A 288,358-nucleotide genomic window follows, 5' to 3' on the forward strand; every position below is an offset into this window, starting at 1 on the left:
CCCCAGGTGATTTGTATGCATATATGGTTAAGAAGCGCTGACCTCAAATTTTTCTTAACAAGTTTCCTTGACTCTCCTACACCTGCCTTTCCCCCCACTCACAAAGAGCGAGTCCTGGTGAGGCTCTGTATCATACCGAAATTATTTATTTATATTTATCTCCAGATTTAAACAGTCTTTTGTGAGCAGGTATCATCTTCCAAATCCTAGCTAGATGCTGTACCTAGCATGTGCTAGTAGCACACTTAATGTTGTTGGGATTGAAGTTCTTCAAATTAATTGCTGCGTAGGTCATGAAACCAGGTACTAAAATGCTAATGAATAATAGCAGGTTGATTAACTACCTTTTTAAAAATTTTTGCATTTTAACCAGATTCCCGAAGGAAATGGATTTAACCTAAATTACTAATAATGCTGATGCTGGGAGTTTTGAGAAGTTAGCCAACTGAGTGAAAGTAATTTTGGGGGCAAGTGACTTTATGTGCTCAAATTTCCCTCCATCTCACCCATCATCAGGGTGATCCAAATGAAAGAACTCTGAGTGCTTCTCGACCGGCCGAGTGGCTTTTAAAGTGTCTTCTTCCCTGCAGGATTATAAACTCCAAATCTCTAATTATAGCCAGACACTGTGGATCACAGGAAAGATCTGGGCATTCTTGAAATTTGTGGAACAAGGAAGAGTAGGTGGGGGCTGAACAGGAATATTCAAATACATTTCGTTGTAACTTATCTCATCACTCGTCTTTCTCACCAGGCTGAGTCACCAGAGTAAGGGATGTCTATCCTGTGCACACAGAATGCCCCTGCCAGGCACCTTGCATACAGACATATGTGCTTAATGAGTTTGGGGGATAAAATGGTTTTAAAGCATTGCTCATGGCATGTTTAAATAAAATGGCATGTTTGCAGCATATAAACACTGCCACCACTTTGGATTTTACCGGCAAGGGGGTGCCCATCTTAATTCCTAACTGCTGAATCCTGAGAGACCAATATTAACCATCCACTTTCACAGTGAGCCACCGCAGTATTTTTTGGGTCACAGATGCCTTTCTTACTATCCCAGCTACATCAGGGAAGAGAAATTAGGCAACTATGACATTACTTTATAAACTGATTTATCAAGAGTTCTGCCTTTCCCTGCGTAATAACTAAGTGCCTCAGAAATGCTTTCTCGAACACTTATTTGTAGAGTGACAGAACATTAGCTGCAGATTTAATGTCACCATGGTTGTCATTTGCATGTGCATGGAAGTTAACATAATGTAGAAATGTGAAATTGAACTGGCTGAGTATGAACAGTGGTCCTGCTAAGATCCATTTCTCTATGCTCATTATTTCACCTCTTGGTTTATTGTGTGCACTCTCTCCCATTACTCACAAAATTGTCAAAGAAGTCCCTGAGGATGCACAAGCACAGGGCTTCTGGAAAATACTGTTTCAATACTTTACATAATGGGACCAATCAAGCCAATATGTTCTCCATTGTAAAAAAGCCAATGTTCTCTTGCTTTGTTAATTGACCCTCAGCTTTAGAAGGAAAAGGGCAAGTCTGGATGGGAAACAGAATGTGAAAGCAAATCATCAGGGAGTGACATAGGTTTTTCTCAGTTTCAATGACGCTTAGAAGAATCGAGAATGCACAAAACTTTTAATGACACTGAATCTACAGTGGGAACTATCTAGGGAAAAAGAAATGACACAAAAAAACTTATTATTCTATTCAGAGAGTGTAGGGGGAGGGAGGCAAAGGTCTTTTCTAATGCAAAGTTAGGGGAAAAAAACAACTATGGGTTAAATCGCAGGAGACTTAGTTCTTCAGGTTTTGTTTGTTCATGAGCTTACAAGTGTGGTGCAATTTAATATGCCTGTCATTATTTTTCCTCCGTTCGAAGGACGAGCCAGGGAGTGGTAAACCAGACAGCGGGGCTGGCCAGCTTTACCCACCGCAGTGTAATCTTGCCAACAGGGAGCAGGAATGCTCCAGACATCAATTTGGGGTCTCTGGGTGGCCTCTGTGAGCCACTGTCCCCTTCACTCCTCATCACCTGCATCTAAAGATGTGATTATCACCAACTATACATTCATTCATTCAAAACAGTGTAATAAAAATAACTGTGCATTTATCCTTCCTATGATGAGTCATTTAGACACAACACTAGAGGGATGAAGGGCATTTTAATGATACGTGCCAGAGGATGAAATCTTAATTCAGGGATGAAAATAAGGATTTATTATTTGGCAGATCTCTGTTGTGCCATCACACTACACAGCTGTGGCATGAAAGTTAAGTGCCACAAGGTCCTGCCAGGTGATACAGCAGAGCTCCTTTCCTACCTCTGAATATACACTTCATAATTATGCCTCACGTAATCTCTTCCTCTCTTCAAAGTTCCTTTCAGCATTGGTCATCAGGGAAATCAATTTCTAGAATTAGGCCTTTACTTATTAACCACAGGGTGGATTCTCATATGTGTGAGATGGTTAATACACTGCTCTGTTTGGATCCTAGTAGATTCCTCCTAATTCTATAATAATCAGATTTAAAAATATTTCCCTCTGAATCTATCTTGTTTGATAAAATAATGATGAAAAGTCAGGAACAAATCCTAGGGAATGAGAGTATAGAGGAAAAGCCCTCATTTACCATATAAAGAAAAGATTTCTCAAGTTTAAACCAAAGCAAACAGAAAGCACATGACATGTACAGTCCTAATAAAATTTTATTGAGAATCAGTAAGTGAAATCCTTTACAGAACATAGAAATACCTATGACCCCAGCCCTTCCCAATAAATGGCAATATAACACTGGGGTGGGTTCCCTGAATATCCCACTCTGTTCTGTATCTACAGGAGAAACAGTTCTACAGCTCAGTACTAGAGAAATGGGGTGCTCTGACCTATTGAAGGGAAGCAAAGGTGGAATTAGAATTTGGTATGAGTAATAAAGGACTGCAGATAAGTTCTAGTAGCCAAAGGAGTAGATGAATAAATGTTCACTCTTCACATTTTGTATTTCAAATCAGCCAGTAGCAGCGGGATCATCTTGGGTCCACTTTTACCTAAAACTCTTCCTGCCATGAAGGCTTTTGATGCCAAAGAATTGGAACTGACATCAAAGATGAAAAGGAAATCAATGACTCTAAGGATTAAAGACCAACAACTCGAAGGAGACCAAAACCCAATGGGATGATGGAAATGGCTGTGAGAATGTTAACATTTTTACATGATGAAAAGTTAACTACTGTAATTTCTCATCACCACAGGAACAGAAATGCATGGCAAGATAAATGAACACTGCTCAAGGAGCTTTTAGGATTTTACTACCTCATTTTTGTATGGGGAGGGAAGAGATACTATGAAGTTTTTTGGGAGGCAACTTTTGGAAAGGTTTTTTTTTTTTCACCAAAAGAAAAGAAAATATCTGAGGGAAAAATGATGTAACAGAAATAGAACTGCAATGATGCCTCTTCCTTCTAAAACTAATAAAGCTGGTATAAAAGTTTCAGTTTCCTCCATGGCTTTAGGATATTGGTCTTAGTTTTACGGCTTTTGCTGGAGTTTAAAATCCTATCCGATTTTCTTACCTCTTAAGCATAAATAAAAGAAATAATGGCATGAATAGAAAATCCACCAGCTTAATTAAAGTCCTAAAAAGCTTAAGAAAAAAAAAAAAAAAAGAAACCTGAATTATGTTTGTATTGATGACTTTGTTAATGGATGACAGTAAATTGCAACCTAAATATTAATGACTCTTATTCAGAATGTTCTTCTCCCCACCTAGAAGTCTTCCTGGGGTTAAATTAATCAAGATGCTGGAGATGCACTGTGATCAAGTTTCCTCTGGCTAAGAGAAAGTGTGTTTTGCTCTCTTTCCCTTGGTAATTACAGTAGCTAAAAGTACAGGCACAGTATTGTAAGACATTTAACTAAACCAAATGGGTTTTCTTCTTTCAAGTTGGATATCCAGCCAAAGGCAAATTAGCTTTACTAGGAATGCCAACAGTGCTCATCTGAAACACCCAGGAGAAAGGCAAAGTTTACCAGCAGCTTCAGACATCTGAGAGGCACAAGGTTTTCCCAACTAGTGCGAGTCACTGAGGAATAAGCTAATCCTAGGAACTGAGCAGTGGGCTGGTTTTTAGATCCTTCCATCAGAAGCCTTTAAAGGGTCAATTTCCAATAATATAAGCTATTTTGGGACTAAATGTAAAATAATAGGGGACTACTATCCTGAGGAACCAACATATACCCATTGGGATTTGGTTCCAATTTAAAATAAAAACAGCATGAAAGCCATGAAATAGGCACATTTAAAATTCTTAGACCCTGATTTTCAAAGCTGCAAAATGTTCTAAAATCAGTCAGAACATGCAAGAAATGATGAAACAAGCCTGGGAAAGGCAGCAAAGGAAGGAGGAGGAAGGGAAGCTGATGGGTGAAAACATTTGTAGAGAATGTGAAGCACCAGGGACCCTTCATCTACCAGGTTAAATACAGGATCCTGAGGGCTCAGAAACTGATGAGTGTTAAACCTAGGATATGCAAAGAGATGGGATGTGTTTGTTCTAATCCTTTGCACTGGATAATACCTCCCAAATAAACAGCATTTCAATGGAAACCTTAGTGTTTTCATTCAAGTTATTGGCTATATAGCACCCTTTCCCCCTTTTAGAGAGATGCAGAGTACTGTACTATTCAGTGAAAAGACAAACATCCAGATAGATTGAAAGGAAGGAAAATATCTTATGGCTTGTACCAAACTGCGAGCAGTAACGCATAGTCTTTGCCAAGTAAGTAAAACACAAATCTAAGTTTACAAGGTCAATTGGACAAGGTGAACTCAAATCCTAAGTCACCACATACTCACATATAGAAAATCGTTTCCTGATCTTATACTAAATCCAAGGAACAAACAAATGTAAATAAATAGTTCAAAGATACAATAACTTATTTTAGGATAAACAATACACTTTTTTGTTAGCTTATCTTAAACTAATCTTCAAACCAGAATTTTCAAAACCACCAATGCATTTTAGAAATTTTTGATAAAAATGTTGACTAATAGAACCTGGATGCTTTACTACCAAAAAGAAGTAAATCTGAAAGTATCGTTATCTAGTTAAACAAGCACTATGGTCCTTAAACCAGTTTGCATCTCTTGCAACTTTTGTCTCAGAAGCATATAGTTAATATTTTTGTCCCCCTTCATAATCAACCACCTAAAGAAAAACAAAGTTATAAAACTGTCCGCCCTGTTGGAGGAAAAATACTAAGGAGGTGGATAGCAATGTCCAGCAATAACCATATATTTTTCTTTATCTACATTTTTAGTTTCTTTTAAACAGTTTTGGAACAGCAAAGGATGGTTATATTCATAAGCTTAAGTAAGAGTAAGGTTTCCTCCAAGTTCTGAAATATATACATCTATGCCCTCAAAACACTGCACATATCACTCACCCTTCCTTTAGGAAGAAACTGAAGTTAAAGTTAAAGGATTTCCTTGGATACTTTTAAGTAAAAGTGAATGATAAACAGAAGCAACCGAACTGAAGACAAATTCCAAAATTAAAAAAAAAAATCAACTAAATCAAGTACACGGTTTGACCCTATGTCTCCTTGAAAAGCAATAAAAGCACTTCGTCCAGGTTTGATATACAGAAAGGCTCATGCAGTGAGTTGCAGGGGGCAGGCTTTCCTCTTACAATTCAAACGCAGGGAACCTGGCTTTTGTGGGCACTAGAAGGTCAGCCAGGAAATATATTGTTCCAGCCATTCCTGAAGGAAGAAAAAGAGGCAAAAGTTATCACACCACATGACTCCGTTTTATAGAGTGGCTTCATTCGCTAGCACCAACGACATTATGATACTAATGGCAACGACTTAAAGGAACCAAGCATCTGTTTAATATATGATGCAGGTCAATACGCGAGGAGATCACTAGTGAGGTGCTCAGTCTCTTCATCCAGGTGGAAGACAGGAGGGAGAGTTGAACCAGAGAAGTCCAAGGCACAGCCCTGTCATTTATCACGTCAGCTCCTTCACATGGCACCACGGGCCACTTACCTGTCTGAGCTTCCGTGTCCTCATTTGTGACATGAGGATAATAATGTCTGTATGTTTTTGCTGAGATGATTTATGGTGGCATCTGCAAAATGCCAGGCCTGTGCTTGGCTCCATAAAGGGTAGTCACCATTATGACTACTTGTATTAGGTCTGAGATGGTCCCTGTACTACTTGATTTTTAATACTGAGTTCTCATATTAGGAGGTAAAGAGGTAGTTTAAGAAATGACTATAAAATTAACTTGTTGATAAAGCTCAAATTCAAATACATTAATTACCAAGCAGAGAAGTAGATGCTGACATTATAAGGCAACTAAGTAAGGAGTGAAAAATACCTTCAAAGAGGGAGAAGGGGGTGTCCGGTGTTCTGCATCCGTGTTCTCCGTAATCTAAGCACCACTCAGCAAACTGAAAGTGAGACCATGTTAATTATGGTAGTGATTTCTTCCAGAGACCCCAAAAGTTGATAGTTGATAGTAAGAATTACTCTGAAAAGTCCAAAGCTATCTTCAGGCAGAAAAAAGGGGTTAGTACAGAGAAACAGACGGTCTGAAAGAGTATGAAGGATGGGAGGGAGGAATGTCATGAGCCATCTGAGCCGCTGTCTCCAAGGTTATCAGAGAAAAATTTCTTTCTTTTTTTTCCCCCCATAAATGTTGAATAGAACTGTGTCCTTATACAAGAAAGCTAATTCAACTGAAGGGGTTTAGAAGGCTTTTCTTAAATAACTGGATTTGTTCTACAGACTCGTGGTTATAAAGGTAAATGAATTAAATCAGATTGACTTGAGCCCTCTCTACAATCTCCTGGGGGAATGTGTTTTCTTGCCGGTGGTTCTGGTGCCTACCTTACAGGCCCTATACAGGTACTTCACGTCCTGTGTGAGGTTGTACAGTGTCAGGAAGGCATAGGCGTTCCCAGCGGTGCCGTGGCACAGCCCGTACCCCTTCTTCAACAACCCATACTGCCAGATCATGTCAGCACACTGGTACGCATCATTGAGGTAGTGTTCCTCTCTGAACACCTGCAGAGCCAAGGGAAAGTTTTATTACAAGGGATATAAAAAGAAACGTCTATTGACATTCCTTCCTGATGGGAAAGGTGGGGAGACAGGGCAAGAGGGGCGAGATAGAGGTGGCTTGGTAAGAAAGGGTAAGGGATTTAGAGCCAGAGAGATGTGTCGTGTGGGTGGGGACAAATTATAAAAGCTTACTAGCTTTGCTTTTTTTTTTTTGCTTTTAAATAACTGCATATGACCTTGTCTGTGCCATCCGCGTTTTGTGTGCGCTCTGTGTTTATGTACATAGGTGTTAGTGGTGAAGTAGCATTGATTTTACTTGTGACTTGCTATTATCATCAGTTAATTTCCAAAGAACTGCATGCTATCTTCTTTGGTTAACAATAATGCCCTTCACTGTTAGGAAGTTTCTTTATATATGGGGAAGAAACTGTATATAAAATTGATTATAAAAACTGATTTGATTACAAAATACTATGTCAGAAAAATACAGACACATCTCTCCAATCTTTCGTGGCCTCCTATATATTGATCAAAGACTCAAGAAATATTCTCAGTAGACAGCTTTAATATCTCATTGCAAACTAAATGTTCTGAAAAGTAGAATAAGGTGGCTTAGAAAGTTCTCCCATTATATCCAACTTTCTGAAAGTAAAATTTGATGTACTAAATGCTTACGTAGAGTATGAGATACCAATGCCTATTCATAGTCCACAGATTTGTAATTTGTCGATTGGGCACCAACAGACATAGATGTCTTGGTTTACTTCTATTTTGTTTTTCTTTTTCTTTCAAATAAAATCCTGTTCTTTGATTATGGCTCACATGCCATCACATGCTTTTTAAGAAATGATATTTGCATTTCTTTTATTTGGTAAAGTAAGAGAAAATATAAAAGTTGTAAATTTTGTCATTTGAAGTGTATAATTCAGTGGCATTAACTACATTTACAATGTTGTATAATCATCACTATTATTTCCAAAACGTTTCCATCATCCCAAACAAACTCGGTGCCCATGAAGTGAGCCTGCACCTCGTCCCCCATCCCTCCCACCGGGCACCAGTCCCTGCTAGCTTCTGTTCTATTCTCTTCCTGTATGCATTTGCCTGTTCAGATATTACATATTAACCATCACATCATATAAAAGGAATCATAGAGTATTTGTCCTTGAGCATCTGGCTTATTTCACTTGGCATAATGTTTCCAAGGTCCCTGCTGTTGTAGTATGGATCAGAAGTTTATTCTTTTGTATGGCTGAGTAACATTCCAGTGAGCGTGTAGGGGCGGGATATCACATTTTGTATTTTGGCAATTGTGAATGATGCTGCTGTGGAACATATGTGCACAAATATCTACTTGAATCTTTGTGTTTAAATTTTGGGGAATATAAACCTAGGAGTTGAACTGCTGGATCATATACTAATTCTACGTTTAATTTTTTGAGGAACTACCAAACTCTCTTCTATGGCAGCTGCACCGTTTTACAATCCCACCAGCAATGCACAAGAAAGGTTCTGTTTTCAACCGAACTTCTGGGATACTTCTCTTGGCTCTACTACTGCTGCTACCATCTTGACTCTTCTACCTGTCAGTGAAGCAGCCTCCCGATCTAGGAAAATAGTATCTGCTTTGGTACAGAGGGATACTGTAAGAATGATTAGAATCCATTTAGCAAAATGATCTTAGGTCCAACAAGTAATGTATCTACTGCTCCTTTAAAGATTATACATAAAAATAATTTTAAGTTATAGAATTTTATGTCACATTTTCCAAATTATTTCAAAAATGAGAAAACTCTCAGTACCTTATAGGCCTGGATGAGCATGTAGATTACTCCAGGTGAACCATGACACCAATGGACTAGCAGATCTCGATTATCATCCACACAAGGAGGGTAATTGCCAGAAGGAAATTTCAGCTGGCAGACATAGTCTACACTGGGCTTGACCAAACCATGTAACTTCATGTGGCTCACCTGAAGGCTGGGCTAAAAATGAGGAAAGGAATCATTAGTTCTGCTGAAGCAAACAGATCTTCCTAAGTCTCAGGGATGAGATTTAAACCAGAAAGAAAACATGACCACAAGGAACTAGATTTGGATTCCATTCCATATATTTTAACCTATTGGAACAAACTAAAATTAGGCTATCAGTTAACTCTTGAGATCTTACATACATACTATTTTTCAATATTTATCGTTGTATACATACATATAATTTTCCTAAGTCAATGCAGGAACACAAGAGACCTTTCCTAAGGTTTTAATACCTTAAGCAAACTCTGAAAGCCACAAAGAGATGCATTAGACAACACAAGCATAACTTTCACCATTACATTTAGAGAAATGGTAGCTGTTTCCAATAGAGGAGGACGCTAACAAGTTGGAAGACCTGGAATTTAGATCCAGGTTCTAGATTAAAGCCTTTCTGCAGAGGATTTGGGACTGATATTTATGCAGGATTATTCTGATACAACGATGTACGGATTGATGGGACACACTGCCATAGGGCATATGAGCCTCATTTTTGATCTAAGTTTTTAGTTTCTCCTTTGGTCCTGTCCTTAATTCATTGCATTGTTCGCTTTTTCAAAGAAAAAAATGAAAGTGTCTTTGCCAAGCAGTGGGTGGGCATGTGGGGTGAGGGAACAGGCAGGGGCATGAAGCACACGTACTGACCGTGCACGAAGTTCTTCAGGGCATGTACAGATTTCACTTTACCCACGGAATATCGTACAAGCTCAGTTTAAACTGCTAGAGGAGAATTTTCCTTAAATTTGCAGAATTTATCTCAAATGAACTACAAATAATAGTTTGTTTTATGTTGATACATAAGCACCTACTGGAATGGACTTTTTGGGTTAAGAATTAAATCATTTCAAATAGACAATAATCTGCCAATGGAAAATTTGGAACACAGGTTTCCAGGTTTCTCACTATAGCCACCAAAAGGAGGCAGATGGACAGTAAAATGACTCCTGATGATCTGCTTCAATGAAAGGTCATGAGGCTGTCCAGTCACTGACATGTAGGACTCTACCTCACCTTTAAACTTCAGAACACAACTCTCTTTTCCTGAAAACTTAAGAATATATATTTACTTCTGGAAATACAGAGCCAGTGGAGGCTTATGCCAGAAAAACAGTCTAAGTCTGAATTGTCAAAACCCCCCATTCTAAAACTCTTAATTGAGAAGTGCAGAACAAATACAAAAGTTGGTCTCTTACTGCCACTAACACTCCAAGTGTGACTTTGCATTCAAAGGCAATAATAACCTTGAGTTTTTCAGCTTCGTTGTCATTGTTTAGCTATAGGGAGAGGGAAAGTCTGACATTGATTTTGCATTATTGCAGCCGGCTACTCAACCAGCTAATAGTATGTATATCCAAGCACTCATGTTGAACATATTAATGAAACACTTTTCTTTATGCTGCATTGTACTTTGGGAAGGTGAGGGGGGCACCTTTGCTGCCATTAAAAATCAATTTTCTTTTGCTATGGATTTTTATTCCCGAGTGCCAATTTCTCCTTAAAAAGAGCTAAATAAGCCCCCAGAAAGGATGCTTTCATGAGAAGTCCTCTTCTGACCTCCCCTGCCAGGTTATGCTTGCTGCAGTAAATTTTATTTGGCCTTAGTCTTTTCGACTTTGGCTAACGTCCCTCTATAGTATTAGATCCAAAGAGCTGTTGGGCACAGCGCATTCAGCTATTTTTCAGGTAAGTTACACAAAATCCGCCAAAAAGGCTCTGTGGCTTTGCTCTCTAAGTGAACCTCAGGCAACATATGGTCATTTGTTTTCTATTGATTTTGTTCTTACTTCTGGAATTTGTTTCAATGGGTTGTGTCTAATCATATGCAATAATATTAATCCAAGGCATCTGCTGAGACAGCAGAGCAGAGCACGAGGCACTGCATGCTGAAGGACAGGAGAACACTTCAGTCTGCAGGAGTGGCACTAGGTGGGCAAGGACGGTCACCTACAAATTGAATGTCATCTCACAGCGCGGTGCCTTTTCTGTGCATGCACTTTCACATGCACCTTGGCAAACACTGCCCTTGTTTGTCTAGGCCAGGAAACTGCAAGGAGAGTGATGCAGCAGTCGGCGGGGTGCAACACCCGAGGGCAGTGCTGGTGTCCTCACCCCGGACAGTCCAATCGGCAGGCGCATTAGCAAGTTACACCATCTTCCCCTCTTACCTGCAGCAGGTAGTAATAAATTCCTGCCAGGCCATGAGCAGCCCCCACATAATATTCTTGGTACCATTCATACATCAGTGGAGTCTTTGCTGTGAAGTTTCTCTTTTTAGCTAGGTTTTCTCCAGAGGTTAAGATTGTTTCACAAACCTACAGGGAGAAAACCAATAGCAATAATGAGAGAACCAGAATAAAAATCTTCCCAGTGGAACTTTCTGCTAAGAGGTATGGAGAACATAGTGAATGGGACGTGATCTTTTGGCCACGGACGGGCACAGATTAATTCTCCTCGCAGAAAGTAGGGGTGACTGTGTTCTGCCTAAAGGACAGAGATACAGAAATCCTGAACTCTCTTTACTAGAGCTGACAAGAATTCACTTGTCGGAGGAAAGCATGAATTCCTTCAGGCATGAAAGGAGACACCTGCACGTGGGAGGTGAGATCCGGCCCTCATCTTTGGAAGGGCCATACTCTCACATGGAGCAGGCTGTTCTTCTCACTCCCAGTCACTCTCTGTGTTTCCAACAGCACTCAGAAGGACAGTGTCAGCTCCCTGATCCCGCCTGATCTTTAGAGGCCAACACACCTATTTTCCACCTGGGCTATGCTAACCGGAGAAACAAAACCAGTAGTTGAGGCATCCTAACAAGGGGATCCTAACTGAGATCCTAACAAGATTCCAAAAAGCACAAAAATGTGGTACCTGCTGAATATGGCTTTGAGGAATCTTTTCCACTCCAAAGTTCTTATTCACAAAGAGAAGAGCGTAAATGTAGCCCATTCGTCCATAGAGAATTTCATTTGGAGCATGGGGATCAATCTTATTTAGATGAATTAGCCTGGGAATAAAAATACATGCCTAAGATAACTTGAAAGGGATCAGATAATGGCATATACTTAAACTGGGACATTCAAAAATACATACACATAAATATATGCATAGAAATATTATATATTAATTTACTATTACAGTTATTTTAAACATTTTAAATATAATTAATATATAAACTAAACATTTTCATAGGTTTATATTATAAATTGTTAGATATTATTACCCATTAAGTGCGCTGAGCCAGACCACAAAGGGTAGTCCAGGTTCAAAAATTATCCCTCGACTAAATTTTTCTTCAGTTCACAATAGAAATGAGAAACAAATTCAAAGGATGAAATCTACTTGCACTGAATGAAAAGCCTGCTACACCCCAGTTACTTACCTCCTTCCTTAGTTCATTTCTTAACATGTCATCAGGCCTCCGTGAAGTGTCTGTACCACGGCCTGATGTACCACAGCCGATAAGACGTGAGAGAGCACAGAGGCATCAGTCAGCCTCCCTGTCTTCCCAGTCTCCCAGCCGTCCCACCCTTCTTTTCAGAAACAACCACGGTTACCAAATTCTTGGATAGTCCTAGAATTATTTTATGCACATAGAAGCATAAATATGCATATCTATATCTCCCCAAATGTTCTGTGGCTTGCTATTTATCAATACATCTTGACAAACATTCTACATCAGCACATCCAGAGTAGTCTCATTCTTTATCGCAGCTGTATAGTATCCCACTGAAGGGATATATTATAAGATATTGATTCCCTACTGATAGACTCAGCGTGGCTTGCCACAAAAAGTTGTTTCTGGTTTTGGCTCCATGTAAGACGGAGTAAGCACACTCCAGCCTGCCTCTCCTGGTAAACGCAGCTCCAAGACCTGGAGAGAATGCGCAGAGCGGCTCTTTGAGGACTCCAAACAGTAAACAGCAGCAGGCAGAGTGGGGAGGACCAGAATTTGAAGTACTACCAAACCAGTGGTGAGTTTACCGTATTTTCATCTACGGTATTCCCCTGGCCTGAATTCAGAATAGTCCCAAACCTGGAAGTGAGCCCCAAGGGCTGAAAGAGAGTCCCGGAAGAAACCCTTGAGTTCTGTCTCAAGAAACAATGGGAAAGGGCATGCCTGACATCAGAGACAGTGAGTAAAGCCTCTCAGTTTTCTTTATTTTCTCTCTTTTTCCCTCCGTTTACTAACACCCCGGGCCGCAAGCAGTCTCACAGGGTTGGCAGAAACGAAGGCAACAGGAGCCCATGGAAGCCAGGTCTCTGAGGGAGGGACCCTTCCTCACAGACTGGAGGAGCTGTGGCCCCAGGAGGGTGGGGTAAGCCTCTACTGTTTCACTCCTTTCTCACGTTGCCAGCATTTAGCCCCAGATTCAGCTGCAGTCGTGGGAATACTTGGCAGAGTGGATTTCTTTCCAGAGGACCAAAAAGGGAAGCCCCAGGGAACCAGGAACTAGGTGGGGTTCGCAAGGAAAGCAGCTCAGGAAGGCAACCATATTTGTAGTCTGAACTCAGAGAATGAACCTTTCTGCCTTTCGTAGGGGGGTGGTGGGGAGGGTGTGGAAAGCAAATAGGATAAGTAGGGAAAATGTCTTTGCTCTTTTGGATTTTTATCACATGAAATTTTGAAAGTACATCTCAATTACCCCTAAATTACCCTATATAGTCAATGTGTTTTCAGTTATTAAAACAATATAATTTTTGGTGAAACTTGACAAAATATCAGTCTACTGGAAAAGTAAGAGGGAAGAGCCAGGGAATTTCAGGAAAAGAGCAGTAATGAGAGGACATCGGCCCTACCAAATAATAATGGCTTTGTCCTCAGGTAGCAGATGACACTGACCGCACTGCCTGAGGACAAAGCCATTATTTGTTTGTAAAATTCTCTTGTTGTCTGTGTAGAAATTTACTTTCAAAGTAGTTAAGTATAAACAGTGCCTGTGCAAGTATCTCATCTAACTTTATATATCGGGAATTATAAGCATATTTAATATATGCTTTAATTTTTAGCATATTTAATATATGCTTTAATTAATAAGCACTATTTAATATAAACACTATAATAAACATTTGAAGTATCCAGAATCACACCCCTGGGGTGCCTGGCTATACTTGAACGACTCTTATCAGGAATCACCATTCAGAGGCAGTCGGCACTTGAAATAAGTTTACCAAAATCTACACCAGAGGATTTGCCGATAAGTGAGGTAAAGAATGTTAAAGACGGTTTTTTGGTTGGTGGGATGAATGGTGAAGACAGGTGGAAGGTGTGGAAGATGGTACTGGCTCTACTACTGTTTGATCAAGAAGACCTAATAAGATTGTCTGGGGACAAACGTGGTTTTCTCTAAGTCACAAGAACAGGGCAGGAGACTACCTGTGTGTATGTGCATGTGTCTTACTTCCTAATCAGTGTTTGTACACTTGGTTTCTTTATTTGGTAGGACTTGGTTCACTGCTCGTGCTCTCATTTTAACGTACTTAGTGTTAAGGTTACAGCTGAGGGGGGATACAGCTCCTACTGCTAATCTCTGGAGACCACCAATATCTACAAACAACAAAAACAAACAAACAAAAACCTAACGAGTGCTGCCACGTCTATAACCAATGGGTATAATGAAGAGTGTCCTGGCTCCATAGGGAAGGTACTTGTGGCAGAACAGACAATTCCTTTAGCCCAGCCCTCCCCACTCCACTTCCATAAGGCTGTGGTCGGGGGAGAGGAACACTCACAATTTAAAATTAAAAAGCCACGTCTTAATAACCAGAATGAGATGCTTTTAGTGACTGGGAGGGGCTAACAATTATGAAATAGACTGAGTAAAAGTTATAAAAGTGTCCTTAAGAGAACTCACTCCTGGTCAGGAAAGAGGGGTGTGAAAAAGCACGGCGGGTTGCAGTTACCGACAGTTCTATTATACCTTGTCGGTTATATTATACCTCAACAAATGGAGGCATCTCATCAGATTGGTTAAACATGCAAATGCTGGCTCATGTATGTTTTTTCTTCTATATGTATAGGCATTAAACTCGCAGTGGAACAGTGGTTATCTTAGGAATAGGGACATGGTGGGCAAAGGTCACTTTCAATTTTCTTGTTGTTTCTTAAGATTTTCCCCAATGTCAGCAGGCCTGTCTGGTTGGTAGAATTATGGGCCATTTTTTTTTCTACTTCAGTATCATACACAGACACACCCCTAATATTTTTAAAGAACTTAAGAACATTTATTAAAAAAATTCTATTTTGTTCTCATGCCAGAACTGGTAACTCAGTAATGTTGAGATCTTAACAAAATAAAATATTTTTAGTGGATAAAAACTCAACTGTTGTAGTAAACAGAAGGAATACTTCAGAGGTTTGATTTAAAAATTTATTACCAAGTTTTAATGTAAGCATATTAAATTGTATTGAATTTAGATATGAAAAAGCATTTTTGGTCTGCTATTATAAAGGAAATTGAATTATTCAAAAAAGGAAAATTACTGTGAATTTTTTAAACAAATACTGCTCTATGGAAGTTACTCAGAACAATTATTGCATTAACTCCAATGATGTTCTCACCTAAATGTGTTTGAACCACGTTTCCTTTACAGGCCAATGTTATGGATTATATTACCACTAGGTGGCGATACATAATCAGCATTCCAATTATTTTGCAGCCAAACGCATTTGCATTTTGGAAGTTTAAAGTAGATAGCAAAATCCTTTCAAATGTTTGAAGATGAAGTATTGCTCAGAGTATCTCCTTAAAATAATACTTCAGACTTTAGGGTAAGAAAGGAAGTATTCCTTTTTTTTTTTCTGGATTTGAATTTAAATCCTTAAAACTCATTAGCTGGTTCTGATGATTACTAAAGGTAGCATTTTTAACTGCATGTTTTACAAGCTACATTCTCAAGATAAAGTGAAGAAATGATAGCATTTATAGTCATAAAGGTTATTTTGTGTGTTTTCAAAAACTCAAAACCAGAAGCACATCATTGCAGCTCCATTTGTTTTGCTATGTTGATATTAATAGCAACCGATCTTCAGAAGAGACATGGTACTGAAATGTCACTGAAGGAAGAATAAGGACATCTAAAACCAGGATAGTTCTGTTCCACTCCTATTTCCCGAGGGTGTTACTGGGGAGAGTTTTTACCTTATATCATCTAAAGGATTGTAACTTTTTAAAAAGGAGTCCTTTTCTTACTCATCACACTACAAAAGAGAGAGTGGATACTTTCTGACCAGAAAGCCCAAATTCATTATTCTAAGTCTTCGCCCCAAAGCACTTTGTATATCACATCAGTCACTGAACAGTCAGTAGGAACAGTCAGTAGGCAGTGCTCTCTCTGCACGGTGGCACCAACTGTGTGTGGAAGGAAGGGTGAAAACGAACACAGTACAAATCAAACAGAAGGGAAAAAATTGTGCTATTTATCCTTTTCCTTGCCACCTGCCTCCACTAACAGCGGGACATTTGAACATGGACACAGACACAAAGACACACACTCCTTTTTAGGGAGTTATAGACCCGTCTGAGAAAAGTGTTAAGTGTTCTCTCCATGCTGACTACAATTTGGGGTTTTCTACAGACCTGTGGAAGCCCTAAGATTCTCAGGGCCCCAAAGTTAAGAATCCCTATCTTAGGGAAACATTGACTCCTTTGTCTCTATAACTCAAAATGATGATTCTGAAAGACCATCATATTAAGAAAAACCAGGAAAGGTAAGCTGAAATGGGATGTGAGGTGCCACACACAGAACTCTGCCATTTCCAAAGGGCTATGTGATGTGAAGAAGAAGGGTCAGTAAAAAATGAAACAAACCAGTAGGTTTAATATCTAATGACATCAAATTATTTCAATTGAATTGAGAAGACTTACAGATTTTTCCCTTAAAAGGGAAGAAATGTGAAAGCAATTTATAAATAATTCCTTTTTTTTTCCCCTGTTGTACCATGAACTCTAGAAATGAAAAATCAAAACTGTGGCCATGAGTAGCTTATTTTCCTACCGTATATCCACATTCTATATGTTTCATCTTAACAAATCTATTGGCTATAATTATTATCGAAATGTTGATAACGTTTTTAAAAAGATGTAAATAACAAAAACACCTTTATTATCAAGGTGTCAAAAAAAAGAAATTTTAGTTTGCCGTTAAGAGTATTTTATAATAAACCAGTATTAATATATGGTACTATTCCCCCAAAGAGTGTTTCTTAGAACAGTAGGCCCTGAAATGTCCTGAGAAAAGGGGCTGTCTACTTGACAAGTTTGGCAAATTCCACTCCCTACGGTCACGGTCACGAGTTTCCCCCGCGCATAAAAGCTACTGAAGGCTCTGAGCAGCCAGTAAAGGTGCATATTTAACTTTGTTTAATTAGCATGTACCCAGTCTGAATACATAAATCTTGTTCTCATGTTTCACATAACAAACAATTACTATCTGGTTGTACATGTCTTGAGAAAGGCTGGCATTACGTATAAAATACTGGGACCACTACAGCTTATTTTTATGATACTTAAGAATGATTCACTGAATGAGACTCCCTTCGGAGTCTATAAAGCAGATGTGTGGCTAAAAAAACCCAGAAACGTAGTTTCTGTGTTGCAAATCTAGATGGTATATGCATTTGCCAAAACTCAACAAATATCAATCAAACTTGGGCAGGTCACTGTGTGTAAACTTTATGTCAAAAGAAGAAAACTAAACAGGTATTGAACCCAAGTAAATGATATATATGCTTTAGTATTTAGAAGGAAGGATACCGATGTCTGCAATTTACTCTGAAATACATCCCCCGCCCCCCCACAAAAGGATTAATAGTGGATAGAGGAATAGATTGATGGATTAGATCTGTGATAAAGCAAGTACGGTAAAATGTGAATGTGAATGCTAGAAGTTATGTGGGTAGATATACAGGTATTCACTGTTCTTTCAACATTTCTGCATGTTTGAAATTTTTCATAATAAAATTTTGAGGGGGGAAAAACCTGTAGTTATTAGAATTTTAGGTCAAAGCCTGTTAATGAAATACATACCACTGCACAGTGTAAAGTTAACCAAAGATCCTCCACCAACGAAATCAGTGATGATAATGCCATTCCAACAGTAATTTATAAGAAAGAGTAGTGGGAATCAAAAACCATGGTCAAACTGGGGGCAATCACTGATTAAAATGTTGCTGGACCCAATTAAAAAATGCACTAAAGACCTTAACAGACACTTCACCAAAGAAGAAATACAGATGGCAAATAAGTATATAAAAAGATGCTCCATATTGTATGTCAGGGAAATGCAAATTAAAACAAGGACGGGGCGCCTGGGTAGCTCCGTCGGTTAAGCGTCTGACTTCGGCTCAGGTCATGATCTCACAGTTCGTGAGTTTGAGCCCCACATTAGGCTCACTGCTGTCAGCACAGAGCCTGCTTCGGATCCTCTGTCCCTCTCCCTGTGCCCCTCCCCAGCTTGTGCTCTCTCACTCTCTCAAAAAGTAAATAAACATTAAGAATAAATACTAAAACAAGCAAGAAGCAAGGAGATACCACGACACATCTATTAGAGTGGCCAAAATCTGGAACACTGGCAGGATGTGCAGCAATAGGAACTTTCACTCATTGCTGATGGGAATGCAAAATGGTACAGCCACTTTGGAAGATAGTTTGGAAATTCTTACAAAATTAAACCTACCCTTATAATATGACCCAGCAATTGCGCTCCTTGATATTTACCCAAAGGAGCTATAAGGTTACGTCCACACAAAAAATTGCACATAGACATTTACATTAGCTTTATTCATAATTTCCAAAACTTGAAAGCAACCAAGATGTCCTTCAGTAGGGTAATGGATAAACTCTGGTACATCCAGACAATGGACTGTAATTTAGCACTAAAAAGAAATGAGCTGTCATGCCATGAAAAGACATGAGAGAACCTTAAATACATATTACTAAGTGAAAGAAGCCAATTGGAAAAGGCAACATACTGTATGATTCCAACTATGACATTCTGGAAAAGACAAAACCAAGAAGACAGTAAAATGATGAGTAGTTTCTGGGGTTAGGGAGGAGAGAAGAGGGATTGATAAGCAGGGCACAGAGGATTCTTAGGGCGGTGAAACTACTCTCTATGATAGTATGATGATGGATACACGTCATTACACGTTTGTCCCAACCCACCAACTGCACCACACCAAAAGGTAACTAATGTAACTAATGTAAATTATGGGCTTGGGTGATCATGGTGTGTCAGCATAGGTTCATCCACTGTAACAAGTGCGCCCCTCTGGTGGGGAATGTTGATAATGGGGAGATTATGCAGGTGTGGGGATAGCACGTATATGGGAAATCTCTGTACCTTCCTCTCAAGTTTTCTGTGAATGGAAAATTGCTCTAAAAAGTAAAGTCTAGGGACGCTTGGGTGGCTCAGTCAGTTGATCATGTGACTTGATTTCGGTTCAGGTCAAGATCCCAGGATCATGGGATTGAGCTCTGCGTTGGGCTCCGTGCTGAGCGTGGAGCCTGCTTAGGATTCTCTTTCTCCCCCTTCCTCTGTCCCTCTCTCCCACTACGCTCTCTCCAGTAATAAATGAAATGAAAAAAAAAAAAAAAAAAGTAAAGTCTATTAAACAACAAAACAAAACCAAAAACCTTCGCTGGAATTGCAACTTCCTGTGTGTTAATATGTTCAGCAGAGCCTAACAGCACTGCTTGCAGTATTGCATGGAGCCAGACTTCTTGATAGAATTTGTGCTCAATAAGCTCTAGTCAAACAATAATTGTAGTTTATTATACCACAGTTTAGTAATTCTTCATAATTCACAAGCTTCTAGTGAGCTGCCCTGCTCTACATTAAAAATAAGAATCTGGATTTGCATGGTATTTGCTCCTACAAAAAACAATTTTGAATCCGTCTGTCATCCGTTAGGAGGCCTCCCCCAGCCCACGAAAGGAAGTGAAGTGACGCACATTTTTTGGATTATTGATCTTGGACAGCACCTTATGTTAGTAATCACATGATCAAACTTTTGATCTCATTTTTGTTATTAAACTAATGTTTGATCTGGTGTGTGTCAGTGTCATTACATCTTACAATAAAATAGGAACTATAATGGTTGTTCCTTAACTAAATCGGGATTATGTGTGATCAAATGACAGTAGTAAGATTTACTGCTGGAAGAAAAGTACCTTCACTAAAATGTTCTTGTGCTAACACATACAGAATCCATTATGACATCCAGATCATAATCCTCAAAAAGAAATATGATTACCGGGTGATGCAGTCTTCCGCCTGCTTCTCCTTGTTCATCTTGTGATACACCACAGCGCCCACCGCCAGGGGGCCCGCGTCCCCACACAGGAAGGTGATGGAACGCTTGGTCAAACTGTTCAGACCTTGCTTTACGTAGCCATGTGCCATCTGTAGGTAAGCAGGGTCCCCGAACACGTCATAGAGATGTAAGTAAAGCACAGAGATACCTGAAAGGCAAAAAGAGAATAATGTAACGATGAAGAATGGGCCACTGTTTTATTTTGGTTTGCTGCCAACTCAGCAGTATTGATTGTCGATAAGCCATAACACATATATAAGTAAACTCTCCGGAAGTTTAGATGACCTTAGTTCTAGACTCAGCAGCTCTAAGAACCAGACGAAGGCACTTGCTCTGTTTCTTCATCATTGCAACTGTACATAATAGGAACTCTGAGACCATCTCTGAACTCTAACCTAAGTTTATTATTAACCCTTGTTGCACTCTACTGTGTGTAAATGTATTCTTCTTGATGGTTAAATGGCAGGTTATCAAAACTATATTTCTAATAGTCACTTCTTTATTTAACATATAATCATTTACTTAATCAATAAGTAAACAAGTAATACTTGTCCTTGCGAGCTACAGAAATTCAAAGACTAGGGAGTGAAAAATTCAATTTCTCTTTCTATGGGAAGGTAATTTTGTGAATGAGAAGGTAGGGACAGTAACCAAATTCCCTACTCCAGTATCGTTCCAGGCAGGGATTATAAAACAACTACTAAGTTATTTGAGATCTGAGAAAATAAATTCAATTCCTCCTTAACTTCTTTTCTCTGTCAAGGACTCTGCTACTTGAGAAATTATACTGTAAAAACTGCCAATGACTTTTGCTTTGGGCCTTCCTCGATTTGCTTCTTATCCTTCAAGAGAAGCCTGCTATGTGTATGTGTGTATATATATATATATATATATATATATATATATATATATATATATATATATATATATATATATAATTGAGGTGTTGTCTGAATGCCTGTCACAGTAGATAGAGCCTTCCCTCTGAAGCTGATTGGTCTCAGGGCAGACTCAAAGATGTGGAGTAGGGAACCTACCTGCCTGCAGCATTTCCAGAAACTCATTTCTCCCCTTAAAGTATATTTTCCATCTCATTTACCATTTTTAGAAGATACAGAGCCTCTGTTTAAATCTAAATTAATAGAGCCAATCTCTTCATGGATTTCAGTGCAGTAAAAATGCAGTCTGCAAAATTACTTTTCACTGTACTGAGGACAATTTTAAATTTAGATAGTTTTCTCATTTTGCATGGGTAATCTCCAAAGCTTTGTGCTACAGACAATTCAATTTCACATGTATATTAAGGCCAAATTTTCATTTCCTGCCTAAGTTAATAACCTTGTCTGCTCTTTCAAAGTGGCTTGGTGTTAGGAATTCCACAAGCTGATGATCGGACGTACCAGTGCTGAAGGTCTGCAGACGTAAGTGTACAAAACCATGTATGTAAGAAAAAAAAAGCTCCTTTTCACAAATGATCAATGTCAAGAGCTTCTTCTGCAATTAGGTCCTTAAATGGCTTCATCTCCATCCACACAAGGCATCTGCCAGTGATCCATTTAAATTGTTACCCTTTCATTTTGGCCTCCTATTCCCATTGCTGCCTGAACTCCCCTAATTGAGTTCTGTGAGCACTGCAGCCAGATAATGACATGACTGAAGTTTGAGAAAATACAAAGTGATTAAATACGAGCCCAATGATTGTTTTCCTTTTCAAACCTTTGTCTCTCATTATCAACAATTCCTCTTGGCCTAAATATTTAACAAACAAAACCCACTGAAGTTTGCAGTGGTAAGGTTTGATGCATTTCTCACGAAAAACAGGTAGTCATTTCTCCATTCCACCATATTTCATTTAGATGGAAAACTTTTTTTCTTTTTGATTAGCAGAGAATTCTCTTCCTGGGTTCTGTTCCTCTTCTTCTCATTCTGGGCCTCAGCATCCCTGTATTTTGGTTCAGCAATCTGCGCCTCAGTTTACGGTGTCTACCTCCTGTCACAAGACACCCATGGATGAAAGGGTTTCAAGTGAGGAGTGTTGCTGCCAATTCACAGAAGTTTCTTGTATAAACTTACTAGAAATGAGTCTAGGTCCAGAAAGTAAGACAAAGTGTGTAAGTTGAAGACATTTAATGACTCATCAATTCTGTGTACCCCAGATGACCCGATAGAAAAAATGGGGGAACTGTGTGTGGTTAAATGTCTTAAACCCGATCGTTATGTTCTCCCAACCTTTAGCAATATTCATGCATATAACATCACCTTTGCATAAATACTGAATGCTGAGAGATAACTAGCAAGGTGGGAAATAAAGACACAACCTTGAAGGCTTGGCAGGGAAAACTCACCCCAGTCCCCTTACATATACCTGCAACCCTGGCCCCGGTCTATGCTTTAAAAAACTTTTCAAATGTTAATTTTTATAAAAATAAGTTTGTTATTCATGGAAAAAGTCAAATGGTACTGCAAGGCTACTATGCTTCTCATCCACTGAGATATTAATATGCCTCTAGGGCAGGGCCAGGTTTGGGAGGGAGGACTGCAGTTGTATCCATTCATAAACTCATCCCCAAGTATGATTTCAGCCTGTAAATGACATTTAATATAATGAGAAAGAACATTCGTACTGGCTTCTAGGATAACAACCATCCAAACTGGTCATGAGACTCAACACAGGATGATATATGGAGCTTAATCTTTTTAATGTTTCATTTTTCTTTTTATCACAGGATGTGCCACTTAACCAGAGTATTTGGGACTTAAATTTGAGCAGCAGATAAAATTTCATTCTATATTGTTCACTAAGCGAAAGGCAGGATAAAGGAGATTTGCTTCCTTCTTCTACCCTTTCACCTTTTCTTCCAGAACAGAAAAGACTAAAGTCAGACGTAAATTTTGATTGCATTGGGGTGCCTGGCTCAGTTGATTAAGCGTCCCACTCGATTTTGGCTCAGGTGATAATCTCACAGTTTGTGGGATCGAGGCCTGCGTGGGGCTCTGTGTGGACAGTGGAGAGCCTGCTTGGGATTCTGTTTCTCCTCTTCTCTCTCTGCCCCTCACACACTCACTCTCTCAAAATAAATAAACATTCAAAAATAAATTTTGAATGCATTTAGTTGTAAAAATATACTTCAAATAGTTTTAGATATTAGAATTACTTCATAAAAAGGAAAAAAAAAAGGTGCCTGGATGGCTCAGTCGGTTAAGCATCCAACTCTTGATTTCAGCTCAGGTCATGATCCCACTTTTTGTGAGTTTGAGACCTGTGTCAGGCTCTGTGCTGACAGTATGAAGCCTGCTTGGGATACCCTCTCTCCCTGTCTCTCTGCCCTCCCCTGCTTGTGCGTGTACTCTCTCTCTCAAAAATAAGTAAATACACATTTAAAAAAAGAAAGAAAAAAAAAAAAAAAAAGAAAGCTGCCCCCCCCTTAAATCTGGAGGGATTTTGACATCTTTATTGACATAAAATTGATGTTAAAATATCCTATTTCTTAGCTGGTCCACTCCCTGATAACTACTGTCATTATTAGGCTATGAAAACTAATGCTTTTTTGGTCTGAATTTTATTGTCTTGTTAAATTTGCTCATATATATGACTTAAACTTATTGACATATTCTAAATGGGAAAATAATCCATATGAAGAGAGATACATTAAGAAATGAGTAAAGCAAAATCTAATCCATTATTTGCCCATTAATCCCAAAGTCATTAAAGGTGACCAATAAAGCATTTGGGATAACTAATCCTGTTCAGTAATGAGTACTCTCCTTCAGGAACAAGAGATTATTGCTACTCTGGTTGGTCGTACTTCATTTCCTATAGGGTATAGGAAAGTTGTAATAGGGATACCCCCCTCTATTTTACATGCAAATCCAGATAAATATAACATCAGGAAAAAAAATCATTCAAGTACCTTTTAGAATCAAGCATGTGAAGTTAGCAAATGCTTTAGATATGGCAAGTGCATTCCTTAGTTATTCACAGCTTTGGAGGCTGGGTTGGTAGAAGAAGCATGGACAGAAGTGGGCAGAGTATTCCCTCCATCCCAGGGTGAAAAACAATACCATCAAGGAGAAGGAGGTATGATGGGGCGTGGACCACAAGGGGAAGACTGAACTGGAGCCAGTGCATGGTATTCCCGGAGAGTGGAATTAATTACCTGAGAAAATCCATGTGGATGAGAAGGCTAGGAGATGACACGGTTAATAAGGACAGTTTCCTTGGGGGTTCAAATTAAAACCAGACATAGAAATTTAGGTTTGATGCTAATCTATGGTTGGTTTATGTCGAGGAATAGTATTTTTTTAAAAAGGCATTTTTCAAAGGTAACCCGATGGGTTAGTCTAGGCCCTCCAAGATGGGACTGAACATGCAGGACTTTGTTAGGGAACTGCATCCTGGACACCTACCACATGAAGAAAACACCAGCAATTACACGCTTTGGCTTGTAATCACATGCCACTTCCACCTGCACCCCCTGGACTCGAAGAGGTTGCCTCACGTAACTACACTGAAGTTGAGAGGTTTAATCCTCCTAGGAGTCCAGAAGGAGAGGGACACCAGATATGGGTGGGCACTAGGCACGTCTAACACAGGGCCTGGCAGTGGGGAAGAGGCAGAGAATGAGCCAAATCTGTACAGTTCAGGTTTGGGATGTTCACTAGACATCCAAGCAGAGAGGTCAGATAGGCAGCTGGATGTAAAAGTCCAGAGTTCAGGGGAGAAAGGCTGGACAAATGTCCTCCAAAGGTGTGGGGAATCATGTGACTACTAGAGTAGTCAATGATTCTCTGATGCACTTCAGGAGCAAGTGGGCTGCAAGATTCATCAATCCTATGTAGGCAGGGGTTGCTTTTAACTAAAAAAACAAACAAACAAACAAACAAACAAACAAACCCAAAAATCAAAAACCTCCTTTGTGGTCTGAAAGGCCAGAAGCAGTCCAGACATACACTACTTTGAGCTTACAACTCCTAAATCTTGTCTGGTTACTTATAACTGGGGGCCAATATGACAGCTTCTAACCGTAAGTGTCTACACAAATTTAATTAAAAGGGAACAATTTACAATAAAGTGTCTCAGTCACACTAGCCACATTTCAAATGCTCCAGAGCTACAGGTGGCTAGCAGCTGCCATAATGGACAACAAAATAACTTCTCTATCACTGCAGAACGTTCTAAGGACAGCACTGCTCTGAACACCAGAGACAGATGTCATTCTGCATAAGAAGTTCAGGAAGCCTGGCACTGCCCCCACAGTTCATCCTAGAAATCTGTTTTTGGAATGTTGGTAACTAATTTAAAGAAAAAATGATACCGTGAGGACTGAAGAGAACTTTGCTGTAATAGGAATCTGTCCTGATTTTTAGTACGGAAGCTCTGAACTAGATTTTTCTGTTCGGTTTCCTTCTGTAGCTACTACTTGGGGAAGGGAGGATAAACTGCTTAGGGACACTTCTAAATCTGCAATTTCCTTACTCAGCTACTTATCCCCAGTAGTACTATAAATATAGCCAGCTGTTGAGAAGTAATTAATACCAAGCCTTTGAATTTCCGAGGGATCATTAGTCCTATTCATCTTGACCAATCAAGACCTTGGTGTGTCTCAAATGTATATGGAGATGATAAAAATCTCCAGAGATGTATGAACTCTCAAAAACACTTGTCTGTGAGTCTGCATTTTAGAGATTATGCCTTAACATTATTCATTTATTTTATGACCAGTCTGCACTGATGTGAAAACCTCTGCCACTGCACATCCTCTTACGGAGTATTTGCTTGCAGGTCAGGGTCTTTTCAAGATTCTCTTCGTGTAATCTGCTGGGAAGAGCCGTGTTCAGACTGCAATACTGCTGGAGTCACTAGAGATGCTACCACCAACAATGGTCTTAATGGTTCTGAGCGGTACGGAAGCGGGGACTCCCTGGAAGGTGATGGATGACTGAGTTTCAAATAAACTGTTCCCTAGTCAAAACTTTGAAAGTTCACCAATTACCACAGTTTTCTTTTTTCCTTTCAGATTTAGGAAAACATAAGTGACTGTTTTCTCTAATTAACCCCGTACAGTATGATCATCTGTCTACATCAGGTTGGTACTTTCTGATACGCTGTTCATTTTGTCAACAAAATCACAGCTGTCTTTAGGGCACAGTTCCCATTCCTAGTCACTGCTGTTTCTGTGCACAGTGCTCTCCACGGAGCCTGCAGTGGACACTGCCCGGACCAGTAGCTCTGCTCAGCTGTCAGAGGAAAGCCAAGCATGACAAGCCGCGGCGCATCGGGAGTACAGGTAGCATGGGGAGAAGACCAGTGTGCCTCTGCACCATTAATTACGTAGTATCGTCCCGCACAGAGAAGTAGGAAAGGCAGAGGGCAAAAAAGCCCTTGGAACATGTGTCTTCTTTTCTCTCTGATGCATTTCCAGAGCTGACTGTCTGAGAGGAAAACAGATTTTCAAAAAAGGACACATCATACTTTCCTCCTCCTTCCCTCAGTACCCTGCTTCATAACTGTCAAATTAGGAAGTGCTCCTAGTCTTTTATTCAGACTGCCATTAATAGGTGATAAATCTTTCAGCATAGTGGTCATTAAGAGCACGGGCTCAGGAATTGATGTCTGGGATTGAAGTCTCGCTCTACCACTCACTAGCTGTGTGATTTTACCTCACTTACTAAACCTCTCTGTGCCTAAGCATGTTTACCTATAAAATGGAAATAATAGTAGCTACTCTATAGCCACTGTGAATCATGCTGATCAGTACAAGTCCCCAGCACACAGTGACTAAATAAATGCCCAACTCCATTATACTGTGAACTTCACCAAGTGTTGAAAGAGTGACTCCATCTGATTTGTGATGCCTGATTGAAAGGGACAGAAAGTACAGAGGGAACTACACTCTTCTTCCCATGTCCCTGCCTCTCTCCACCCTTACTGGCTCCTCTGACTAGAAAAATGTTCCCTATACACGTGCCATCTGGCCCCTCTCTTGAGCTTCTGGGAGTCTTCTCTGTTTTCAGGCTCTCCCTCTTTTCTCTCCTGTTTCCCAAGGGCTAATCCATACATGGGCTATCCAGATGCTCTGAGTCTAAGGAGGTAAGTTCAAATCAGGTGGCAAGAAGGAAGAAACCCACTTGACATCCAGGTCTAAACAACAGGCTCTCTATCCAGCTTTACCAAGTATAAAGCAGATGTCATGAGCCCTACCTAATTTCCGAGTTCATTTCTCAACTGGATCAGAAGTTAAGGGGAAAGAGATGTGATTAACTCTTCTACATCCTAACAGAAATGAAATGAGTTGAATTCCACTCTCTTCCCATTCCATCTAGTTTTGTTTAAGTGACTGTTTTTAGCTTGCATAGGTGGTAGCTAGAATAGTAATAGCAGGACACTGTCCATTCATTCATTCGTTCATTCATTCAACAAATATTTATTAAGCACCAACTATGGACCTGGCATTGTGTTAAATGCTGAAGATGCTCAGAATCAAAATGACAAAACATAGCCCCGCCTCCTTGGTGTTGTCTAGAAAAGTCAAATTGCTTAGATAGGTCGTCTTTCTTTCCCTCCTGCCATTTCTTCTGGTCTATCAACATTCTCTTCCTGTTCTCAGTGTTTCGCCCCAGCACACTGGTAGCATTTGAACCCTATACTTGTTTCAAGCCCGTATCTTAGCCACTTAAGATAACCTACAGTGTAATGAAATCAACACAGTAAAAAGTGCAGTCAGAAAGGAAGTAGGTGATACCCTGGCAGTTCTCTATCTAGTGCTCACTGTGAAGGGCTCTAATAAACCCAGTGTGGATCCACGCCCTTTTTTCCTTCCACTTGCCTTGGCAGCGCTGGCTGCGAGGCACAGGCGCTTCTCATGAAGGTGAAGGACACTTGGCTGGGGCTCAAATTAGACACTGAAATGCTGGCTCTCATTGAAAAGTTACGTAATAAAAAGATGAAGTTGCAAAGAAAAGATACCTGGCCAGAGTGATTCCTTTCAAATAAGTCTGGTATCAGCAGAAACTAAGCCCCACGTGCTAAAGCTGTAGCTCAAAGGCTATACATTTGGCAGATCAGAGGAACAGCATCTTGAAACACTTTAATGACTTGCATTTAGAGCGCAAGTTAATATTACTCCAGGGATTATGCTGCATATCCTCTTATTTAAAATGTTATCTAATACTTGAAAAGGGGAAATATATGCTGATCTTAGCCTCATTAACTTTGTGAGTTGGTTATAGAAGACTGGGTTATGTCTTTTAGAACTAAAGCCCCTAGAGTCCTGTGTGTGTGTGTGTGTGTGTGTGTGTGTGTGTGTGTGTGTGTGTGTGTTTAAGTGTGAGCTGATCATCATTTCCCTTAGGAATCATCATAGTTAAGACTGGGAAAAAATGAAATTAAATGAGGGCTAGCACTTTCCCTCACTCTTTCTTAAAGACACTAGTGAGATCAGCTATCTCTTGGGTTTACTTAACTTTTCTACTATGCTATCTGCAAGGGAAGCAATCTTTTCTCCTAAATGCTTATTTCTAACACAAAAATACTTCATCTGCTCATTTAATTCTCTGTAATATCAATTCCTCACCAGTGCTTTATAATTTCTATTTTATTAAGGTACTTTAAAATCTCTTCCTCCCTGGAAGCTACCTGGAATGAAAACCAGAGCAGCCCAAAGATAGGTGCCATCAGGCTCTCGAATGAGTCCCAACAGATTCCAGGACACCACCTAGGACCACTTAGTAGCTGGCCATTGGGTATGATCTTAAGGGGACTCCATGCTTGTCATTTTTCCGTACTGTCTGCTGCTGTGTGCACAGGCATAAAGAGCAATTCTTGATGGAGCACCTAAAGAACAGAAATGTTTTCCTTGCTTCACAAGCTGGGAGCACATTCTGTAAAGAACTCCTAGTAAGTCCAGCAGGAAAGGATTATGGCTAAGAGCGAACAATTCAGTGCTTATTGCTGGCACATGTCATACATCAGTATCACGATGCATTACACTTCAATGTACTAAATTCTATAAAGGATATTCTATAAAGGAATTCTATAAAGAACTATAAAGTTCAGTGAAAGGAACTGGGCCTGTTCATTTCAAATATTGCTTATTAACAGCTGTAACAGCTACCGATTATTTTCAGACTAACAGATACTTCATATGAGAAGATCCACAACAAGCGTTTTCAAATACAAGCAATTATGAAGAAAAGCTTCTGTTCTGGCCCAGTGAATTTTCTACCCTGAAACCATGTTGAATATATTAATTTAGGATTAGGAAGCATGGAAACAACTTCTATAGCACAATGCTGGAGATTTCATTTTTCTGGCTGCAAATGCCCATAAATCTTTCCACGGTTTGCTTTATGTCCGATCCCAAATAACTTCTTCCTATAGACTTTTAGTTATTACTCTTGCCTGTCTAGCTCATGTTTCCCTCTTTCCTTCCAAATTCCTTTCATGTTTTATCCTAATTTTTTTCTAAAACACTTAAAACTCACTAGTCATTAGTCACCTCTAAAATGTTTGGACAGCACGAGTATCATCATGTTACCACTGCTCAGCGACCCCACCCTACAGCTCATGTGCACACATTCTCCATACGTGATACATCCTAAAATGTAGGGAGTGAACCCAGATGTAGAAGTGGAGAGTAAATACACACACAGGCACACACTCTCATGGGGTAAAGACAGGGCCTCTAAAGCCAGACTTGCTGAGCTGAAGCTTAACTTTCTAATTTACCGGCTATGTAACCAGGAATAGGTACTCAGCCTTGCTTTGCTTCTGTTTTCTCATCTGTGAAATGGGGATACAAAGAGTATCCACACCACAGAGCTGTTCTGAGATTTAGGTTAGTTAACGAATGCCAAGCACTTAGAATGGTGTCCTGGCATATAACATTAGTTACTGGCATATGCGCGCACACACTGGATCCTGTCAAATGTCAATCCCAGCAACGTTTTATTAATAGGCATCATTTTTAACCTTTACTTCTGTCCTTTATCAGTCAAATGATCATGAAACTGCATATTGATGATCCTCATTCCCTTGGGAACCAAAATTTACTCCATATATTTTATTATTAAATTACTGAATTCTTGTTTCTGAACATCAGTAATAATTTGTTACCTCTCAATTACTGCCTACAAAATTGATTATTCACAATACTTCATTCCTGGATAAGCATGAACCCCAGAGCGATGTATTACCGTAACTGCCTCAATGGCCAATATGAGACAGCTGCTGGTTTGAACAATTCTCCCCTCCTTTCTTTCCTAGGGTAAAGGCATCTTATTTCTCTGTTGTGAATAATAATAATTAAAAAAAAAAAAAAAAGGTAAAAATCAGTTAAGCGTCTGACTTAGGCTCAGGTCATGGTATCACAGCTTGTGAGTTCAAGCCCTGCATTGGGCTCTGTGCCGACAGCTCAGAGCCTAGACTGCTTTGAATTCTGTGTCTCTCTCTCTCTTTCTCTCTCTCTCTCTCTGTCTCTGCCCCTCCCCCACTTGGGCTCTCTCTCACTCTCTCAAAAATAAACATTAAAAAAAAAAAAAAGGTAAAAGTCAGGAATACAGACTGTAAAACTGCACTGTGACACCCACAGCATGTAAATATGTAGGCTTTAGTGAAAATGATGCTTGAATCCTATTAAAAGCCTACACTGACCGTTCTCATCACTGTGTTATATCCTCTGCTTCCATTTTATAATAAAAGCCAAGATAATTTCAGTTGTAAACTAGTTTGTAAAGGCAATGTACTTTCTAAAGCAATGACTTGCTACTTTTAAATTTTTATTTAACCTGTACACATCACCCTTACCAATAAAGCATTATGCACACAGTGTTTTCTAAAGCACATATAACACAGGTACAGAAATTCTAATAAGTAGCTTGTCACTCTTAGTCTCAATTTTTCCTAAAAAAATAGAAAGTGGGAAAAAATGATGGGAGTCCAATTTTTCAGTTTTAAGGGCATATGTGATATTAAAAACACATGGGCACGGCACCTAGGTGGCTCAGTCAGTTAAGCATCCGACTCTTGGTTTTGGCTCAGGTCATGATCTCACGGTTTGTGATTTAGAGCCTGGCATTGAGCTCTGTGCTGGCAGCAAGGAGCCTGCTTGGAATTCTCTCTCTCCCCCTCTCTCTGCCCCTCCCCTGCACATGCTGTCTCTCTCAAAATAGATAAATAAACTTAAAAAAAATAAAAGAACAAAACAAAACCACATGGGCTTCTTTCCTAAAACTTTCATTTTCAAGATCAAGTGAGCAACTGAGGCAAATCCAGTCATAGCATGAATGAGGTATTATGAAGCTGGACAGTTTCCATTTGTAGCTTTTTATAGTCACAAAGCAGAAACACAGACATATGACTATGGGGTTTACTATGGATTAATGCAGGGTAAAAACAAATTAAGAATTTTATAACCCTGTGACAAGCAAGCAGGAGTTTGAGAGGATGTGGAAAGGAGAGGCAGGTAACGTTTCAGTCACGCTGAGAAAACGCTGACATCTCCCAGTCTTTAGAACCAGTTGCAGCCCCTTTCTTGATAGAAGTTACACTTAGCTCTAGAAAAATTACTTATGAATTGGCATTCCTATCATACTTGCTTTCAATGGCAGGTTTTATGAAAGGACTATTACTTATTGAAATGAAAACAAAATTAAAATAAAAGTGTTTTGAAACAAACTCCAAATGTGAGTCTCCCGAGACACCCAGAGCAGGCAAAGTATTGTTTAGGAAACTTCAAAATATTTTAAAGATAAAAATTCCCTCCAAATTGGCAGACATTAGAGATCTTTCTATAGGTGGAAAAAAATTAAGGCTCGTTGTCCAAATGCTTTGTGCAAACAATAAAAAAAATCATTTTTCTTGTTATATAGGACTCATAGCAGAGATTACTAGGATCTTACCCCAAATCCACTTAACCCCAGCTAACAGACTACGCTTACTATCCTTCCTGACAGGAGTGACCATGTGACTATGTTCCAGACAATGAAAAGTAGGTAGAGTTGAAATGTTGAGTGGGGCTTCCAGAAAGTCCTTTAAAAGGGGATGAGGGAAGCTTGTTGGATGAGAGGGCTCAGTTGGTTAAGCTTCCGACTCTTGGTTAGGCCCAGGTCATGATTTCACAGCCATGGGATACAGCCCTGCATCAGACTCCATGCTGACCACACAGATCCTGCTTGGGATTCTCTCTCTCAGCCCCTCTCGGCTTGTACTCTCTCTCTTAAATGAATAAATAAACTTAAAAAAATAAATAAAGGAGAGGAATGCATTCTTTTTTTTTTTTTTTTTTTTGCCTCTTTTTCCTTTCTGCAGCCTGAAAGGCTGATGTAATGCATTAATCTTCAGCAGTGATCTAGCCAAGAGGTAGACGCCAGTGGCTGAGGGATGATAGAGCAGAAAGATATCCAGAGGCCATTATATCAACCCTGAACTGCACTGGCCTTCTTTTACAGAAGAGAAATAAACGTCTATCTTATTTAAGTCACTGTCATTTTGGTTTTTTCATATATGTGCAGCAGAACCTAACCCTATTCTAAATCCTGATTCTATCTGAATGAGCATTAACTATTAGATCATACTTCCACTGGGGAATGAAACTTAACAAAATAGGATGGTAACTTAAAGTTCTAATTAATAATAATCATAAAGTTCTCTCATACAAACTACATAATGATCACCAAATGCTCAATAAATACCAATGCTGAAGAAGGTGATCAAGTTTTAAAGCTTTTCTGTGATAAATTAGTGTTTCCCAAAGTAATATAATTTTGGACAAGTTAGCAACAAGAACAAACAACAATTAATATTTATAAAAAATATGACACTAAATTTTGGGAACAAATTAAAGAAAACAGAATCCTTATTTTCTAAAAAGTATCCCTCTTTGGAAGACAGAAAGGGGAATACAAAGAGTAACATACAAATTAATACATAATTATGTAAACACTGGTTTGACACACAACACCAAGTGTGTTTATTACCTTAAAATGTTTATGAATCCACTTAATGGCAATAAAATAGCAATAATGAAGAGATGATACTTGGTAAGATAGAACAATGGGAAGAGAAGGTACTGACATGATTTCTTGTGTCAAATTAGCATTATGTAGTTTCTTATGCAACTCAGAGTTTTATACTGTTCAGACCGTCTGAACACTGGCAAGGGAACAAAAGCATTTTACTTACGAAAACATTGGAGGAGACAGTCCATTTTATGTGGGAATAATGGCTTTTTAACAGTGCTCAATTAGCAGACATCAGGATCCCTTCCTTCCAAAGCCATTAGCAAATTTATCTAGAAGATTTTATGCTACATCATAAAACAACCCAAACTGCTTAGTATGCCAATTTGCCTAAGACACTTGCCATATAAGCTGCTTTCAGGAGCCAGCAGTAAGTATCATAAATACTTAAAGACAAAAAGTTGAAGGATATTGGCATTCAAAGGAGATGACACTGGAAACTCATACTGCCAAAACATTTAGCCACACTTGCATTTTGCTTGGAGTGGAATTCCTTTTCTATTTCCTCTTCTATTTAACCTTTAGTATCTCATTCAGCCCCAGCAGTAGAGGGCCTGACTGATGGTTTTTCAACATTGTCAAAATACTAATTCAAACCTGAAGTCAATCCCCACTTCTTTTCTCCCTAAAGCAATGTACCTTATAATATGTAATAATAATAGCTCACCTGAATGAGTGAGTAGGACAGAGATTTCAGTCATTCTTTTTGTAGTAGTCAGGGAATTAAATCTAGCCATCTGTCTTAGTATTCTTTTTTTTTTTTTTTTTTGCCAGGAATAACAAAATAATAGAAACTCCAAATATATTGGGAAAAGATCTGTCAGTGTGGGCTTTAGATGTGGAAATCAAGAGGAAAGCTAAAGATAACCACGCATTGTACTTGTTCTATTTTGCTCAAATACTTGTAATTTTATTTTTTTAATTTTTTAATTTTTCTAAAGTTTATTTATTTTGAGAGAGAGAGAGAGAGCATGAACAAGGCAAGGGCAGAGAGAAAGGGAGAGAAAATCCCAAGCAGGCTCCCCTCAGTCAGCGTGGAGCCTAACTTGGGGCTGATCCCACAAACTGTGAGATCATGACCTGAGCCAAAACCAAGGGTTGGACACTTAACCAACTGAGCCACCCAGGAGCCCCAAATTCTCACAATTTTAAATAAAAAATAGTAATGTTCATTTAAATGACAAATGTTTTTACAACTTTCTTCTTGAAGCAAAATACTTTCACATTTATTCTCATTTTCAATAAACATTGTATTAAGCTTCTAAAATCCCCCGAAATTATAAAACGAAGCTAAGAAGGCAGGCTGAACATTAACTAGTCCATTCCTTTTATTTTAGAAAATAATGACCTTAAATATCCCTAACAGAATTTTATTCTGATTTTTCTCTGCCTCCCCGCCCTCATAAGGACAGAATCACTTGTCATTACTAAAAGGTTTGCTATTAGTAAATTCCTGCTATAGAAAAACTCTCCAAGTGCAGTCCACAGAGGACTATATACATCAGGACCACTGAGGCTTGCAAAATGCATATTCCTGGGCCTCACTCAAGACCTGCTAAACTGATATCTCCACTGTGAGGCCCAGGAACCTGCATTTTCATGACAAGCAACCTGCCTTAAAATCTAATTCCTTGAGCTGAAAACTTGTTCTTCCTTTTGCCTTCTTTTCTGAGTAACTGGAAAACACGGAGTCTCTAAACCGTGCTTCAAGATTATAAAGCCGTCTTTCTGTCTCTCTACATCAGTAAACTAACTCAAGTTCTTCAGCATTCCTTCTTTGGTTTGTCTCTCTCTCACTTCCTTGAAACCTATATACTATTTCTTCCCAAACTCTGTCCACATCTCAATAACCAGCAAAACAGTGAATGCAAACCAACTAGCGATGACTATCTGGAAGGATCAGTTCAAGCAATCTATGGTTCACGCTGTGTTCATGTACGATCCCTGTTTGTTTCCTGTGGATAAATTGCCTTTATTTCTGTTTCACATGTTGTATTCTGAGATGCTTCTCAGCTCTTCCCACTGAAATTCCATCTCCAAATTGACTATGTAATGCTAAACATCATGTTTTCTTTCCACAAGCAGCTATCCAAATTTGTGTCAGGTATGATATATTCCATGAATATGCTTACCCTGCCCTAAATTCAGAGCACTGTTAAAAACCCAAAGATATCAAGGGTAGGCTGAGAGCACCGCATTCTCCTGGAAGCAATTACTCATATACAGATGCAGTAATAAGCACTTAAGGGCATCCCATTCTGTCAGACAGCTCTCCAAAGGTAATGCTTTGGCTCTCCTCTGTAATGCTTATGCCAGCTCACGGTCAGCACTTCATACCTGTCCAGCCAGTGTAAACAGTGCTATCCCGAGGGTCTGCTGACTTTAGGCCTCTCTCCATTTGCTGAAGAAGCTCTCGAATCTTATTGTTCAAGCGTTGTGAGAACTCGGGAGTTAGCTGTAAGTATTAAAGGGAAAACAAGTATCAAAAAATATGGACCACTCAACTTCCCAGACTATAGGCTATCAAAAATAGGAGGGTACTTCATTTCCACTTAGGTCACATTTTTTTTTTGCCTGGGAGAACTGGACAATTATTTTACTCTTAACAACAAATTAATAAAACTTTAAGGTGCTACTATATTTTCCTACTCAAGGCAGGAAATACTTTTGTTGCAACTTAAATGTTTTACATAAAATTTGTAAATAAATGCTAAAATAGACTGCTGTAATTTCCACCTATTAGGGAACATCTGTTACTTAAACCAATATTTTTTATTATAATAAAAATCATTTTAATAAACTAAGCACAAATCATAAGATGTTTGCTATTTTCTAGCCATTCAAGCAGCAGCAATATTAATTTCCAAAAGAAACACTCTAGTTGTTTTTGTTATTTAAAAAATGAGGATAGACATTTATTAAAGTCCATCTGTGAAAAAATGGATAAACAATTTTTACAAATTGTAGAAGTAGGATAAGAAGATCAAAATAAATTCATGGATATCAGGAGGCTTAGGCGGAGTAGAAAGAATATCAGACCTAGTATCAAAAAACCCGTGCCCAGCATAGTGCCTGGCAAAGGAGGGGCTTTGCCCAGATGAATAAGGCTGCCTATTTCTTTATCTGTGATTGGCTGGGTGATCTCGCTCTACATATGACTTCTTTATGCTTCAGTTACCTCTATAAAATCAGGATGATAATACCTGCCCCACCAATTTCAAAAAGTACTTTGAGGATCAAATGAAATCATGGGCCTTGGGTCTTTCACATTCAGGGATATAAATGTTGATATTTTTAAAAAATTTAAGCAGTCCAAGGGTCTATAACAAGTAATTAGTTGGATATGGATTAAAAGCACACTAAAGTGGAGGCTGTGGGTTAGTGACATCCATATGAAGGCCCATAGATGCTGGGCAAACTGTGAGGCCCACATAATCATTATGTTATTCATCCTACAGGCAACTGAAAAACATTTTGAAAGTTCTGTATACACTGAATCATGAAGTGTCTTAAAAGGTCACTTTAATGTATCCCTCAAAAATTTTAGGAACCTGCTGTGATTCCCAGACTTGGACTTTACAAAGCAGTAAAACTTCAAAAGGTTGGGGAATATCACATGGTTACAAACATTTCATTTCACCATAAGGATTATAAACAAACCTAACTACTACCTGTTAGCATCATAATTTCATTTTTTAAAAAGGGCATCTCAACACTGAAAAAAGTAAGAAGACAGTATCAGAATTATTATAAAAGATATAAAATTTTACTTCTGAAGAGCATCTCTGATAAGGCAAACCAGACTATCAACCATATCTGGATTATTTATCCTGAAGCACCACTATGATCCCTTATTTTATACTCTGAAGAAGAAACCACATTGTTTGACAGACACACTCCCATTATTTAACAATTTCTGCCAAGAGCTTAAGATTTCAACAAGTCTTGAAAATACATTTAGTAAGATAAAATATACTTCAGTATTAATATAAAAGGTCTATAAATCTCAACTAGATAGAAGAGTGCATCTACATGAGAACATGTCATTTTCTGTTCATAGATCACGGATAATTTATCGTCTTGCCTGGCCTTACTCTGAGCCCAAGAATGAGAACACCTCAATCTCAGGAAGGGAAGTCACTTCCTATTTGTCATATAACTGCATTTAATAAAGGTAACCTGCCTGAGAAAATTGATTGTTTGTGGCAGACCACAAAATTATTCAAACTCTAGCAATAATTTGCAGACTCTCCAAAAGCCCCCCCCCCCCTTTTTTTTATAGACGCCAGAAAACAGACCAATTCCTAATTGGAAGGTCTGTGTTAACAAATTAAGGAGGACAGATCTCCAGGGTCTGAACCTTGATGTTCGACGTTAAACAATTTTAGAACTGGTATGCTCGTTTCTTTCTGGAATCTCTCCAAAACCATGTGTTAGGTGATAAATCACTTTATTTTTGGACCAGAGTTTAAATTTATGAATACCTTTTTTCTCCCGTGGAAACAGTTAAATTGGTAAAAGCATTTAATTTATAAACAGTCTGAATAGCGAGCTGTATTTTACTGAAGGCTTGTGTCATTTGGATAAATCCTCAAACGTTCTCTTTGCCAAGTTAGCATGAAACAGCAGGTCTCTCTCCAACAAGACCAGACAAAATACTTGAGCTTCAGGATTGGCAAAGCTAGACAGAACACAGGTCCAAATGGCCAAAAGGAAGCCATATGACGTCAAGATTGTTCTAAGAAGCTTTGCTTGGGTAGTTCAATTTTGGTCTAAAAAAAATCGACTGACTCTAGATTCATACATACTTTGGTACTCTTCTATCCTGCAACTCTTCTCCATCTATTTCATCCCTCCCACTTGCATTACTGATGATTATGTTAAGTTAATCCATAGTGACAAGTGTTTTAAGGAAAGAATCAAAAGAGCCACATAGAGTTGACTTGGCAGATACAAAATCTCTAAGGCCTTTATACATGTGAAATGCTTTGCGCATTATGAGTTTAGAAGGAATAAACTGGTAGAATTAAAAGTGTGTGCACTTCAAAGAGATCACTCTTCCAACCTAATGCACTCTGATTTCTCAACTAGGTATTCTTAAAAAGAACTATATTCCCCCTTAACAATTACATTCACTCAAAGAGGCATGAGAAAACACAGGCCTCTGGTATCTTACATCCAGCTTCTCTTTTGCTCAGTGGCTTATAAAGTGCTAACCATTAATTTACTGGGTTTTTTTGTTGTTTTGTTTTGTTTTTGCTTTCCAGCTGTGGGGGTGTTCTGCAGAGTGGCAACAGTAGGAAGAATTTCAGGCCTATGTCCCTAATTTCTCTTAGCACTTTCAGTTTAAAGATGTCTTTACCACACTCTCCAATTTACGCTCATCATTTACCCTGCCCGTATATGTGTACAAATATAAAGCAATAACATGGCACATGTGACATACCACCAGGACTCCTCCCTTCTTAAAAATGCATACCAAAATCGAACAAAACTGCAAAACTACATGGAAAACGCCATATTCGTCATTTTTGTAATTTAAATTATCAATGACTGAGGTTATTTCAGTTATAAATTATTAATAACAATGACTTTTACAAATGTTAACTCAAATTGCATATTTTGACATGTATTTGATATATTTATCTTCCAATTATATATATATTTTAAAAGGGGATGCTCATCCCTTTCCTTCAGGCAAAACTGAGCTCCTTTCTGAACACCAGGGCCTGGATGGAGGTAGGGATGCAGGCAGATGTATCCCAAACTCACCCTCCCGGCAGAATCAAAGTAGCCTTCGGCCAGGGATTTGTTAAAATCGGCATAAGGATTCGGGAAGGCCCTTTGAGCCATGGCGCCGGAAGCGAGCCTGCAGAACAGGGAAAAAAAAGAACCTAGGTTGAGACAGGGGCCTCGGCCGAGTTGCCAGGACAGGGGCAAGCCGCCGAGCAACACCTTCCTTGCAGCTCCTGGGCCACCCCGCGGTCTTGGTGGTCTGAGTGGACCCCGCGCCGATCGTGGCCCAGCTGCAAGGGCGCTGCACCTCCGCGAAAAGGCTGTCAGGGCCCCGCGCCCACAGCGAAGAAGGGACCCCGTTTTGCACCCTCCGTTCCCACTCCCGCGATTTGAAGCTACGGCACAGCGTCCAGAAGCCCAGCCAGGCCTCGGCCTCTCACCCAGCAGCCTCGGACACCAACAGAAGCCACGCTTTCACCGCCCACTTCCTGCCAGTCGGACCAATCAGAACCTTCGGCACTCTGGAGGCCCGCCCTCTTCTCGCTTACAGTTTGTTAAAGAGACAGGAGTGTGATTTCTAAAAGCTACAAGGGTGATTTAATTCCTGGGTACTTCGGATGCGGACGTACCTTAGGGTAACGTGCAATTGTGCCCCATATTTCCTGCCTTTCTTCTCTCTTAATATTTGTTTATTAAAAAAATAATTCAGGTCCACATGATTCATAAAAATTAGGAATGTATGTGTAGAAGAAAAAAAGACTGCCTTGAGATCTGAACATATTCGTATTTCTACTGCTCAGACTGAATAAAACAGGGAGGATAATGTCTCTCCAGAGACCTTCCAAACTTTTTCTTTTGTTTCTAAAAAACAAACAAACCCCCAAAACCCAAAGAGACAAAATAAAAAAAAAACAAAAACCCACTGCCACCATTAGCTTCATCAAGGACAGAAAACAGGATTATGTTGAAGAGCTGTAAAAAGAGTCTTTTGGGGATAATTGATAATTTAACCTCCAAGGTACTGAAGAAGAGATGTGAATGCCTAAGGGACAAGCTGTCAAATGGCAATTAACACTTCAAGGAAAATGCATGAAAACACAAATCACAGCTCTTAAGAATTTTGATCTGCTCATTAGCCTAAATTGGACTGTAACACTGTGTACCCGAGACTTAAAAAAATTAACGAAGTCCAACAAAGCAGGACATCCATAACTTTGAAATTCAATGTTTTAATTGTCTCCATTATCTGAAAATCAGTCGTTTCATTTACACTTAAATCCCACCTGGCACACATTGGGCCCATTCTGTTGCTCAGAGAATTTTGGAGTTCAGTTTAAAAAGTCAGAAACAGTCACTCTCTCTGCTCTTTGCCTTCCTCTGGTTTCAGTGGAGGACTCTCAAGCATCAAACATCCAATGACTGAAGCTCAATCACCACCCCACTGCCACCTTGGCTTCTGACCCCCTCTGGCTCAGTCTGTTTTTTAACTGTTACTTCTAAGACATTTGTTAGCTCCTTCACCTAATTCATGAAGATTTAGTAGAGGCCCTCAGTGAATCTCAAATTGGATAGCCTTCCTATTTTAATAGATGGGTGTGTGGGGGAGCAACTCATAAGGAAGAAGAGGAAAGGGAGTGAGAGGCACTTTATCAATTACTTTTCTTGAATTATTAATGGCTTACTATCAGTTTATCTCACTCACAGTCTTTATATGAGCAATTAAAAGCAGTGTGGTATTTAATAGATTAATGACTACTACGGGGAAAGAGGCAAACTAAGACTGTTGATTGTGCTTGAGCAGAAATAAGAGTAGAAGCGGGCAACGATGGAAGGAGAGTAAGTAGGAGAGTAGGATGGGAAAGAGGAAAGGAGTATCTTGGTCAGCCTGAAGGACAGCCTCTCAAAGACCGAAGAAGTAAATGGAAAATGCAATGAGGTTGTGTAGAGACTATAGGGGTTCCCAATCTCAGCACTATTGATATTTGGAAAAGGATGCTTCTGTTGCCTGTCTTGTTCATTGCAGTATGTTTAGCAGCATCCCTGGCCCCTGCTCACTAGGTGCCAGTAGCACCCAATCCCTGAGTGGTGACAACCAAAAAATTTTTTACAGACATTGCCAAATGCCGAATATCCCTGGGAGGAGGCGACAAATTACCCCAGGGATTGTGAATACAGAGATAGTATAACCAAAAGTGTTTAATAAGATTAGGCAACTGTCTGGTTAATTCCAGTATCCTCATTCAAGATTTAGCTTGCTGGAATAATGTGCTGAAAAATACAGGAGGAACTTGGGGAGAGGTTTTGTTGTGTGTGTGTGTGTGTGTGTGTGTGTGTGTGTGTGTGTGTGTATTTAAATCTCAGGTGCAGAAACGAGCTAATCATACTCCTTGGTTTTTAGTATAACATTATTGGTGCATACAAGACCCTATTCTAATTTTTCTCTTAGTTCCCAGTTCCCACCCATTCTTCTCCTCTAGAAGGCAAACACCACAATATGTTTAATTTATATATCCTTTGGAAAATATGGGTTTTGTAGGAATGTCCTTTAAAGACTTTTTTTTTAACATTCGTTTATTTTTGAGAAAGAAAATGTGTATGTGTGAGTGGGGAAGGGGCAGAGAGAGAGAGACAAAGGATCTGAAGCAGGCCCCTTGCTGTTAGTGCAGAGCCCTGCTTATGGTTCAAACTCAGGAACACTGAGATCATAACCAGAGCCGAAATCAAAAGTCGACTTCTTAACCAACTGAGCCACCCAGGCGCCCTCGTATGTGTTTTAATAAATGGAATAGTGCTGCAAATACTCAACAACTTGTGATTTAGATCTGTGTTGCTCTGTATACAGTTGGTTGTATTAGATAATGTATAATATCTTCATAGTTGTCTCCACCTCGTTTTACTTATCCTTTCCCCTAAGGATGGGCATTGTTTCTCACTTCCACATCATAGATAATACAGCCAGGTAAATCCAGGCACATCTTCTCAATCTGTATGTGAGTATTCTTGAGATATATACCATAGTCCGCCCTCATTGGTGGTTTCTTTTTCCGCAGTTTCAGTGCCCCATGGTCGACCTTTCGCTGGAAGCAGATGATCCTCCTTGTGACAAATTGTCAGAAGCTCAATAATAGCCTAATGCTACCTCATGATGCCTACGTTGTTCACCTCCCCTATCTCACTGTGCAGGCATTTTATCATCTCACATTATCACAAGAAGAAGGGTGAGTATAGTGTGATATAGTACAATAAGATATTTTTAGGGACTCCTGGGTGGCTCAGTCACTTACGCCTCCAACTCTTGATTTTGGCTCAGGTCATGAACTCATGGTTTGTGAGTTCGAGACCCACATTGGGCTCTAGGCTGACAGTGTGGAGCCTGCTTGGGATTCTCTCTCTCTCTCTCTCTCTCTCTCACTCTCTCACTGCCTGCCCACCCCTTCCCGCTCGCTCTCTATCCCTCTCTCTCAAAATAAGTTAATAAACATATAAAAAGAAAAAAAAATTAAAAATAAGATATTTTTAGAAAAAGATACCACATGCACATAACTTTTATTACAATATATTTTTATAATTTGTCTATTATTATTGTTGTTTATCTCTTACCATGCTTAAGTTATAAATTGAACTTTATAATAGATATGAATGCCTAGGGGGAAAAACATAGTATATGTAGGGTTCAGTGCTATCTGTGGTTTCAGGCATCCACTGAGGATCATAGCTTCCACAGATAAGGGGGGACTACTGTACCCATTGCTGAATCAAACGACATCTTATACTTAGTTTCCCTAGTCCCTTTAGATTGCTTTCCAGAATACTGGACGAATCTATATTCCCTTCAATAGTATCTAATAGTTTCTGTCATTCCCATATCCTCTCCAACACTGGATATTATTTAGTGTTCTAGTGTTTGCAATTTGTTTTTGAGAGAGAGATAACGAGAGTGAGGGAAAGGGGGAGAGGGAGAGAGAGAGACAGAGAGACAGAGAGAGAGAGAGAGAGAGAGAGAGAGAGAGAGAATCTTAAGCAAGCTCCATGCCAAGCTCAGATCCTGACATGGGGTTTGATTTCCCCACCATGAGATCATGACCTGAACTGAAATCAAGAGTTGGATGCTTAACTGACTGAGCCAGCCACTCTGGTGACCCTAGTTCTTGCAATTCTAATGGACAATGTGGAAAAGTCATCGATGGTTAAACTTCCAGTATTTTTGTTGCTAAAGATGTTGATTGAGTTTTTCTTCATATGCCTTTCAGACATCTGGCCTTTCTCTGAGATTTATTTATTCATATCCTTCACCCATTTTCCTCTTAGGTATTGCATTGTTTTCTTGTTGATTTGCAGGAGTTGTCTTTTGTTTTTGTTTTTGGAGGGGAGGATATTGCAGGTATCCTTGGGCTTTAGAATCTCCACTAATCTGTTAGCTTTTTCTAGGGTATCTTTCATTGAACTCTAATTCTTCATTTTAATGAAATTAAACCCATCCAACTTTGACATTGGGATTTGAGGATTTAGCTTCATGTCCAAAAAGTCTTTCTCCACTCCGAGGCTACAAAGATGGCTTTCTGCATTTTATTTTCTTATATTTTAGATCTTTAACCTATCTGGAGTTTACTTTTGAATATAGCATAAGGCGTGGATCCAAACTTACTATGGGGAGTGTATAGAATTGTTTTGAAAGTTCAGATACAAAGTATGAACAAGTTCTCTCTTTGTTAGTTTGAAGAACCCAAAGAATCTCTCCCTAGTTCTGACTGAAAAGAAAAAACGTTTGGCATTGACATACCTGTGCTAGTCTTCTGGAGCTGTCATAACAAAGGGCTGTCAGATTGGGTGGCATAAACAACAGAAATTTATTGTCTCACAGTTCTGGAGGTTGGATATCCAACATAAAGGTGTTGGCAGGGTTGATTTCTTCTGAGGGCTCTCTCTTTAGATTGCACATGGCTGCCTTCTCCTTGTGTCTTCCATATGGTATCTCTGTATGTCTGTTTGGTAATCTCGTCTTATAAGGAAACCAGTCCTAATACAGTAGGACCCACTCTAATGACCTTATTTTACCTTACTTGCATCCTTAAAGGACCTGTATCTCCAAGTGCGGCAACATGCTAAGGTACTTGGGAGTTAGGGCTTCAACATATGTATTTGGGGAAGTGGGAGGCAATTTAGCCCATAACAGCACTGTTTCATCTATGGCTGTAGTGGCTGAACACATCTGTGGTTAATATAGTTTTGACTGTCGACAATTTTTCAAGGACCATTTCATTTTTGATAAATCTAGAATAATTTTTTTTGGAAAACATATTATAGTGTTCCTTCTCCTAATTTGTAAATGTGCCTTGTATGAACTCTCAGGAAATAATCATTGTATTATTGCCTTTAAAACAGAATACTCTAGAAATCTGGTAATGTCAATGGTAAACTGAGAAAACGAGTGTCTTCTGAGGTCTCTTTCCTTCTGTCCTAAGACCTTAGTTTCAAAATGTTATAATGTGCACTAGTTAGGGTGAAAGTAAGTTATAGTTATAAAGAGGCTCAAAAACATGGCAGGGAAATAAACACATTTGTTTTTCTTTACTTTAGGTTAGCTTTGCTCCTTGAAGCCATTCAGGATCACAGATTCATTCCATCTTAGTGTGTCACACTTGTCTGTAAGATCCATAGTGGTCATAGGCATATCTGTATTCCAGCCTGTGGGAAGGTCAGGGAAACACAGGGGTGCACATGCCTTCAGCTCCAGACCAGGAATCCATTGCTTCCGGAGGATTCCACGGAGGATTGAGCCACCTCTAGCCTCCCAGCAGCCTGTGAAATAGTCTTCTGCTGAGCTGCTGAGTGTCCAGCCACAATGCAAGAGGACTGCTTTTGGTGGCCAGTTACTGGCTCCAATGCATAATGGCCGTTCTAGTAGCTGCTACTACGTGTATCCGATTGAGGGCATGGCATGCTTACATTTCTGTGGTATTTCCTCTGCTTCTGACCTCCCAGCAACCACACATTCTCTGTTTCCTCCTCCAATTTCCCTAGAGCTTTCTTGGCAACTAGGTCATTGACCTTTGGTAGAAGGTGGATCATGAGACTCCATAGTCTCTCTTTTTTCTAGAAAATTCTCCCCCTTCACAAAACAAAACTCACACACAAAATTTGGCAAATGGCTGTTGCTTTTTACGCTTTTCTCCTCAGTATTGCATCTGTTGTGGAGAGTACCCTATTTCGTTTTCAGCTCAAAGAAGCATAAAGCAAGAGTTATCTAAGCTTGAGTTTAAAATCACCATGCTGTTGGTTTAACATCCAGCTGGGACTTTTTAATACAGAAACAATTTCCTATTTCATTCATAATAGAGAATTCATGGATTGACAGGAGCTATTGCCAGTGAAGGAAGCAAGATCATAAACACACATACACCATGCACACTGCAGTACACTTTTAATTTCCCAGAGATAGTATTTCCTATGGTGCTGGCAGCGTTTCCTCCCTCCCTTGTCAGGACTGTTATTAGTGTGCGGACAGATTCTTTTCTCTAAATGTACCTGCTGGGTGAGAGCCACTCTCATGTGAAACACAGGTGTGCTGGGGTTTTCTTAGGAGATGAAAGACTGTGGAGTACGGAAAGCCGGTAAAAAAATGTATAAACATTTAAACTGTCTTGTCCTCTCGACACTTAATATTTGAGAAGGGATCTTGATCAACCGTGTTAGCCCATGTCTTTACAAGCAAAATGAAAAAGGAGCTTTCCCCTTTATTGTTGAAAATATGTACCTACATTGCATTGTTAAAATTATGCGGGTCCCCGTTTCTCTCTATGCTTAAAATGTGTAATGAAGGTAGAAGTGGAAAGTATCCCTTACCAGAGCAGACTTCTTGCAGCGATGAGTCATTAATCAGGAAGATTACATTTTCTTCCATCCCCAGTCAACCATATAAAACTCACCTATGGAATGGAGATGATGTATTGCCAAAGCCCCATAAAACAGTGCCCCATTTTGAGGTATTTTTTTGGCATATCTGGCAGTCCTGTTTCCTGGCAGGGTAAGGTAACCAACAGTCACTGTTGAGAGAGACACTGTGGCCCAGACAGTCTCTCTTTTAAGCTTCAGAATTGCCTCACAGCAGGTACCTTTCAGTTATTTAAAAGAGAAACTTCAAAATTTTCTGACTTGCTCGGTAGCCACGTTTTCCGTGCTTCTTTTTTCCTTCCTATTTGCCATGAGAGGCAAGAGTTCAAATGTGACGGTGAGTAACTACAGGAGAAGATTAGCTTATGATAAGAGTTGGGGGAAACTGCACCTGTAGAGCAATGTGGCTTGAGGAGTATAACTTCGATCTGGAAGGAAACTTGAGGAATTCAGCTGCTGCCATGTAGGATCATCTGAAACCGATCACATTACTGGTCGACCTATAGCTGCGGTGTAGACAAGAGTGGCTGTAGCCACAAGGAGGAGCTGACCTCTCTGCCATCGTCCTCCAAACCTGGGTTGAGCCTTAAAGCTGGGGGCCAGAGCAGCTCTTGGAGTTGGCAGAGAAAGCAGGGATCAAATGCTCAGGCTTAACTTTCTGCCCCCTGGGGGACGGGACTTGGAGTCCAAGGGGTTATACAAAACTTTTTGCCCTGGTAACTTTAAGTTCTAGAGCAGTATTGCTGATATATTATGACACCTTGAGAGCTTATTAAAGATACAGATTTTCAGACTTCACTGCCAGAGATTTTGATTTAGAAAGTTTGGGTTGAATCTGTATTTTTAAAAAACAACTTCTCCGTATGATTGTCTTTCTGACTAAACTTTGAAAAATAACTGGTAACACACACACAGAGAGAGAAAGAGAGAGAGAGAGAGGGAGAAAATCTTGAATACAAAAACTATGGTGCTAAATGGTAACAAGTAAATTCTGTGAATTAGCATAACCTCCAGTTTATATTTGACACGTTATTGTTCCTCACGTATTTCCCGGGCTACTATTAAAAAACAAAAGAAAAAAAAAGAAGGAAGAGAAATGGCTGTTTAACCTACCACAACCTCTACTTATGGGTAGCTATTTCACTTGAGATCCTTCTGGAAAAGGAGCATCCATACTCCTTTTGGCGGCTGATTAGGGATTTTAATATCCTCATACTTGTAGGAGCTCTTTGTTGGATGTAGCCTAAATATCTCTCAACCAGAAGTTTAGACATGTTTTGAGCAAGGTGGAGAGCAACTCGTCAGGACACGTCTTTTCGAGTTGCAAAACTTTAACTCGATTTTCTTCAGGCAGAATTGTTCCATTGAACACATTTTCATCATGGGGCCTAACTCAAAGCTCTTTAGTAAAGCCCTTGTCCTGAAGCCCAGGGGCCAGGCAGAGTAGTGCTGAGGGTTGTTTTTTCATCTTCTTAACCCTGTCTCTGGAGAACATCTAATGACCGGTCATTTGGGGGAAGTATAAGCGCCCAGAACCCTTGCTTCAATCTGGGATCAATCTGAAGGGACACCTTAATCTAGAGCTGCCCATGGGACTGGCTGGGTCCTCCGCTGCAACTGCATTGCCATCAGCTTCTCCCACTGCTCAGTCTGCCCCTCTCCTTTACCACCCTCATTCCAGAGGCGCCTTGCAGTAACCTCCTACACGCAGCCCCTCTCTCAGGGTCAGTTTCAAACGACCAAGCTTAAAGCAGGACCTATGACTGTCTTTGCTTGCTTTAAATCCTTACTCTGTAAATGAATCCTGCCCTATACAAACACACACACAAAAAGTACATTGAAACACATCTTTGTCGCTACTTACAACTTCTGGACATGAAGTCTAATTCAAGAATATTCTTCACCTTCTACCCTCTCATGTCCTCAAAGAGTCTATACATTGCTTTCTCAGAAGAATCTACTGAATAACATGTCACTCTGCTTGCCTTTCGTGTGGCCCTAGCTGTAGCGATACTCCAAACCACCACCTCTTTCCTGCTTCGAGCTTATGGTCATCTCTCCCGTGCCCTCTGCCCTTAGCCATTTAGATATTCGGCAGGAGGGTTTGCACTCTGGTGACTTACAAGTAGCTTACAAATCATAGGTGGATCCTGATATATAACAGATTGAATATCCTGATATATAACAGATATATAACATCTGAATTTTGTGGCAGCTCCATAATTTATACATGGGAGTGGCTGAAGCAGCTGTCCCATGGGGCGGGACACAGAACAGGATTGTTTGGACACGCATGTGCAAAATGCTTCACATAAAACAGAAGAGCATCAACTGTGCGATTTAAGTTACAAGGGATGAGGAAGTGGATGGAAATTACACCATGTTCCTCCAAGCCACTTCCTGGCAGCTGCATTCTTTGAATGACCTGCTGTCTTTGTGTTTAAGATCATCTTAGGTGTTAGTTAGTACATCATGATGCCCCTGTGCCCCCTTTAAAGCTAAGTCTGATTTCTCTTTTTTAGTTTTCTTTCCTCCACAGTTTGTCTTTCTTCATTCAAGAGTTTGGATAGTAAATTTACCTTTACACATGTTTGTGCTCCCAGCTATATGTATCAATTTGTAAAAAGCCAAATGGAGAACAGTTTAGCATCAGTGAAATGTCAGGAAAATGCCCAGAAGGCACCAATGCAATACTGGAGTTTCGAATTTTGAGAATGGAATTAGGCCACTAAATCAGTTTTCCTGCCTATGTCAGGGACCACAGGGATATGTCCTAGTTCTTTTTAAAAAGGGGCATCTGAACCTCACTCAGTATAACTCACAGGTCTTTGCTGGGGACCTGTGGGAAACCTTTGGACTTGAAACTAATTGAATCTGCATTGAAATGGCCTTTTCCTTTCTTTATTAAATATCTGATTTGCTTTACAACCTTTTTCTTTGGCTTGCTTGCATTATTCTTTTTTAGCTGCACATGTTGGCTATTCTCCAAGGTTGAAAGAGAAGAAAGAAAAAGAAAAAAGATCAGGACTGAATTATACTGTTTGTTAGATCATGAGTATAACTTTCCCCTTTGTGTTAGAGGAAAGGACACACCTCCTCTGATTTAGAGGGGAGATGAGCCAGTTGTCAGTGTAAAGTATTATTATAACGTTTCCAGTGCTATAGGAGGAGCAAAAACATCCTTTCTATTTGAAAAGTGAGGAAGGAGGGCAGCATATGTCTGGGCTCATCATTATCATTCAGACCCATACCAAGAAAACTCTGTCTCTGATTGCAGGCTGAATTTGCTCATGACCACATTTCTTTTCCAGGGCTCGACAGATTGCAGTTTTCTAACCGTCTCCTTATTAGCATGCTGCCTGTTCTCTCTATCTACTCCTGCTGCACCTGCTGTGGTAGTGATTGTGTATATAGGTACCATTGCCTTGAGAGATTAAGGGCGCATTGTGAGCAGGGCTAAACCAATGGATTTATCAGGGTATAAATTCCGCCCATCTTTTGAACAATAACGGAAACATCTGTCTTGTGAAAGTAATGTTTCTCTTTGGGAATTCTGGGTTAAAAACTTGTGTTTACCACTGCACCTATATCCCCTTTCCCACTCCCGTATCTCTTTTACTTTTTAGTTTGTAATTGCATGCAATAGCCAGAAAAATGGTAGAAAGGTTTACTTTTATATATATAGAAAAAAAGTAGAAATTATTTCTCAAGTTTACTGAGATTTTTCTAGCAAATCTAAGAGAGGTCTTAGTGGACTGCAGATTCATACTTTTCGTGAATACTTTACTTTCATACACATCTGGGAAATTAAAGTTGCAACAGATGATTAAGGATTATTGCAATTTGTCCATTGGAGATCTTAGTAAGAAAATTACTTATTATTTTAATATTTGAAAAATTATTTGGTCTCCACTGAAAATTTATAGATGATGGGAAAGCTTATCTCTAAGGCTTGGATCAGGGCAAACAGCCTTCAAGAAGGACTTTAGTTTGAGTACCTTTTAGGACTGAAGAATATATATCCCACAGTTTAAAAGGAAAGGGGTTTTGGGACACCTGGGTGGCTCAGTTGGGTAAGCACCCAAGTTTGACTCAGGTCACGATCTCACGGTTTGTGAGTTCGAGCCCCATATCGGGATCCATGCAGACGATGCAGAGACTGCCTGGGATTCTCTCTCTCTCTCCCTCTCTCTCCCTGCCCCTCCCCTACTTGCACTCTCTTTCTCAAAATAATAAATAAACTTAAAAATAAAAAAAAATGAGTAAAAGGAAAGGGGTTTTCCCCTTTCTCTCTCAGATGTTACTATTTGCCACTAGGGTTAATTTGACTTGAAGAGTGAGGTATTCAACTGCTGCTGACTTTGTCTTGAATTTCTGGCCAGAGAGCTTTTTAGAGGACAGATGAAATCTCTTGGTGCAATATGGGTGGAGGTGTGTTGGCACTGGTTCACTCCCTGACAAATCTCAGGAATGAATGCTTTCCTCTCTGCATGTTGACTACCAGAAGTACAGTGGAGCGACCTAGAAACACGGCTACGCTATTTTCATGTGTGCATGAGGGAACAATGTTCCCTGGTGCATTTATTGGCTAGAACTTTGACATTTCCAATTTGGAGGTCATAGGAGCAAGTAAATAAATATTATGTAAGGAGCAATCAAAGATATGGAAATGTAGTGTAAGCCAAAAATCATAAAATGGGGAGACGGAGCCATAAACTAGTCATAGGACCTCAGTTATACTTGCCTTTCCCCATGCTATCATAAGAATGAAAAGAAGAAGGAAGGAGGGAAGAGAGAAAGGAAAGCAGGAAGGAGGGAGAAAGAGAAAAAGACATTTCACTTTATATATAGTCTTGCTTCAGTTGGAGGGCGATTCAACTGTGAACAACATTCTGTGTTATGTTAGCATGTAAGTTACCAGCATTGTTCTGCCTCTCAGCACACCAGTTGGGAAATTTCTTAGAGCTGGAGCCTGGTTGCTAACCTTAATACTCTCAAAGGTTATGTAGGTATTTGTATGTTTATAGACCTACCACTCATCCCACAAACTGTCCCCACTATAGATTGTAATTCTTCATAATTCCTTCTTTTCCCTCCTGCACAGCCAGGGTGAGTTTCTGTATGTGGGTTTATGTCACTTTAGTTGATCAATGTCAGCATTGGTTGTATGAGAGAATTTTGTATCTAATACATGCATTGACTTTTATAAGTAAATACAGAAAATCTTTAAAAAAATCTTAAAATCTTAAGTGATTTTACAATAGCATTTTAAATGCAGAATTGGAGATTTAAAAATGATGCATATTAACATCTAAATGTATCCACTGCAACTTGAACTCCTGTTCCAGTTGTGGAGTTGACTTTTGCATTTGTATTGTATTGCATTTGCAGACAGCTCCGGGATACTTGGGATACTTGCAGGAGGTAGTGGGGATATGGGGAAGGACCTTTAGTGGCATAATAAATTGTGATAGTGTATATCAAGTGTTAGAAGAGAGGCTCTCTTTTTCCCATGGTGGCCATGACCGTAATTAACCGAAGTCAATTCTTTGGAAAACTGAAGTGGGATTGTTCAATTTTTGGACCCACAAAGTATCATCTACAATTTGAGCCATGCAACACATGTGTGTACAGTGTATTTGTTGGCCTGTTAATGTAATTCTTGAAAAGCTTAGTTTATACTTTTCCTGTGTGTGTGAAATAAGAATATTGTCTATAGAGCTCTAGCTTGGGAGTCCAGTCCTATTTCTTCCTCAGAAGTCTCTTATCTCAGAAATCTCTTATCTCAGTCTCTCAAAGCTCCATGGTCTCTGGATTCCTCATGTATAATAAGATACAGGAGGTTGTGGGGGCAAAGCTGGAAAATCCCCCAAAGCTGATGCTCTGGACTGGGACACTTTATAATATTTCCAGGGAGCTAATTTCTGAAAGCCATTAATCAGTTTATAAACACATTCTTTGACACGAAGGTTTGAATTGTATATTGGCAGGAATTGTTTGAATAATTGACTTGAATGAGTTTAATTGGTTATAAGGGAGTGCTTTGTTTCTTTGGCTGATGTAATTACTGCCTGTACTCAGTTCCTGCAGGAATGATTTAAATGTTGGATGATGTATCAGAATTGCATTGGTTGTACTAGTGTGCATTTGATGCCTGTGGATTTGTTTAGGTCTCCCTGGTGCTCTGTGTGTCCTGTGACAGTGGGCGTTACCATCTTGCCATCACCATTAGGGAACCAAGGCTCTACCAGTTACCCCATAAAAAAAATATGTAGGATCACCTTCAGCAGATCTGTTGGCACTAGGGATTGAAGATGCCTCTCTCCTAGAGGAATCTTTTCCTGGGGGCCCTATTCCAGTTAAAGGACCAAGCTTTCCCTCCCTCCTGTTAGCCTGAAGAATAGTCACATCTCAGTCTCTCTGAGTCTCAGTTCTATCTCCTTAACTTAGCAGGGACCTCAGTAGAGATTTAAGCATGGGTGGCATCAGAGGTGGTGAGAATCAGCTGATCCACTGGCAGCCGCTGCCCCTATGATGGGGGAGTTGCTGGTAATCAAAAACTTGGTGGCACAGCCAAAGCCAACACAGTTGGCTGTTATGAATTGACGTTGAGGCCAACCCAATATACCAACTGACAAGAGTTGGTCAACAAGAGTTGACAAGGCTTCACTATCCTTCCAGAATTATTCTTCTGTGCTGTACCGTTTTATGATTATATAACATTCATCTCAGAAGTCTCAAAATATATTGTAAGCAATAGCAGCGTTTGCTCACTAGAGAACCTTTAAATGTAGTTGTACAGTTTAATGACCCACAACTTTATGCTTTTTACACATAGAGAAGTAGAAGTTCCAAAAGGTTAAGTTAATTGCCATAATCCTCTCGCAAGTCACTACAGAAGTCAGAAATAGGATAGCTACCGTGACTGGGTAGTGGACAATTTCTTTTCTTCGTTGAGAAATGCAGGCGAAAGCCTTTCATAGCATTGAAGTGATCATCTGCAGAAAATAACTTTTCATGTGTTCTTTGGATGAAGTGTAGAGGATACCTGCTTTCTTCACCCCCCACCATAAAGCCCAGAGGGCCACTGCTAGCAAAGAGTCTAGTAGAGAATATTTTGTTTCTTGCCTTCCTTGATATGAATTTAGGATTACATACTCAGGAGAGCTAGTAAGAGAATATGGAAATCTAATTTCCAATAATTATAATGAAAAGAGAAATTTCTCTATTTCAAGGTTCTTGAATATTTTGTGTTTTGACTGCTCTGGCTTGTTACTCCTCCTCAAAAAAAAAAAAACATTTTTAAATAAAATATAAAGGATTCAAAGAAAACAATTGCATTGAAATATAGTTATCAAAATAAACTAAAAATCGTGATACAGTAATGTATGTGCTTCTTATTTACACATTAAATTTTTTTTAAGTTTTACTTATTTTGAGAGAGAGAGGGGAAGAGAGGGAGAGAGGGAGAGAGCGAGCATGAGTGGGGGAGGGGCAGAGAGAGGGAGAGAGAGAATCCCAAGCAGTCTCCACGCTGTCAGTGTGGAGCCCACCTCAGGGCTCCAACTCATGCACCATGGGATTATGACCTGAGCTGAAACCAAGAATTGGACACTCAACCAACCAAGCCACCCAGGCACCCCTAAATAACACAGTCTAGTGGCTGGCCTAATAGTCATCACAAATTCAAAGTAACAGTATATACATTATTTCAATAGATGTGGAAAAACTGCAATAAGAAATAAACATCAGGGGCGCCTGGGTGGCTCAGTCGGTTAAGTGTCCAACTCTTGATGTCGGCTCAGGTCATGATCTCACAGTTGTGAGATCGAGCTCTGCGTTAGGCTCCGCCATGAGCATGGAACCCGCTTGGGATTCTCTCTCTCCCTCTCTCTCTGTCCCTCCCCCACTCATGCTCTCCTTCTCTCTCTCTCTCTCTCTCTCTCAAAATAAATAAATAAAAATTAAAAAAAAGAAATAAAAAACATAAGTAAATTCCTTTGACTTCTATTCCCAGACCCCTGTCTGTGGGTTCAAGATGAAGAACTCCTTCTCTGAACTCCTTCTCTGATAGAAGATGAAATCATCTTCCATCACGTGCTTGTCTGAGATGGTGTTCAAATAGGTTTTCTGATAGGGGGCAAACTGGTGGCTTCATTGGAGGGGAACTTCATTGGAGGAGTACAGATGATTGCAGTAAGAACACAGGCCAGGTGAATCCTAGATCAAATAATAAAGTAATAAAGTTGTGGGGTTTTTTTGTTTGTTTGTTTTTGTCTCATTGATCATTTTTTTTCTCCATAACCTTTCTCCAAGTGAGGTGCTAAGTGCTTTTGAGTGAAATTAACAATTAAATTAGATTTAATTGTTAGTGACAATGCTTTAGACTTTACCTGGATATTAAGTATGTACATTTACATAGAGTCTACAGGGAGACAGCACTATTAAATCCAAAGGAATCTATTGCCAATCATGGATCTGAGGGTTCTTTTTGGGCACTTGGATAATGGGTAAAGGGATATTTTTGTTAGTTACTGATACCTTTCATTCACCTTGTGGTTGGCTGCTTTCACACGTACTCATAAGCTAGTTGTAGGTTTTATTGGGCAAACAGGGGAAGTAGTTCTTTTTTCAGTTTGCTCTCGGTTCTATTTATCCTGGCAGTAACATTTCCCTAGGGGCAGGCAAATAGTCTTTCAAGTTGAACATCTCATTTGCAGTGCTGTCATTTGAAGTGATAGTCATTTGTAGTTTGTAGAGGAATGATTTCATTCATATGAGTGAACAGATGGGTTAATAAAGCTGTCTGAAGTTGTAATCTGGTTCACAAGCTATTTCAGGGACATCCATCATGGTGTCATGATGCTGGATGCTGAACTACCAATAGTCTATTAGATTATAAGCACCTTGAAAACCAGGGTTAAAGCTCATCTAAAGCAAGTCCATATTAGCACAAAGTAGAGAAGTATGCTTTACCTCTAGGCTTTAATAGATAAAGGTAGTGTAGAGTATGTTGCTGTCATGTATCATAGAGGAAAATATTTAAAATAAATTAGTTTCATAAAAAAGAATTAAAATCAGTTTTGTGCTATTTTATTCTGCATGTGTTTTCTATACTTCCTAACACTTATTATAAAATGGCTTTGCCATCTTGAAAGAAATGCTCATGTAAATGCAAACACACTTTTTAAAGAACCAATATTGTATGAGCTTTAGGGGAAGGGATTCTTTTTTTCTTTTTAAATATTTATTTATTTATTTTTGAGAGAGAGAGAGTGTGTGTGTGTGTGTGTGTGTGTGTGTGTGTGTGTGTGATCAGGGAAGGAGCAGAGAGAAAGGGAGACAGAATCTGAAGCAGGCTCCGGGCTCTGAGCTGTCAGCACAGAGCCCCATGTGGGGCTTGAACTCACAAACTGCAAGATCATGATCTGAGCCAAAATCAGAGGCTTAACCAACTCAGCCACCCAGGTGCCCGGGATTCTTTTAAATTCGTTGTTTGAATTGTGTTTCCAAGCTCTCTTACTTTTTGTAGCGAGCTTGGTTTTGTTTCATGCTTCACTGCAGTATGCACTGAGATTTGTTTTGAAGCCATATAAGAAGGGAAGATAGGGAAGACGGGGTGGGGGGGGGTACTGTTTTGCTGGACCTCTGCTAGGCTCAACTGTCAGAATGTACGTGGCATGCACCATGGTGCTTGTTACCATAAGTCAATGGCTTCTGGTCCTGGCTTCATGTTAGAATAACTTGGAGAGCTTTTAAAACATACCAATTAAATCAGAATCTTGGGGTGGAGGGTGCTGTATCTTTGGTACGTATTAAACGCACTCTAGGTGATTCTAATGTGCAGTCAGTGTTGAGAATTATTGAAAAAATGGGTGTGAACATCAGCCTATGAATTCAATGGACAAGAAACAGAACTCAAATTATTTTTTATTCCTAACCTTGATTTTGCTATTAACCTCACTTTTTCCCTTAAGGTTTACGTAACCTCACAGTTCCAAGTTCTTACAGAGTGCAAAATTGGAGGGAACGGAGGAGCTTCTATTCGTAGGTCATCTGTCCACTGAGGTTACCTTTGGGTGCCTGTCATCACACTGGCATGATATTCTGGGTCTAGCGGTGTGGCATGCTTGGAACCTTGGCATCTTTCTGTGATGTGCTGCATTCAGACACCAGAACTAGGTAGGACTAAGGGGGGGCCACAAAAGTCAGCAGAGCACGAATCATATTCCAACGCAAAAAAAGAAAAAATTTGAATTAATGCAAAACAAAATCCTTGTCGAAGAGTAGAGCAGAATTTTAAAGAAAGACGAGATCTGTACACCTTCCATCAGCAGCCTCTTTCCTTGTGGGAAATACAGTCTCTCTAGCAAGAGTACACTTTCTTCCTTCCTGTCCCTTCCAGGTGAGGAAAATCTCATTTAATCCAAGAAAAATCCTTTTGCCTTCATGTTTTCATATTTTACTTGCATATCTGATCTCTTAGGACCATTTTCTCTTATCCTCCTCCCCCAAATGGGCTTAGACTTTTGGAAGCAAAAAATATGAAGGAAAGTTTTTAGTGAGCAACTTCCTTTTTTTTTTTTTTCCAATTTGCCACATCTCTCTTTTTTGTCACTGAGCACAGAATTTATTACTTGAGGTATGTGCGTGTGTGTGTGTGTGTGTGTGTGTGTGTGTGTGTGAGAGAGAGAGAGAGAGAGAGAGTATGGAGGAAAAAGGTACCATAGGTTTTCTCTCTCTCCCTTGTTCCCTTCTTTTCCCCTCTCCCTCCTTCCCTCTATTTCTTTCCTTTTTTTTTTTTTCTAAATAAAGGCAAATTGGTAGGGAATATAAAATATTTCATTATTTCTTAAAAATTCAGATCTTGGTTGTCACTGAAATGCCTTGTCCCCTATACCAAGTATTTCTTGGAATATGTCTTATGTAGGTTTTGCACCAGAAAGTTCAAGACAGCAGGTCAGCTCTGATGCACCAGAAGTGTCCATGGCATCTGCTGCTTCCCATTACACATTTTGCTATTTGAAGAATTGGTAAACAAACAAACTGTGTATGTCTCTGTCTCCAGAGCCATTTGTGGAAACAAGCTCTTTATCCATCTCTCCGACGATCTTCACGGTCTAGGAAGAGCCACCATATTAATATTTCCTGCTTCACTTCCCTGGGTGTTCTTGAATAAAATCTTCCTCCTCTAGTGTGCTCAGGTGGCCCAGTGGGTTAACTGTCCCGTTATTTATCTTGGCTCAGGTCATGATCTCAAGGTTCGTGAGTTGGAGCCCCAAGTCAGGCTCTATGCTGACAGTGCAGAGCCTGCTTGGGACTCTGTCTCTCCCTCTCTCTGCCCCTCCCCCACACTGTCTCTTTCAAAATAAATTAGTAAACATAAAAAACGAAAACAAAAACAAACTCCCTCCTCTGGCCACAAATAGGAGCCATGTAGGAATTAACTCAGGCAAATGGAATCCTTTCAAGATGCCTCTGTGAGGACCACGTGAACTTCAGCAGTTCTCTCTTGGCTTTCAGCTTGTCTCCCCTCATTTTCTCACACTCAACATCTGATTCCTAAGTAAACCTTGTCAGCTGACTCAGAATAAATCCCGAATCTTTTCAGTTTTCACCAGCTCTACCGTCATCACCCTGGTCCCAATCAACACGATCTTCCCTCTGGATAACTGCAGTAGCTTCCTAACTGGTTGTGGGTAGGAACCGCGGATGCTCATCTACATGCATATTCTTCCCTTCTTCTTGGGCACACCACTTGCCTACATTTCCCAGAGCTGCGGCACCCATGTGGAGCCGTAGGACCGGTTCTCACCTTTAGAATGAGAGAGGGTGATGCCTGGCTCCTTAGGTGGAGGAGTGCCACCCACCCCAAACTCCTCTTTCCATGTTCTCCTGCTGAGTGGAGAGAAAGACCCTGAGGCCCTGTGGGAAAGCAGGGCCACAAGATGGCAAAGTCCTGGGGTCCTGAATTATTGTATGGATTAGAATCATCATGCTGACCTGCACTGGACTTCATGTGAGTAAGAAATAAGCTTACTATGCACACAGCTGCATGGCTCGGTGCCTCCCCCTCCCATTTTTCTTGGTCACCCCATTCAATATTCAACTCCTGTCCTTCCCTGCTCTATTTTTTCTTTATAGCACTTACGACCATCTACTACTATGTGGAGATTTATTTCATTTGTTTTCTGTCTAAGGGAAGTACTCTTATTCTGAACAACTGGTCTATTTTTTATCAAATAAGGAATGGGAATCTTGTAACTGATCATATCTCCCTTTAAAAGAAATTAGTCCTGCTAAACACAGCAGAATTTGTGTAAGATCTAATTAAGGAACTGGGTACTAACTCTTCCTGATTTTGTCTTACTATTTGGTCTTCATTACCTTTCCCCCTGATTTAAAATTTAAAAAAAAATACTGTTTTCTATCTATTTTTATCCTAAATATTTTTGGAATTGAGGCAGATTATAGATAAAAAAGAATTTATCTTTATACCTCCTAATACCAGGAAAATTTGTTAAAGAGAATTTTAATAAATGCAATAAAAATATTTTTAAAAATCTACATTTTGTTTACTTGGGGAGATTTATACTTTTTTTTGTCAAAATCAACTTTTCAAATGAATGCAAGGTTGATTTAGGTCAACATATATTGATTTAGTTTGGATGTGCTTGGAACTACTTCAGGAGAAGGGAGAGAAAAAAGAAAAGAGCAAAACAAGCCCATTCTAAGAGGAAGTCACTGGGGAATTAAGGAGAGAGGTGAACCTGAGAGGGCATGGAAGCTCTCTGCCCTTTCCCCAGACCTGGATCTTCAATGTTGCTTCGTCTGCCTACTGATTCGTATCCCTTATCATATCCTTTAGTAAACTAGTAAGCGTAAAAACAAATAACAGTTAACAAATAAAGGAAGTCATATAGTTCTAGTCCGGATGGTGATTCTTGCACCCCTCTTGCCCTGCACTTTCACAGTCTCATGACTTTGACCTTGATCTATCAAGACCTCGCGATCTGGGGTAGCGCTTCCATTTCCATCCGCGCCCCTCTGGCGACGTGACTCACGGTAATTCATTCTTCCTCTCCACACTTTAGAACGAGAAGTGGGGGTTGGGATAGTTCGTTGGTTCTGAAGGGTAGATTCAGCTTAAGGAGGCTGAAGAGCTTTTAAAAATTGCCATTTCCAGGAACCCTGAACCTCCAATTCCTTTTATTTGAGCAAAATCAATTGTTTCATTAAAAATTATTTTTTATTGTCATAAGTATTTGAGCACGAGACCCACGTACTAATATATTTTTAAAGGATGCTTCATGTGATTCCTTTGTGCAGTCAGAGTCAGGACCATTGGTCTCACTACATTCTCTCCCAGCATTGACATCCTGTGATTGTGTGGATAATTTGAGTCTTTCTTTTTCTTTTTCTTTTTTTCTTCAAGTTTTTATTTAAATTCCAGTTAATTAACGTCTAGCATAATACTGGTTTCAGGAGCAGGATTTAGTGACTCATCACTTACATACAATACCCGGTGCTCATTACAACAAGTGCCCGCCTTAGTACCCATCACCCATCTAGCCCATCCCTCAGCCACCTCCTCTTCAGCATTAGTCTCTAACTCTATAGATAATGAAGTCAGAAGCTCTAAGGATTGCGTCCGTACCTTTGGGAGGTTATATTACATACTGCCACTAGATGGCATAGACAATTCTTGGGATGGAGGAGATTCTGGTTATTTGGAATTTTTGCTTTCCCTGGGCAATGTACTAGAGACGCCTAGCTTAGGAAGCTTTCTGGGGACATGACACTTTAGTCCCTTTCCCTGAGCTAGAGGCCCAGAAGGTGCAGCTGCTTTGCTTGACAATTTGATAGAGAGAGACTCATTAAATAAACGTCCTATTGTCTGAAGGGAGAGAGAACGTGAACCTCTGCATAAATATTAGCTCCCATTTTTCTTATTTCCAGCAGGTGTGTGCTCCTCTCTTCTTCTCCACAGTTTTCTTTCTTTTTCTCTGTCATTGTTCTCTCCGTTCCTTTCTTTCTCCTCTTTTCTTGGTTTCTGCCTCTAACCACTATTTATAATCTGGTTATGGCTAAAAATGGATTATATTTTATCCTGTTACCTTTGTGGCTGATACATTTCATGAATCTAAAAATGATTCAGACACAGTATTCTTAGCAAGGTGAACACACTCAGGTTACTGGGAGAAATTCTTATGCTGGGGATTTCTTCCGCAGCCACTGTAGCAGCACCAGCCAAACCCAGGAAGAAAGAAAGAATTTTATGTGCCTATCAGGGAAAAACAGTCAAACTCCTCTCCTTTTAACAACGCAGTTCGGGTGAGGGCCAAAGCTCTGGGTATACATGTAAGTAGGGGTTTTGCACAATAAATAGGGTGTGCTTCTCCACTGCTTCTCATTGGAAGATCTCAAAGCATGCTTGCTGCTTTATTCTATAGAGCTGCCTCTTTTCCCCGGGCTGTCAAAATACGAAGACGCGTTGTGATTTTTTTTTTTTTCCCAAAGAGATTGCATTCCTTCCCTGGCTTTGTTCCAGCCCAGCTGCTTGTCATTCAGGGAGATGCTGTGCTGTTGGTGCCAGGATTTACTACTGTGCTCTCTTCTTCCCTGAGTGACATATACTGATGGGTCACTGCCTGGAACAGCCGAGCAAAGCATGGTGTGTGTCCATCCATGAAGATCCCTTGTTGTTTACTCTTCTCTGGTTTCCCATCTGGCAGCATCGGATACCAATCTTCATTAAAAAACCAACCAACCAACCAAAAAAAAAAAAAAAATGCAAAAACAAAGAAAAATACAAGAAAAAGTTCTGTCATTAAATTAAGAGTTAACATTTATTGAGGGCTTATTGTTTGTTAGATACTGTTTCAAACACTTGACATCTTCTTCTATCCTTTAATCCCCACATCAAGGTCATGACCCAGGTTCGGTCATTATCCCCATTTTACATATGAGAACACTAGGTAAAAGCAGGGGTAAGTCAATTGCTCGATGCCACAAAGCTGGTAAGTAGCTGAGACATGCTTTGAACTGAGGCATTGTGATACCAGAGACAATACTCTCTTTCCCCTACATTCAGGTGGTAAAGAGTTGCGTATTAGAGTCCCACATAAAAAAAGGATAGATTCTCCAACTGGACAGTCATTAAGAAAGTGTGTATTTCCTGTTCATGTAGCTGTATTTCCTTTGGCACAGGCTTGAATAGATGCGCCAAACCCAGTTCTTCCGCATTCTGGAGGACCCAAGTGCATTCTGGTATATACCCATTTCTCACTGGTTAGGCAATCAAGAGGAGGCACACTTCTTAATTGTGATTGGCATCATGTGGGTGTATACACAGTCTTCAGTTTAAGAAGGAGACAACTGAGAGGATGATCCCTGTTGTTTGTTTGTCTGTTTGTTTGTTTGTTTTTTCTGACTCACTTTTGTGTTACTTGAGAAGGGGACAGAGGTAGGACTAACAGATGGCGTTTGGGAGATTTCCCCATTAGTCACACCCTGACTTCTTTAGATTCAACACATCTTTCTATCTTCACACGTGCTGTTTTATCTCTCATAACTCCTTCTTGGCCCTCAAAATTCAGCTCACACCATCTTCTCCAGAAAGCCTTTAAATGATACACTCAATTGTATAGTTCAGACTTTGACTTTTCTTTGTTTATCCAATATTTTCCAAATGGCTTTATTTACCATTTCTTTGGTGTCAGGGTTTCTTCTTCTTTATCAGTTATTTATTAAAATACTAGGTTTCTTTCTGTCATTCTTTTATTAATCTCTCTCTTCTTTACCTCTATGCATAGATTAATCTACATCCATTATACTAAGTTTTGATCTATTCTTTTCTATGTCCCTACTTTATTTCTCTGCATATTTGCCCTATAATGGTTTCTAAAGGAGGAAATATTTCATAAATGAATTTTTAATCCCACTTTATTAATGGTACTATGATGACCACCTAAGGGAAACCCAAGAACAAACGCATTGAACTTTTCCACCTAATTCTATAAGTTAGTCTTCTTGCTGTAATAATACTGTTCTCAGCGGGTAAAGTTTCGGCTGTATCAAAGATTAATATGCTTTATTGGTGCATAATCTTCAAAGAGAGTCATAAGTTCTCCCGACGAGAGAGCTAGCACCAGGATGGGTCAGAAGTCCAGGGTGCACTCATGCGTGTGACTTATGGCAAGGTAAAGGTTTCTATTTGTCAGCGATAAGGTGGTGGGCCAAGAGCAGCCCCATTCATAAATTTGGTCTGGGTCAGATGCAATTCATAGATATTCAACTAACAGAAGTGTAAGTTGCAATTGTTAGTGGCCTTGAACTGCCCCACCTTGGATCCTGGGAAATCAGTGTGGCTTTGTTCAGCAGTGACTGCTGGAAAGGACCATAAATCAGGAGCTTCCATAGAGAACCTTTTATTGTCAAGGTAATGACAAAGAAAAATGATGGCAGTTATTCCATTTACACAGGTTAGCCTCTTTTCTTTTTCATTGCTATTTCCTCCAACTCTCTCTCTCTCTCTCTTTCTCTCTCTCCCTCTTTTTTTTTTTTTTTTTGATTCTAATAGATTCATAAAGCTTTTGAGTTGTTCTTAGAGGAATATATGATACAAAACAGATTATGGTTCTTAGAAGGATATCTTAAAGAATTTTATTTTTGGAAACTCATTCTGACTATGCTGTATTGTGAACCAATCATCCAAGTGGTTGTCCAAAATGAGAGTTTTGTGCTTTTCAGAACTACAAGCCATTTTTAATAATTTCCTGTCACGGTTCTGTATCAGCATGCAGGACATTATACACTTTATCCATATTACTGGGATTTGTTCACTTGCTCCTCCAAAAAGTGGTTAGCGACTGGTAACCTCAGGTGGTTACACTATGAGAGTTTAATTGTCATTGATGTGGCTCTGTGGACTCCTGGGTAATTTCATCAGATGTAAATGCTGAATACTTGAGGGGGACCCTTTGCAGATCTCCACTCCTCGCTGGTACACCATACTGAGAACTCTTGCTGCTGTCTCCCCAGACTCAGCCTCATGTTCCTAAAGTTAGGGAACACAATGGACTCTGCCTTGGTCTCCTTTCCCCTGAGCCAAAGCCCGAAATGTCGTCAAGACAGTAAGCTGGGGTGATCACAGGGCTCGCCTCATTTGTAGTCAGTGTGTCAGGCACCCCTCATCCTGACTGCCTGCTTCCTTAGTCTTGAAAAGCAGTTGTTTCTGTACACTGGTTGTTGTTATTGCTGTCATTCCTTCATGTGGGAGGGTGTATTCAGTCCTTTTTACTCCATCTTAGCTAAAAAGAAAAGTCTTCAAAGAGAATTTTTAAGTTCTAATTTATATACCATAAAGTTCACCCATTTTAAGAGTACATTTCAATGATTTTCAATAAATTCTCAGAATTATACAATTATCATCACATCATTTTAATTTTGGAACATTTCCAACAATTCAGGAAGATCTCATACTCATTTGCAATCAATTATCTTTGTTCCCATCCCCAGTCCAGACAACTACTATGTTCTGTCTCATAGAATTGCCTTTTCTAGACATTTTATCTAACAATCAGACAATATTTGCATCGGCTTCTTTTATTTTTTTTTAAAGTTTATTTATTTATTTTGAGAGGGAGAGAAACCATAAACGAGGGATGGGCAGAGAGAGAGGAGAGAGCCAGAATCCCAAGCAGGCTCTGCACTGTCAGTGTGGAGCCCAATGTGGGGCTTGGACTCAGGAACCGAACTGTGAGATCATGACCTGAGTTGAAGTCAGACGCTGCAGGGACTGAGTCACCCAGGTGCCTCTGCATCAGCTTCTTTTAGTTACAATGAGGCTTTTGAGGTTTATCTACACAGTAGCCATTTATCAGGAGTTTGTTCCTTTTTATGACGATAGTAGCTTTTTGTATGGGTATATCACATTTTGTTTATTCATTGGCCAAGTGATGGACATTTGATTGTTTACATTTTTTGACTGTTATGAACAATGCCTCTATGAATATCTGCATATAAGTCTTTGGACATATGTTTTGTTTTTTTTTAATTTTTTTAATGCTAATTTTTGAGAGAGACAGAGCATGAGTGGGGGAGGGGCAGAGAGACCGAAAAAGACACAGAATCTGAAACAGGCTCCAGGCTCGGAGTTGTCAGCACAGAGCCCAATGCGGGGCTCGAACCTATGAACTATGAGATCATGACTTGAGCCGAAGTCGAACGCTCAACCGACTGACTGAGCCACCCAGGAATGCCTGGACATATGTTTTAATTTCATGTCTTTTGAGTAGATATCTAGTAGTGGAATTGTTGAGTCTTATACTAAATTTATGCTTACATTTTTAAGAAATTGGTAAGCTGGGGCACCTGGGTGGCTCAGTCGGTTGAGCATCTGACTTCGGCTCAGGTCACGATCTCGCGGTCCCTGAGTTCGAGCCCCGCGTCAGGCTCTGGGCTGATGGCTCAGAGCCTGGAGCCTGCTTCGGATTCTGTGTCTCCCTCTCTCTCTGCCCCTCCCCCGTTCATGCTCTGTCTCTCTCTGTCTCAAAAATAAATAAATGTTTAAAAAAAATTAAAAAAAAAAAGAAATTGGTAAGCTGATTTCCACGCAGCTGTACTACTTTACATTTCTACAAGGAATGAATGAAGATTCCAGTTTCTCTGCATCCTCATCAACACTTACTATTATCTGTCTTTTTGATTATAGTTCACCTAGTAGGTATCAAGTGGGTATCTCCCTGTGGTTTTTACATTTCCCTAGTGACCACTGATGTTGAGCATCTTGTGCATATTAGTCATTCGTATATCTTCTTTGGTGAAATATCTATACAAATATTGTTATCCATTTTAAATCAGGTTATTTGTCTTCTTATTGAGCTATGACAGTTGTTAATAAATTCTGGGTACAAGCCTTTTATTCATTATATTATTTACAAATTTTCTTCCAGTCCATGCATGTCTTATCCTTTTACTTTCTTAAAAGTAAGTGAAAGTGTGAATGTGTTTGATTTTGATGAAGTCCAATTTATTATTCTTAAATTTTATGGATCATGTTTTGGTATAGCTAAAGGTGTTGTCATTTTAATAAATTCTTTTTTTCTATTTATACTAGCCAGAGTGGATTTTGTTATTTAGAACTAAGAAATGTAGCTGACATGATAATTAAGAAAGGAGACCAAAAAACTGTATTTCATTCCAGAACTTTTGAATCCAAAATGGGAGCAAGCTACTCTGGAATCCTAAAACTTCATTTTGGACAGTTATAATATAATGTTTGGATTGTTAAAATTTTTGTTGCTTTCCTTTACTGCTGTCAACCAGAGGGTGCTCTTGGCTTGTCTATCAAGGGACTTCCTCATTTGGATGGTTGATGTTATTTTGATCTAAAACACTCCAGAGATCATTGTGGACATTGGATCTCAACACAATCATAGTAAATAGAAAAAACAAGCATATCATTATGTAGTTGTGGCTTCAGATAGAGAAAGGGCAACTCAAATTTAAAACCTCTTATCACAAACCCATGATTTGGGATTCTTCTTTGGGTTCTAAGCTTATTATGAGAAACTGGTACACTGTTTCATTGGGCATCATATGGATTGAGAAAAACAATTCTGAAAGAGGCAAATAACTAAATCAAGGGGAAATATAATTAATCAATAATTAAGATAGTTAATGGAATATTTCTTATTGTAAACAACTTAAAGCAACCATGGAGTCTCAATATCTAAACAAACTGATGAAATAAAAGGACAGGTGAATTTGGAGATGGGAGTGTCAGAATCAAGTCGTCTTCCTAAAACTAACCAACTCTGAGATATTGAGCATCTTATTTTCCTTATCTGAGCCTCTGTTTTGTCATCTGTAAATTAAGCATGGACTAGATATTGCAAAGTTCCTTAGGCCTTTTCTAGATCTAACTGTATAGATAATGATCTGGAAACACCTTCCTTTCTACTTTAAGCTAACAGTCTTTATTTTAGGACTGAGTGAGCTAGATTCTTTCCACTTTAGTGGCTGGGGAGAAGGAAACTCTTAAAAATATCATGCCTGATTGCCTTGTCTGAAAACATGTTTAAAGAAAGAATGCTCATGTTGGCACTTATAAAGTGGTTGACATGATTTCTTGTAGTGGGTGTGGTTGAGAGTGGGGCAGAGATGGGCTGGAAAGATTGCTGTTTCTCTGTTGACCCTTTGCACTTTATCAGAGCCAACGGCTCCATTGTGCAAAACAAATGTGTGCTTAGTACCTCGGGTCAAGGGCCAAACACACACACAATTACGAAGTAAATAAAATTGCATTTCTGCAGGAGTCGTTAGTTACAATTTATGTATTCCCTGAAATTTTGGTGCACCATATTTAGTGAGAGAGCATATATAAAAGCTGTCAGAAAGTAGACACTTAATGGGTATTATTTCCCTTTCCTCATTCTCCCTATGCCTTGCCCTCCAACATGTACAATGGTATTTATCTTTTATAAGGCTCTGGAAACTTCGTATGGTTCTCTGTTCATCCAGGGTTCCATTATATTCTGCCTCAGTTTCCTCATTCTCCCTATGCCTTGCCCTCCAACATGTACTATGGTATTTATCTTTTATAAGGCTCTGGAAACTTCGTATGGTTCTCTGTTCATCCAGGGTTCCATTATATTCTGCCTCAGTTTCCTCATTCTCCCTATGCCTTGCCCTCCAACATGTACTATGGTATTTATCTTTTATAAGGCTCTGGAAACTTCGTATGGTTCTCTGTTCATCCAGGGTTCCATTATATTCTGCCTCAGGCTTTGATCCTTTTTCAAATTTTTGCTTTTTGAACATTCACTTACTTGTAAGGACCCATTAGATAACTACAACCAAAGAGTTTAGAGTATTAAATTATTTTAGCTCATGTTTATTGAATGCTTACTGTATGCAAGGTAATATTCTAGTGATGAAGGTATACTGTGGAACAACACAAATAAAAGTTCTTGTCTCCATGGAGCTTACATTCTAAATAGGGAAAAGTAGGGATATGAATCAATAGTGGATATGTTATTTTTGCTGTTCCAAATTCCATTTATCTGTTTTCTTATTTCTGGGTAGCTACACCCCAATATTTCTATGGGAAACTATCCTCCATTGATTGGAATCTTAATGGGACTGTTGCTCTAATTACTTCAATCTCCCTTAGCCAGTTTGTGGGCACATGACCATTCTGTACCAATCAGATACTCTGTCAGATTAGGTAACAAAAGGATTGAAAATTATTGGAGTGAATTCAGCTCAAAGACAGTACTCTGACAAATGCCATTGATTTCTGTTACCTAGAACCTCAGAGCTTGACTAATTCTTGTTGGTTCCAAAGGCCTCAGTCTTTGTTCCTTCTGTGCAAAATCTTCAATGTTTCCTGTTTATGTTGTTGAGTTTCATGTTGCTTGGCACCTAGCAATCCTAACTATATTAAATTGGTTAAGTAAGAAGCATCACATTTATTTATCCTTTCTTACTAACTTAAATTCAACCCTCAGTTTCATCCACAGGGCTGGCAGGAAATAAAATCTATTCCTTAATGAGAGTCCTCCTTCCCTGTAGGGATGAGAACTACAGAGGCTCTTTGCTGTCATTAGTCATCTGTCCACCTTGTTGATTGTTGGAAATACCCATGATCCCAGCATCTACACTGTGCCAAGGATAAGGGAATCTTTGATGTGGATGAACACCCCTCAGTTAGGGTTCAGTTTACAGGTGCACCATGGAAAACTTAGTACATGTAAGTAATATATAATTTCTCTGAAACTTTGTACTTTCCAGCTAATTATTCTGATGCAAAACCTCTCTCAGGCAGTTAACTTATCTGAGAGACTATGCTATCTCCTAAGAACAGAGGGCAAACTACCATGTTCATTCTTCTTTGTTCATTCAGTTGCCTTCTTCAAATGAACCTGGATTTGTGTACTGAACTCTAGCGAACATTTCATTTATTTATTCATTGAGCATGTATTTATTTTTTGCTTTGTGCTGAGTCCATTATGAGATTCTGAAATTACAACGAATAACTTATTATAGTTTCTGGCCAGTAATGACTCACAGTCAGAGGGAGGAAAGTTGATTGTGGGGTGGTGGCTAAATAATCAAATAATTATGGCAATGGTAAGTGTTACAATAGAGGCATAAAAATATGCATAATGGGAGGACAGAAGATGGTCTTGAGTCTGTTTGGATATGCCATGCCATGGGTGATTTGTAGAAGGAAAGGGTAACTGGGCTGAGTCTTAGGAAATGAATACAAGTTTACTTGATATACAGATGGAAGAAAAGAATTATATTCCAAACCAAGTAAATGGAGTCAGGGAGGGAGACAGAGAGAAGGAGGAGGAGCAGAAGGAAGAGAAGAAGGAAAAGATTGGGAAGAGGAGATTGGGTGAGAGAAAGAGTGGCCTGTGTTAGAAAATGCAAGCAGTCCATCATGACTACTAGAATGAAAAGTCCATTGGAGGACTCATGCGAGATGAGCATGGAAAGGAGGACAGAAGATCAAGCACAGTGGGTAAAGGATGAATATTATACTTAGGCTGTCCCATGTGAAAACTCAAGTTCTGCCCTTTTGGTGTGGTCAACTGAAAAAGGTTACTTGACCTGGTGTCCTTAATGGTAAATACTTCCATTTTAACATTACTGTAAGGATTCCATGGATTCGTGAATGTAAAGAAACTAGCACAGTGCATGCCACAGCAGAATTCCAGAAATCTTTTTCTCTCCCCCTCCCCACACACCTTGACATTTATCACAAAAGCCATAAAACTGAAGGTTACTGATAAAAAGTGCTTGGTGGGTGCATTTGGGAAGTAGTGGAAAACTGCTTGAAGAGAGAGAGGGTGAAGCTGAACTAAAGAGATCTTTTGAAGTGGAGTGGAAGCGCTATCGATTTAAAATCACAAGCTTAAACATTACTTAATTGCAAATGTAGTATGAAAATGAAACCAGAAACCAATGATATAAATTGCTATGATCTTGTCACCTAATCAATCAATCAGTACTGTCATTTATTCATGATACTTCTATTTGTTAGGACCCAAATCTATATTATTTTCAATGTTTACAGATTTTTAGAAATAGTATATAAATAGGATGTTTACATTTGAATTTTTACTTGAAATTAAATCATGAAAATTTTAAGTTCTTCTATAGGTTCCCCCCCCCCCTTTTTTTGGCTCTTCTTACCTCTTTCTTCCATCAGGAATCATTGTTAATAGCTTAATGTGTTTCCCTGTACGTATTTCTTCGTGCTTATAAAATTGTATACCAACAAAAGCACCTATACTACACTGTTGTTCATTTTCCTAAAAATGGAGTAACATTATACATTTATTTGTAACTTACTTTTCTTACATAGAAATATATCAGGGAGATTTGGGGTGTGGACAGCTCAGTCAGTTAACTGACTCTTGATTTCAGTTTAGGTCATGATCTTGGGGTTCGTGGGTTCAAGCCTCGCCTAGGGCTCTGTGCTGATAGGGTGGAGCCTGATTGAGATTCTCTCTCTCTCTCCCTCTCTCTCTCTGCCCCTCCCCCACTCATACTATCTCAAAATAAATAAATAAGAACTTTGTAAAAAATTAAAAAAATATATCAGTTACATCCATCTAATAGGATTCCATAAAATTGAACGTTATACACACACTGAAAACTAATTATAGAATCTTTAGATCTATAAGGGACCTTAGAAGTCACCCAGTCCAGTGGTTCCCAAAGATGGGTCTTTTCAGTTAAATTATATTCCTAGCAGACAGAGATTTTGAACACAGGGGAAGTGTTGGACGCCTTATCAAAGATTAGTTTGGCAGTGGTGGGAAGAAGGTTTGGAGGGAGGGATCTGGGGTCATATTTCGGGTCTCATCTTTAATCTTATTTTCTCATGGAAGCATTCCTTGATAACCTTAACTTGGATAAGTGACCCTCTTATATGTCCTAATAGAATCTTCTATTTGTTCTTTGTTATGTTCACTGGCATAATATTAATAAATGATTAGTTATTAATAAACAAGTTATTATCCACCTTTTATGCTGTTTATATCTCCGTTAGCTACTATCGTGCTTGACAGATAAAAAAAAAGACCCAAAAATAAATGAATGAGCATGAGAGTTTTTTGGGGACGGGGATTGTTGCACAGATGCTGAAATTTGATACAGCAGAGTGGGAGTAGGGGATCAGAGTCAGTGACAAGAAGATTGCATCACTGGCTCAGAGACTGATATTTTCCTTATGAATTTGTGGCAATTAAGGTTATTTTCCTTAGCATGTTAGGACCAGAAGCCAGATTTTGTTGGTTCTTTAAGAAATTATTACACTCTTTGGAAGACACTCATTGTAACTAAATGCATATAGATATTGTTCATTTAAAATGGAGCTGTCCTTTTACAGTGCTAACATTTTCAACACAGGTCACTTTGTTGCCAATGTTGAGGTAAGTTATACTCAGTTAATGGTGATCGTTTAGGGGGCATATAATTAGAAGAAAGGCGAGGTGATGATCTGGAGGCAGATTTTGTCTAGGTTGCCGTGTGATGAGAAAAAACATTTTTACCCCACAGCAAAAAAATAGGAACCTTTTTAGTGACCCCACAACAGCCTCTCTAATGTACACAGTGCTACTTTAGACCCCCTTAAACGAGGTTTCAACACTGGCCTCCACTTAACATTCATGTCTTCTTTTGTATCGAGAGTATCAATTAAGCTTTAACAAAATATAGATCTGAGAGACATTCTGTCTCCTTTTACTATTTATTGATTTAATTCATCTCATTCTCAGTCTTATTTCCCTTTGTATTGGTTAAGATTCTTCTGGTTGCAAGCAACAGAAATCAGTAAGTTAAAAAAAGGGTGATTTATTGGAGATACACCAACGTAGCTCACAGAAAAGAAGGATGAGCCAAACAGCAGTGCCTCAGGAAAGGCAGGAATGGCATAGAACCTGGGTACATAAGTGGTGAATTGTGAAGCTGTTCCAACTGTGTCTACTGCATTCTTTCTTTTGTTTTGTTTTATTATTTTATTTATTTAATTATTATTTTTTTATTGAGAGGGAGAGGGTGCCAGTGAGCCAGGGCAAAGAAAGAGAGACAGAGAGAGAGAAAGTCAGGGTTCACTTGAAGCAGGGCTTGTGGTCACCTGGTGTGGGACTCGTGCTTACCCAAAACGGGGCTCAAGCTCACCACAAGTGGGGCTCGTGCTTACCTGATATGGGACTCGAACTCATGAACTGTGAGATCATAACCTGAGCCGAAGTCAGATTCTTAACTGACTGAACCACCCAGGTGCCTGAGATTTTATTTTTAAGTAATGTCAACACCCAATGTAGGCCTCAAACCCACAACCCTGAGATCAAGAGTTGTTTGCTTTACTGACAGCTAGCCAGGTACTCCTGTGTCTATTGCATTCTCATTCACTTAGTTCCAAGTTCATGAGTGTGAGTGAGGCAGATCTCTGTCATCCTATTTTACTTTTGACTGTAATAGATAAAGGTCAAGAGACTCTGAAATATGGTACAGTTAGTGATAGGAATTGAAGGAAAAAGATTGTTGTGGGGTAAATTCCTCAGCCAAATATGATAGGACATGGTGGCTAACTGTGGGACATAGTGGGACAGTAGAGAAAAAGATGAATCAAGGAAAGTCTAACTTTTACAGCCTGGGTCGATTGGGAAAATAGTGATGCCATGGGAAAATTTGGAATATAGAGTGCTTTTTTGGGAGGAGTGGGAAGGAGGGAATTATTATACATTTGGTTTTATGCATATTTGAATTCATCACTATGGTGAGAAGTCCAAGTTAAGATTTTTAAAGGGAGTTATAGTGAAATAGAACTGGAAATATAAAGTCAGTCTTGGCATAGCCATAAGAACAGAATAACTCTCCTTGGAGTTAATTTTGTACTGCCTCTTCTAGTTTCTTTGAACATAGAGAACCATGCCTGAATCTTCATGCAATCTCCTAAGGCTTAGCATGTGGTAGGTGCAAAAGAAGTCACTGTGGTGTTAAACTCAATTGAAGTCAAGAGAGAAAAGAGTGAACTGCTAAGGAATGTTCACTTTCTCCTGGAACTAGTTTAAAATTTTGTCTTCAGTTTTAAAGGCTCCGCCAGAATAAACCTATTTTAGAGGCCACCTCTTTCCATAACCAGAGAGTCCATCTGCACGATTTATTTCCTCCAGTCAGGTTTATAGACCAGGGAAAGTTTTTGGGTTTTTTTTTTTTTCTTTTTTCATTTGCCCTCTCTTGGTTGTTGGGTTTATTGCATTACAGATGCTTAAACCCTAAACATTAGCCTCTTGAGCGAAAACAAAGAGAGATATTTTAGCCAGAGTTTTCCTTTGATTCTGGCAAAAGAAAAAAAAAAAAAAAAGAAAAAAATAACCTGGAAAGATAGCATTCCAGAATAATTTTGCTTATTCTTCACTACTTGATCAATACGTCCACCAGCAGCAAGAGACAGAGTCTTCCTTCACACTGGAAGTAGGAACTAGGTTAGACACCCTGATAATAAGTGACGGTATTGTGGAGATGGATGGGGATGGGCAAAGTCTAGATTTTATTTGGTTTCATCTTAACTGCATTTATTCTATCTCCATTTTATTGCCCATTCGTTGCTCCATGTCAGTTCCATTCTATTCTATTTCAACTTGAGATATACACCCAATATATAAGGATGGACATTTTCACTCAAAAGCATTTTCAGATCTTGTCACCAGCTAAATCCTCTCTTATGGATTTCAAGTGTCTTATAATGAATTTTAGTGATTTTAAGCTCTCACCTTTTAAAAAGCTTAGAGACTGCAAACATTTTACTAAAAGTGTAATACTAGGGTACCTTGGTAATTTGGTAAAGGTTACCGTTTATAATTACCTTCATGACAGGAAGGTTGCTATCAAAGACAATTTAGTGACCTGCATAAGGACATGAGGTCACATATAAAAGTTGAGCAAAATTATTACCAGATTCCTCTACAAAATGGGTTGTTATATACTAAGTGAAATACAATTTTTGATGGGTGGAGTTACTGAGCTCTTTAAGTGGCTTAGACTCTTAAATTCAAATGGTTTAACTCTAGAACTCGCACTTTAGACTACTTTCGCCGCCTGTTTCAGAGACAGTTGTGTTTGGTATACACGAGAGACATAAGGATAAACATCACAATTCCGGAAGTAAAGATGTTTTCTTCTGGCCTGCTGCGAGGGGCATTCAGTTCTGGGGCAGCCAATTTCTAGCAGTTATATCCACTGAGTGTTTTCAGTACTGTAAACCTAACTTTACAATAGTGCTATGAGGTAGGTATGAATGTTTACATTCCTCAGTTGAAGATACTGATGGAGAGGAAGATTACATAGCTTAACCTAAGGTAGTAGCTGTGAGTGCTAATAATAAAGTCAGCAGTTAGCCAAATTCCAGAATCTTCCTGCTGCATCACAAATACTGCCTCCCTAATTATTTTTTACCCTAACCTCCATTTATAGTCTAGTTCTGGTGGGTATGTAGCTGACAACCATCTACTTCAGAAAGAACTAGAGTGCTCGTTAAAAATGCGTCTAGCCAGTTTCAAGTGCGTCTAGCCAGTTTCAATTGTAGCAATTCAGATTTAGTGGGTCTGGTATGTGGCCCAAGAATCTGCATTTTAGCCATCATTCCTTGCCATTGTTATGCACAATAAGCTTGGAGAATTACCTCAGGAAATGTTCGTGACGTCATGACTTTTTAATCTTTATTCTTATTTAAGTCTTATATATGTCTTTTGAAAAGTAACCGGTAATATTGTCCTAAAACCTCTTGCTGTATCACTGCCTGAATAAAACTACAAGGCTTGAAAACTCTCCAGGACATGACTTAACATTTCTGGTTTCTGATATAGGAGAAACGATGACAGAAAGAGCAACTTGTATGCAAGTTGAAAGATCATGGCCTTGGGGCTGAAGGCCCTGGGGAATTAATTTTAGCCATAACAAGCAAAGACAGGGGAAAAATATGAACTCTGCAGAACAGATAATTCTATCTTCAGTCTGTAATTTTAAACAGAATTATTCTGCCAGTTGTTAGCTCCTGTGGTTTCTATTTAGCATTGTGTAATGGTCTCTCAATTGTCCAGTGATTTACCAGTTATTTTAGGATTTCTATTTCTTTGGTACTTATCATTCCATGCCTACTGAAAAAGTGAACAATAAAAGTAATCAATTGGGAACATTTTAATGAGGCAATCCAACCCAAAGCTTTGCATTCAAGTATTTGTTTAAATTTGAGGAAGTCATGCCTCCAGTTCTGTTTTACTTGGCCTAATGAATGAGAAAAGACAAAAAAAAGATTAGAGAATTTCAGGTAACTTTGAGCTGCAGGAAAAAAAAAAAGTCATTCCCGAGGAGGAGTTCATATCAGAATCTGTTTTGAACAGATGGTTTGCTTAAATTGTTTACAACCCACTACCAAGAAGCATTGAGGAACAAGATTGTAAGTTTGGCCTTGATATGATACCCATGCTGTGGGATGTCCCGAATGTTAAGATTTAAGCACGAAGAGATTGCCATAACCCTGTTTTTCAGTTCTTTTGTGCTGTACCTGGCTTTCTAGACTCCATTGTTCTTGTGAGATGGAGACCCTGACTATAATTTTCCCTATTTAATTGCTAGAAAAATGTACATCTTAATGTGTATTAAATTAGCAACTCAAGCTTCCTAAGTCAGCGAGGAGAGCAAGGATTTCTGACCGGTTCATGTACATGATGATCTCTTTCAAAGGTGCAGGGTTTGGTTAACTCTGACAATTCTGCAGTTTTCTGGTAATCTTAATTAGTTAGCTTGGGGGCACCTGGGTGGCTCAGTCGGTTAAGCGTCCGACTTCTGCTCAGGTCATGATATCGCAGTTTGTGGATTTGAGCCCCCTATTGGGCTCTGTGCTGACAACTCAGAGCCTGGAGCCTGCTTCAGATTCTGTCTCCCTCTCTCTCTGACCCTCCCCCGCTCACGTGCTCTCTCTCTCTCTCTCTCTCTCTCTCTCTCTCTCTGTCTCTCAAAAATAAACATTAAAAAATAAAAATTAATTAAAAAAATTAGTTAGCTCTCTGATGAATACTACATTTCTGTACATGGTTTTCATTTAGGGCCCCAGGAGTGAAAGTTTAAGCATTTCATTAGTCTCAACTAGATCACAAAGAATTATGAGGCCTTTTAAGGGAAGGGGTAATTAATTTTGTAGAGTTATAAGGTGGCTCCAAACTTGAAAATAAGGCAACAAGGCCTGGATCGTTGCCAAACTTAAAGAGAAAAGGTTAATTAGTCTTTGACCTTAGAGTCATTTGGAAGGGGAATGTGTTACTTGGAAAGTATTAGATCAAAAATTGTTTTGGAGAATGAAAAGAGAAACTGATAAAATGCTAAATGAATGAGTTTCTACGTAGTGATCCCAAATTCTGAATCAACAAGAATTTTCTTGTTTTGAAATAGCCTTATGTAAAACTGAAGTAGGTGTAGGCTTTTCTGCCTTTCCACTGTTTCCTGGTAGGACTAGGCAGGTGCCATGAAGGGACTTGTGCACAAACAATAGGTAAGAATTGTGTTTGGCTTTTGAAGTTCAAGTTTGCCAGGTCCAGAAAGCTAGATGCTTTAGATTGTCACATAGTGGTTTCTGTGACGATGCTCAGAATTCTGAATTGTTCTGTTCAATAAAATTGCTTGATATTATGTCCCTGAGAGATGTAGATCTTCATATACTATTTAGTGTTATTGGGTGTGAATGAGTAATTTTGTAAATATTATTGTGCCATAAAAATGAAATTAAATTGCTTAAATTTAGTTTGAAGCTATTCATTTCAAACTTTGATTTAGGAGATAGCTATTTCTTTTTTTTTTTTTTTTTAATTTTTTTGATTTTTTTTTTTTTAACGTCTATTTATTTTTGAAACAGAGAGAGACACAGCATGAATGGGGGAGGGGCAGAGAGAGAGGGAAACACAGAATCGGAAGCAGGATCCAGGCTCTGAGCCATCAGCCCAGAGCCCGACACGGGGCTGGAACCCGCGGACTGCGAGATCGTGACCTGAGCTGAAGTCGGACGCCCAACCGACTGAGCCATCCAAGCGCCCCGGAGATAGCTATTTCTAAAGAAATCAGCGAGTTTGGTACTAATTAAAAGGTTCTTATCCGTGGTGTCTTATACCTGGTAAGCAACTCTATCAACCTGACACAGGCCTCAGCCACAGTCCAAATAGGATGATTTTATGGTTTTGTTTTTATTTTGTCTCTGGCTTCTGTCCACTCCCCACTTTTACACTGTCAGGTTGCCAGGCGGAATCCCCCCTCCTGAGTTTTATCTCAGATGTGGCTGTTTCCTGGACCCCTCACTTCTGAGGGACTGCGGCTTTGACCCATTCTGACCCTCTGTGGAAGGGTCTCACCGAGCAATGGCTGGGTGTTCCGCATCCAGGAACGTTCGCTGCCGATCCCCAGAGACTACAGCTGGGTGCCAGCCCGCCCTAGGGAAAGTTCACGCGATTGTGTAGCAGCAGCTGAAGAATATGAAGCAATAGCTGGACAGAAGAGCAGCATAAGGAAAGGTATGTGGGAAGGAACCGGAAGCTTCCCTGTCCTCTCTGAGTGTGCCACTCTCCACGTGTCCACCAACTCGGAAGCTCATTCTTATTTTGTTTTGATAAGACACACTCAGTACTTAGCCTTGAAGATCACACTCTTTGGCCATGGTTCAACTGGTCTTCTAGGTTACAAAGGTCTTCGAGAAAATGGTCCTGCAAGAACTAATCTCAGTTATGGTCAAGCTAAAGTGGACAACACTATAAGAATGAGTGACCAGTGAAGTTGGGAAAGATAGGGAAGACCAATGCTGGGAAGGGAGGAAAGTCACCTTTCAGGTGTAAGATTTTTCTGGAGGGTGGCATGACCACCAAGGACAGGGAACTAGCGTCTGGCAAGGCCTGCCATCATTGTCCTTGCACTACCTTAAATAGATGGAGTCTCCTGGTCTCAAAGAAGACCCTAAGGATGAAAAACGTTTTTGGTTTTTCAAAGGCTTAAATTTAGGGCAGAGGTTTGGGCAAATAAAAACTGCTCATGGGTAGAGTGTCTTGAAATAGCAATAACAACAATGATAAATATGTAGCTAACCCTTCTATGACACTTACAGGCTAGATAGTATTGTAAGCATTTTATCTGTAATCACTTATTTAATTCTCATTATGACCTATGAGATAAGCAATACCATTATTCCAATCATACAGATTAGAAATTGAGGCACAGAGAAGTTAAGTAGGCAGTTTTCTCAAGTTCACACATTTAGTGAATGTGAATCGAGGATCTGAACCAGGCAGTTAGACGCCTGAGTCTGTGTTCTCAGTTACAACCTGTATGAAGAGTAAGATTCCTAAGACATAGCCTTACCAATGGAAGCTGTGCGTGTCTAGTTTCATAAAGCTGAAAGCAATGGTAATGAGCTGTGTATCTGGATTTCCAAAACAATACAAATTTGTCTATTTTCTGTAAAGGAATCATTTGGAGTATTTCCTAGCTTTGCAATTTAGAGGCTTCTTGGATGAGGCACCTGAGGGATAATGCACCAGACAGTGGCTTACCAAGGGGACTCAATCAAATGATCATTAATAAAGACCATAGGAACAAGTTCATTTCAGAGTAATCAAAAATGATCCTTTGTTCCTCCTTTTCTTCAAAGGAAAGCCGTTGGGGAATAGGGAAACCAACTGCGAAAATGCTCTGTGCCTGGTTTAATCAGACAGTGAACTGTCGAATCAAGCCAGTGTCCTTAGCTGCCCTTTGTTGACTGCTCCTTGATTAGTCCAAGTGTAATATGACTGATAGAGCCGTGTTGGATGTCCGTGCCACATGTTCTGATGAGTTAACCCTCGGCTGCTACTATCAGACAGCTGTGGGGAAATCAGCAATGTTTCAAAGGCAAAAAGGCTGCCTGTGGAGGGGCTGCCTACAGAAGCACACATTGCTTAGGTGCATGGCCAGCCCTGCGGTGACTGATGGAGACGCTGCTCCCTTCTGGTGTTCCCCTTCACTTGTGCTGGGAAAGGGATGAAGGGCACCTTTGAAGGAGGAGGGACCATGCATAATCACTTCATTTTTCTTCTGCCGAATGCAAACTCATTACTGAAAGATAAATGACTGTCCACTCTTGTAACAATTACCAAAAACTGTTAATATATATTGCTGTAGGTCAGATTTGTACATTTCTGGGATTGTTCCACTGTGGCAGTTATTGACCTCAGCACATAGCATCGATTACATGCTTTTGTTAACTTGAAAGTGTCTTAGAAGAAACAGGCAGTACGTTTCCAAGAGGTCTCAGTGGATCTGCTTTACATAGGAATATATAATTGATAAGACACTGTAGTGGGTTTAAAATTTACAGTCATAACTCATGTGTACAGAATGGACTGTTTATTTTTCTTTTTTTAAGTTTCTTTCTTTCTTTTGGGAGAGAGAGAGAGAGAGAGAAAGAGCATGCGAGCAGGGGAGGGGTAGAGAGAGGGAGAGAGAGGGAATCCCAAGCAGACTCTGCGCTGTCAGTGCAGAGCTTGATGTGGGGCTTGAACTCATGAACCGTGAGATCATGACCTGAGCCAAAATCAAGAGTCGGACACTCAACCAATTGAGCCATCCAGGTGCACCAGGATTGTTTATTTATCTATTACTGAAACTAACTTAGCTCAAGCCTGTATTTACTGTTATTCTTGGCACCTCAACTTAGTTCAGTTACTTCTAATTTATTCAGTACAATTCTGAGGTTATCTTTCTGGTCCCTCCTTCATTTCTATCTCTAGAAATGATCTAACTTGACATGTGGCTTATAAGGCATCCTGGCATTAACAGAGGAGTGTCTTGCTTCTTGGGTCTTCCCTGGTCCTTGCTGCCTTCCACCTATATATAGCAGGCCTCTTCTAGCACGTGAACCTACTGTGCAGCATCTGGTGCTGATATACTGGACCTGGCTGAGCCTCTGGTCTAGAGATCCAGTTTTGGCTCTCTTCAGGCCACAGGCCCTCTGTGTACGTCCCTATTTTTCCTTAGAGGATGCTCCAGAACTCGTGGCTGCTTTCCATGCAGAGAGTGGACTCTGGTTTTGTAGGAGGCTTCTTTTGGCCATATGTCTAGAGCTTTGCCCAGCCATCGTGGTGGCCCTTGTGCCATGTTGCTTTGGTGCCAGGCTGAATGAGGGATTTTCTTAAGAGCTTACAGTGTTCCCTGGCTATGCTTTGAGAAACAAAGCATTTGTTTCCCTGCCAGGGGTGTTTTAATTGCTCCTCTATTCTGGAAGTTTAATCATAGTGGGGTGGGCAGGTAGGTAGAGAGTGGGTCTGGCATCTACCCATATCAGCATGGGACAGTCTGCCCAACCCCTGTAAGACTCTCACCTGGTTCATCTCCTTTTTCCCTTCCCCACCTACCTCCCATTAAAGGCTCTGTCTACCTTTTAGTGTTGGCACACCTCATGTTTTATCCCTGCTCCAGTTTTATACTATAAATGCTATGCTGAGTCACTTTTAAGCTCTGGCTCATTGGAACCCACAAGTCCGTTTTCTCACAATAGTGCCTGAAAGCCTGGCTTTCCAGATTCTGCTCCCAGCTACCACCAAGCTTTGGATATCAAAGCTGAGGAATGATGTTTTAGTTCTTTGCTATATTCATCCTCTCCTGGAAGTAGGGAATGCAGTTGTTTGAGTCAGTGAGGAAGGTAGGATATGTATCAGTTAATATTTCAAAAATATTATCCCCCCTATAACACTTTCTCTTTTTTTACTGCATGCACTTAAATTAAAAAAAAGTCCAGTCTCTCTTCCCTTTTTCCTTCTCCATTCTTCAATGACATTGAAACTTCCTCCTTATTGGGTAAAGATGAATGCAACTGCGGTTTAACCCCTGTTCCCCCAAATCAGCTTGCTATCCATCTGTAGCAAAACATCTAAAACAGGTGTGATGAGAAAGGTGCTATTATGATTTTTCATTTTTCAGATGAGAAAACATATTTAGAGATTCAAACCCAGATCTGTAACTTCATATTTAACATTTTAAAAGTGGACATTATACTGCCATTTCCAATTTGAGTCTATTTCAAACTGGTCACACACATGTTAATCTAAACCCATCTTGAATACATTACATGGAAACTAATGTCCCACAAAAGGATTTTATGTGTATAGGATTAAAAAATTACATACAGTTTTTAAATTTGAAAGAAAATTAGCTCTCTAGTTTCTAGTAATCACAAAGCTTTTTTTCTGGATAGTTAAAACAAATCCTCCTGATTAAATAGTGCTTTGTGATTCTTTAGATATAAACCCAGTGGATTGGCAACCCAAAATAAACCAGTAGGTCTTCAAAGGTCACTGGAACTATAAATACTAACTGTGGGTATCTACTGTTATAATACCTTTCTAGAGAAGAATTTAAATTGCCTGATGGATCTTGTATCCATTAAGAGGGAAATGAGAGTAAGGAATAAAGAACATGAGAATGAATTATTGAATGGGAACTTTGAATAATTTTTAGATTACTTCTAAAACTAAAGTTAAATAGTACAGGATGAATAAATGTGAACAGAAAAAAGCCCATGTATTACTAACAGGTGATTTCACTGTTCCAAGTGGTAGAAATATCAGCAGTTGAAAGTTAGTGATGACTTTACATCATATTCGTGAACACCAGAAACCCAGAAAGATATAAAGTTCACCATTCCCTTCCTTAGTGATACCAGATGCATTTTAATAGGAATTTCTTAAACTCTTGTACTTTGAAATGCTGATAAGCTACAGAGGTGTACCACATATTGTCTAAAGATGAATTATCAGTTTTGGATTTCTATTGCCTCAAATCACCACCAGGTTCACTTACAGTACATTGCTAAGGGGGTTAATTTTCAAACCAACTGAGTGGTCAGAAGAGCTGGTGATAAGGGAAGGGGAAGAAAAGCACTTGTAACTGGCAAAATTCTTTCCGTGTGAATATACGCATACTTCTTTTGTGTTTACTGTGAGTTCTGGAGGGAATAACTGCCTAATTCAATCTGGCTAGGGTAATAGGCATGGGGTTAGTAAAGGCTGTGTGTACAGGATGGTGAGTTTGCTCTAGCATGGAACTGCCATCCTCCTGCAGTGGTGCCACACGTAAATAACATAACTAACACTGGCCAAAGCAGCCCTCTGAAACACTGAGTACTGCTCTGCCTGAGTGTTCACTAGGCGTTACAGCAGCAATATTCAGCTGCTCTTAAATTCTAGTCTCAATCAGATATGATACCCTGATTCCCAGGTGAATGTCTTATACCACTGGTGTGTAGTCAGCGACCGCATTTCCCTGAACAGTGTGTCCTTTTATATGAAAATTTTATTCTTTTAGCATCAGTGGTGATGTGATTCATCAGGTACTGTTGACAGATGATATGTTTGTGCTAAATCTGGCCTTGCACAGAGGCTAAAGCAGTCTGTTACCCTACAAAATGCACTACTTTTCCGCTTCCACACTACTCTCTGGTACTACTAATCTTTCCAGGTGGGAAGAACGATACCTCAGCAATGGCTTGTCTTCCTGTAGAATACAGGTGCTTTGATCCTCCTGGCTTTGGGGTGGGCAATATAATTCACAATCTTTTCTATGCCAGCCATTTTTGTTAGTTTGTGGCAAGATTTGAAATAAGAATGGAGCTTGTATAATTATATGATGAAATTATCTTTCAAATTAATAAGGCTCCATTTTCAGATTTCCTGTCTTGTCCCAATATGCTATTCAAGTTTTAAAGGCCATTATAAACTTTACAGAGGCCTCTATTTCCTATTATAATACATCCTGTATCCTTGTTTCTTTCCATATTTATGCACATACATACATAATGATATCACATTTGAAATGGTCTACTCTTGTATATTACAAATTGTACAGTATAGCCTAGAGTGAAGGTTCAACTGGTTTTTGAAAAAAATGAGGAAAACAATTTTATAGTGGTTGAATGTATTCAGTATATTAAAATGAAATATCCTTAGATATTTAAATAAATATGTGTATTTTAATTTCAGTAATTTACTTTTTGTTCTTTTATTTTTCAATAGAAATTATCTTATCTTGAGTAACTTTTTGTTTGTGTTAGTGTTCTTGAAAGAATGCCATTGATTCCTATTTAATTACTATTGCATGATTAAAAATCAGTCCACTGATATCCAGTGGGGATGCTGGGATAAACAATGTGCAATTTATTAACTTCCAACATATCTAATACTTCTTGCATTTTAAAAATAATTTTCTATGATATTAGCATATTGCAGATAAAATAGAAAAGTAAAAAAAAAATATTACTTATCACCATACTCTCAGACCCCCATTTTTATATCATCTATATTATCAATTTTTAGCAACATGAGTAGTGCATTGCTGTATTGTGAATATGAAAAATTAAAACATTACAGATAAGGCTAAAATATTTGACAACATTCCTCCCTATGGAAAACCTCTTCCTGCTGCCTGAGGAGAATATTATAATTAATTTGATCATATCCTCTCAAACCTCTTCCCGTCATTTATAGATAAAATTGGATAGTGTTGGTTTGTGTACATGTGTGTATTAGTGTTATACTATATGTAATATTCTATGTTGCCTTTCTCACCCACCAGGGTGCCTTAGAGATCTTTCTTTCTTTCTTTCTTTCTTTCTTTCTTTCTTTCTTTCTTTCTAGTGTTTATTTTTAAGAGAGAGAGAGAGAGAGACAGACAGAGCATGAGTGGGGGCGAGGCAGAGAGAGGGAGACATAGAACTCAAAGCAGGCTCCAGGCTCTGAACTGTCAGCACAAAGCCCAACACTGGGCTCGAACTCATGCACTGCAAGATCATGAGCTGAGCTGAAGTTGGACGCTTAACCTATTGAGCCACCCAGGCGCCCCTGCCTTAGAGATATTTCTGTCTAGATTTCATCATTAATTTGTATGGGAAGCCTGAGAAGACAACTTAACTTTGTGCCTCAGTTTTCTCATACATAAAATGAGAATAACAAAGAACCTGCCTCACAGGATTTTTGGAGGATGAAATGGGTTAACACATGTGAAGCATTTAGAACAAAGCCAATACTCGGAGTAAATGCTGTGTCAGTGTTTGCTCTTACCCTTTGTATGTAGAAATCTACTTTAGTCTTTTAATCAGCTGCAAAATATTCCATAGAATTGGTATATTGTGCTTTGTTCAGTCATATCTCTACTGATTATTTTAAGCAAGGTTTGGTATTACTCACAGAAAGCTCAGATATGCAAAGAAAATGTAGCTTAATTTTCTTTTATTTACAACTAATCTGATCTATTTCACCTGATAAAAATTAAACTTTAGGGGTGCCTGGGTGGCTCAGTCAGTTGAGTGTTGGATTCTTGATTTTGGCTCAGGTCATGATCACAGGGTCATGGGAACGAGCTCTGCCTTGGGGTCTATGCTAAGCATGGGATTTTCTTGAGATTCTCTCTCTCTCTCTCTCTCTCTCTCTCTCTCTCTCTCTCTCTTTCTCTCTCTCCCTCTCCCCCCCCCACCGCCCCTCTCTCCTGCTCATGTGCTCTCTGTAAAAGAAAACAACAGTTAAACTTTAGTATGAGCTGGTAGACATTACCTTGAGCCCAACGCTGCAATACAAATACTTTAAAAAAAATTTTTTTTAAATTTTTGAGAAAGAGAGAGAGACAGAGAGAGACAGAGAGAGGGGAGAGAGAGAGAGAGAGAGAGAGAGAGAGAGAGAGAGAGAGAATGAGCAGGGAAAGGGCAGAGAGACATGGGGCAGAGGATCCAAAGTGGGTTCTGGGCTGACAGCAGGAGCCTGATGTGGGGCTTGAACTCACAAACTACGAGATCACAACCTGAGCCTAAGTTGGATGCTTAACTGGCTGAGCCACCCAGACGGTCCCCAAATGTCCCTTTTAGGTAGATCTGTCCTTGCTTGGTTGATCTATGTAGATGCTCAGCTTTTTCCAAGTTCTGCCTGTTTATTCCTCTTCAAGGTGACATCTGGTATCTGGCTTATATGATTTGATGGTAGAGACAGGAAGGGTGCCTGGATCGATGAGTCTTCTGGGTCCTTGATATCTGCAGCGGGGCTGGGTTGGTCTGCTCTCTGCGCTGGTCCCTGCTGTGGTGTTATGTTCCACCTGCCCTTTGGGGGTAATACTGGCTTTAACGACTTGTCTCTTGTTTAAAATGATCCGCTTGCAGCAATCTTTTCCTCTCAACCCTTGGCCTCGTAATTCCTCTGGTACTTTAAAACCTCTGTGCTGCCACAGTGAGGATGGTCCTGGGTGATTCTGGGTTTCCAGTTGCCAGGCCTGGAATACCAAGAGCTCCTCCTGATGTGCATGCATCTGTTGACCTGCCACTGTCATTTGTGCTCCATGACTTCGCTTCTTGAAGAGTGGTCCTGGATGAGGGGACTGGGTGGGACTGGGATTGAGGGATCTGGATCTGACCTCCTGGTTTCCCCTGCCCTTCTGTGTTCTTCCCACCACGTTCAGCCTAGAAGTGGTAGGCTGTGTGTTTCTTCTGTGCCATTTCCTCTTTCCACCTCAATACCCAGTAAATTATAGCGGGAAGGGTTGGTCCATTGGTAATATGAAAGAGTGCTAAGTGATCTGAGTCCTCTAGGTGAGGTCTGATAAATTAATGGAGTTTAAAGGATTTTAAAATACATCTTATTTTTTAGGACTGTTGTCTTACTGCAAAATACCATTGGAATGCCAGAAGATAAATATTAACTTTTTCTTTCTCTTTGTATTCCTGCTGTAATAATCCTAAACTACCCCAAAGCAAATGGAGTGTGCATGTGGTGAAGGTCAGTAAAGAAAATCTCAGAAGGAAAAAGAATGTTAACACATTTAAATATTATTTCCACTGGTTCATTTCTGCTGCAATGAATCTCTCTCTCTCTCTCTCTCTTTCTCTCTCTCTCTATTATTTTGCGTGTGTTTTAGTATTGCTCTGAATTACACAATGAGAAATGTTAATTGCCATGGGATATGCTTAGTTTACATTTTACCATATAGTGACAAATTGTACTGTAAGTGACTAGCCAGTTCATACTCACATTATGAGTGACCCATAGAATCCTTTACTCACCAGTGCCAGACATTTTACAGAACTTACTCCACTTAAATTCTCTCAACAATCCTCCATAGCAGGTTTTCTTACTCCCACTTTATGAAGAAACCAAGACTGGAAGAGTTAAAGCAACTTGCTGAAGGTCACGCAGACAGTGGCTTATTTGCAAATCTTTCCAAGCAAGGCCTAAGAATCCTAATGTTTTATCTCTCCATTCCAGAAATCTGTCTTTGGGTTAACCTATCTAATTGTTAACCATTGTTCTCCTCATGTCCTAGTAAATAATCTAGGATAAAATAGAAAATGAAATCACAAATAATAGACAAATGGTGCTATTAGGTCAGTTTAAACACCTATTTACTGGTCAAGGGCAAATAGCTGACCTCACAACTTTTTGACTCACAGTCATTAGTTACACGGGAAAAGAAGAACAAAACTCATTTGGATGAAGGGCTGGATCTGCAAGGAGATTCTGCACTAGGAATTGTGAGGCCTGAGGCACAGCCCCAAGACTAATCATCAGGGGTGCACTGTGTCCAGAGGGACACATGCCTTCAGCGTCTGCCTCACCTACTATTGCAAGCATCTTTATTGAGATTGACAGAGCAAATTCCTCAGGTTAGAACACAGAAGAACTCTTTCAGCTGAGTCGTGATATTTAAAAATCTCTCCTTTTGAGTCCCTTGCCTGGCCAATCAAACTGTCCTCACAGAACAAATTGTTGGCTAATGGAACACATATACTGTAGCTGGTGAGTGCTGTCCTATTTACAGCAGCCGCTTCAGCCTGAGGCACATCTCTGGCTGCTCTACTTCTATCTATAAGTTAAAGCAATGGCCTCGGCAAGCAGTACTCTGTGTACAGCAGCTGCAACTCGTTATCGGCTTTGTCCAGAATAACAAGCAGAACAAACACGTTTTGCAAGGGCTTTTTCCCCCTCTTATGTAGAGAAGGGGAATGAAGCAATCAGTGAAATGCTGATTGATCAGTGGTGCTGACTTAGAGAAGTCCAAGGCCACATTAGGACTATTACCCCCTGCAAAGCAAAACAAAAAAAAAATGTTCTTAGAATTTTATTCAAACCAGTATTTCTGAGATAGGAAGTTCTAGGTTTCTTCAAAGGGAAAAAAAATGGGAAAATCTTTGTGTTTTACTTAACACAATTTACTCATTCAGATCGCTTTCCAATGTAACAATGGTTAATTATTTTTGTAAAGAGAATTTGTGTTATTTGCCAGCTGTTTTTTGACCATAGAATGCTAGGTTTCATGAACCACATGGTATGATGTAAACCAATTTTAGCAAACCAATCCCCCCTCGACTCAGCATTGACTTCAGCCACCAACTCCTTGGGCACATTTAGACCTCTCTCTACCAGAAATTACACCACCTCCAAAATTCAAATATCCCTCTGCCCCTGGCCCCTTCCTTATTCTTTGACTTCATATACTCACGTAGTCCCACAGTTAACTGTTTCTTGAGCAACCTTCTTTCTCTAGCTTAGAGTATGCCATTATAATTCTTTCTTTGGAGATATCCTTAACTTCCACACTCCTGTTTCTTTCTAACTGGCCTGGAAAACCTCAAGCCTTGAGTGAACAATCCTGCACCTTTATGCCACACCCTTGTGTTCAAACACAAGGGAGAAAACCACATACGTGGACACTCTGGTATCATTATAAATTCATGATCAAATGGGAATCCAGTACTCCTGGCTCTCGCTATGGTTCTCTAATGGGAGTATGATCTGACTCTTCATAGGAGTTATTTTAAACTTTCCCATCTTCAGTTGAAAACTATATACCTTTCTTCATTATAAAGTGGAAATGGGCCTTGCTCTCATCTTCATACTACCAAATCAACAAGAGAAGGGATGTTTTAAACATCTACTCCTACTACTCTTCTAATACACGGATAGAAACCTCACTCCTCCTATCATGAGCCAGTCCTTCTCCGTGTTCTCTATATTTCATCCTGACTCTGTTTCTCAAAGGCTCCACTTTTTGGATATACTCTTTCTCTCATACAAATTTATTCTTTCCTTTCATCAAATATGCCCTGGTCATCTTCCGTCTAAAAAGCCAACCAACCAAATGACCAACCCAACCAACCAACCAACCAACAAAACACCCAACAAATAAAGCCCATCATTTGCTCTACATTCTCAACCAGCTTCTGTTACTTAACTTAACTGTGTTCTTTTCCCATATCGTTTCCACTTTTTTACGTTCCATTCACTTTTTGATCTACTCAGATTTGACTTCTCCCTCCACCCCTTAAATAAAATTAAATGTATAGTTTTAAGTAAATTCTAGCTTTGGCTTGATCCACATGGGGAGAGCTCTGGAGCACAAGCCACATGGCAAAGTTGTCTGTTCTTGAGGGAAAGAAGTTTGGCCTTTCATGACCCTAAAATGGAGAAGGCAACATTCATCAGCCAGGGCAAGTCTCTGCAAAAGGTGTCAGGTATGACTGATTAGCAGTCAACCCTCACAGTGGCTGGGAGATGAGTATGCTGACCTGGTAAAGGGGATCTGGGAAGGACACCCAAACAGGTCTACCACAGTTAGCTTCTTACATGGACTCACCTCACATGCAATGCATTCTTTATACAGTCATCAATTTTTATAACATAAAATAATTTCACTTTCCATGTGCTATAGACTGTTTATGACCCTCCCCGCAGTTTGTATGTTGAAACCCTAATCTCCAGTGTGATGGTGTTTGGAGATGGGACCCTTAGGAGGTAATTAGGTTGCGAGCATAGAGCTCTCATGATAGGATTAGTGCCCTTATATGAAATGACATGAAAGAGGTTGCTTTCTCTCTCTCTAAATGTAAGGAGACTGGGAAGAGGGCTCTTACTAGAGCCCAAATATACTGGCACCCTGATCTTAGAATTCCCAGCCTCCAGAATTGAGAAATAAATGTTTGTTGTTTAAGCCACCCGGTGTATAGCATTTATTTTGGAATGTTAAAATCATTCATTGGCTTCCTACTGTACTATGAATGACAAGTATATATCCCAACAGGTCCTACCAAGGCCTCTAGGATCTGGAGTCTGACAATCTCTCAGATTTCACCTGGTCATATTCACTACTTGTTCACCATCCTTTTGCTCCACCAATTAGTTACTGGAAAACATTGTCAATTCCCAACTCAAAGCCTTCACGCATGGCGTCCCCTCTGCCTGGAATGCTTTTTCTCCCACATTATCCATTTAATTGATATGTATCATTCACATCTCATCTTAATATCCTTCCTCAAAGAGACTGTCCCTAACCATCCAATCTAAATTGTGTTACCCACTATTATTTGCTGGATGAATACCCGATTTTATTTTCCCTGCAGAGTTGTAATTATACATTGTAATATAATTTGTAATCATGTATTGTATTATTGATTACTGCTGTCTTAATACAGTGAAAGCCCCAATTCATATTTGTTCAGCACCTCCTATGAAGTATCATGAGATTTGGAACCATGTCAGTTCATTTCACCATTGCCTAACACAGTAATCTGGTATATAGTAGTAGATACTCAACTTGCTGAATGAATGAATACGTAAATGGATATGTGATGGGGGCTCCTGGGTGGCTCAGTCTGTTAAGTGTCCAACTTCAGCTCAGGTCATGATCTCATGGGTATTGAATTTGAGCCCCGTGTTGGGCTCTGTGCTGACAGCTCAGAGCCTGTGCCTGCTTCGGATCCTGTGTCTTCCTCTCTCTCTGCCCTACCCCTGCTTGCGCCCTGTCTCTCTCTGTCTCTCAAAAATGAATAAATGTTAAAAAAAATGGATACATGATGAACAAATTCGACATACAAAACCAGGGGATCAGGAAACACTCATTTTTCCACCAGTTTTCCCTTAACAATTCTACTAAGGCTATCAACATAAGGGCATTTGATGTTTAATCAAATTGGTGTCCTTTGGTGCTGTCTTCTGAGAGCATAGAGCTTGATATATATTCTCTCATTAACTCTTACACACCTCTGTCATTTACATGGCATTGACTTGGCCAGTTTTTAGAGAAACTGGGATATAGAAAGGTTAATAGATGGATTAACAATAGAATGGGTTGCTGACAGATCTAGGGAAAGAATTGTCCTTTACTTCTTGACTAGATTAGCATGTTACACACTTGCTAGGAGTTATGGAAAATATTTTGGGGATAAATCCACATCAGTAGGTTTGTAAAACTAGAAGCTTCGTTCTGAAATATATTACTGCAAATATTCGTCCTCTGCACATAGAATGTTTGATGAGATACACCTTTAGGGTGATCTCTTTTTTTCATGATCATTAATCTTTCTCAATTTCCTTATAAGAAAATGATGCAGACAAATATATGTTAAATAACTTAGCTGCTGTGATAGGATGAATTCATGTCAGAGCTCCATTCTGGGATTTCTAGTTGACTTTCATAAACACAGCTATATTTTTCATCCTCATTGGAAGAGCAGTTTATATGTTTAGTATTAAAAATTCCAGTTTTGTTGATTGCTAAGCCTTGAAACACATAAAAGGAAGATTATTCAGGATGCTTTGAGTCCTTCTAGGGAAACATTCTGTATAACATTTTACTTAACTCTTTATATATCACTCATATGTGTAAATATTACATGTTTGAATGATTTTAAATATTTAGAATATTTTTATAGCCATAAATTATTTTTAGTTGGCTTCAATGAGAATTTCCCTTATGCTAGTTTGAGTGTGTCAATAGCCCTTGAAGTAAAAAATTACATCATACTTGAAATATAACTGCAAATAAAATTTGGAACGTATTTCTGCTGGTTAACCCAAAGTGTGTGTGCTAATCTGAAGTGTAATACATTAAGTGTGTAAAAGAATGTTTGTCATATTTCATTTGAAATTTGTCAAGATATTTAGGACATGTATTTACTGAAGAAATATGTTAATTTGGAGAATTTTTTTTATTGAAGTGTCAAGAACTTTTTTTTTCATCTCCATACTATTTTTAAATCAGGTGATCTGGCAAGGCCTCTAATTCTATTGGTATGAGAATATGACCTGTCTCCTGGACTTTGGAGCTATGTCTTTTCCTCAGAGAAGATAAGGAAAAGTGTCTTATCTTATGTCTGGAAGAAACACGGAGTCCAGTGTCAAGGTAGTGGAGTAGTTATTTTCCCAGACAATAGCACAGGGTTTTCAAGCCTGAAGAGAAAGATTAATCTCCTTAAAAAAGGACTTTGCTAACTGGGGCCTGGACATGGCAATCCTGTTTCCAGCCATCCTGTGTATAAGCTTGCAAAGTCAAAAGTTTGTTTGCTTTGATATTAATTTTCATCTTTTCTTAGCTGCTCGTACTCAAGATTTGGAAAAGAAGGAACAGTGGTGAGCTGAGCAATTCATTGGATTGTGATGAGGAGTTGTTAAGAAATTTTATTATTCCTAACTTTTTAAATTTTTGTAACTTTAATATAACTTTGGTCTGAGCCTTTACTTTTCTCTCTGAGATATAGTCATTATATTTTGGTCTTCCTATTGGGTGTGAGGGTAGCTAGAAATTTATAATTTCATGAGTGTTTGAGGCTTTATTTGTTTTAAATCTAGCTGTCTTTTATATTATGCCTTATGTGTTTATAGGATTCAATATTAATCTAAATTCACTTAAAATGCATTTTATCATGAATTTTATCTTTCATGTGTTTTCATAATGCATTTGTGTTTTTAAAGAAATTAATGTGAGGTTTCATGATTTATACCTTGTTTTTGTAGCCATACATGCAGTGGATATTTACAATTTCACTCTAGTTAATTTTTTCAGTGTTGATCACTACGTCCTTTAGCCAAAATTGGCAGGTGAAAGGTGTGATTCTTTTTATTCCCTTGAGAGGTCGGAGCCGAAGTGTCTCTTAAGGGTGTGGGTCAACTCCTTTGGGATATGAAAGATGACATGAGGGCTTTCCACTTGGTAAAGTTCATTAACAGGTGATCCCATTTCATCTTGGGAGAGATGTTGGAGAGGAATATTGATTTGGCCTATTATACTTGGGTCTTGAGGGTCTTGAGTTTCTTAAGCCTTTAGTTCCTTTTGTTATTCTTTATTATTTGATCTTCAGAGTAGAAAATGTATGTTATGTCTCTTTTATTTTATTTTTTAAAATATATTTTTATTACCTTTTAATTTAAATCAGGTTAGTTAACATACAATGTTGTCATGGCTTCAGGAGTAGAACCCAGTGATTCATCTCTTATAACACCCAGTGTTCATCCCAAAAAGTGTCCTCCTTAATGCCCATCACCCATTTAACACATCCCCTGAACCTCCCCTCCAGCAACCCTCAGTTTGTTCTCTGTATTTAAGTTTCTCTTATGGTTTGCCTGCCTCAGTGTTTTTATCTTATTTTCCCCTCCCTTCCCCTATGTCGTGTCTCTTAAAGAATAAACCTAAAACAATAAACTCTTGAAAAGACTTTTTATGAGTGAGCTTTTGGGGGTCAAATCTTATTTCTACTCCAGGACTTAGCACCATGCTTGGCACATAAAATGTCGCCAATAAGTGTTGAAAAAAGGAATTAGAATTAATTATGACATAGGTCATATGTGACCGATGGGTGGTCACCACTGATACTATTTCCAACTTGTTGATAGAAAACTAAGACACCAAAGAAACTAACTTAGGATCTCACAACATGAATGAGGCATAAAGAGTCTAAAGCTGTGGAAAGTATATATATTGTCTTTCTAGCTTTGCATTATAGTCAATAAGCAGTGTGTAGCTGTTTCAGAGTATGAAATAAGAGTATGTGAAGCAGTTTATAATACACATAAGATATACATAAAATTCATAAAGGAAGTATGATTTCACATGGCTTTGAAGGGTTAACAGGATATGGACAAATTGCCATTAATTTGCCCTCAAATTTCTTCATCGGGTAAATATCGCATCATCTTACTTTGGCTAAATGATTCACAATCCGTTTTGTTAATTATTCCTCCTAATTTTCTTTATCAACTCTATTTTATAAGGAGAAAACCTCAGTAGGCAGAAGTTATGTGGCCTTTGACGCTGCAGGCAGGGTGTCAAGCCACTGTGAAATCTGTTTACATATTTTAAATGTATTGTTTTGTAATTGGACAGTCCTCCTTTTACTTCTCTCTTTTCTTGTTCCCTGTACTCCTTCTGTCATGTTTTAAGTATTTTCTTGGGTGAAATTTGTGTGGCAGGATGAGGAACCTAAGAGGAACAAGTAGCAGAGATGGGGAGTACCAAGACACTTTTGATTCTAGCCAGTGGGAAGGGTGGGAAAGAAACATCACAGCAGAACTGGAGCCTCCCATTGAGTGGCTCTAGTCTCTGCCAGGAGTCAGGCTTGAACTTCAGTGTTAATTTCTTTTCTTTTGTTTTGTATATGCATAGGACTATTCCTTGATTTCTTATACTATCATTGTGAAATAGCTGGATGTCCTACCTTCAGTGTTCAAGAGTCATCTTGGCTTGTTATCATACCTGTTTCACATCATCATGGTTGCCTAGAAGCTGAGCCAAGGACTCTACTTATAAACTCCAAGGACTGAAATTAGCAGTTACAAAAAATTGATGGTGTTCGATGGACGTATTTGCCGATGTTTTTGTCAGTTAGTGTTATAGACAACTTTTATGTAAATGCAAACATTTTTAAAAAGAATGTTTTCTTTAAAAGGCTGATTTTCATTGAAATTGATTCTGGTCTCTAAAGCAGAGAGTTAGCTGCAGTGATAATTTACCAAAAAAAAAAAAAAATGCAGACAATTCAGGACTTTAATTTTAGATTATTAAAAATGTTTATTTTCAGATTTGAGTACTGTTTTCTCAGTACGCTGTGGTATTTCAACGTGCTTTTAAACATTATCGAGATAAGAATTGGGATACCTTCACAGTAAAGAAGTGTCCTGTTTTTCTTACCCCCTGTATTAAAAATGGAAAGAAATGGGAGGCACATACCCTAGCAGTTCTTTTTTCAGTGTCACAGAATGATCATTAGATCATATAGGCACTCTGATCGCCACATGAATGGGGAAATTAAACTACACTCCTGAAAGACCTTAGTTGAAGGTTTCAGTAAACTTTCAGGTTTTAAGTTTTTGAAACTTATATGAATATAAATATAAGAAAAAAATCATGTCCTAATAAAAGATCTGTCTTTTATTTAAAAGTTTATCACATAACAAATTTATCTAGAGGATATATAATTCTATTTGTGAATTTGGAGAAGAAACATACACTTTTGAGAGAATCTTTGGTTTGTGTTGGGAATAACAATATTTTATAACTATCCTATGTCCCCAAGGGCCTTGTATCTATCTTTATTTTTTTATGGTAGGGAAATATTGATTAATTAATCAAGTACTAATCAATCCTATTAATTAATGGTAGAAAAATAGATATTTTCACAAGTAACTTTTGAGTCAAGGTCTTTAATAATTTAAGGAATATGGTTACCATATTTAGTACAAATATTATTCTGACCTGACAACTCTCTTTTTTTCCAAGTTACATATTGGTGTACCATCCAGAGTAACTAACATATAATATACTTTTTCCAATATAAAACCTTATCTTTTTCATTTATCTTTTCATAATATATCTAATCACTCTTTTTGTAGGATTTTTATTATTGCTATTTGGCTTCAGTTTCTAATCCCAGTCAATTAACTTTTAAAAATAAACTTTTGAAACTTTCTCCCAGTTCTCAACTTTCGAATGCTCTATCTGCTTTTTTGGTCCACAGAGTTTTCAAGAATGTTCTCTTGAAATAATCAGTTTCCTAATCTGAGTTCAGTTAGCAACAACATTACTTATTTTCCTCTTCCTATCAGCTGAGGATGATTTCGATGCAGTCAAGTATAAGTTAAAAATAAGTGACATCCAATAAACAATACCAGAATAAAACATTTAATTCTTCAACACCCCAGGGAGTGTCAGGAGTTGAAATCCAAGTTGGCAGTTTCTCTGTAGAATTCAAGGATCAGGATGTTGGCTTCTTTTTCTTTATCCTCCTCTTCTTCCTTCCATTGTCCACTTCCTTCTTGTTTTTCTTTTTTTCCCCTCTAGAGCATTATTTTCACCAAAAAAAATTTAACCTCAATAAAATAAAAAAAAAAAAGACACCCTTTCAATGATTCAACTCACAAGTCTCCTAATCTGGAGGAAGAAGTAGCTGTACGGTCCATTCATGAGAATTTGCAATAATATTTTAGGAAGATGGAACTTTATTATTTATGACAGTAGTTCAGGAGGGCAGAATACATCTTCCTGGACCAAGTTCCTCTGAAAATAGGAGGCCAGGGAAGAAATCAGTTTTAATACAACAAATGTACCATAAAAGGGGGTGGAGTATGAATGTGCGTGGGTGACCTGTTTTTAGTCAAAAAAGAAAAAATGTCTTCTACGTCATTCCAATGTAATCTGCTGTCTTTTACTTCATGAAGTCGGTAACTTCAAGACATGTTGCACAACTTGCTTCTTTGTGATTCTCAAAAATGTTTAATTTAAAGAGGGTCCGATACTTGCTTAGCACATGACCTGGATTACCATGGATAACCCCTCCTCATGGCCAAGTTTGCTCTTTAGAGCCTTGCAAAATCATTTGTGTTTACCCTCAACAAACGTTAAGAAAACAAGACCGTCAGAGCTGTTTGTTCTGTTCAGCACATTAGAAGATGATTTCGATGCAATGATAATTATTGTGCAAAAGGGCTGATGATGAATTAAATTTTTTACCTTAGAAATATTTCACTCTTTAGAATAATAGTTACCTGATGAGTTGGTCGTTTTATTGTGTAAAATTTATGTTGCAGCCATGTTTAGGCCAAATTTTAAGAAATGTTAGGCCAACATCAAGTGTAAAGCTTGACTGATATAATTTATGTAGTTTGTTTCACAAATTGTGCCATTATGTACAAAATTATTTTTATTTAAAATGTAGTAATTGTTCAAAATATACGTTTTTACAGCAATTTCTACTAAAGGCTTTAGCTCTAGTATTAAATAAGTCAAAATCATGAGATGACTGGCTTATTTAGATATTTATTTCTTATATCTATAAAAAAAAGGAATTGAAAAGATTATTTTAAGGATCCCTTTCAGCTATCTGTAACCATCTATCTACATACTTTTTTATATTCTGCTTGATGAGAATTTAGGCAATACTTTAAAATTTTTTTTCAATTTCCCATGAAGCATCTTTCAGCATAAAAGAATGCTGTTTCCTGATATACAGTGTCTAATACATGGAAAGTGTTCAGTAAATACTTCCTGAATTCATTATTCTTTTAGCAATTCTAGACTTCATTTTTTTTTTATAAGCAATCATGAAAATTCAATGGCATTAAATTATCCAGTTCTGGAATAAGTAACTGCAAGCAATAAGATGTAAGATAGAAAAATGTAAAATATCTCTTGCTACTTTATGTGAGTACAGCTTAATCAGTTAGCCAGCTAGAAGTGTGGCTCCCTGGCCAATTGGTTCCACCAGGTAGATTACTAGAACAAAAATTGCATGGTTTTACTTCCATGTTACCTTCTTCATTTTTTATATTATTTAGCAATTTTTTAAGTTTATTTATTTATTTTTGAGAGAGAGAGAGAGAGCACAAGTGGGGGAAAGGTAGAGAGAGAGAGAGAGAGAGAGAGAGGTGAAACAGACTCTGAAACAGGCTCCAGGCTCTCACCTGCTAGCACAGAGCCTGTCATGGGGCTCGAACTCACAAACCATGAGATCATGACCTGAGCTGAAGTCGGATGCTTAGCCAACTGAGCCATCCAGGTGCCCCTCGTATGTTATTTTCATGTTAAACATAATAATAAATCAGAGAAGTTGTGGACACATTTTCCTCATTATTTGATTTTTACTGAAGTTACATTTACTAATTTCAGGTAATGCCATAGTATCTCTGAGCATTGCTACCTCTACAATCATATATTCTTCCTATGAAATTGGATGTTAATGTGCCTACCCTTTCCAACTCATTTCATGTTGTTTTTCCTAGTTATAAATGACATGCTGGAGAGAGGATGGACGTTGGCTAAGAGCTGAGTTTTGATCTTGGCTTTGCAGCTTATTAGCTGTGTGATCTTGAGCAAGCTACTTAACTGTCTGTGACTCACTCACCAGCTTGTCTGTGAAATAGGGATAATGTTAGCTATGTTCAGTGCAGAGATTGCTTTCAAGATTAGCAAATAATACACGCCAAGTACCTAGGTCAGCACTTAGTAGGTGATCCACAAATGGAAAGTACTTTTGTCATTCCAATATAATGGACTTTCAGGCAGGATCATATTTATCAGCATTGGAGCCATTAAAATGGATTTATTTGAATACATATTGACACTTACTGTCAGAACAGCAAGTGGTGTATATATCTTTCTACATAGATATAGGTATATACTAATATATTATAGTTATAAATTCCAGTGTTTTAACTGCTATTGTAGGAGTTTTCTTATTTATTACCCAATAATTGCCCTTTCTTTTGGACTTTCAAGAAGGTTGGAAAATTTTGACTAGGAACCCTGCATGACATGCTCTTACATTTAATAGTCATCTTACTGTCAAAATTCCATTTTTAGTATTTTAAGTTATTTAATATTTAACTTTCTAGTGAACTTTGAGCTTCTTTTCTTAAATTTCACTCTAAATTCTGTTATGTATGGCTTTAATAATAACAGCTTACTATAACTAACTCTGGGCAGCCTGCTATGCTTTATGACTGCTACATCTGCTTTTTGGCCTATTTCCATATAATATATAATATATAATCACTCCTCCATAGTTTGTATTTGCAGTTTGTTTTTCTCCCTCTTTTTGGACTGACTTACACTTGTCCTCACTTTGCTTGCACTTTACTCTGTTTGTATTTGACTATGTCTCAAATTTGCCAAGGTCACTGTGAATTCTGAATCAACTTTCTAAGGTATTGTCTACTCTGTTCTCATCCTACAAAGACATAAAAAGCTTGGTTTGTTCACTGGCTAATTCACTATGTCCTCTTACATTTATGCATGTTCTCCAGCAGATGTATATATACCTAATCCTGGTCTGGAATATGTACTCAATGCTCTTGAATGAAGGTGGATTGCATCTAACATTTCTAGTTAGTCTAGGAGTTGTGTCTCTTTTCTTAAAGGTAGAAATTAGTATAACAAGATTTATTCTTTATAAATACATGCTGCTTCCATAGATTAACCTCTTTTCTTTTTTTTTTTTTTATTTTTTTTAACGTTTATTTATTTTTGAGACAGAGAGAGACAAAGCATGAATGGGGGAGGGTCAGAGAGAGGGAGACACAGAATCTGAAACAGGCTCCAGGCTCTGAGCCGTCAGCACAGAGCCCGACACGGGGCTCGAACTCACGGACCGAGAGATCGTGACCTGAGCTGAAGTCGGACGCTTAACCGACTGAGCCACCCAGGCGCCCTTAACCTCTTTTCTTTAAGGTGCTCTCGAGTGGGGTCTCATACACGATAGCTTTTTTATTATCTGAGTCTATAAATCCCACGTGCCTTGGATTTTAAGTGTGACACCATTTTTACAGTCTCCCAGCTTCATTTTGCACTTCTTTTGTATCACTTCAACATTTATGTTATCAAATGTTATATTGGTAAACACATTCATGAAAACTGGTTCCTCAGTGTCTATCCCTCTAAGTACCAATTGGATTTAATGAATGTGTCTTACTTGATTGGATTTCCAAAGCCATCTGATTTTTTAAAGACTCCATCATCTAATAACGTAGTATCTGTCTACGGTCATTATTGATAAAGCTTCTCTCTGGCCAAACTATTTTATCTATCAATTTTTTCTCATTTCTGTGATGGGAAAAAGTATATGCCTTCTATGCAGGTACAAATCTGCATCACTTTCCTTGAAAGAATAGGCTTTTTTGTCCATATCTTTACTTGTGATGGTGTTCCTGGTTATTTTAGGCTAATAAAAATCAGAATTGAAACATAATAATCATTTCTCCCTTTTATATTCTACTTTCTGGAATCACGACTCAAACACAAAATAGAACTTTCTCTTTTGGAGGGTGTTATTTCATCTTCCTTTACTCTGAATTTGTTTTCTCTGCAGACATACTTTGCCTCTTAAATTTCTCTCTTCAACACAGCATTTTGTATTATTCTTAATTGATGGTTCTTTTCCCCTATTCCTGAATATCCTTATTTCCTCTTATATTTATGGACATAATTTTGTTTCTGCTTAAATAATCATAATTGATCAGGCAGGTACTCAGTCCACAGGAATCCATTCATTTACTCAATCATTTTTCTAGAAGCACCTCCTGCATGCTTGTTTTTTTAAAGACTTTTTGATACATGCATAATTTTCTTAGAATTGCTTTTGATTCATTACCTAGCAAGACACACTTCAAGAGGGCAATAGGCAGTTTTTGTACTTTTTAAGTAAGGAATTACTAGCGCCATTATTTTCTCTATATTCCAAAACTTGAGGCCTTTGTTCTCTAGCATGAGCTGGGTCTCATTTTTTTTTTTTTTTCACTTTGTAGCAGATCTCCCCTTGTTTATGTCAATAGATCATCCAAATGAAGACAATATTTGAAATTAGTACAAATACTATTATAGGCTGTCGATCAGTGTTACTTTATGTTTCCTTTTAAGAAGTTTTCTTGATCATTGATATTAATTAATTTATTAATGGGAACGAAAAATGTACAAAATAAGAAATAGTACTTATACAAAGCACACGGAAATTTTTGACCTCACTAGTAGTTTAAAATTAAAGTAAAAACAAAATATTGTTTTCTGCTCTTAGATGAGCAAATGAAAGATAATGCCTATTGTTGGCAGAGTGTATTGAGAGGGACACTCATATACTGCAATTGTGTGTAGATGGATACACTATCTTTGGGGAGAAATGTGTCAATATTGATAAAAATAGCAATATTGATATGCCTTGTAACAACATTAGAAGCAATGGAAATCAAATATTTTATAGCTCTTTTAATTAAGGTTTTTTTTTTAAGTTTATTTATTTATTTTGAGAGAGAAAGAGAGCATGAGCAGGGGAGGGACAGAGAGAGAGGGAGAGAGAATCCCAAGCAAGTCCCACCCTGTCAGCACAGAGCCCAATGCTGGGTTCGAATTTATGCGAGATCATGACCTGAGCCGAAACCAAGAGTCAGACGCTTAACTGATTGAGCCACCCAGGTGCCCCTCAACTAAGGCTTTAAAAGACCATGTAATAACATCGAATATACTCTTAATATAATATTACCTCACCAAAGCATAATGCAAGTTGATTACAGCTTTAAAACTATGACCTGTACATAGGAATAAATGCTGGAAGAAGGTACGCTAAAATGTTAACAGAAGTTACATTAGAGGAATGAGCTATTATCTATTTTTTCATATTCAAAAAATTTTTAAATATTAAATGAAAATAAATATCACTTAGTATTTGATATAATACCATTTTCAATACCAGATATCTTAATGACACATTTATCAAATTAAGTGCTCTTAGGGATTTGGAAGTCTGAATGCTTCCATTCCTCTTAAGAAATGATAAATAAAAGGGGCTCCTGGGTGGCTCAGTCGGTTGAGCGTCGGCTTCAGAGACCGACTTCGGCTTCCGACTTTGGCTCAGGTCATGATCTCATGGTCTGTGAGTTCGAGCCCTGCGTCGGGCTCTGTGTTGACAGATCAGAGCCTGGAGCCTGTTTCAGATTCTGTCTCCCTCTCTCTCTGCCCCTCCCCCGCTCATGCTCTATCTCTCTCTCTGTTAGAAATAAATAAACATAAAAAATTTTTTAAAAAGAAATGATAAATAATTATACTAGTTACGGATACTTTTCTCTCTCCCTTCCCCTCTCTGTTCTCTCTCTCTCTGTATGTGTATATATATGTATATCTATACATATGTATGTATAGATATACATATATGTGTGTGTGTGTGTATGTGTATGTGTGCATATATATATATATATATGACATTTTTCAGTTTATGGAAGAAATAAAATACTTTCTCAGAATTAGATAAAAATGTTCAAGTGTCAAAATCTAACAAAATCAAAAAAAGTTTGTTTTTAATAATTTTTAATTTTCTATATGAGATTGTGCAAGAGAAGGTAGCTCAGTACTATAAACAGTGAAAACTATGATAAATGTATCGATAGAGAAGGGTTAAATTTATACAAAAAATTTTTCTTTTTTTTTTTTTTTTTTTTTTCAACGGTTTTTAATTTATTTTTTGGGACAGAGAGAGACAGAGCATGAACGGGGGAGGGGCAGAGAGAGAGGGAGACACAGAATCGGAAACAGGCTCCAGGCTCCGAGCCATCAGCCCAGAGCCTGACGCGGGGCTCGAACTCACGGACCGCGAGATCGTGACCTGGCTGAAGTCGGACGCTTAACCGACTGCGCCACCCAGGCGCCCCAAAAAATTTTTCTTTTTTGAGTGAATCACTCATAAGATTAGAAGATTTGTATCCTGGCTCATACAGCATCTATTTCAAATGCACAGATTTCCTCAGGCTGCTGTGTGTTCATGCATCCATACCTGTCACCCTGCTTAGTTACATGCAGACAGTTTACGTGAGGGGAGAACCATGTAAATGCTATGGGAGACAAAAAACTCATTCCAACCTGAAAAATACATTCTTTTGAAATGCTTTGAAAAAATGTCTTTCATAAAAGTATAATATTTCCACTAAATTTTTTATCTCTGGCTTTAATGTTTGCTACCAATCACCTCTTACCATCTCCTTTGATCTATCCCGATGTAAACTCTCAAACAGTCTTTTCTCTCTTTTTTTTTTTTTTTTTTTTTCAGTTTGGTTGTAGATTTAAGTCTTTCTTGAACACTCCAATCTGAAATTACTTGTCATTTTATTTATTGGTCTTTCCAATTCCCAGATGATTATAGAATCAGGATGGATGGATTTTCTTCTTTTTTAATTTTTTTATTTTTTAATGTTTATTTATTTTTGTGAGAGATAGAGACAGAGAGTGATCTGGGGAGGGGCAGAGAGAGAGGGAGACACAGAATCTGAAACAAGCTCCAGGATCTGAGCTGTCATCACAGAGCCGATGCAGGGCTTGAACCCACGAACTGTGAGATCATGACCTGAGCTGAAGTTGGATGCTCAACCCACTGAGCCACCCAGGCACCCCAGGATGGATGGATTTTCTAAGTCTCTAATTCAGAATACTTAACAAAATTTTCTAAATCTTCTGACTTTTCTCTTTCATTTTGATGACTGGAAACATGGACCATAGCCTACATGCAGGGCCTTTTACTGACCCAAATGAAAGCCCATTACAACTCTCAGACCTATATTTTTCTTTAGACTCTAGAGTCATGGAATTATATCCTAAAGTTGTAGACATCTCTCTGGAAAACCATGGTTAGCTCATCATGCTTTTGGTTAACTGTTATAAAAGGTTAAGAAGCTACTTACTACTGTCTTTTCTTTGTTCGAATCATGGAGTCCTCAGTATGCTGACTGTAATATTCAATCAAAGTGTAGGGAAAGAAGGGAGAAAATATACTACAATGTTTACTGCATGAGTACCTCTGGGTAATGCAACTACAAGTGATTTAAATTTATTTTGCATTTCAAAAAATTTCCATAACCAGTGTAAGTACATGTGATTTTTCTAATTAGGGAAAAATAACCTCATTAAATATACACACACGCATATATATATATATATACACACACACACACACACACAGATATATATCTATGTGTGTGTATATATATATATATATATACGGTGATATAGAGAGACAGACATACAGACAAAGGGTGAGACTGAGGCCTAATTTAGAATGAGACTAAACCAATAAGTATTGATTCTAAGTTTTTTGTAGTCAGAGTTAAGAGTTTTCCTTCCGCCAGTTTCAGCCTCCTCTAATTCATTTTCCATGATCTTTCTTTCACACACATTTCATCTTTGTTCAAAACACTTCCATGACTATTGTGAACATTATGGGTTAAGATCAACCATTTTAAGGCCCACAAAGTCTTCCATGTTTTGATCCCTGTTCACTTCCCCACCCTATACCTGCAGCTAGGCTTTTATCAGACTGTTTCAACTTTTTTTTCCATATACCATATGATTTTCATGTGTCTCTGCTGTTGCTTGTGCCATTCTTTCTGGTTTTTTTTACCCCTTTCATCTATTTGGTGAACTCTTATGCATCCTTTAGGATAACATAGTTCAGGATCACATAGTCCTAGGCTTAAATTTTACTGGACATGCACAAGGGAGTCTTTTCTTTTCTTTTCTTTTCTTTTCTTTTCTTTTCTTTTCTTTTATCTTTTCTTTTCTTCTCTCTCTTCCCTTTTTCTTTCTTTCTTTCTTTCTTTCTTTCTTTCTTTCTTTCTTTCTTTCTCTCTTCTCTCTCTATGTCTTTCTTTCTCCATTGCATTTGGACATCCTACCATAACATTATTTATTTTATTAATTACTTATATACACTAGATTGAGACTATTTTTTTCAGTTTTCTATCACCAGAAACCATGAAGTACTTTGGCTTCAGAAAATGTTTATACAAAATACATTAAGTAAGACAGAAGACTGAGCTTAAACTTTGTATCTTTTTTTTAAAAAATAAAGTCATCCTCACTCCCCCATTTCCAGCACCCATCCTATGTACATGCAGTTTACAATCTCTGTGCCATTCTGGGTCATCTTTTCCACTACAGGAAGCATGTGGAGGGAGCTTTCATTTCTTGGCCTCCTTTGCAAGGATACCAAGAGATGATGAGACAGTGTTTCCTGATCCACACAGACACATGACTTACCTGACAGCTTCCACAAGCCTACAAGAGCCTTTGCCTGCCTGATTAAACATGGGATTGAAGGGTTACATGAATCAATTTTGACTTAGTTGAAGCACAAATGCTTAAGTTTTGAGAACTTTATATGTAACATTTTAAAAGCTAAAAAAAGTCTTGGCTTAGGACCAGTTCTTCTGTGAAAATCAACGATTGCCCTTGTTTCAGACACTCTTTATAAATCTTACAAATCTTAAGAGAGATATAAATAGCCTACTTTGCTCTGGTTGCGTCTTAGTTAATATTACCGATTGTTTTAAAATGTAAAATACAGGGGCGCCTGGGTGGCTCAGTCGGCTAAGCGTCCGACTTCAGCTCAGGTCACGATCTCACAGTTCGTGGGTTCGAGCCCCGCGTCGGGCTCTGTGCTGACAGCTCAGAGCCTGGAGCCTGTTTCAGATTCTGTGTCTCCCTCTCTCTCTGACCCTCCCCCGTTCATGCTCTATCTCTCTCTGTCTCAAAAATAAATAAACGTTAAAAAAAATAAATAAAATGTAAAATACAAAACAATGCAATAGTAAGAATGTAATATACTACTTTATTAACTCAAAAAAAAAGAACAATCTACATTTATGCAGAAAGGTTTATTGTGATGTCATTTTTACTACATGTGGTTGCATACCCATCCTTTTTTCTAAGCTGAAAATGGCAATTCTTCAGGTTTCTTTGGGAATCCAAAATCTCTTTAGAGGCAAACTAGGCATCACATCTAACACCAGTAAAAGCCTTTGATCTCTGGCATTATTATAAAGTTATTGCTCTTTAGGGTGAGATTCCTAAGGTTATCCACTGTGGCTAGGTCATTCTATTCAGCTGCATAAGCAGTTCCTTTGATGGATGACTGGTTTTCTACAACACTAGCATTATCTCAGCAGGAGAAGGTAGTGTTTGATGTTTTGTAATTTGTATTACATGTCCATGGAACATCTCCGGACATTACCTCAGGAGGAGGGGTTAAGAGAAGGAGGAGCAGTGGCTGAAGATATTTAATGACAGAATGAATGGAAATTCAAGGATTGCTGTGCAGTCAGCCTTAAACACCAGACTGCACCCCCCATCTTTCTTTCGCATTAATTAAAAAAAATCTTCTAACAAAATTCTCATAAATATAGGTAATTTTATTTAATTTTAGTCACAAATCAACATCTTCAAAATGACGAGGATTTTGACAGCTTGCAAAGTGGTGAAGACCCTGAAGACTGGTTTTGGCTTTACCAATGCGCCTGCGCACCATCAATGGAAATTTTCAAGAGCTGGCATCAGACTCCTTTCTGTCAAGGTAACAGTCCCCTACTTCTTATTTCTGATAAAGTCGTAGGGGGTATAGTTTAGCATGAGGCAAAGGTGTCACTTAGGAAGCAAATACAGATTTGTGTGCCATTCTGAAGTGCTAATTTATTAGTTTTGGCTTTAGTGTTGAAACTACTGGTTTAGTAAATGTTCCTTTTCAACTGCTCTGAGTAAAATTACGGCAACTTGCACCCAGCGTAAAGAAAGGTCACAATCCCTGTGAATATGTAACATGTAAGCGTTCTGCTTAGAAAGCAATTATTTTTAAATGCTATCAGGGCTGTGCCCTGTGCCCAGCCTGTGCCCAGACACTACCACACACAATTTGGTTCAAGAGTGAGGTTGCTTATATGTTCATGAACCACATCATAGTAAGTAATGTGGTAAGCTCTTCTTCATTGGCCCACTATAAAGTTTTCTCTTCTGAAATGTCATTTTTTAGGGAAAAAAATTGGAAGGATATCTACATAATTCTGATATTTGTTAATCACAATGTAGACATTGCCTTTTTTTCCTTTTCCTGCTTAGTCCTTCTTTTAGAAGTCCAAATTTATTGTTTTTATTTTGCAGATTAAGGCATTGAAACAATTAGCAGCTGACAATTTTCTCTCTATGAATGTATCTATAACTGAGGAGCAGGTCCAGGAAGAGAACCTTAAGTGTTCTTCCCCACCCCCACCATTGGATCATGAAATTCCAGCAGGAACTTCTGTTCCTTCCTATAATTTTATGAAGGCATTTATTACCAGAGAAGTCTGAAATTACTCTATGGGAACTTTGCCAATGAAAATCACTTTTAGTGAATATAAAGTTTAAGTGATCACAGTAGCTTTAAATAGATTGCTTTTTGAGTAGTAAGAGCTATAAAAAGTGAGGTAGAAAACAAAACAATACAAAACAACCTCTATCTGTTGAGGTAAAAATAGGCTCTAATAGTTTTGAGTGTTTTCTGCTACTACTTTGCACACTCACTGGGTTGCCTAAAAATCCTTCAAAAGCTTCCACAGCTTCTACTGCTTAGATTACTCCAGTCAGGTTTGAATAGGATTTTAGCCCTGAGTGACATCTGTAGGGCCAGGAGGTGCCTGTAGATACTTGTAGCCTCTGGTGACAGGGTGGGGAAAGAAAGGAGTAAAAGGAAAGGAAGAAGGAGACAGAGACAGAGGTGAGGAGTGAGGAGGGGGAGGGAGAGAGAAAGAAAGGAGAAAGTGAGAGGGAGGGAAGGAGAGAGAGAGAGAGAGACAGAGAGAGAGACAGAGAGAGAGACAGAACACAAGATCTCAGGAGAAAGTACCAGAAACTACCATTTTAAATAAAGAAACCCAGAAACAACCATTTTCTTAGATTTGGCTTAATTGCAACAAGAGAGCCAAAAAGGAGATATGTTCTAAACCATCATCAAAGATGCAGTCACTAGATAAAAACTCTGAGAGCAAATATTGGTTTTAGCTCAGTGTTGGTAATATCTCAAGGGTACTCATATATCACTGCAGAGAGAACAGATAGTAATGAAAATAATACCATTTACAGTTAGATGTGTCTTCTAAGACTACAAAGTTGTGTTGCTTGGAATATCTTTTTCTTCTTACAAAAACAGGTAGGCAAGGATAGGCGTATCTCCGTCAAACACAAGAAACGGAGAAATTGAACGACTACTTAAAATAGCATAGATATGATTGAGATTAGAAGCCAGTTCTCCGTGATCTTAATAAGTGCTCTATATGCCCACAACTACAGCCACAACAAAATGATTTAATTATGTGGATAGACTACAGTGAAAGTAGTTCTTCTAGCTCACGGTGGCAGATCTGTTTTAAAGGTCTGCCAAAGTTCACAGCTAAGAATGACAAATTTGTGGCAGGAATAAGCCATCATTTCATGATGTGAAAGTCATTACTCACACTCAATCATTACTGGCCAGAGTTTTGGAGGAAAGCCAGGCATGAGAAATAGAAGTTCTTGAACTTCACGATAGTAAATTACAATTCTGTACAGCAGTCCAAGGGGGCTTGTGTTTTATTCACTTATTTTGAAACACTCCTCTACCTATCTTTCTTCCTGCCTTCACTTTTAAAACTCTGCTCTCTTAAAAAGTTATATCCAGGGGTGCTTGGATGGCTTAGTCAGTTGAGCGTCCAACTGACTAAGGTTATTAGTTTCACAGTTCTAAGTTCGAGCCCCCCATCAGGCTCTGTGCTGACAACATGGAGCCTGCTTAGAATCCTTGCTCTCCCTCTCTGTCTGCCCCTCCCCCTCTCATGCTCTTTCTGTCTCTTTCTCTCAAAAATAAATAAGTGTTAAAAAACGTTGTATCCAACTTTACTCTTTTTTAGATGGACATCATATTTAAAAATTTCTTCGAACATTTATTCATTTTTGAAAGGCAGAGAGAGAGCGCAAATGGGGGAGGGGCAGACAGAGAGGGAGACACAGAAACAGAAGCAGGCTCCAGGCTCCGAGCTGTCAGCACAGAGCCCAACGGGGGGCTCAAACTCACGGACAGCAAGATCATGACCCGAGCTGAAGTGGGCCACTTAACCGACTGAACCACCCAGGCGCCCCAAATGGACATCATATTTTAAAGATAGCAAAACTAGGGGCGCCTGGGTGGCTCAGTCGGTTAAGCGGCCACTCTTTGCTCAGGTCATTATCTCACAGTTCGTGGGTTTGAGCCCCGCTTGGGGCTCTGTGCTGAGAGCTCAGAGCCTGAAGCCTGCTTCAGATTCTGTGTCTCCCTCTCTCTCTGCCCCTCCTCCATTCATGCTCTGTCTCTCTCTCTCTTTCAAAGGTGAATAAATGTTAAAAAAAAAAAAAGATAGCAAAATTTACTAAGATGTAGTTACATAAGGGTCAGTAAAGGGCAGTGAGAATAGTTACTAAAGGTTTGTGGCAATATAGCTAGTTATAGCTAGTAAATGGATTGTAGAGGACACCCTGTGGTCAGATCTATAAACATTGCCCTATAAATTGGTTGCCTTCTCAATGTCTGAGGAGGTCACTTTTCTTCTCCCGTTGGTGACAGAGTGGGTTTGACGACAGCAGTGACGCACTTGTACTTTTATGTGGTCCTTCCTTGCATATTTGTTTTGTGGCCAATATTTACAAAGTGTACCTTGCTAATAGACATAGCTGTATTTCACTTACAGGGAAGAGGAAAGAATTTCAAGGTGCTGTACATTCAAAGGAATTAGATATCAAGGATAGACAATATAGAATTGAAAATGTTCAGTGCTCCTTATTTACATTCAGCCTGTTGTAGTTGTGTTATGGAAAACACACTGGATGGGGAATACAAAGGTCTGGATTCTAGCCCCTCTTGTCCATTTATCAATGTTCTGAACTTGGTTAATTCACTTATCCTCTTTGAACCCAAATTTTGTTATCTGTAGTGTAGAAACACTTCTTGACTTACTCAAAAGATCGTGGGACCATCACACATGATCAGTGATTAAAAATCTACAAAATACTGTAAAAGCAAGCCCTGGATGCTTAAAAAAAATTCTGTCCTCTATATTTTAGTAGAAAGATTTAGACAGATTAGAGTTGCTTCATGTTTTTCATGGACTACAAATTATTGCAATGACAAGATGTCTGATGAAAATACTCAAATATTTATAATGATGGTTTTTTTCACCTTTGCCTTAATATTAAATATATCCCTATGAAGATATTGCTTATAGCAAATTAGACCAAGAACTATGAAGCAAATAATCTTTTTTCACTATTTTGAATCCAATTCCAAAAGTCAGGATGTACATTCTAATATCCTATTTAAAGCTTCTATCCTGGGAATATATATATGAAGAATAATAAGTGGAAATAAATGGATGGTAAGTGGATAGTCTCTGATTTCAAGAAACTTCTAAATTAAAGAATTCTGAATTCACAAGTCTTGGAATGTTACCAAGACTAAATAGTTTTATTTTTACTTGCAAATGAATTTGGAAATCAAATGTATTAAATTGAAAAGGTTAAGTTCCCAATGAATAGAAAAGTGTTTAATAGGTATCGCTTCTAATATTAATCCACTTGTTTTTAAAAATGGTGACCTGTGTTACAATTAAGCCAGGAACCTAACAGTCCAAGTGTCCTTCTCTCTGGTACTTCAGATACAATTGAGCCGCAGGAGTCATTATTCCCTTTCAATGGTTTTCATTTTGTAAGATTTTATATTCTGATTCCAACATAAAACTACCTATTTAGCTCAATCTTGAGGAGCTATTGTCATTTGATTAGAAATTGGCAACTACAAAAAGTCCCACAATTAGAATAATTTAGCTATATTGTAGTAGCTTTAAAGACATTCCCAGGAAGTCGGGTTCGTAATTATATTGGAACCTCTTTGTACATATTAGAGATGGGGGTAGGGATAGGGTTATCATACACTGTCAAGAATAACTATTGTATTAGACTTTTACTACATACAGATATGTGTTAGGGCTGGACTTCATCCCTGATGATGCAAATTTTTGAAATAATAGAGTTTCTTTTTGTAAATTTTTTTTACTTAAAAAATTCTTTTTTTAATGTTTGTTTTTGAGAGAGAGACAGACCGTGAATGGGAGAGGAGCAGAGAGAATGGGAGACACAGAATCTGAAGCAGGCTCCAGGCTCTGTGCTGAGGCTCTGAGCTGTCAGCACAGAGCCCGACGCAGGGCTCGAACCCACAAACCGTGAGATTAGGACCTGAGCCTACGTTGGATGCTTAACCTACTGAGCCACACAGGTTCCCCAAAATAATAGAGTATGTTTCAATCCCAGATGAATAGTTGAAGAATTAGTCTGGGTGATAAACAACTTTATATATTTTAAGTGGACAATATTTCTTTAATTAGGAGATAACTTCCCTTTTAAACATTTTTGTTTATGTACTCTATTTTTTATATCCCCTCCCCCCTTCTAAAGTATAGATTCATTTGTTGGTCATCAATAGTGCCTTGTCATTTTGAGCTTCTTGCCATAAAACTGTTGAAAAAGCTGTACCAAACCGGGCTTAGATGAGGATAAGGCAAGTGAGACACCAAAGGTGCCCCATGGAAGGAGGCCATCACTAGCAGGGCCATGGTGTGCCTCCTTCCATGTTACCCGATAGGCACCTCATTTCCTTTATCCGCATCCCAACCCTGGGTAGGAAGCTAAGAAATCTGGTGGGGGAAATGTCTGTAGAAATAGCACTAGTCTTGGCTTCCTGCTTCCTTTTCTGGCTGATGGAGACTTGAGTTTCCGCCTGACCATGCTTAACAGAATTAGTTGTGGTGTAGAAGTGAATGTAGGTTCTGTTATTGTGGAAATAGAGAACATTCCTTTGCCCTCCCATCTTCATTAAACCTTCTTCACATTTCTGACTTGTACCAAAGGCTGGGGGTTTAGTAGAGAGTTTTCAATATCTCTTAAGCAATGGTCATGCCAGACCCCACTTCAAGGCTTCAGGAGTTTGCTATGTAAGACCGAATGTCCTTGATGTGACTAGTATTTTCTAGGGTATTTATAGTGACCAAGGATTGGAAGAAAGCTACAAAAGCCAGCATCAAACTCGGTTTTGGACTCCTCAAAACTCCTGGTTTACACTTGATTTTCTTCATTTGGTCTAAATGAATTCAACTCATAAGAATATTTTTAAGGCCCCTCTGTTCTTTTTCTTTTTTTGTGAACTTACTAAATGCAACATATCAATCTCTTATATTTCACAGGGAGATTATTGGCTAACGTAAAGTTCTAACTTCAATCAATAGGGTGGATGTATCACTAAGACTTTTACTGAATAAGTTTTATCTATGATTTAGAACTAAATGTAAAAGCATATTAATGTATTACCATAAAGTAAAAATTAGCTTACAATATTGGAAACCCCTTCTGGATTCAGAACAATTTTACCACACAAAAGATGCTCGTTAAGGTGCTTGTTAATAAACCTACATTTTATGAACATATTTTGTAATGGAATTTTTCTAAATGCTATATTTTTATTTAAAATGAGAAACATAACTAGAATAAAAATTACTTTTGAATCTGACTCATTTGTTTACAAATGTCCAGAACAGAGAAGTGTTCAAGTAAATTAACCTTGTGATTCCCCCCCCCCACCAACATTGGCTTATGTTTAACCAAAGGCAGATAACCTAATATTAACTTAGGATGTTGTAATTGATTGATTACCACTGTTACAGTACTTTTAATTGTTGAAGTGGTAGGCATAACTGCAGAGAAGTCTCATTAACTATTCCACACATAGAAATTGTGCCTTCATTCCGAATTTTAAGTATCTACATTTTGATAGTACAACTCTAAGAATGAAAAATAAGATTTAAATTACCAATAAAGAACACTTTAAGATTTTGACTCTTACCGTATTATCTATGCAATAATACATTGAAATAAATTCTAGTTTTAAACTTCTTCCTTTCCCAAGCTTGGTTCAGGTGTATTTTATTTCTTGAGAGGATGAGTATCGATGTAAAATAATCAGGTGAGCCAGAAATCAAATGTGTTATATGGCTCTAGGCTTTGGTAAAAATGAAAATAAACACATGGGGCTCCTACTTTTTTTGATACACAAATAATTTACATAGACAAATGATTTAAAGCAATACAGTCAGATTCCCAGAGTAAATCATTTTCATTTCTATTACTAGCTTAAGGGGATTATTGCAGCTATAATGTTATATATTCACATTTTTTATGGGAGTTGTTGCTAAATTAGCTTGAGGCTTTGTGTCCAGAATATTTTACTGGTAAGTTCTCACACCCAGGAGAAGAAACAATGTAATTATTCCCATTTCAAGGATGTGTAAGTGCTGGAGTTAACACAAGGACACATGGATGCCTGTTTTGTACATCAAGTGAAATATACCTGTAGCAAATCTGGTTAGAATTTTAATTAGGCCCAAACACCATATGGATTTTTTTTTAATTTGGCATTTTGTTTATTCTACTTATATACTTGAAGCCATAGTTAGTTGTTTAACCTGGCTTTGGAATACTCTAAATCATATCTCCTGCTGTAATGTTATGGCTTACTCAAGAGCCCATTTATATATGAACTTTGTCTTGACATAAAATGAAATATATATATTTTTCTCTCCTTTGTTCTCCTTTTTTTGGTTGCATTTTGAGAGCAGATTGTTTAAGTGAAGAATTAGTAAGGATTTTTGCTTTATATAGCCATTAATAATTCTACAAATATTTCTACAAATAGGGCAATGCCATTTATAGTTGACATATTTCTTCCACTTCAACCAAAGTATTGTCATGTATTATAACAAAACATGCTATTTTTCAGTTTTCAATTTGTTTTTCTCATATAGTCTTGTAAGCTTCACGTATGCAGAAATCTAATGTGATAGGTGTTTAACATTAGCAATTTTAGACTTCAAGAAACGTCTCATTTTGACTGGTTTCCACTGTCTCAAACTAATAGATCCAAAGAAAAATGCCTCAAAGTAAAAGACCAATATCTTCAAAATTAGCCCAGAATGATGTTAGGATGTGGAATGATTAAGGAACAATGACTGGATGACTTTTAATAACATGATACTGAATACAAAGGAAAAGCCTACAACAGCAACGAACACTGGACTCTTTTAAAACTTTTATAGGTTAAATTATAAATTATGCCTGAATTTTGACTGTTACTTCCTATGCCTCAGCCCTCTAAATCAGTTGAGCATAGCACCAGGGACACATTTTCAAACCTTTTTGAAGGAGTATTTAGCTGTGTGACTCGAATTAACAGTTGTTGCATTGTTCTTATCTTGGAAAATGCTTTGAATCATCAACCCTTTTAAACCACATTTCAAACGAAGAGTATTAGGGTATAAAATTTTGGTCATCTTACCAGGAAATCAAAATAGACTCCTAAATGTAGATTTGCAATGAATTTTGATTTTAAGGAAAAAATCAAAAGCCCTAAAGAGATGAAATGTTCAGAGGAACTGTCACATGTGCTTACAGAATCACAGTTTTGAGATCATTAAAAAAACAAAAACCAAACATCTTATGATATGATAAAGCAACAATATCAGACTCCTTGGAAGAAAAACCAACAAACAGAGAATTTGTTGCAATTTCTACTTCTATGCAAGCTCCCTCACGAAAATGTATTTTCATCAGAAATTACCTACAATTTGTGAAAGAATCCTCAGGTTTTATAAATATTAGAAAGCATGACACCCAGAGTTTGTGCAGTTTATTAAAAGTTCCATTTAAAAAGTAATATAAGAGTAAGTATCATGTAGAAATTTATGTAATTCAGGGGCACCTGTGTGGCTCAGTCGGTTAAGCGTCCAGCTTTTGATTTCGGCTTAGGTCATGATCTCACTGTTTCATGGAATTGAGCTCTGTGTAGGACTTTGTGCTGAGAGTGTGGAGCCTGCTTGGGATTCTCTCTCTCCCTCTTTCTCTGCCCCTCCCCTACTCTCACTGGCTTTCTCTCTTTCTCTCAAAATCAATAAATCAACTTAAAACAAGAGAGATTTATGTAATTTAGAGAAAAATACAATTGTAAAATAAAAGATTAAAAATGGGGTAATTACATATACACAGGAAAATTCCATTTTAGCATATTGAGATATTATGTGTGGGAAAGTCTACACTCTTACGGATGTTCCTCCTATACATTTGCAGACAAAAGTAATATTTAGTATTAATTGGACTTGGGGACTACTAATTTCAGTCTTTATCCTTCAAAATCATATAAAGTCACCAAGATACATAATTTTGACCACTTATTTTATAATCTATCTGGCACCAGACCACAATATTTGTATGCTCCACACTAAAAGAAATCAAACTATGAGTATGAACTAGTTTTAATGCATATTTCTTGCTATCCACATTGGCTACAAACCCTTTGGTGAGGTGGGGCTTATATGTGTGTTTTGTAAACATAATTACATGGATAGGAGAAAAATATAACTTTGAAGAGGTGGAGATAATGTTATTAATTGCAGACACAATTGGTTCAAGGTTAATCAAGAGATCTTTAGAAGGTTGAGGGAAGTGTATGTGTATATGTATGTGTGTATGAATTTTATTTTAGGCAGCTGCATGTTGAACTTGCGCTTAGTGGCACCCCAAAAGTGAATGTCCAGCCCTGGACATTGAGCAACTTAGGGGTACCATTAGCCTTGGCCTAAGAAACTTGACTGAACTTTAAGTGTTTTCAAGTGTCAAATTCACTCAAAATCTAGGCTAATTCTTACATTTTAGGGATACATGCAGAAAGGAAACCATTCAGGTGTCTTGCAATGTTTCATAGTTATCTAGTAGTTTCTGGGCTAGAACCCAGAAAAAGTAGATCTTTATTTCTTGAGACTCCCCAAAGCCTTTGAATTCTTATCTAGACTCATTTGGCTTAAGTGTCTATAATGAGTTAGGTTCTCCAGAAGAAGACACTGAAATGGTATTTAGGGAGCCAGATATTTATTAGGGGAAAGAGTTGAGCAGAGAAGTAAACTGTGATACAGGTTTGACAAAGCCTAGGTCAACCTGACAGAAAGCGCTTGCCCATCAGAGTTTCCTGTGTTGGGCCTTGGCCTTCAAATCCCCGCCTGGCTCAGTGACCAGTGTGGCCACGGGGCTCTCCATGCAGGGCATGTTGCAAGGAAGCTCTCTGCAGTTCAGGGAGACCCTGAAGGATCTCACAGCTGATGATTGTCCACTGACCTCACTCCTTGCAGCAGGGCAGCATGTCCTTCGTGAAGGGGGACTAAGGGATGCATCTCCATGTTTACAGCATGTATAGTCCTAACAGTCTTGAGAACTTGAGGACTCAAGGGCCTGGAATTCAGTGTAAAACGTTCTCAAAGTATTCTCCTGCGATTACAGGATATAGCTGATGTCTTGACATTTCACTTTGACAGTTTAAAGATTTACAGATTTTCAGACTTAATTCTTAGTTGACTTGGGTGCGTTGCGGTTCATCCAAGGCAGTTTTGAAACAAAGCTCTCAAAAATAAATTCAAGTGAGTTCATAATTGAATTGTGTCTTTTCCCCATTTAAAAAAATTGGAAAGAAGAAATAGAAGTAAGCTTAGAAAAAGAAAAAGGGGTAATACATAACTCAGTTTAAGCTGAAATTTTCTACTTGGCTTTAAACAGAGGGATGTGATAAAATGGTAGAAGGTTGTGGGTTATAAAACACACTGATTACGTTCAGAAACCGCTGCTTTTTCATTTACTAGTGGAATGATCTTGACCCCTCCAAGCCTCAGTTAGCTCTTCTATAAAATGGAGATCTTAACATTACCTACCTCATTGTTTGTTTTTTTTTTTTTTGTGAGGATTAGATGAGAAAATACATTGATAACTTTAGAAACAGTGCCAAACACATCATGTTAACTATTATTAATGAGGCCTTCGGGAGGGGGTCAAGGTGGAGTTCTCAGTGATGTCAATGTGCTCCCAAATCCTATTTTTCCAACATAGCTTCATAATTCTATTTGAAATAAGATGTCTTTCTCAGAACAGTAGACATTTATCATTCAAGTCTATATATGCAACTTTTTGGTGCAATTGCATATAGACTTTAATAAGCATAAATAACTATATATGCCATCAGTTTATGCCTTAACAGGGTTTCATTAAAGCAAGGCCAAAAGATAGAAACAGGATCATGACAGGTTGACCTACTTCTATACGGCATGCTTGAGGCATGTTAATGCTTTATTTTTTCAAATATAAGGATTATTCCAGAATTATAATAGAAAGAAAACAAAATGGGAGGTACTTTAACACATGGACTCAAAGTAGAGAAAAATTGAAGTATATGTGTCATCTTTAGTTATTATTCTCAAAATTAGTTAACATTGTTATTGAGCGCCAAGTATGTACTAGCACTAAATGTAACGTCTGCAACAATATCAATAAAAATATGGCAGCCTTAGTATTTTTCAGAGGTGGATAAAAACAGACTGATTATTAGTTGTAAACTATTTGGGGATTTGGTATAGGAATGCAATATTTTGAAACTGCATTAGTGAATTAAATGAATTTGCTAATGACATATAGTAAAATTTGACAAGAATTTTAAGTGACAAGTAAAGGGAAAAAGAATAATTGGACTGTGTATGCTGCATGTACTTTAGTCCTTGTCCCCAGTAGTGGAGGAGTAGATTTATTTCAACATAAGATTGATATTAATAATAGAAGCAACCCATTAGGAAGCCCAAAGAATGAAGATTAGAAAGCATCTTCTAGAATCTTCTGAAGACATTAGCTGTATGACACACCTAGTTGGTATTGAAACCTAAGGATGCTTATGAGGCAAGTGTTGCTCTTGAGTCCCAACTCATTCTTTATTTTCATCTTCCACCTTTAGCACGAACTATCCCTATGGGGACATCTGTCTTTATTCCAAGTAAAAAAAGAAAAAAAAAAAAAAGCAGACAAGACACAGTAGCCAGTGGGCCTCAAAGAATTGTTTTGAAAACTCATGATACCAGCATGAGAACAACATCCTAACATCACACAATGGCCCATATTTCTGTGCATTCCCCAAGTATGTAGAGACTACCTTATTGTGTGAACAGTGGTGAGCTATTTCTGTGAGGATACAAAATTGAATTAGGCATCGGGTTTTTCCATCCAAGAAGTCGTGATCTGGCAGGGTGGAAGAGTAACTTAAGCAATTAAAGCAAAAGGTAACATCCAAACAGTACACATGCATGCAGTGAGAGCACAGGTAAATCAGTGGTTAATTCTGACTTGGATCTTTGAGGGCATATCATGAGCAAGACTAGGGAGGATAAGCAGGGTGTAAGCAGACAGGGAGGAAGACATTTGTGCATAAAGGTCTAGAGAGTTGGGGAGTCTAAGGGATTACATATAGAGAACGGGCCAGGTGAGGGGACTCTGAATGTTTATTGCGGAGTTTGAAGATTAGTGCTATGTAATAGATGTTTACGAAAGATAGCCTTAAGGGCACTGCATGAGACAGGTAGAAGCAGGCAGAGTTTGGAAGCAGGGGGAACAATTGGGAGGTAATAGAAAATGATGACAAGGATTTTCTCTTGGGTGGTGACAAAATATGATGTAATGTGGAATTAATTATAGAGGCAAATAGATGGCTACCTCTGAGCTATTAATAGTCATTTTGAATTATCAGATACTATGTGATGTGGTAGAAGTATTTTATTTTATTTTATTATTTTTTTGTAGTTAGAGTGCCAAATATGAGATCCATCCTCTTAACAGATTTTTTTTTAATGTTTATTTATTTATTTTGAGAGAGAGAGAGTGCTAACAGGGAAGGGGCAGACAAAGAGGGAGAGACAGAGAATCCTAAGGAGGCTCCTCACTGTCAGGGCAGAACCCGACGTGAGGCTAGATCTCACAACCCTGAGAACATGACCTGAGCCAAAATCAAGAGTTGGACACTTAACTGACTGAGCCACCCAAGCGCCTCTTAACAAATTTTTAACTGTACAATACAGTTTTAGGGATAATGTACAGCAGATCATTAGAACTTATTCATCTTAAACATTTAAGACTTTGTTCAACATTTGTCTATTGAATAGTAACTCCCATTTCCCCCTTCCCCCAGCTGCTGAAAAGGGACTTTCTGATTCTTTGGGTTTGATTATTTCAAATATCTCGTATAGGTGGAATCATACAGTATTTGTCTTTCTGTGACTGGTTTATTTCACTTAACATACTCTCCTCCAGGTCTATCCATGTTGCCATCTATGACAGGATTTCCTTCCTTTTTTTTAAAGATGAGTAATATTTCATTGTATGTATATGCTGCATTTTCTTTATCTACTCATCTGTTGATGTATACTTAGGTTTCTTCCATATCTTGGCTACTGTGGATAATGCTGCAATGAACATGAGGTGCTAATAATATCTCTTTGAGATCCTGATTTCAATTCTTTGGGTAAATATTCTGAAGTAGGATTGCTGGATTTTATAGTAGCCCAGTTTGAACTTTTTGGAAAAATTTCCATACTATTTTCCATAGTGGCTGCATCATTCCGCATTCTAATTAATGGCAGAATTATTTTTCATTGCAGTAGTAATTATTTAAGTAAGTTTATTATCTAGCCTGTAAGACCAGATGTGATTTGAAAGTTGTTACTCCCAAGGGATGTTAGAAAAAGATGCCAAAGAGAGAGACACTGAAACGCCAACATCTTACTATTAGACTTAATATCTTTGGATCTGAAAGACATGTAAAACCAACCATTACCAGAAAAATTTTGAATTAGAAATCTACATTTTATAGAGGAGATCAACAAAAATAAGACACATGAAATAACAATTCACAATGTGAATTAAAGCAAAAATATATCAAGTATAAAATGAAAAAAATAGATGTTTATTATTTTCAGTATTAAAGTTTATAATTTTCAGTATTAAAGGAAACAATAGGAAGATGGGTGTAGAAGGGAGTGTATGCTTACATTTTTTTCTGTTTTACTGAATTCATTATTTAATCATTTAGTGGTACTCTGCTAAAGAGTTAGTAGATTATCTGACTAAAGTAATTTTACTGAAGTGTGAATAAAGCTTAATTATGATTTAATGGCTTTATAAAGAGGAATTGCTATACCCATTTACATCTCTAGTTGGTAGAATATGGAAGAGAAAAATACTATGAAGGCAGGTGTTCTTTATTCCCTTAACTAGTCTCCCAGGAAATAAATCACATGGAATTAAAGACAGCTGTACATTGCCCATTGCTTCTTACCTTTGTGAGCAGTGCCTAAGAGGAATAGTTAAAATATGACTGGAGCAAAGCAGGAGTGCGATTTGCAAGCCAATTATGTTACAGAGAAACAAAAATACAACTAGGTAGCATCTTTGCCAGGTGATAGCTTTTCATTCATTCATTAATTCATTCATTCATTCAACTGATCAGTATTTGCTAGGTATTTACTACTGGTAAGGTTTTAGGGGTGATAATGATATCTTCTCTCAACCTCTATATTTAGAATCAATACAGAAATAAGACACAGTATTCAAACAGGTAGCAGTCTGAATATCAGCTTTATTACTGTTAAAGCTGTTTAGAAAACAGGGCCTAGATCTGTAACCAGACTTCTCAAACCTCCTAGTCCCTGAGTCAAACATATTCACTTACAACTGCAGCTTTCCCACCTTGATGTACAACTGAGAATAGGCTTTTTTGAAAAGAAACTTAAGAAGGGCTGAGCAAGTCTTGCTCAATTCCATTTCGCAAAATCATCAATCATTCCTTCTAATTCTCCCTTGTAGACTCAGGGTTAAATGACCTTTCCAAAGTCTCTGAAAGTTAACTTCATGGGCCATGGTACGAATTCAGAGAGGTATAAAATGGTTTCTCCAATCATCCACTATGTGCCAGGCATTGTATTATATGCTGGTGATGCTATGTTGGACAGATAAGGCAGGCTCTCTATCCTTGATGTTGTCTGGTATTGCCTATAATTTTATTGGGGAAATTAGTCATATACTTGGATATGGGACAGTAAATTATAAGTGCCAATTTTTGTTTAGCCTTAATTTGGGAAGGGACAGGTTTTCCATTGCTTGTTTGGTTAATGCACAAAGATGATCAAGCTTGGGTTTCTAACAAGTGGTGGAATTTGGGTAAATAGGAAAAAGAGAGTGCACGGATAAGGGTGAGAAATTGGGCATACCTGAATCACGATGGCTCTTCAAGGCTTGGTTTTCTGACAGAGTCTCCAAAGGCATCTGTGGAACCGACCTTTAACACACAACAATTATTCACATTTACAAAACCCCAAACCCAAATTAAGTGAACAAAAAGCAAAAACAAAACAAAATGAAACAAAACAAACAAATAAATAAAAACAGTGAAATCCATATTTTACCAGGAAGGGTATAGGGAGGGAAAGAGAAAGCCAAATGGTGAAAGGTGGGAGAGATGGTCAAAATTTCTCTCTCCAACCCAACCTCATTTATATTTATATTACCTCTCCTTCCCTTACACTGAGCACAATTTTAAACAGTCCCTAATGGCTGTGCATGGACTGGAATGGATGGGGCCAGGGTAGAGGAAGTGATTGACCATAGTCTATGAATTTTTTTCCCTAAAGTCTGTCCTCTCTATACTTAAAATAATTCCTCTCCTGGTTGAATGGAAAATTATACTCTACTCTTATCCTGAAATGCCTATATGTATTCATATATTTATAATGGATAGTTATTTTGTCTTTCAAAATCTGTGATCTAAGCATTTGCCAAACCCAATGTGACTGACCTTATTGAAATGAGAGTCCCAGATAGATGCTTCTTATTCTGCTGTCCCTTGTTCTAAAGTTTCTCTCCTTGTTACCTTTAGTAGGCTAAAGGACTATACCTTTAGTTGGGTTGATAAATGACATTGAGTGGAGAAAAAGGATTGATTTACATTTGATTAACTAAAGCAGTTTAAATATCTCTTAACTGTTAAGCTGAAGATTTGTACAGATAAAACCCAAAACTTCTTTGTTATATTTCAGAAATTTATTGTGAATTTGGTTGAGTCAACATAAGTAAAAGTTTGTAACAACAACATTTAACTAGTCATTTGACTTTGAGGTACTTAAATCTAAAATTAGGTAGTAAACTAAAAGTTAAGTTTTTTTGCTGGCTATGATCTTGAAATTTGAAGAATATTATTGTAATTTCATATGCATTTAATTAGTGATGAAGAATTACAGTATAATGAAAATGAGTACTCAGTTAAAATTAAGCCACTAAGTGGATCCTTTCACACATGGAATTTAATTTTCATGAAGGTTTTACTAAGAAAAGTTATTGGAATATTAGCTAAAGACCAAGAGGGGAAAAAGGAAAATGAAGAACTGTAAAGTCATGCGAAAAGAATTGAGACTTGTTCACCCCAGGTCAACAACAACAACAAGAAAAAAGAAAAACATGGAAAAATCCAAAGTAGCCACCTGCAATTAATGCTCATATAAGTATTCACATTTGGAAGGATAATAGTTGTTTCCCATGTCTAGTGAGAGCAAACCAAACTAAAATCCTTCACAATTCCACCAAACAGGGTCAGATTCAACTCGCTTTAGAATCTATTGCTTGCTTGTATTGCTCTACAACGATTAACAAAGAGGCAAGAGCAAGTTAGACTTCAATTTCTAATTGAGCAAGGTGGATAATAATACATGTTTATTCAACTAATTTTGGTGATCAAGGAGTAAATAGTTTTCAGTGTTCAAAATAACTTTTGATCCGTTTGAGTTCACCTTAGACCTTTTGCTTGAATTTGCTTCAGCAAATTCATATTTTAATATCTGAGAATAATATGAGAAACATAAAATAATTTTTCTTCAAGATTCACTTGTATAAATTATCCTAAAGTTAAATAGAATAAAACAGTATTTTCTTCCCATACCACCAATATTGTAGAATATACTAGGTAAGGAGAGTTTTCTCATTCTGTGTCTATATTTACAAAGTGAAATAGGGAATGAAACAGTTTGTTAAGTAGTTCAAGCGCTTTCAGCCTCTTTCATGTGAAATGCCTAGTAAATTGATACAAATGATCTTTTGTTTTGAATTATCATGATATTTGTCTTAACTCAGCACAACATGGGTTTGTACACTTATATACCACATACTCAGCATGCATATCCTGGTATAACTAGCCACTGACTTTTCCCTTCCTCACCCTCTTTTCCCTCAATGCCACTCACATCTCTTTCCCAACACCAGATCTCCACATTATTTTTTTTTGTTTCAAGTTTTTATTTAAATTCTAGTTAGTTAGCATATAGAATATCCCCACATTATGAGACTATAGGTGTTATAGAAAAGCATTCTTAGGTAAGCATATTGAAAAGGCAACTCAAAACAAGTACTTTCTTATTTTTAACTTCATACCTTGAACAAACTAAAAACTGAATAATAATGATGATAATGGTAATGATTTCCAATATTTTATTATGTTATTTTCTTCAGATTTATACTCAGTGAGTCTTTATTCATCAACAAAAATTAAACAGTTGTCTACTCTGTGCCAGGCACTGATGTTGGCTTTAGATCAACTACTAAATGATGTTGGCTACTTCTTTCCAGTGAACGAAGCTGACCTAATACTCTGCCCACATGAAGTTTGTTTTCTAGTGGGATGAAGTAGATAATAAATAAGATGCTGGATAATATGTTAGGAGGTAATGACTGCTATAAAGGAAGGAAAGACTAAACAGAGCACTGGGGCTATACTGTAATTTTAAATAGAACGGTAAAGGTAGGTCTCGCCAAGAGCATGGATGACATTTGAACAGAGTTGAAGGAGTCCTTAAATTTTGGACTTTAAATTCAAACTTTGACATGAATTTCTTTCATAAAATTTTAACTTTTTTAATGCTTATTTATTTATTTTGAGAGAGAAAGTGAGCAAGAGACAGAGAGAGAGTGGAGGAAGGGTAGAGAGAGAAAGGGAAGAAAGAATCTCAAGCAGGCTCCATGCCATCAGTGCAGGACCCAAAGTAGGGCTGGATCTCATGAACTGAGCCGAAATGAACTGAGATCATGACCTGAGCCAAAATCAACTCAGATGCTTGGGGCACGTGGGTGGCTCAGTCGGTTAAGGTCTGACTTTGGCTCAGGTTCATGAGTTGGAGCCCTGCATCAGGCTCTGTGCTGACAGCTCAGAGCCTAGAGCCTGCTTTGGATTCTGTGTCTCCCTCTCTCTCTCTCTGCCCCTCACCTGCTTGTGCTCTGTTTCTCTGTCTCTCTCTCAAAAATAAATAAACATTCAAAATAAAAAAATAGTCATATGCTTAACTGTCTGAACCACCCAGGCACCTCTGTAAAATTTTAATTTTTATTACTTAAAGCATAGATGGAAAAGGAAGGGTGAATTCTTGTATTAAAGAGACATTTTCTGAAGGAAAGGATATTTTATGTATCTTTGTATCTCTAGGTGCTTCAATGCTATTCTTTTTGAGGTTTCTTCTTTGTAGAAAGAAGTGCATTCATGCACATATCTATTCCTTTTGTTAGAGGGGATGCCTGGGGACATTTGTCCATGTATTTCCAGAGACTAGGATAGGACTTGGCACATGGTAGGAGCTCGATGACGTTTTGAACGGAATGTCTAAATGGTATTATTGGCATATACATTTTTATTAAACACACAGAGACCATGTTGTGATAGAGGTCATTTGCTTAGTAGAATTCATATTTATTTATACTTGGTTACTATTACTGACATTCTATGAGTGTATAGGCTTCTCTTCAATAAGGTTTCCTTTGTACTTTTAGCATTCAAAGTATTAAAGTGCTCTGGCAGTAAGCACTTAAATTATCACTTAATGTTACCATCTAATTTCTAGGCTACGGACATCTTTCTACTAGGACTGAGGCTACTAAAATATCTTATAATGGTAACAAGGTGATTTCTTTTGGACTCATTGGAATGAAATAGCATTTGGGGAACTATTAGCTAGAAGAGGGGATTCCAAATAATAGCTCTTTGTTCAGAGTTCCTCTATCAATTCATAGATAAGTCAATTGGCACTCATCATTTTAAACTCATCAGAGGCCCATGTAGTTAAGTGGAATATAAAGGGTACTATAGGCAATAAACAGAAGCCTTGTAACAATGTAATGTGTAGTGACAAAGAGGATTGGAAGATCTATAAAAGCTGCCAAAAAGAACAAAAAATATAATTAAAGGATCAAAAAGACATATTGAACAGAATCTCAGGGACTATTTCGGGCAACAGTAAATGTCTCCTCAAATATATCTTTAAAAGACTGAAAGCAAAGTAGGAAACCAGTCCCGTGGAGAGAGAAAGAAAAATACCAAATAGATTTGTAGGAACAGGCTAGCAGGAGTTGGATTTGCTTATGTTAATTTTTACCTTTCTTTAAAATAATTAGATGGTGCCTAACCTAGAGATCAGAAAATTTAAAACTCTTAGATGAGAAGAGAAAAGAAAGAAAAATGAAAACAGAGATGATATTTTAGGCAGGTGGGACTTAGAGTAGGATAGATAAACTGGTGTATAGAAAACAGTGGAAATTTGTAGTTGGCTCTCATTTTGCCAACTAAGTTTATTATAAGTTCTATCAAAGTTATATATCGTTTAGGAAAATGTTTGCTTCCCTCCTTCCATTTTGTGAAAGCATGTAGGTTACACGTGACTTCCTGAAGAACAGAAAATATTTTTAGTAGAAGACTTTTTTTTTTGACAGTGAATTTTCATTACTTGGACCAAAGAGTTTCGCCTAGTGAAATATGTCAGAGATATGTGGGAAATTTTCCCATTAAAAATACCCCTACTGAGAACTATCACCATAGACATTTGATTAGCTTGTAATAATTTTAGCACTCTTACTTCCTAAAATCCTCCACCTGGGTCTTGAGTTGTAAACAAACAATAGTTGACAAATTGAAATGAAATGTGAGAGAAGAGAATCATGCTGTTAGAAAAAGTGACATGCAAAGCTGACTTCCTGTGTATAGAAGCAGAATCCAGAACTTGTATGGAAGTCCTGTTATCACTCATATTACGTTAATTACTCATTGTGGTTTCCTTTGTGCTCAGTAATTCCAAAAGCTTTTTTAGTTTAGTTGCTGAGAAGATAAACAATAACTATTCAAAGGTAAAGTGTCAAGCTTGAGATCTCGAACACTGGTTCCAAGACTATACATAAAACAAAAACTTATCTCAAAGGTAATTTTTACGCCAAGTAAAGGACAAAATTCTTTTGGCTAACTTTGCCTATGGGCACACACACACACACACACACACACACTCATAGTCAGAAACACATATAAGATATGCAGACAGCATTTTGTCCACATTTCTCAGAAATATGTGTTTTAAATCCATGCATAGTACCTCCAATTAAAAACAAGAACTTTCTGGTTGAGAGAAATACGTTAAATATGTCTATTTTATTTTATTTTATTTTATTTTATTTTATTTTATTGAGAGAGGAAAAGAGAGGGAGAGCAGGGGAGGGGTAGAGGAGAAGAGAGAAATAATCTTTTTTTAAAGAAAATTCTTTTTTTAAAAATATTGTTAAAGTTAATATATTTATTTATTTATTTTAAAAGAGAGGGAGGGAGGGAGGGGGAAGAGAGAGAGAGAGAGAGAGAGAGAGAAAGAAAGAGAGAGAGAGAATCCCAAGCAGGCTCCATACTGTCAGCACAGAGCCCCATGCGGGACCTGATCCCAGGGTCTGTGAGATCATGACCCGAGCTGAAATTAAGAGTTAGCTGCTTAACTGACTGAGCCACCAAGGTGCCCCAAACATATCAATTGTAATAGGAAATACTAAAATATTTTGCTTGCAAATATTTTGTGTGTATGCATACCCACACATAAATAATATTTAGGCACAGGGTATATTGGTTTAAAGATGATCAAACACTACTTTATACAAAGAGCATCATTCCAATGGCCAGAGATTTGTGGACTTTGTACCTAAAAGACACATTGTATTTCTACAGAGAAGACTTCTATAGAAAAATAATCAGGGTTTTCCATTTTAGCACTTGAATAACTGAGTGCCTGTTGCAAAGTTAGAGGAATGTAGTAACAGAGGTCTGGAAATCACTTACTGAGTTTCAGCTATATACCAGGTTGGTGTGTGTGTGGGAGTGGGTGGGTGTGGATGGCAGGGTGCAAAAGGGTTAGACACTATGAGTCCAGTCCTAAAAATGTAAGAGAAATCAAGTAGAGAATTCATGTTTCTCTTTAATGGCCGCACTTAATCTTTGCAGAAGGACCTGCACACTGATCTCCCTTACTTCATCAATTTCAACTCATGGCTGAATTTGTTTCATATCTCTACCCATTTGCCCTAACCCCTGAATATTTTGAAGGAAATTATTTTATCCTTAAGTATTTCAGTGTATATCTTAAGAAAAACACTCTTAAATATAAGCATAATGCCATCTTCAATCTTAAAAATTTATGCTAAAAATTAATCAAATTTCCTCAATTCTTGCAGAGATGTTTTTCCTCATCTTATTTTTTAAAACCATGTTTCACTTATTTTGTCCTGTAGTTTCTTACAGAGTCTATATTTTGAATTGCAAAGTACAGTTTAACACATTTCTCTCTTCCCTGAATTTTATGGAAATTGAGATTTGACCTAAATTGTTTCAACAATAGAATTTAGGGTATTTTTGAAGAGTGGCCAATGTCTGCTTCTTAGATAAGTTTCCTCATTGTCTGTCTTCTTAGCCAAGAATTTACAGAAGCTAGTTCAAAGATTAGCATGGTGAAGTTATCAAATTCAGAATTCCTTGGACTCTAAAAAGAGAACCAGACATGGATATCATTAACTCTACTAAAAAATATAATGTGATCTATTTTTAGATGTTTCATAGTGCTTGCTTCTGTGTCAGTATTAATAGAGTGATAAGGTTTCAGCTTCTTTATGACCATAAAGCTAGTGTGGAGGGACAGGCCTTGGGAGCATGAAATCAAATACAAGAGTTCTCTGGAACACAATTTGATGGATAATCTTGAAGATTCCTTCTAGCTCTAAACCTCAGAGTGATGATGAGCTGTCTGGTACAATACGCAATGTTTTTGCAAACTCATGAACTTCCCTTAAAGCTATACTTGAGCATAGCTATGAAATATTAAGGGGGCAAAAGATAGACACATAGCATTTCAGCTCAACTGAAATATTTTTGGATTGTCAGTAACTCTACAAGTAGATTCAGAATATACAATGTATCAACATGCTGCAGTTCCTCTTTCAAGCAAAACAAAATAAAACACCTTCCAGTGACAAGAGGTTTGAAGGAAGGTTTGAAGAAAAGTGACAAGGAACAGGAGCGCAACTCCAAATATAGGCAGTACGGTTTCATCAAATGTACTGTACATTTATTTAATACATTTGCGTATTGTATCTTTGGATATTTTTCAACTAGATGTGCCTCGTGTTTTGTATTCTGCTAAGATTCGTGAATCTGTTCCTTTAGGCACAGACAGCACACATCGTCCTGGAAGATGGAACAAAGATGAAAGGCTACTCCTTTGGCCATCCATCCTCTGTTGCTGGTGAAGTGGTTTTTAATACTGGCCTAGCAGGGTGAGTAATGCTCGTGTGCCAAGGTTTTATTCTTCCTTTATGCAGAGGAATAACGAGATGATCTTACTCATGGTGGTAGGTTGAAATCATCACATTGTGCTAAGATTGCATATTGTCCTGACATCACACTGCGCCTGTATGTTGTCTAGTCTAGCCATCCCGGAAAGAAGGCAGAGACACAAACTCCTCCCTGCTGCTGTAAATGAAAGAGAACATGGACACTGGTATTACCCTGGAAATAAGGAATACAGTAATTCTAGAAAACTAGGGTCCGAGGAGACAGGTTCTGTTAGATTACTAAGTGGCTTCTGCAAGGAAAGGTATGGAGCAAGGAAAAGGATGGGTATCTCATTCTAGTGCCATTCCTTCAGTGAAGTTAAGAGTCAGATTTGCACATCTAATATGAACTACTGTAAGGAGCTGAGACAGTTTTTAGATATTCTATGTAAATTCACACTGTAATAAGAAAGGTGAAATAACAGGTACATTTATTTTCTTGAAGCAATCAAAAGGAGAGCAGGTTCATAGATCTGACACTTTCAAAATTATCAACTGAAACCCAACTTAGTATTTAAGATCTGCTAATAGATATACAGCAACAAAGATAAGAGCTGCTACAGAAATCACGTAGCTGTTCTTATCTAGCCAACAAATATTTGTTCCTCTGGGAACCAGGAGGCTGAAGTTCTTGTCTAAACTTCAATGACAACTGGTTATACAATATTGAGAAAACCCCTTAACCTTTCTGAATCATAGTTTCCACATACAAAAATGAGGGGGCTGGATTAGATAGTAATTTATAGTTGGGATTAAAAAAAACCATATGAGTTCTTTGAAAAATATGACCAGAGGGTTTCAAGAGGTTTCCATTAGAGACTCGGTGGACTAAACTTCTATAGCATAGAATATTTAATACATTCTTTGGGAAAATTCAGTTAACCTTATAAAGACACGGACACATTGAGTTAATGGATATTGAGATTATCCACTGGCCAAACTTCCATTATACTATTAACATATATTCTTCTCTAAACTCTTGGCTCTCCGTTTGAAATAAAGAATATTAGATGGGTTTTAAAATAGTTCCACTGGTGAGAACATTAAATTACAGTGTATGAAAGCTGTTTGCAAAGTTTTGCTTCACCAGGCAATTATTTAAGCTTTTCGACAGCACTAATTACTAGCTGTGTTAATATACCTGCCAACAGACAACTGTTTAATATAGATCAGAATGATGGAGGGCACTAGAGTTTTCTTCTCTGTGATAGATTATGGGTAATAAATCTTGTCACATCACAAAAGTCAAACAGGACCTGATGGATTAATTTGCTTCTAATGCTGCAGTTCTCTAGGACAAGCTGTATTTATTCATTTACTGGAGAGAGTATTGTAAGCATATGTTTAAAGGGAATGGCCAGTTCTTTTATGGAAAGAAAGAAGAAAGGGAAGTAAAATTAAATTAATTAAAGATGTTTCTGATGTAAGAAAAAGCATTCATTAGTAGATTAGTCCACGGACCCTATTTTCCATTGAGAACTGTTGTTTTCATTCATTGTGTGGCTCACTCAGTAAGGTGGTTGGTAATTAAAGGTGTTATTTTGTTTTTCATCTTCAAGAAATGCATTTTTATTGTGTGTAAGCCTTGGCTAAAAAATTGGCAGTTCCTGACAGGTGAAAGGCATCTGAGAAATTAGCTGATGGAGGTGTGGATAAGTATGAGAGCACCTAGTCACCTAAGGGTTTGCTGAGCTGAAAGACTAAGTGTTCTATTGACAAAAGTAGTTCTGGGAGGAGCTTGTCTGGATGGGGTTGAAGAATTTATGTTGACTACTTCCTGTGTTGAACTGTATTGGTTTCAAGGTTGTTGATTCTGTCCCCCTTAGCACTTACATTCATTTTCACTAATAATCTACAAGAAAGATTTGGTTTAACTCATTCTACAGAAAGTGAAAATGCGAGAAGGGGGCCACACTTGCAATAGATTCCAGTGCATGGAATAGTTATAGATAACACCTGGTATTTACTGGAATAATGTTCCTTACTACTAAGAATAAGAGTGATATATATGCATATATATATGTATATATATATAATAAAAACGAGAGTATTGTGTTTTTATTTATTATTTTGAGAGAGAGACAGAGGGAAGGGGAGGGGCAGAGAGAGAGAGGGAGACACAGAGTCCAAAGCAGGCTCCAGGCTCTGAGCTGTCGGCACAGAGCCCGACGTGGGGCCCGAACCCACAAACCGTGAGATCACGGCCTGAGCTGAAGTCAGACGCTTAACCGACTGAGCCACCCAGGCGCCCCTAGAATTTATGTGTTTTTAATTTTAAAATAAAGACCTAATGCATTCCTCCCTAATTCCACATCAGTACTTTAAATTAGTTGTTTGGAGTCTTTTGATTTAGAAGTCAGAAGTGCTTGAGGTCAATTTTTGTGGGGTTGATTTTCTTTTCTAAGTTGATAGTAACTCCAAGTTGATATACCTTTTTCTATATCAACTAAGTTGATATACCTTTTTCTAAAGCTATGTTAAAAATCAATTTCATTGAGTAATTCTTTCATAGAATACATGTATCCTTATTTTTCCCTTTCTCCAGACTTTAAAATAAAAACCTACTACATTTATGTTATTAATTCTGGTATAGATATTAACTCATTCATTTTATATGTTCAGTGAATTTTAATAAACATATATACCCATGCAGCCACCATTGATGTAATAAGGATTCTCTTCAGTTTCCTAAATGATATTTTTTTAAAAACTTAAAAATTTTTGACAGTTAATATTTTGGTGATATTGGCCCTAACAGTAAATATTAGTTTGGACTCAGGTCTGGTAGACAAGTGGAAACTTCAGGATATCTGCAAACTTTAAATAGAACAATATTTAAAAAATGAAGACTCTATGGGGCGTCTGGGTGGCTCAGTCGGTTAAACGTCTGACTCTTGGTTTCGACTCAAGTCATGATCTCACCATTCGTGAGTTCGAGCCCTACGTGGGGCTCTGCATTGACAGTGTGGAACCTGCTTGGGTTTCTCTCTCTCTGCCCCTTCTCTGCTTGTGTGCATGCAATCTCTCTCTCTCTCTCTCTCTCTCAAATAAATAAACTTAAAAAAAATATTTAAAAAAACAATGAAGACCCTGTGAAGGAAATTGTAAGGAATTAAAAATTTTAAGAAATTGAGGGAATGAAAATTACATGAGAATATGCCTTAGTACTTAAGAGTCCATTTGTTTTAAAAGCAGAATCAGACCCACAAGTACAGAGAACAAACTAAAGTTGCCAGAAAGAGGGGTGGGGGAAGGGCAAAATGGGTAAAGGAGAGTGGAAAGTACAGTTCCAGTTATAGAATAAATAAGTCACAGGAATAAAGGGTACCACATAGGGAATATGGTCAGTGATACCGTAATAGCCTTGTGTCATGACAGATGGTAGCTACACTTGTGAGCAGAGCATAACACATAGAGACGCTGAATTACTATGTTGTAGGCCTAAAATTAACGCAACACTGTGTGTCAACTATACTCAAATGAAAATTAAAAAAAAAAATCAGTTTGTCTTTTCATATCAGTCATATCATGGGATACATTTTCATCTTCTAGATTTTCTAAAATCTAGAAGCAGGTTTACAGGATTTTAATCTCATGTTCTGTCATTTTCAAGGGTTCAATAGTTAAGAGCATGTATGTATGTTGTAGTTTTGTAGTTACGTGCATTTTTTTGTTGGTAATTTTTTGACGTGTTTACTCAGGTACCCAGAAGCCCTTACTGACCCTGCCTACAAGGGACAGATTCTCACCATGGCCAATCCCATTATTGGGAATGGTGGAGCCCCTGACACTACTGCCCTGGATGAACTGGGACTCAGCAAATATTTGGAGTCTGATGGAATTAAGGTAGTGCCAGTGACGACTATTTAAAAAGTCTCAATCTGGGGTGTCTGCCTGGCTCGGTCGCTAGAGCATGCAACTCGATCTCAGGGTCATGAGTTTGAGCCCCATGTTGGATGTGGAGTCTACTCTAAAAAAAAACAAGAAGTCTTGGGGCGCCTGAGTGGCTCAATAGGTTGAGCATCTGACTTCAGCTCAGGTCATGATCTCACAGTTTGTGAGTTCAAGCCCCGCGTCAGGCTCTGTGCTGACAGCTTGGAGTCGAGCCTGTTTCAGATTCCGTGTTTCCCTCTCTGTTCCTCCCCTGCTCACTCTCACTCTGTCTCTCTCAAAAATAAATAAACATAAGGGGCGCCTGGGTGGCTCAGTCGGTTAAGCGTCCGACTTCGGCTCAGGTCGTGATCTCATGGTCTGTGAGTTTGAGCCCCGCGTTGGGCTCTGTGCTGACATCTTAGAGCCTGGAGCCTGCTTCAGATTCTGTGTCTCCCTCTCTCTCTGTCCCTCCCCCACTCATGCTCTGTCTCTCTCTGTCTCAGAAATAAATAAACATTAAAAAAATATGTAAAATAAGTAAATAAACATAAAAAAAGAAGAAGTTTCAACTGAAGGGGGGATAGTTGATTTATTTTTAAGAATCTAGGGTGGGCAAAGTTTCTCTCTAATACTGTAGTACAAACCATTAAATTCATGTTCTCAACCTTATTCCTATGTATATGAGAATAATTTTTAACATAACATTATTTTGAATTTCATTTTTCATGACACTTTGCATTTGTTCTTAATGCCTTGGATGAAACTTGGCTTAATTTGGAAAGATGTTGTTATGAGTCTAAATGACAACTATGCTGCAAGAAATGGTGATGAATTACCCTTTAAAAGATCCTTGGTAATCAACTCTGTATCAACTATTTGCCTTTTAATCTTATCTTATTTAGAGGATGAATAAAAGATAACTTGTATGCCATTCTAAAAGTAAACACATTAAGATTTCCTAATCAAAATAAATTTGGATAATATTAGGAATGTGGACCATATAAACAATTAAAAAATGTATACTCCAAATTAATCACTCTATGTTTTCATTCTTTTTTTTTTTTGCCACTCTATTTTTGAATGACTTGGACTGATCATTTAGATTAATTCTATTTCTCACAATTTTCCCCATATTTCTCAGTCTCCTTTAAATGTAGCAAAAAATTATTTATTCTTCATGTACATTAAACAAATGATTATTAACTAGATTATTGATAAATTCCATGGAGAAAAGGTACCAGGGTGCTGAGAAGTCGGGGACAGGAGTTAGCAACTGGGCTAAGACTTTTCCTCAACATGGTGATTAAGGCAACAGTGATGTATTTTAAGAGAAAAATGTTGATCCTGTTCCTTTTCCTTCAAGTCCCAAGGATTTTAAGCCTTGTATCAATGGATATAATAAACCTTTTAAAAAAAATGAAAACTGTTATGACAAGTCACAAGAATTGTGTAATATTTCGTGGTCACGCCTTTCAAACAACTCTGTTTCTAGGTTGCAGGTTTGCTGGTTCTGAACTATAGCAATGACTACCACCACTGGCTGGCTAACAAGAGTCTTGGGCAGTGGCTACAAGAAGAAAAGGTGAGAAATACGCAGGCTGCACTGTCTGGACTAATTTTCTCTCTCTCTCTCTCTCTCTCTCTCTCTCTCTCTCTCTCTCTCTCTCTGTCTCTCTCTGTCTCTCTCTCTCTCTCTCTCTCTCTCAGACCAATTCTCTTCTAAACCCTGAGGGCCACATATTTTTAGTGTAATCCACTAGGTGGCACATGCTTGGTAGCACTTCTCTTTGAGGAAAGGGGCTAGAGAAAATTTTAGAATTTTCTATATTCTTGAGCCACTTAATTTCCCCATCCCCTTTTACCCAGGACCACGGTATGTATTTCTGTAATGGCTTTTAGTACCAGCCTTACCATCAACTAGCTGTGTGATTTTGTGCAGGTCGTGTAACCATACCACACTTTCTGAATCTTTAACTCTTATGAAAGCATAAACAGATTGCTGTTGTTTCTTTTAGCTTAAACGTTGTGACTCTATGATGCATAATTAGATATAATCTTATTTGAAGTAGTACGTGAAAAGGGTTAAAAATGTTATCTTATACTTTCCTTAGTTTAAGTATTATTTTGTAATAAAGTAACAGGATTCTCCTGGTTTGAATGTCAGATGTACTTAAAGTTAAGGGACCTGCTGTATTTGGCTTCATCTCCAGTGTTGCTGGATTTGCTTTTTGTTGGATTGGTGCGGGGCCCGTAACTGGCAGAATATGATTCCGACAAAGCTCTGCCACGCCAATGAGCATCTGTGTATTGGGGTTAAATGTTGCTCCTTTCTGAGAAATCAAGAAATCTTAATTTTGGCTTCCTGGGTCTCATTCTTTCTAGATTTTGAAAGGGAGAAGAAGGCATTTATGTCATCCCCTGAATTACTACTATTTTATTCTCAACCATTATCTGAATTTACTTCCCTCACCCAGACAACTAATTTTTGTAATGGTCATTGAGGAGACCCTCGCTCTAGTGTTTCCTTTGTGTCATTAGGGAACTGATATGACAGCTGCTCTGCGTAAGAACTAACAGTTTGAGCAAGAACTTAATTCATGATTTGTTAGTTTGTTTTTAAAATGTGCTTGGAATAGGGGCGCCTGGGTGACTCAGCTGGTTAAGCCTCCGACCCTTAATTCTGGCTCAGGTCAAGATCTCACAGTTGGTGAGATCTTGCCCTTTGTGGGGCTATGTGCTGACAGCGTAGGGCATGCTTGGGATTCTCTCTTTCCCTTTCTCTCTGCCCCTCTCTCAAAGTAAATAAATATACATTAAAAATTAAAAAAAATGCACTTTGAATAGAGTAGAAGAGCATCTAAGAGAGTAATCAGTTCACCTCCTTCTATGTATGTACAGGTGAGGAAAAACACGTTGCTCAAACATCACTGAAATAAATGGTGGAAGAAAAGAAATTAGAACTTATTTTTCGGATTCCTAACTCATCGCCCTTTTATTTTACCATATCTGTCTCTATCCAAACTACTCAAAGAAAAGAAAACAAATGGTGGTATTGCCTGATTTCCTAATAGGATGGGCAAACTTATTACATCCTGATTACTTAGCAAGCACCTTCAGAAAAATGTGTTGAGTGTGTAGTAGGTAGTAGGAACATTTGGCTCAAAACATGGATTTGCATATATTTACATACGATTGCTTCTGCAGTTCACAAATCCATTATTTATCTATATAAATACATGTAATAATATAAATATATAACATTGCCTCTTTAACATCTTGTGTTAAAAGAAACAAAACTATAGCAGAAGATTGATGTTCAGAATTTCTTATTTTTTATTCTGTGGAAGGTCCTGGGTATTCAGAGTCCTGTTCCCAACTGGAACAGCAATTTACCGTGTACTGACAACACAGTCACCCTGGGTCAGAGTAAAGAAGGAGTAGGGAAATTATTTACTGCTCAAGAAGATAGATGATGCTAAGTTTGTAACTTGAAAACAATATGCTGGATCTTATTTCCTCCAATTTCACTGTCACCTCAAATTTTCTTTCTTATAGGTCCCTGCAATTTATGGAGTGGATACAAGAATGCTGACTAAAATAATTCGGGATAAGGTATGATCATCATCTTTAGCCAACCCTATGTTTCTTTATATGTGTACATATAATTCTTTGTATATTTATATATACATATATAATTTATATATATAAATTAAAAATATATATACTATGCTCTCTATATATAAACTTAAATATTATATTTTTTCTCAGTGCTCAGGGAATCCAACAGTATGAAAGAGCAAATCTGGCCAATTGCTGTCATTTGGTCCTCTGTCATCTTGTTTTACTATTTCTAATGTAATTTTTCAGACTTAATACTTGATTGGGATGTTTGTTGCTGAATGGATTTGAGATTAATTCACTTGGCAGCAGGATATTGAGTGCCCACTGGGTGTTCACTATCCCAGTGAGTCAAGGCCTTTATAAGTCAGCTCATGTGACAGTGAGACCAGTGGAGGAGGTAACCAGGTGCATAATTTTGCCTCAGTTGAATGCTGGCATGCTGAAAAATGTAAACTAGAAAGTGTGCAATACTTTTGCTGTTATTTGTTCGGTTTCCTTGGAGTGGTTATCTGTGAAATTAGTGAGTTCTATTTCATAAGTGTGTACAATGAGCCCTGCATACGTTACCTCAATTATATACTCTTTCTTAAGACTATTCAAAAGACCAAGGTGATAATAAAAGGTAAGTTTAACTTCTAGTTGGCACATCTCATAGCTGAAACATCTGACCCCTCCTTTGACAATATCTCATCACCATCTGCTTGCTTTTTCTTGTTGTGAGAGGAGGACACTATTTTTTTTTTCATACACAAAATCTTCACATCCCAAAACACAAAGACACTTTACCTCACTACTATGAATTAAATTCCCCAAATGCCACTGAAATTTTTTCATTGAATTATATTACATAAAAAAGAAAAAATAATAAATGATATATTTGCAAAGTGAAATGGATTCTTCAAGCAAATCCGTTGCAGACTCCCTGTTAGAAACTATATTGACATAGGATCTCTGTACACAGAAAGAACAGCTTTCTGAAAACAGCTCTTTGTAAATAAGGCACACCACATACCCATGACTAGAAGGAGGACAGTGAGAGTTTACAATATCCTGTCCCTCACCTCTGCTTTTACTTCCTCCTTCATAATTTTCCTGAGAATAGATGTTAATGAGATTGTACATCCCAAGTTGATTCTTGTGTTTTCTTAGCCCAGTGGTATTGTGGGAGCAGTAAACAGTGGTAAGGCTACTTGAATGGGAAGGGAATAAAATGGGGAAATTCAATTTGGGCTGCGGAATCAGCGGGTGAATAAAAATATAGTCAAGCCTAATGATTTGGAAAAATGCTTTACAAGACTATATTGTACTCTTCATGTGATATGTTGGCTTAAGATGAACCCTCTTTTATCACAGGTGGTTACGTTCTCAAAATTCGGCTGAATAGTGGCACCTGGGTGGCTCAGTCAGTTAAGTGTCTGACTCTCGACTCTTGATTTTTGGCTCAGATCATGATCTCTTAGTTCCTGAGCGGGAGACCCATGGGATTCTCTGTCTCCCTCTCTCTGCCCCTCCTCCACGCACACACTCCTCTCTCAAAAATAAATAAACATTAAAAAAATAGGCTGAATGGATTAGCACAGGTAAAATAGTAGTATTGCCTCTTATATTTGACTATGTTGGTTATATTTGACTATGTTGGTTCATATTAAAAATGTATATTTTGTGACTTTCTGTTCTGTTAATCTTAAGTTGAAAGGTAAGATTGTATTTCATTCAGCATGCTTTAAAAAAAGAGGGAATGAGAACTGAAAACCACATTTCAAAATTAGGGATCCATAAACATGGTCAAGGAATTCTGTGATTTGGATGATAAGAGTAAATAGAGACCATCATGAAATGTAATAATCCAGTGTGGAAGTGAAAAGTGGTTTATAGTTCTTTTTCCCAGAGTGTGAGGTAGCACTCTGGTCTAATAATCACATCAAAATAACCATCATGTTTGAATGATGTGCTGGTACATTCTACCCTCACTCATTCCCAAGTGACTACTTCTTCCCTTAAGGAATACATTTCAAAAGGAAACAAAAGCTTCTTTCTCTTTCCTTCAATGCAGTAATTTCCTTGGAGAAAGGCAAATCAATTTTGCCTATTTTGACTCCCTCCCACCCCTAATAAAGTCTTGATTACTAAAAGTAATATGCCATTTTTCTAAATAGAAAAAAACTAGACTTACTAATAAGTAAATCTCAAGACATTGCTAATAATAGGAAAACATTTGCCATCTTCAGCTAGCAAGGCTAATTTGTGAAAACTTCAGAGAGGTCTAAACATTCTTTAAAGTTCAGGTCCTTAAGGACACCTGGACATTTACATATCTAAAGCAGTGAATATTTTCAATGCTTCTTCTCAAAATTGATGATTTACTTGGCATTTCATCTTTCTTTCTTTCTCTTTCTTTCTTTTTAAAATTTTTTTTAATGTTTATTTATTTTTGAGACAGAGGGAGACAGAGCGCAAGTGGGGGAGGGGCAGAGAGAGAGGGAGACACAGAATCGGAAGCAGGCTCCAGGCTTTGAGCTGTCAGCACAGAGCCTGATGCGGGCCGAACCCATGAACCATGAGATCATGACCTGAGCTGAAGTCGGACGCCCAACCGACTGAGCCACCCAGGCACCCCTCTTTCTTTCTCTTTCTTTCTTTCTTTCTTTCTTTCTTTCTTTCTTTCTTTCTTTCTTTCTCTTTTCTTTCTTTCTTTCTTTCTTTCTTTCTTTCTTTCTTTCTTTCTTTCTTTCTTTCTTTCTTTCTTTCTTTCTTTCTTTCAAGTTATCTCTATGCCCAATGTGGGGCTCAAACTCATAACCCTGAGATCGAGTCACATGCTTTACTGACTGAACCAGCCAGGTGCCCGCATTTCACATCTTTTTGTAAATGAATTTTACTATCATAATGTAATTAATTCTCATTCTTTTCAATTTTCTACAATTTTTAGATTTATTATTTTCTTCTCAATAGATTGTTTTGTCCATGTCTCCCATGAACGATCTTTAGGTCATATGCACTAAGGGAATAGGTAGCCTAAATAGTTTAATTGGCACCGTCTGGAGCTTGGAGGCCTGAATTCTGATGCCTTTTGATCTTGCTTACTCCAGGTCACAATCTCAGCCCTAAAAAAATGAATTGTACTTCCCATAGCATTTCTCAAAATGTACCATGCATCTTTCCAGGTTGAGAAGATGAGGATCTTCTTTCTGCTGATGGTTTTGAGTAGTTATAAAGACATTTAGATCTTGGAGCTGCTGTGTAGGTCCCTGTGAATGGATCCTGTTAGCACCTTGACCGTTGCTCCCTTTTAACTGTCTAATTTTTTGATTTGACAGGGTACCATGCTCGGGAAGATTGAATTTGAAGGTCAGTCTGTGGATTTCGTGGATCCAAATAAGCAGAATTTGATCGCTGAGGTTTCAACCAAGGTGAGAGATTTCCCTTCACATTTTGTAGTTTTATTTCTTGTAATATCAAAATCTTCACTGAGGCGGAGGTCATCTTCCTGAAGCACCAGAGTTGAGGGAAAAAAGGATCTCATAGCATCTGAAATATACAAATCATTCCGTTTAAAGTTAGTAACTTTTTGGGGCGCCTGGGTGGCTCAGTCGGTTAAGCGTCCGACTTCAGCTCAGGTCACGATCTCACGGTCCATGAGTTCAAGCCCCGTGTTGGGCTCTGGGCTGATGGCTCAGAGCCTGGAGCCTGCTTCCGATTCTGTGTCTCCCTCTCTCTCTGCCCCTCCCCCGTTCATGCTCTGTCTCTCTCTGTCTCAAAAATAAATAAACGTTAAAACAAAAATTTAAAGTTAGTAACTTTTACTTGCATTGATCTAGCATCAGTCAGAATGGCTATCGAGAACAACATTTCATGAAGAATTCCAGCTGTGAGAACTTTGGTCCACCAAGGTTCTTTTTTTCTTTTTTTTCTTTTTTTTTAATGTTTATTTAGTTTTGAGAGAGAGAGAGAGAGAGAGAGAGAGAGAGAGAGAACGAGTGGGGGAGGTGTAGAGAGAGAGGAAGACACAAAATCCAAAGCAGGCTCCAGACTCTGAGCTGTCAGCACTGAGCCCGACTCGCTGCTCAAATTCATGAACCATGAGATCATGACCTGAGCCAAAGCTGGACACTTAACTGACTGAGCCACCCAGGTGCCCCCACCAGGGCCTTTTCTTAAGAAAATGTTATTAAAGGACTGAAAATTGCCTGATTAATAGCATGTCAGCCTCAGAGAAAACACATGTTGATATTATCTGGTATTCCTGTTCCTATTTCTATTCACATGGAAATGGGAGACAAGGATTATAGGTCCTAGACAATCAGTACTGAGCCTTGATGTTGGGCTCAGACATGCATTCACAGGATGCTGAAGCATAAGAAAGATGAGTTGTTAAAGACAGTGAATTTTAAATTATATGTAATTGTTTATATATTTGAAATTTGATCATGCCATATGCAGTAATCTCTTGTTTTTAATTCCAAAATTTGTCCATTCAAATGGCATGGAACTATTTTTCTGTATTTTTTTTCTAGACATTTCTCTGTGAAGTGATTTGGTCTGAGACACAGCATGAAAAAGTGCTATTTTTCCTTTTAGAATTGAGAGCTACCTTGGGGATCTAGTGTAGGATTTTCCACATGTGAGAAATGTTGACCTAGAGAAATTCACCTTAAAAAAATTCTGTGGTAATGAGGTTAAAAACACTGCATAACATATTCCTCTCTTCAAGAGTCATAATACAAATTCATATATTCATGTGTCTGTGAATTCTTGCTTAAAACTGCTATCATTCTGTATGAAGAGCGTATAATGTATTTGTGTAGAGACTAGAAAAAAGGAGCCTACCTGTATTTCTATATACATCATATGAAGAGAGAGATTGCAATGGTGAAAACTGTCCCTGTTTCTTGATGCTTGGTGCAATTAAATAATTTCATTGTAACTGTGATAAAATGCATATTTGTATCAGACTATATTCTATGAGTTTTATTTGGATATGGTTGATAACTTAATTCATTGTCTTGTAATTGCAATTTGATGTAGCTACAACTAGATGGTAATATTGCTTTATTTTGTAGCAGAAGCCTAAGGTTAAAAATAAGTATATACTTTTTCAAATTATGTGATGAGAGAGATTATCTGTAGCATTTATAGATCAGCTCAGCAATAATTTCTGCAGATCATGGAAAGAATGGGGTATTTTTTCTTTAGGATAGTTAGCTAAAGAAAAAAATGTGACAAACTTTATATATTTTTTTTCAAGTACAGTCTAAGGATTGTCATTTCCCATTCTATAGAGTGTGCGGAGAGTGGAGAGTAGAGAGTAGATATTTCAGTTAAAGTAAAATACTCTTTCAAATATCCAGGTTGCAACTTTTATCTAAAACTTTTTGGAAACATTGAAATCATCCTAAATTCAGAATATACTAGCTAATTCTCAAAGCTGAAATCCATGTGGGCACCCAGTCCTCTAGGCTTTCTGTTTCTATTATTTCTCCTTTTATGACTTTGGGGAACTGATTCTTGGGTAAATGCCTGTGAAAATGGGTCTGACTCCAAGCAGTGCTTAGGATGTAGGTAATGATTATCATATGCTTGGGGATCCTTTTATGAAGCCTATCATTTCAATGCGGATAAATGCACAGTAACCTAAAGAGACCAGTGGTCTACACTAGCTTAGCAATCATCCGATTCTCATCCTGATTTTATCCATTAGCCCCACTGCATAAGCCTAATGCACAACAGCTCTACCCCATCCAGCCTTTATTACAAGTTGAAGATCAAGTGGTATTTAAAGCATGATGTATCTATTACCACATCTGCCTAGTGCTGAATCAGGCGGTAATACTTGAAAATTCCATTGCCACTGGTTGTTAATGAGGCAAATCATGGGAGAGATTATTGTTAACTATGGAAGCAACCAATTTCTCAGGGACCATTGTTATTACTGTAATCTACATTTTATGTAAAACAGCAAAGTACCCTTTGCTTCATAAGAAAAGGTACAGTCTGTGTCACTTGCTGTGCCTTTCTTCTACATTGATTGTTAATTGCCAGTCACTCCCTAGTAGTCAGCAATCACCCTGTTACCAATGTAAGTGCTAAGCATCTTCAGGTGTTATGATATGTTGTGTTTATGATATTGGTGTGCTGCTCACAGCTAGACCTTCCCTCTCACTCTCTGCTTTTTCGAATGGCAGGATGTCAAGGTGTATGGCAAAGGAAACCCCACAAAAGTGGTAGCTGTAGACTGTGGCATTAAAAACAATGTAATTCGCCTTCTAGTAAAGGTAAGTAATTTGTTGCATCTCGAGGGTGAGGATTTGTAATATTGATCTTTTTAGTGTGAAACTGATTTCCCTTTTCTGTTTCAGAGAAAGCTAATGTGTTCTCTCAGAATGTCAGGGGATCCATTCTCTTTTTGCTCTCTTTGATCTACAAAATAAAATTTATTCCTGTTAAAATTAGAGATGTTGAGTGTGTTTTTAAAAAATCTTTAAAGGCCACAAACAGAAGAGTGATGACTTCTTATCACTCATTGACTGACATTCTGAGACATGCCATGCTTATTTTCTTTGAGTTTAGAGATGACCAAAAATTGAGAGTCAGTTGGAGAACTCCTCCATTGGAGTACAATTATTATGTGACAAATGTTTTCAGGGATCATGCCCTGATAGAGTACAAACTTTCACATTCCTTCATATAAACTCTTAGGCAACCAATTAAAATTAAACGTTAAAAATTCTGCAGGTGAATGTAACCATTATGATGTTTCCTTAAATACTGTTTTGTTGGGATTTCTCCTTATCCCACTTTTCCATCTCTCTCCCTACCTATGTCTTTCTGTTTCTGTTCCTCTCTCTCTCTCATACGCGCACATACACAGATATTTCCATAATACCAAAATAGTTGTGAGTGCAGAGGAATTCTTCAATTCACCTTCTCTTCGTTCAAGAGTATCAGCCAAATGATCTAAGTCATGATTTTAAATTCTGGCCCATTTTATTAATAAAAACTTGCATGGACTCTTCAGTAGCAGATGCTGTTGATGGCCTATCTGTATCTCTTTCTCATTTCACCATTATAGGGCATTTAGCCCATCCTCCAGTTGCAGAGGCCTGCACTTCATTGCTTGAGGGCTCTCTTTAGTTGGTTGGAGCCTATTGACTGGCAGGAAATACTGTAGAATTAATGATCCCTGGAGCACCCCCTACCTAAAGTCAAGAGAAGTTCAGTGTGTAAATATCTCAACTCTTGCCCCATGACTGAACTATCTTGAGAGTGGATTGTCTACACACTCAGAGTTCCTCAGTGGGCTGAAGCTCTAGGTGTTTACAGAACTTGATAATGCATAATTTATTGGCGTGTGTCACAGTGTCACTTCTTAGAAACCCATCCAAATAAACTCCTTTTTCTCAAATTCTTGTCTCAGGAAATGTTTCTAGGGAAACCATCAAAGATGTCTTCCTACCCACTTCTATATACAAAAGTTCTAATTATTCAATGACAATACATATACTACAGATAATATGAGAAAACGCTAGGAAAGAAGGCTGCTAAAAAATTTGGTCAGGTAAAAAAAGCAAAATTGAAAAAGATGAGAGGTAGACTAGCATAATTTTGCAGAAAATGGATTTCTCTCTCTCTCTTTTTTAAATAACTCTCTACCACAGCTTGTGAAAATAACCTATATTCCTGGGTGCCCAGTCAGGAATTTTTTAAGACTCTGAAACCTCCTGAAATATGGGAAAGTACATTATTTTTTTCAGGATCAAAACTTTAAACATGTTTTTTCTTCACTTTCTGTTGACCACTGGCTCCATCTATATTATACAAAATACAGTGAGCCACCAAAGAATTTTTCACTCAGCATTATTCGTTTGAATCATGTACTCTTTTTCCCCATTAGGGAGTGGTTAATCAAGAGAAGGTCTAGGCAAAATTCTACTTTGGCAAAGAAAAATGTTATTAAATTGATTATTTTTGCATTTCTTTTCTAGCGAGGAGCAGAAGTGCATTTAGTTCCCTGGAATCATGATTTCACCAACATGGAGTATGATGGGCTTTTAATTGCTGGAGGACCCGGGAACCCAGCTCTTGCACAACCACTAATTCAGAATGTCAAAAAGGTACAGTGCTCCTGGGGGTAGTGTGTATCTGCGTGTGAGGTGGAGGGACTCTGCTATGTAACTGTCACAAAGGCTGTAATATATTTCAGGTATTCCCATATTCTTTTCCACTCCTGTCTATGGCCTCTGAGGCAGTGTCAGCAGACACGGTATGGGAGGAAACAAGGAGGAGAGAGTACCAGAGGCAAAAGGAACCTTTCTTTAGGCAAAGTAACTGGGACTGTGTCCTCGATTCAAGAGAGCAGGAGTCCAACCTCCCAATGTGTCTCTCTGTACAGTCGTAAAATGACAATTCACGTTTCTCACCATGACTTTGGTACCTACAACACCTTCAGGTTTCTAAAGAAACATTAAATTTTGTTTAGTTTATTAAGTACACTTTATTGAATTCTAATGCTACAAATTTGTCAGTCATGTTCTTTTTTTTTAAATTTTTTTTCAACGTTTTATTTATTTTTGAGACAGAGAGAGACAGAGCATGAGCGGGGGAGGGGCAGAGAGAGAGAGGGAGACACAGAATCGGAAGCAGGCTCCAGGCTCTGAGCCATCAGCCCAGAGCCCGACTCGGGGCTTGAACTCACGGACCGCGAGATTGTGACCTGAGCCGAAGTCGGACGCTTTACCGACTGAGCCACCCAGGCACCCCTCATGTTCTTATTTATAACTTTTTTTTAAGTTTATTTATTTATTTTGAGAGGGTACACACACATGAGAGGGAGATGGGCAGAGAGAGAGAGGGAGAGAGAATATCCCAAGCAGGTTCTGCACTGTCAGCACAGGGACTCCATCTCACTACCGTGAGCTCATGATCTGAGCCAAAATCAAGGGTCGGATGCCCGTCCGACTGAGCCACCTCGGTGCCCCTTTAGCCTTAACTGTTTATTCAATTACTATTTTCTTGTTAATTAAGAAAAAAAAAGGATGCTTCATTTTTATTCCTTCAGAGGCAGCATTTGGGGGGGCAGTGCGGGGACTGTACTCTAGCTCATAAACATTCTCCCTGTATTAGGTTTTGGAGAGTGATCGTAAGGAGCCATTGTTTGGAATCAGTACAGGAAATTTAATAACAGGATTGGCTGCTGGTGCTAAAACCTACAAGATGTCCATGGCCAACAGGTGAGATAGTTATGCTTCTGTTTACAGGTCAAACTGGATCTGCAATGCTGTCAATAACTAAACGCAAAAGACTACAGGCCATTTTCTTTAGAAAAAACAGCTAACTGTACTATTACATGGTTCACAGTTGTCTGACTACCCGATACCACTTTTATTACATTTTTGAAAGGCAGCCTTCTCTAACAATAACGTTGCTGTAGTTTAAAGTTATTTTCCTCCCCTTGGCATAAGTTGAGGTTGTAATATCAAATGACATTATCAAACGATAGACTATCAAATGATATTCTAAGGGAAACTGTTCTGGTTTCTAACATTGTAGGACTCTAGTGTGACTTAAGAACTGGGAAGTCTTCAGGTCCTCTTGGTTTTACTTCTGACCCCACATGATGCCAATTTATTTAATATGGAGCTTTCCCCCACGGCCCCCCCTCTGCATGAAGTGTAATTCAGAATAATTCAGGACAGAGTCATCTCTTTATTATTTCCCCCACACTCTCTGGCTTTAAAATTACCTAGCTCCCTTAAAATAAATCACTTATATTTGTCTGTTAAGCTAGTGAGCAATTCTTAACTTTTGTTATGAGTGCAGTTCTCCCTTTTCTAAAATTGTACAAGTTTAATAGACCTGCTATTTAACACACAGCAAAGCTTCCTGAATTGATTTTTGTTGCTAAAATTATTGGGATTAACAATCTGTGACTTTTCTCACAGAGTAATTTTCACTAAGCAATTGAAACTTTCACATTTTAATAGGCTTTACTTGTTCACTGTTTTACAACAAATGTATTTATATTCTTCTCTTCACTTTTCCTTTTCCTTATTCTTTCTCCCCTTTTCCCTCCAGAGGGCAGAATCAGCCTGTTTTGAATATCACAAACAGACAGGCTTTCATTACTGCTCAGAATCATGGCTATGCCCTGGACAACACCCTTCCTGCTGGCTGGAAACCACTTTTTGTGAACGTCAACGATCAAACCAATGAGGTAGGGCCCTCAATAAACCTGTTCAGTTGGCAATGAGTAATGCTGGGCTTTTAATACTCTGTTATACACATACCTTGTTTATGTGGGCTTTTTTTGATGTGTGTGTGTGTGTATAAGAACTCCTCTTATAGGTTATTTCCCATGGCCCTCTGCTTTTTAAAAAGTCATTTCTGTCTTATTCTCTCATCAGTTGACTCATTAAGATCCACTCTTTGAGTGGTTAATCAGTGACTGTCTTTCACATTGATTGCTAATGGGCATTTGGTGGAGATCTGTTTGGACCTAGTCCATATGGGTCTCTGGGACTCACTTAGCTCTGAAGTAGCCTTTGAGAAGACCCTTGGAGAAGTAATTTAGGAGTTGGAGATAAGAAGATTTGAGTTTATTCTGAGACCCTGGGGAGGAGGGCCCAAAGGCTATAGACCAAATCAGTTGTTTTTATTGAGGGGACCACATTTGGTTGAGTCTTTGTTGGCCTGTCTTTATTATGGCTGTTAGCTGCTAGAATGTCTTTAAGCCTTTAACTTAGTGTTTTTATTTGGACTTTATTGTCCGCTAAGTAGTACACAGTCCTGGTTAACATTCATTGTTACAGAAGGAATTTCTTCCTATTTCTTATTCCTTTAGGGGATTATGCATGAAAGCAAACCCTTCTTTGGTGTGCAATTCCACCCAGAGGTCAGCCCAGGCCCAACAGACACTGAGGTATGTCAGAAAATAAGACCTATTGTACACTTAGTCTTTTTTAAAATCAGAAATGTATTAATGTGAAAACTTGGGAAACAAAAATAGTTAGCCCAGATGATCTTGGGTAAGAATATTTTCAAGAAGAATACTTTGATAACACACACATTGTATTAAAATTTCCCCATGAATATCATGGAGGAAATTTCTATCTTCTTTAAAATTTAAAGTGGGAAAACCCTTACGAAACCTGATGTGATGCTATTTTTACTTAAATCGTTATCATTCTAATATATTTAGTTCTGAAATTTACAATGGTTGTACTATGCAAATGAATTCCCTCTTGCTCTCTTGTTCTCATAACTGAAATGAAATTTTAATCCCCCATCTGTGACTTCACAAAAATCCCTATGGCAACTGGTTGTATAGCCAGGAAGGGAGAATAAACAGCAGCGGGAGAAGGAAGAAGGGCAGGGGTATGAGGGAGGGGAGAGGGCGTGCATGCACATATATGTGAGTCAGATGGCTTAAGAAGAGAACCACAAGGAATGCTTAGAAGAATTTTGTTTTTAATTTAAATATTTTTATTTTTGTGTGTGACTTTTTGGTTCAGTGTTCAAAGTCATCTTTCCAAACACAAGCTTCTGGTGACACTCACAAAAGTCTGGAAAGTCTGGTGTGACTTCCTCCCCCACACTCTAAGGCCTCCACTAGTCATGCTGACAGTTCTTCCCTGTTGGCAGATATTCTCAGAAAAGGCACCTAGGTAAAATGAGGAGAATCAGAATTTTCCCTCTGTAAAGTCTGCTTTCTCACCCGTGAATTGCCTTTTCAGATATTTATGCTTTTTATTTTTTAATATTATCAGGAAATAATGATTTAAGAACAATTATTTTAATGTTTATTTATTTTTGAGAGAGAGAGAGAGTGCAAGCAGGGGAGGGTCAGAGAGAGAGGGAGACACAGAATCCGAAGCAGGCTCCAGGCTCTGGGCTGTCAGCACAGAGCCCGACACAGGGCTCGAACTCACAAACTGTGAGATCATGACCTGAGCTGAAGTTGGATGCTTAACCCACTGAACCACCCAGGCATCCCAGGAAATAATGATTCTTAATAGCCCAAGTCAGTATACCATTACCTACCCATGATGAAAAGCATAAGGAAAATTTGGTGACATACACTATTGCCTAATGCATGGTGAATACTGTTTTCTTTTTATTTAAAATTTAAATATTTTGCCTATATTAGTACATCAGATTAAGAACATTGAAATTAAGGCATGCAACATCCAGTAGTACTTAATCCTTTTTCTTTGTGCTGCCGAAGCTACAAAATGAATATTTTTGTTGAAATTTATCATGTCTAGTGAAACAATGGAAGTAGATTCATTGGTAAAGCTAAGAATAAACTTTAGAGATATTTTTAGAGTGGATAGAAATTTTCAAAATCCAGTTATTTTGAACTTTAGGACGTATATGCAATATAGCTTTAATTTCTTTTGTATAACTAGAGTTTTATTTAGAAGAAAACATTTAGAAGAAAATAACCCCTAATTAAGGGGATGAAAACTTGACATTCTCAGAAGGCATTATCTGAAATGTTCACTGTCTGCTGAAAACTTTCTTCTGATAGGATTTGAAGTGAACAATTAGAAATGTTTATTTGATCTAATTCTTATAATAGTAAATATTTAGTTTGCCAATTTTGGCAGAAAAACAAAAACCAAATAGTGCATATGAATACTTACCCTTAAAAAAAAGTATGTTACTTATCTGAAGTTCAAATTTAACTGGCCATACTATGTTTTATCTAGTAACCTGATGAGTTTTGCAGCTTCTAACTTGTTGGTTCTATTTTTTTCTAGTACCTGTTTGATTCTTTTTTCTCACTGATAAAAAAAGGGAAAGGTACCACAATCACATCGGTTCTGCCAAAGCCAGCACTGGTTGCCTCTCGAGTGGAGGTCAGTATATGCGGGCTTCTTTTTGGTTTATGTATTTTTTATTTTCTCTATCATATGATAATTTTTTTAAGTGAATGATGTTAACCATTTTAATGTCTATAAGAGGTGATTAGTGGTATGGTAATTACTCATCATTTTAGCATCTAATTATTTTGCCTGTTCTTGATGGAATTTTCCTGTTTTGATATAAAATCTTTTACAGTTTACTTCTAGAAAATTTGTAATACAATAATTTAATAAAGAATAGGCTTTTAGTTTCAAATTTGACACATTTTTTATTACTTAATAAACTATAGTCTTATGTACGCTTGAGATACAGTTCAGATTACAGAATCATTATTGATGATAGAACATTTTTTGTTTCAATGAGAAGAGTTATTATTCAATAGAATAATACTATTTTACCTCTAAAAAGCAAATGGATAAGGATTACTATAGCACAAGACTTGAATCCTTATTTATTTAAATACATATGTTAATATGTTAAGGTTTCTACCCATTTCCTTCATAGTTAAACCACACACATACCCACATCATTATTATATAAAATTTAGAAGAATGTATATGTATTTTCAAGTATATATATATACGTATTGACTCTTTTTATAAATAAAAATAGTTGAATTATATGTTTTCATAAAATGATAATTTGAGTTGGATGCTCTGTTTTAAGGATTTCCATGGCAGCCTCTTTGCCTGAGATAGAAAGATTGGAGGTAATTTACCCACTCAATGTGGAATAAAATGGTGGGTTCTTAGTAGCCAAAGAAAGCAATGTACTTACAGTATAGTGTTTTTCTCAGAATATCAACTCATGTTCTTCAGACGTGTATCTTTTTGTTAATGGTGAGGAAAAAGACACCAAAAAGACACCAAAAAGTTTGGGATTCCACAGTATCTTCGCATGTAGCAGGCATCCAATAAATATTTGTTGAGGCAAACCAATTTTCCCAAGTCCTTGTCTTTTGCAGTGAGCAGGAGTATCTTTCTTCTCTGAAGGGTTTGGCACTTGTGGCTCAAAACTAAGCAGTATCATTATTTCCTTGGAGTCACATAACAGTCTCTGGAAGTTCAGTATGTTGCCAAGATATGAGCTTTATCTTATTGCATTATCTTTAAATATTTCTGGCACTGAACTGTAAAGGCAAAAATGTGAATATGCAGGTGTATCCATGTCCCCTTGCCTTCTATGTTTTCATTTGTCCATTAGGGAAAGCCCAGGTCTCCTTTGTCCAGAAGGAAACCAAGGAATATTGAATGGAATACATTTAAATTTTAGGGAGATTCTTATCATATATATGTGTGTGTGTGTGTGTGTGTGTGTGTGTGTATTTAAATATATACATATATATTTAAATATATATTTATGTAATTATTTTTAGGTATTTATATATCTTGGAATAAAATGTAGACCTCTTCTCACAATTTTTCACTTAAATGAAAAAAGCTTCATGAACTTTGGAAATTGCTTTGAAATTAGAAATGTTTAAATTTTTAGTCTTTTTCCTCACATATTACATATTTTTCAAAATATTGTACTTTAAATCACCATGTAAACTTAGACAATATAGTTTGAGTTCTCCACTCTTGAAAATGCCTATTTCCCCCATCTTCCTAATCAAAGCAATGTCATTTTCTTACTGCTTACAGGTCTCCAAAGTCCTTATCCTAGGATCAGGAGGTCTATCCATTGGTCAGGCAGGTGAATTTGACTACTCAGGATCACAAGCTGTAAAAGCCATGAAGGTGAGAGATCTTTGTAAGAATTAATATACTCCTTTAATGGGTCCAATTAGTATTTTATAATTTAGATTTATGACACTACCTCCTTTCAAAGTCACTATAATTGATATCCTTAACTATTCCTTACACATCTTACATTAAAGAAACTTTGATCACAGGCAAAAATTTTAACTTTCTTAAACTTTTTCACGCCTGCAAATCAAGAACTTCGGCATGATCTCCAAAATTATCTATGTTACCACCTACTTATACCGAAAACATAAAAAGCCACATTTACAGATGTTGCTCATTGTTTTTGAGGCAGTGAGCTTTTATTTTTTTATTTTTTTATTTTTTTTTATTTTTTATTTTTTAATATATGAAATTTACTGTCAAATTGGTTTCCATACAACACCCAGTGCTCATCCCAAAATGTGCCCTCCTCAATACCCATCACCCACCCTGCCCTCCCTCCCACCCTGCCCTCCCTCCCACCCCCCATCAACCCTCAGTTTGTTCTCAGTTTTTAACAGTCTCTTATGCTTTGGCTCTCTCCCACTCTAACCTCTTTTTTTTTTTTTTCTTTCCTTCCCCTCCCCCATGGGTTTCTGTTATGTTTCTCAGGATCCACATAAGAGTGAAACCATATGGTATCTGTCTTTCTCTGTATGGCTTATTTCACTTAGCATCACACTCTCCAGTTCCATCCATGTTGCTACAAAAGGCCATATTTCATTTTTTCTCATTGCCACGTAGTATTCCATTGTGTATATAAACCACAATTTCTTTATCCATTCATCAGTTGATGGACATTTAGGCTCTTTCCATAATTTGGCTATTGTTGAGAGTGCCGCTATAAACATTGGGGTACAGGTGCCCCTATGCATCAGTACTCCTGTATCCCTTGGATAAATTCCTAGCAGTGCTATTGCTGGGTCATAGGGTAGGTCTATTTTTAATTTTCTGAGGAACCTCCACACTGCTTTCCAGAGCGGCTGCACCAATTTGCATTCCCACCAACAGTGCAAGAGGGTTCCTGTTTCTCCACATCCTCTCCAGCATCTATAGTCTCCTGATTTCTTCATTTTGGCCACTCTGACTGGCGTGAGGTGGTATCTGAGTGTGGTTTTGATTTGTATTTCCCTGATAAGGAGCGACGTTGAGCATCTTTTCATGTGCCTGTTGGCCATCCGGATGTCTTCTTTAGAGAAGTGTCTATTCATGTTTTCTGCCCATTTCTTCACTGGGTTATTTGTTTTTCGGGTGTGGAGTTTGATGAGCTCTTTATAGATTTTGGATACTAGCCCTTTGTCCAATGTGTCATTTGCAAATATCTTTTCCCATTCCGTTGGTTGCCTTTTAGTTTTGTTGGTTGTTTCCTTTGCTGTGCAGAAGCTTTTTATCTTCATAAGGTCCCAGTAATTCACTTTTGCTTTTAATTCCCTTGCCTTTGGGGATGTGCTGAGTAAGAGATTGCTACGGCTGAGGTCAGAGAGGTCTTTTCCTGCTTTCTCCTCTAAGGTTTTGATGGTTTCCTGTCTCACATTCAGGTCCTTTATCCATTTTGAGTTTATTTTTGTGAATGGTGTGAGAAAGTGGTCTAGTTTCAACCTTCTGCATGTTGCTGTCCAGTTCTCCCAGCACCATTTGTTAAAGAGACTGTCTTTTTTCCATTGGATGTTCTTTCCTGCTTTGTCAAAGATGAGTTGGCCATACGTTTGTGGGTCTAGTTCTGGGGTTTCTATTCTATTCCATTGGTCTATGTGTCTGTTTTTATGCCAATACCATGCTGTCTTGATGATGACAGCTTTGTAGTAGAGGCTAAAGTCTGGGATTGTGATGCCTCCTGCTTTGGTCTTCTTCTTCAAAATTACTTTGGCTATTCGGGGCCTTTTGTGGTTCCATATGAATTTTAGGATTGCTTGTTCTAGTTTCGAGAAGAATGCTGGTGCAATTTTGATTGGGATTGCATTGAATGTGTAGATAGCTTTGGGTAGTATTGACATTTTGACAATATTTATTCTTCCAATCCATGAGCATGGAATGTCTTTCCATTTCTTTATATCTTCTTCAATTACCTGCATAAGCTTTCTATAGTTTTCAGCATACAGATCTTTTACATCTTTGGTTAGATTTATTCCTAGGTATTTTATGCTTCTTGGTGCAATTGTGAATGGGATCAGTTTCTTCATTTGTCTTTCTGTTGCTTCATTGTTAGTGTATAAGAATGCAACTGATTTCTGCACATTGATTTTGTATCCTGCAACTTTGCTGAATTCATGTATCAGTTCTAGCAGACTTTTGGTGGAGTCTATCGGATTTTCCATGTATAATATCATGTCATCTGCAAAAAGCGAAAGCTTGACTTCATCTTTGCCAATTTTGAGAGGCAGTGAGCTTTTAAAATATACTTGTGTTTTGTGTGAAAGAGGGAATTTGGGCTCTAAGATATTTTGAATGCTCTACAGGATGCTTCAGGCATCTATGGTTGAAATGGCAAGATCCAGTTGAGAGAGCAAAGGCATCAGTGCCTTTTGTCCAAGCTATAGAAGTCGCTAGGGGACCCAATTATCTGTCACTAGGGGACCCAATTTCCCCATCTGTGACTTGGGCTGGATGACCGACCAGAATGATTTGGCAGATGTTTACATGAAAAAGAGGATTTGATGCTCACGTTGGGAAGAACACCCTTCCTGTTTCTTCAAAGTCTTTCAAGATCTCCCCAACTCTTTGTCATAGCAAAATAAACCTTTAGAAAAAATTCACTGTACATGTATTTCTATTAAGGAGCTAATCTGGTATCTCTTTGGTGTCCTAATTTCCTTGGATATCCCTATTTTGGTGCTAATCAGCCATCCAGTGGCCATGTGAGCTCTTCTGTGACTTTGCCTCTGGCTTTGCAGTATAAATCCGTTCACCAGAGACCTGGCTAGGAGAAAGCAACGCATTGAAGGTGGCGGGAAACTAGGGCAACAAACACAGAAAAATAATTGGCCAGAATTTTTCTTTTTGTTTTATTCAATATTTTGTAGATGAAGATTTTCACCTGACAGATGTCTGTTGAAAAAAACAGAATGCAGTCCCCAATTACCTTACTCTTCTTCCCATTTGTTTTTATTTTTTAATATTCTTCTCCATACATGCATAGGTGTATACACTCACATGCACATGTGTTTTTTGTGCACATTTTCAAGGACTACTTTACTTTATTGTAGTACGATTCAATTTCTCTTCGTATAATTAGAGGATGTCCAATGGTTTAGATTGGTTAGAAAACAATGTAAGTACATTCAGGGCTTGTAAATACATTTAATTAGCATACTTTTAAATCCTATTTGGTAGTTTTATAAAGGACTAGTATTTTCATAGCTTGTATTTTTTTACGTGCTTTACATCCATTAGGTGAAGTTATACATTTCAACTGAAGAATAGGCATTATTAGATAAAGTATTGTGATTAATTAAGAAGTTAGTAGAAATGAATTCATGAACTAAACATTTTAAAATAATCAGATGGTGCATATATTATAACCAGAACTATATTAGAAAAAAGTTAGAAAATTTATTAAAATAGTTTGAAATTATGTCTAAGTTTTAAAAATGTATAAACACTCATCACAGTCATTTATGGAACTTTACCTATGTAATTTGATTTACAAAAGTAGCTATATTCCTTGTATAGGAAAATAGCTATATTCCTTGTACAGGAAAATATTTAAGTCTGTCGGTGCTTTTCTTCAGTAGTTAGAACTTCTGTAAGTTCTATTGATGACATGTTCTCAGTTTAGACTTAATTATTTAAGTTCCAACCCATATTTTAAATGCATTTGCTTATCTGTATGTATCTGTTCAAAAAAATTAATCATACTTTTTTAAAATCACTCTCTTCACCTCTTGAGAGATGACTCATATTGAGGAAAGGGCATAGAACTTGAATCATAAGGCTTGGATTAGAGCCCTAATTTTGCCATTTATCAGGTCTTTAGCAAGTCATTTAACCTTATTGAATGTCAATTTTTTCATCTGTGAGGTAGAAATTTCTCTTGTAGTCTGGGTATAAAAATCAAATAAATTAATAAAAAAGTAGATTATAAGTTTTAAGGCACCATTTGAATTTAAAGTAATATGAAATATATTTAATATTTTATTCAGATTCTCCCCCAAGGACATGTAGGGCTTTCAAGGATGATTTTTATACTTTCATCTGAATATTTTGTTGATGTTTTAGGAGTGTTCAAAATTGACATGGTAATAGGTAAAATAATAAGAGCCATATGGCCATATTTTATAATAATTATTTTGCTAAGTGTCACACTCATCCTGGTTTATAATGCTATTATCCTTCATAGCTTACATGAAGAATTATTTCTGAGGTATCTGCAGATGTGAGGCATAAGATAGGGCTATGAATACCTTTACACACACACACACACACACACACACACACACACAGAAATTTTTATTTTATTTTATTTTTTGCCATTTGGTCATTTTCTATTAATATAACATGTATACACAGTGTATAATGCTTTTTGTTGAAGCACTAAGGCAGGCATTAAAATATAAAAAGATGGAATTCAGCAGAAGGCTCCTGATGCTTCCAGCAAGAGCACATCATTCTACATTTTAAAAGTACATTCCGTGTTGGTCTCTGACAAACATTGCAAAGGGAGGCTTCTTTGATGTTGCCTGTGGTTCTGTTTTATAGTTCACTAATTTCAAAGTTTTTAAGATATTTTCTTTAGTGTTTTAAGGTCAATTGAGCTATAAAGTTCAGCAGTATTTGTAGACCTCTAGTTAAATTCTATAGACGTTATCTTAAGTTTTGCCTGATGCCTCTAGTGGCAAGGAATTCAGGGTGAACCACATAGGCAGCCAGTTCTTTTTGGATAGTTTTGTTTTCAAGCAATTTTTTCCTTCCTTTCACCAAACATTAGTCTTTCTTTTTCTTCCTAGTCCTATTACTGATCTCTGCAGCCCACAGAATGACCTATAAGTTTTGTCTCCCAATACAAACCGTTTGTTTGAGTATGGTCATTCTCTTCTTTAGACTATATGTTCAGATTCTGTGTCCTTTTGTTTTTTCAGGAAGAAAATGTCAAAACTGTCTTGATGAACCCAAACATTGCATCGGTGCAGACCAACGAGGTGGGCTTAAAGCAAGCAGATACTGTCTACTTTCTCCCCATCACCCCTCAGTTTGTCACAGAGGTCATCAAGGCGGAGCGGCCAGATGGGTTAATTCTAGGCATGGGTGGCCAGACAGCTCTGAACTGTGGTGAGTTCTTTTTGGCTTAACTGCAGAGTTTCAGCCCAGGTACTTCTGTGTAATATTTTTTGTTTGAATCCATCTAACAATTATGCTCTGTGTGTTCATAAAAGCCTTTATTTCTTTAATGTGTGAGGAAGCCATTAGCAAACAGCCACCTGAAAATGTCATGTGATAAATATTACTGGTTTATTTCACAGAACAGCTAAGGTACAAAAAGAAACCTTTTACTTGAATGCTCTGGGGCGGCGAAGTGAGGTCTCCCTCCTCCATTTCAGGAATTTGCTTTTCTGTGTTACCAGCGAAACATTGAGAACTACCATGAATAAAAAATGAGAATTAACATTGATTAAATGCTTTGTGCACTTATGTGTTGGCCCTGTAGCATTTGGCTTTCACATATATTTTCATGATAACACAGTTTAGTCTCTCTGCAATCCCTTCATGCATCTGCTGAGTCCAATACTCTGTCCTTTTTACAGTGCTTCAAATCTTTGGAACTAGATAATGAATGAGAATCTCATTAGCTAGTTGGCGTAAGCAGTTGGTGATGTAATTTATAAGTCAAATATAAAAATCTTAGCTTAAGTTAAGTGGCACGCAAATGGAAACACTATTTTGATTATTTTTAACCCATATAGAGATCCACATCACTGGGATTATTTAAATAAGAGAATCTCAATATAGGAATGGATCATAGAAAGAATGGAAATATACTAAAATCTAGAAGTTCACTGTATCCTATGATTTTGATTAATAAGAATAATAGAAATCATGTGGAGAAGTTGGTAATATAAGTAATAATACCACCAGCAAAATATTTTGCTAGAATGTCTTCAGAATTTTTCTTTCAATTTTTTTTTTTTTTTTTTTTTTTACCTTAAGTACAATTTTATTGTAGACTGTGGTGGCTTTGGAGTTCATTTTAAGGTTAAAAAAAAAAAAGTTGTATTCAGGTATCTGTTAAGAAAGACATAAGAGTTTGAGATTCTAAAAATTGATTATATTTGGTTCTTCCATAGGAGTGGAACTATTCAAGAGAGGTGTACTCAAGGAGTATGGCGTGAAAGTCCTGGGGACCTCGGTTGAATCCATTATGGCCACAGAAGACAGGCAGCTGTTCTCGGACAAACTAAATGAAATTAATGAAAAGATTGCTCCAAGCTTTGCGGTGGAATCGGTAAGGAATCTTTGTTCTGGAGAAACAAGGCCATTATTTGTCTTACATTTATAGGGAGAGTTATTTGTCATGCCTGAAAATAATAGCTAAATTATTATATATGCATATAATTTCTTCCAGAAATGTGTTAGTGTCTCAGAGACTTTGTGTATTAATTACAGCCTTCCATGCTACAGTATTTGGGAGAGGTATTCATATTTTATGAAAAGGGAAGCAAAAGCCCAGAGATGAAGTGGTTTATCAGTGGTTGAAGTGCCACTGAATATCAGATCTCCTGAATTAAATAAAACAAAGAACCATGTAAACTTACAATGCCAAAGTGATTTTTACTTTCTTTTCTGGGACCAGTCACACATCTTGTAGATGGGAATGACCTGCAAATGGGAAATGATTGGATTGAAATTTTCTTGTTAGAATGGAATAAACATTTAAAAATGAAATTATCTAGAAAAAAGCCATTGGATCTAATCAATAAGATTCATGACTGAAAAACTTGTAGATTAGGTGTTTGGAGAGGATAGATTGTTTTGTGTTTTTGTTAATCACTTTCTATCATAGCCTGTGCCTATTGATAGGCTAGTATGAGGCACCAACATAAATTTGGCTTGATATATATATCTGTTTTTTGTCCCTGACTTTATTCCTGATTTCAGGCATATACATTCAATAAAGTGGGGGTTCTGGAGGCAGTTTTTGATGCAACTTCCCTATTGCAAAAATAGGCAAATCTTGAGGGAAAAGGGCAACTATTGCCGGGACGACGAAAATAGGCTGTGTGGTTTTAAGAAAAGAATGCTCACAAGTACATACAATGTTTCAGAGCTGTCAGTCAGGAATAGTCCCGGGATAACTCTGCTGAACATTTGGAAAGCTCCTGCCATACATTTATTCTTTCATTGCCAGATTTAATTATGTCCTTGCTTCCTCAGGATGCGAAACAGGCATATGGGAAAGGTGTAATTACACTCCCATTGGTAGTGTAATAATATTCCATGACAGAAAAATATAGCCACCATATGTTGTATTCTGTAAGTTAAAAAAAAAAAAATCTACGCTTCTGGGACTATTCTCTGACTGAACTTGAAAAATGAAAACTCTTTCTATATAGTATTCCTAATGGCCTATTGCAGGAATACCAAGTTAGTTTCAGCAGTAGAAATCCTTGCATCATGAAGAGATGAAGGCTTTTAAACTGAATTTAAAAATTCAATATGGCTCCCATTCTCAAATTAACGATGATTTCAGCTTCAGCCATTGTTTTATTTTTTATATGGCAAAATAAAATTTACAACAGAAAGATGAAAGAAAAACTTTCAGTGAGTGTGAAAAAAAAATCCTAGAATTTTACTTAAAATTTGTAAAACAACACTTGTTCTTCAGAATGAAATGAAGCAATAATACAACATTTCTATAATGATTCTTCCCAAAAGGAACTGATTTATCTCAATTGCTAGACTCTGTTGGTGTGGTCTTTTCTGCTAGTGTGGTCAGCTTTTCAAACTTTGAGTTTTTCTCATTGACAGATTGAGGATGCCCTGAAAGCAGCAGACACCATCGGCTATCCAGTGATGATCCGTTCTGCCTATGCTCTGGGTGGGTTAGGATCAGGCATCTGTCCTAATAAGGAGACATTACTAGACCTCAGCACAAAGGTATGTGTTTTCACAGACCAAATTCTTATCAATCAAGAAAACTGATTTGATAAACCCTTTCAGTTAGAGAAAATTATGTAGATGAGAAATGACCTTTTCTCTATTAAAACCACCGTCATGTTTTCTGTAAGTGTTATCCAACAGACTGTAGCTTTGTAAGGGAAATGAAGTGCAGTTATTGACATTGGAGCACAGCATTAGCCAAATTTCTTGGTGAGCTCTCGACGTTCTTGCTAGAACTGTTTTCTTTCCTGCTTATGTATGCTTCTTTTTATTAGATAAGGAGTTTTTTGTTGGTTGTGTGTACTCTCTTCTCACCAAATAGAACGATGCCTGGTGATATGGGGTCTCAATAATTTCTTGCTGAATGAATGAGTGCGGGTGCAGTCAAGAGACCCATGTAACTTACATGATGGTCATGGAAGTGAATCTGACAGAATTATAAGAGCTATTTCGGGGAATGCTGAGTAAATACCAAGCACAGCTTGTATCTATCATTACTTACTTTTTAGAGAGAAACAAAATGCGGCCGTGAGTTGTTGACATAGGATTTTGAGAACAGATAAATAAAATTAAATATATTTAGATAACTATAATGACAAACTTACATGTCAACAAGTTGGATTTAGTGTTTCTAAAGTTGCCAAAAGAAATAAAAAAGGACAATATATCAATATCGGTATTTCTTGTTTCCATTCTAGACTTATGAATCATATATTTAAAGAAAAGACAGGTTTATAGAAGTTTTTTTTTCTAGAATATTAGATGTTTCCAATATATTTAGTATTAGTAATCTCATTATTACTCCCAGTAGTGACAATGTGTACTTATTCTTTATTAAGAATATATATTTTACAGTATAAAAAAATTCTGAACACTGAATTGTTTAAAAACATTTACAATGAAAGCAATTTGTGGATGGGATAAATTTTAATGATTTACAATTCCTCTAAAATAATCAGTAGGGCACTGAGTGTTTTTTTTTTGTTGTTGTTGTTGAAAACCTAGCTTTTCCCTTGAAAATAGTTACTTGTATCATTATTTCCTAAGCTACCCCTTATTCTCTTGATATTATGTTTACCACCTTCAGAAGCTGCAGTAACTCACCTAGGTCTTAGTCTTTTGCACAAAATCTGAGACTGGAAAGAAAGAAGTTGAGGCAACTTCTCATTTGATCTCAGTTGTCCTTGTGTCCAAACATCCAGCCTAGTCTATTAGAATGCAAAAAGCTTTCCGAAATTCATACCCTTTGTTTCACAGATTTCCTCTTTTAGCATGCAATCCTAATGACAAATTAATCATTATTAAATTGTTAATGCTGGTTACAGAGTTTCCTAACCACTTTGAAAACCTCATCATAGGCAGCTGTGGGGACAAATGTGTTACATTTTCCATTGCACATGGTGAATCCTATAGTGTTGACTGAGGTTAAACAAATAGTGTTGAGACGCATTAAAGAAAAACTAACATTGAGTTATTATTTCATTATACTGCCTGCTAATAATTTGAAAAAATTCACAGTACTTTCTCTGGTTACTTTCTCTTCCTTTCTCACTGCTATTACAAATCAAAAACATTATGAGACAAAGGGACATTTCTGTTGGATTTTCAGCCACCAAATGTCCTAAGGTCAAAGACTTCCTCTTTCATATTTTGGGTTCAGTATTCTACCCACCAGTGCATACTCAGTAAATATGAAATGATAATTATACTAATTCATATCTGTTTAATCAGGCATACATGATATATGACTCAGGGTATTTAAGCACTTAGGCGGTGATTAACCATAATAATAGTTGCATATGATTCTTCTAATTCCCAAGTTTCGTATGCCATCTTGGCTAACTGTTTACAACCATCATTATCTCCTTTCTTCTCCTCATCAACGTCAACTGACTTTTATTGTGTATGTCACTGTACAAAGCACTCTCAGCTATTTTAGAGAAAACCAGTCTTTAGACTTATTTTTCCATATTTATTCGCACTTATCACATTTTCTGGTTTCACAGAAGCCTTGCTGCTGAAATAATTCCATTTCCCTCTGCCTGATTGCTCAATTATTTTCTCTTTTTCCTAAATTAGTTTGATTTAATGTCATATCAGCACTTTGAATGGCAAGCCTCAATAATGTAAATCAAGCGTATTCACTGCAGGATGCTATTCCTAGTACCTCACTGATTTTCTGACACATTGTGCCTTCTGGAGCACTGAGGAGGATGGAGACTAGGCTTCAGACCATGATGCTGACCGGGATTCAGGCCAGGGCACTGTGCCAAATATCCATGTTTAAACTAGAACCTTTCCTTACTCTTTGATGCCTTGTGTCACCAACTTCCAGGCCTTTGCTATGACCAACCAGATTCTGGTGGAGAGGTCAGTGACAGGTTGGAAAGAAATAGAATATGAAGTGGTCCGAGACGCCGATGACAATTGTGTCACTGTCTGTAACATGGAAAATGTTGATGCCATGGGTGTTCATACAGGTAGGCAAAGAATCTTCAAGAATAATAGTAATGCCTGCGTTCACGCTTCTGATGACCCACAGCCACCTTTATTGAGTTCTTTTCATTAAACTACTATTCTTAGCTGACTGACTAGTGATAATATTCTACACAAAATAGTATTTCACAATATTGAAAATAATCTCACGTTGATCTCATGTTTGATCTTCACAAAAACACTGTGAAATAAGTCAGGTATTATCCTGATTTCATTTGAGGAAGAAGTCAAATATAAACAATGTAGTGATGGTAAACTATGTAAGACTTGGTGTTGAGAAGTAAGAAATGAGGTTAAGACAGCTTAAATCAGATGAGGGTATTTGTTACCAAGTGAATGAGAAAATAGCCACAAGTAATAGGTGAAATAGTTTTTTTTTTTTTTTTTAGGAAGAGAAACTAGTTAGACAAGAGGACAAAAATGATGACTTAGGTTTCAGAAATGTTAGCTATGAGGCATGGGTGGAATTCTCAAGAAGAGGGTTGATAATGTGGAGCTGGAAGTCAAGAAAGGGGAATAGAAATAAAAAAGCTGATGTAAAATCATTGGCAGGCATTGATGTGAAGGAAATAATTGAAGCTGGAAGCAGAGACTAAGTATTCAAGGACATAGGCATAGAAAGAAAGACAATAGGTTCAAGGACTGAACTTAGGAACTGTTTAGATTTACAGTGCAGGAGTAAGAGGAAGGGTTAGTGTTTAAGAAAAAGAAGGGAGTGATAGAAAGAAAACAAATAAGTCAATACAAGAAAATATTTTATAAAAGAGCTTTGGTTTTGGTTATATCAAATGCTATGAAAGGTCAAGAATTAGGATTTTAATGTGGGGTTTTGAATATTCAAGAAGACAGTTTTAATGCAAAGTTGGTTATGGGACTCATATTGATAAGAATTATATGGCAATGAGAGAGATGATGACTTGGGAAACTTTAAAGAAGTTTAGTCATGTAAAAAATGAGAGAGATGTTCTTGTGATTAATAATGTAGGGGGACAGGCTTCTTGAGCCAGTAGAAGCCTGAGAATGTTTGTGGGCAGAAGGATTGGAGACTAAAGATTAAGAGATCGAAGATGCAAGGGCTATGACTAGAGAGGAGTAAGACAATGGGAAGGGATGAGATGTGGAAAACAGATGAATGAGTCAGTCTGGGTGAAGAGGAGATGATGTTTGTAGAAGGGAGAACTTGAGAGAGAGAGAGATTTTGAGATGAAGAGAAGAAATTGAAGAAGTTAATGTCAATCTGGTAAGTAGATGACTGAAGCCTTGATAGCTAGATGAACTTGGAAAGGTTAGAGGGGTTTCTGTAAATAATGTGTTGGAGCAATGCACTGCCTTGAGACAATTATTTTCCCCACAAACCCTTAGACTAAAGTGTGTCTTGTATTACACAAATAGATTAAGTCACTAAAGTTAGTTATTTAGATATGCTACCAAATAACAAGTGTTGCTTGGATGTACAGGTGATTCGGTTGTCGTAGCCCCTGCCCAGACCCTCTCCAATGCAGAGTTTCAGATGTTGAGACATACTTCAATCAATGTTGTTCGCCACCTGGGCATTGTGGGTGAATGCAACATTCAATTTGCCCTTCATCCTACCTCAATGGAATACTGCATCATTGAAGTGAATGCCAGACTGTCTCGAAGCTCTGCCCTAGCCTCAAAGGCCACTGGGTAAGATCAGAATGATTGACCATGTGTTTGCAGATCCTTCACAGATAGTTTTGGAAAACTGACAGCTAGTGGAAGACTGTGCTATGTTTATAAGCTATAGTCCCCATTTCTGTATGCTGGCTGCAAATCATTTAGGACCCTAAGGACATGGTTATTAATGAGCTTGCTGCCAGATTGAAGCAAATGATATTGCTTGCTGGCTTTGTTTGCTGGCTAATCATAAACTAATCAAAATCTGGGTGGTCAAAGCAGGCTGCGAAAAATCTGCTTCCTAATTGCACTTTGCAGATATTGTTAAAAAGTGAAAATTAATTCTTAAATTTAGTCCTCAACTGGTTTCCTTCAGGTGTATAGTAAATGTCAGGTACATAGTATAGTTTGCTTGATTCAAATATTCAAGAAATTATTTTGTTTTAGGAAAATCCACAGGATCAAACATTGCAAGGTTTTTCTATAGATAAAGGTTGCAACCAAATAAATGAATTTGCTACCCATTTAAAAACTTCTAGCAAGCATAACTGGAGGGAACATTAAGTAATACCTTTTGTTCCTATTAATATATTTAGCACATGGCATTTAAATTACATGGCATTTAAGGGAACAAAATAATTACATGTAAAGATTTTTTTTTTAATATGGCTACACACTGCTGCATGGAGTAGTAGTAAACTACTACCCTAAGCAAGAGTCAGGAGATGTGAGTTCTCCTCCCAATTCTTTTACTGACTATGTGACTTTGGACATGTCATTTATTGTCTCTAATCAGTTTCCTCATGTCGGAGGGGGGAGATGTATTACAAGACTCATATGTAATTCTATAGTTCTGTGAATTATTTTCTTAATTATAATCACCAAAACAATCCAGTGAAGTCCCTAGAGTATTAGTTTTTTTTCCTTTGTTTTCTTTCTTTGTTTTCTTTCTTTCTTTCTTCCTTTCTTTCTTCTTTCTTTTCTTTCGAGAGGGAGAGAGAGAGAGGACATGTGAGTGGCAGAGGCACAGAGAGAGAGGGAGAGGGAGAATCCCAAGCAGGCTCTGTGCTATCAGTGTGGAGCCCCACGTGGGGCTCAATCCCATGAACCCTGAGATCATGACTGAGCCGAAGTCAAGAGTGGGTCACTTAACCAACTGAGCCACCCAAGTGCCCCTCTAGAGTGTCAGTTTTGTAAGGAAACCCAAGTTCAAAAATAATTTGGAGACTGATCAAGGACCCTAACTTTCAATTACTACATTTTCTGGCCATTGCATACCCCATAGTACCAGCTAACTCAGCTGTCTTCCTAGGTGCAGACATGTATATATCTTTTCAAGAGTATTTTTCAGATTCTCATCTTAGTGGAGCCTATACACAAGTGAGCACTTTATCAAGGAAGCCATTGATTTTGGATTAAAGAGGCGAAGGTTGGCAGTTGTAGCCCTGAATGTCAGGCATAGAGAGTGAATTCTTTTGTGATCTGTGCCTCTCTGCTTTATCATGGCTCACATTATTTTATAAGTGGCTATTAAACCTTCATACAGAACAGAGAACCAGATGTGTTTTATACCCTGATGTGGAGTAATACCAGAATTTCTAAGAAAGAACAATTTATATTTTGGGTTGTTTTTAACACTTATTGCTGAAAGAAAAAAATATCTCCTCCTTTATAGCTACCCGTTGGCATTCATTGCTGCAAAGATTGCCCTAGGAATCCCACTTCCAGAAATCAAGAATGTTGTATCGGGGAAGACATCAGCCTGCTTTGAACCTAGCTTGGATTACATGGTTACCAAGATTCCTCGCTGGGATCTTGATCGTTTTCATGGAACATCTAGCCGAATTGGTAGCTCTATGAAAAGTGTAGGAGAGGTGAGTCCTTGGTTTATTCTTCTATTTTATTCTTGTCCTCAGTTATTTTGTCAAATCCTTAACATTTTGAAAGTCTTAAGGTTGCCTAGATACTGGGTTCTTGACTGGAGGATAAAAAGGAATTTCATTTCTTCCCTAGTGTTTCAACATCTCTCTGACTGGTAACAGAAGGTATTTGTTACGTGGCCATTTAATAGATCTTAAATGCTTCTGTTTAAAAGGAAAGGCCATATAGGTGGATGTATAATGTATTTGAGTATATGAAAAAACATATTCATATATACACACAAACACACATATATAAAACTGAGTTATAATGTATTTATAAACAAATCTAGAAAATAACATGGTATAAAATGGTGCACCAAAAAGATCACTGAACTGAGGTTAAGAATTAAATTTTAATCTATTCACATAAATTGTGGCTTTATCCTCCTTGGACTTCACTTTCTATATGTCTAAAAGAAAGGGCCTGGACTAGACAGTCTGTCATGTCCCATCTAGCTCTAAAATTCAAAATCGAGAAGCGCTTCTTTCATTATATTGAAATGGTCTAAGTGTTTAGGACCTTTAGATTTTTCATAATGTCCTTTTATACTATTTGATATTAAAATTAGCTTTTGATTATCCCGTCTTCAAAGATGCAGTGCTCCTCTGTGCAGGAGGAAAATAAAAAAATTCAGATCCCTGCCTCTGACAGTCACCCCTTTCCTTCCCCACCAAGGGGTTTATTTCTTCTTAGATACAGTTGGCTTGGCATAAGTGGAGATAGCATGAGCCAAACTAAATGGGCTTCTGTTTTATTTTGGTGTTGCCACTTACTAGCTAGAGACATTCATACAAGACCCTGGTCTTCAGGTTTTCCATCAGAAAATTGGAGATGATAATACCTACCTTGTGGGGTTCTTATAAGGTTTATGATTAATAGATGTAAATATTTAGTAATGTCTTTTAAGGTAGATACATAGTGCATCCCCAATAAATGTATTCTTTTTTAAACATTTTATTATTTTTATTATATTTTAAATTTTATTTAAATCCAAGTTATTAACATCTAGTGTAATAATGGTTTCAAGAGTAGAATTTAGTGATTCATAAATTACATATAACACCCAGTGCTCATCTCATCAAGTGCCTTCCTTAATGCCCATTGCCCATTTAGCCCATCCCCCTACCCCACACCTCTCCAGCAACCCTCAGTTTGTTCTCTTATTTAAGAGTCTGTTATGGTTTGCTTCCCTCTCTGTTTTTGTCTTATTTTTCCTTCCCTTCCCCTATGTTCATCTGTTCTGTTTCTTCAATTCCTCATATGAGTGAAATCATATGATGTTTATCTTTGACTGACTTATTTTGCATAGCATGATTCACTCTAGTTCCATCCACATTGTTAAAAAAGGCAAGATTTCATTCTTTTTGATTACTGAGTAATATTACATTGTGTATACATACCACACCTTCTTTGTCCGTTTTTGTCAGTCAATGGACATTTGGGCTCTTTCCACAATTTGGCTATTGTTGATAGCACTGCTAGAAACATTGGGGTGCATATGCCACCCCAGTAAATGTATTCCATCAGTATTATTGTCACTATTTATGGGTAGAATGTTTGATTATAAGCAGTATGCGTGAATCTCAATCTCTATCGATCGACTGATCTATCCTCTATTTTATTTTATCTTGTCTGTGTCTCTATATGGCCTAGATATGTAAGCTGGTTAGATTACAGAGCAAAGAACTATTTATGACATGTTGATCTATATTGGCCTTCATTTGTCCTACATTACAGATTATAGCTTATCCTCAGACTAGCCATTGCAGAAATAATGGCCACTAATCACAGGAAGTGCAGCTTAACTCCATCAGTAATGCAGGAGAAAAGAAAAAAAAGACATTTTACTGATCAATCATAGTATTCATGAAAGGCAGAATTATTACTATTTTGGTTTCCTTAGTTTCCAAGATGTTAATGTAAGATTTTAAAGTAATGATAGATAAGGAAAACTTGACCTTTTTAATTAAAATGTCCTTCTAGTAGTTGTAAAAAACCAGGTAGTCCTTGATAGCTGTTTTAAATATTATTTTTTCTATTATGTTTCAAGGTGCACAAGAGAATTAGAACTCAAATGCCATGTAAAGTTTTGTTGGTAGTGTTTCTGCCCAAATAAACAACTGCTAGTTAGCTTATTCCATGGAAAGTGTCCCTTTTCACATTGCTCACAATACAATTTATAAGCCAAAGAATATGAGATAATTTTTTGTAATGTTTTCATCTAGGGATTATTATCTAAAGGATTTTGTTGTCAGTGAATTTTTTACATCATTCAGTTAGTTCACCTCAAGTTAGGAAATGTTTCTTGAGTTCTTCCTACATGAAAGATGCTGGTAGAATAAAATAGTGAATAAGATGTAGATACTTTGTTACATATTATCTGCAGTTGGTAAGTTCAGAATACATAACTAGAACCAAATATAGTATGAATGCAACTGTGGTAAAAGTTAAAATACAGTATTCACCTACAGGTGCTTTGAGAATGTAGTAGAACAGGGTCAGGGAATCGGGTTAGGGCCAGGTCAGTTATTCCACGGAGAAATGGTGAAATTTTCACTTAATGAAGGGGAATTTTAATAATACAAAGTATTAAAAAGCACAGATTTTGAGCAAACACAGTTATGAACTGTTTTATTAGTATATAAGTATGTTTGTTTTTCTTTTATTGAACATATTCTCTACACCATTATGTACAGTGTACTTAAAATTAATAAAAATGTATGATGAATTTCTTATAGAACCAGTTACTTTATGGCCAACTGTTAAATATGTAATACCTAAAAACTGTATTAAATATTCCAGAAATGTTTTCCCTAATTTGATAGTACCATAAAATGTCTTATTTCTGGCAGTCCCTCTCATGCTTAGGCTAGCAAGTCTATGAACCTACTGTGTAACCCTTCAAATACCACGACGCCTCGCAAGTTGCGTATCTGAATTGGACTAGCATTTTATTTATCTCTGCTCTTGAGAATCTCCCAACTTCTAATTAAATTTGGGGCAGCGTGAAAGGTTATCTGTTTGGCTTTTGTGATCTTTGAATATGTATCTTGTCACACAATTGACATGAAGATTTACCAAACTGACATTAATGGGAATTCGGGTCTATTTGAGGAATCACGGAGGTACACTGAAGGCAGCATTATCACTGTTATTATTTTAAATTGGAGACCAAAAATGCATAGCAATCTATTATTCCATGGAAAGGCTCAAAGACAGTGTTTATCCACTGAAAATAACTGGGTGGACTTGACGGCAATTTAAGTTTAGCTCTGACTTGTAACGCGTCCAAACTGAATCACCACATGGTTTTCCTAATTGATTAGTGTACAATCAGTTGTAAAGATTGTGGAAAGACACACTGAATTTGTCATGGGGAATTTAGTCTCTGCCTATATTCAAAATCTGAATCTGTCAGTATTCATTATGATTCTGAAGGTTTTATTAATATTAATGGTTAGTTATAAAGAAAGCCAACCTGTCTTGGATAGTGACTGATAACCCATTTAGAAAGAGTTCTGTTTTTGTGTCAGTATATGTCTGGTTTCTCTTCATTTAGTTTTGTATTCTAAAGAACATCTTGAATAAAAGCAAGGTTTTATTAAGGAAGGATCTATATGCTCTGGCCATGTATTCCTTATTTTAATATTATAGTTCAGGACAGGTGCAGGCAATTTCCTCATCGGTCTAAGCTAATAAAGCTAAATTTCGTATGTGGTAAAAGACTGACCTAATATTGTTAAAGAATCATTACATCAAAACCATGGAGAAAAGGAGAGTGGAAGAAAAATAACACCTAATTTTGAGTACTGTTCTTCCTTACGTGTTTTGTTCCCAAGTCTTTCCTGAAAAAATATTCCATTTCTGGGTTCTGTTTCATATTCAAAATATAGAAGCTCTTTAAATCCAAGTGCGTAAATGTGCATTACAGGTCATGGCTATTGGTCGCACCTTTGAGGAGAGTTTCCAGAAGGCCTTACGAATGTGCCACCCGTCAATAGATGGGTTCACTTCCCGTCTCCCAATGAACAAAGAATGGCCATCCAACATAGATCTCAGAAGAGAGCTGGCTGACCCATCCAGCATCCGCATCTATGCCATTGCCAAGGTAATATGTGCTAAGGGGTCCAGAGCTACTGTTTTCTTCAGAATAGAGTCAGCCTGGATTTTAAAGTAAAACTGAATCACAGAGTGGTTGTGAATTCAGGGATTTGGGGGCAAAACTTTAATTCTTTTCAGTAATATTATACTGGAGACTTCTGTGGCTTTCTTCTGGTTATTCTATAATTAATCAAATATTATCACCTTTTTAGAATTTGATTTAAGCCTGGACTTAAGGACATCTATTACAGCTTTAAAGGATGATCACAGACATAAAATGTTCCTCCTTTTTGGTATATGTCTTATCAATACTCGCAAGTAGGTTTGATCATTTTGAGTTACTGTTTCCTACCACTCTCATTACTTGTTCCTTGAAAATGTATAAAATTGTATTTTAGAAAGGAAGATGCATAAAATAGTATCCTTAGTATATGCTGCCTCAGACTTGAAAATAATCTTTATTCGCTCCTTTTTCTATGTTTAAACAACAACAACCATAAAGATCTTCCATGATTATAGGCTTTTTTGTGTAATTATTTTATTGGTCTTACTTTTAGAACAAAAAAGCCCCACATTTCTCACTTCTACCCAGGAGTTCCCTTTTATGCAAATTAAGTGCCATATTAATCTCCTTTCATGTTTACTATGCATAGGGTTTTGAAGTTTCAGCTCATCTGATTTTATAAAAGGTGACTTGGGCAGCTGGGATCTGACCGGTCAGAAATCCCTGAATGGCTTTTTGACATTTAAGGAAGCTTAAACATTAATCCTCCAACAGTATCAAACCACACTGAAGCTACAAAGCCCCACTGACCATTTTATATGTCGTGTGCGCATGTGGGATGAGTTGATGAAAATATGAATTTTGCCTTTAAAGAGGGAATCAATCCGTCATTGTAATTTGCCTTTGTGTGACAACGGAAAAATGCTGTGAGTGATTTTGAACTCACTGCAACTTTAATGTCCATATATTGAGTCCTGCTGAGAGGGGAGAAGGGAAGGGAATGTTTCCTTTGTTGCATATAATGTTATACTCTCCTCACCTTTATGGTTTCTAAATGCAGAGTATTAAGTTCCATTGAAATTCTGGCAGATGCTAGTATCTATTGATGGACATTTCCTAATATTGAGTTTCAAGGTAATAGAGAATTAACATTTTTCAGTGGGGGTGATGGTGGTAATGAGCGGTTATTCCAGGGAGCCATTTCACCTTCTTTATTGTTCTTATTCAAGTCTTTTGTTTAAAAAAGCATTCTACCATATCATACACACACACACACACACACACACACACACACACACACGTGTATATGTGTATTATATATATGTGTATATATATGTGTGTGTATATATATATATATATATATATATATATATATACACATATGATTTTTTTCCAGACAAAGGGGAATAATTGGATTGTTTTCTGTAAGCCTGGTAATCATCCTCTGCCATTTTGAGGCAGATGAAAAAGGGAAGTATTTCCAAGTTCCCAGTGAGGCTGTAAAACTCAAACAAATCTCTCATTCTTTTCTGACGGACTTATAAAGGATAAGAATTCTGGAAAAACGTGTGGAGATTCTTTCTCGCAGAGTACTCTACGTACGAGCAAGAAGTGCAGGGGCTGAGGTGTAAATTATTGGCTGCCAGAGTGCCGGCAGAAGGAACTGATTTCTGTGTGTTAGAGGTCATCATTACTGTTCATTTCCACAGCAACCGGGAACTTGGTGGTTTTGACAAAGAGAGTAAGGACTGTGGAGGGCTGAAGGGGAAAAAGAATGAAGGGAGTGAGTAAATCTTCGCTCGCTTTCATGATTCTTAGAAAAGGGCAAGTTGCTCGGAGGCCTGATTTTTGCTGCAGTCTTATTTCAGGATGACTGGATCATCACCTCTTTTGATTTGGGGAGAATACAGGGCATTATTTTTGATTTGGGAAACATTAGAGTAACCTCAAACTTGTTTGGGGTCATTATGAACTTTATTATAGCCGTGTGACATGGCAGTGCTGTAGTGCTTGAAGATGAAGTCCTAAGACGGCAGGATCTGGCTTTCTGTCAGAAACTGTGGGTGTGACTGTAGCTGTCCTTCCTCACTGGGAAATGACTCCAGGATTCTAGGTCCTCTGCCAATTGCAGGGTGATTACTGTGTGTGATTGTGTGAAAACTTCTTCTGGTCTGTCAAAAGTGTCGCTAACTTCAGATCCTATCCCCCTCTCGGTGTTGATGGCCAACAGCTAATTGTGTCTTTAATCACTTGGAAAATGAGACAGAATATTAAGTCCTTGGGAACATGGCTATATAGAGGGAGAATAAAACAAAGAAAAAAAAAAACACCACAGACTTATAGTAAAATGATCTTGCCTTTGAGTATTCCCAATAAATATCATGTTATGCTAGTCAACAGAATTATGAACTGTGCTGTCTCTCAATACTTATTATCATTATCTCTCTGATGCTAGACAGAAGTGAACGTTTAGAGAAAATTAAGCTCCTGCAGTTGAAATAGAAGAGTAGAATTACTAGTTACATATATTTCTTAATGGGATTTAAAAATATGGTGTGTCATTTCTAGAACGTGTTATTTTGGAGCATTATCTGATTATTATTTTTCATAGAGTATAAATATATATCTAAAAATAGCAAAGAATAAGAGTGGATGTCTTTTTAATATCAAGGTTTGGGTTTTGAGAGTTTATTTCTTCTCTCAGTTGTCTTTTCTCCTCAGCTTAATGACCCATAGTTGTAATTTTACTTCTGAGAAATTGCTAAAGTAAGCTTGAGGAAAAAGCTGAGCTTCCTATCAGAACAGAAGTTATTACTACATTGTTTTGGAATATATTAGGATTCTGTAAAATGCCTGTCTTAGCACAAAAGTCATAGTAACTGATTCAAAATAATTTTTTTGTTTGAAGTCCTCTCTGAGGAAATGTTCTAAAGAAATAGCACTAAGTCAGATTTGAGCCATAAATTCTCACTGACTGGTTTGTGTGAATGTGGAATGAGGTGATAACAATATGGTATTTGCCAAAGGGTAATTATCCAAAAATACAAGTTAAATGATCGTTGTATTGATTCTAGATTTTCCTACCAATGTGTCTTAACTGTAGTTTCAAGAGATTCTCTTTAATTCCAAAGAGATGTATCAAATTTAGGATATGATTGTTAACATGGTTATATAAAAAGCAGGAAACAGAGCCTGTTAGGGAGATCTTTCTAAGCACACACAGCTCTGATTAACTCAAGGCGCCTCCTTGGTATGCCATTTGGGATACAGTTGGTAGCGTCAGTAGGTTTCTCGGGAGGAACATCAATGATATGCTATTGGTTCCATTCTCAGTCTATAGCCTTGGGCTCTCTGAGTGAGGGGGAGGAGTGGCTGCTATAGGTTTTCAACCAAATAAGCCACTTATAAAATGGGTGCCAAAGAAAGTGTGTCTTCTTTTGGCAGGCCTTGGAAGACAACATGTCCCTTGATGAGATCATGAAGCTCACATCCATTGACAAGTGGTTTTTGTATAAGATGCGTGACATTTTAAACATGGAAAAGACACTGAAAGGGCTCAACAGGTAAGGCAGTGTCCTCTGATTTGCTCCAGATACTTTCTGTGCAACTTTCGTCCTCTCTTACCCTCAAGCATTTGGCCAAAATTCTGCTTCAATGGAGTAAATAGTGCCAAGATTGGAAAGCAGGAGCCACAGCCACAAGAAATGGCAGTTTTAGATGTTGAATTTACCTTTTGAAAGGTATCTCCTAATATTCTTAGCTACCTTGAACCCCTACCACTGCCATCAAACATAGTGATATTTTCTTAAGTATTTTGAAGTTATAAAAATTGGGATACATTTATGAACTCATGTGCTATTTGACTTACCAAAAATTACCTAGATTAAAATTTTATCAGTCAATAATTAAATGAATAATATTCCTATCTTCAATAACATTTCTAAGTTCTGAATTCTGTTTTTCTCTTTTAATATCAATCTACATATTGCTGTATATTGACGGGCAAATGTATTCCTCTTGCATTTTACTGATATTTTTTAACACCGGGACTTCCAGTTCAGCATACAAATAAGCCACATTCAAGTTTCTGTTAATAGATTCTTTACCTCTCACTAATTTACATTTTTATCTCCTTCATGGCCAATTATTTTTAAAATTTCATTTCATGTTCAGAATATTCTGATAATGTCAGTGCTTTAAAATCTACTTTTTTATTTTCATGAGAAGACCGTTTGTTGGGGCACCTCAGGCTTATGAAATCACAGATAGGTTTTAAACATGGATCTTTGATAAGAGGAACATTTATTATGAATCTAAGGAAGACAGTATAATCTTCTTTAGCTTCTCCCTTTAAGAGGGTTCTGAAATATACTGTTATTAGAAAGAAGTCTCACCTACAAGCCTAGGTATACGTTTAGAGAGAGGGAAACTTTTTGTTTGCATAAATGATTCCCAAATGATTTGAGAAAATGTAAAAATATTAATCATTTCAAATTTCGTTGAAGACAGTGGAGGTTCTCAAAATCTACCTCTGTAGACCTCTGTTACCTCTGTTACCGTGTTTACCTAATCAAGATGCACACAAACAAGGCAATAATACCTCTTGCTTTTCTTTAGGAGCAATATGAGGTACTTTTTCATCTATTGAACAGTTGCCCACAACAAATGCTTGGTTTTGAAAATTGGGGATTCCAATCTGCCAAAAATGAAACTAGCTGTGGTTGCCTATAAGTCATCCTTTCTAGTGGTCACATAAAATGAACAGTAGATAGCAAATACGTTAAGAATTGAGCCCATACATTCATCTTAGAATTTTGCTGACTTGAGGTTTCTTTTCTTGGTTTGTGAGGCCAGCAGAACTTCCATGTTGAATTATAGTCTGTTTCACTGTTTTCAGTTTCAGACAACTGATTGCAAATGCCTGTGAAACCACTCCAATTAAAACCACATGAGGGTGCTAGAAACTTAGAGTATGCCAATCACAGCAGGGAGGAGACCTGGGGTGAAAAATAGCAGATGTTATTGTGATTTAAATTTTCACTTCATATACATTCTGATTTGGGGACAAATTCTATGTTTCAATTGAATAGTTTTTGTTGCAACCAGAAAGCAGGTTGAAATTCTAACTAAGCAGAAATAAGTGGATGGGTGATAGTGAAAAAGGTCCTCGGAGGATTAGACCCATACTGTTAGAGATCACTTATAATATCTTTTGACTTCCACATTCTGTTGCATTTATTTGCTAATAATTTAACATTTTTAGTTTCTGTTTCCTAACATAGGCATATTTGTACATAGATATATTTTCTATTGTTCACAATGATCAACATTAAATTTTTTTATATAAATCTTTCAATAATTCAAAAGATTCCAAAAAATTATACGTAAAATTATCTTTTGTCTCAAGAATTCAACAGGTATTAGTAAACCTAAATCCTGAATTCATTATTTTCTGAATGATACTTTACTGTTTATTATTATTATTTTTTTGAAGTGGTATAGATGCACACACAGCAATTTGATAATGATTATTATTTAGAAGTGTTAGATAGAGGGGCGCCTGGTTAGCTCAGTCGGTTGGGCTTCTGACTTTGGCTCAGGTCATGGTCTCGCAGTGCGTGGGTTCGAGCCCCACATCAGGCTCTGTGCTGACAACTCGGAGCCTGGAGCCTGCTTCAGATTCTGTGTCTCCGTCTCTCTCTGCCCCTCTCCTGCTCACACTCTGTCTGTCTGTCTGCCTGTCTGTCTGTCTCTCTAAAAAATACATAAATATTTAGAAAAAAGAAAGAAAGAGGTGTTAGATAGATTAAAAAAAGACTAGATGGGCCCTGAAGCTACCTGTCTCAGTCATTCTGTGGTACATAGAAGTCTAAATAGAGGTCTAAAGTTGGATAGATGTCACGGCTGATGGAGTGTAAGTATGTAGGGCTTGAGTTTTATTGTCCTATTTTGGTTATCTTCACCGTTACCCTGGATTATGATATCTCCTGCTTTTTCGCAGACCTCTAAATATCCAAACAGGCTTAGTCATCAAGGCAGATTCTGCTCCAATAGTAATAATAACTATTATCAGTTGGCATTATATAGTTGAATTGTGTCTTACCTATTTGCAGAAAGTTTACAAAGATTAGTTCTTTTCCCTTTGCATTCATCTGTGGTTCACTTCGTTTCAAAATCTCAACTGTTCCAGCACTGGAAAGGCTCACTTTAGATGTGGGCTCAGGAGGTAGCTATTTATTTGGTGTGATTTGAGATGGCCCCTAAATTCTCTTACCTCAATATATCTCTGGTGCCAATGTGCCCAGGTCCCTTTGCATTCTTTTTAGGTACCTGGGGAAATAGGCAGTGGGGATCTCAGCCGGGAGAAGAGCAGAAGCTTAAACATAGGGCAAAGTATAGAATGATACATGTGGGTTAGGTTTCACTCAGTTCCTTTCTCATGTGTTGGAAGAGTATAGGCTAAGGAGCTAGTCAGATAAGAGGTGTGAAGTCTTTCCCGCTGTGGACTCATGGGCATGTCACCTCCCTCACTTCTCTGGCCTCACATTCTTTCTGCTAATGTCTGCCTTATACTTTTGTTGTGAGGCTTAAACAAATATAAATATAAAGGACACCTGGAACATGATGAGTGCTCAACAAGGTTTTCCCTCTGAAAATGAAAATGCTACTTATGATGATGAAGGGTATTTTGCAATTTTAGATATATGCGTTTAAAGACAATTTTTAGAGTCACAATTTACATTTGCTTACATATTTCACAGTGTATCATTTCTTAATTTTCTTTATGATGCATTGTCACCTTATTTTAAAACCAGATCTTTTTAAAAAAAGAAGCAATGATAGCAAGTCATACAGATGCTATTCTTATCAAAAGATCAATAACACTCCATTATGCTAATGAACAAAAATTCCCACTCTACCGTTGTTAATCATGCTAAGATTCTTCTAAAATCCAATAAACACGTTTACTAGCAGAGCATGAGAATATCATTCGAATTGATGGCCAATCTATGACTTGTATTTACATATAGTCATCTGAAATGAAGTTCAGAATTTGACTCCTAAATGGAATATACCCACATATTTGGTATATATGTGAATGCCCACAGACTGGAGTGGGGAAAACAATGATTGTAACGACGTTGGCATTATGGAAATAACTGACGAGTTTTCCATGTCTGTGAGAAAGCGGAAATTATATAAGTTCCTTTCCTTGAAGGGTGGAGATGAGCATGTATCGTGCTGAGGATAATGTATGAAACCCCAGCCTTTTTTAGGGCTGAGATGTTGGACCACTCTTAGAATAATCGACCTGGCGTCCCTGCTGCAAATGCCTGCTCCCATCAGAACTCAGTTTGCCATCTCCAATACATGAGTATAGCAATGGGAGCCCTCAGGAGACTTCCAGAGCAATAGCCATTCTTACCAATTTAGGTGATAACCATTATTCAGACAGCTTCAGCAAAAAATTTCTCTTCCCCACTTGAGTTCACTGACTTTCTCCTTTTCCTCTTAAATTGTTTATTGCTGCCCAAGGGCATGCTAGGAAAGTTGACTGTTCTAGGCAGTTCCCCAAATTTATAAGCTGGTGTAGTGGCATTAATCGACCTAGAGTGATAACATATTTTACAGTGAATTCCTTTAGGTTTTCAAAAGTTTCTCTTTATTCAAAGTGATATGAGTTGTATCATGTAGGATTCCAATGCCTGTTATTCATATGCATTGGGATTTAGATGTTTAATCTATTAACTTCCCATTAGTGGATCACTTTCCAAGAAGTTTAAGAAAACTTAAGGCTGTCGAATTTTTAGTAGAACAGCAACATTTACATAGACTCTATCCGCTGGCCTTCACAACTGAACTATTCACATTTTAATATGGCTATTTTCCCCACACTCGCTCATCTTACCAACAGCGACTCTTTCACACCTAATGCTCCTCCCCTATAGCATTTTCATAAATGCTCATGACAAGAAAAAATATACTTATTTTGATCTATTAAAAATTAGAAAAATCTCACCTGTAATCCTTTCCTCCATTAGCATATAGATAGATTCAATTTTGGTCATGCAAATAAATCTGACCTGGAGGGCAGAAGTACAAGTACCATAAATCAAATGTCATATGTCTTCATCAGCTAGGTTCTCCTGATATAGCTGATTCCCTTAGGTAATAAAAGAATGGATTTAGAATTATATCTTTTAGTACAGAAACTTGAGCTTTGATTCAATCAAGCAATTCTGAATGCCTTCCAAGTATAAGATAATAATCGCAAAATTTGTAGACTACGTATCAGTCGCTACTCTAGCTACATTATTTCATTTAATTTTTACCACAACCTAAGGAAGTCAGTAGTTATCCTGATTTTATAGATAGTAAGCTGAGGTACAGAGATATTTAGCAATTTCCTTGCGATCACATGCTAATAAATGACAGATTCGAGATCAAACCTGAGCAGGACTCCAGGGCCTAGGATGTTTGATATTTCACCCCTGTGCTATATGTAAGTGTGTGTATATGTATATACACACATATATACGTATGTGTGCATTCACACATATAATTGTATATATTATGGTTAGAGGTGTGGAAAGGTGAATTATAGACATTATGTATAAATCTGGGGGAAATAAGGTTACATGTCATAGACAGTTTAAAAAAAGGTTTATTTATTTTATTTCAAGAGAGAGAGCTTGAGCAGGGAAGGGGCAGAGAGCTGGAGAGAGGAAGAATCCCGAGCAGGCTCTGGGTTGTCAGCGCAGAGCTCAGTGTGGGGCTCAATCCCAAGAACTGTGAGATCATGACCTAAACCTAAATCAAGAGTCAGACGTTTAACCAACCGAGCCACCTGGGTGCCCTTACACTTTCAATGTAGTAACAGTAGTCCATAAAGGGATAGTTGTCCCATCACTGTAGAACTAGCACATATGATAAGTTTCACCTATGTTAGGAAGTAATAGACAAGCACAGGTACACAGATCTCTCAGTTGAACCCCTTTTGCTGTAAGGAAGGAAGGAAGTCAACTATAAGAAAGCTTTTTTTTGTAAGCAGGGACTATTTCAGGATACAATACTCCAAACATTTTTATTTATAATATCACATGGGAGTAGCAATTTTAGATTGAAAGACAGTAATGACGCCTAAAAAAAAGCAACATGAACAGGCAAGAAAAAAAATGTGAGGGTGCTGATTACCAGCTTCGAGCAACTGCTTATCTTCTGCCTGTAACTATTTTTAATTTCTTTATTTTCTTATTTTGATTTTTGGGTGCTTTAACTATTTCTGATTGACCTATCAAAAGGAAACTGTTTTCGTCCAATTTAGATGTTTAAAAATAGGGTCTATGACCATTGACATACAGTTTATATCATGTAAATATAGGAGGCTAAGATTTGGATCTATTTCTCCATTAATTGTCGACACAAATTTAATTTACTATGGATTAAAGTATGAATTGTTCAGAAATTGCTTTTGTCTAATATCCTATAGGCTTCTTTTTTAATGTTTTAATTCTGATAACATTAATATTCTCTTCCCCCTTCACTGCCACTTACTGCTACATTCAATGTAGGAAAAAAGAGGAAAGTGTGCTTTTGAAGGGTCCAATTTTCATCTGAACATCACTGTGTTCAGTGTGATAAACTGTGTCCATTGGCGAGTGCTGAAAAATCATAGGTGTGCCTATTGCTTAGGAAAACAATCTAGGGCAAACCTGGTGAGTTCCACTTGGGCATTCAAGTGCTAAATTGAGCTCAGTAAAGTTGGCCATTTCCCTGCAGCCACAAACTTCTGGCAGATGTAATAATGCAGGTGTCACCTTAGCTGGAACACTCCCTTTGAATGTCCTCTCCTACACATGTTAGTTTCTATTGACTTTTTATTTAACTTGCTCACGAGGCATGGCAAAACCAGACAGGAACATTTTGCGCTTATATTTGATTAAAGTTTTTCGGGGGGGAAAGTGTCACCAAAAAGTTGTTAAAACTTGTATGTAAGACAGAGAAATGTCAGTACTTCACTCTCTAAAGGTAATTTACATTTTCTGATAGAAAAAAATGAATAATGAACAACTTTCATCTTAAAGGATACTAGATACAGAAATAACTTAGGGAAAGAAATATATATATTTCCTTACATATGACATATAATTAATTGCATGTTATAATTTTGATGATACCTCACTATGACATATGCTTGTGATACCAATGACCATTTTCCCTACTCCAGTCTGTGGACATCCATATATATATTAAGTATGTGGGTATTTAATATTTTTAATGTATAATGAGATGGTGATGGTTGGACACTTTAGTGGAAACCGTTGATTTGATTTGCAATCAATGGGTATGTCCTGTGACCTCACTGCCAACTCACACTATCTTTCTGAGTCTCAGTTTCACTGTAGTAAAAAAAAAAAAAAAAAATACTCCCCTCTTAATTTACTGGGAGGCTGTGCAACTAAGATGAATATATGATATATTATGTATGAAGTGATTAACCCTAAAGGAAAACAACTTTATTATTTACTACGTATTACCATCCTACAATTTTAGTCATCATACCCTAAACAACTTATCTAATAAACTTATTCAAGAATACTAAAAACTCTTACATAAAAGAGGTTGTTTTTTTTTTTTTTCTATGTAAAAGAGGAGTATTACTGTGGGAATTTCCATGCCTCTGTGAACTAATGCCAAGAATACATTTTATTTTTAATTCATTTTATGTTCCATGTGATATTTTAGGTGACGTCATAGATTTCATAGGCCTTCACTAATTTTTTAACTAATCATTTATTGAATCAGATATAGAGTAAAAGCTTACATCAAATACTAATGTTCTGAGAATCTTAATTGAATTCACTATTTAAATAGTGTTTACATATGTGTATTTTGAAAGTGGGAGAGAGAACTTGATTCTATCACGGGCAAGATAAATGTTTTACCCAAACTGTTTCAGAGTGATATTTAGATAATTCACAAGATGAATATTATATATTTTGTGTGTATTGATTCTTAAACGTTTGATAGTTCAAAAATCTTAAGTTGACTTAAAATAACATATAGTCATAATTAGCATGTATGTGCCTCTTAATAGTCAAGAATTAATAGATTCTATCCCTATGTCAATATTTCTGATTTCAGCATGATGAGTTATATATTTTCTTGATGGCAGTTCTCTTTATTAGGAGCTCTTATTGGACCGTATGGTATTTGTTCAGCTACTCAGTCATTATATTTATTGGGGACCTGCTATATGTAAGGCATGGTACTAGGCCCAGGGACATTTGTGAATGGATAATTGTTAGTCATTAACCTGCCTTCAATGGGTTTGTAATCTATTTTCAAAGATTAAATATATATACATGGTTATACATAAGGCAGATACTTTTAACAGATCAACTAGAGTCAGGAACACAAAGCTGGAAAAGTTAAGTAGAGGTTAAAATAAAAGTTCTAAGACCTTTGCAGAAGTTTTCTCATGTAAGGATCAATTTAAGGTTTCCTGGAAGGTGTGCATCCTCCTTCATATTTTATAAATGAAACAATGCCTCAGATGTTTAAGTAAATTTTCAAGATTTCAGAGGTAGTGCATGTTGGAGTCAGGATTTAAGTTCAGGACTTTCAGAATCCAAGGACAACATATATCCCTTCTATACATCACAAAATATATACTTCAATATATTCCAGTGCCATAGAAGCCAAGGAAAGAGAGGTTTTAACACAAAACAAATAAATATAGGAAGACACTTTCACCAATATTGCAGGGTTTAGGGAGAGCAGAGAGGGAAAGAATTGAGTAAGTCTACCAAATTTGATGATCCGGAGGAAGGACAGGAACTAGTCTATAAGGACCAAATATGCAAGAAGAAAGAGGTGACGGGAAAATGGATAAATTTTACTTAGGAAGTAACAAATTGTGTTTGCTCTTCTATTGTTATATTTCTATTATGTTTCATAAAAATGAGAATCTTACTATAAATAAATCAACTCTATGAACAGAAATTAAAGTGGATATTATCAGCTATGGTTCAATATAAGTAGCAGCTGGAACCACAGTTTCATTTCATTGTTTTGTAATTATTTGATGCATGCTAGTAACATCCTCCAATTAAACTGTAAGTTCCATCACAGCAAATTCCAAATATCATAAGGTCTTAGTAGACTTTTATTATAAATTTTTCTTACAAGGCTTTGTTGATTTGTGTGAACAAAGAATAAAGTTCACTATGCTGAGGTATAGCATCAACTCTGAAACAGATATGAATGGCTTCCAATTCTTTATTGATCATATATTTTCTTCGGCATTGGCATATGATGTCTTCCATCAAGTAAACACTCAAAAGCACCGGGGCACCTGGGTGGCTCTGTCAGTTAAGTGTCCGACTTCGGCTCGGGTCATGATCTCAGGGTTCATGAGTTCGAGCACCGCGTGGGGCTCAGCGCTGATAGCTCGGAGCCTGGAGCTTGCTTCAGATTCTGTGTCTCCCTCTCTCTCTGCCCCTCCCTCGGTCATGCGCTGTCTCTGTCTCTCTCTCAAAAATAAATATTAAACAAAAAAATTTAAAAAGAATATTACAAAAATATTTGTGTGATAAGATGCCCATGAAATAAATGAATAAATATTCTTGGGAGAAAGTGAAAATCATAATTTCTTAGTCATGGCAAAGAAGGGAAGTTGGAGTACGGGAAAACGTGTTTATAGTTCCTAGTTGCTCCAAGAGACTCACAAAATGATGGCCTGAAAAACATATAGTCTAAGATATACACTCACTGTGTTGGAAGACATTGTAAATCAGCATCTCTACACTTTCATTCTTTTAAGTGACTGCATATCTACTGTTTAGGTAGGAATACTTCAAATAAACTGTTTTCTAATAACAGGGGGTTTATCTCATTGTTTTATATTATCAAATAGAGATTGTATATACTGGAAGCATTATAATTCCTGTCTGGGCATGAAAAAAAATCTCGATGGTCCCTTGAGAACAGGCCAAAATTATATTTTTTATTAAAAACAAAGAACTATCTAGAACTTTCAATATTGCAGATGTTTTTAAAAATTTTTGTGAAAAATGTTCACAAGTATTTACAATGGTAATGAAGTTTCTAATTTAATTAACCAGCAAGAAGGTTAAGGCAAAAAATACAGACTAACAATATTTATAATACAGGGATCCGTATTTCTCTGGTGACCTTAAATGCATTTCTGTTACAATACAGGTAGAAAATACCACTATTCTATTTTTGTGGATGGTGAAACTGAGTCACATCGAGGCGTGTGTCATAGTACATGTCACACCAGTCAGGAGAAAGCAAGGAATCTAGCCCAGGGCTTCTGCCTGCGGTTCTAATCACTAACCCTTTTCAAAAGCTTCTTTTTAGAGATATGACTTTTAAATCAGACAGCTGGAGATCAGTTCCTCCTTAGCTGTCAACTTGTGAGCTGTGTGTTTTCCTCTCTGAATCCTTGACCTCACTTAGAGCAGAAGCTTTGTAAGAGATGTGCCCTTCTCTAGAACTCTTGTGGGGAAAACACAGGGGCCTGGCAGGGAGAAAGCCCTGGTGAGTCACCTTTAAAAAAATATAAGCAGAATTTTCAAGGATATGGAGACCCGGGATAAGGGTTTTCCTTTTACATTTTGCCATATTTCAAATAAAAGGCTGTATACATATGCACACATACACATCCATTTAATCTTTCTTTAAATAAGAGGTAAACACCTCATCCTCTATGTTAACGCAGGTCAGTGAAAAGCACCTGATGTATACAATGGAAATGACCTTTACACAAAATAATCTACCTCCGCGGTAGTTATAGAAGCTAGATAATCAATCACTCAACGACCCCCCCCGAAATTTTTCATCTGTTATTCATACCTGAAATGTCTTTATGGAGACATCAAGCCTCTGAGGCAGCCCTTGAAGGTGAAGTACATGATTGCTGGCCTGAGGAGCATAGGGTGGTGGCCGTGCTTCCTGACAGCGTAGAAAATGTTTGGGTGCACATGCTCTCCAGAAGATCAGTTGTTATTTGCAGGGAGTACACAGTGTGGTGGCCCTCATGGCCTCAAGGCATAGATACATAAGAATGTTGCAGAGGAGGGAAAAGTCTGTGAAACGCTGAGGTGCTGGGGCCTAAGGTAGGTGACTTAGCGGTTGTGTTCTGATTAACTGCTCTTCCTGCTTTCCCCCCTCCTTCTCTTCCTCTCTCTCCTTTCTTGGACCAGCTCTTCCCCTTCTTCCTTATCCCCTGGCATTTGCACTTACGAAGCACTTATTACCTGCTTGGCCCGGTGATAGCAGTTCACGTGTTAATCATTTCATCTGGTTGATGTGATTGTTTTTCTCAGCAGAGTTGGAGCCTGACTCTAGATTTGGCCAGTGATACATACCTAAGGTTGAAACAGGCAGTTTCCCTGTTCAACACAATGATAATAATGTAATCATGTCATGTAATGTCATGTCATGTAGTCACATCAGTATTAGTGTGGCCATGGTGACATTACAGATACCACCTCAAACCCTACCCTACCACACCTGCTCTTTAGCTATTGGACCCACTTAATGGACCATCTTTGCTCTAGGCATCTTGAAAGGAGAGCAACTCAATTTGCTCTTGAGTATATTCATTAGCATGAACTAAATGAGACTTTTTGCTGTCATGGGTGGTAATGATTATGTTTATGTCTTCTTCTGGAAAATACTCGGTGATAAAGATTTTTGATTTCCATGTAGGTAGTGATCCTCAAATTAACATAGATCTGATGTGACATGTCATCAGGAATTTACTTCTAGAATTTTTCCACATCTTCCTAGAAATGACTTTCCATTAGGAAAAGGCTTTCTAGAAAAGGCTTTTTTGCTCATTAAGAACTAGAAAAATTTGATCAAAAATTACTTCTATGTATGTTACATTTAGCAAGAAAACAAAATCTATGCAGTGTTTATTGGTAGCTAGGCTTCGGTTAAGTGATTTATTTTAATTAGATTCTAAGTAATAGTTTCTAGAAGTCAAAGAAAGTTATATATTGAAAGTTGTACATTTGTTGTGTGGAACAACACACATGATAGTTGGAAAGCTATTCTACGGAAACATGACTTGCTTTAAACAAAGGTAATTGAGAGGTTTTAAAATATAGGGCTTTCAAATAAATTTATTTGTGAAATAACAGATTTTCAAACCTCAAAGAATGCTTGTTTAATCTCAGCTTTCTACTGAGGCCTTGTACAGCATTTATTTTTGTTTGTTGGATTTAAATTCTGGACCCATAAGAAACCTATATTTATGGGAAAATCCAGGATTTTGCTTACTGTATACATCTTAATTTGGGGGAAAGAGTATATTGAATGGATTTCAAATTATAAGTAAATGTATTAATCAGAAATAACAGAAGCAATATTCCATAGTATGTACTTCTCCCTTTAGTTCAGTCTGATCAGGTGAAGGCTGTTTGATTAATAAAAGCATGCTGTTTTGAACATAACAGAACACACTCTTTTTAAAAAAAATTTTAACATTTATTTATTTTTGAAAGATAGAGAGAGACAGAGCACGAGTGAGGGAGGGGCAGCTAGGAAGACACAGAATTGGAAGCAGGCTCCAGGCTCTGAGCTGTCAGCACAGAGCCTGACATAGGACTCAACTCCATGAACGGTGAGATCATGACCTGAGCTGAAGCCAGAAGCTTAACTGAGCCACCCAGGTGCCCCAGAATACTTTTTTTAATGTTTATTTTTGAAAGAGAGAGAGACAGAGAGTAGAGTGAATGAGGGGCAGAGAGAGAGGGAGACACAGAATCTGAAGCAAGCTCCAGGTTCTGAGCTGTTAGCACAGAGTCTGACGTGGGACTTTAACTCACGAACCCTGAGATCATGACCTGAGCTGAAGTCAGATGTTTAACTGACTGAGCCACCCAGGTGCCCCAGAACACTTTCTTTTACACTAATAGAAGTGACTTACTACCGTGACAGGGTGGTTTCCACCTATTTTTCATCATTACCAAATCTATGGCAGAGAATAAGAGTCACAGCATTGTCAACTAGGAATCAGTGAGATATAAAATGTGATTTATTGTGGCTCAAGAATTACAAGAAACCTATGTTAGGTAATTTTCCCCATTATTATTACTTGGTATTCATAGAAAATAATCATGATATTATAGTCAGTAGTATATAAGTGGTCTTACCAGATTGAAAGTAATACCACAATATTTCTGGATTATTGGGGTCACTAGAGATGAGTAAAAAAATGAACATAAGATTCATAAATTAAAAATTGCCTACTTAAAAATATCTACGGTATCAATTGCTTTATAAGCTTTTCCTCTGGAGGATTCTGTTGTTTTTAGTAGCCTTTAAGGTGAAATGCAGTTTTAAGTGCATCATCCCTTGAAAATGAACACCTGGGATCGTGTAGCATTTTTGCAGTGGTGCTAAGTGGACCCAGATCCTAACAGATAGTTTTCCTGATGGCGTGCTTTCAACATGAACATTGGACCCAGGTATTGTTTGTCCTGTAGATGAGAGGTAAAGATCAAGGTTTTCTTTAATTTCTCCAAATACCTCACTGCTATACAGAAACAAAACACAGTGCTTTCAAAAATTCGGAGAAAATTGTAGTATTCACCCAATTGCCTAGGTTTCATCCTTTTGCTTTTCTAAATACTACCGCTGCTTTTGAAAAAAATGTCTTTTGCATTTCTCTTTTTTTTAATGTTTGTTTATGTTTGAGACAGAGCATGAGTGGGGGAGGGGCAGAGAGAGAGAGAGAGAGAGAGAGAGAGAGAGAGAGAGAGAGAATCCGAGTGAGTCTCCAGGCTCTGAGCTGTCAGCACAGAGCCTGATGTGGGCCTGAACTTACAGACTGTGAGATCATGACCTGAGCTGAAGTCGGGTGCTTAACCAATTGAGCCACCCAGGTGCCCCTCTTTTGCATTTCTCTTAAGGAAAGAGGTAACAGCCTGTCTTTTTGAAAGAAAAGATGAGAGGACAAATAACTTCACCCCCGATTGCATGATTGTGATTGTGGCATGGTCTCAAACCTGTGAAGTGCCAAAAATAATCCGCAAAGCCATGCAAAACTGAGGGAGACGCTGACGTGAGGGTGTTGGGGTAGAGAACATGTGCCTTAACTCAGTTTTCTGTCCTTAAAGCAGGTGTAGTTACAGAGCATCAGGCCCTAGCGCTTCTCTCAGCTTCTGCCTTTTAGGGGATTTTTAAAAAGAAGATAATAATAAAATCGCAAGCCCATCCCATAATTGTAGGCCAAGTGGAGTGCTCATTTTCACATTAGAGCTTGTGCAATCTGGAGGGAAATTTGTTTAGTATTACTTGTGAGTTGGTGGATCAGATAAAAGCCAGTCAAGTGGAAGAGAGGACTGTGTGAAGTGTGCTGGGTCCCCTGGTAATTGTGATGCTGCAGGCGTTTCACCAGTCAGTTAATAGATTTCCCCAGTTCCTTTATGCCAGGTGAAAATTTCCTCATTAAGGGGAATTTATTCCATTTCCTTTTATCATTTATTATTGAAGACTAAGTGTGAGTGGAGGAAGTTTCGGAGATGACAGGGTAGAATTTTAAACAACAACAACAACAAAATCTACATTGGAAGTCGGGGAGAGAGAGAGAGAGAAAGAGAGGGGGAGAGAGAGAGAGAGAGAGAGAGAGAGAGGAGAGAGAGAGGAGAAAGGCTCCTATTGTTTATACAACCAGAGAACGCAGCAGAGACTTGCCTCGGTAGAGGCTGAGCCATGCTGTCTCACCACTAAAAGATTATGGCAGGGAATGTAAAAGTCTGATTGTTTTGAAGATGTTCCTCCCCCTCCAAAATTTCAGAACTGTCATTTTGTGCTGCTAAGTGGAGAGGAACTAGAGATTTTGAAAAGGCCAGCATCACAGCTATTTGGTGTTTCTTTGTTTTATTGTTTAGATGCTATTATGCAATGATGAAAGTGTAACTTTTGAAGAGTTTGCCCTTGAACGCTGAAGGCAAGGAAAGCTGGAAGGGGAAAGACGAGTTATATCTGTAGCAAGCTTTAGAGGACACAGTGAAGATAAACACAAACATACTAGTACACACAAATGTGTGTACCTGATAATAGGATAATTTATTGTGCATATTTTAAAAACGTGCACTTTACGGGGCGCCTGGGTGGCGCAGTCGGTTAAGCGTCCGACTTCAGCCAGGTCACGATCTCGCGGTCCGTGAGTTCGAGCCCCGCGTCAGGCTCTGTGCTGACAGCTGAGCCTGGAGCCTGTTTCCGATTCTGTGTCTCCCTCTCTCTCTGCCCCTCCCCCGTTCATGCTCTGTCTCTCTCTGTCCCAAAAATAAATAAAAAAAAAAAAAAAAACAAAAAACGTTGAAAAAAAAATAAAAACGTGCACTTTTGTGCAATGTGCCCCATTCAGCTGATCACATTTCTTGCTTGGGATAATGCTCCCTTGATTTACAATATAATATAAATGGAGCATTCCCTATTGAGGCTTCAAAAGGCAGTCTTGAATTACAAATTCAGCATTTATATTTCTTTTAGTAATTATTCTATTTTGAGTTTGTTCCAAATTAAGGTTTTTATTTTCCTTTTGAAAAATAGAAATATTATATCCCTGTCTCACTAAAATAAGCTTTCATCTAACTTGATTTTTCAAAAAAATCTCGCTCTGATGGAAGTTCTTTTTAGCAGGCAAAATGGAAGACAGCCCAATATGGGCAGATAAAGACAAGGAACATGTGTCTGAATCTCCACATTGTTAAATGAGCTTTATGTTCACTTAAGATTATTCATCTTGCATTTGACTCTGAAGAGGTTTAACCTTATCTAAATCACTGGCCCAAAGCTAATGAATCGTGTCTTCAAACTGTCTCTTCTTTTATTTTATTATAATGGGACTCAAAATAAAATTTTGTATCGGAACAAGTAGGGAATAAAGTCAATTTTCTTCCATATGTAATCACATGCCAGCCAGCTTTGTGTTATGCAAAAGCAGCAGAGAAAGTGAATGAGGGAAATGTAGAGAGGGAGGCAAGCCACTTCCTGTCTTGGTATTCTGCATATCCAGGAGTATTAGGGTAGCACGGAATGTGGGAAGGGACCTACGTTATCCATGTCTTTGTGATTGCCAGGGTGGGTCAGAATCAACATGTATTTTCTCAATGAGGATTGGGAAGTGTTTCGCACTATTTTACGAACATGTCTGAAGAGCAGAAATTAATAACCAGAGAGATTATAAATAAAATACTATAGAAGATACATCACTTTGAATTTCATATGAACATACCTACCCAATATTTGCATTCAAATGAAAATAGATGAACGTGATTATATTCATATACTATTCCAATTCAATACACCCTAATTTTCAAGACATTTAAAAACATCATAGCATGCTGTTGGTCTAGCTGTTTGAATATTGAGCAAAAGTTAAAGCTGTTTTGGACTCACCAAGAAAATATTCTGCGAATCAGCTTGTGAGCTTGAAACATGCACTCTGCAAGTTTAGCTTGATAAAGCTGTTTTGGAAATCTCACCGGGTGAATTGAGGGGACGCCTATGGAGAGGTAGTTTTCAACCCCATTCCAAAATTCTATCATTTGTGATTCATTATTCCATGTTGCCGTTGCTCTTCTTGGGCGTCCCCTTTACATAATGAAAACTCTCTGGGGTGGGGATTCTATGTCGAGTAGTAATGATTGAGTTAGTCTTGTGACAGATAGCTGTTTTGTTGTTTTTTTTTTCCCACCAGAACTGAGCACAGAATTAATTTACTGTCCTTTTTTATGCACAAGGCCAATTCTATCAATCAGTCTTCCTTTTTTCTTTTTTTTCTTTCTTTTTATTTGCTTGTTGGTAAGAGTCCAATTTTATTTGGTGAGTCGGGGAGGAAGACTTTGCATGTTTGCTGGAGATGTCTTTATATGCTCTCTTGGACTCTTTTCGTGGAAAAGAATAAGACGAATTATGCATATTTCAGCAATAGAAAAGACTGCATTGCTGAATGTGGACAAAACAAATGCAAATTTATTTCATCCCTAATAGAAATGTGAGGAATCTAAATGGTTTCTTTTTTTGTTTGTTTAATACCATTATTTATAGTTTTCATTTGAAGCAATATAGCAACCTTTGAAGAATTGACTGATATTCTGTATAAGAAGAAATAAAAATAAATCATTCAAGACAAGGGAAAAAATAGAAAAACATGACCAAAGGAGCTAAAGACGAATATATTACTTCTGGTTATCTTTGGACTTGGAGGACTTGCATTTTTGCTAGTCCATAGTCATAATTACAGGTGTGATGGCTCTTTTAAGGCATGTTTCTTTAAGTGTGTCTGGACTGCTGCTATTCAGGGTTAGGATTTAGTCATTTAAGTTAGTGTGGTTGTTGATGTAGTACCATAATATGGGTTTTGCTTCAAATAGTTATTGCAATAATAAAGAAATGTCTTACTGAAGATCTGTTTATTCTTAATTTTTCTTTTACTGCTATCTCACAATTATAGGAAAATGCCCTAGCAAGTATCTAGAAAAATCTAAGGGTAAAAATTGGCTTAATGTGATGTGTACAGCATTTCTCCGTGTAACTCAAGCTTCATACTTACATTTTAAGCAAAATTGCAGGTCACAGAGCAGATGGGTAGACTTTCACCATGCAGGTAAACATTAATATGATTTATCTTTCGCAAAACTCACAATTAAATATATTTATTTCAAAAGAACATCATGCATAGTTCTAACTTAGAAAGTAGCTTATTTATCAAGCACTTCCACTTTGAGGCTGAATGCATACTTGCACGTAAACAAATGAGCAATTGGTTTAGGAACATAATCTTGGCAAGAAAAGTGAAAATATCTGTTTCCAAAGCAAATAGCAACAAACAAATTATTCTTTGCTTTTGTCTCAAAATGTTTTCTTTTTTGCAATAACTAAAGATAAACACCAGAAAGTTGGGTGTTTTCAAAAGCCCTAGGAGCTCAGCCGTCATCTCTTGGGGAAGGCCTTTGCAGACTTCTCCAGTGCTGTGGGACCATTTCCCCCGAGCCACAGCCTTCTCGTCTCTACATTCCTCGATGGCACCTCTCACCGTGCAGACACATCTATGGCTATTTGTTTGCCTTCTAATATACTCTGACCTCTCTGAATGTAGAGATTCGATACTTTATCACTCCATCATTAAAGTAGGTAGCACAGAGCCCTAGACACAGCACATGTTCACTGTGTTAAAGCACACGTGTAAGGATGACAATGAATGACATTGCCCTACCTTCACCATTCATGATTTCCTCCTAACTACAAATCCTCCATATGTTTTCTATACCTGCCATGCCGATCACTGTCTCAAATCATTGCAGATGCAGTTGCCCTTGCCTATAGTACATCTGTCAACTCTTTCATCCATATGAAGCTGAACTTTATGGCTCTGTTCTCATCCCTCTACTGCCGTAGTATTTCTCAACCAGATTCGCTCACACTGTTATCTCTTTTCTCTGACCTCACATTGCACCACATAGCTTATCTCTCCATAAAATGTCTCGAATCACTCTCTATCATTCCATTATCTCAAATATTGTTTTGTATCTTCATGAGCAGCACTGTCTAGTAGAAATTTCTGTGATGATGAAATATTCTGTAATCTGCACCATCCAATGCAGTCACCACTAGCCATGTATAGCTATTGAACACTTGAAATTTGGCTAGTGCAATTGTGAATCTAAATGTTAATTAAAAAAATTTTAATTAATTACATTGAAATTAAACATTCACATGTGGCTAGTTGCCACCATATTGGACAGCATAGTTATAGAACATGAAGCACAATGCGTGGCACACATAGCAAGTGACTGCTAATAATCAGATTATAATCAAGAATTTGACAGGAAAATGTGTTGCTCTGGGAGAATGTTTATCAAATACTTGGGAAGATTAAAAAATCAAAATGAGAATAGAAAAAGGAGACATTAAATTTATTGGGAGAAATAATTAATTAACTTGAGATACAGAAGGAAATTTAAGGGCCAAAGAAAAAGCAAATTGAGTAGAACAAAACATAGCTGCAAAAATCCAAACTAATACTGATATCCAACAGCCAGAGAAATAGCTATTAAATATATGAGCTTGATTCTCTCTTCTCTAATCTAAACTCAGAATATAATTAATTAAAGAAGATTGAAGAATAGAATGAACAAAATTCAGTAGATTTAATTCAACTGTATGCTATTAGCAGAATTTCAGTGAAAATGTTTTATTTATTATTACATCTTCTGAGAACACACCGTTATATTTTAATTTCATTGTATTGACTATAAAAGTGTTATAATTGAATTTTATTGTATTGACTATTGCTTGAAATAGCTGATCCATAGCTACTTAGTTATACTTTTATAGAACTATTTTATTCTTCTGTGCCTTGGTTCTTTACAAGTTATTTTTTTGTACACTTTGAATTATAGTTATAAGGTGATTTCAATAACTCTGTCTCTTTTATAAAAGCTATAGAAGTCCAGTTTCCCTTTTCCATTTAATAAATATTTGTTGAATGCTGTCTGGGGGCCAGTCTACAGATCAGTGGGAATGATCTGGTAAATGAGCCAAACGTATTCTTTGTCATTGCGGAATGTGAATCTAGCATAAAAAAAAATTTGGATGGTGAATAAAAGCTAACAAACATAAAAAATATTGGTGACATTGATATGCTAAACAGTATGGTTCCAACTATGCTCCTGGCTCCGAGCAAATCAATCAGTGAAGAGTCCAGAAAGATCAGTGGGTGAGGGCAAACTGAGAAGTCTTCATGGATGAAACTTGGCTTTTAAGTTTACCTATAAAGACTGGCTGGGAGTTGGAGAGCAGTTGGGTAGGTAAAAGGAATGTCAAAGGCATTCGAGGTGAGAGAAACAATACAAATACAGTCTATACTATGGAAATGAGCATCAGGAAAGTGAGGAGACAAATCTAACTTGGATGGGAAATAATCATAAAACCAGAGAACTATCTTGTCAACATAGACAGATATATGATATTAGTAAAGAGAGGCAGTTTATGGAAAGGATACCCAGTCTGATGCAATGTTGGATGCCCAGGTATACATGGCTTCTCAAAGATCCTATACATGGAAACCTGGAGCATCAGTCAGACATTAGAGAAGGAGATACAGATTTGGGAATTATTAACTACTTATGTTGCTTGAGCCAGTGGCAGTGGTTAAGTTTAGAGGGAGAGTGAAGGTAGCCAGGCCTTTGGTCTTAAATCAGGTAACAAAAGATAGGAACTTGAGCGGGGGGTACCAAAAAACCAGAAAAACAGTAAGTCATTTTTGTGAGTAGTATGAGTAATAAAGTTGGGTGAGAAGCAACTTACCCGAGCCAGAGGAAGACATCTTTAAAGAATGGAACACTAAGCAGGTCATATGCTGACAGGTTAAGGAGATGAAACTTGAGAAAAGCCTCTTGGACTTAGTAAGAGGAAGGTCCATGATTATTTTGAAAAAGGAAAGTCATTAAGACAGAAAATGCAGAAGCGATTTCCAGGAAGTAAGAAGAGAAGAGGGTGCATGGGTGTAAAAGTAGGAAACCACATGTCTGACAAGGTGAAAATATCATTGAAAATACTAGATTTCATAGAGGCTGGAAGATTTAGTGGGTTATTTACTTGTGTATGTTTAAAAGATCTCAACACTTTGAAGATGGAAAATAAGGAGCCTTTGGTGTTTTTGAAATTGAACAGTTCACTAGTCCTTACTGTGTTTGTTCTAAACTTGAATCTCTCTTTTTCATTAACTCCTAGTGAGTCCATTACAGAAGAAACCCTGAAAAAGGCAAAGGAGATTGGGTTCTCAGACAAGCAGATTTCAAAATGCCTCGGGCTGACTGAGGCCCAGACAAGGGAGCTGAGGCTAAAGAAAAACATCCACCCTTGGGTTAAACAGGTAAAGGAATTTCCCTTTCCTCACAGGGTGAAATGTAGGCACCCACTCATAGAGCCATTGCCAGTATAAAGAGGGGTGGAATTCAGAAGTGATTCTACTTGTCCAGTCAATGCCCATGATCCCACCAGTTTTATTCAGCACAGGTTTGATATAAGCTTAAAAGGGAAAGGTTGAAGGGGCACTGGGACGCAAAGGTAGGACTGAGTACGTGGTTTTCTCTGCCTAAATGAAAAAAAAATCAAAGTGACCTCTCCTTTACTTTTTGACCTCTGTGCAGATATATCTGCAATAAGATAAATCCTTAGTGTAATAGAAGGACTTGAAATCCCCTAGCATGGTGGCTGACCTCTTGAAAAGAATAGTTATCTCTTTTGGCACTAACTTTTTACAGGGTAATACTTTATTTTAAGTGCCCCATCATTATGGTTCATTTAGTATTCATTGTGATAGGGTTGGGCATAGTGAGCTCATCTAGTATTCATGACAATCATACAAGAACTTTCATAGGTGTACCGTTGTGATTTTTTTTTTTTTTTTTTGGACTACAGTAGAAGGATGCCTTGGCTTAAAGTACCACCAGCTGGTTTTTGTCCTTTAAAATCATTGACTTTTCTCCATGTGCTCGGGGGCGGGGAGCGGAGGGGCACATGCCTTTGGTCTCAGGCTTGATGCAGAATATTTTCTATTCAGCAATTATCTTTCCTCCTTCTCACCTGCCTTACACTAGCTTGCCCTGTTGGCCCTGAATTCTTGCTCACTAAGCTAAGCTCCTGGCCTTTGAGAACTGAATTGATTTACTTTTTCAAAATATGTTCAATGAGACCTTGTCCCCTTCCCCTCTTCCCCATGCTTTATGGTATTTATGTCATTCCATTGCTCAGTGCCATTGGTAACTTAAATTCTATGCATTCATTTGCAGACCCAAAACATTCTTACATATAGGTCATTTTGCTCTGATTTGAGCTGCTTTAGATAGTTGTCTGGGTAAGTCTTCCTGGTAACTAGTTGACTATATAACGATTGTGTTATGTATGTGAGAAATACTACTGTAATGAATCACTGATGCTCTGGGTGTGTATTGTCATTTATTGCTCAAGTGATAACTAGATTACATCATTGTTCCTCCACCCCACCTCATTTTCAGAATTAGAAAGTAATTGAATTGTACTTACCTTTTTATTGTTTTTATATTTGACAATAAGAGGCCTTAAAGGAATACGAATGCAGCGCGGATTGTTTTACTCTTGAAAAAATATAACAAAGGGACTAAAATACCTATTTATTTATGTAATTATTTATTTATTTATATTTTCTTGCAGATTGATACACTGGCTGCAGAATACCCATCAGTAACAAACTACCTCTATGTTACCTACAATGGTCAGGTAGGAACTGCCAAATTGCTGTACGTAGAAAGCTCCAGATTTAGTAAATGGTCACCATGGGGAATATACATTTTCGTGGTTTTGGTTATCTAGTAATCTAGGTAACAAAAATGACATTATGTAGGTCAGATGTGATAATGTACTTCTATACTGACTTTTCAGAACTGCCTTAAAATGGTGAAATCAAACAAATACAACTAGAATAAGGATAATGGTTACATGAACATACAATTGTGATGTGTTCTCATGGCTATTTAATTAAAATATATTGAACTTATATTTTGTGAATAAGTAGAGTTTATACTTTATGCTTATGGATTCCCAGAGACTAATACAGTGCAGACATCAATAAGAGAAAGGATGAGAAAGATACATTCAGTGACAGGGCAAAGAGTTTAATTAGATTGAAGAATAACACATAATAATTTCTATGTCTTTTTTTTTTTTCTCCTCAGGAGCATGATATCAATTTTGACGACCATGGAATGATGGTGTTAGGCTGTGGTCCATATCACATTGGTAAAGTGATAACTTATATTTACATAGGACTTTACAGTTTATGTTGTACTTTTCACACATGTTAATTCTATTATTCCAAGAACTATGTATAATAGATGATGTTATAATAAGTATTTTGCAATTTCAGAAACTGAGGTTCAGACAGGTAAAGCCCAAGTTTATTTAGCTATTAAGTGATAGAAGTCGTACTCAATTGCAGATGTCAACTATAATTCCTTCTTCCTTTTCATCATGTCATCCTTTTATGTTTTTATCCTCATAAACGAAATTGAGCCTCTCACTGGGGTTGGGGAATGAATTGCACTTTGACGTTTCCTCATCTGGCATAGTTTTACACAAAGATCTATATTTGCTCAAGAACTTTATACATCAACCAGAAATTACATTTGTAGATGAGATCTGTGAATATATGACGTCTGTTGATATCAAATGCCAAGAGCTTTTCTCATTGGTTCATAGGCAGAGAATTATAGAATTTAATTAAAACATTCCCAACTGGAAATTCTTACATCTCACCCAACACTTAAAATTAGACATTTAATAATGAGATAATAATAATAATTTACAGTTACAAAGCGTATATTTAAATAGACATGATATTTCTCAAGCGTATTTAACATTTAGTCTCTGCAGATTATTCGAGTATGGAAATGATAAAATGTATAATTTAAAATGTATGTAGTCTTATTCTGTTACTTTAAGCATAGTTTGCTTTAGTTTTTATAAGTAATTAAGTGCTTCTGGATATACTACTTTAGCAATTTTTGGCCAAATCTTGAAGTAGTTCAAAAGTGTTTATTACTTTACTACCTTAGTTTCCTATGGCTAAATGGCCTGAACACTTCCATCAGGATCTACCCTTCTCTTTTCTAGACCTTTCTTTCTTCCTATTCAAATTTTACCTTATTTATGTGACAATTCTGCATTACCTTAAGACCCAGGGCAGACTAGCTGAGCTGATAATCAAGTGTATACTTAATTGATAGTGAAAATTAGCATACTACTATATTTGGATAAGTTACTGTTCTGACAAGAGTTTTTAGGAGACAAAATCCTAATGCAAAGGATTAGTACAAATCCCAGAACTTTCAGTTCTATGCATCCCAGTAGAGGTGATATTTTGAGGTATTTAGGCCATTATTGTACTTTGAATTACTTTTTAGAAGGTCACTCACTCTGCATGGGGTGGCCTTGCCAAGCTTAAAAGGATATGCTTGGAAAGGACAGGATTTTCCAATCAATCAAGATATGTCAGAGCTACAAGGTACTTCAGGGATCATTTGGTTTAGCCCTCAGATAGCAGAGCAAGTGGAATAACTAAAACAAGAACTCAAGTATTCCAATCACTAGCTTAAATATTTTTGTGTACTGAGGTCAGTTTGTTCACTTTGAGTTTATTTTTTAAGTTCCTTTTTTTTTCTTTTGAGAGAGAGAGAGTGAGCACATAAGCGGGGCGGGCGGTTGGGGGGAGGTGGGTAGGTGGAGAGGGAGAGAGAGAATCCCAAGCAGGCTCTGGATCAGAAACCCACGGACCATGAGATCATGATCTGAGCTCAAACCCAGGGTTGGATGCCCAACCAACTGAGTCACCCAGGTGCCTCAAAAGGGTTTTTGTTTTTTTATCATTAGAATTATCTCCCACTAACTTTGACGTTCTGAATGTTTCAAATACGGAGATTACCTAATGGAGAACTTAGCATATAAAACAAGCCAACATGTCACTGTTGTTTAATTAGTCCCTGTTTTTCCTACTATTAATGTAGTGTGCATAATGGATCTGAAATTTACATTTTGAAATTTTAAAAAATTGCATCGAAAGGGCATTCGCTTCCTAGACTTGGACTGACTGGCAATATGTTTCTCTGCTCTTTGTGTTGTAACCTCATGTTTCTCTTACCCCTTTTCCCAATCTCACCGTCTCTGCAGGCAGCAGTGTGGAATTTGATTGGTGTGCTGTCTCCAGCATCCGCACACTGCGTCAACTTGGCAAGAAGACAGTAGTGGTGAATTGCAACCCTGAGACCGTGAGCACAGACTTTGATGAGTGTGACAAACTGTACTTTGAAGAGTTATCTTTGGAGAGAATCCTAGATATCTACCATCAGGAGGTAAAAAGAGGGGGAAAATAAAGAAAGAAAGAAAGACAGAGAGAAAGGAAAGAAAAAAAGGAAGAAAAATATATGCAGTGCATACTTTATAGATGTGTGTATATATACGCATATATACATACATATATATATATATATGTATGTATATATATGTAGATTTAAGTTATAATTCCCCTTAGGAGAAAGAGCTGCCTGTGTCTTCCACTGACTAATTTTGTAGCGAAACTCTAAAAAAATTATCCCAGCCTTAGAGTCTTGAGGCCCTGGCACAGAGTGATTATTTTTTTCTTTCTAAGCATTCCAACTAGATTGAAAACTCTTTTGGTAACATGTGCCAAACACATATTAACTACTACAAAACAACCCTCCAAAATATTTTGCAGAATGATTTCACTGGTCATCTAGACACACAATAAGCAGCCTCCCTCTAGTTCATGTGTTGTTGTGGTTCAGTAATGAGTGGTCCCCAGAGGAGAAAAGTCAGCTGTTCACAAAGGACTGGTTAATTCTTTGTGCCATGAGATGAAGCCATCAGTCTTCGGTTTAAGATCCATGAGTTCATTCTGAATGATTTCGGTACTTTTATAGCTTTCTCTGATAGTTGCGCTTCCTCTCTCCCTCTGATATTACTGAGAATATCTTCACTGTGAATTCCTATGATTGCAGGTTACTATAAGTCTCTAGAAAAAGTTAATTAAATTATTTTACAGTTAAGAAATAACTATTGGAAGATTTGAGTGATGTCCAGTGATTGTTCCTTTTGATGTTATTACAGTTAAATTCCCTGCTATCTAGAATCATTCCCGTGTATATTCATACGGTTACTGAGAAAAAAAAAATACTGAGGGCCATAGTACTTAAATTCAAGTTTTGACTTGACAATTCATTGACTTGTGGAAATTTCTTCAATTCTGTGTTTCATCTTTTTGTGGTGTTGTTAATGAACCACGTGAGTGTTAAGTATGTGCTACATGCAGGTTCTGTGAAGATAACAAGATTTGTGGTTGGAGTCACATTGTAAAGTATAGAGTTCAGTGCCAGAACATATGACGATTTTATTACATTAAACAAAAATAGACAAAGGATGGATATATCACCATAGTTGTCTATTTGGAGCTAAGTATACTAATCTTTTCATATGATGAAATTGAACCATTAGGTAGAGTATGCACAATTTTCGTTTTTCTCTCTGACATGTTTTTTTTTTTTTTTCTAACAATTTCTTAAGATTCATTTCAGGTGGGGATCAAAACAAGTACATTCTACAAATATATCTTGAGTACCTTTTAGTGTACTAGGTTGAGTACTTGAATACTAGGTTCAGAAGGGCAGAGAGCTATAAAACCAAATCCCTACCTTCAAGACATTAGAATAAAACTAGGACCCATAACATAAATATGTGAAAAATTACATAATTGTTTGAAAATATTAACAAGGATTATAGGAATCACAGCAGGCATTTTACACATAATTAATTATTTCACCATGAAATGTTTTAAGGAAAGATTAAAAAATTCTACAACTGCCTTTGGATACAGTTATACATGGATATTAATGAGATCCTTTTATAATAACTGAATTCAGTATGATGGTAAAAGATAAATTAGCCCTTCTTTGAAGCTAATTGGCATTTATAGTTGTACTCTATATTTTTAAATTTTGTATTGGAGAATATAAGAACAACATTCCATTGATGTATTTGTTAGAGTATCCCACAGGAAATGTTTTATTATTGTATACACATATCATACATACATATACATATATGTCTCCTTCTATGAGGTTGTCGTGTATATCCTCACAATCTCTAGGAGACAGACTGCTGTAATCCAAACTTGGATGCCCCTAGTGATGCTGAAGGTACTGAGACATTCAGTAGTAAATCTGCAGAAAATTGGAAGCACATCTAAACTTATTCAAAGCACACATTTGAGTCACTTTAGAAGGACGATAGGCTTTCCAAGGGTACATAGTTGTATAGGATAATAGAAAGTATGATGGGTCTCCTGGTTCAGGTCTCTTGGTCTAGTTCAGGACCAAGGCTATTTCCATGGCAACAAGGAAGCACTTCTAAAGAAAACATAAAGGGGAGTCAGAAAAGTGACATGCCCTGTGAGTAAAGCAGGCTGGTTCAGTCTATAGGGCAGGCACTCTTGATCTCAGGGTCATGAGTTCAAACCCCATGTTGTGTATGGAGCCTACTTAAAAAAACAAAAACAAAAACAAACACAAAAAGGAAAGAAGTCTTGATGAGAGGTGGAGTGAGAGGAGATTTTAGGTGTGCTAAAATCTCCTTCCTACTTGTTCTTATTTTTTTAATAGAAAATGTTACAGTGATGTATTCTTTTGGCTGCAGACATTTTTTATACTTTATAAAAAGCAGCCCTTTAAACTTAAGTCGTTTATTCCTTGTGATTGTGTCCATGGGTTCTGCTCCCTGAGAAGGAATCTGCATTTTGATTTCTTTTTTTAAATTTCGGTGTTGAGTGTGGGGAAGGGTCCAGAAAGTGAGAAGTTGGAGTCTGCTATCTACAAGGGTTGGATTTGATAGATGGTATTTTGCCTCGTTCACAGTTTTGGTTAGGATATTCCTTATAAGGGAAAGGATGTTCTCAAGTTTTTTTGAGGTATATGAGTTGAAAATTATTACATTGTTTATAGAAGTTGCAACACTGTGCTTCTCTTTTATTAGATCTATTATTAAATCTTTTTCTCAGGGATGAACTATGTAATAATCTTCACAGGCTACAGCAATGAATAAGAATCACATAGATCCTGTCTAAACTTTACATTCCCTTTTTTCCTTTGAAAACTCATTGTTTGAAAAGTTATATAAATGAACATTAATTTTATTCTACATCCCAGCCCCATGTAAGACCCATTTCTCATTTTTCTATTTGTTCATTAAAAACCATATTGAGTCTAAAATTTCCAGGCAATATTCCTGACACCTTACGATATTGCTATCTAGTTTGAGTCCTGCTTAAGTAATTTTTCTTGCTTTTACAATGAATAACTTATTTGATCATACCCCATAAAAATGTACTCTGATTAATGAGAAAATTGTTCTGTTTTTAACACCTAATACTATATGAATATATATACAATGGTACCTCTGTAACACAACTTGAGTTAAATGAATGAATGACAGACATTAATTAATTATAGACAAAACCCATTAGGCAATGAATGACTCTAAATAGAACTGGGTTTCATTCCTAGCATTTGATTTAACTGTTATTAAATATAATCTTAAGGGTCTGCCTAAAGTGTTGAAAGTTTTTTACTAAAATGTGAATTCCAAAATAAGAAAGCATGATCAATCTCATAGACAGATGTGCAAAGAGTAGAGATTTATAAATTACAGATAATACATGAAATTACAAAAATCAGGACCATCTTTTAATGAGTTAAAAGATGAATGAATGGAATGAATTAACATGAATGCTATTTCTGTTAGATAAATTTTCTCTCCTGCATTCTGTCTATAATAAAGCATTTAATTGGCCCATAAAAATAAGGACCAACAAAAGTACTAAAAATATATTTGTGGGGTTGCTGCAGCTTGAATATTGTTTCAGAAATATTCTTGTGTGGGGTTGCCCTAGCTTAGTGATAATCAAGTTTAAATAAAACAGAAAACTAAACTGAGTAAAAAGATACAAACAAATCTAGGTAGGATCAATGGAACTTTGGGACCCTACTAGAATTATTTTGGGGCTGGAGTATTTAGAAATCTGTGAAATATCTGAACTTTAAAATATTTTATTTCAGTGAGTTATTTAAAACTAATTTGGCTTAAACAGTTATGATAATAATGCTAATTTGCCCATGTGGGATACCAAGTTCTTCTCCCTGAGCCCCTGCTAGTTCTGTGCTTAGAGTTGGGGCCAATTTAAGATGGAATTCTTCCACAGAACTGTCTTTTATTAACTTCGTCCTACAAACATGTTCTCTTATACTGAATTCCTTTTGTTGTGTGGGCAAAATGTGCACTTAACCGTCAGCTGCTACTCTAACACATTCTGTGGATATATTTGCCTTTCCAGTGATGATCTTTATGCAGACAAAGTTTTTCTACCACTTTCAAAAAGAATGTTTTAGAAATAGCTCTCCTTGTATCCTCTAACATTAACCATCTTTGAAACTAGGTAGAAAAATAAAGCTAGCTTAAGATTCGAAGATTTGGTTTATTAGTTAGGCATACTTACTTTAAAGTACGTAAAGAATTGAGTTCTAGTGCTGGCTTTGTATTTGGTAGATGTGAAATATGGGCAAGTCATTTAACCTTTGCTGAGCCTTAGTTTCTTGAGCTATAAAATGGGGAGAGCAGTATCTACCTCAGAGGGATAGAGTGGAGGTCGAAACAGATGGTCCAGGACATATAGTAATATCCTTAATGAATAGTAGCAGTTTATTTTATTACTGTTTTGGATGTTCCTAATTTCTTAAAAAATAAAAATCAATTTCATAGAACATTTTGAAAAATATTGGTTTATTTATTAATTAAAGACTTTCACTCTAACTTTGAGCTCCCATTTAGTGCAATGGACTCCAATTTTTGCTTATAGGTTGCTACTTCTTTTTTTTTTTTTAATTTTAGAAATTATTTTGAAGTCTTTCAAGTAAAAAACTTTTTGTATGCATTTAATCAAGGAATTAGTTTTTAAGCCTCTAAAATATTAACTCTGCTAATAAACTAAGAATAATAAGCAAATAAAAATATTATTATAGTACAAAGAATAAATCTTCCTAAAGGTTCTGCAAAGATGTATATTGAACATAAAAATGATAAAAGAAGCTTAAGTGCACTTATAAATATGCAGAACTGTGGATTATTGTTTTCCATACTGTTTACAATGCATTTAAGCACTCAATTGCAGGGTATTTGCTTAGGCAGTAATATAATTTCTCTCATCAAAGAGAAATTAGCTTTATCCCTTTTAAGAGTATTTCAGACTGATTTCAAATAATGATAAAATACATTTGGTGCACATCTATTATTTCAGCAGTTCTAATATTCATTAGGTTATTAAAACAAATACAAATTATGTCTAGATAAATGGCCATTCAGATATAATAATATTTTCTAATATTAATAACAATGTAGTATTTATGCACTTATAATGTGTGAGGCCTTTAATGTTTATTATCTTACTTAACTTTTCTAGTGACCTTGTGAAGCTAACAGCTATTATTATTCTAATTTTACAGACATGAAGCCTGGACAGAGTTTCACAGAGGGAACTAAGATGGGAAGGGACTTTGAACTTTAAAAAAAAAATCTTGATGTTTTGACTGCTCATAAGAGATTAAGGTTAAAGATTCAGAGACTGCTTGTCAGGCAAATAGTAAGGAAACAGGAACTCAAATCAGTTTATTGGGTACTGTAGACAGGTGCCAAGGTGGCAGTAAAAGAGAGAGGGTGTACAAATGGGAGGTAAGATTTAGACTGGACTTTAGTGGAGAGATTATGTAGAGTTTAGATAAGGGAGAAGACAAAAGGAGAAAAGAAGCAAAGGCAGTGAAGGGTAAGTGGGGCAGAATGCTTGTGAGCAGGAGTGCACATAGTTGGGACATTGAGTAGGAGGTCTTCTTGGAGGGGAGGAGAATGATAACAGATAAAGCTGGAGAGTCTTATTTTTTAATGTTTTTTATTTTATTTTATTTTATTTTATTTTATTTTATTTTATTTTATTTTATTTTATCTTATTATTGTCAAGTTAACTAACATACAGCGTAGTCTTGGCTTCAGGAGTAGAATCCCATGATTTCATCACTTACATACAACACCCAGTGCTCATGTCAACAAATGCCCTCCTCAATGCCCATCACCCATTTTCCCCACCCTCCTGCCCCCCAGCCCCATCAACCCTCAGTTTGTTCTCTGTATTTAAGAGTCTCTTATGGTTTGTCTCCCTCTCTGTATCTTATTTTTCCCTCCCTTCCCCTGTGGTCAAGCTGGAGAGTCTTAATTGTCCCGTTGATGGGGATGAGTTTACACTTTGTTCTTTAGGCAAAGGGAAACTTTGGAGAAAGCAAGTATAGGAGACTTGGTGAAGCAGTTTTGTAGGATAATTAATCTGAATGTGAAAGGCTGGGGTGGAGGGGAACAGGAGAAGTGAGTGTGAAAAGGAGAGATCTATGTCTATTTAGGAAATTACAACAGTAGTCCAAGGAACACTTGATTACAGTGTAAAGTACATGGTGAAAATATTAATTGGATAGATTTCCTTTCTCTAATTGTCATGCATGTAAATGTCACACATTCATGTGTAGTTGTGTGGAAGCCTGATATGGTAATCATGTGTAATTGTATGGAACTCTTCCATAGATTTAAGCATGTAAGTGCTTGGAAAGTAAGAACCAAGTTTGTTTATCTCTGTAGCATAACTTAATATTATCCACTGATGGGAGAAATGCAAGTATCAAAGCATGGTAAGCATTTTCACTAAGGAAATGAAGGCAGTTGTTCAGTCACCGTGAAGTTGCCCCAGTGGCTGATATTGTGGGTGTCTTTTACAGGCATGCGGTGGCTGCATCATATCAGTTGGGGGTCAGATTCCAAACAACCTGGCAGTCCCTCTATACAAGAATGGTGTCAAGATCATGGGCACGAGCCCTCTGCAGATTGACAGGGCCGAGGATCGCTCTATCTTCTCAGCTGTCTTGGATGAGCTGAAGGTGGCTCAGGCACCCTGGAAAGCTGTGAACACTTTGGTAAGGAGAGAAACACATGTCTGTTTTAATGTTCGCTTTTGAAGAGTCGTAGCATGAATGTTAACTAACTACTGCAGACATTAACTCCAGGGCAGAGAGAAGACACTGGGCTTAGTGACTTTACTTTAAAGCTGGTATATTTCCATGATTGCGGTTAAATGTTGGTTACAAATTGGTAGGAGTATTCTCATTAAGATTCAGACAATGAAAAACATTCAAACTATTTTTGAACTGGATTTGATATATAGAATTAGAAACTAGGAATTTTATATATTTCGAATGCCCAATTTACATTTTAATGGTGTCTTTTGAGAGAAAGAATAAAAAGAGTTGTGTTACCACTTGTTCTAAAGATATCTTTCTGCAGAGCTATTGAATCTTTTAAACTATTTGTGCATTTTGTTGTTGTCGTTTCTGTCAATCAGAACGAGGCACTGGAATTTGCGAAGTCTGTGGGCTACCCCTGCTTGCTGAGACCTTCCTATGTTTTGAGGTAATATATCTTTCCCCCAAAGTAATGATTTAAAAATCAGGAGATACAGAACCGCATGCTGTATGCTAATTGCACTTGACTTTGATATGTGCAATCTGCAAATCCATCCACAATCCCCAAACCAACATGGCTGGATGGAGGACCTATGCACAGACCTTCAGTTTACTGCGTTTGTCTCGGAGTGACAGTGAGAGTCTACATCCTCCGTCTTAGAAGCCTGGCTTACGGCATCTCCTTGCCACATTGAGGGAGGATAGTTTCAATTAGCGAAGAGAACAATTAAAAAAAAAAACCCTAAAACTAAAAAGGAAAACCAGCCAGAACAAACCCGGGATATCTGTCTCCAATATCTGTTTCCCAGTACACAGAAATGGCAGCTTGTCTCAGACTGTCGTCAACACCTCCTGATGGTGCCTCTGGTCTGAACTTTTGAGTTTTTGAGAGCACATTTTTAAGAGATAAATTGTAATGGTGAGGGACATGGAAAGTGAGGATCTTTTATATTAAACTTTGAAACGAAGTTCTATCATCAAAGGAGAAGTTTTGAATTATCACTTCATCTCTTCAGATGTTACCACATGTAAGCACCTACTTCACTGAACAGGGGATAATAAGAGAAACATAATTTGCTGTGCACCATTTGAAAGTGTAAATGGAATTTGAGATGGGGTCCTTTAAAACAATGAAAAATTTAAAATGAGGTGGAAAACTGTCCTTTTTATTTAAATGGCATTTTGTGTAAATCACAGTCAAATAATACTTCTTCATTGAGGTATTAATGCAAATTAATTTAAACAACACACAGACATTTACGGGAGGGTTGCAGAAAGCAGCTTTGACTACTGTGCTGCCTTTCTGATCTCTGTAATCTGTCTCTTTGTTCCAGTTTCCTACACTGTGAATTAGCAATGTTATTGCCTTAGCCTTCCTGTCTTAGACATTGAGAGCTCTTTATGCAAAATTTTGTAATAGAGTAGAAAAGGTAAAGAAAATGCTACTTTTTAAAAAGAAGTGGAAAGTAGTGTGTTTCTTCCTTATTCTTTCCCTTCTCTTATTCCTCCTTCTTTCCTGCCTTCCCATCTCACTTTGAAAATATCAAAATTCAGTGTAAATTAATGTCAGCGTTCTTTCTCAAGCAGTTAGTGAGAAGGACCCAGTTGAATACCTTTCAGTCAGTTCCTGTACATTATATTTGCAAATGTTACTAAAAATTTTATTCTTTTGTAACCTGGTTGGTAGTAGAATGACCTGCTTTGACAGCAGACCTGTGGGTAAGATCAGCCATTGGCAATGACCTCTGAAGAAACGGGGAAAGAATAGCTAGATCCTGGGATGAATGTTGTCAAGATTTAAGAATCTCCTGGAACCAGCAGAGTGAAAACACGGAACCAGAAAGGACAAACTTTGAGTTACTGCCATCTCTAGAGCTATGTGGTTCTCTTTGGACATTATCACAGTTCTCACCCTCAACTTGGGTGACTCTTTTGTTGATCGTTCTGATGATTAAATGGAGTAAAGTCTTAATTTAGAAAAAAAGCAAGTTCTTACTCAGTCCAGACTGGAACTAGAGGTTTCCTGGAACTGTTCTGAGAAGCAATCAAGACCAGAATGCTTTATTTCCAAAGTGATGAAAGAAACTGACTTGTCCTCCTCTCATTTCCAGTGGGTCAGCCATGAACGTGGTATTCTCTGAGGATGAGATGAAAAAATTCCTAGAGGAGGCCACTAGAGTCTCACAGGTAGTGTCTGATTTCTTCCTGGTGACTTTTACTTCTGATAGTTGCTATCTTATTTCATAGGTTTTTCTTTTCACACTATGTTAGAGTGGTTTTCCCTTTTATTTGCTACCCACTAGTCTCCTATATATGGAAATAAGAAAACTCAAATGCATTTAACTGTATTTAGATCCTTAGGGTTAGTGGAAGAAGACCAGTGCATGTTTCGTCGCAACATTTATATGGTTTTAGACTCCAGGAGTGAGCCTGGATAAACATTCTTGACTGTTCATAAGTTAGGTGCTAGTCAAGTTATCCCTGGGGTTCCCAGCCTCAAGGACTGCCCGATCAAGCTCATTATCTATCAGTGAAGGCTTTCCTGATTTTTAATTCTCACACTTGGAGAAACTTTGCCTTAGTCAACCCTGCAATTTTATTATTTTTTTAAATTTTTTTTAAAATTTTTTTAATGTTTATTTATTTTTGAGACAGAGAGAGACAGAGCATGAATGGGGGAGGGTCAGAGAGAGAGGGAGACACAGAATCGGAAGCAGGCTCCAGGCTCTGAGCTGTCAGCACAGAGCCGGATGCGGGGCTCGAACCCACGAACCGTGAGATCATGACCTGAGCCGAAGTCGGACGCCCAACCGACTGAGCCACCCAGGCGCCCCTATTTTTTTTAATTTTTAAAATGTTTATTTATTTTGAGAGAGTGAGTAGCGAGGGCAGAGAGAGAGGGAGAGAGACAATTCCAAGCAGGATTCCAGCGTGGAGCCTATCACGGGGCTCTATCCCACAAACTGTGAGATCATGACCTGAGCTGATATCAAGAGTCAGACCCTCAACCGACTGAGATACCCAGGTGCCCCAACCCTGCATTTTTAATAGTAAAACCCTTTGCTCACTTATTGATTTTTTTTTCATTTTGGTACATTCCACTTGCCAGTTAATAAAAATGTTTATAATTTTGTAGTGATTTAACTACTTTCCTCCACTGCCCTCAGCTTTTATTTTATCCCTTGGTATTACCTCAGTGTGATCCATTTAAGATTTACCCAGTAGGGTTATTGATCTGCAGACCTTGTACTGTGAAGGATGAAAGTAATATTTGCCTTTTAAAAGCTTTCAAAAGCTTGTTGGGTTTTAAGAAAGAGAGAGAGAGAGAGAGAGAGAGCACAACTCATAGAGAAGAGTTTGATGTTTGGCAAGTAGAATTTGGAGGGAGCTGAAGAGTAAAGTCTGAAGCATTTCAAAGAGGAATAAAATAACATGGTCTGTGCCTCCTCATGAAGCCAGACCTCATTTCTGTGTGGTGGTTGCCCCCCCAAGGACATTGGAGCAGTAAAGAAAATAGCTAAGGATAAAGGGTGAGAAAGACAGAGTGTAAAAGAAGAAAACCAAATAGATTTTGATTCGGTTTGAAAGTCGATGGCTGAGGAGGGATTCTCTCCAGTGGGCCAGTTTTCATTAATGTGCCTGGGAGCAAGACACAGTCTTCTTCTCTATTTCACTTCCTGCAAGGGTCCAGGCAAACTCCCCTTCTGAGAAACCAGTTACACCCAGCTGGTCTCATGTGAATGATAAGACAGGTGTCCTCTCTTTTCTGCCTGGAACACTGGATCTTGCAGGACCTCTATTCATAGAATATTTTAAATATATATATTTTACTGCTAGCATATGGATGGAACCCACACTGGACCAAAGTTTTATAATGGAGATGTCCTGACTGAGTACATTCTGGTTCAAGGATTCCCATCAAACTCCAGCAGAATCTGGAATACTCAGTTCAGTGACTCTGAAGTAAAGATAGATCCCATCAATCATTCATCTATTTACGTATTCATTCATGTTACCACCTGCTATATAATGGCATTGTTCTCAGTATCAGAGGCTACATTCATACAAAGAGAGATACGGTCTGCTCTCACAGAGGACTCTCTTTACTAGGGACATGAAGCTTCAAATAATTAGAATTAAATATAATAAGTATTGATATAATAAAATACAAGATACTGAGGAAGAGTGTAAATGAGATACATCCCTAAAAAAGGGCTTTTTAAATTAATTTAAAATGGTTTATTTAGAATTAACTGGATGAAAGTTTTATATTGTGGGTGTAAATAGAAGAAAGTAGAGTAAAGTAAAGGTTCAAACCTGAGAAAGAGCATGGGGTTTCTAGAAACTGTTAAAGGATTCAGTATATGGCTAGGACACCAACATGGTAGAGGAGAAGATAGATTCGGTAGGGAGCAGACAAAGAGAACCTTGTCAGTTATACTGACTTTGGATTTTAGTCATAATTTCTGATTTTAGTCATACTAGAGTATGGAGAGTGAATTCTGGGGCAAGACTGAATTCATGGAAGAAGGTTAGGGGCTGTTGCTATAGTTCAGGTTAGAGATGACAGTGCCTTGGATCAGAGTAATAATAGTAAAGATAAAGGGACATACATACATTCTAGAAATATTGAGATGGTCATTGGAGGCAATTAGTGAATAGAAGGAAGTAGATGGTGAAAGAGTATCTGATAAAGGATGATTCCTGAGCTTCTGCCTTGGACAACTGGATGGATGGTGGTACCATTTATTAAAATAAGAGAACATGGGAGAAGGAGAAATTTTAGAGAAGGAGATTATATATTTATTTTTTTGACCTTTTGTATAAGGTGCCTATGAGAAATCTAAGCAGAGATGCTTCAAAAGCAGTGGGTTATACAGATTTTAAATCGAGAATCAACGTCATGGCTAGTGATAGAAATGTACATATAGTTTTGGAAATAAATATATCATTTTAGTCAGAGTCTCAAGAATGGAAGCAATCACCAAGGAGACAGTATAGAGGAAGAAGAATAGCTAAAGCAGAGACAAGAGGGATACCCGCATTTAAGGACTGACCAGAGAAAAAAGAACATGAAGGAGCCTGACAGAGAAGCAGGAAAAGGTAGTTTATGGAAATAAATGGAAGAAACTATTTTAAGAAGGCCAACAATGTATAGTGCTGCAGAAAAATAGAAATTTATTAAATTGTCTTTCCTGGGGTGCCTGGGTGGCTCAGTCAGTTAAGCATCTGACTCTTGTTTTTTTGGCTCAGGTCATGATCTCATGGTTCATGAGTTTGAGCCCCGAGTCAGACTACACTGACAGTGAGGAGCCTGCTTGGGGTTGTCTATCTCCCTTTCTCCCTGCCCCTCCCCCACTCATGCTGTCTCTGTCTCTCTCAAATAAATAAACTTAAAAAAAAAAAGAAATTTTCTTCCTCAACATGGTGAGGACTATTTCATGGATTTGTTCAAATGTCCAGGATGGTGGATGCTATTATTCCCCCACTCAGATCCCTTTACCTGTGGAAGCACCTATCCCTAACAGTAGTGATAGCTGATAACACCTACCAGCTACACTTCTCTGAGTAACTATCCTCAGTCAGATGAGAGCTTCATCAACAAGGAGGCAAGATCCCTCACATCACCACCACCCTGAAAACACTAGACAATGAGTGACCTTTGCCTCAAGATGGGACTTACTCTGTGTTGCAGTTCATGTTCCAGAGCTCCCTAGGGGGTAAGGCCAAATTCAGTCTCCACTGAGACCATAGATTTACTAGCTTCTTCCTGCTGCCCCATCCAGCTTCCCTTTCTCTCTCTCTTTCTTTCTCTTCCTTTCTCTCTTTCTTTCTCACTTTCCCTTTCTTTCCTTCTTTCTTTCTCTTTCTCTTTCTTTCTTTCTTTCTTTCTTTCTTTCTTTCTTTCTTTCCAAATGTTTATTTATTTTGAGAGAGAGAGAGAGAGAGAGAGAGAGAGAAGGATGGGCAGAGAGAGAGAGGGAGAGAGAGAATCCTAAGCAAGGTCCATGCTATCAAAACAGAGCCTGAGGCAGGGCTCAATCTCACGAACTGCAAGATCATGACCTGAGCCAAAATCAAGAACTGGATGCTTAATCGACTGAGCCACCTAGGTCCCCCCCCCTCCAATCCTGCTTTTCTAATTCCCTACATAAATCACCTGAACAAGGATCCCTGTCTCAAGATTGGCTAGAGAAGCTAAGATAGCTGGTAAACTTTTCTTTCTTTCGATTATGCTATTATAGTCATAATACAGAAGAAATCCCATATAGTTCTTTTTTTTTTTTTTTTTTTTTTAATGTTTATTTATTTTTGAGACAGAGAGAGACAGAGCATGAACGGGGGAGGATCAGAGAGAGGGAGACACAGAATCTGAAATAGGCTCCAGGCTCTGAGCTGTCAGCACAGAGCCCGACGTGGGGCTTGAACTCACGGACCGCGAGATCATGACCTGAGCCGAAGTCAGCCGCTCAACCGACTGAGCCACCCAGGCGCCCTCCCATATAGTTCTTAACACAGCTCCAGCAAGCCTGCTGAGGGAAAAATTTGGGTATTTAAAGAAGAAGGAACAGAGATGGAAAGAAATCTTTTTTGTTTTCTTGGCTAATAAACAGCTACATATCTAGTCAGCTTTTGAAGAAAATGAAGTATGGAAATTGGCCTCTTTAATAGAAGAGAGAATTTTATTTATGGCATAAAACATTGGTGGTTTCCAATTTTCCACAAAATTCCTTTTCATTTCAAGTGTTCTACTAAAGGAGATAAAGTATATGAAATGTAATACATATGCATGAGATGAACTCTATGATAGTGGCCCAAAGGAGCTTGTGTTCAGAGGAAAAGAAGATGTTTGGAGAAGGCTGAGGGGAGGAGGTAGCATCTGAGTCAGGCCTTGAAGGAAGAGTTGAGGTTTGAAAGATGAACCTGAGGAGAGAAGGTGGGGTGCACATGGAGAAGAGAGGCATGGAGACGGGTAACAGCAGGGTCTGGTAAGCAAACAAGTGGTGCAACTTGCGGGCGCTTGGGGCAAAGAGGAGAGGAGATACCTGAACCCTGGAGCTCCTCAGTCAACCTCTTCATTTCATCTGGAGAAAGCAAGCAGTTGTCCAGGTGTGGAGGGCATCACTGCACTGTCATGAAAGAGCTGGGAATGGGGCATGAGAAGGGTCTAAAACAGCGGAGAAAGGAAGGACCTTTTAAGATTAATAAAGTGAAATGTTGCAAATGCCGCGTGTTAGAAATGGTTTAGAGCATGTCCGTTCCAAGTAACAGAGGCCGCCTTTGACCTAACAAAACCTCAACAAAATAATGAGATTCTCCTAAGTTCTCTTGCAGTCTCCTGGAGAGAACTGGTGTAGGACCTTACAATGCTTGGAAAAGATGAGTGTAGAAGAGAGAAAGAACTTGAACCAATATATATATATATTATATATATTATATATATAATATATATAATATATATAATATATATAATATATATAATATATATAATATATATAATATATATAATATATATAATATATATAATATATATAATATATAATATAAATATAGTATATATTATATATAATATATATATAATATAAATATATATAAATAATATATATAATTATAAATAAAATAGAGAGATATTCATAACTCTGGGAACAGAGATGGGACCCCCAGCGGACCCTCTCCTCAGCCCCCTCTTTTCTCTCACTCACTTAAAAGTCTATATTTGAAATTTCAGCCCTCACGTTCAATTCACTGAGTACTCAAAACTGAAGAAAGACCGTCTGCCTCACTGAAAGCAGAGAATGACCTTGTTCTTACTGAACAAACTGGCTAATGAGTTTGTGTAATGTGTTTGGCATTAAGATTTTTGCAAGTATTACCCTGGGATTTGCTTAAGGTATACAATTTTTACCTGACACTGTACACATACTGTCAGCTAAAGATTCTGCCCTTCTGTTTTCCTTGATGACAGGAACACCCAGTGGTGCTGACAAAGTTTATCGAGGGGGCCCGGGAAGTAGAAATGGACGCTGTTGGCAAAGATGGAAGAGTAAGTGTTTTATCCCTATATCCTAGATCCGTGCCTTCTCATCAGGTTTTCTTTTCTTTTCTTTTCTTTTTTTCCTTAGCGGTTTTGAAACAACACAGATTAGAGGTCATTGTTTCTACAAAACATGTCTCTAATAATAGTGGACAAGCTGCTCAGTCCAAAAAAAAATTTCAGTTTCACTGACAATTTAGTTGATGTGTCATGGGAGTCATATATCCTGTGTTTTATGCTGTTAGAATTCCTCTTTGATGATATTCAAAATTAATTATCATCCTGTATTCATCATTCTTTTTGATAGATTTTTCTCTCATTTTCTTTTGTCTGTGGGTTTCCTTTTATGTTTCAACGAGTATTATAAAAACATCCAATACTTTGCTTTCTGAAGTTCCTGATTGAATCCCTAGATTTTCTCCTCTCTTGATTTCCCAGCCTCCACTCTTTTATTGCATTAATAAAGACAAAACTCAACAGAGTGGGGTGGATAAGGATAATAACATAAAATTTGTTTACCAAATCACATCTTGTATTGCTAACACAATGAATGCCTCCAACTTCAGGGAAAAATGAAGATGTGAGAAATGCTTTCCTTTAGTTTGCCTGGTGCACTAATAAGGCACTTATGATTTATCTTGAAATATAGGAAGTTATGTTTTAGGGACTCCATGTCATTTTATTTGCTTTAATGAAAACTAAAAAAAGTTGTTCTTCATTTTCTACTTGGTAAATACTTCAAAACACTACTGAAAATGTTAAATCTTCTTTTTGGCTTTTTTGTCTTCCAGATTAACAGTTCAAAGTAGGGTTTTTTGCATGTTGCATGAACATACATATATGAAACATATGCTGTGATATATATACATACATACACACACACACGTATATACATATATACGCAGTAATGATGACTTCATACCACAGAATCATACAATCGTGAGTTTAAGCACCCTTGAAATCATTTATTTTAACCCCACACCCCCAAGGATGAGAATTCTCTTTACAGCATCACCAGAAAGTGCTCACCTGTTTTCTGTTTAATAACTTTGGTTACACAGAACACAGAAATTTGTCAGGTTAAAAGGTATCTCATATATATATATATAGACATCTCATTTATTTCTTCTTTTGAAGTAGAGTCTGCTTCCCTAGAATTTTTTTGTTTCTGACCTCTGGCCTCCAGAATTGTAGAGCATATGGTTAATCTTCCCCCCTTTCAACATTTTAAGTATTTTAATACTCAGGTATAACATAAGAGGGATGTAATCATACCAGTGTCAAAGTGGAGAATGTAAGACTGGCCTAGAGAAATTTGTGCTTTTTCAAATATTGTGCTGGTAAAGTAATGCTGGTCTGTTGGCCTGGTTTGGTTCCAATTTGCTAGGATATGCTCTTAACCTAAGCTTCTCACAGACATCAACCACTGCTTATCAGCCTAGACTCCTTCTTTTGGAAATGATCCAGGTTATTCACATAATTTTTAAACAGTCACACTCAGAAATGGACATAGTACTTCAGCTACATTATGATTTTTTTCAGAGCTCAGTGGCAATATTGCCTCCCCATCTCTAGACACTATAAAAAAATCTGAGTGCTTACTATGCACTAAATATCATGTCAAACACCGAATACGTGTTCGTTCTTATCCTTATAAACATTCTGTGAGACAGATACCATTGTTAGCACTGTCTTATCAGAAACCAAGCCTGCAAGATAAAGTACCTTGCCCAGGTCACAGAGCTCATAAGTGACAGCAGGAAACTCAAATTTTACTCTGCTTTAAGTCATTTATAAATCTGATAAACAAATCATGTCTGTAATTTATTTGTTTTTTTACAGTTGCCCAGTTATTCTCCCCCACAGTCAGCTTTATCATTTCCCAAAGACACACATAGAATTAACATTCAGGTTATGGCGACTGAGACCATAAACTTTGGAATGTGACAGATAAGGCTTGAAAATCCTGAGTTGGCCATACAGGAGTCACATGCACTTGGATTATTTCTTCTTATATTGCTTTAGTCTCCTCACCTCTAAGAGAAGACAAGAATAATTGCCTCTTGCTTCCCTTCTTTATCAAATTTCAATTTTTTTAATGTTTATTTTTAAGAAAGAGAGAGACAGAGCACAAGCAGGGGAGGGGCAGAGAGAGGGAGACACAGAATTCAAAGCAGGCTCCAGGCTCTGATCTGTCAGCACAGAGCCTGATGTGGGGCTTGAAATCAGGAACCCGTGAGATCATAACCTGAGGCAAAAGCAGATGCTTAACGATTGAGCCACCCAGGTGTCCTCTCAAATTTCAATTTAAAAATCTCTTAATCTTTAGATCTGAGGCCTTCTTTCTGGTCCACCTAAGTTGTAACATACACCCAGCTGTTCACCTCTCCCATCTTTTCTTTGCCAGTGTCTAAAACCTAATCTGGAAGGAAAAGATAAAGATCCCTCCTGTGCCTCCCAAATGCTTGTTTCCTATTCTTAAAAGTCAACATGAGTCACTTTAGTTGTCCTCTTTTCCCATTATTTGTACCCATTCCAGTCAATGGAGGAGGGAGGTCAGCTCAGCCACTGTCAGCTGCCCTGGGGCAGTCTGTCACTGCACAGGGAGGTGGCTAAGTCTACATGTGCAGCCCTTCATATTCCTCTCATCAAGAACTGAGCGAAGGAACTAGTCAATGCTCTAGGCATCTGTTAGAATGGCGGGGTTTTTGGGGGGAGTGAGTGGCGAGGCAGTAGCTTCACTGAAATAGGTGCCTGACAACTCTTTCTAAAATCTTCTTTTGGCCAGGTTATCTCCCATGCCATTTCTGAACATGTGGAAGATGCAGGTGTACACTCAGGAGATGCTACTCTGATGCTGCCCACACAAACCATCAGCCAAGGAGCCATTGAAAAGGTCATCATCTACAAATAAAAGTGCAAGGGGAAAGGCAAAAATTAAAAAAAAAAAATGTTTTAAGGAGTAATGTAGGACATGCCCCAGGTGAAGTGTATTATAAGGGGAACTTTCTTGCTCTGAGTCTGCTGGATATTTTAGAGATAACAATTTCCTTCTTGCCCTTTAAAAAAAATAAGTTTATTTATTTATTTATTGAGAGAGAGAGAGAGAGAGAGAGAGCATAAGTAGAGGAGGGGCAGAGAGAGAGAGAGAGAGAGGGAGAGAGAGAATCCCAAGCATGCTCTGTGCTATCAGTGCAGAGCCCAACGTGGGGCTCGAACTCATGAACCATGAGATCATGACCTGAGCCAAGATCAAGATTCAGATGTTTAACCAACTGAGCCTCCTTCCTGCCCTTTTGAGCCCACTTGGTTGTATGCTAGTGTAGTGATTCTTGAACTTCAGTGGTGCCATAACAGCCTGGCGAACTTGCTAAAATATAGATTGCTGGACCCTATCCCCAGTTTCTGACTAAGTACTTCTAAGCAGGGCCCCAAGATTTTCATTTTTAACAAGTCCCCAAGTGATGCTGTTTCTGTTGCTATTGGTTTGGGGATCCCATTTGGAGAACACTACTGCAGATGATTCCAATGTTTGAGAGCCACTTAGGTGAGCGGCATGTAAAGCTATGTTTTTCAGTTAGAAGCAGGGATGCAGCAGTCATGTAGGAACCTTCTGGAACCTATGTTTTCACTTCTACCCTAACTCTCATCTCAAACCAGCACTTTCTGATATGTCTCTTTGAACCTTTCTTTTGGAAACATTGCTTTAAAGATCTTCCCAAGAATGATGCCTCAGTACTAAATAGGCACTGCTAGGTGTTCTTAGAGACCATCATCTTAAATAATTCACGTGGACATTCCTTAGTCTTTAGGTATGTTAGGTCAGTCTAGGCTTTTTCAGTGAACCTTTCCAATAATCCTGCCATCAAAATCTAGGCAGGCCTATCTGGCTAGGTGTATGTTGGGCAGGATTCTGAAGATCTTACCTTGTTCTAGAAGGTGAAGGTAGCAGGTTATGTTGTAACACCAGTTTCATAAGAGAACATTGTCCTCAGATTTCAAGTGTACTTCAGTTTCTCATATCGGTATAATTGACCTCAAGAACTCAGATTTTTCCAAATCCCTCAGAGTTCAATGTACCACGGACTCTACTTCCTCTAATGACCAGTGTAGTTGCTGAATCCCTCTTGTGAAAGTAATGGATGAGGTGCTCTTGTTTCTTGCTGCCAGTGCCCCCGCATTGCATGGGTACCATCTGGCTCTGGTTGGATAGAGGGGTTTGTATATGTGACATGCAGAACCTCCCTGCAAGGAAACATCATTTTTTTCTGACCATAATATCTACCCTTGTAGAGTCCAGAGCAAGAGAAAAAGTACATCAAGGAAATCTCTCTGGTCTCTTTGCTTTGAGTGCTTTGTCATTTCAGGGCCTGCTCTTCTCAGCAGGTAGGTCAGGAGATTAATAGACAGTTTGGACTGCAGTTTCTGGTGCTGAAGCACCCATACTGAAAGAATTATTTAGCCCTCAAAGTAAAACCAGAGTATATAACGGTGGCTAGATAGAGACCTTTGGCAGAAAGATAATTTTGTAAAATTATGTGTTCTCTTCCTCGCTAGCCTGTTATGCATATTTAGTGCACATTATTATTTTGTTAACAGACGCCTACTAGTGGCTTCTCTTATTATTATTGCCATTATTATTGTTACGGTTATTAGTGGAGATGTAGCTCTCCTTAAAGAGAAATTAAAGAAACCTAGCTTTAAGGTGCTGTAGCTTTTTCATTGTGTTTTCCAACTAAGGTATGCTCTTTAGCACTACTATCATTGTCCTTTGGATCTAGGTGAAGGATGCTACCCGAAAGATTGCAAAGGCCTTTGCCATCTCTGGTCCATTCAACGTCCAGTTTCTTGTCAAAGGAAACGACGTCTTGGTAAGAAATGCCAAAGTGCTTGAGAGAACACCACGGCTGTGTCAGCTTATGTCGGTCTGTGTCCCTCTGGTAATCTTCTCCATGAGCACAATCACAGAGCAACTGAGACTCCTGCTGCAATTTGTGTCTGAGTGTGGGTTGTTGCACAGCATATAATGCCTGCCTTGTTTGAAGACACAGGCCCTTGGTGGCACTGATCTGTCAGTCACAGTTACATAAAGCACTCTGATCTGCTGAGAAAGAAGATCACTGTCTGCCCTCTACAGTGTAGTATAGATGGACACAGTGACTGTCATAAAATAATCTGAATATGTAGAATGGTCACAAATTACTTGCACTGAGGTTTTAGATCCTGTTTACCAAAAGTAGTTAAATCAACTAGTCTTTTTTTTTAAATGCTTTTATTTATTTTTGAAACAGAGAGAGACAGAGCATGAGCAGGGGAAGGGCAGAGAGAGAGGGAGACACAGAATCTGAAGCAGGCTCCAGGCTATGAGCTGTCAGCACAGAGCCTGACGCGGGGCTTGAACTCACGGACTGTGAGATCATGACCTGAGCTGAAGTGGGACGCTTAACTGACTGAGCCACACAGATGCCCCTACACTAGTCTTAATTAATTTAATGTAACCAATCAGTAACCGCTATTGGTTCAGCATCTACTACGTGAAGGCATAAGGTGGTAATAACAATGTGTAAACAACAGTCTCTGCTTTCAAAGATAATCAGTGTGGTGAGGACTGGGAAGAAGAGGACTTTGCAGATAACTGTAACACAAGTTAGAGTATAACTTGTGGGAGGAATGTGCAAATCGATGGTATTGGAGTCCCAGAACAGAGAGAGCATGTCTGCTAGCTTTGTGTGTGTGTGTGTGTGTGTGTGTGTGTGTGTGTGTGTGTGTATGCACATGTATGTGCCCACACATGTGTCTGGGTGCCATATACCTGGTTTGAGGTGGATTTCAAAGAAGATTTTATATTTTAAACTGGATCTTAAAGAATAGCTGGAATATTGACAAGTAAAGGAAGGTAGAGAGGACATTATACATAGAACATCTAAGAGAAAATTTGGCATATTTTAGGAGATAGTGACTAGTTAGCGAAATTATTTTTCTAGGGAAATAGTGGAAGGTAAACTTAGAAAGTAAAAATGGGGTCAGGGAAATGGTATAAGATAATGTAGAGAGGTATATATTGAAGCAAGGGAATAGAAGGCCTTCAAGGACTAGAGTTTAATTTGATGGCCAGTGGAATCCCAGTGAAGGCTTTTTGGTAGGGATGTGGCATTATCTGAGCTCTGCATTGAAATCTATCAGCAGTGTGTGGGGATGAAATTGTGGAAAGTAGATGAAAAAAAGTCAGAATTCAAAGATAGTGACTAAAAAGAAAATGGTTAGCAAAAGTACAAGCAGTGGGAAGAGAAGTCAGAGGCTGGCAAAACAAGAGCTGGGTCCCAGTGAAAAACAACTAGAACCCAAGTGGCAGGGAGAATATTTATATTGCCATTGGCTCTCAACATCCTCTTATTTTTTTTTAATTTTGTCATGTCTCCAGGTGATTGAGTGTAACCTGAGAGCTTCCCGATCCTTCCCCTTTGTTTCCAAAACACTGGGGGTAGACTTCATTGATGTGGCCACCAAAGTGATGATTGAAGAGAACATTGACGAGAAACCTCTTCCAACATTGGACCATCCCATAATTCCTGCTGACTATGTTGCAATTAAGGTAACATTAAACAAAATCTATTAGTCATTTTTTTTAAGTTTCAAGGAAATTAAAGGAAAAATTTTTCATCAAAAATAATTTCAAGGGGTGCCTGGTTGGTTTAGACAGTAAGAGCATGCAACTCTTGATCTGGTGGTCGTGAGTTCAAGCCCCACGCTAGATGTGGAGCTTACTTAAAACATTTTTTTTAATAAAGTAAAAAAAAAGATCTTGACACTTCATGATCCTTCTAACTAAAGTGCTGAACTAGGGATTTACGATGTTTCCTTTGAATAACACGATGCAGTTGCACCACAGACAACTTTATATGAACTTTTATCCATTTCAAAAATTAAAAAAAAAATCATTTAGAATTGCATAACTTGAAAACCAACTAGCTGAGTGAATTATAAACGATATTGATGTGGCCCATAGTGATGGTGTCAGTTTAGTTGGTAAACAGCAATTCTGGACATATTTTGTTAGGACAAGGCTTGAATCGTGCCCCTTTTGAGCTATGCCAAGGCTTCAGGAATGCAGGGATCTTGGAAATTGTTACTCCGTGGTGTTGGTTAAATTCTAACTACCTTGGCCACCTTGACTAGTCCCTACTTTCTTCAGCGGCACAATGTTTCCACTTGAAAAGTTGAAATAGCAGTTGCTATTCATGGTGGTGCCATGTAGGTCATGAAATTGACGGCACCTTTATGAAGATTGACCAGAAAAATTTAAGATTTGTTCACTAATTTCCAATATATATGTATATTCCTAAAAATACATTAATAACAAAGCCTTTGTGCTCCTTTAGATGTATCAGTATGCTCATGCACAGAGTATTTATTTATTTTTTTTATTTTTAATTTTCTTCGAGAGAGTACACGTGCACACATGCACAAGCCAGGGAGAGGCAGAAGGAGAGGGAGAGAGAGAGAGAGAGAGACAGAGACAGAGAGAGAGAGAGAGAGAGAGACAAAGAGAGACAGACAGAGAGAGAGAGAGAGAGAGAGAGAGAGAGAGAGAGAGAATTCCAGTCAGGCTCCATGCTCAGCACAGAGCCCATCACAGGGCTTGATTCTATGACCCTGGGATCATGACCGAGCCAAATGAAGAGTCAAATACTTAACCAACTGAGCCACTCAGGCGCCACCCCAATGCACAGAATATTTATAATTATGACCTTTACTTCATGGGGCAAGTATGAAGATTAGTGAGATATTATATAAATATATTTAAATATTTTAGAAAAAGCATACGATGGGGCTCCTGGGTGGCTCAGTTGGTTAAGCGTCCGACTTCGGCTCAGGTCATGATCTCACGGCTCGTGAGTTTGAGCCCCGCGTCGGGCTCTGTGCTGACAGCTCAGAGCCTGGAGCCTGTTTCAGATTCTGTGTCTCCCTCTCTCTCTCTGACCCTCCCCCGTTCGTCCTCTGTCTCTCTCTGTCTCAAAAGTAAATAAACGTTTAAAAAAAAAAAAAGAAAAAGCATACGATGAAATTAACTTATATTGTGTGATGTATTTTTGTGATATTTACATTCTTTGGATGCCTTCAAAAGATTGCCATTCCTATATGTACTAGTGACCTCAACCATAATTGTGTTATAGCTGAGACTCCAACTTCTGACATTTACAGTGGAAGCTTTAAGTTGAAACTATAAATCAAAAAATATTTATTGATCTTACTTAACTCAATAATTTAGGATGCCTTGGGTTTTATAGTGCATTATTATATTGGGGACGGGTAGCACTTTATTCCTGGAGACTAATGACATGGCATAAATTGTTAAAGCTTTCAGTAGGAATTATACATAAGTAAAAATACATAGGACTATACATAGGTACAAATACATAGGATTTTTTTTTGTTTGAGACCAATAAGTAGAAGGCCCTGAAAAATATTTTTCCACTGGTAATTTATATATGAATTTCAATTTCATGTTTCTTTATTCATAGACAAGATATATACATACAATCACACACATCTGTGTATGAAACAATTGCCAGCTAAAAATGGTATTGAGAGATAGGTATGCATTTTTGAAAATGCACTGTATCTTTCAGTTTACAGCTTTCCTAATTACATTTATACGAGTCTTGACTTCTTTTTAAATTTTTATTAGTGTTTATTTATTTTTGAGAGAGAGTGAGACAGAGCACAAGTGGAGGAGGGGCAGAGAGAGAGAGGGAGACATAGAGTCTTGAAGCAGGCTCCAGGCTCTGAGCTGTCAGCCCAGAGCCCAACACGGGGCTTGAACTCGCGAACCATGAGATCATGACCTGAGCCGAAGTTGGATGCTTAATCGACTCAGCCACCCAGGCGCCCCATATGAATCTTGACTTCTTAAAAAAGAATTACTTGTCTGTGCTGACAGCTCAGAGCCTGGAGCCTGCTTCGGATGCTGTATCTCCCTGTCTCTCTGCTCCTCCCCTGCTCATGCTCTGTCTCTCTCTTTCTCTCTCTCTCTCTCTCTCTCTCTCTCCTTCAAAAATAAATAAAAACATTAAGAAAAATTAAAAAAGAAAGAACTACTTATTTATAGTCACTCTTAACATAGGCCTAGTGAGGTGGGTGGATGTCAACAGATGAGGGTACAGAGAAGCTGGAGTGCAGAAATGTATAATAACTTGACTAAGAATGACCTAGTGAAAGGACCCTGAACTAGAACTCCCAGGAGAATTTAGAAGGGTGCCAGAGTCAAAGGAAAAATAGTCCAGACTAGACAAATGGGTATATCAAGGAACAAGAATTAGGTTCTTAGTGAATTGCACTGATAAAATAATTGAAAAGGAAACACTCCTATCTATGTTCTAGTTCATATGAGAGTTCTGGGCCAAAGTGGTTCCGAAGCAGAATGTTTTCAAAGCTTTTTAAGAGGTGTCAACAACAGTTTCATGCTTTAGAAGTCATCTTACAGACAGACATTTCTGGCATGGTTGCTTGTTGCAAGTTCAAATGATCAGAAAAAGAAGAGGAATGTTTCAAAAGCCTACCAAGAAAAAAAATGTGTTTGAACTCTGTGTTTGGGGAAACCAATGCCCAGTAGACTTTGTTTGAATTCACTCCAATAAGAATATGTGTAGGCCAGATTAGAAACACTGGCCTAGACTGGTCACAGGGGCCCTATTTACAGAAATAATTTGTGATTATTTAACCCAAGTTTTTGGCCAAGAGCTCAAGAAATTCTTGGAACAGAGTTTTAAAGCTATTTTTCAAGTCAGATGCTTGGACCAAAGAAAGTTTTTACGTGTCTACCATAGCCTAAATGAATCCTATGAGAGACGGTTCGTTCACTAAATATATTTATCCTCTCTTATTCCTTTTATACCTTTCTCTCACATATTTTTCCTCCCCATTGTTTCTGACAGGCTCCAATGTTTTCTTGGCCCCGGTTGAGGGATGCTGACCCCATTCTGCGATGTGAAATGGCTTCCACTGGAGAGGTAACTAGTTAATGATCCTTGAACACTTTCATTAAAAGATTTCATACTTTGAAATCCATGGTTTTATGATCTGAATATAATGCAGTAAGTAAGCTATTAAGAAGTAAGGGGAATGCAAACTTCTGTTATCAGAGTAAGTCTGAAAGGGCCTAAGATTTTTCAGCTAAAGAAAAATCTTGTACTTTTATGGACCAGAGTTTAAATTTTCACCTATATTTGACTTGTGAATACAATATACGTGTTCCTAACTCATTTCCACATTACACATTGCAGCACAGCTTCCAAATATTTCTTTAGATGTCTAAGTAGATATCTCCTGGGTATTTCTGCTTTATTTTAAGGTCTCTGTGTAATAGTACTTCCCACACTCACCCCTCATCCACTTGCTACTATGAAATTAGATCGTTGGATTTTTACTAGCAATATGTAGAATGATTGTACAGCATTAAAAAGATCATGGGCTTAAACACTGTGGAATCTGTAGATAAATGCAAAAATCCCAGAACAACTTTCAAAGCAACTTTAACCTCCTGGGGATTATCTAAAACCTATAATGGGATTGGCCACTGGATGTCCCTCTTCACTTGTGTTGGGACTCTTGTCGGCTGAAGGTTTCTTTAAGAATGTGAACTGTGTTTCTTGTAAAGAGCTGTCAGATTCTAGAGAGTTCCCTACATGTCAGTGTCAGGACATTTTATGAATCACCTAGCCCATGACAGACTTACTAGCTACAACCTTCAGATTCTCATCAGTGCACATCAGAGTGGCAACATCGGACTGTGAGGCATCCTTGTTTTTTTGCTTAATAGCACCTGAAAGGAGAAAAATATTTAATTGCAATACATACGTGATGTTTTATATGGTTGCCTGGTTACGAGCAGCATCTGTGCCAAGAAGGCAAGTGAGACAGGATGGCAGGCAGTGAGGAATAAATGGCTATCTTGTTTGTATTTGGATTAGAGATTACCTTCTTTTAGCTCCTTTGCTGCTGCGTTTAATTTAATAGTTGAGAAAACCTAACTTTAAAGTGATGGGCCTGCATTACATTTCTCAGCTGTTTAAGGAAATACCCTTCAGGTTCATCTCGATCCCATGGTTATTCAGTAGCAGGGCTGTTTTCGGCGGATCCAAGGTTCAGATCAGAAAGAGATCTGTTTTTCTTTGTGCTGTTTTCTCTAGTGCGGTAAACTTGTTTTCAATCCTATGTCCATTCTGCTTCCAGACATACATTATTGGAGTTGTGGAAATAAGAAAATATGAAAGAATTAGAAACTCAGCTCACCTTTGTTGTATCTGTTTCAGAAGTATAGAGATCATTCTTCTTCCATGATTAGAGTCACACCTCCAAGTGTCACTGAGTGTGATGTTACAAGGTCTATTTCATACCCGAAATGAGAATAATAATTCTAGCTGAGTGAAATCTCAGGCTTCAAAGAGACATTTTCAGTGTTCAAGTGGCTTGTTGTGGGGTTGAATAAACCTTTAGCTCTTGATCTAGCTATGGGTGTTTTGTTTTCTCAGTGGCAAGGTGGGGATGGTAGTCCCAAGCTTGACTTGAATATCTGACCACGTTCTATGATTTTTTGTAGAAGATTGATGAAACCTCTTCTTTGTTGTTGTATCTGCTTTTATGATGTGATTGCCTGGTCCTATCACTAGAATTTGGGTTTCATTAACTTAGGTTGACATTACTTAAGCTAGTTGGCCATTAATTGACCAAAGAAAATGTTCACTGTTGAGTGAAAAGCAGCAGGTACTGGTGGTTGGCTGAAGGTCATAGTCATGAGAACATCCTTTTCACAGTAAGGGAGTCATTTGCTTCAAGAATGAATTTAGCCATCATCAATGTTATTTACTATAATGGTGGTTCTGTACCTGTGCCAAATGATGATATGCATGGCAGAATCTACTTCCATCATGCTCAAATATACCACTTGCTCTATAGTTATGGTGGCCATTTGACTTGTAGCTATATTGTAGCATAATTACCCTACATGAAACCTCTGCATATCCTAATATTATATGTTAGTTTGGAATTGTTTTTTGTTTGTTTGTTTGTTTGTTTGTTTTGTTTTGTTCTACCTATGGATGTGGTATTCAGAACTAGTAGCAGAGTATTTGGGTTCATTTTATGAAAATGATTTTTAAAAAAGGTCCTTTGAGATTTTCATGCATTTATTGAATTTCTCAGAAAACTTTCTCATAAGCTGTACAAAATGACTACTCACCAATTGATCAGTAGTTATGCATTTGTGCTACTGACCCATGAATTCATGCACTGTGGCATAGCATACATAACATATACTGTTATTTAAACATTAAGTCCATATTAACATTTGGTAACTCACCACATTATGGATCAGAAGCTGTGATTTGTGTCCAAATAACTCACAGTAGAATCCAGTTATGTTGCTCCATGGAGTGTTGTTGGATAGAGAAAGAATTGCTTATTCATTCATTATGCTTAATTAAAAACATAAGATACATCTGCCCCAGCCAGGCTTTTAATCCCAGGATTCAGACTGCATGGTCTTTGGGCAACTCAATAAAATCTAGCAAAGGAGTTTATGAATAAAGTGCTTTCTATTTGCATTTCTTTTTTTGGTAAGGGTTGTTGACTAGTATTGGCTTCTTTTTATTTTTTAATTTATTCCAAACAGGTGGCTTGCTTTGGTGAAGGCATTCATACAGCTTTCCTAAAGGCAATGCTTTCCACAGGCTTTAAGATACCCCAGAAAGGCATCCTGATTGGAATCCAGGTGAGTGGTTTGTGGTTGTGTGCATGCCCCTGGGCACAGGCTAGGAGTGGCTGTGTCAAGGACCTTAACTGTAGTATAAAAGAGGGGAGATTTGTTCTAAGTTTCACTAAAGAAAACAGCAACTAATAGAAAAACTGGACACTTGTTCTCTATATGTTCCCTGAGTTTTTCCCTTTCCCACTGCGGCAGGCAATACAAATAAGTGCATAAATAAAAAGAACAGAAAGATAAAGTCTCTAGTGAAAAGGGTATTTGTTCTGAAAAGGATCTAGGATGCCTTAAAAAGGAGTCTCTTCTATTCCTTGGTTATATCTGTTATAGATGTTCTGCTCCTTGTTCTTCCTCCTTAGCCCCTGAACAAATGCTTTCCATAAAGTTGGGTCTCACCTCATCTTTTTCTCTCTGTCTCTAGCTCTTGGCTTTCCCCTTTGCCAACTCATGTCTGTGGTATCCACTGTTCTATCCATAGCTGTCAACTTTAAATCCTTATCCTCAGTCATCCCATATTTCCAACAATCTCCTGTATTGTTGGACCTCTATCTGGATGTCTCAAACCCAAATACTTCCAAGCTGAAGCTATATTATCCCTTCCCAACCTCTGTTCCTTTCTTCCTTACATTGATTCATTCACATTTCAATTTCTACTATAGATCTACAACTTACGGCGGGGTTATATCTCAATAAACTCATCACAAGTTGAAAATACCATGCATTTACTATACCTGCCCTACTGAGCATCACAGCTTAGTGTAGCCTACGTTGAAGTGTACTCAGAACACTTCATGTCAGCCTACAGTGGGGCAGAATCATCTAACACAAAGGCTATTTGTAATAAAGTGTTAAATATCTCATGTAATTTACTGAATACTTTACTGGAAGTGAAAAGTAGAATGGTTATAAATGTATTGGCTATTTGCCCTCATGGTTGTATGGCTGACTGGGATCTGTTGCTGCCCTACATCCCAAAAGATTGACCTGCTGCACATTGCTAGCGTGGAAAAGATCAAAATTCAAAATTTGAAGTATGGTTTCTACTGAATGTGTATGGCTTTCACATGATTTTAAAGCTGAACTTTTTGAAGTTGAGGACTGCCTGTAAATGTCAAAGATCCAAAGCTGGAGAAGATGTGGGCATTATTTGAAGAATTTTCTCAGTCTGAAACTCCATGACTAATTGAAAGTTCTTGAAGATGAGTAACTTAATGGGCTTAAGAAAGTCAGCAGAGCCCACAATACACTCTGGAGGTTCTTGAAATATTATTATTTGGTAAAGTCTTCTAAGTCAAAGCAAGGTGAAATAATTATAAGAGAGCATCTTTATGCAATTAAAAGGGCATTATTATTTTACTATGGCAAATCAAGTGGAAATCTTAGGGCAAAATGGTAGCTGGGAAACTTCTATTACTCCTTGGAATAATTATTGTAAGAATGTACAGACTGTTCTGTTTATAAATTTCCTGAAAAAATACTAAATGCTTCCCACCTGGTCATTCACTTACATTTGAGATTCGTAATTCTTGGATCATATAAAAACAATAGATGGTCTTATATATCACCCCTACTGTACTTGTAATAAGCTCAAACCCTGAATGGTTACATGAAAATTAATAACAAATATAATTCGAGCAGTACCAGGTATTCTCAAGTCAGTGGGTGATTATTATAGATACCATCATTAGGGTGTCTTAATATCAGTAAATTAGACTCTCGAGGCTGGATGGGTAGTGGCTTTGGAAAAGTTTCTGCAAAGAGCAACTTGGAATTTTGCTTCATAAAGATGCCAGAAGGGAGATGGTGAACAGTTAGAGCAGAGGCTAACGAAATGACTTGTAATTGTGAAGCTTAAGGGCAGTTTAGAGACACATCACACCATATGAGAGACTCATCATGTTATAAATGGGTACTCAGTCTTATTAAGTCACAAGTATGAGAATATTTTCCCAACTTCCAGTTATGGCTTAAAGTTTAATGTGAGGCCTGGGGGCATTCAGAGGAGACCATGCCCTTAGTCCCCATCTTCACAACTAATCATAATAGTGCTAACATTTTAAAATACCAGTTTAAGAAGGCAGTGATGTATAAAATTGTGCCTTGTTTGGTTCCAGGGCTTCCAGGAAATATTAAGCAAAAATTAACTTGATCCCTCTGAAGTATTTGCGTGATTTTGGCATCAGTGAACTGAATTTTTTGCTTTGTAGGGGGGAAAAGAGGGTTGTGTAGGGTAAAAAGAGTTTTCTTAATGGAATGAGGTTCTGCCCATTGAATTTTTATCTTTCAGTACATTCTGTTTTAAAGAAATCAGTGTTCCAGCAGCTACACGTGTTCTTGCAAAGAACTTTTTTCCTGCGTATAAGTGCACATGCTTGGGCTTTAGATATGTATCTCTTTTAATTACAAAGTTTAAAAAGCATATTTAAAGAAATGTTTGGTGTAAAATTATATTTAATAAAATATTTGTAGCTGTGGTAAAATCGGTCGTCAGGAGGTGGACAAGAATCACTTTCTGACCTACTTAAATGGGAGGCACGGAAGAGCCGCCATTACCAGCAGTTATTGGCTGGCCCATCGTTACTATCTGGGGGATTTTCTTTGAGAGTGATTTTTAAAAACGCATAGGCATAAATTTAAGTGAACAATATGACAGAATATACTAACTAGAGATTTCATAGCTATAAAACCCACTGGGTATCTTCTTTGATAGAATGGAATGAACTCTAACGTCAGCCTTTTACCCAAACTTCATAACAACTGTGGATGAAGTAATTAAGGTTCCATATTTTAGTATACATTGTACTTAAAAAAATAATTTTCTTTACTATGATTCAGCTTGGTCCAAATAATTTGTATAAACTCATTTGAATATATATTTCAGAACTGACAAGGACCTAAAAAAGTACTGCTAATATATAAATGGGCATTAGGACCAGTAAATACAAAGGGATGCATTTAGTTGAGGCACTTAATAAAGTTCTAAGAAAGGAATCCACAACTGTATTTTGATTTCTTAAGATTCTCATTTGTTCAGCCTAATGCTGTGTAGACTTTTCTCACAGAAGAACGCTGGTAGCCAGCACCACTTCAGTTAATTTGCTTTATTCCTTCATGTATAAATGAGGAGGGTGGTCGATACCTGTCCCATTTATTTGAAGTAAAAGTCTTCTTTTCTCTTTATCTCCCCACCCTGCCCGAGCTTCCTGCTATGAATAGGAAGATTTAATTGAAGATACCTTAACTTATTAATATTCACAATAGGTTGCAAGAGAAAGCTGGGGGAAAAGAGAACTATGGAGGAGAGATAAAAGTAACTCTGAGCCAGGCAACATTTTTTCTTAATTTTGGTAGTTTAACACATATTCTAAATAGTAAATCATTACTAGCAAGTATCAGCCACTTCTCAACATTTAGTAGAGTGTGTGTGTGTGTGTGTGTGTGTGTGTGTGTGTTGGAGGGGGAGGGCACACACATGCTAATTTGTTATATTGCAATCTTCCTAACTTCTTATTTCTCTTCTCTTTCCCACCCTACTCCTTTACACACATGGACCCTCTGTTTCTGCTCCTCCCAAAGTTAAATCCTATGGGTCGAATTACCTGGGGAATTTGAAATATTCATAACATCAATTGCATATAACTAGAACTTAAGAGGAAAAGGAATCAAGATTTAGATTTTGTCAAAGGATTCTTGTCAGCTTAACTGTTACATGCCCTGGGTTTCTAACAAGAGGCTTTCCATAGGCCTAGCTCCTAACATAAGAAAGGCATAATGCAGGTTTATATGACAACAAAATCATCTTTGATTTTCCTGCAGTATTTCCAGCCTCCTTTCATCCCATCAGGATTTATTTTTAGTTGCTATGAGTAGGCAATCTGTCTTGTTTTGAAGTTTTCTGGAACACCCTTTAACAATAAATAATTTACTCTAGAGTAGATCAAGAGTGCTCACTGTTTTTCCCCCTCTGATTGGGCTATTCAGTGATGTTTGTGGAGTGGCGAGCACCATCCTGACATCTGCACTTCAGCATTGCTCAGAAACACAAAACAAGCATTTTATTTGAAAAAGACAACTCCAAGTGACATGAATAACCTTTTATCTTCAATACAGAATCATTAGGAACAACCATAGCGTTGTCGATGCAGACGTCCCTGTAGAGTCCGCAGGCACCACACAATATTAACTTGGCTTTCTGTTCTGCAGCCAGAAGTTGGAGTAATGTGAAAATGATAATTGGAGGAAATATATATATATATTTTCACTTTTAAAGGACTTTCCTTCTTATAAACATTTTCCAGGAAATAAATCAGTTTGTACTTTTCACCTTTAGTAACAAATGGTTTCTTACCCAGGTATTTTCAATCAGCTATTAAATCTGGGGCTACTCAGATGCAAGCTGACAGACGTAATTTCTTTTTGTAGAGAGGCTGTTTTATGTGTCACAAGTGTTCAATACATGTTTGATAGAAGTTTATAATGTGGCTATGAAAGCCAACACCCTAGACCAGAAGGCAGAGTGGTTCCCCGGCTGGGAACTGCCAATACTGTCATGTTGGATATTTATCTTTTCCACTTGGGGGACAGCATTGAAACAGCTCCATAATGAGGTTCTGACTGGTGTCTGCAGGTCTTAGAGGACTTGCTGACTTATTTTACTTTAAAATAGAAAAGAAAAAAAAATTACATTCTGGTACTCCTTCCTCAACATTTTTCACTGTGACTTTGGCCAAGGTTAATGCATCTTCACCTCAAATTACAAAATGAGTGAAGGATGGTTCTCCTATTCCCTCTTCCCTCCTATTCCCTCCCTATTCCTACTCCTATTCCTAAACTCCAAGTGCATCAAAATTACCTGGAGGGTTTGATAAAATGCAGATTACTGGGATTCAGTCTGAGAGTTCCTGCTTCCATAGATCTGAGGCAGGGCTCAAACTTTTATATTTTAAACAAATTCCTAGGTGATGCTGATTTCCCAGGGAACTGCATTTTGAGAACCGCTGTGCTTGTGAAATGATATTTTAGAAAATGGTTTCAATGTTATCACATGACCATATATTATTAGTGAGATTTTTCTTGGGGGAAAACTTAAGAAATTGAGAATGGTTCATATTATTAAGGTATTCATATATTATGAATGTATTAGTTAATAAGTTGGACAAATTTATGTTGAAACTTAAAAAAATTTTTTTAAATGTTTACTTATTTTTCACACAGAGAGAAACAGAGCATGAGCAGGGGAGGGACAGAGAGAGAGAGAGAGAGAGAGAGAGAGAGAGAGAGAGAGAGGGAGGGAGGCACAGAATCTGAAACAGGCTCTAGGCTCTGAGCTGTCAGCACAGAACGTGATGCAGGGCTCGAACTCACGAACCACGAGATCATGACCTAAGCTGAAGTTGGACGCTTAACCAACTGAGCCACCCAGGCACCCCCTGTTGAATCTTCTAATGTGTTTTGGTGCTGACTTAAGTGTGTCTTGTGTTTAGCAGAAGATCACACTTCCAAATTAGAGAGATTTTTCCAAATTAGAGAGATTTGACAAAATTCAGAAGTTCATTTAGAATATTGCATGCATATTTACTGTGTTTCAAGGAATCTTAAAACTTGAATAAAACCTAAAATGCCATCTAATTCAGTCCCTTGCTTTCCAAGCAGAATCAAACTTGAAAAATGATTGTCCTATTCTTCTGTCTAACCTGTTCTTAAAGAGACTGCCACATACCTCATTAAATTGCTCTAAAGCCATTGAGTTACTCTCTGATTTTATACTTATTTAGTTTCTTTTATTTATGTCTAGCCATAAGCTTCTTGCATCTAAGGCCTATTTCTTCCTGTCTGGTCTCAAGCAGGAGTGGAGAGCTACTATCCTGGGCATGGTTACAATTCGTGTTCTAGAAGACTGTCATGAATAACCCCTGAGCCTGCCTTAGCCGAGATTCATCCAGTTGCATTTATCTTTTCTATTTGCCAATAGTTTCTTCTCATAAACTGCAGTTCTGGGATCGAGAGGGCCAAAATCTTAAAGAATTTTATATTTGAACACAGTCTTTGGAGTCTTTTCCTAGGATTTAGATCTGTTCTCAGAAAGCCTCTGAAAGTAAATATTAGAAGGTTTTATGGGCTGAACATTATCAAAATTGTACAAGGATCTTGATATGTTTTGTTATTGCAATTCTTAGTTTCTCTGCGACTCTGAAATAAGATAATCTCCATGATATTTTTTAGCCATGACTAATATGGTTTCTAAATAGATTATAAAACATTTACTGAAGTAACCAAATTATTTCAACTGTTTACCAACTTTTTACAAGGGAAGACAGCCAAAGTGTTTTCATTTAAGGCAGAATAGATATGTTTTTAACTGTGTATGATTTTCATATTCCAGTTAGCTCACTTAGGCATTCAAGTTAATGAAGTCAAGGTAAGGGGTTGACTTTTGGGTAGGCCACTTAGCTTTTTTTTTCCTTTCACCCTGACCACTGTCTTGCAAATACTGGCTAGTGGTCACAGGAAGGAGGTAAGCCTAGGCAGGACCTGGAAACTAGATGGGTCCAGCTGAGACTCTAGGAAGTTCACAGCAATGGACTCTAAGAAAATATCTGAACAGTGAGAGAGAGAACATCAGGGAAGCCTGTCTGGAGGTAAAATATATGTGAGGAGGAAGTTGGCTTGTATTTGAAGTGTGACAACCAGTAGAGGAAGCCAGGCTTGGAAACTAGGGTGCAGGGACAGGAATCTAGTCTCTGACAGGTTGAAAAAATAAATATTTTAATAATAATAATAATTAATACTTAATGAGAACTATTAATGGACAGGTAACTGTGTTAAGCTACTGCACTAACATTTAAGTAATGTTTACTTATAAATTAACTCATCAAATACAATGACCCTGTGACACAGATAATTGTTACTATTCCCATTTAACAGATGAGGAAAGTATATCAGAGAGGTTAAGTAAGTTGCTCAAGGTCACACAGTTTGTTGTAGAGCCCCAAGAAATAGATACACTACTACCTCACTGCTGTTTTAAAAATGAAGAAATCGAGATTCAAGACATTAACTTTTCTAAGAACGCACTAAAAATGAATGGGAAAGCCAGGATCTGAAATGCAGCCTAGTGTCTCCAGAGCCCATTTGTTTACTCTTTACCTTAGAATTAATGCAAAACTGAGTTCCAAATGGTTGACCTATTGCAGGGAGGTATGCGCAAGCTGCTAGGACACAGCCTAGTTACCTAAGAGCAGGACTGAGTTCGAATTCAGCAATTAGAACAGGCTGAGCAGGCAGAAGAGTCAGCAATGTTGACCTAGTATTGATCGCCTAACCCAGCTGTCCTTAAATTCTCCCTGACCAGAGGAAGCATCTATGTAGGGCTGGGGCGGATCTTAATATGCAGACAGAGACTAAGTGGACTAAGTAGAGAGTGGAAGAATTTGAGGGCAAGGTGAAAAGTAAGACTGTAGAGAGCAAGACAACGTGGGTGTAATCTCATTTATACGGGGAAATGAGAACTCATACTCACTATAGGAGAGCTAAAGGATCAAACTTGTCACTTTTGAATATCAAGCACCTGACAACATAGGGACTTGCCTTTTACAGTGTCCCGCCCGAGAGAATACCATACATATGACTCAATAAAGAGCAATATATCCAGAAAGTGAATTTTGTTAATTTCTTTTCATTGCAGCAATCATTCCGTCCCAAATTCCTTGGTGTGGCTGAACAATTGCACAACGAAGGCTTCAAGGTATGTGATATTAAGTTTTTCAAGTTGTTTTCTGTAAGCATTGAAATCTATTCACAAAAGCGAATTATTAATGAATCATAGGGAATGAAATAGCTCAAAACATATTCTTTCAACTTGAGAGGTATAACTAACTTGACAGTTTCAAAACTTCAATAGAATAAAATAATTAGAAAGACTAGTTTTAAGTTCTCACAAAATTACCATAAATTCCATAGAAGTTGCCAGCTAAAAGCTTAGAACGTTTAGTTTGCACAGAATTGGGACAAAGTTTCAGTGCATTTCCAATGTATTGTTCCTTTTTCCATTTCTTGTTTCCATATGAAGTCGTATGGAAATGACTGCAGCAGTTAAAGCCAAAACTCCTCTGCCACAAATGCCTCACACAAAGCCTGGTTCAGTAAAATAAAACAATTCCCAAGGCTCAGAGTGGGCCTATGGTCATGGAGCTTTGTTGATCTGATAACAATGAATCCTCAGCCATGAATAATTCTTCATTTTTCTCCTCTACAAAAGCAGTTACAATTGAGGTTATTAAATTTTTCCTTAGTGCAAATATTTTTAAAATATTTAAAGTGCCCATGACTCTGGACAGTGAGTCCAAATCTCTATTCATGGGATCATTGCTTCTCATATACACCATTTTCTTCTACCTTATGTTTTAAATGACATGTGTGTCCCAGTAGGCTTCTTTGCTCCATGAAAGCCTCCCCTGTGATACACTAGCTGACTTTTCCATTTTAAATGCAGCTCTTTGCCACGGAAGCGACGTCGGACTGGCTCAATGCCAACAATGTCCCTGCCACCCCAGTGGCATGGCCGTCTCAGGAAGGACAGAATCCCAGCCTCTCTTCCATCAGAAAGTAAGAACTGGGCAGAGATTTCTGAGATTACAAAATGGATAGAGGATTAACTTTGGGAACTAGTATGATGTGAATATTTCACCCTATCCTATTGCAAGTCTTCTAAAAGTCCTCTTAGCCAATTTCAGATGAATAAATCTGTGGACTATAGGAAAGTTTCATTCTCATGAACTTGGCTGTTACTGTAACACATGATGCCATATGTGTGCATGGTGATACACAGCATCTTTCAAAATATTTTCTAGTAAAGGTGCTTTCCTTGATGGACACCAGGAATTCAGTAATGAGAATCACAGACATGAAGAATGTAATGAAGCACCTTATGTCTTACATTGAATTGTATCGTAGATAGATGTGAATATCAAGTGTAAGATTGACCAGCTGCATTTCACTGAGTTTGTGCATCAATAAATTAGTCAATTTATTGAGCACTTGCTGTATGCAGGAGACTACGGTGAGTGCTAGAAAAACACCATCCTTTGAATTACCTAACTTACCATTTTTTGATCAGGTTGGTTATTATGCCTTAGGCTATGTCATCATTAGGTGTTGTAAGACTTATTATTTTAGTGCACTATGTGAGCCTTCAGGAACACCATTACATCAACACTTATAGACGTATATAGCATGGGAACCTAAGAGATAATTCTCAGTTGTTCCAGGATATTACAGTCTTTTGAATGGCTACCATTTATTGGGGCTCTTAAGAAGGCATACCGTTTGCTAGGGCTCTTAAGAAGGCAACCTACAAATTATTATCAAATTAGTAAAAGAAGGGCAAATTGTTCAGACCTTAGTAGACTTCCAATGATGCTATAAGCACTTGGTTAGGACTTTGTAAAACAATTAGCACTTCTTCATGCTTTTGACATTTAAATGTCTCCTGGTATGTGTAGCAACCCAGCAACAGAATGTCAAATGGGTTAATTCAAACTCAGGTGACCTGTGTTCTCATACCATTAGCTGAGAGACACTGGGAAGGAGGCAGTGAAGTGGTGGTCTGGGGGGGTGGAACAGACTTCAGTGCTGGAGAAATCACCTCCTTGTAAAATAAGTAAATATCTATCAAATTACTAACTCTTCTGGGGTGCCTGGGTGACTCAGTCGGTTAAGCTTCCGACTTCGGCTCAGGTCATGATCTCTTGGTTCATGAGTTCGAGCCCAGCATCGGGCTCAGTATCTCCCTCTCTCTCTGCCCCTCCCCTGCTCGCATTCTCTCTCTCTCTCTCCAAAATGAATAAACATTACAATCTTTTTTTAATTACCAATTCTTCTACGGATAGATAGCATTTTAAAAAGAAAAGCCTTTCCATTTAATTAGTTAGATTTTCACTAGAATTCTTTCAAGAACACAATAAAATATTGTAACCCCAAAATGAGTGTAATTTGAGCATCCATTAGTGATGGAGAAGGGCAGGTGGCCATCAACTCAGTACGACATTGACTTGAATGGCATCAGAGAACGATGACGTTAGTATTTTCAAAACTAATTATAAAATGTACATGGTCACCTGCAAACTTTTGTTTTTTGGATTATTCTTCCAGACTGATTAGAGATGGCAGCATTGACCTGGTGATTAACCTCCCCAATAATAACACTAAGTTTGTCCATGATAATTATGTGATTCGGAGGACAGCTGTTGACAGTGGTATTGCTCTCCTCACTAATTTCCAGGTATGTTCTTTTTTTTCTCAAATAGAGCTATATGCAGGTTTTTATATCTGTGCCTTCCTGAAGCCACTCATCAGTATCTGCACATCCCCCTTCTCCCTTTCTCGTAGCATTTAGAATGGAGTAGAATTTTTAAATAGAATCTAAAATAACGGTGCTACGATGGTGGGTCATGGCCTAACTGAGACAGTTGGTGATAAAGCAATTGAGATAATCAAAAGCCACAGATAGGCATGCTCTCCCATTAGCCATATGATTATTTTTAAAATAGAAAGTGTGGTGTGGCATGGAATAAAGATACAAACTTTTATTGAATTGTTTCTAAATGAAAGCCACCACATAAGAGCAAGATGTTAATGATAATTGAGGATCCACATATAGTGCAAACACTAGTCCAATTCACTGAAAATGATCACACGAGGTATATTTAGTTCCACTTGGATATGTCCCACCAAATGTGTCACCTACTGCAAGACTCATTAACTTTCTACCCATCATATTTTTTCCCCCTGAGTCAGTTTAACCCCCCGGGGAGTTGAGTGGCGGGGTAGGTATATTCAGGGTAAGGTCTGAGATACAGGAGAAAGTCCCAAATAGATAAAAATTTTTGTGTCCTTCATCATATGTCCCTTTGGAAATTAGGAGCAGAAACTGACCTTTCACTCGTGCTTCATTAAATGTTCATTTTCGTGTCATGTGGGTCTCTAAGCTTCCTACCCTTGTTTTCAGGTGACCAAACTTTTTGCTGAAGCTGTGCAGAAATCTCGCAACGTGGACTCCAAGAGTCTTTTCCACTACAGGCAGTACAGTGCTGGGAAAATGGCGTAGAGAAATAGACACCCAGCTCCCTCTGAAATCAACCCAAGCCACACTGTATCTGAAGGAACTGATTCCCAACTGTCTTCCACAGAGACAATACTGATACTAAACTATTTGAGTTCACTTGGTTATGCCTTAATGTTCTTTTCTTTCACGATTAAATTGTTGTCAGTCACTTTTTACAAACCTTACTTAAACTCCTTCCTAAAGAACTTGTTCTTCATGAGAATTCGTCTATTTTCTAATGCCTTACTTTTGGTGGGCTACACTTAACCTACGTGCTTATTTGCAGCTAACATTTTATGGTGCTGATTAACAATGATCAAGGTAGAAAAAGTTGCTGCTCTATCTTCTGAACTATTACTATACGCACTTTCAAGACTCTATTGTCATTGCTTCTAAATAGCATCTGCCACCCTCAGGACATTTTTAACAAGGCAGAATACTATAACAATTTGTGAACATGAAATATGGATTTAATGTACGAATCCCTTCATCCTGATGTTTGTGTAATGTACCTTTTTGAAAATTATTCTCAATTATCTGGCTCATCCAGGAACATCATTATCCCTTTTTACAGTACTGAATTTGAGAAGTGACAGAGGTCTTTAACATATGGATTTCCTTAAAGGACACTGGTTTGCAGTTTTGTGTTTTGGAGTATGTCAGCAGATGGAGTATCTCAGCAGATACCGCTGAGGTGGTTTTTGTTCTTGTTTTCTTTTGGATTTTAACCTGAGCCAAGTGAAATCTTCAGACTGATGCCATGTCTCCCCACCTCCTCTCCCCTGCCAACTTTGGAATAACTTGGAAGTTAGGTCAGTTCCATTCAGATTATGGATTTCTGTTGATCTACTGAACCCTAGACTGCGCTATGAATTCCACACATTTCAAGCATAAGATCCCCATTCCTTCTGCATACAAGAAAAATCCTGCCTGCAGGGCAACCTATGTCACTTTTAAACTTTTTGTGTTATTACAAGTGCTCTAATTGTAAACTTTTAAATAAAATGCTATTAAGAGGCAATACAGTTGTATTCTTGCATTTATTTTATTTTATTTTTTTAACATTGATATACAAAGTCAGTTCACTTCTCTGATGAAACAGGGTTTGGGGCCAGGATCATGTCACTTTCTTTTTTTCTATACAAAGCCATGTAAGATATGAATAAACAAATTAAAATAAAAAATAATGACACCCAAACTGTTTCATTTTTTTGTTCCCCACCTTATTTATAAGTATCATTAAAATTTTTATTATGTTGTTATGTGGTTATATGTTATCTTTGATCTGGATCCTTTCAAATATCTACAAACACACACACACACTATATATATATATATATATATATATATATATATATATATATATACTATATACTATATACTATATATATAGTGTATATATATATATACTATATATATAGTGTGTGTGTGTGTATATATATATATATATATATATGTAATAAACATTTAAACAAACGCCTTGCAAAACACAGAGAGAAATACTTGAACCCCAACAGAGAGGCTGCTCCATATTGCCTGCCGGAGATAGTGCTAAGGGCCACAGTGAAGCCATACCTCAGAAATACCGCCTAAAATGAGGCTTTGTGAAGGTCCTAAGATAATGATGACATAATAGCTTCTATCCCTTCGGTCTCACCCTACAGTCAAGGAATCACCACTTGATATAGATCTACATGAGGGCTTTTCAAATTCGTTTTCTCCTTATTTCCTCCTTGTTACCACTGTGGTTGAGACTTTCCTTACTTCTTCCCTCTAATATTGAAATAATGTACTCCCTGAGCATCCCTTCATTCATTTGCCTGAAAATACTTAGTGAAGTGTCTCCAAGGGTTGGTGTTGGATATACCATTATCCCTCCTCCTGTCATTCTAGTACTTCTCTGATACTATACCACTTATCACACCACCATAATAACTAGCATCATGGGGTATATGCTATTCCTCAAGCAGTTCTAAGCACTTAACATGATTTAACCCATTTAATCTTCAAAATATCCCTATGAGTGGGTGCTGTCATCTCCACATTACAAATAAATGGAGGCAAACAAAAGTTAAGTAACATTCCCAAGGTCACACAAAATGCAGTCTCGCTTGTATTTCTTATAATGGAGACAAACATGTAAAAATAATACGTTTCTCACACTGAAGACAGACTTAACTTGCCTGCAGAGATCAGGGAAAGGCTTTTCTGGGGAGATGGCCTCCTGTTGTCTTGAACAGCGTGTCATAGTTCCCCAGGCAGACTGAAGGATGAGGGCAACCACTGGAGGAAATTACAAGTAATTTGGTATGACTGGAGCTCAGGGTATGTGTGGAGAAAGCAAGGGGCAAAAGCTGAGGTTGGACTCTTGGTTATGCATGTTTAAGCCACATGTAAGTTTAAAAAAAAATTAATGTTTATTTTTGAGAGAGAGAGAGAGAGAGAGAGACAGAGCGCAAGTGGGGGAGGGGCAGAAAGAGAGGGAGACACAGAATCCAAAGCAAGCTCCAGGCTCTGAGCTGTCAGCACAGAGTGTGACACAGGGCTTGAGCTCACGAACTGCGAGATCATGACCTGAGCCGAAGTGGGATGCTTAACTGAATGAGCCATCCAGGCACCCCCACATGTAAAGTTTAAAAATATTGTTTGTAAGTAATTTTGGACCTAAAAAATTGTAAAAATAGGGGCACCTGGGTGGTTTGTTTAGTTGGTTGAGTCTGACTCGATTTCAGCTCGGGTCATGAATCCAGGGTGATGGGATTGAGACCCTCACCTGGTTCTGCCCTGAAGATGGAGACTGCTTAAGATTCCCTCTCTCAATCTCTCTCTCTCTCTCTCTCTCTCTCTCTCTCTCTCTCTCCCTCTGCCCCTCTCCTCTTGTGAGTGCTTGCTCTCTCTAAAAAAAATTGCAAAAATAATTGTACACTCTACCCAGATATACCTATTGGTAATATTTTACCTCATTTACTTTTCTTCTGTTTTTTTTTTTTTTTTTAAGTAAGCTCTATACCTAACATGGGTCCTGAACTCATGACCCTGAGATTGTTACAAGCTATAATAACTGAGCCAGACAGGCACCCCTATTATTACTTTACCATCTGTCTATTATCTATCTATCTATCTATCAGCTATCTATCATCTATCTACATATCAATCATCATCAGTCTCTATCTAACACGCACACAGAGGAAGAGAAAAAGTACACTTCAACTAAAAGTAATCAGGTTGCTAGAGACCAGTTTAGAAATGTAACTCATATTTTGTTGAAATTACTAAACATTTGAAGTAATAGTTAAGATTTGTACTGTGGGACTTTAATAAATGTTCTTACTTTTTATATTAATTTGAACAGGCTATTTGTAAAATACAGTAAGATGAGAAGAGTAATAATAATGAATCAAACGGCATTGTTCCTAAATAAAGCCCATATTTTTGTTGGTGAAATAAAGGGTCTTTGGAAAACAGAAGACAAGATATGTATTCTCTCCCTTGTGCTGATATGAAATTACATTAGTTTTTGTGTTTGTTAACTTTATGTTTTCTAATGTTTCACACTTAAGATTTAAGTACACGTAAACCATGCAAAATTGAGAGCTTTAGTTGGAAGAGGGAAATGCAAGAAAACGGAAGCAGATTTGTGTTCAGATTTGGCAAGGTTTTGTCCTTTTGGAACATTTTTATTCTTTCATATAAACAGGTTAACACAATGTTTAAAAGTCTGAATCTGTTATACATCACAAGTGCAGACAACATAGGAGCTATGTCTGTGGAGCTGAATAGAAAATCGAAGTCGCTTTTCCCACACGGAGAATTTAATATCGGGCAAGGGGGACCAGCTGAACTGGGTGGGGAGAAAGGAGCTCAGCCAGCTTGTGGAATGAAGAAGAGGAATAAAGAATGATTCGTTTATAGATTTAGGATTTTATGGCTTTGGAAAGGTAGGTAGAATATTTTAACTGTACTTCTGTCCAACTTTCCTCTTAAACAGCATTCCTCCTGGAAACTTTTAAAAACAGCTACACCATTCATTTATCTCAACAGCTGGAGGTACTTGAACTTCAGCTTCTACAGTGTCCACAGCCTCTTGAACAATGAAAGTGGAAATTATCAGAGAAACAAACCATGGCTGAATGCAGTGAAGTGCTCTGTAATTACACACCAGTATTACTACATGACTGCTGGTGCCCGCCTCCCCTCCCCCCCCCCGCAGGCACAGGTGCCATAAATGCTCACAGACACCCAATCAAATCTACAAAGACCTTTCATTACGTATCATTTGAGACACTCTTAGCTTGAAAAAGACTAGCTCAACTTTCCCTTCTTTCTCTTACTGCTTCTTTTCCCTTTGTTCTTATACATAAAAATTCCATTTTCCTAATGAATATTACTGTGTTATTTTATGAGAAGTTGGTGCAGTTGGTGAGAGTGGAGGTAATGTGGCAGGGGGGAAGAATGTCTATCCTCCTCCCAAGTGGCTCCCAGGGCTCTGTGAAAAATTGGTAATAATCGTCCCCACTTCTCTTGTGCATAATGTAGGGTACAAGGGTTCCAGAAAGAGTTTAAGTACCTACAGCTGTTGTGATCAATGCAGTAATGAGGAAAAAAAAAACCTCAGCAAGTCAAAATTAGCACCATTTGTGCATGCTTCTTGTGGCTTAAAGATCATTTTTTGAGTCTTTACAACTTTCATTTTATAAAGGACTTGTAGCCACAAAGAAAACTATTGATTGTTGACCAAAACAAAACAAAAAAAATAGGCTTTTCTAGTAGTATTAAAGGTCCACTTTCTCTCTCCTGAAACTACCAGCCTAGCTAATTGCTTCTCTAAGGTGTTCCCTAGAAGAATCACACGAACCACAGAGAAGTGCTTTTGTTCATCAAAGGAAGCAACATCAGGAGTCTCACAAAAAAGTCAAAGATGCTGTGTCTCCAAATGACAATTTCCCACACAAATGTGATGCTGTTGGCAGCCATAATGAAGTCAGACATGATATCAACATGCAGAAAGGGGAGAGAATCCAACAAGCTCAAAACATATTAAAGAAGAGAAATCACTTGAAAAATGTATGTATTTTATTAATAAAAAGATTCATTCTAATGGCCAGTGTCTAGATAACTATATTTTCCTTTCTGAAATTTAAGGGCATTTGGTAATCTCTTTCATAGTCTCTTTTCTACCTCCCTTTGCAAGATCCTAAAGAGTGAAATATGGCAGGACTTTGAGGTCTTTAGCATAACAGAAATATTCTGGTAAGTGTTTTCCATAACTCTTTACAAATTTCTACATAGAAAAATTGCAAATGCAATTTATATGAAATGATTTAAATTGTAACATTTATTTTAATCTCTCCATTCAAGACGATTTATATATGGATCCTTTTTTAAAAAATGTTTTCTAATTACACTGAGGACATAATGTCATATTATTTGCCCGGTTTGATATACTTTCTTTCTGACTCAGGGAGCTTCAGGGGGAAAATGGTGGTATTGTAGTTAAAATATGAAGGAGTGGGAGTTTTTAGAGATTTTTGAAACCATGAGGCATAAGTATTTGATGTAAATTAGGCTCATACTTTATTTATTGTATCAGAATAAAACAAAGCAATACTGAATTGACCCTCTCCAACACTGGAGGCCTCCAGTACAAAAAAATCACCTAAATGCATCATTAGCTGCCTTGGTGTACTGTGTGAGGTCCTGTTTGCTTCCGAAGTAACGTGCTAATTCTGGTGCCTGGTTGTATGGAAATTTGTGGATCTGAATTTCCCAAGGACTTTTGAATGCCAACAGATGGTACTTTGTAGACTGAGCCATCAGGGAATGGTCTCTGGCTTACTCTCTTTGAGGTTTGCCATGCTAATCTCCTTGGAAGGCTGGTTTTAAACAGATATTCTCAAAGGACATAAGCCACACAAGTTTTTTGGTTACATACAGTAACTAAAGGTCCATATGTACTAATATCCGTATGAAAGGGTTGGCTTTAATCAGTGATGGTTTTCTTTGATCCACTGAAGTTACTCTACTATAAGTAATTCCAGATCATCTCAGCATCCATTTTCTTTAACCTCAACATAGAGCTGAGGGTGAATCATGTGTCTCTGGTTCTACGGAAGGTAGAGTCTACAGAAAGTAGAGACATTGTCTTACTGACTTAAATTTCTATAATCTGAATGATAGTAGATGTTCAAAATTATTGAATCCACAATATTTTGATCCTACAAAATAATTATGGTAAGATTTTTGATCAAAATGGTTGTGGTCCTGTCTTCTCTTAATTTAGTTAGGGGTTTCTACTTCCTTTCCTGGCTGCAGGGACTTTGTCCAGTATCCGTTGGCCTCTAGTCTTAACTATGCTTTTCATGGATTCAGGAGTCTGGAACAGTTTGTAAATGAAACACTGATCAATTTCCCAAATCTTCAATTTACTTTCTCTTCAAAACTATCACAGATCAATATAATTATCTTCAATCTTACTTATTATGTCAGTAATCTTATGAAAGTTTGTATCTATCTACATGCCCATGATAATAAATAAACATTTATTTATTGAGTTCCAGAAGTTCTATTTTATCTGTGCCTTCATTTATTCTTTCTCCATGGTATTTTGTTCATGGTCACTTACCATTCCTTTTACTTCTTTTTAATTTCCTATTATAGAATATTTCATACAGAATATTCATGCAAATCTATTTTTTTTTTTGGTAGAAAACAGATGATTTAATTTAGGACTATATATTTGCTTGTACATAATATATTTGTATCACAAATATTTTTTAGTAGCTATGTTAAATAAAATAAGAAAGTTTTGGACTTGTGAAGTTTATGGTTTAGTGATAAATGCAGAGAGTTTTGAAAAACCTATTGTAAGAGAGCCTGATTAATGCTGTAGTAAGAGAAATTTAGGGGCCATATGAACACATGCCTGGGGAAGGGAAGGCTTCTGCAAGGAAGTAACATTTAATCTGAAACCAGAGGGATAAGTAAGAATTTTCTAGGTGAAGAAGTGTGGTGCATTCTACAGTGCATACGCTCAGTGGAAACAATGTGCATGAAGACCCTGAGGCAAGGAAAACATACTGTGTTTGGAGAATTGAAGGAAGCTGTGTCTGACTTGAGCTGTGAGTCTAGGGTTGATGGTGAGTCTAGGGAAATAGCACAGACTAAACCATAGGAACCCTGTAAACCATGTTAAGGAATTTGAACACTTAACTGAGGATAATAGGAAACTGTGGGAGTGTTTTAAGTTAGAAGGTGACATACTTACTTTTGCATTATTGGAAAACTCATGTCGACTGCCCAATAAAGAATGGATTTAATGGACCAGGATTGGAGGCAGGCTATTGTGGTGATCTGAGAGAGGTGGGAGATGGCAAGGTAGGAAGAGAAGGAGGGAGAGAGAGGGAAGGAAGGAGAGAGGGAGGGAGAGAGAGAAAGAGAGGAAATATCACTTGGACTAGAGTAAGAAAGAGAAGCCAATTTGAGGAATAATGTGTTTGGAAGGAAAAACTGTCATGATGTGCTTAGATGAGTGAGAAGGGTACTCACATTCAGAGCTCCATGTTCTTGCCAAGGCAAAGAGGTGAGAGGTCATGTGATGTTTTTGGTGCTAGCAAGCCCGTGAGTTAGAGCACATTTACAGTTGAAAATATTAACTTCTGTTTTAGGCATTTGAGTTTCAACTGTCTGTGAGAAACAGAATTGAAATGGTATACAGTTAGTGGCTAAAAGCCAGACTCTGGAGTGAGTCTTTTTGGGTTTGAATCCAGGCTCTGACACTGAATAGCTATGTGATTTTGAGCCGGTTATTTAAATTTTCCATACCTCGGTTTCCTCAGTAAAATGGGAAAAATGATATTTACCCATAGGGTTATTGTGGGGTAGATTTGAGAAAATATAAATTAGGTACTTCAAAAGTGCTGGGTACAGAGCAAGTGCGATGGTAAGTGTTAGCCATTATTATTGTTGTTATTGTTATGGAACGTCCAAATGGACATGTCTACTAGGGAGTTGTATATTCAGTTTTAAAGATTGGTAAAGGGGGGAGGTTCCTGGGTGGCTCAGTCAGTTGAGTGTCGCACTATATATATATGTATATATATATGTGTATATATATATATGTATATATATGTGTGTATATATATATACATATATATATATATACATATATATATGTGTGTATATATATATATACATATATATATATACATATATATATGTGTGTATATATATATATACATATATATATATATAAAATAAAAAATAAAGATTGGAAAGAGATCAGTCATGAGTAAGTTCATATCTTATTAAATATCTATTATATATCGGGGAAAAGAAAAGTTCCCTAAAAAGAGACATCCTAATAGTTATTACTGACCTCTTTGCAATGTAAGAGTGAAATTCACGTAATGTTAAAATGTTTAGGAATCCCTGAATAAAAATGTATTCTAGGAAGATAAAATTGCCAATTGTTATATTTCTTGGTTGTTATATAAGAAAACATATTTCAGTACCATATTGTCCTACATGGACTAACATAAAAAGTTTTAATATTCTGCAAGATCAGATTAACCCAATTTAAAATAACTTTGATTTATCCATCAGAAATAATATAATTTTATTGAATAAAATCTTACAATTATAAAGAGTAATTTAACTGCACACATTTGGATTTTGAATGGCATCAGTGATAGTTTGGCAGACAATTTCTCCGTAAGATGGGGTTGGACATTATGCCTCTTCACACTATGACAATGCTATGACTTTCTGTGGTTACTTTGACTTGAAAATTTTGATTATGGTAGAGATAGTCCTGAATGATCCCAGATGAACGTAGACTTTCATGGGAAGGAGCGATGGCATGTTGTAGTTGGTAATTAAATGTTTATTGGCATGAGTTGACTGGCAGGGCCACTACTGGTTTAGGCTGGAGGATAATAGTAATATACACTAATGGTGAATGCATTTTGAGCACTTACCCCTTATCCTGTGCTATGCTAGCACTTAAATAATGTTATCTTATTATAATGCTCATGGCATTCCTAATTTACAGTTGTGAAGAGAGGTAAAGTGACTGCTCAAGGTCACATACAAGTGAAGGGAAGAAGTATAGAGGAGCAGTAGGTCTGAGTAGGAGACGGAGCTGCAGGGGAGAGAATAAACAAGCGGAGGGGAGATCAAAGGAGTTAAGACAGGAGGACAGGAGGGATGAAAAACCAGGTGGAAGAATTGGATGTTGCCTGAATACCTATTTGGTCACATGAAATGATTTTTGAGCCCTTGTGAACATGTTCATACCACGGGATAAAGTCAACTCTGTGGGAGCTGGTGCCCTTCAGTAGATCCAGAGGATAAAGAAGTCTGACAGGAGAGCAGCCAACTTGCATGGACTCATTCCTGAATATATTGGCAGTGTAGTCTGAGGAGCCAGTTACAGGGGAGAGTCAGAGGTCGTTGCTTAGTTTAGCTGGATACCAATATGGAAGTGAAATCTGCTTATAAATGCGAAATGGATTCTTTAGGCTGGGGGTTTCAGGATTATGCAATGATAGCATCAGACTGTCAGGCTTGATTCCTTTGTGGCAGAGCCATATATCATACTCTTGTGGTTATCCATTGCTGAATAACAAACCACCTTAAACACAGTGGCTTTAAATGCTATTTTATTGTATCTCATAATTATCCAGGTTAGAAATTTGGACCAAACTTGGCTGTATTATTCTTTTGCTTTTGTGGCATCGATGAGGTCATTTTGCATACTTAGCTAGTAGTTGGGTGGGTTTCGAAGGTCCAAGATGGCTTCACTCACGTGTATAGTGCCTTGAGAAGGATGACTGGAAGCATAGACCTAGCAGAGACTGCTGATCAGAGTGCCTACATTTGATGTCTCCAGTGTGGTGATTTCAGGGCAGTTGAACTTGTTACATGGCAGATGACTTCCCCCAGAGTAAGGGTTTTGAAAGACCTATGTAGAAGCTGCAACTCTTTGTATGACCTATCTTTGGAATTCCCTGAATGTCACTTCCACTGCATTGAAATTGGTCAAATACATTGCTAAGACCAGCTCAGATTCCAGGATGTGGAACTAAATTCCATTCTCCACCAAAGGAGTAGCAAAGAATTTACAGCCATATTTAATTAAGCATGTACCCCTAATTCAAATTAGATAATTTGCAAATATTTTCAATTGATCTAAGAGCCTGAAGATTTATGTGCATAGTTACCATCACAGTTGTAAACACCATTCACAGTGCAAGTCTCATCAGCAGTGTACGAACAACACTTTCTTATTCGAAGACATACGCAGGTCTCTCACGGTGCAAAATAATATTTTGCTCTTGAAGGCTAGGTGGTACTTTAAAGTCACCTGGGGTCAAGGTCTGTAATAATAGTAATTTTGACTGACTCAAAAGGAAAACAGAGAATCTTTGCCAGAAAGATCTATTTGGATGAGGTTTAGAAAAGACAGGCAGGAAGTTCTGAAACAGCTGCGTGGCTAGAACTAGGAGCAGACAACCTCTGTTTGGCAAGAACTATTACTATGGATGTGATCTGCCAAAGAGGCAGCTATATGTACTATACACACATATATAGGATTTATGGTATTGATCACAGTGCTTTGCAACAATAAGCACAAGATTGGCTTTAAAGAAAGGAGAGCATACATGGGTACACAGCCTTCTGTCCTCTAGTCAGGTGAGAGTACTCGTGTGCATAATGATTAAAATCTAGATTTTTGGGATTCGAAGTCTGTCTCCACCACTGACTTGCTGCATGACTTTGGGCAAGCCATCTAACTCCTTGTGCTTCGGTTTTCTCATTGATAAGGGGGAGGAAGTAATAGTGTATAGTATATAGAGTTGTAGTGCAGTAAATGCGACAATCCATGCAGACTGCTGTAGAAAGGTAAGCAAAAATTCAATAAATATTTGTTCTTATAATTACTTTTTAAGAATAGACCGCTGTGTTCTAGGGATAGCTTAACTCTTTGGACAGAAGGGTCATTAAATCCATGATGTCCTTTAATGCAATTTCAAGGGAAGCCAGTCTCACTAGCAAGCAACAGTTGACCTACGATAGGATCTGACAAAATAAGAATGAATTTTGAAATGTTTTGCCATGTTTGTGCTCTAAGACACAGAGGTACCTAAAAATCAATGTAAAGACAGATATCCAGCTGTTCAGAGATGAGAGGGAAATACTTTTCTCAACAGATAATAAAGATAGAAGGTCTCTCTAAGGTGCAGAGAATGTCAATTGTACAGAGACACATTCAGGAATTTAGTTCTTAACTAATTGTTTTCCAAACTGTAGGAACTACATTGAGATTGATGGATGTATTTCATATACTACTGTAAAGCAATGTTATACCAAAGCTACTTAACTAAAAATAAAATACTTTTAAAAAGTTAACTGTTGGAAAAATAGCCCCAATAAATTTAACTCACTAGCTACAATCAAGAAAAAGCCTATTAACAATAATTGGTGGGTTCTCAGTTTTTAAGAATCCATAATTAAATTTTATTGTTTTATAACTGATTTGGATTAATTACGTCCATAATAGACTGATGCTCATTCCCTACGTTGAGAGAAGAGATGGCAGTTTCATAGAATCCAGTCATTTACTGCAATCCTCGAGCATTTTATTTCCTGCCAAGGCAAATCGGCTACAAAGCCCCAGTTCCTCTTAGGATTTACTGAAAAGTGACAGGTGTTGATTTGCTGGTATCTTTCTCAACAGATTCGAATGAGCTAAACAAAATGACTTCTCTACCCATTTAGTCAGAAAAATAAATGGGGACACCAGCTAATGAGGGAATGTAGAGTTAGCTGGACTCAAAGCATTCCAAGCTGTTGGCAGCTGGAATCAAAAGAGGAATCATGCAGACAGTTGCTTGTGTTTATTGCTGAATGTGAAATTAGAAAGATACTTCATCTTCCCCACAGGTGCAAGAACATATAGTTATTAATTACAGCAAAACACATTTATTGACAACCCCAAGCCTACAAAATCCCACACTCAGCAAATGGCTTTCAAAGTTCATCCAAAAAGCACTTTAGAATCAATACAAAGCACTGCATAGTTGACGAATCTGTATCTAGTAAAATTTTGTATCCTGAAAGCATGGCATAGGCTCTCTCTTAATATTTATGTAGTTGAACATCATCAATGCTTTCTTTCTTCTGGTAGGAAACCTATTAGAAACAAAATTTTCTAATTTTTTTGTTGCTTTGATAAGTATGGTTTCAGAATATTAAGATGATTAAGTTAATTTTGTTCATTTTTTGAGGTTTTAAAAACAATTTTATCCCCTCATTTAGCCATATGACATATTAAGCCATTGTTCATTTATTAATTTAGTAAAGATCTATTACATACCCCTTTTGTGGCAGGCACTATTCCAGGTGCTGTGGAAAACACATATAAATTCATGAAGACTTAAAATCTTATGGGGGCTATATTATGTACCAACTAGAAAAAAATGTGTAACCAATGGACTTTAAGAACCACCTCAGTTGAAGGAAGTAGGCACTTGAAGGATTTGCAGGTGAAGGATCCTGAGCTAGGCTGCCTACAGGCATTGAATGGATATACATATTTTATATATGTGTGTGTGTGTGTATATGTATACACACACACACACACACACACACACACACATATATATATATATATAGTTTCAACTTGTCTCATTCCAAACAACATTTGAGACAACTTACAGAAGTGTATATAGTACCACCTAATAATAAAATAAAATAAAATAAAATAAAATAAAATAAAATAAAAGGATAACATTGATATTATGCACTGACTCTAAGGGTGAGTTCAGGGCTCCAAATGTGCACCATTAATTTCTCATCTGGCTTTTACAGATGGGTCTCAGATTTAATCCTGTGTTTCCTCGCAGCAGGGATAGAAACAAGATAGGGTAAAAGAGATATGTGATCCCAGATCAAAGCAAACAAGTTGCTGGCTCCTTTTGTGTATAAATATGTGAGATAAATATATGAGATACGGTGGAGTGAATCCTTAAAATTGTTTGTATGATATAAAAGGTAGATTTTATGACTGGTTGTCCCTCAATGTAGGTCACTACTCTGGTAATCTAGTTTTATTTCTTTATTCATGAAATACTTAAAGTATTTATTGAGCACTTGCAATGTGGACACTGTTCTAGACACTGGAGATAGACTGGTGAGCGAGGCAGATAAAAGTCCCAGTTGACATACTGTTTGGAAAATGGGACATTAATGAACAAATCACTAAACTCATTTCAAATAGTGATCAACAGAATTACTTAATGGAGAGTAGGAAGACGTGGAGGGCCTCTCTGAAAGATAATTGAGGCATATTTAAATAACTACAAGGAACTAGTCTTGACAAGATTAGGAGGAAAGATACTACAGGCAAAGAGACCACTGATTGCAAGGTCCCAGGAAAAGAAATAATCTTGGTGAGTTGGAGAAATAACAAGGAAGCTGGTGCAACTGAACCACAGTGAATGAAGAGGCACAGGAGTTGAGATGAAATGAGAAGTAGGCATACGAACTTATGGTAAAACATGTGGATTTATTCTAAAGGCAATGGGGTAAAGGTTATATGATTTAGAGTATCTAGAAAAATGGGTAATTGAAATCTTTGAGCTCTCTTTTCAAACAATTTTAAGAAATTGAACACATAATTTGAAAATATCTTCCCTGGAAAACCCTGGAAATCAGAAATTCAGTTAAGGTCAGAGCTATCCCTCACTTCTAATTGCTGTCTGAATTTGGGTAGCATATGTTATAAGCCATATGATTCCAAAGCATTTTTAGTGTCAGGTCTATTCCAACAAATGAATAAATGGTCACTCAAGTTTCCAAATTTCTATTGAGAACTAGAGAAAATGGTCATAATAATATTATTCTTAAAAAAAAATAAGTCATAGCAGGTACTCCCAATTGTTCACGGTAGCCATAACCTATCAGTAAGATAACAATAGAATGCCTAATATTAATCAAAGACACTTTGTGGCAAATCTCCAAGATAAACTAGTTATAAAAATATACCTGTAAGAACTAAGTGAATTGATCTACAATACAAAGTTTTAACTATAAGCCAAGAAAGCTTTGGAGGTCGGTCAAGTGATTATTAAAGCTTTCGAGTAGATGTTATTAAGCTATACTTTCTGACAGTGATTAGGGGACAGGATTAATTATCCACTGAGGCCACTCTTAGTTGATGACAATAAAATGATCAGCATATACAGACATTCTCTCCCTGCCACACTTTTGGTCTTTTCCTTAAGGTTGTGAGAAGACTGATTTTTCTCACCAGTCAAGTCAGGCAGTAGATAGGTCTGCTTTCTATAACCTGGGTCCATGGGTCTTCCTGATATAGAAGGCTGCCTTAGAAGGAAGAGTTAGATAACTCTTCTGGTCTAGCAAAGGTTTTCAGTAAATAAGAGGATTGTTGTCAGCCTCATCAAACCAGTGGAGAGGAAGATCAAACCAGACAACAAAGAATTTTAGATTCTACCTCATGAACAATGGGAAGATGTTATTTTAAACACAATATCATGATTTTTTTTTAATTTTAAAAATTACTTTCAGGATAAGTAATTAATCATATGGTGCAGAATTCTAATGTAAACAGAACGTAGGATAAAAAAGCGTGTCCTCCTCCCACAACTGTCCCCAGAATAGTCACTTCTCTTCTCCAGAGAACTTACTTTTATGAAGCTATTCAAAGGTACACACATACACAACAGTACACTCTTTCAAAACACCAGTTAAGGCATACTGTCCTACTTTTTGCATTTTTCATTTAAGAACCTATTTCAAACATTATTCCATATCTGTATACTGAGAGATGCCCCACTATTTTCACTAATTTCATAAAATACCATTGTATCAGGGTGCCTGAATGGCTCAACCGGTTAAGCATTCAACTCTTGGTGGCAACTCAGGTCATGATCCCACAGTTTGTGAGTTCAATCCCTGCATTGGGCTCCATGCTGTGTCAGTGTGGAGTCTGCTTGGGATTCGCTCTCTCCCTCTCTTTCTGGCCCTCCTCTTTGTACTCTCTCTCTCTCTCTCAAAATAAATAAATAAATTAAACAATACCATGATATTAACAAGCATATTATGTTTAATTATTCCTCTATTGATGAACTTACAGTTTATTTTCAATATTTTACTATTGCAAACACTGTTAATGGTATCCTTGTACATGCATGGGTGCAGCCCACACTTGTGTGAGTATGTCGAATACAAGAAGTTCCCATGAATGGTATTGTTGGATTAATGTGAATGTGCATTTTAATTCTTCATAGACATTGACAAGTTTCTCTCTTTGACAGTTTTCTGTTTGTATCAGTTAACATTTGCTGTGTAATAAGCTATCCTCCAAATCAATAGATAAAACAAGTCATTTATTAGCTCAAGATACTGTAGGTTGACGGTTGAAATAGGCTCAGCTGGGCAGTTTTGCTGGTTTTGCCTGGGTTTCTCCATGAGATCACAGTCAGCTGGTGGCTATTTGGTCCTAAATGACCTCGCTCACATGTTAGAATTTGGTGGGTCCATGGATGGGAAGGAGTCATGATTCTCTAGTAGCTTTCAGGCTAGTGTATCTTTCACATAGTGACTGGATTCTAACAGCATCAAAAAAGAAAACTCTCCAGGGGGACCTGGATGGCTCAGTCAGTTAAGCAGCCAGCTCTTGATTATGGCTCAGGTCATGATCTCATGCTTTGTGAGACTGAGCCCCATGTCAGGTTCTGTGCTGTCAGCAGGGAGCCTGCTTGGGATTCTCTCTCTCTCTTTCTTTCTGCCCCTCCCCCATTCTCTCTCTCTCTCTCTCTTTCAAAATAAATAAACTTAATAAAAAAGGTGGGGGGGGAGAGAAAGTTTCAGTGTGTAAGCATGGTCTAAGCCTCTGCATGCATCATGTTTGCTAGAATCTCATCAGTCAAACCAGTGCATGGTCAGAACCAGGTTAAGGGGTAGAGAAAGAGACTTTACCTGTTCATTAAAGTGTCTATATGAATATTTTCCTTTTTGATGGTCAATTTTGTGTCATTTGGTCATTTTAAAAAATTAACTTGCAGAAGCTTTACTTGTCAAATTAGAAGAAATTAGGCCTTTGTCTGTTGTTTACATATCAGTTATTTTTCCCGTTTTGATTTTCGTTGTTTCACTTTTGAGTGAAACACAGTTTTATTTATTTGGCACAGTTTTATTTATTTCTCTGTTAAGAAGGAGTATTTTATTTATAAGTTTTCAAATTCATAGATGATAAGGGTTTTTTGTACACTGAAAATACTTTGTGTATCTGAGATTACTACTCATGAAAACCCATGTTCTATTATATTATTTAATGGTTTCATGTTTTTCAATACTTGCATCTTTTATCCATTTGGATATTTAGGAGAGAGGGAGGTATCTAGCACTTCTAGAAGTGTATCTAGATACCCCAATACCACGTATTAAATAATTCCTATTTCCCAACTAATATGCTTGCTACATGTATCATATACTAAATTTCTATAAGCTTCTGGACTTCTTTATTTATTCTAATAATCTATTTATTCATGAGAGCTATATTTCTATTCATATCAATAGTGTGTATCAGTTTGGGCTCCTATAGGAAATAGATGATACACTCGAAAGGTTATTTGAAGATATTACAAAGGGTCTGTTTACCGAGGGGTGGACAAATTTAAGGGAAACCACAAGGGATGGAAAAGCCCTCAGCAAGTAGAAACATTGAGAAGCCTTTTATGCCCATAAACCTAAAGAGAAAAGAGAGGGAACACTGTTTCCATAATCCAGAGAGGCCTTCCTCCATGGAAATAAATGGCTGGACCAAAAGGAGCTATGGTCAAAGAATACAACTGCTTCCAAAATTACAGACCCCCTGCACTGAAGGAGTTGAGCCAAGGGAATAATTGGCTTCTTGCTCCTCTGTTCTTCAAGTCTCCCACTAATGCCAACCGTCATTGAACCCAACCGGAAGCCTGTCTGATGATAAATCTACAGAGTATCGATCACCTAGGGGCACAGAGTGAGATAGAAAAAAGCAGAAAATGGATCCAGAAGGAAAAACAGACATGACCAGTTTATACTATCATGCTTTTAATTATTATAACTTCGAAAGATGATTTAATAAATGCTTGGTCCCTTCTCATTATTCTTCAACTTTCATAATCTCCCACCTAATTCTTTTTTTAATTGAGATATAATTGACTTATTATATTAGTTTCAGGTATACAGCATGATGATTCAATATTTGTATGTATTGTGGAACTTAAAAAAAAATCAGCTAGTTCTTGATGTTAGTTTTTCTATACAAAGTTTACTTTATCTTGTTCCAAAAGTTTGCTTTAGTGAACTTTGCTTTTGAAGTATAAAATATACACAGAAAAGTGCACATATCATAAATATACAGTCTGACAAATTGTCACAAAGTAAACATATCCATGTAATCATCATCCAGACCAAGAGAAAGAACATAACCAGCTCCTTAGAAGTCTCTTCCAGTCTCTACCTCCTCATAAGGGGAACTATGATCGTGCTCCTAACACCATAGATTATTTGTGACTGCTTTTGACTTACTATAAATAATATCATAGACATGTACTCTTTTATGACTTGCTTCTTTGCTTCAAAAATATGTTTCTAATATTCATCTATGTTGCTGTGGGTAGTTGGAGATTATTCCCATTGTTGAATCACAGTCCATTGTGCAAATATGCCATTCCTTTTTTATCCATTTTTTATCCATTGTACTATTGTTGGGCATTTGCATTGTTGCTGGTTCTTGGCTTTTCTGAATAATGCTGCTATGAATACCCTGGTCCGTGTCTGTTGGTGAATATACATGTTTACTGATGTTGAGCATTTATCTGCAAGGGGAACTGCTGAGTTAGAGAGTGTGCATATATGCTTAGCTTTGGTACATACCGCCAGTTTTTTGAAGTTGTTTTACCAATGCACACTACTGCCAGCAATAAATGAGTTTCATTTGCTCCATGCCCTCATTGGCTTTTGTTTTTTCTATTTTGACTCTTCTAGTAGATATGTGGTGATATTTCAGTATGATTAAAATTTGCATTTCTATGATAACTATTCAAGCTGAACTGCTTTTCGTGTTTCTTGGTCGTCTGGACATCCTTTACTACAAGGAAGGATCCTTGTACTTCATCCTACTACTTCAAGTCTTTTATCCACTTTTTATTTGTTATTGGGTCATCTTCCTTTATTTTCTTAACTGGTTTATAGGAGCGGTTTATATATTCTGGATTTGAGACCTTTGGTGAATATAGGTGAATGTGTGTCTATGTGCTATAAATTTCTCTTGTTCTGCGGTTGGCTTTTTTTCAGAATTTTAATGGCATCTTGTGATAAACCTTTAGTTTAACAACCTTTTACTTTACTTATTTATTCATTATTTATTTATTATTTGTTAGTACTCTTTATTATTGGTTTCATTTGCTTTCTCTTTGCCTTCTGTTTTAATCGAGCATTTTATGTGATTCCATTTTATCTCCTTTCTTAGCATCTTAATTACACTTCCATTATACATTTTCTGTTTTACCTCTTGCCTTAGAGTTTGCAAAATACAGTTGCAGTTAATCTGAATCCTCCTCCAAGTAACACAATGCTATTCATTAGTTCGGGTAACTTGCATTACAATAGGGTATTCCCAAATCCTTCTCCCATCCTTTACGACATTGCTGTCATTCATAAGCACCAATACATTCTTGCCATTATTCCTTTAAACAGTTATCTTTTAAGTCAAGTGAAAGTATGGAAAACAGAATATTTTATTTTACGTGTATTTGTCTCTTTGAAACTCCTCTCTTTTTGTAATTTGTAGTACTGAGTTCATGATGTGATGATATGTATCATTTTATTTCTCAGAGCAGTAACAAAATTAGATTTCCTTCTTTTTATCCCCTACTCGGTATGAAATGATTTCCATGGGTCATGTTATATATATTTAACCTCTTTTAAATAAACTTATCCTCTTCATTTGATTCACTGTTTAAATAATATATTTTACATTCTGTATTTTACATAGCACTGAGGGAATCAGTGTTATGTGCTTCCTTCTCTTTCTTTCCCAATTATCATTCCTATCATTTCCAATTCATTTTAATTATTTCCCCAAACTTCTCCTTCGTATCATATACTGTGTTTTAACAGTGTCGTCTCCTTTTTGTTGCTTCTCTGATGGATTTCATTTTTTGTGATTCTTTCTTATTTCTTTTATGAGCTCTGAAAGATTATGTTTCATCTTGCTCTGTTGTCTCACTGCATTTTTCTTTTCTGAGTTCTTGTAATTTTTCTTTGAACTCTTTGATTAATTCACTTGGTTATTTTGAATTCATGGCAATAGGCCTGGCCAAGATTTTTATCTGCTTGGTGGCAATATTTTTTTCCAGTTACTGTGTTTTTGGCCTGCCATTTGCTTTTTTCTGTTCTTTTTTTCTAAAAATATTTTTAAATGATTCTGTCTGTATCCTTTGAAAAATTATTATAATACAGTCTTGATTGAGGTGACAAATCACATTTGAGTCAGCTATTTGCACCAAGCCTATGTGGGGTGGTTCCTGGGCAATATCAGAATTGGCAGTGATTAATTTGTATGTAAGTTGTTTAGCCTTTATTTGCCCTCCCATTCTTACATATTCTATTGGCTTTTCAGCTTCCAAAAATGACTAGAAATCAGACTCTCTTTAGGCTCACCCACAGATTTCTTTCTATAAAGATGGCATGTCTGTGTGTTCACATTCCGTGGTACCAAATTTATTCTGGAGAAAGTCCAGCCCTCAGTTCCATTTACTCTTTTCATATTGTTCTAAACAATATACATCAGTCACTATCCCAATTAAGAATAAAGTGGCCCATTTAAACGCAATTATTCAGGAGAATTCAATAAAGAGTTTATTTACAAGGATATTGTCATAATTAAGAGAAACCACTAAGAGATGATAAAGTACTACATGGCTAACAGTAACAGGGAGCCAGGATTTCCGAAGGCAGGAGGGTATATGAAATGAAGCCAATGTGGAAAGACACACACACACACACACACACACACACACACACACACACAGAAATAGAGATGGATGGATGGATGGATGGATGATAGATAGATAGATAGATAGATGATAGACAGATAGATAGATAGATAGAAACTGTAGGTGTAAAAGCTGGCTTCCCAACAAGAACTATGTGTTTTGGAAAAGGAAGAAAGCACTACAAAATTGTGGCTCAGTATGGAGAGAACAAGCAGAATAAATACCCCATCTATAATTTCTTGCCACCCTAACATATCCTGAAATGTTTCCCATTGGCCATACCCAATGGGGAAACTGAAGGCAAAGGCACCTGGTTAATTCAGTCCATCAAAGTCTGACTGAAGGAGAGAGCAGATTGGAAAAGGTGTAGAGTATATTTGTAAGAGCAAACAGGCAATATCAGCTTCCAAGCAAATTTGGTTTTGAATTTAAGGGTTTGTCATCTATTTTAGACTAGTGAGATATTTTAGACAATACCCAATGAAATTTGTCCAGGGTAAGTAGCCACACGTTTCATTTCATGGTGGATTCTTACACCTTTGTTTTACCTTTATTGCATCTGACAGCTCTCCTGTTTTGTTTTACAGATGTCAGTGAATTTCATTAAAGGTAAAGGTAAATTTGGGGGTACTATTTCCTATTGTAAGGAGTGATTTCCAAGAGGATGAGGGGAAAGAGGTGATTTAACTTATTATTCTTGTTGCGGTATGGCAACATTTTGCAGGAACAGGGGACAGAACATGAAGAAGCCTTTGGGGAAGCTATTGAAGTATTCCAGGTGATCGATGATAATAGCTCGTACCTCAGTGGTAATTGTGGAGATGGTGAGAAGTTTAATTCCAAAAAAAATATAGCAGATTTAACAGGACTGGATTAATTAATTAGATATGGTGAGTGAAGTAGAAAGAGATATGGATGTTTTCCATATTTCTGGCATAAGCAACTAAATAAATGTTGATTCCATTTGCTAAGAGGATGGCTTCATAACAATGGATTTTGAGGGTGATGGACATTGAGGAGGGCACTTGTTGGGATGAGCACTGGGTGTTGTATGGAAGCCAATTTGACAATAATTATATTTAAAAAATAAATAAATAAAGCTATTTGAAAAGGAATGGTAAAAGGTATGACCCATGTATCTCCGTCCAGCACAAAGCATTCCTGTGATGTCTCTCTCTAATGTACTAAATACCAGACCACAGGGAAGCTAGTTTCATCTCTGTAGAGAAAATTCCCTTTGTGGCTTAACTGAGGAAACTCTTGTGGTAGATATGATATCTAAAGTGACTTTACTCTCTTACATAAAATCTACCCTGGACCAACGATTATAAAGGCCAACAGGTAGATTTTGAAGTAAGGAATTAAAATCTGCCTTTTGTTGATTATGCAATCATTTACGGTAATTATCTACTTAAAATTCAATTTAAAGTGCTTTTTAAACACTATCATGTGCCTGGCTGTGTGGGAGACACAATAGATAAAGAAATATAGAACACAGACTTACCTTCAAGGAATTCATGATGTTCTAAGCTTAATTTTCAGAGGCTTTTTTCTTAATATTCACATCAAAACTTGTAAAATGTGTTAACTCTTCAAATGTTAAATTTACATATATAAATCTGTGTTTAGACCAGAAACAAATCATTTCTAAGGAAATATATTTTGTAATACCCTATTTCTATAACAAATTAGAATTAGTAATTTCTGGTTTTGCTGCTATTCTGGTAATAATACTCCATGGAAAAGAGCAACAAACTACCTTTGTAGGACATAGCTAAGGGATTTATATATGGAAACTTCTTTTTTTTTTTTAGATTAGAGACCAAGTTCCAATTTTCCAAAATTCTCTTTTTTCTTATCTGTAAAAGTATTTGAACTACCTATCTTTCCTTATCTCTGAAACAATACTGAGGAATGTCACAAAGGTTAAAAAACATTTAAAATAATCTTTTCTTGAGGTGGTGAACTGTAAGCCATACTTCAGTATGTTGAAGCATGAGTAGGAAGTGGAGGAAGGAAAGTTAGTGGACAATGTTTTCCAGGAGGCAAGTTAACCATTTTATTGAGTCTTAAGTATTGGTATGCATGAAATTTTTTTCTGTGTATATCAAACCCACAATACAGAGAATGAAATAAAGCCGGTAGGTTTCAGCTGCTCTAGGTGGCCTGTTCAGAATAGCTAAGAAGGAAGAATACTGTAAATCTTTTTGTGTAAGAATTGTTTTTGTAAAAGGCATGTGTGGGTAGCTTTCATTTAAAACCAAAATATTTTGACAAATCAAAACTTCAACTAGAACCACTGTGACTAAATTTAAATCCATACATTGAGATATAAAATGGTGCTAATCACATATTTCAGCTGTCAAAATCCCTGGCAAGAGTAGATTAGTGAAAAAAAAGAAGTCATAAAAGAACAAGGAAAAAAATCTGACAGGCAAAAAAAAGATGGTTATAAATGCAGCAAATTTTCTCTGTAAATTCAAATGTTTTCACTAAACAAGTCAAGAAAGGATAATTTAAAATCTCTGTAAGAGGATTTGGCAAGTCAAAATAGACGTGAAAAAGACAGAGGGTGCAAGTGACAGTTAAAAGTCTGGGGAGAAATCCCTAATAATTTTTATCTAAATTCTTTTAATCTCATTGAATTTGAATTCCATTCTAACTTGGAGACATTAGGAAATCTAAGATCAGATTCGTTTTTCCTATTGATATTCAGCTGGGAGGGTAAGTCATACATTATTTAAATAAAGAATAATAAATCCATTGGAAAGGGCTAGATCAAACTCATAGAGGTATGTATTATTCTCCCAGAACTTCACAGACTCCAAAGGCGAGTAGAAGACCCCAGAGGTCACACAGTTCATTTTCCTGTACTTACAGCACTCCAGAGAGACAGCTTTGTTTCTTATTCACTTTGCAGACAGGCAGTTGCTATACTACTGGTCCAATTTCCTCCATCAAATCTTGGTTCAATGATTCCTTCTCTATCAACTTCAACATCCCATTTATGCAACAATTGGCAAACATCTAGTATATGTCAGATACTATACTAACCACTGAAGGAACCAAGGTAACTAAGAGGTCCTCTCTCTTTGGGAAAATACAAAGTGCTAACTGAAATGAATTGGATGCCCTGGGAGTTTGGGGAAGGTCCTCTAAACCATACGAAGGGAGGTAAGAAGGCACATTTGAACTTAATCTTAAAAGTACCATATAAATTAGCTAGGAGAAAGAGTGAAAGCAGAACATTTCAGGAAGAGGAAAGATCACATGCAAAGATGAGAGTGTGTTAAGAGTGTGATGAGTTCCAGAAGTTCCATATGCATTGGGTAAAGGCTACTACAGGTAGGGGATAGTAGGAGGTGAGGCTAGAATGTTTTCCAAAATATCTTTAGAGGAACATTAGTTCTGCTAGCAGAATTACAAAAAAAAAAAAAAAAAGAAAAAAAAAGTTTTTAGATTCAGTTGATTTGGAGAAACAAAATAAGTTATATTCTTCTTCCAGAGATTCATTAAAGATATGATTGTATTATAATTTTAGAAATCCCATAGTATTGAACTTGATTTAACACTGAACTTACCGTACCAAAGAAATTCTTATTTTAATACAACACTTTCAGTGCACAGAAACAGTGCTCTAGAGGGCATACGTTGTGAAACATGGAACTAGCATGGGAAAATAGGCCATAATAGTTTGGCTTGTAAACTAAACTAAGAATTTCAGTCTTCATCCTGAACATGTTGGGGGACAGTTGAATGATTTGTTTGGACATTAACCCAAAACATTTACTGACACAGGGCTTGATCTCACGACCTTGGCTTCATGACCTGAGCTAAAACCAAGAGTTCAACACTCAACTGACTGAGCTACCCAGGTGCCCCTGAATTAATTTTTTTTTTTTAAGTTAGGCTCTGTGCTCAACATAAGGCCCAAACTCATGACCTAAAGATTAAGAGTCAAATGCTCTACTGACTGAGCTAGCCAGGTGCCCCAAATATGTGCCATTTAAACAACACACTCTTGAATGCTCATTGGATCAAAGAAGAAATCAAAGGGGGAAATTAGAAAATATCTCAAAGTGAATGATTTTAAAGCAAGGGACAGACATGATCAGATCAGATGTTCATTTTAGAAGTTTCCCTGAAAGTTTCAGACTCTGTCAGCTTTGCCAGCTTCGGTGGCTATGTTAGCAAGGGGTGAAAGGGGAAGAGAGACTAAAGACTGCCGTGATATTTAAGAATAGTAATGCCAATGTAAGCTAAACATCAATAAGAAAATGGAGAGAAGATAAACAAGAGAAACGCTGATGAAGTAGATAGAATCTGATGGGAGTTCCCAATAAAACCAATGGGATCTGGAGGCTATAGGAAGGCTCAGTTGGCAGGGCAGGCATGGGAGGAAGCCCTGGAGGCAGAAAGCTTGGAGCAGTATTGGGATGAAAGTGCAGGCAAGGAAGGAAAATGGAGGCATTTATTGGAAGCAGTGGCTCAAGAATGTGAGGCTGAAGTCAATGTCTGGAGCTTTAGTTTCTTCATTACTAGATGGAGGGACTAGGGTGGTGTTATTATCCAAGACTATATATGATGCTTCAAGTCTGTGGTCCAGTTAGGTTTTGTCCACAGATCCTTTCTAGCAAAATGTTTTATGTTTTGGTTCCTCCCCAAGTAGTATGGTTACCTACACACTTGCTTGGCTTCTTTTTTTCACCTCTTTTCACCCTTGAATGTTTACCTATAGGTCACAGGCTATGGAAGTTTTCCTCAAGAACAGGTCACAGCTTCAAGGATCCCTGTTTGGCTCTACCTGTCAGCTGTTTACTCACCTGATGCCCCAGCACCCCCTGTTTGTAGCCAGTTCTTGATCTTCTCACCAAGTAATTCTCATGCTCACTTCAACAGGATGAGGGCTGATGATTCTGCTCTCCCTTTTGCTACTCTCTGAAACCACAGTTTCATTCAATGGCCATATCCTCACTGACATCTCGATATGGTCTGTTAGATTGAATGCTCTGGAATGTTCTGGCTTACCTGTGGCTTAGGAGTTTCTGGGATGCGGGACTTTCTTTGCTAAAACCTGAACAAACTAGAACAGTCAGTGCCTGTAAGTCTTTCTGCCTTATTCACCACTACCTCCCAGCACAGCACCTGCCAAGTGGTAGACCTTCACTATTTTAAGCAAGTAGTAGCTTAATTAATCAGACACCTATGATTTACGAGATGATGATATGCAATATATCATTTTATCTTGATGGTAGATAATACTCTATTTATTTTACATAGGAGGAAGTTGAAACTCAAGAGACTCTCATCTACCCAGGGCCACATAGATAGTAAGTAGCAGAGCCATGATTGGAACTCAGATATGTCTGATTGCAAGCTTGTATCATTTCCAGAATGCAACAATGTTTGTATCACCCACCTCCCACCACCCACCTGCTTAAGTCTTTGTGTTAGTGCTGAGTTTTGGGAACTGTCAGAGACAGGCTCCCAGAGAACAGGAAATGTTAATAGACTACAGCACTTTGTACATTGCCGGTAATGGCTACTCCCCTTTTCTTCCCAGGGCCCCTTTTCCCCAGGGCATCTTGTTATCTCCAAGAAACATGAATTCCTGAGAAAGAGCAAATTCCTGACTAGCAGCATGAGTTAGAAATCAGGCATTTGTAGTTACTCTTATCTTTGTGCACATATCATAAAAAATATTGCTTTACTAACCCTAAGCCCTCACGTACTCTTTACACGACAGCTTTCATAACAGAAATTAAAATGCTATAGGATAAAAAGAAAGATTTCTTTTCTGTGTTTACCTCCAGGTATCTTTACAATGGAATTGATGCCTTATTTATTTCCGATGACCACCTTATGACAATAGGTGACATACTACATCTTCTATTTTGGAACAAAAATAACTCTCCAATCACTTCGAACTGTCTTTGTAGTTTAGGTTTATAATGCAACGTTGAATTCTTTTAATAGAATATTATTATCAGATTAGTTACTCATATGGCATCTATTCTTTTAGTATAATAAACAAATGTAGCCCATAATCGTAAGTTGTATTGTGATTAATGAGTGTCACTCTTGCACGGCAGTAACATATTTGCTCTTTGTTTAATCAAATTTAAAAGGAGATGGAAGAAGGGATTATGATATGACACCTACTGGAGATGAAACTGATAAAGGAGCTCCAGGTCAGTGCTTCCTTTTCCTGCATAGGAGCAGTTTCCTTGACATAAATTATTTATGTAGCCAGCGATCACAGTGGACTAAAATGTACACAAGGTCACACATCCATCATTAATTATACAATCTGGTATGAAAAGTTTCCTGTTTTTAAAAGAGCAACGAAAATGAAAATAACCGAGCTGTGCAAATACGGTAAATGCTTTGCCTAATATTTATTTTTAACTTCCAAATTGTCGCTGTTTTACTTCCCACGTATGTGAAATATTGGCCGCTCTACAATATATAGATTAGTTGGTTTAGCAGATTGAATTTTTTTTTAAAAAAATGTGTCTGTAGCATAGTTGTTAGAATATTCACTAATAAAAGCGACAGCCAAATGCAGAAACTAATGATTTGATTATCAAACAGCTTTAAGAAATATTTACAGGAATAATTTAAAGGCCAATATTTTATAGTGGCAAGTCAAAACAAAACTACCTTTGTCATTTGAAATTAGGCTGTTTTGTAATTTTCATCTTTGAGGAAAATAAGAATATTCCTATTTCCACCACCAAGTATAATGAAGGCATTGGGCAGCCAATATGAGCACTATGAGTAATAAACCCAGCGTGTGACAATCTGACCACCAATATAATGGTGGTCATTTTTTTTTTTTTCATTACTCTTATTTTTATTTTTTTATTTATTTTAAATGTATTTATTTATTTTGAGAGAGAGAGAGAACACAAGTGGGGGAAGGGACAGAGAGGGAGAGAGAATCCCAAGCATGCTCCACACCACTAGTGCAGACCCCCATGCGGACTTTGAACTCATAAACTGTGAGATCATGACTTGAGCCAAAGTCAGATGCTTAGCTACCTGAGCCACCCAGGAGCTTGAAATAATGGTCATTGTTTTAAGGAGATTCAAACCACTCATTTAGCTTACTTACTACGTTTTATTCTCTCTCTCTCTCTCTCTTTTGATTAAAAAAAAATCTTTTATGTATTTAGTTCCCGATTATCTAAGAATTCATCCATCCTTAGAGCCTCCATAAAGTCTAGCATAGGAACTCACACCCTTTGGCACCTGTAAATATGTATTGATTGCTTGATCTACAATTTTGGAATAACTGTGTTAAGAACATGGCGAGATTGCTATTGAGACAAGCAAAATAAATTGATGTGACATATCTCAAAGTTAAGGGATTAATCAATTACACTTCAAATTTGATAGACGGAATAATATCCCACTAATTACCAAAATTTAATGATCCATTCTTTCCATCAATTTACTGCTGCTGCCAGGAGCTAGGAGAAGGCCTGATTCCTGAATTGGATGTGGTTGGCTAAATGCAGGCTTCTTACTAATGTCTGAGTTAAAAATATAACTTGACAAGCACTATTTCTATGTAAAAGTCTTGTTTAAGTTCTCACAATATTATGGTCATTTAGAGAATATCAGTGCTTTAGAATAATTTTTACAATCAAAAAAATCTTTTAATGTTTATTTATTTTGAGGAGAGAGAGAGAGAGAGAGAGAGAGTGTAAGTGGGGGAGGGACAGAGAGAGAGGGAGACACAGAATCTGAAGCAGGCTCCCGGCTCCGAGCTGTTAGCACCGAGCCTCTTGTGGGGCTGGAACCCTTGAACCATGAGATCATGGTCTGAGCCTAAGCTGGATGCTTCTCTGACTGAGACACCCAGGTATCTCTACAATGTTTCTTTCTTTCTTTTTTTTTTTTTAATGGGAGCTACCTTAAGTTATTTTCAAAATTTAAATATTTAGATACATGTCAATTAAGTTATATCTGGCTCCAGTTTAGGAGTCAAATAACTGCTGAGGGAGAAGTTAAAAAGAGTAAGAGAAAATACAGTCCTGTTCCCTGTGAAAGGATGCTGTCGGGGTGACCATAACCATGTGGGAGATGTAAGAAAAGTTCTAGAGGATTCTCTCTTCTGCTCTGTACAGGGAAGGATGTAAGAGTTCTAAACACAAGTAGGTTACAAATGCAGACCATTTTTTCCTAATTAATGTGGACACTCTGATTAATGGTCTGTGGCTTTGATAGAGAAATTAACAGACTCGTGGACACTCAAATGCTGACGATGTGGAGAATAAACTTCTGGAGAGATTTTTCACCAAACCCTCTTATGTGTATGTGTGTTAAAAGGTAAATGTCTGAGGTTTTCGTTGTTTTCTTCTTTTTCTTTTTTTTTTCTTTTTCCTTTAAAGTCATTATTAGGAAATATATTCTAGGTCTTTATTTCTGAAAGAAATCTTTCTCTAAAATAATTATGTTTTATTGAGTAATAGTACTTATATTTAGTTGCTTTAATAAAGAGTTATGTTTCAGTACCAAAAGATACATTCCCATCTCTTAAGTGTCAATGACTACACTCTGCCTCTTTAAAAGCATAGATGTGGTGTGGTGAGTTAAAGTTGCAGGTATGGTGTTTTTGAGCGGTGAATAAGCCTAATTTTAAAGGTTGGCTCTCGTGAACTAAAACCACTGTATAGAAGCACGTTGTATGCCTGAATAGAATCACTAATAAAAATGAATTAAACCATTGATTTGGGAACAGAAGGGACAATATGTATTCTATTTACTAAGCTTCAGAATCTTTGGAGACAAACCCCATATTACTGAGCGATATTAAACCTCTCAGTTCCTGGCGGTGTGTTCATTTACAGCAAAATAGACTTTATTATTGGAAAAAAATCTGCAGACATCAACTAATTAAAAATTCTCCTTTCCCTCCACCACACAACTAAAGGAAGGTCCTAAAAATTCTTGTGTAAACACAAAACTTTGGATAATATCTGTCGTGTAAACACAGTATTAGTTCAGTGAGGAAGGTAAATGTCAGTTTTCAAAAAATAGTTATATTGATATTGAGGTATAATTTACCTACCATACCATTCACCCATTTAAAACGCACAACTCAGGGCGCCTGGGTGACTCAGTTGGTTGAGTGTCCGACTCTTGATTTTGGCTCAGGTCATGTTCTTACGGTTTGTGAGATCTAGTTCCGAGTTGGGCCCTGTGCTGACAGTGTGGGACCTGCTTGGGATTCTCTCTCTGTCCGTCCTCTGCATGTGCGTGTACGTGTGCTCTCTAAGTAAATAAACAGTTAAAAAATAAATAAAGGGGCACCTGGATGGCTCAGTAGGTTGAGCATCCGACTTTGGCTCAGGTAATGCTCTCACCGTTTGTGAGTTTGAGTCCCCCATCGGGCCCTGTGCTCATAGCCTGGAGCCTGGAACCTGCTTCAGATTCTGTGTCTCCCTCTCTCTCTCCCCTTCCCCTGCTTGCACTCTGTACGTCTTTCTCTCAAGGATAGATAAACATTAAAATTTTTTTTTAATTAAATAAAAAAATAAAGTGTACAACTCTATTGTATTTAGTATGTTCAAGAGTAATGCAACCATTACCACAATCAATTTTTGAACATTTTAATGACCTCAAAAAAAGCCCCCACAACTATTAGCCTTCATGTCCCATTTCTTCCCAATATCCCCAGCTTTAGGCAACCGCTGCTTTTTGTTTTTTCGGGCAAAAGGTGGTCTTTTGTGACTATCTTATTTCACTAGCATGTTTTCAAAGCTCATTCGTGTTCTAGTCTATATCAGTTTTTCATTCCTTTCTCGTTGACAAGTAATAGTCCATCATATGAATATACCGCATTTTATTTATCCACTTATCATTATGGATATTTTGTTGCCAGAGGAACTGGGGAGACCCTGGGCCCTCAAACCAGACCATCCCAAAGGGCTTGCTGAAGGTTCTCAGTCTCATCTTCAGAAGGAATTCAAGGACTGGCACACAACACAGCAGCTGAGTGACACAAGGGGGGAGGTTTATTAAAGAACAAGTAAACTCTTGAGATGTGAGAGTGGGGGAGCTCAAGAGAGAGAGAAAGCTGAGTCCCTGGGGTTCCAGTTTCTATCTTTTTCTCAGCAGTTGTTATCTAGGGGGGTGGACTATTCATTACTTGGGCCCAGGAAGCAGAGTTTCTGTGTTTTTTCTTCCTTATTTGGTCAGGGGTTCCTGATCATGGCACCCACCATCTCGGGCCTATCTGATCTGATCTGGCTTCCTATGGAGTGTTACCAGGGTAGGCAACTACTCTAACAATTTGGGTTATTTCCACTCTTTTAGTTTTTATGAATAATGCTATGAACATTTGTTTATACATTTTTGTGTGGAGACATGTATTTTGGGGGGCGGAAGAGGAATATATACATGTATATATATACATTTTTCAAAGCGGCTACACCATTTTGCATTTCCACCAGTTTTCTCTGTGGGTTCTAACTGTGGATACTGATGTGCCCCCTCCAGGGCTCACTGTGGTTGCTGGTGTTTGTTTATATTTTTAGTTGCTTGGCTGGATTATCTCAGTGGAATCTGTGTCCCTCACAGCATCCTGCCTCAGAGAACACTGCCTTTGGCATTGCACATAGTCACCCTGGGATGACAGTGGCTTTAGAAGGGCTCTCTTTGTCTTTTACTCTGATCTCCCTTAAACTGTTTGCCTCTGATGCCAGCTTCCTCTAATTGCTGGCTGATTGTTCTATTGTTTTCAACAATGTCCTGGGGCATAAATTGCTCCAGTCTAATCCAATTAAACTCCAGTCTCTGCAGGGGTAGTCTTTGAAGCCAGCCTTTGAGGTTTGTCCTGACCCCAAAAGGAATCTTCTTGTCTCCCTGGTTCTTTCTTGTTAAACTTCTACCTGGTCTTTGGTTTAGCTCATTGGAGTTGTCAGCCTTCTTTTAAATGCTTGGGACCAAAACCTCTGTACCACTGCTCTAGACTTTGGGGTAGAGAAAATGACTCACTTCTCTAGAAGGGACATCCCTTTATAAGTGGGACATTAACTTTTGATCCTGGCTTGCCTCTTCAGGCATGGAAACTCTATCCCACCTGTAGGTGAGCAGAGTCAAGGCAATCGGGAACCCCTGGACTAGGGGCTCCATGACTTGAGTGAGCAGTGGTTGGAGAAGAGACACCCCCCCCCCCCACCACACCCCTGACTGCTCAGCCACTCTTGCATGGAATAGAGCTTCTTCAACACTGAGCTGTAAGATGAGTACTGTTATTGCCCAGAATTCGTGATCCCCAAAGACCGCCAGGGAGCCGAGTCCGATGTAAAAGCAAAAGAGACTTTATTCGAGCTAGCTCGAGCTCAATCCCCTACCTGCACCTACACAGCGGTGAGATACCTGGGAGAGAGAGCGAGTTTCAAAAGGACAAAGGTTTTATTGGGGCCTAGGGGCAGTTGGTGAGGTAAAGGCTGTGGCCTCAGCCGATTGGCTGGGGAAGGGTCGGAGTCCTGTTAGGCAGGTGAGCGGGAGGTTACTCAAGGGGAGGAGGCGTGGTCAAGGTGAAGGACACAGAACAAGATGGAGTCGGCGGGCGTAGGCCCGCCCTTTCAAGTACTGGTGGTTTGCCCTGCCAGGAGAGATAGTGTGGCCCTTGATGGGGATCTGGGGAAAAAATCCCTGTGTGCTTGGCTGCTCCTGCCTAGAGGAGAGTTATGATCACAGTGAGATGGGGCGAAAGGGCAAATAAAGTCTCAAAATGCCACAGACTCGCTGCTCTTATGAAGACCGCATATATTTTCTCACACATTTCTCCATTTGCTGTATGCCTATAGGACAATATCCAGAGACTAAGTTTTTCTGTAATTTTCATCAGTTATGGTTGTTTCACTAATGATAGGGTGAATGGAGTGCCTCATGTTCCTATTTCAGATGTATCTCTATCCATACCCTCTTGAGAAGAATGTGTAACTTGTACATATGTCAGTTTGGTGAAGTCAAAAAGAAAATTCTAGCAACTACAAAAAGAGTAAGAGCAAATCACCTACAAAGGGCCCCAAGTCAGTTTTATGCTACACTTTTTTGGTAACAGAAACATGGTTGCAGAAGATAATGTAATGGTACTAAAGTATTGAAGGAAAAGGAAAACAAAAAAATTCACCAGCTATTTATTATCTCACAGTTTCTGTAGGGCAGGAGTACAGACACATATTAGCTGGGGTTTCTTCCCAGGGTCTCAAACCACCTGCAATCAAGGTATTAGCCAGACTATATTTTCATCAGGGTCTTGACTAAGGAAAGTTCTGCTTCTAAGATCCCTCCAGTCGTTTAGAGTTCACCTCCTTATAGCTGAGGAACTGAGGGCGCCTTTTTATTGCTCACTGTTGCCTGGGGTCTCCACTCAGCTAACGGTCTCCATCAGTTCCTTCTATGGGCACCTACCCTCTCACAATGTGTCTGCTGACTTCATGGCATGAAGTATGAGAATTTCTCTCTCCAGTCTTCTAAGTCAAAATCTTATATAATGTAACATATTCATGGGAGTGACATTGCATCACCTTTACTATGTAAAGTAACTTAATCAAAGGCATTATACCTTATCACTTTTGCCATCATCTATTGTGTAGAAGCCCTAGCAGTTTCCACCCACCTGTAAGAGGAGGAAGTTATACAAGGGCGGGCATGACTCATCAGGGTCACTTAAGGGTGTGTCCACCAAATCTCTCCATACCAGGAATATTTCCAAAGAATGCCAGTACACAAAGTTTTCACTTAATTTTAGAGTAGTCTGTGGTAGGTTACTAGTTGAACAATCAGTTCACGAAGAAGAGCCTGCTGAACATCTTCCTTCCAGACCTCCCTGGCACGGAATCTCTTCTCTCAGGGCAGTGTCCTAACCTTTATGTATTTGTAGGCTCTGATGGGGAATCACAACATCAAATTACAATATACATTATTTATTTTCCATTTCTACTTTATATTCTGTGGCTTCAGCCTTCAAAGAGTAGGGTACATCCTTGGAAACTTTTGGTTCTAAACTAAATCTTTAAAAAGTAGAGGAAGAATTTAGGGATAGGGAAGGTGTGCAGAAGCAGGGCGGGGTTAGCCCAGGGGAAGATTTAGGGGACAGATGCATACATGAGATAAAGAACAGGAACAGCAAGGGAACAAAAGGGCAGATTTTGTAATCTTGTTTATATTCCGTAGCAAATCAAAAAGGGAAATAAAATCAGCTCAGCTGTTTATTCACACACCTATTTTTAATCTCCAGTGGATCAGTTAATGAAGTGTTAAGAAAGTTTGGAAGGTGTGAGGAACATTCAAGACTACCGCATTACTGCATTACTCAAGATTAACATGATGAGTGGCATTCTATAGTCAGCAGTGACTCCAACTAAAATCTATTAAGGCAGCCAGTGACTTATCAACATGACACAGAAAGGCTATTTCTCTGTCTTTCCTTGTGGTTCTGGTACTCGCTGGACTGAAAGTGGATGACAGCATCGGGGCTGTGGTTGGCTTTGATTTCCAGAAGCTGATTAATGACGGTCTTCCTAAGTAAGCAGAAGTTAACGATAAAATGGACTCTAAATGGGTGCTTGGGGTGTTGTTGTTACGCAGCTGCAGACAATAACCCAAGAGGAACAGCTGATGTACATCTTGAGATCAAGATAAGAGGTGATGCCTGGAGCTATAGTTTAGTAGAAATTGCAGAGTGTTTATAGTACTTATTGTATTTGTGGTGCATTAGTTGAATTGGCGAGAGTACAGCTTGCAGAGAGCTACAGATCTACTGTTCAAAAGCATGTTGAGTAGAGGCTGCAAACTGCTAACTGCACCTAGTCTTTTCGTATGTCTGTGCCAGTCATTGATGTGGAGAGCCTTTCAAGTCAGAAAATCTCCTTTCTTTCTTTCATCTGCTTAATTTCTTCCATTTATTTGTTTGTTTTTAGCTTTTAGGATAAATTCCCCAAACCTTACATGACCTCTAAGCCTTCCCATTATTTCTTCTTTGGCCCTCACTTGAGGTGCTCCAGCCTTCCCGGGTATCATTTTCTTTCAAAGTATCTGACTCATCCTTGCTTCAAATTTTTCGTGCCTGCTGCCCCCTTCACTACAAGTAGTCTCCCTTTCCTTATGGATCCTACTCATTGTTCTTCTCAGATTAAATGCCCCTTTCTTGAGGAGGCCTTTCCTCATCCTCAGAGTAAAATCTCCCTGTTACATGCTTTCAGAACTTCTTATAGGTCTCATGGGCCATCACACTTATATTGCTGATCAGGATGTATTTATTTTTTACCTTCTCCTATTCCTTATTCTTTTTTTTTTTTTAATTTATTTTTGAGAGAGAGAGAGACAGAGTAAGAACAGGGGAGGGGCAGAGAGAGAGGGAGACACAGAATCCGGAGCAGGATCCAGGCTCTGAGCTGTCAGCCTAGGGACTGATGCAGGGCTAGAACTCATGAACCATGAGATCATGATCTGAGTTGCAGTTGGATGCTTAACCAACTGAGCCATCCAGGTGCCCTAATTTTTTTACCTTCTCTACTAGACCGAAAGCTCCATGAGGGCAATATGTCCTCAGCTGCTAGTTCAGTACTGGGCACTCAGAAGGCTCTTTTGTAGCTATTACTCAGTGATAAAGAGCAGGACTCTGGAGCCAGAAACAGCCAGCCACCTGTTGAATGCAGAGTGTCACCATGGGTAAGTTACTTAATCTAGCTAACCTTATTTTCTTTCCATGTGAAAAGGAATGATATCTTCTTTGCACAGTTTTCTGAGAATTAAATTAAATGAGATCATGCATGTCAATCTGTAGGAATAGCATAAAAACTATGGTTGATGAAGCACAGATAGTTTGGATGTGGCCTTTGCATGATATGAAACTCATTATCTTCCTATATTTTTATTTCTTAATGAAAAATTTACTCTACATGTCCTAGAGTGATGAGAACCATATTTCACGATATACATAACTAATTTAATCAATTTTTGACAGTTGTGGCTAGTGTCTGAGAGTTGTTTGTTTGTTTGTTTGTTTTTCCCTCTAGGTCATCAGCCATTATGTTGGGTCATTGAAGGTCATAAGTTTATAACTAATTCTGCCTACAGTCATATGTGGACATTGCTGCCACATGGGAGGACTTCATAAAGTTTAGGTTTCTTGTTTCATCCTTGTGCAACAGAAAATTTCCTTGTCTGAATATTTAGTCTCTTTCTTGCAAGAGATTGACAGTGTGAAAAGACAAAAAAAAAGTTTGAAAAACTTTAAAAATTAGCCTTTAATGAAGAATATTCAGCATGTTGCAAGAATTGCAAAAAATGCAGTAGTATAACAGGGTCACCACCTGGATTTCATTGAGACTCCACTTTTTTTAATGACTAACTATCTTTATGTAGGTAAAGCTACTGCTAATAACAGTTGGAGCCCAGATTTACTTATCTAGGTAGCATACTAAACACTTTCCGTGTATTAATCTTTGCAACAACATTTTGGGACAGGTACTCTTGAACATATCTTCATTTTAGTAACAAGGCACACAAAAAGGTAACATGCCTTGCTTAAGATGAGTCCCATCATCATTTGGCATGATGGAGCTGGAATTCAAACTCTTAACTACAATGCCACCCAACACGACACCAGAAACGAATTTCTCATATTTTAGAGTTATTAAGAGCCATCCAGGAAACTTTTTTTTTTTTTTAATAATACATTTTCCCTGGACCTACTACCAGAGATTCTGATTTAGTAGCTGGGGTTAGGGCTTAAAAACCTGTATTTTTAACCCATGGTTCTATTGAATTAAATGCAGATGTTCCACAGTTCACTTTGAGAAGCATGGGATCTTTATATATCCTTAAAGAAAAGTCAATTAATTCTTTGAGTTCTATTATAAGGTAAAATGTAGGACTGAACTTCTAAAGTCATTTCCTAGAAGCAAAAGTAATTTCTATGTGCAAAACCATTTTTTTAAAAAATTTTTTTTTTAACATTTATTTATTTTTGAGACAGAGAGAGACAGAGCATGAACAGGGGAGGGGCAGAGAGAGAGGGAGACACAGAATCAGAAGCAGGCTCCAGGCTCTGAGCCATCAGCCCAGAGCCCGACGCGGGGCTCGAACTCACGGACCATGAGATCGTGACCTGAGCTGAAGTCGGACGCTTAACCGACTGAGCCACTCAGGCGCCCCTAAAACCATTTTTATCTTGATGCAATCAAGACTGATATTAGCCAGATTAACTATTACTACATTCAAATAAAGGGTTTCAGAATAAATGATTGTCTTATATAAGCTGGTGGAATAAAACTGCCCTCAGATCCTAGGAATCAACACTCTTCTCCATGGTACATTGTGGTCTGGGTTCCTCAAACAAACTGGGCCCTCATCCATGTGCTCAATTCATTGCACACAGAGAGCTCTCTTCAATTTCTCTTCTGGGTCGAAAAGAACTTGCAAAGAGAACCTGATAAAATACATTTGGTTAATTCAGGTAAAGGAAAGCCAGGGCCTCCTATAAAATAAGCCTGTTGTCTTATTATTATAATAATTCCCTCTGCTCCACTCTGAGAAAATAGAATCGGTCTGGAACGACTTGTTTGTGGCTGATTGTGCCATACCCCAATATACTGTTTCCTTTTTTAACCTCTTTTTCGTATTTCTCACTAAAAATTACATCTCCAGTCAGACAAAAATATAGCACCTGTCTTGACTTCAGGCTTTCCTTTGCCAAGTTGCGCTTAGTGAATCCAAGATCAGATTCTCCTGAGGCCAAGCAGGGTAATCAGCCTGCCCAGACTGACCCAATTAAGTTTAATTAGTTGTTTCTTTATCTTTAAATTTCCTAGCCAGCTGGATTTTATGGTTTTTATTAAACAACGGAGAAGAGCTGAATCTTTGGAATTAGTTGGCCTCTCAGGTGTTTTCTGTTGGTAATAAAACTCTAGGAAATCTTCAAGTCTCCATAAGGAAGTCAAACGATACTAAAAAACAATTTGGCTCCTCTTTTCTCTGGCTCTGTCTTTGAAACGGAAAGTGTTCCTGTCTCAGTTTGAACAAATATCGATCTCCTCTATCATTCTTTGCCCAGATTGTGTCTCACTGCTGAACCTTACACCTTGGCAGTCAAGTCTCACTGCTCCTCACTGGGCCTTTTCAACTTTTTCTAGTAGCTGGAAGTCAGCTGGATGAGTTAGTATATAGGCAGTAAAGGAGGGTTCAAGGAAGTCATGAAACATCTAGAATGAAAGCGGAGTTAAAGTAAGCCAAGAGGTGAATTAGATGGGGAACAGGACTCTTAGGAAGTAATTGCCTTGGAGAAATACGTGGGAATAGTTATTAATGATGAAGAAAAATGAAGATTATGAACGTGGCTGTGTTGAGCAAATTTCATACCGCATTGTTTTGTGGCCAGTCATTTTATAGAGACGTTACCAATACTAGGTGCCACGACACCTGGAAAAGTGTTTTACTTTGAATTTCTCAGTTCTTACCGCAGTCCAATGAGGTAATTATTATGTACTTCTAACTGGTAGACATCTAATCGCTTATTACCATCTTAGGATACCTATGACTTTCTTTAGTGTTCCCTCTTTCTTGCCATTTTTCTGGCTTCTTCTCCTGCCTCTCCCTCACTTTCCTTCTCTCTGTTGTTCCCTCCTCCCCTTCTCTTCCTTCTCTCCTTCCTCTCTCCCTCTCACTCCTTTCTTCTAGATCTCCTCTTCTGGGTCCCTTGCCCTCCCCCTTTCCTGTCTGTAACTCAGTGCTTCTCAGACTTCTCTGTACCTTGCAATCAACTGGGGAGCTTGTTAAAAACAGCAGTTGCTGGCCTTTACCCAGAGTGTATGGTTCAGTAGATCTGGGTTGGGGCCTGAAAATTTGCATTTCTAACAGTTTCCCAGGTGACACTCGCTGCTGCTTCTGGTCCAGGGACCAAAAACCACTTGTTTAACTGACATGATGACCGGTGTCCAAAGTTAAACCAACACAACTTTAGATCAATGTTGGAATTTATTCGTAAAATTGCCAGTATTGTCCTAGGCAGTCTCTATTGTCATTCCACGTAATGAAAATTGGAGATACAAATACTTAAAAATGAATATTTGATAGCTTTTCTGATGCAATATTATAATATTAATACTATCAATCAGAATTACTTTCAAAAAGGGAAGAACTGAAGCTTGTAAATTGGAGTAGTCCCTGAGCTACGTGAAATGCTGCTGCCGTGAGTTGTAGTGGCAAGAAAATTAGAAAAGCATAAACGATTGCAAAATTTTTCACCCGATTTAAACAACTTATAATTTTATGTCCAAGGTAATTGCTTTTCAAGAATGTTTTTCTTTGCTTCTGCTATCTCTTGCAGTATTAAACTATTGCCCCCTGATACATATTAAAGGTGATTTAGTTACCCTATCTTTAGGAAGAGTTGCTAAAGCTGAAAAGGGCTACTTTCTTAGTTGCCAGGAGGGACCAGTTTTTGTCTGAGGGCAGGGCTCCACTGGAGACAAGTAATGCTTAAGGCCAGAGGGACAAAGGGTAACGATAGAATGGAATTTCTGAAAACGTTTTTCAACCCTAAATTTGAAAATCAAGTGTTGAGCAGCATTTGATTACTCCCTCTTCCTACAAACATAGTCTCACATATTTCTTGCTGATACTCCTTGCATCTCATTGGCAGCTCTTCTTTTCAATTTCCTTTGCCAGATCCTCCTTTCCAACCTCTGAAAGTTGAAGCACTTTCATGTCCTGAGAACTCTTTTCTATTTATACTCATTCCATGCATGATCTCACATAGCTAAATACCTTGAAATGATGTATGTATGCTAATGCATTCCAAATTTATATCTTCAATTCTGACCACTCCTCTTAATCCAGACTTCTGTGTCCAACTGCCTATGTAATTATCTCTCTGCGAATGTCTAATTTTTATCTTTATCATACTGTGCTCATAGTGATGTCTTTGTTTTCTTTCAGAAACTGTTTCTCTCCCTGTCTTTTCCAGCCCAATAAGTTTCATCTCCATTTCCCCCACTGCTCAGGCCAAAAATGTTGGTGTCATTCTACTTTCTTCTCCTTTACATCTCTAATCCATTAACCCAACCTGTTAGCTCTTTCTTCAAAATGTGTCTCACTGTATTCAATGCTATGCAAGCAACATTGTTTCTCCAGTGGATTCCAGAAAAGTCCTCCTAATTGATTTCTCTGCTTTAGCCCTCACCCCTCTATAGCCTTTCTTCACAGAGCACCCAGAGTGATCCCGTAAAACATAAATTTTATCATGTCATGTTTTTATTCAAATTCTCCAATAACGCCCCTTCACATGCTAGGCCTTCAGTTATACTCATTACAATGACCATATAGGGTCTCATTTCTTGGTCCTCTGATTCAACTTTACTCTGTCACTCATTTGGGACTATGGTTCATGGTATACACTATGCTGCTACTTGCCTCTATGTCCTCTAGACTGGGTTTCTGTGTTGGGAATATTCTTTCTCCTATTTGCTTACCTCCTACATTTAACATGTCTCTCTTCTATCAGGAATTTCCTTCCTTCCTTACTTCTTTCTTCCCTTGCATGCTTGCTTAGAGAACTAACTGTCTTTGTTTCCCAAATGAATTTTGCATGTCTTTATCACCTCATTTAACACAAATAATCAATTGCCTGCTTCTATGTGTGCATTCTTTACTAGGCTGTGAATTTCTTGAGAGTAGGGACTGGTCTTAATTCTCCTATCTCTAGAGCCAAACTCACTGTCTGGTGCATAGTAAAAATGCACAATACATGTTTATTGAAGAAATGAATGCAAGAAGTTGAACATTAGTTTGGGAAAGGAGGTTGGCAGGTTTCCCCTTAAGGTTGTACCAAAGAGGAGAAGAATCATAATGGATAGAATAGGTTTGAACACATGATAGTATTAGGACAGTTCAAAAAGTTGAAGAAGGTTTCACATGAAACTTTTTTTTTTATTTTCCTGTTATAACTTAATAAGAACATCTATAAAAAACAGGAAGGCTGGAAGTAGATAGGATGCCTAAAATTAGTGTTTGGGAATAGCTGTTTTATAAAGTGGTTTGTTAGCCAGATTTCTTATGGGATTAAGTGGCACAAATTCAGCTCAATGTACTTTAATCCTCACACCCCCTCCACTGACTACCAAATGGGAATTATAAAGAGCTGGTAAGTCTATGGTCAAATCAATGTCAGAAACTCATGTGATATAAGATATTTTTCAGTTTCTTCTAGTCTCCTTTACTTTGTATCTTTTTATTTCCTTCCGTGTTCTGTCCTCCTTACTGTAGAAAGTCTTTCCATGTGGTAGGAGAAGTTAGGAGGTTGAGACTGTTCTATACTTGCATCATTTAGAATAACAGCCCCAAAGGAAGTAGGCTTAATATATATGCATGTATATATACATATGAATATATATTATATATTTATATATTTATATGTATATATCAAGTCTCTGTGAAGGACTCTGGTTGATCCAACTTGAATTTTGTGTTCATTGCTAGGCCAACCACCATTTTGGGGATAGGGACTGATTCAGAATCTAGTGGTTACAGTGGATGTTTGTTATTTTCTATTTATTTATTTGAGAAGGAGAGAGAGAGAGAGAGAGAGAGCAGGCGAGGGGCTGGGAGAGAGGAAGAGAGCGCATCCCAAGCAGGCTCTGTACTGTCAGCGCAGAGCCCCATGCAGGATTCAAACTCATGAACCATGAGATCATGACCTGGGCCAAAACCAAGAGTTGGAGGCTTGACCAACTGAGCCACCCAGGTGTCCCATATTTATTTATTTTTTAAGAGAGAGACAGAGAGAGAGAGAGAATGCACATGCACAAATGAGCACATGAGTGGGGTAGGGGTAGAGAGAGATGAGAGAATCCTAAACAGGCTCTGAACTGACAGCACAGAGCTCAATGTGGGTCTCAGTCTCAAGAACTGTGAGATCATGACCTAAGCCGAAATCAAGAGTTGGATTCTCAACCACCTGAACTCCCCAGGAGACCCGATGTTTATCATTTTAAAATGACCTGACATTCATTGTTTTAGTAATAGGATTCCAAATTTTGAAGGTGGAGGGGGGGGGATTACTTGTCTTCTCACTGTATACAGCTTGGCATAATTTTTACTCAAGTGTCTCAGCCCTTCTAACCATGGGACTAAGCTAGGTTCATGAGACTTTTCTCCCCAGAATTTGAATGTCAATTTGAGTGACATAAAGACAGAACATATTGGAGTTCATTCTTTTGTGAAGAGACCATGGTCAACTGTCTGCTTCATGGGCTGCTTAACACCCCTGGTTCCTGCCCATTTCTATGCCTGATATTTTCTTAGCTTCTTATTTGATTTTTGGAGCCTTCTGATATACTTTTGTTTCCACATTTTTCTTAATGTAGCCAGAGTTATGTTTTGTTGCTTGCACCCAGACAATGTACACACACACACACACACACACACACACACACACACACAGAGTGATGGCAACTACTGGACTAGGTAGCTATGTTTGACCTCATCACCAGACTCTGGTGAAGAACTTCTGTGATGAGTTTATAAATCTGATCTGAGGGGGAAAGAAAAGACGTTTCTTATTCTCTTCTATAGCTTTTTCCCACTGCTAAGTATAAAATTCTCTAAATGCTAAAGAGGGGAAGTTTCAATTCTATCTCAGTTCTTTTTTATTATTTTTTTTTCTGTTACAATCGTGATATAGAGAGAATAGAATCTGTTAGCTATTACTGAAGTGTGATGAGAAATGCTTAATGAGTTACCATTTCCTCAAGCTCAAATAATTCAGTAAATGAAGCAAGATGATCAGTCTACTCTGTCTAACCTAATTAAATTTAATTAGTGCTTTTGTTTTTAATTTTTCTCATTCAGATGGATTTTGCAGTTATAAGTACTGCCTTCCTATTGGATGAATCTCAACCATAGCCCACAAATTATTGAAAAGTAGGGGAAAAAAAGTAAAATAAGTCATCAGGTGGCCTTTATGATATAAGAAATGTTCAATTTTGGATTTTCTGAACTAAAATACATTCATCAACAAGTAATTTTTGTGTGAGGAATGTGGGAGCTCAGCACTGCAGACAGGTTGGGAGAGGATGTTTAAAAGAAATGTAAAATTGTGGTCTTTATCCTTAGGAAAACTTGCAGTCTCATTAAAGAGTAAGAATTAAATGTTGCTAGGCATTGACCACACCCTCACCTCACCTGAAATAAAAGATGGTTTCATCAGCAAGGCACTTTGGCTTGGCTTTTTCCTTTTCCTCCCCTTCCCCTTTCTTTCTGACCTTCTGTATATTTTTGTTGTTTCTTTTTTTTTTTTTTAAATTTGGTTTTAACCTTTGATTGACACATTGACTTGAAAGTATTCATTTTACCCCCTCTCTATACCACAGACAGTAGGCACACCTATCTTGGCAACTTTAGAAGGATCGACTGACTTTAGGCGGCATATTGGCATCCAGAGAGTATACGATAGCATCTCAAAACATTACTTGGAGTAGTAAACTTGCACAGATTTACTTAGACCAAATCTTTCTATACATCATGTAAGGTCATTAATAATAATCTCTTCATGCTTTAATTCTCCGATCATCATGACAGAACTCATTCCAGTATAAGCAGTGAGGTCCCTGGCATAGATGATAGGAGAAATCCAAAGAATAAGTCGGTAAATGGAAACTTTATCTTTATTTCAGAGTTACTTCTTATGGGGGGGGGGGCGGTCTTTTCCAGGTGTCTTATCCTTCCTCAGGAGCCTTTCAAATTCTAGGTCACAACAACCAACCACGATTTGACAGTCCTATGTCGATTTAGGTATCCCGACAAGATGCTGCTCAAAGGCATACTGTCCTTCTTTAGCAATTGATAAGATAGATGTAAAAATTATTAATTACTATGAACTATCTTACTAGTAACAGAAATCCCAACTCGAACTGACCTAAGGGATAAGGCAATGAATTGACTCATGCTTCCAGAAATTTCTTAAGTGTCATCTTTGGGGAGCAGCCCCAACACCTGTGACATTTACCTGTAACCTGTTGCCACAGATTACAATGTTATATTAAATCACCCCAACTCAATCTATATACTCATAGGCAGATTGTAAAGCCTATAAAAATACTAAAATAAAATGGAAGTTTTCATGAGATATCTTTTTAGGTTTATTTATTTTTGAGAGAGAGAGAAAGAGAGAGAGTACAAGTGGGGGAGGGGCAGAGAGAGAGAGGGAGAGAGAATCCCAAGCAGGTTCCATGCTGTCAGCACAGAGCCCAACATGGGACTTGAACCCATGAACTGTGAGATCATGACCTGAGCTGAAATTAAGAGTCAGAGATGTTTAACTGAATGAGCCACCCAGGCATGCCTCACCGGATATCTTTTAAACAAAAGTGGTGGAGATGTAAAATGTGAGTAAGGTGAATTAATCAATATGAAAAACATTATACATGGGAGTAAAAGTTTGATTTTTGGCTGTGGTAAAGATAACTAATGATCCCCAGTATTAATTCTCTTTTTCTTTCTTTCTGTAATCGAATTCTGTTAAGTTTTAGCTGGTACATGGCCACATGGCTAAAGACTATACTGCCTAGCCTTCTTTGGCAGTTAGGCATAGGCTTATAACAGGTAGAATGAATGATTTGGCAGGGAGTGGAGGTGAGGTAGGGAATTAATGGAAGTGATATGTGCAATTTCTTTTCCTCCTCTTCCCCTTCTTCTCTTTCTTCTCCTCCTCCTTCTCCTTCACTTCTTCCTCCTCCTCCTTCTCCTTCTTCTCCTCCTAGCTGTTTCTGACTTCTACCTTCTTGCCCTCTATTATCTTTTACCCTTCCTCACCAGCTAGGAAATAGTGGCATAAAAATAAACTGACTTGGGTCTAGAGTTGAAAGCCAAGTGTTGAGAGTTGCAGGGCCCCCCACCAGATTTGGAGTACTCACATTTGAATTATTACGTGTGAAAAAAATAAACCTCCATTTTGCTGAGTTGGTGGATTTGTTTTTACTTTTATCATTATAGCACTTAACCTGAACCTTAAGCGATATACCCACTAAAAATGGTAAAGCAGAATTAAAATGTTTATTGCTTTCTTTTATCCTTCCATCTGGGTGTTGGTATTGCTCAGCCCAGTTCTGTTTGTTGAGCCTCCTTTCAAGCCTCCTTAAAGAATGGACTCTTGGATAACTGAAGCATACATTCCTTAGCTCTGTGATCTGTTTAAAGTATGCCACATGAAGGCATGTCATTAAACTACTACTCTGAGTTATCACCACTTAAGTCCAGGTTGGCTATCTGATCTATGCAAACCGGTCAAATTTCCTCTTGTGGGAACTGGGAATTCTGACAAGAGAAAGGCCGAGGCTGGTGGCTGAATTATGCTACTGGCAGTAAGCCAGATGAAGTCAGAAGCTCCTGTACTGATGTCCATCGAGCTCTGCTTCTTCATACTTTCATTTAGGTCTGATTACTCAAATGTCTCCCTTGCTTTTAGTAATAGATTCCTGTTTCCTTACAATAATGTGTTTAATTTTTAAGTAAAACAGTTTGTTTGGAATAGTTTTGCATTCACAGAAAATTACAAAGTACAGAGAGTTATTGCATACCTCGTACCCATTTTTCCCAATGATTAATAGTGATATATTTATTACAAATAATGAAGCCACATAGATAAAGTCAATAGTTTATTCAGATTTCCTTAGTTTTCGCCTAAGGTGCTTTTTCTGTTCCAGAATATCCTCTAGGATATTACATTACATTTAATTGTCCTGTCTTCTTAGGGTCCTCCTGGCTTTTTATCAGACTCTCTTTGTTTTTGATTACCTTCACTGTTTTGGGGAGTACTAATCAAGTATTTCTTAGAATGCCTTAAAATTCTGATGTTCTGATGTTTTCATCATTATTAAGCTGAATTTATGCATTTTTTAAAGCAAGACTAGAGAGGCAAAGTGCCATTTTATCACCTCATATGAAAGGTATATACTATCAATAAAGTGCCATTCTATTACATTGTATCAAGGGTACCGATTACTAATATTGACCTCAATCATCTGACTCTGATGTTTGTCAGCTTTTTCAACTATAAGGTTACTCCTTCCCCCTTCCTTTATATAGTACAGTTTTTAAAAAATTTTTTAACATTTATTTATTTTTGAGAGAGAGACAGAGAGAGCAAACAGGTGAGAGACAGAGAGAGAGGGAGAGAGAGAATCCCAAGCAACCTCTGCACCATCAGTATGGAGCCTGATGTGGGGTTTGAACTCATGAACTGTGAGACCATGACCTGAGCTGAAACCGAGAGTTGGATGCTTAACCGACTGAGCCACCCAGGTGCCCCTATATATTATAGTCTGTAGCAAGAAGTCACTATGCATAGCCCACATTTGATGGAATAAGACATTCTACCTCTTTTAGGACTGAGTATGGACAGGGGCACCTGGGTGGCTCAGTCGGTTGGGCGTCCAACTTCAGCTTAGGTCATGATCTCGCAGTCTGTAAGTTCGAGCCCCACATCAGGCTCTGTACTGACAGCTCAGAGCCTGGAGTCTGCTTTGGATTCTGTGTCTCTTTCTCTCTGCCCCTCCCCCACTCATGCTCTGTCTCTTTCACTCTCAAAAGTGAAAAAATGTTAAAAATTTTTTTTAAAAAAGGACTGAGTATGTACAGAAATGATTTGGAATTCTGCATGGGATATTTTTCTGTTCTCTTTCATTTATCTATTTATCAATTATTCATATAATGTGGCCCCATGGGTATTTATTTTATACTTAGTTTGTAACACAATATAACTTACTTATTTTGGCTCCAGATATGGCCAATAGGAACTCTTTCATTTGGCTTCTGTGTCCTTTTGACAAAACCCTATCCTCATAGTATTTTTGTTTCTTATATCATACCATTTCTGTGCTTTCTGGTACTACAAAATATTTTAGGTTCATGTTGCACATTTTCCTCCCCAGTCCTAGAATCCACCATTTCTCTAAGGAACACTAGTTTCTTTTTATTGGGGAATAGTATTGGAAACCAAGATCTGGGTACTAGGTGAACATGTTATTGATGGGATATCATTGCTTCCAGGCCCTCTCAGCTGTTAGAGCAAGGAAATATATGTGTATAAAACTTGCCTGTGTATATGTACATTTCTATAAATATTTCTGTATGAAACCATCTGTATCTATATTAAGCAGAACATGAATTTATACTGACGTGTCCACCTCTAAATCCATGACCACATGGATCATTCTATCTTCTTTCCTTTGATTACCAATAATGTCCTATTCCAATAGTGAAAAATCTGGCTCTCCCATCTGCCATCCATTTACTTAATTGTTCAATTGCATTACACATGCATTTTAATATCAGAATTGTTAACCTGTATCCCCAATTGGAAATAATTTTATAAACTAGAGTACAGTGCTTATGTGCAATTTATTTTGGCTTTAGTCTTACAGAGTGCTCATTTCCAAACTTATTTGGGTCAGCACCTTTCCCCCAGTCACTTCAGTGAGATGATTTCATGTATTTGTAGTAGAGTTAGATTGTTTTGTCGTATTCTGCATTCCTCCTGAGATTTCTTGGCATTATTAGTTATGTATTCTTTTTTAATATTGCTAAAGCCAGTTTGAATTCATTTCTGGTTGATTATAGCCAATACAACTTTAACACACTTTACAATAAAATCTCTGGGGAATAAGGTTTGCAGTAGTAGGGAAGTCCACATCAAGCCCTCTTGATGACTTTGTGTGAAATGAAAGAGAATCCCCTACCCCATGACATTTTACTCTCTTCTGCCAGAAATTTGTCAAAAGAGAGGGCAACCATGGTATGAGTGTTGCACCTCGCACGACTTGACCAACGTTACCAAGTGACCCTAATCTGTGTTCCAGGTATTAGAATAACCAAGTGGGTAGACAATTGTTCGGTACCAATATGCAAGTGGGCCAGCCCAGAAGTGAGAGAAATGTCTGTCTGTGGGCCATAGAACAGGCCCCATGATGGAGAACAGCCCCAGAAATTTAGGTTCACAAGGAGACTGTCTACATCAGGGTCACTGCCCAGGGAACACACAGTGGTTATTAGTGAGTAACCCCACTTTCTTTTCTGTATACTCATAACTCACTTGTGTAATAACTTCTTCCAAACTTTGGCCAGGAAATAAGGCCAGTGTAAACAGTGGGTATGCACAGAATTCAATAATATCTTTTTTCTGGAAGTCAAGATTTTTGATAGAATTCAGGATTGTTATACCTCTTTTGAATGTTTTTGTAAGTTTAAGATTCAAAAATGATTAACTAACCTCGTCTAAAAGGTCTATTTGTCTCCTGGATTTTATTTTTCCAAAAGGAAATTAATTATCTTCTCATCCATATCATATTTGATTTTAGTTATCTCCCATTAATGTTTATTCCTACTCTTTCCATGTTGAAATTCGTTTTTCATTTTTTAATAGATAAAAAACAAGATAGAGTTTTAATAATTCTTCTTTCTCTCTCATATGAATATTATACTATTTTTTGTAAACTGTTTTAAATCCCAGGAAGTTTTTCAATGCAAGGTTGTCATCCACTTACCATGCAGAAAAATCTCACATGAACATTGCATGAGAAAAATTTTGATTTTGGGAAATTTAGCTTATGGGACATCACATAAATGAAAAAGGAACAAATTATGTACTCCTTAGCAATTGTTTAATTTATGTAAAGCACTGACATTTGAAGGACATTTGCTCAAGTCTGTGTCACCACAGTTTGGTCTTTCAATTTCTCTTCTGATGCCTCGCCTGTATCTGCTAATAGACTTGAAAGCAGTTTTCTCTCTTTCCTTCAAATTTCTACTTAAAGACATTTGATCAGTCATCAATACCCTACCTAACATGTTCTCCCCATTCTCTTTGACATTCTTCCTTTCACTTGCTAAAATTCTTTACTCTGATATAAAACTGACAAGAATTGTATGATTATTAATACTAACAATATAATACAAGGATGTTTTTGACTCTGCCTCAATTTTTCCTTCCTTCAACACGCGCACACACACACACACACACACACGAGTTCCATTAAATAAACCCTTTTCTTGGGTTAGTTAAATGGATGGTCACTGCTTTTTCTTCCTTGTAGTATGTTCTACCTCCTGCTGGCCTCATGGGGAGGGTATTACATTGGTGGTTATTAACCCTTTATGGATCATTTGAGAATTTGAAAGAAACTATAAGATTCTCAGAACAAAGCACACAGATTAACAAAGTATACTATGTGTAATGGCAGGGAGTGGGGCTGGATTTTTGACCTTCCTGAATAGTGTTTGTGGACCCTACATTAAACACTCTTGCATTAAGGTGCCAATCCAAGTTTCTTTTGGAGGCATTTCTCACTCTCCTGAGATTGAAGAACGTATAGGTTGCATGCTAGGGTAAGTGTTCGCAGTCTTTTTGCTCTGTCACTGTAAAACAACACTGTTTACTGGTAATGATGGTTAGCAGAACTGACAATGGTGGTTCATAGTGACTGGTATGAATACAGTCTTCATTCTTTTCATCAAAAGGGTTTCACCTAAATGTGTAAAATAAAGATTTTTGCCTATTGGGGCCTAAGGAGTCCCTCTTTATGTTCAATAGAGGATATGATCCAAAGACTTTCTCATTAACATTTCTGTAAAACTTTGAATCTTTGATAAACAGAGATGCAGATGTTCTTCTCACGTTCTCCCCTTCACTTTAAGATGGTTTATTTCAGTTCCTTCTGTTTCAGCTTCTAGAATTCCTCCTGGTCCCTCGCCCTTCAACTTTCCCTGAATATATTCTTTGTGCAGTCTAAAATCTGTTCGTCTGCTTTAATCAACTAGAGTAGAGAGAGACCTTCTCCAGACACTTCCTCACTTCCTCTAACAAGATCAGGAATCACCTAAGGATGCTGCTTTTACCTGCGTCCAGTGGGAACACAGATCCTCTCTGTAGGTGAGGGGAAGAGTTTTCATACCTCTTGTATTTGCAGTCACAGTACTTTGTAACCTTCCCGGGGAAGATCCTCCATAAACATCACAACAAATGGCCTATTTGCTTGGCCTTTTGACATCTGGACTACTTGATTTTGTGTTGATTTACTCCCTTTCCTGTTGGTTTCTGCCGATTCATTAATCATTTGCAATTGGCACTCACAAGAACTAAATGTTGCTTCCTTTCCTTCAGCAAACCCAAAGAGGCCCTTGACTTCTGTTGTAAAATCTTTTGTAGTTAATGTCAAACTGGACATTGAATGATTTATTTTGGTTTGGGAAAAGATAAGCTTTGTTTCTCAGCCTTCAGTACGATAAAGAAGCGTTTCCCGGCCTGGTCAGTTAGAGTAGTGGTACCAGCATGATGTTCTCTTATTGTGTTTGAAACTTTGCTCTGGAGTAACCTGTTTAAAGGATTGGAACAGGGTTCCTAGAAATCATTCTCCTCCAATGTAGTGGGTAAAGCATAAGGTTTTGAAAACAAAGCAGCTTTATTGTTGTTGTTTTTAAAGCACTTGAATCCATTTGATGGAGCTTTGAGATATCGATTAGACAGAGAATAATCAAAGTGAAAATTTACTGGTCTGCCTTGGCTCTGAATTACCCTGGAAAGTGATAGTAAAAATCCCATATAGATGGATGACAGGAGTACTATGTGGCATTTGAAACTGGAAAACTCTTAACATTTTCTCCAAGATTTATCTTTCTTTATTGATTATCTTTCTTAAAGTGATTTTGGCCAAATTAGAATATGGGATTTTAGATAGTGATGAGATATTTTCATTTATGAATAGAAACAATTCTTACTTTTTAAAATGCCTATTGGGGCACCTGGATGGCTCAGTTGGTTAAGTGTCCAATTTGATTTCGGCTCAGGTCATGAGCTCCTGGTTCCTGAGTTCGAGCCCTGCATTGGGCTCTGTGCTGGCAGTGCAGAGCCTGCTTGGGATTCTTTCTCTCTCCTTCTCTGCCCCTCTCCCATTCTCTCTCGCAAGATAAATAAAAACTTAAAAAAATAATAAAATGCCTATTGTACTATATCATTTTAATTTTGGGCTTCTGGGATTCAAGTGTCCATAGCTTTTGATGTGTGTATGCTAAATATAAAAAGTAAATCTGCTGACAAAGAAATTACAATTGATTATAAATAATATTTTTGCAGGATCAGTATGTGGTTTTTCTTATTGATTTTAATATATGCAAAATTAAGTTCTAGTGAATTATTGTTGTAATTATTAATAATAATGGTCAGCATAATTATGATCCAGACAATCAAAGCATTCTACTCATTTTTCCTATTAATTAAATATATGGAGAATTAAGTAATTAGGAAAAATTCAGAAAAACAGAGCAACAAATAAAAGTATGTTTATTTATTGATCTTTTGTTTAAAACAAACATTTTCTGATGACTCTTCATACCAGACACCTCTAAAAAATTATTTGACTATGTATTTCTTGCAAAAGATAAAGTGTAAACAGTCTGATGATTATATTAATAGCCTTAAAAAGAGTTGTAGATAACAGTTAAGACAAAGCTTTTATAAAATACTCATTATTATGGGAGTAAATTCTGAATTGCAAATGGCCTAGTAAATCAGGGTAGAGGACACCTTTTCTGTTTTATCTCCTCCTCCTCTCTCCCTTCCTCTTTCTTTTTAATGAAAGCTTCTTTACTTCTCTGTCCCTTTGTATTTTGAGAATCTGGGAAGAACCGAAGCAAAACTACTGAACATCCTAAGAAGAATCCAATCCAGACATAGAAACTATTATAGAACTCCTAATGAGGCAACCTGCTGAGTAACCAGTATCCCCATTTCATCATCTTACCAGATCTTTTTTGTCTAGAAAAGCTCATGAGTTCATAGTTGACTCACTGAACTTAATGTGGGTGATGTGCAAATGTGACTCTTTGAAGAGACAAGAATTTTTGATGAAAATGTTCTCCTATCAGGCAATCATCCAGTTAACAGGCGCATCAAGGATTCTCTGTGTGCCCAGCTCTGTTAGTAGGTATGCAAATACAGATCCATGGTTCCCTATTTACAATTCTGAAATTCTAAATCTCAGAAAACTGAAAGCTTTCTTTCAAGACATTTGGCTGCAAACTCTGACCTCAACTGAGCTGAGGTGATTTATAATCTTTTTAAAGCTATACTCAATTTGAATATTCATACATTTCACTACAGAATATTAATATGTTTAATTACGGGGTGCTGCCTCAGACCTCACTGGAGGTATGAAATATGCAGACTTTCCAGTACATTATCTTCCTAAGATCAGAATAATTTCCAATCTGACATGTGGCCCGAGAAGTTTCGTTAAAGGACTGTGGACCTGTGTACCATCATTGCAAATCATTTGGCGAAATGCTTTATAATCAATTCTTCAGTATTTATTTTTTTAATAGCATATTGATTTCATACTATGATCAATTACTTGTTTGGCATACCAACTTTCTTTTTAAATTTTTTTATTAAAAATTTTTTATGTTTATTTTTGAGAGAGAAGAGAGAGAAAGCGCTAGTGGGGGAAGGGGCAGAGAGAGAGGGAGACACAGAATCCGAGGCAGGCTCCAGGCTCCAAGCTGTCAGCACAGAGCCCGACGTGGGGCTCAAACCCACGAACCATGAGATCATGACCTGAGCCGAAGTAGGACACTTAACCGACTGAGCTGCCCAGGCACTCCTGGCATGCCAACTTTCTAAGAGTAAAATAAATGTATTTTGGGGGATAGCTTTCTACTGAATATTTACTATGTCCTTATTTCCCACTAATTGTGTTTTATGTATGTGTATTATACAGTTTAGAAGACTCAGATTAAGTAATGTGCCAAGGATCACATCTATAGGAAATATCAGAGCCAGATTTTAAAGCCAGGTATCTATAACTCTAGAGCCTAAACTCTCAACAAATATATTATTTCTTCAATATTATTGTTATTCCCCCTTCTTACTCTGTTGTATTGCTTTTGTGGTTCAAAAAAAAAAAAAAAAGAAAACCTAAAAAAAGCAAAAACGAATCATATGCGTTTAATTCCTGTAATAAACAATAACCCTATGAGGCACTGATAATCCCATTATGCAGATAAAGAAACTGAACCTCAGTGAGGTCAGGGAACTAGCCAAGTGCCACATGACAACTAAATGATTGAGTTAGATTTTGAAATGGCAGTCTGATTTCATGTTTTTAATCACTCTCAAATGTAAACCCTCTAGAATTGCTTCTTTGTTGTCCTTGTGAGTGCTTAAGACTTTGTTCATAGTCTCCATTTCCTGGAAGTTTCTACTGTAAGTTACATGCTTAGCTTTATCTTGGCCTTAGTAGCAAATCATGGGACTGTTATCTATCGACATTGAAGGGGAGCAGAATATGCCTCCCCCCAAATATGCCACTTTGCATATCGATTATTTTGAATTAACATTACTTGAGAGCTAGCTGGTGCAAGATGGACATTCTGATCCACCTTTGTCCCCTTGAAAGCAGGAGATAAATCTTCCCTATGAAATATACCCTCCTTGTACCAGGAGGGCAGAAAGCATCATTGTAACCAGAGATGGAGAATTTAGGGGAGAGAAGTCTATATAAACAAAACTTGTTACTTCTTTACCAGTGTACTACTTCAAACTCAAACCCCTTTTTCTTGTCAAGTCTTCATGAATTTATTGCTTCTTTGTCTAAAAGATATAAAAACTTCTTGCTCTGGTCATTTCCTTGAATCTCATATATTTTTTTAAATGTTTATTTATTTTTGAGAGAGAGAGAGAAAGAGAGAGAGCATGAGTGGGAGAGGGCAGAGAGAGAGGGAGAGCGAGAATCCCGAGCAGGTTCCACACTGTCAGCAGAGCCCAATGCAGGCTCAAACCCATAAACCATGAGATCATGACCTGAGCTGAAATAAAGATTCGGAGGTTCATCTGACTGAGCCACCCAGGTGCCCCATGAATGTCATATTTTAACAGGGTCCCTATACATACAAAATTAAATTTGCTCTTCTCCTGTTAGTCTTATGTCAGTTTAATTATTAGGCTGGCCAAAGAACCTGGAAGGGAAGAGGGGAGATTTTTCTGCCCCTACAGCATGATTCCTGACAGTAAAAATGTGTTGAGGCAAGTCCTGGTAGACTACAGAGAGATCTCAGTCATGATCAGTATTGTGAGTCTTAAATACTGATACAAATATTTTTATTTTATTTTATTTAAAAAATGTTTATTTATTTTTGAGAGAGGGAGAGAGAGAGAGAGAGAGAGTAGGGGAGGGGCAGAGAGAGAGAAGGGGACAGAGGATCTGAAGTGGGCTCTGTACTGACAGCAGAAAGCCCAGTGCAGGGCTTGAACTCCCAAACTGTGAGACCATGACTTGAGCCAAAGTTGGACACTTAACTGATTGAGCCACCCAGGAACCCCACAAATATTTTTAAAGTGAGAATTAAAGGGGCGCCTGGGTGGCTCAGTCGGTTGAGCGTCCGACTTCGGCTCAGGTCATGATCTCGCGACCCCTGAGTTCGAGCCCCACGTCGGGCTCTGTGCTGACAGCTCAGAGCCTGGAGCCTGTTTCAGATTCTGTGTCTCCCTCTCTCTGACCCTCCCCTGTTGATGCTCTGTCTCTCCCTGTCTCAAAAATAAATAAAACGTTAAAAAAAATTAAAAATAAAGTGAGAATTAAAACCTATACTGGGCTATATAGGATGAATTTTCTATTTTTAAGTTTTATTCTTTCAGAATCATTTTTTTTAATGTATATAAACATATATGTATATCCCCTGCCACCAGAAACTTTCTTTTTAAAGTTCTTTTTAAGTCAAAATGTTAGCATACTATCTTTATCTTCCTTACCTTCCTTTTTTTACATTGATATATCTCGTAGATAGTTTCATATCAGCATCATGAAGTTCACCTCATTTAAAATACAATACTTTTATTTCAAATATAAATAAAGGTTGATAAAATAGGAAAGACATTATAAAGCACTCCCATGGATTATCATACAGTATTCCAACAATAACTTAGAGCCAGCCTTTCTTTCTTTTTTTTTTTTTTTTTTTTAATTTTTTTTAACGTTTTTATTCATTTTTGAGACAGAGAGAGACAGAGCATGAATGGGGGAGGCTCAGAGAGAGGGAGACACAGAATCTGAAACAGGCTCCGGGCTCTGAGCTGTCAGCACAGGGGCCCGATGCGGGGCTCGAACTCACGGACCGCGAGATCGTGACCTGAGCGGAAGTCGGCACTCAACCGACTGAGCCACCCAGGCGCCCCAAGAGCCAGCCTTTCATCTATACCTTCACCTACTTACTTTCTCTCCTACACTGTTTTGATGCAAACTCCAGCTCCATATTGCTGGAAAATTATTGACAAAATTGCCATTTTGTGAAGATGCAGGATCTGTTTGAAATGTATGATGTGCAGCGCTTCTCATTTTTTTTGAAAGTTCTGTTAGCATCCAGCTGCTCTGAAGACTGTATGTAGCAAGAGAACCAATAAATGCTAATAATACTGTGGGCTGGTTATCTATTGCAATATTTTTTCTTAATGTATAGTTATTTTTGAAGTTAACTTTCTTTTTCTAAAAGTGTTTATTTATTTTTGAGAGAGAGACAGAGAGTGAGCGGGTAAGGGGCAGAAAGAGAGGGAGACACAGAATCTGAAGTAGGCTCCAGGCTCTGAGCTGTCAGCACAGAGCCCAACACAGGGCTTGAACCCATGAACTGTGAGATCATGACCTGAGCTAGAGTTGGATGTTTAACCGACTGAGCCACCTAGGCGCCACTGAAGCTGACTTTCTTATCTTACCATTGATAATTATCAGTAGGTCAGAGAGGGTGATTGCTGCAATACTGGTTCTGAAAGCCTCTATGACAATATTCATACTTGCATTTACAACTGCCCGTGAAAGTGACCAATGTGGGCACAGAACCTATGCCTAATGAAGTTAAATGGTTTTGATCAATTAAATCAATGGTGATAACATGATGAGCTAAGTAATCCTATGGAAAACATAATTTTTCATGGAT

The 288,358-nt window shown here is 37.7% G+C and overlaps 2 protein-coding genes and 1 non-coding gene across 7 annotated transcripts; 2 read left to right on the forward strand and 1 right to left on the reverse strand.

Moving 5' to 3' along the window:
- Positions 1-2,705: 2,705 nt before the first annotated feature.
- On the reverse strand, positions 2,706-39,665 carry LANCL1 (LanC like 1). 5 transcript variants are annotated; one of them, XM_042995253.1, is made up of 10 exons: positions 39,621-39,665; positions 39,217-39,313; positions 35,782-35,899; positions 20,368-20,575; positions 11,982-12,117; positions 11,282-11,428; positions 8,889-9,071; positions 6,913-7,089; positions 6,401-6,473; positions 2,706-5,778 (listed from the first exon to the last, which is right to left on the reverse strand). In XM_042995253.1, exons 2-10 carry the CDS (start codon positions 39,295-39,297, stop codon positions 5,702-5,704), a joined length of 1,200 nt encoding a protein of 399 aa, XP_042851187.1. In that variant the 5' UTR covers positions 39,298-39,313; positions 39,621-39,665; the 3' UTR covers positions 2,706-5,701. The 5 variants fall into 5 exon arrangements, with proteins under 5 accessions (XP_042851187.1, XP_042851189.1, XP_042851188.1 ...); XM_042995255.1 differs by lacking the exon at positions 39,621-39,665 and adding an exon at positions 39,548-39,618; XM_042995254.1 differs by lacking the exon at positions 39,621-39,665 and adding an exon at positions 39,488-39,610.
- A 64,479-nt stretch (positions 39,666-104,144) lies between these two features.
- CPS1 (carbamoyl-phosphate synthase 1) lies at positions 104,145-234,315 on the forward strand. The gene is made up of 38 exons (XM_015539236.2): positions 104,145-104,281; positions 126,194-126,303; positions 130,062-130,206; positions 131,726-131,815; positions 133,789-133,845; positions 137,172-137,264; positions 140,037-140,126; positions 141,837-141,965; positions 142,975-143,081; positions 143,926-144,064; positions 144,692-144,769; positions 146,613-146,711; positions 148,362-148,457; positions 153,521-153,710; positions 154,724-154,881; positions 156,405-156,533; positions 158,872-159,016; positions 160,490-160,700; positions 162,346-162,544; positions 166,525-166,701; positions 170,143-170,261; positions 190,480-190,621; positions 191,941-192,006; positions 192,462-192,525; positions 194,452-194,633; positions 201,159-201,353; positions 201,779-201,846; positions 203,510-203,585; positions 209,365-209,442; positions 212,222-212,329; positions 214,215-214,304; positions 215,855-216,025; positions 219,369-219,443; positions 222,104-222,202; positions 229,878-229,937; positions 230,685-230,797; positions 232,343-232,472; positions 233,199-234,315. The coding sequence occupies exons 1-38, from the start codon at positions 104,156-104,158 to the stop codon at positions 233,295-233,297; spliced, it is 4,503 nt and encodes a 1,500-aa protein (XP_015394722.2). The 5' UTR covers positions 104,145-104,155; the 3' UTR covers positions 233,298-234,315.
- Positions 172,257-172,341, forward strand: TRNAQ-UUG. The gene has a single exon. It is a non-coding gene; the product is annotated as a tRNA-Gln (tRNA).
- Positions 234,316-288,358: the final 54,043 nt, after the last annotated feature.

The sequence above is a fragment of the Panthera tigris genome, chromosome C1, assembly GCF_018350195.1.
Source record: "Panthera tigris isolate Pti1 chromosome C1, P.tigris_Pti1_mat1.1, whole genome shotgun sequence".
NCBI classification, from domain to species: Eukaryota; Metazoa; Chordata; class Mammalia; order Carnivora; family Felidae; genus Panthera; species Panthera tigris.

Bases quoted from the DNA above. Each gene is read 5' to 3' on its own strand.
- LANCL1 (XM_042995253.1), bottom strand. From the start codon at position 39,297: ATGGCTCAAAGGGCCTTCCCGAATCCTTATGCCGATTTTAACAAATCC. The intron at 35,900-39,216 runs GTGAGTTTGGGA...TAATACTTACAG, and splicing joins ACTTTGATTCTGCCGGGAGG to CTAACTCCCGAGTTCTCACA. The intron at 5,779-6,400 runs GTATTTTTCACT...TTCTTCCTTCAG, and splicing joins CCCCTTCTCCCTCTTTGAAG to GAATGGCTGGAACAATATAT.
- CPS1 (XM_015539236.2), top strand. From the start codon at position 104,156: ATGACGAGGATTTTGACAGCTTGCAAAGTGGTGAAGACCCTGAAGACT. The intron at 144,065-144,691 runs GTAGGGCCCTCA...TTATTCCTTTAG, and splicing joins TCAACGATCAAACCAATGAG to GGGATTATGCATGAAAGCAA. The intron at 170,262-190,479 runs GTAAGGCAGTGT...ATTAACTCCTAG, and splicing joins ACACTGAAAGGGCTCAACAG to TGAGTCCATTACAGAAGAAA.